This window comes from Mobula birostris, chromosome 13, assembly GCF_030028105.1.
Source record: "Mobula birostris isolate sMobBir1 chromosome 13, sMobBir1.hap1, whole genome shotgun sequence".
Lineage (NCBI taxonomy): Eukaryota > Metazoa > Chordata > Chondrichthyes > Myliobatiformes > Myliobatidae > Mobula > Mobula birostris.
In genome coordinates, this window is record NC_092382.1 from 32,948,498 (window position 1) to 33,236,855 (window position 288,358).

Below are 288,358 nucleotides of genomic sequence, written 5' to 3' on the forward strand. Positions count from 1 at the left end.
CAGTACACCAAATGTGGCCTAACTAGAGTTTTATAGAGTTGCATCATTACATCGCCAGTCTTAAACTCTATCCCTCGACTTATGAAAGCTAAAACCCCATAAGCTTTCTTAACTACCCTATCCACCTGTGAGGCAACTTTCAGGGACCCGTGGACATGTACCCCGATATCCGTCTGCTCCTCCACACTACCAAGTATCCTGCCATTTACTTTGTACTCTGCCGAGGAGTTTGTCCTTCCAAAATGTACCACCTCACACATCTCAGGGTTGAACTCAATCTGCCCCTTCTCAGCCCACTTTTACATTCTATCAATGTCTCTCTGCAATTTTTGACAATCCTCTACATTAACTACAACACCACCAACCTTCGTGTCGACTTCAAACTTGCCAACACACCCTTCTACTCCCACATCCAGGTCCTTAATAAAAAACACGAAAAGTAGAGGTCCCAGAACAGGTCTTTGTGGGACACCACTAGTCACAATCCTCCAATCTGAATGTACTCCCTCCACCAGAGCCCTCTGCCTTCTGCAGGCAAGCCAATTCTGAACACCCGGCCAACCTTCCCTGAATCCCATGCTTTCTGACTTTCTGAATAATCCTACAGTGTGGAACCTTGTCAGATGTCTTACTAAAATTCATATAGATCACATCCACTGCACTACCCTCATCTATGTGCCTGGTCAGCTCATCAAAGAAATCCATCAGGCCTCCCTTCATAACGCCATGCTGACTGGCCCTGATCAGACCATGATCCTCTAAATGTCCATAGATCCTATCCCTAAGAATCTTTTCCAAGTGCGTTCCCGTCACAGACGTAAGGTTCACTGGTCTATAATTACCTGGCTATCCCTACTACCTTTTTTGAACAAGGAGATAAAATTCGCCTTCCTCCAATCCTTCGGTACCATTCCCGTGGGCAACGAGGACATAAAAGATCCTAGCTGAAGTCTCAGCAATTTCTTTCCTCGCCTCGTGGAGCAGCCTGGGGAGTATTCCCTCAGGCCCCGGGGACTTTCCGTCCTTCTGTATTCTAAAATTCCAACAACTCCTTTCCCTTAATACCAACATGCTCCAGAACATCAACCACACTCGTATTGTCCTCACCACCATCAAGTTCCCTCTCATTAGTGAAAACCGAACAGAAGAGTTAATTGAGGACCTCGCTCACTTCCACAGCCTCCAGGCACATCTTCCCACCTTTATCTCTAATCGGTCCTACCTTCACTCCTGTCATCCTTTATTTCTTCACATGATTGAAGAATGCCTTGGGGTTTTCCTTTACCCTACTCGCCAATGCCTTCTCATGCCCCCTTCTTGCTCTTCTCAGCCCCTTCTTAAGCTCCTTTCTTGCTTCCCTTTGTTCCTCAACAGACCCATTTGATCCTTGCTTCCTAAACCTCATGTATGCTGCCTTCTTCCACCTGACTAGATTTTCCACCTCCCTTGTCACCCATGGTTCCTTCACCCTACCATTCCTTATCTTCCTCACCGGGACAAATTTACCCCTAAACTCCTGCAAGATATCACTAAACATCGACCACATGTTTCCATAATACATTTCCCTGCAGAAGCATTGTCCCATTTCACGCCCGCAAGTTCTAACCTTCTAACCTCATAATTTGCTTTTCCCCAATTAAAAATCTTCCTGTCCTCTCTGATTTTATCGCTCTCCATGATAATGCGAAAGGCTAGGGAGCGGTGGTCACTGTCCACCAGATACTCACCCACTGAAAGATCTGTGAGCTGACCCGGTTCATTACCTAGTACGAGATCTGGTATGGCACTCCCCCTAATCGGTCTGTCCACATACTGTGACAGGAATCCGTCCTGGTCACACTTAACAAACTCTGCCCTATCTAAACCCTTGGAACCAATCAAGTGCCAATCAATATTAGGGAAGTTAAAGTCACCCACGATAACAACCCTGTTATTTTTGCTGCTTTCCAAAATCTGTTTCCCAATCTGCTCCTCTGTATCTCTGCTGATATCAGGGGGCCTATAAATTACCCCCAATAGTGTAACTGCTCCCTTCTTGTTCCTGAATTCCACCCATACTGAATGAAAAGAGCATCCTGCTACATTACCCACCTTTTCTGTAGCTGTAATAGTATCCCTGACCAGTAATGCCACCCCTCCTTCCCTTTCCCCCCACCTCTAGCGCTTTTAAAGGGAATGGTCTAAGAAAAATTCAGAATGAACTTAATTCAGAGTAAATAAACGGTGCAATGCCTCTTTCATGTTTCATGAAGGGAGGGGGTGGCGGTGAAAGCCACCGTCTCTCCGCGGAGTCCGCAATTGTAACTTGGGGGCAAAAGTGATGTTTGATTGCCTTGTCCGTTACAGTTGGCAGGCGCTGTGGGCTCTGGAGGTGACATCCTGTGTTGGGATGATTAACCGCATCATCCGCTGGATCGTTCACACTTCCGGCACTTTGTGCATCAGACCTCAATCTTGCTCTCCCACCCCCACTCTACCACCGCCGATATTCTTCATCTTCTTCCTCTGCCCTGATTACCACTCCTTCCTTGTGCGGCGGGTTCCTGAATTACCCCTATGAACTGTGCTTGTGAAGAGAGACAGAGAGAAAGAGAGAGACAGAGAGAGACAGAGAAGGAGAGAGAGAGAGAGAGAGAGAGGGAGGGAGGGAGAGAGAGAGAGAGAGAGAGAGAGAGAGAGAGAGAGAGAGAGAGAGAGAGAGAGAGAGACTGAGAGAGACTGCTTTGAGATTGTGTTATGAACCACTGAGGTTCATATTTCCTGTGGCCTGTCACTTTAAGGCACAAGAAGGAACTGACACTAACTTTTGCATTTCTGCTGAGTTCGGAGAGAGAGAGCACCGAGCAGCTCGTAAGTCGCTGTGGTGACCGAGGGCGGAGTTATTGGATGGACAATCGTAGTTATGGGTTCTCCACAGTGTTTATACTTCCCAAGGACATGTCCTGCTGATGCATTCTTACACAGACAGAGAAGAGATGAGTTATTTGAATGACAGTTGGTACTCAGTACGGTGAGAGAAATAGAAGGTCAGATGTTAGACCTGCAACACGTTTTTGGACACTGAATGAGCTTTGCTGTGCCCACAGATTAAGTGTGTTTTTTTTTTGGAGGATCCATCAGGCGGATTGATCAGTAGCTCTTGCAGTGTGAACAGGATCTGACCGGTGGGGATCCTCGCCTGGGTTGATGACTCCACCGAAGAAGAACGGCCCCCTTTGTTGAAGTCACTGTCGGTGACTTCTAAAGAATTTAGGAGGACAACGGGAAGATCGACGGCATCAGCTAATCTGAAGACTCAGATATCTCCCTTCTCTCTCTCCATCCCTATTCAACTAAATGCCACGAACTGAACTGAACTTTACTCATTATCTTAACACCATTTATTCACCCCTAGACTTGAAGAAGCTTGAATTTCATATATTTCCACACTTACTCATGAATAATCATTGATAACCTGCCTGATTTATCTGCATTTTTATTACTGTATTGCGTAATTACGAATAAATATCATTAGTTAATAACAATACCGGGCTCCAAAGTGTTTCCATCTCTGGTGGTTCTTTAACCCGTCACGGGGTATGTGATAAAATTGGATCCTGCGTCCGTGGTAGGAACAAATTCGTTAGGAGGGTTGTTTGAATTGATTGGGGAAAATCCCTTTTGATTTGCTTTTGTGGAAAAACATCAGAAATTGACGTTTGTGTTGAGAGGTTTCTGTTGGACCCAACCCCTGAAGCGTTCGATGATGGTAAGAGGGGTGTGCTGTTGGTAATTGCTCAGAAGTTAAACTTTATGGTTACCATTAGAATGCGGAAAGTGTTAATACAGGAGTTAATAGCATATCGTTATATATTCAAGGGAACGTTTGAAGAGAGTGTGTGGGAAATGTTTGCTGAAGATAAATTTACTGAGGCAGAGATTCCACGTCAGTTCGAAAAACTAAAGGAAGAATAAAGGCAGCTTTAATTGACATTAAAACAGCTCGAGAGAGAGAGGCCGCAGAGACAGACGACAAAGGCAAATTTCAACGGTTCTTGTTTCAGTCGAAGCAAGTTGCTGAAGAAGTGAGCGTTAGAATTCGGGTCGAAAAAGACGTTTAAAAAAAAAACTGCCCGGGGAGAAGGGTCAGCACTGCGCAGGCGCGTGACATAGCGTGCCAGGGTTTAAAATGCAGACCACCATATACAGCGGCCATCGTTGTAGCGCCCATCGTCGGAGTGGACTGAGTCAGAGTGGGGCGGCTTTGGATCAAGCAGGCTTCAGCGAGAACAGGTAGAGGCCAGGGTAGGTTCTGGTAAGTTTTTTATTCAGATTGCCTAGCGTAGAGAGAATGCCTTGCAGGATGTTGGAATGTTTCTCTTGCAGGATGTGGGAAGTCAGGGAGCCCTCCGGTGTCCCTGACAACGACCACCTGCAAGAAGTGCATCCAGCTGCAGCTCCTGACAAACCGCGTTAGGGAACTGGAGCAGGAGCTGGATGACCTGCAGATCATTCGGGAGAATGAGGAGATTATAGATCGTAGCTACAGGGAGGTAGTTATGCCAAAGGAGCAGAGGACAGGAAATTGGGTCACTGTCAGGCGAGGGAAGAGGAAAGGGCAGGCAGAGCAGGGTTCCCCTGTGGCCATTCCCCTCAACAACAAGTATACCGCATTGGATACTGTTGGGGGGGGATGACTTACCTGGGACAAGCTGCAGTAGCCGGATCTCTGGCACTGAGTCTGGCTCTGCAGTGCAGAAGGGAGGGCGGGGTGGAGAGGAGAGCGGTAGTGATACGGGACTCGATAGTTAGAGGTGCAGATAGGAGATTTTGTGGTCGTGACAGAGAATCCAGGATGGTTTGTTGCCTCCCAGGTGCCAGGGTCAAAGATGTCTCTGATCGATTGCATGACATTCTGAAGTGGGAGGTTGATCAACCAGATGTCGTGGTGCACATCGGTACCAATGACATAGCAAGGAAGAGTGAGGAGGTTCTGGAGAGTGAGTATAGAGAGCTTGGTAGGAAGTTGAAAAGCAGGACCACAAGGGTGGTAATCTCAGGTTTGCTACCTGTGCTAGGTGCCAGTGAGGGTAGGAATAGGATGCTCTGGAGGATGAACAAGTGGCTGAGGAACTGGTGTAGGGAGCAGGGTTTCAGATTTCAGGATCTTTGGGACTTCTTCTGGGGCAGGTGGGACCTGTATGAGAGAGACCGGTTACACTTGAACTACAGGGGGACCAATATCATTTCAGGGAGGTTTGTTACTGATATTGGGGAGGCTTTAAACTAGACTTGCAAGGGGATGGGAACCAGAGTGCCAGAGCTGACAGATGGTTGGGGTGAAAATAAATGATGTTGAAAGTTCAAGCAAATCCGCTAATAGAAAGGTTGTGAGTGGTGGTAAAAATCTTCTGAGGTGTATATATTTCAATGCTAGGAGTATTGCGGGAAAGGTGGATGAGTTGAGGGCGTGGATTGACATGTGGAATTATGACGTTATAGCAATTGGTGAAACTTGGCTACAGGAGGGGCAGGACTGGTAGCTTAATATTCCAGGGTTCCGATGTTTCAGATGTGATCGAGGCAGAGGAATGAAAGGTAGGGGGTTAGCATTGCTTGTTAGGGAAAATATTACAGCAGTGCTCAGGCTGGACAGATTAGAGGACTTGCCTACTGAGTCTTTATGGGTGGAGCTGAGAAACAGGAACGGTATGGCCACATTAGTGGGGTTGTATTACAGACCACACAATAGTCAACGAGAATTGGAAGAGCAAATCTGCAGAGACATAGCAGGCAACTGCAGGAAACATAAAGTTGTGGTGGTAGGGGATTTTAATTTTCCATAGATTGATTGGTTCTCCCATACCTTTAGAGGTCTAGATGGTTTAGAGTTTGTAAAATGTGTTCAGGAAAGTTTTCTAAATTAATATATAGAGGAACCAACTAGAGGGGATGCAATATTTGATCTCCTGTTAGGAAACGAGTTAGGACAAGTGACAGAAGTCTGTGTAGGGGAGCACTTTGGTTCCAGTGATCATAACACCACTAGATTCAACTTGATCATGGACAAGGATAGATCTGGTCCTAGGGTAGAGGTTCTTAACTGGAAGAAGGCCAGAATTGAAGAAATGAGAAAGGATCTAAAAAGCGTGGATTGGGACAGGTTGTTCTCTGGCAAGGACGTGATCGGTAGGTGGGAAACCTTCAAAGGAGAAATTCTGAGAGTGCAGAATTTGCATGTTCCTGTCAGGATTAAAGGCAAAGTGAATAGGAATAAGGAACCTTGGTTCTCAAAGGATATTGCAACTCTGATAAAGAAGAAGAGAAAGTTGTATGACGTGTATAGAAAGAAGGGAGTAAATAATGTGCTTGAGGAGTATAAGAAGTGCAAGAAAATACTTAAGAAGGAAATCAGGAGGGCTAACAGAAGACATGAGGTTGCCTTGGCAGTCAAAGTGAAGGATAATCCAAAGAGCTTTTACAGGTATATTAAGAGCAAAAGGATTGTAAGGGATAAAATTCGTCCTCTTGAAGTTCAGAGTGGTCGGCTATGTGCGGAACCAAAGGAAATGGGGGAGATATTAAATATCTTTTGCTTCTGTATTTACTAAGGAAACTGGCATGAAGTCTATGGAATTAAGGGAAACAAGTAGTGAGATCATGGAAACTGTACAGATCGAAAAGGAGGAGGTCCTTGCTGTCGTGAGGAAAATTAAAGTGGATAAATCCCCGGGTCCTGACAGGGTGTTCCCTCTGACCTTGCAGGAGACTAGTTTTGAAATTGCAGGGGCCCTGGCAGAAATATTTAAAATGTCGCTGTCTGCAGGTGAGGTGCCGGAGGATTGGAGAGTGGCTCATGTTGTTCCGTTGTTTAAAAAAGGATCGAAAAGTAATCCGGGAAATTATAGGCCATTAAATTTAACGTCGGTAGTAGGTAAGTTATTGGAGAGAGTACTAAAAGACAGAATCTACAAGCATTTGGATAGACAGGGACTTATTAGGGAGAGTCAACATGGCTTTGTGCGTGGTAGGTCATGTTTGGAGTTTTTCGAGGAAGTTACCAGGAAAGTGGATGAAGGGAAGGCAGTGGATATTGTCTACATGGACTTCAGTAAGGCCTTTGACAAGGTCCCGCATGGGAGGTTCGTTAGGAAAATTCAGTCGCTAGGTATACATGGATAGGTGGTAAATTGGATTAGACATTGGCTCAATGGAAGAAGCCAAAGAGTGGTAGTAGAGAATCTCTTCTCCGAGTGGAGGCCTGTGACTAGTGGTGTGCCACAGGGATCAGTGCTGGGTCCATTGTTATTTGTCATCTATATCAATGATCTGGATGATGATGTGGTAAATTGGATCAGCAAATTTGCTGATGATACAAAGATTGGAGGTGTAGTATACAGTGAGGAAGGTTTTCAGAGCCTGCAGAGGGACTTGGACCAGCTGGAAAAATGGGCTGAAAAGTGGCTGATGGAGTTTAATGCAGACAAGTGTGAGGTATTGCACGTTGGAAGGACAAACCAAGGTAGAACATACAGGGTTAATGGTAAGGCACTGAGGAGTGCAGTGGAACAGAGGGATCTGGGAATACAGATACAAAATTCCCTAAAAGCGGCGTCACAGGTAGATAGGGTCGTAAAGAGAGCTTTTGGTACATTGGCCTTTATTAATCAAAGTATTGAGTATAAGAGCTGGAATGTTATGATGAGGTTGTATAAGGCATTGGTGAGGCCGAATCTGGAGTATTGTGTTCAGTTTTGGTCACCAAATTACAGGAAGGATATTAATAAGGTTGAAAGAGTGCAGAGAAGGTTTACAAGAATGTTGCCGGGACTTGAGAAACTCTGTTACAGAGAAAGATTGAATAGATTAGGACTTTATTCCCTGAAGCGTAGAAGAATGAGGGGAGATTTGATAGAGGTATATAAAATTATGATGGGTATAGATAGAGTGAATACAAGCAGGTTTTTTCCACTGAGGCAAGGGGAGAAAAAAAACCAGAGGACATGGGTTAAGGGTGAAGGGGGAAAAGTTTAAAGGGAACATTGGGGGGGGGGGTTCTTCACACAGCGAGTGGTGGGAGTATGGAATGAGCTGCCAGACGAGGTTGTAAATGCGGGTTCTTTTTTAACATTTAAGAATATATTGGACAGGTACATGGATGGGAGGTGTATGGAGGGATATGGTCCGTGTGCAGGTCAGTGCGACTCGGCAGAAAATGGTTCGGCACAGCCAAGAATGGCCAAAAGGCCTGTTTCTGTGCTGTAGTTTCTATGGTTTCTATGATTCTCTACATTGCCCAAAACGATCCTCTCCAATCTCAGCATTAACAGAACAAATGCCACTTATTCACTATTTCGGCAAATTAGATTGTGTTTAGTGTATCACTGGGAACAACGGCAGTTGTTGCAAAAAGGTAATTTCCACTCCCGGCAACCCACCAAATGGTGGAGGAGAGGATGGTGGCGCGACAGTAGAGCGCCCGACCTCTCCGGTTATTAATATCTACTCTCTGTCAGGTAGGGTACCGCACACAATTCTGATTTGATGGAGACGGCCATCAGAGTACCGAAGAATATCTGGAAAACTTCTGAAACGCCCGCTTCACTGCCGCTGCTACAGTGTTGTAACCGGAATCTCAGGAGAATATGGCCTCGAAATCCTCAGCTTTACTTGTTTCAGCGGCCGGGTTAGGTCGGAGGCCTCGGCAGAGGATGGCGCTCGGGAGGCTGTATCGGATGGGCTGGTTGGAGGCTCGAATTTTTCGGACGGATGGACTCAGTGGTGGCTGTGGTCGGCTGTTTCCAAGGCATCAGCAAGTTGACGGTGTCTGGCGATTTATAGCAGGGAGTTTTTCCCTTTTGCCGCCTGCCATCTGGGACTCGAGAGTGGATCGACTCTGGGAATTTTCAGACTTTTTTTTTTACCGTGCCCTTGGTTTGGTCTTTATCAAATTATGGTACTGCTTTGCACTGCTGTAACTATATGTTATAGTTATGTGTTTCTGTCAGTGTTAGTCTTTGTTTTGTCCTGTTTTCTCTGATATCACTCCGGAGAAATATTGCATGTATGCATTTCTAAATGACAATAAAAGAGGACTGAGTGTTCTCATAATCTGAAAAAATGCATCTAAAGCGGTATACATATTACTGAGAGGTACGGCCACTCGGAAGCACTGCTCCGGTTGTTTATCTCCTTCCCCTCTCCTGCTGGTTACCCATGATACTGCCCCCTTCATCTCGGGAGCTCCCTCCCTGTAGCTTCTACCTATCTCCTCCTCATTGTCCCGTGTGAATCGAAGCTCATGGAACAGCAGCTCCCGTTCCATAACATGCTTCCTCAGGAGCTGCACCCGGTGCACGTTGGGCTGATGTATTTATGCGGGATAGAGGTGGTATCTCAATTTCCCTAAATCTCACACAAGGGACATGACACTGACTCCGCATCTATTCTCAGCGCACTAGCTATGTAATAAAAACACAAAAATCCACTGACTTGAAACTTCATTCCTTAATTCGAGCATGCGGCTGTGTTTGTCCAAGCGCGTTCTCGCCTAAAGCCGGTTTCACAAAAGCTGGGCCACTCTAACAGTTCACAACTCCGGCATGGCCGTTCCGACAGTGTAGAATCGTTCAACTTCTGGGTGGCCAACTCAGAGAAGAAGAACCATCGCTGCTGTCATAAACGCCAGGTGGCGTAACGTGTCCTCAGCTCATGAATTAGTAATATACGCATAGAAGTAAACAAGAGAATAAACGAATTAATTAATTAATTAAAAGTAAATGAACTAACAAATAAAAAAAGGAATTAAGAGGTCATTTCCATGGGCCCATGGACCGTTTAGAAATCTGATCACAGAAGATATAGGTAAATCTTTGAACGTGGGTCTTCACGGTCATGTACCTACTTCCTGATTGCGGTAAGGACTCAAGAGCATATCCCGGATGGTAGTAATGAGACAAGGGCATTTCCGGAATGGTATTATTGAGACGAGAGCATATTCCGGATGGTCGTAATGAGACGAGAACATATTCCGGATGGCAGTAATGAGACGAGTGTATATCCCGAATGGTTGTAATGAGACGAGAGCATATCTCGAATGGTTGTAATGAGACGAGAGCATATTCCGGATGGTCGTAATGAAACGAGAGCATATTCCGGATAGTAATAATGAGACGACAGCATATCCCGACTGGTAGTAACGAGAAGGGAGTATTTCGCTGATGGTGCTAATGGGAAGGAAGCATATTCCGGATTGTATTACTAGGAAGTGTGTATGACCCTAATGGTTGTAATGAGACAAGAGCGCATACCTGAAGGTGATCGCCCTTAATTATGGACCTGGTATTCTTGACGAACCACCTTATGAAGATTTTCTCGATTATGATCAGGCTTGCACTGTGATGAAGGTGATTGTTGTACACAGCTGTTATAGAATCTTAAGTTTTATTCATTATGGACTGTTCCTTTAAGAATCATGCCTGTAAAAGAGAGAGAGAGAGAGAGAGAGAGAGAGAGAGAGAGAGAGAGAGAGAGAGAGAGAGAGAGAGAGAGAGAGAGGGGAGGAGCTACATGATGGGCAGCTGGTGTTCAACATACCGGTATTTAAAGAAGCGTAACTGTCTCTTTCGGGGGACACGCAGACGCCACTGAACTTTTAAGTGCCCTCAAGGGTGAGGCTGAGGATCGATCAAGAGAAATCGATCCGTGACTATCAGTGCGTGTAAGGGCAACCCTGTAAAATCTACCGGTGTGTCTAACCCTTACCTGGTTTGGTAGATTATCACTTCAAGACGGCGCTCTTCAGTTGGTCAAGTCTGGCTAACTTGGAAGATTTGGAGGACATCGAGGAAGATCGACCACACCTGTTTACTTGGGTTACACAACTCTCTCTCTCTCTCTCTCTCTCTCTCTCTCTCTCTCTCTCTCTCTCTCTCTCTCTCTCTCTCTCTCTCCCTTTTCAATCCCGTGGACTGATCTGACCTACCACTCTTGATCTGAAAAGGTTTGGGGATTTATATATGTACCGTACACCTATATATGCATAACACCTTTAACTCTTGATTTACCTGGTTTAAGTTGCTATATGACGTAGTTACCAATAAACTAGTGTTTTATTAACAGCAAAACCAGACTGCAGGTGTGTTCTATTGCTGATACTTTTACAGGGTTGTGTGTTCGTGACAACAGCCCTCTGCAATCTTTCTTGATCCTGTGCATTGGAGCCTGCACACCAGACGGTTATGAAAGCAGTCAGAATACTCTTCACCTTGCATGTGCATACATTTCCCAGTCTTTGGTGAATGCCAATACCAAATCTCTTCAAGCTTTGTGGGCTGAAGGGCCTTTATTATGCTGTTGGCTTTCTCTGTTTCTGTGTACTTATCACCTAATGGAATACAGCCGCTGACGTGCCTTTCTTTGTGAAAGTATAACTATGTGAGGCCAAGCAGAGATTCTCTCAGAAGGAGCTTAAAGCTGCTGACCCTTCCCACCGCTGATCCTTCAATGAGGACTGGTGTGTGTTCTCCCGACCTGTCCTCCGCGGAGTTCACAATCATATCCGTGTCTTGCTGTCTTCGTGTGCAAGATGATTACGACGGCAACACTCACCCAGTGTGTAAAATCCCACGTGAGCTGGTGGAGGAAGACCCCAGGGTACCGAGGGCCGAATAGCCTTCTGTTTCTTCAGCGTTATTGGTTGGTTCACTCTCCGTCTTCTCGCTCTGCGCTCCAATCAGCTCCGGCTTTTCAGATAACGGGATCTCGGGATCTGTCATGGAGACCAGGAAATGAGACTCACTCTCCGCATGTAACAGAGACAGGCGCCGCCCTCTCGGGATCGCGTGGATGACATCACTTTACTGTCTCTTTTTCTCCTCATGTCGGTGGGTGAGAAACACTCTCTTTGAGATCATTATCGGATTCAACACAGCAGCAGATCGTTGGGGAACAGCACACAAGGTTTGATTCAGATCTGAGCAGAGTACAGATTCTCTGATCCAATCAGCGCTGCCGCTTGTGACGTCAGAATCCAATTATCTGCCCCGCAAACCCGGAAGTGCGGCTCAGTCTCCGAGTGTAACAGAGATCGGCGCTGCTCTCTGTCGGGATGTCGGGACTGCCCTTCGCAGCGCTCGTTCTTTGTCTCTGCATAGCGGCGGGTGAGGATCACTCTCTCGAATCGTCAGTGGTCCGATCAACAAGAGTGGCGGGTAGTTAGGTGAATGAAGATGAGGTTATAATGATAGACCTTACTGAGCTAAGAACAGGTCCCTGGTCTCTGCACAGAGTGAGTTAAGAACAGTTCTCAAGTCTATCCGCGTCGGTCGCTTTTCCTTCATATCATTTTCTCTTTCTTAGGTGAGTCCCAGCAGTTTACTATCGACGTTGAGCACAGCCAGATAAATGTTACCGTTGGACGTGATGCGCTTTTTTCAGTGCGGCCGTCGTCCAACGTCAGCAGTGGAGGCTGGTCTGTTAATGGGACTTTTGTCGTCCAGTGGATCGATCAGACCGTGTCTGTTGGCAATGAGTACACATCGCGGGCAGGGTTATTCACCTCCAATGGGTCGCTTCTGCTGAAGTCGGTGAAAATGCTGGACAGCGGGGAATACCGTGTGGCTATGGTTCCAACTTATGGCTATCAAACCTCAGCGACCGTCACTCTGCGTGTCATCGGTAAGTGAGACAGACTTACACAGATTCATGCGATCTCGGATAAGAATTTTCATTTTATTTCTGGTGTGATCGAATACAATATAACCTTCACTGTTCGTTGCTGGATGACGCATTCATTCCGAATGAACAAAGCTATAGCGAGTGAACAGCCAAGTTCCGCATTAGATTTAGTTTGGAGCTCCCCTCGGACAGGCATCGGTGGCAGTGGGTGCAGAAACTGGCCACTAGGGGGCGCTATCAGTCCCACTTTTCAGACTGTTCAACTCTCACTCGTACTCAGTAAAACTGTAGATTAGTAACTACAACAGGATCAATGAATAATCTATGCGAGTGGACGAAACAACAGACTGTCAAAGTTTGTACGAATATAAATAAATAGTAAATGAATAATGAGAACATGAAACGACGGGACAAAGTGTCCTTAAAGCGAGATCTTTGGTTGTGCGAATATATCACTGGACGGGCAAGTGAGTGTAGTTATCCGCTTTGTTGAAGACCCTGATAGCTGATGGATAGTAACCGCTCTTGAGCCTAAGGGTGCGAGCCCTGTGGTTCTTGTACCTTCTACCTGATGGCAACCTCGCGAAAAGAGCATGTTCTGGGTGTTGAGGATATTTGATGATGGATGCTGTTTTCCTCGGACAACGCACTCAATAGTTGGGGGGGGGGGGAATCATTTTGAAAAGTGGATGCTCACCCTTTCCATTTCCATTCTCCCGATGAAGACTGCTGTGTGCGCCCTCGATTGCCCCTTTTCAACATCTGAATCTACTCCTTGGCCTCGGTAAAGCTGAGCACAAGGTAATGGTTACGTCACCAGTCAGCAAACTGATCTGTCACGCTCCTGTCAGCCCTCTCGTCACCGCCTAAAATTCTGTCGACAATAGTTGCGTCACCGGCAATGTCATGGATGGAATATGATCCGAGCGTAGTCACATAGTCGTGAGTGGAGAGACGTACATCAGTGCGCTGAGAAACCAACTTTGCGCTGAGCTAGTGTGGATTGTCAGAGAGGAGGCGATGTGCTACCCGATCCGCAGAGTCTGTCGTCTCCCGGTCAGCAAGTCAAGGATCCAGTTGCAGAGGGAAGCATAGACACCCGGGGTTAGGAGCTTACTGAAGATAACTGAGAACAATACTTGTGTTCAAAAGTGATCTGCAGTCACAAAATAACAGCCTGGGATTAGTTTCAATATGTCGAGGTGATCCAAGGCCCAGTGCAGAGCGAGTGAGATTGTATCCGTTGCAAATCCACTGCTGTGAAAAGCAAATTGCACAGGGTGCTGATTGATTATAATCATGACCAACTGATCTTTTGATAGCCGTCAGTAATTCGTTCCAAGAAATCCTGTACATTTCTAGATCACCAGTCCTTTTGCTTTTGATATTGGTATATCTGGTGTGTTTCAGACAGTACCCACCCATTGGCACGTTCTGATGGAGTTGGTAGTAGTTGGTGTACGGAGCGAGAAGTTCATTTCTCTCTTTTTTAGTAGACTTTATGACCTGATTGGCCAAATCCAAGTGTACGTCTCACGGCTCATTCTTCCCGATCCAATTAAGTCTCCCTCACTTTGATGATGATCTATGTTTCCCGCTTCGCTGCTTCATTACAAATGTACCTGAAGCTCCCATGGACACAGTCGGCGTTTCAGTCCTCAATCCTCCCTGCAATTTTTCATATCATCAGCAGATAAGCCATGCCCCAGAGAACATTTCAAATCCCCGCCCGAAATAATCCGTGACCCCAACGGCACATAGTCAGGTGCTTTTGCCAAACCACATCTTTCATGTAAGGCTCCATCATAATACCATTAGATACAGTTACGTGGATCCCGGGGTAAGGATAATGTCACCTGATCAAAATAATTGCATTTTATTAATGTTGACGCGACACCTCAGAGAATTTTATATTTTCTCATTAAAGAGATCATATGCTTATCTCAACGTCCAATTCTCCCAAAGTCTCGTCGACGTCCTGAGATTCTGAAACACTAGGGACAACTTTCACCGACCAAGTAACCTACCAAGCTGAAGGTACCTCGATATGTAACTGGAATCCCGAAACAGGGTCAAACCAGTCACAGGGTAAACTCGCGAAACCCACACGGCAGGTGCGACAGGTCTGATGTTCCTCACCAAAGTGCTTGTCACGAATTTACAGGGAGTTTTTCAAAGGCATTTGGTTCACTAATATTCGTCGCTAAACGCCAACTGCCTTCATTCCTCGGTAATGAGCCGGGTCAGGTCACAGATCTCTCAGTGGGTGAGCATCTGGAGGACAGTGCCCACCGCTCCCTGGCCTTTAGCATTATCATGGAAAAGGACAGAATCAGAGAGGACATGAAGTTGTTTAATTGGGGAAGGGAAAATTATGAGGCTGGAACTTGCGGGTGTGAATTGGGAAGATGTTTTCGCAGGGAAATGTACTATGGACATGTGGTCGATGTTTAGAGATCTCTTGCGGGATGTAAGGGATAAATTTGTCCCGGTTAGGAAGATAAACAATGATAGGGTGAAGGCACCATGGGTGACAAGTCAGGTGGAAAATCTAGTCAGGTGGAAGAAGGCAGCATACATGAGGTTTAGGAAGCAAGGATCAGATGGGTCTATTGAGGAATATAGGGTAGCAAGAAAAGAGATTAAGAAGGCGCTGAGGAGAGCAAGGAAGGGGCACTAGAAGGCCTTGGCAAGTAGAGAAAAGAAGTACCCCAAGGCATTCTTCAATTATGTGAAGAAAAAAAGGATGACAGGAGTGAAGGTAGGACCGACTAGAGATAAAGGTGGGAAGATGTGCCTGGAGGCTGTGGAAGTGAGCGAGGTCCTCAATGAATACTTCTCTTCGGTATTCACCAATGAGAGGGAACTTGATGATGGTGAGGACAATATGAGTGAGGTTGATGTTCTGGAGCATGCTGATATTAAGGGAGAGGAGGTGTTGGAGTTGTTAAAATACATTTAGACAGGTAAGTCCCCGGGGCCTGACGGAATATTCCCCAGGTTGCTCCACAAGGCGAGAGAAGAGATTGCTGAGCCTCTGGCTAGGATCTTTATGTCCTCGTTGTCCACGGGAATGGTACCGGGCGATTGGAGGGAGGCGAATGTTGTCCCCTAGTTCAAAAAAGGTAATAAGGATAGACCGGGTATTTATATACCAGTGAATCTTACGTCTGTGGTGGGAAAGCTGTTGGGAAAGATTCTTAGAGATAGGATCTATGGGCACTTATAAAATCATGGCCTGATCAGAGACAGTCAGCATGGTTTTGTGAAGGGCAGATCGTGTATAGCAATCCTGACAGAGTTATTTGGGGAGGTGCCCAGGCATATAGATGAGGATAGTGCAGTGGATGTTCTCTACATGGAATTTAGTAAGGCATTTGACAAGGTTCCACACGGTAGGCTTATTCAGAAAGTCGGAAGTCATGGGATCAAGAGAAAGTTTGGCCAGGTGGATTCAGAATGGGTTGCCTGCAGAAAACAGAGGGAGTGCATTCGGATTGGAGGGTTGTGACTAGTGGTGTCCAACAAAGATCCGTTCTGGGACTCTATTTTTCGTTATTTTTATTAGCGACCTGGATGTGGGGGCAGTAGGGTGGGTTGGCAAGTTTGCAGACGACAGAAAAGTCAGAGGTATTGTGGATAGTGTTGAGGATTGTCGCAGATCGCAGAGAGACATTGATAAGATGCAGAAGTGGGCTGAGAAGTGGCAGATGGAGTTCAACCCGGAGAAGTGTGAGTTGCTACATTTGGGAAGGACAAACTCCAAGGCAGAGTACAAAGTCAATGGCAGGATACATGGAAGTGTGGAGGGGCAGAGGGATCTGGGAGTACATGTACACAGATCGCTGAAAGTTGCCTCACAGTTAGATGGGGTATTTTAGAAAGCTTGTTGTGTGTAAACTTTCATAAGTCGAGGTTAGACTTTGAGAGCCGCAATGTAATGATGCAGCTCTGTAAAACTCTGGTGACGCCACTCTTGGAGTACTGTGCCCAGTTCTCGTCACCTCACTATATGAAGGATCTGGAAGCATTGGAAAGGATAAAGAGGAGATTTACCAGGATGCTGCCTGGTTTAGAGAGTATGCATTATGATCAGAGTTTAAGGGAGCCAGGGCTTTACTCTCTGGAGAGAAGGAGAATGAGAGGAGACGTGATAGAGGTACTGTTTACAAGATATTAAGAGGAGTAAATAGTGTGGACAGCCAGCGCCTCTTCCCAGGACACCACTACCCAATGCAAGAGGACATGGCTTTAAGATAAGGGGCGGGAAGTTCAAGGGGGATATTGGAGGAAGCTGTTTTTACTCAGAGCGTTCTTGGTGCGTGGAATGCACTGCCTGAGTCAGTGGTGGAGGTAGATACAGTAGTGAAATTTAAGAGACTGTGCGACAGGTATATGGAGGCATTTAGTTTTGGTGGTTATATGGGAGTCAGCGTTTAAGGGTCGGCACAACATTGTGGGCCGAAGGACCTGTACTGTGCTGTACCGTTCTATGTTCTATATTCTAGCCACTTCCTTCAGAGCCCAACGGTACATTCTATCAGTTCCAGGGGAATTATCCACCCTCTGTTGATTAAGCTTCCTGAGCACCTTCTCCTTCGTAATTTTCACTGCAGAAACTTCAGTTCCCTGACACGCTTGAATGTCCGGTATACTGCAGATGTCTCCCACGGTGAAGATTGATGCATGCAGATCCTCTGCTATTTCCGCGTCTCTCATTACAATATCTCCAGCGTCATTTTAACTGGTCCAATATCTACCCTCAACTCTCTTTTACCCTTTATCTACTTAAAATGTTTTTGTAATTTCTTTGATATTAGTCTCCAGCTTAATTTCATAATTCATCTTTTCTTTCCTAATGACCGCCTTAGTTTCCTTTTGCAAGTTTTTAATAGATTCGCAATCCTCTATCTTCCCACTGTCTTTGGCATCCTTGTATGCCCTCTCTTTTGCTTTTACTTTTTCTGTGACTTAACTTGTAAGCCACGGAAGTGCCTTTGTTCCATTCGAAGATTTCTTCTTATTTGGAATATATCTGTCTTGTACTTCCCTCATTACCCGCAGAAACTCCAGTCATTGCTGCTCTGCTGTCCTTCCTGCTAGTGTCCCTTTCCAGTCAACCTTGGCCACTTCCCCTCTCATGCCATTGTATTCTCTTTTATTCCACTGAAGTACCGACACTTTAGAATTTAGCTTCTTTCTCCAATTTCAAAGTGATCTCGATCATTTTTTGATCACTGTTCCCTAAGGGTTCCTTAACATTAAGATCCCTTATCACCTCCAGATCATTGCTCAACACCCAATCCAGCACAGCCGACCCCCTAGTGGGATCAACAACAAGCTGTTCCCTTGGACACTCTACGAATTCACTCTCTTGAGGGACAGTGCTAACCTGATTTTCCCAACTCACTTCTGTGTTAAAATCCCCAACAAATATCATGTAGCCCATCTGACACGCTTTTTATCAATCTTCTGCTGCAATTTGTAATCTACGTCCCGGCTGCTGTTTGGAGGCCTGTATACAGCTGCCATTAGTGTCCTTTTACCCTTGTCAATTCGTAAATCAACCCATAGAGACTCCACATCATCTGAGCATGTGTTATCCCTTTTCTAATGATTTACTATGGTTTCATATACACAGGGCCAGGCCACCCCCTGTGCCTACTAAGCTGTCTTACCGATACTCCATATAGCCTTGGATATTTACCAACCAATGGCAACCATCCTTTAGCCAAGTTTCAGAGATGGCCACAATGTCATACTTGCCAATCTGTAGCTGAATTTCAAGATCGTCCATTTTATTTCTTATGCCTCGTGCATTCAAATGCAACAATCTCAGTCCAATATTCATTGCTTTCTGATTTAACTGCACCATGCCCATATTGCCCTGTAACTCATCTACCTGAAACAGAACAAAACTACACTAGACAGAATGAAACAAACCAAAACAGCACTAGACTACCTGACACAACAAAAAGCTACTCTAGACTACCTGAAACAGCACAAAGCTACTCTAGACTACCTGAAGCAACACAAAAATACTCTAGACTACCTGAAACAAAACAGAACTACACTAGACTACCTGTAACAACACAAAACTACACTAGACTACCAGAAACAACACAAAACTACACTATACTCCCAGAAACACAGCAGACTACACTAGACTATCTGAAACAACAGCAAATGACACATGACTCACAGAAACAACACAAAACTACACGAGACTACCTGAAACAACACAAACTACACTACACTACCTGAAACAACACAAAACTACACTAGACTACCTGAAACAACAGAAAACTACACTAGACTACCTGAAACAGCTCAAAGCTCCACCAGACAACCTTAAAGAAAACAAACAACACAAGCCTACCTGAAACATCTCAAATCTGAACTACACTACATGAAACAACACAAAACTGCATGAAACCACAGAAAACTCCACCAGACTAGCTGACACAAAACAGAACCACAGCAGCCAACCTGCACCAACACAAAACTACACTGGACTACATGAAACAACTCAAAGCAACGTTATACTACCTCAAACAACACAAAACTACACTGGTCTACATGAAACAATACAAAACTACACGAGACTACCTGAAACAACTCAAAGCAACGTTATACTTCCTCAAACAACACAAAACTACACTAGACTACATGAAAAAACACAAAACTACACTAGACTACCTGAAACAACACAAAACTACACTAGACAACCTGAAACAACACAAAACTACACTAGACAGAATGAAACAAACCAAAACAGCACTAGACTACCTCACACAACACAAAGCTACTCTAGACTACCTGAAACAACACAAAGCTACTCTAGACTACCTGAAACAACACAAAACTACTCTAGACTACCTGAAACAACACAGAACTACACTAGACTACCTGAAACAACACAAAACTACACTAGACTACTTGAAACAGCACAAAACTACACTAGACTACCTGAAACAACACAAAACTACACTAGACTACCTGAAACAACACTAAACTACACTAGACTATATGAAGGAACACAAAACTACACTAGACTACCAGAAAAACACAAAACTACACTGGACTACCTGAAACAACACAAAACTACACTGGACTACCTGAAACAACACAAAACTACTCTAGACTACCTGAAGCAATACAAAACTACACCAGACCACCTGAAACAACTCAAAACTACACTGGACTACATGAAACAACAGAAAACTACACTAGACTACCTGAAACAACACAAAACTACACTGGACTGCCTGAAACAACACAAAACTACAGTAGACTACCTGAAGCAATACAAAACTACACCAAACTACCTGAAACAACTCAAAACTACACTCGACTACATGAAACAACACAGAACTATACTAGACTACCTGAAACAACACAAAACTACACTAGACTACCTGAAGCAACACAAAGCTACAGTAGACTACCTGAAACCACACAAAACTACACTAGACTACCTGAAACAACACAAAACTACAGTAGACTACCAGAAACAACACAGAACAACACTAGACTACCTGAAACAACACAAAACTACACTAGACTACCTGAAACAACACAAAGCTACACTAGACTACCTGAAAGAACACAAAACTGCATAGGACTACCTGAAACAACACAGAACTACACTTGTCTACCTTAAACAACGCAGAACTACACTACACTATCTGAAACAACACAAAACTACACTAGACTACCTGAAACAACACAAAACTACACTAGACTATATGAAGGAACACAAAACTACACTAGACTACCAGAAAAACACAAAACTACACTGGACTATCTGAAACAACAAAAAACTACACTAGACTACCTGAAACAACACAAAACTACACTAGACTACCTGAAACAACACAAAACTACACTAGACTACCTGAAGCAATACAAAACTACACCAGACTACCTGAATCAACTCAAAACTACACTGGACTACATGAAACAACACAAAACTACACTGGACTACCTGAAACAACACAAAACTACACTAGACTACCTCAAACAACACAAAACTACACTAGACTACATGAAACACAACAAAACTACATGAAACCACAGAAAACTCCACCAGACAAGCTGAAACAACACAGAACCACAGCAGTCTACCTGCACCAACAAAAAACTACACTGGACTACCTGAAACAACACAAAACTACACTGGACTACATGAAACAACACAAAACTACACTGGACTACATGAAACAACACAAAACTACACTAGACTACCAGAAACAACACAAAACTACACTAGACTACCTGAAACAACACAAAACTATACTAGACTACCTGAAACAACACAAAGCTACACTAGACTACCTGAAAGAACACAAAACTGCATAGGACTACCTGAAACAGCACAAAACTACAGTAGACTACCTGAAACCACACAAAACTACACTAGACTACCTGAAACACCACAAAACTACAGTAGACTACCTGAAACAGTACAAAACTACACTAGACAGAATGAAACAAACCAAAACAGCACTAGACAACCTGACACAACACAAAGCTACTCTAGACTACCTGAAACAGCACAAAGCTACTCTAGACTACCTGAAACAACACAAAAATACTCTAGACTACCTGAAACAAAACAGAACTACACTAGACTACCTGAAACAACACAAAACTACACTAGACTACCAGAAACAACACAAAACTACACTATACTCCCAGAAACACAGCAGACTACACTAGACTATCTGAAACAACAGAAAATGACACATGACTCACAGAAACAACACAAAACTACACGAGACTACCTGAAACAACACAAACTACACTACACTACCTGAAACAACACAAAACTACACTAGACTACCTGAAACAACAGAAAACTACACTAGACTACCTGAAACAGCTCAAAGCTCCACCAGACAACCTTAAAGAAAACAAACAACACAAGCCTACCTGAAACATCTCAAATCTGAACTACACTACATGAAACAACACAAAACTGCATGAAACCACAGAAAACTCCACCAGACTTGCTGACACAAAACAGAACCACAGCAGCCAACCTGCACCAACACAAAACTACACTGGACTACATGAAACAACTCAAAGCAACGTTATACTACCTCAAACAACACAAAACAACACTGGACTACATGAAACAATGCAAAACTACACTAGACTACCTGAAACAACTCAAAGCAACGTTATACTTCCTCAAACAACACAAAACTACACTAGACTACATGAACAAACACAAAACTACACTAGACTACCTGAAACAACACAAAACTACACTAGACAACCTGAAACAACACAAAACTACACTAGACTACCTGACACAACACAAAGCTACTCTAGACTACCTCAAACAACACAAAGCTACTCTAGACTACCTGAAACAGCACAGAACTACACTAGACTACCAGAAACAACACAAAACTGCACTATACTCCCAGAAACACAGCAGACTACACTGGACTATCTGAAACAACAGAAAATTACACATGACTCACAGAAACAACACAAAACTACACGAGACTACCTGAAACAACACAAAACTACACTACACTACCTGAAACAACACAAACTACACTACACTACCTGAAACAGCACAAAACTACACTAGACTACCTGAAACAACACAAATTTCCACCAATCCGCATGAAACAACTCAAAACTACACTAGACTACCTGAAACAACACAGAACTACACTAGTCTACCTTAAACAACGCAGAACTACACTACACAATCTGAAACAACACAAAACTACACTAGACTACCTGAAACAACACAAAACTGCACTAGACTACCTGAAACAACACAAAACTACACGAGACTACCTGAAACAACACAAAACTACACTGGACTACCTGAAACAACACAAAACTACACTAGACTACCTGAAGCAATACAAAACTACACCAGACTACCTGAATCAACTGAAAACTACACAGGACTACATGAAACAACACAAAACTACACTGGACTACCTGAAACAACACAAAACTACACTAGACTACCTCAAACAACACAAAACTACACTAGACTACATGAAACACAACAAAACTACATGAAACCACAGAAAACTCCACCAGACAAGCTGAAACAACACAGAACCACAGCAGCCTACCTGCACCAACAAAAAACTACACTGGACTACCTGAAACAACTCAAAACTACACTGGACTACATGAAACAACACAAAACTACACTGGACTACATGAAACAACACAAAACTACACTAGACTACCAGAAACAACACAAAACAACACTAGACTACCTCAAACAACACAAAACTACACTGGACTACATGAAACAACACAAAACTACACTACACTACCTGAAACTACACAAAACTACACTAGACTACCTGAAACAACACAAAGCTACTCTAGACTACCTGAAAGAACACAAAACTGCATAGGACTACCTGAAACAGCACAAAACTACAGTAGACTACCTGAAACCACACAAAACTACACTAGACTACCTGAAACAACACAAAACTACACTAGACTACCTGAAACAACACAAAACAGCACTTGACTACCTGAAACCACACAAAACTACACTAGACTACCTGAAACAACACAAAACTACACTATACTACCAGAAACAACACAAAACTACACTATACTCCCAGAAACACAGCAGACTACACTAGACTATCTGAAACAACGGAAAATGACACATGACTCACAGAAACAACACAAAACTACACGAGACTACCTGAAACAACACAAACTACACTACACAACCTGAAACAACACAAAACTACACTAGACTACCTGAAACAGCACAAAACTACACTAGACTACCTGAAACAACTCAAAGCTCCACCAGACAACCTTAAAGAAAACAAACAAGACAAGCCTACCTGAAACATCACAAATCTGAACTACACTACATGAAACAACACAAAACTGCATGAAACCACAGAAAACTCCACCAGACTAGCTGAAACAAAACAGAACCACAGCAGCCAACCTGCACCAACACAAAACTACACTGGACTACATGAAACAACTCAAAGCAACGTTATACTACCTCAAACAACACAAAACTACACTGGACTACATGAAACAATACAAAACTACACTAGACTACCTGAAACAACGCAAAACTACACTAGACTACCTGAAACAACACAAAACTACACTAGACTACCTGAAACAACTCAAAGCAACGTTATACTGCCTCAAACAACACAAAACTACACTAGACTACATGAAACAACACAAAACTACACTAGACTACCTGAAACAACTCAAAGCAACGTTATACTGCCTCAAACAACACAAAACTACACTAGACTACATGAAACAACACAAAACTACACTAGACTACCTGAAACAACACAAAGCTACACTAGACTACCAGAAACAACACAAAGCTACACTAGACTACCTGAAACAACACAAAACTACACTAGACTACCTGAAACAACACAAAACTACACTAGACTACCTGAAACAACACAAAGCTACACTAGACTACCTGAAACAACACAAAACTACACTAGACTACCTGAAACAACACAAAACTACACCAGACTAACTGAAACAACACAAAACTACACTGGACTACCTGAAACAACACAAAAATACACTAGACTACCTGAAACAACACAGAACTACACTAGACTATCTGAAACAACACAAAACTACACTAGACTACCTGAAGCAACACAAAACTACACTACATTACCTGAAACAACACAAGACTACATTAGACTACGTGAAACAACACAAAACTACACCAGACTACCTGAAACAACACAAAACTACACTAGACAACCGGAAACAACACAAAACTAAACTAGACTACCTGAAACAACACAAAACTACACTAGACTACCTGAAACAACACAAAACTACACTAGACTACCTGAAACAATACCAAACTACACTAGACAACCTGAAACAACACAAAACTACACCAGACTACCTGAAACAATACAAAACTACACTAGAGAACCTGAAACAACACAAAACTACACTAAACTACATGAAACAACACAAAACTACAGTAGGCTACCTGAAGCAACATAAAACTGCACTACACTACCTGAAACAACACAAAACTACACTAGACTACCTGAAGCAACACAAATCTGCACCAATCCAACTGAAACAACTCAAAAGTTCACTAGACTACCTGAAACAACACAGAACTACACTAGACTACCTCAAACAACACAAAACTACACCAGACAACATGAAACAACACAAAACTACACTAGACTACCTGAAACAACACAAAACTACACTGGACTACCTGAAACAACACAAAACTACACTAGACTACCTGAAGCAATACGAAACTACACCAGACCACCTGAAACAACTCAAAACTACACTGGACTACATGAAACAACACAAAACTACACTACACTACCTGAAACAACACAAAACTATACTGGACTGCCTGAAACAACACAAAACAACACTACACTACCTGAAGCAATACAAAACTACACCAGACCACCTGAAACAACTCAAAACTACACTGGACTACATGAAACAACACAGAACTATACTAGACTACCTGAAACAACAAAAAACTACACTAGACTACCTGAAACAACACAAAGCTACACTAGACTACCTCAAAGAACACAAAACTGCACTAGACTACCTGAAACAGCACAAAACTACAGTAGACTACCTGAAACCACACAAAACTACACTAGACTACCTGAAACAACACAAAACTACAGTAGACTACCTGAAACAACACAGAACAACACTAGACTACCTGAAACAACACAAAACTACACTAGACTACCTGAAACAGTTCAAAACTACACTAGACAGAATGAAACAAACCAAAACACCACTAGACTACCTCACACAACACAAAGCTACTCTAGACTACCTGAAACAACAGAAAGCTACTCTAGACTACCTGAAACAACACAAAACTACTCTAGACTACCTGAAACAACACAGAACTACACTAGACTACCTGAAACAACACAAAACTACACTAGACTACCTGAAACAACACAAAACTACACTAGACTACCTGAAACAACGCAAAACTACACTAGACTACATTGAGCAGCACAAAACTACACTAGACTACCTGAAACAACACAAAACTACACTAGACAGAATGAAACAAACCAAAACAGCACTAGACTACCTCACACAACACAAAGCTACTCTAGACTACCTGAAACAACACAAAGCTACTCTAGACTACCTGAAACAACACAGAACTACACTAGACTACCTGAAACAACACAAAACTACACTAGACTACTTGAAACAGCACAAAACTACACTAGACTACCTGAAACAACACAAAACTACACTAGACTACCTGAAACAACACTAAACTACACTAGACTATATGAAGGAACACAAAACTACACTAGACTACCAGAAAAACACAAAACTACACTGGACTACCTGAAACAACACAAAACTACACTGGACTACCTGAAACAACACAAAACTACTCTAGACTACCTGAAGCAATACAAAACTACACCAGACCACCTGAAACAACTCAAAACTACACTGGACTACATGAAACAACAGAAAACTACACTAGACTACCTGAAACAACACAAAACTACACTGGACTGCCTGAAACAACACAAAACTACAGTAGACTACCTGAAGCAATACAAAACTACACCTAACTACCTGAAACAACTCAAAACTACACTCGACTACATGAAACAACACAGAACTATACTAGACTACCTGAAACAACACAAAACTACACTAGACTACCTGAAGCAACACAAAGCTACAGTAGACTACCTGAAACCACACAAAACTACACTAGACTACCTGAAACAACACAAAACTACAGTAGACTACCAGAAACAACACAGAACAACACTAGACTACCTGAAACAACACAAAACTACACTAGACTACCTGAAACAACACAAAGCTACACTAGACTACCTGAAAGAACACAAAACTGCATAGGACTACCTGAAACAACACAGAACTACACTTGTCTAACTTAAACAACGCAGAACTACACTACACTATCTGAAACAACACAAAACTACACTAGACTACCTGAAAGAACACAAAACTGCATAGGACTACCTGAAACAACACAGAACTACACTTGTCTACCTTAAACAACGCAGAACTACACTACACTATCTGAAACAACACAAAACTACACTAGACTACCTGAAACAACACAAAACTACACTAGACTATATGAAGGAACACAAAACTACACTAGACTACCAGAAAAACACAAAACTACACTGGACTATCTGAAACAACAAAAAACTACACTAGACTACCTGAAACAACACAAAACTACACTAGACTACCTGAAACAACACAAAACTACACTAGACTACCTGAAGCAATACAAAACTACACCAGACTACCTGAATCAACTCAAAACTACACTGGACTACATGAAACAACACAAAACTACACTGGACTACCTGAAACAACACAAAACTACACTAGACTACCTCAAACAACACAAAACTACACTAGACTACATGAAACACAACAAAACTACATGAAACCACAGAAAACTCCACCAGACAAGCTGAAACAACACAGAACCACAGCAGCCTACCTGCACCAACAAAAAACTACACTGGACTACCTGAAACAACTCAAAACTACACTGGACTACATGAAACAACACAAAACTACACTGGACTACATGAAACAACACAAAACTACACTAGACTACCAGAAACAACACAAAACTACACTAGACTACCTGAAACGACACAAAACTATACTAGACTACCTGAAACAACACAAAGCTACACTAGACTACCTGAAAGAACACAAAACTGCATAGGACTACCTGAAACAGCACAAAACTACAGTAGACTACCTGAAACCACACAAAACTACACTAGACTACCTGAAACAACACAAAACTACAGTAGACTACCTGAAACAGTACAAAACTACACTAGACAGAATGAAACAAACAAAAACAGCACTAGACTACCTGACACAACACAAAGCTACTCTAGACTACATGAAACAGCACAAAGCTACTCTAGACTACCTGAAACAACACAAAAATACTCTAGACTACCTGAAACAAAACAGAACTACACTAGACTACCTGAAACAACACAAAACTACACTAGACTACCAGAAACAACACAAAACTACACTATACTCCCAGAAACACAGCAGACTACACTAGACTATCTGAAACAACAGAAAATGACACATGACTCACAGAAACAACACAAAACTACACGAGACTACCTGAAACAACACAAACTACACTACACTACCTGAAACAACACAAAACTACACTAGACTACCTGAAACAACAGAAAACTACACTAGACTACCTGAAACAGCTCAAAGCTCCACCAGACAACCTTAAAGAAAACAAACAACACAAGCCTACCTGAAAGATCTCAAATCTGAACTACACTACATGAAACAACACAAAACTGCATGAAACCACAGAAAACTCCACCAGACTTGCTGACACAAAACAGAACCACAGCAGCCAACCTGCACCAACACAAAACTACACTGGACTACATGAAACAACTCAAAGCAACGTTATACTACCTCAAACAACACAAAACTACACTGGACTATCTGAAACAACAGAAAATGACACATGACTCACAGAAACAACACAAAACTACACGAGACTACCTGAAACAACACAAAACTACACTACACTACCTGAAACAACACAAACTACACTATACTACCTGAAACAGCACAAAACTACACTAGACTACCTGAAACAACACAAATTTCCACCAATCCGCATGAAACAACTCAAAACTACACTAGACTACCTGAAACAACACAGAACTACACTAGTCTACCTTAAACAACGCAGAACTACACTACACTATCTGAAACAACACAAAACTACACTAGACTACCTGAAACAACACAAAACTGCACTAGACTACCTGAAACAACACAAAACTACACGAGACTACCTGAAAAACACAAAACTACACTGGACTATCTGAAACAACAAAAAACTACACTAGACTACCTGAAACAACACAAAACTACACTGGACTACCTGAAACAACACAAAACTACACTAGACTACCTGAAGCAATACAAAACTACACCAGACTACCTGAATCAACTGAAAACTACACAGGACTACATGAAACAACACAAAACTACACCGGACTACCTGAAACAACACAAAACTACACTAGACTACCTCAAACAACACAAAACTACACTAGACTACATGAAACACAACAAAACTACATGAAACCACAGAAAACTCCACCAGACAAGCTGAAACAACACAGAACCACAGCAGCCTACCTGCACCATCAAAAAACTACACTGGACTACCTGAAACAACTCAAAACTACACTGGACTACATGAAACAACACAAAACCACACTGGACTACATGAAACAACACAAAACTACACTAGACTACCAGAAACAACACAAAACAACACTAGACTACCTGAAACAACACAAAACTACACTAGACTACATGAAACAACACAAAACTACACTACACTACCTGAAACAACACAAAACTACACTAGACTACCTGAAACAACACAAAGCTTCTCTAGACTACCTGAAAGAACACAAAACTGCATAGGACTACCTGAAACAGCACAAAACTACAGTAGACTACCTGAAACCACACAAAACTACACTAGACTACCTGAAACAACACAAAACTACACTAGACTACCTGAAACAACACAAAACAGCACTTGACTACCTGAAACCACACAAAACTACACTAGACTACCTGAAACAACACAAAACTACACTATACTACCAGAAACAACACAAAACTACACTATACTCCCAGAAACACAGCAGACTACACTGGACTATCTGAAACAACAGAAAATGACACATGACTCACAGAAACAACACAAAACTACACGAGACTACCTGAAACAACACAAAACTACACTACACTACCTGAAACAACACAAACTACACTACACTACCTGAAACAGCACAAAACTACACTAGACTACCTGAAACAACACAAATTTCCACCAATCCGCATGAAACAACTCAAAACTACACTAGACTACCTGAAACAACACAAAACCGCATAGGACTACCTGAAACAGCACAAAACTACAGTAGACTACCTGAAACCACACAAAACTACACTAGATTACCTGAAACAACACAAAACTACAGTAGACTACCTGAAACAGTACAAAACTACACTAGACAGAATGAAACAAACAAAAACAGCACTAGACTACCTGACACAACACAAAGCTACTCTAGACTACCTGAAACAGCACAAAGCTACTCTAGACTACCTGAAACAACACAAAAATACTCTAGACTACCTGAAACAAAACAGAACTACACTAGACTACCTGAAACAACACAAAGCTACACTAGACTACCTGAAAGAACACAAAACTGCATAGGACTACCTGAAACAACACAGAACTACACTTGTCTAACTTAAACAACGCAGAACTACACTACACTATCTGAAACAACACAAAACTACACTAGACTACCTGAAAGAACACAAAACTGCATAGGACTACCTGAAACAACACAGAACTACACTTGTCTACCTTAAACAACGCAGAACTACACTACACTATCTGAAACAACACAAAACTACACTAGACTACCTGAAACAACACAAAACTACACTAGACTATATGAAGGAACACAAAACTACACTAGACTACCAGAAAAACACAAAACTACACTGGACTATCTGAAACAACAAAAAACTACACTAGACTACCTGAAACAACACAAAACTACACTAGACTACCTGAAACAACACAAAACTACACTAGACTACCTGAAGCAATACAAAACTACACCAGACTACCTGAATCAACTCAAAACTACACTGGACTACATGAAACAACACAAAACTACACTGGACTACCTGAAACAACACAAAACTACACTAGACTACCTCAAACAACACAAAACTACACTAGACTACATGAAACACAACAAAACTACATGAAACCACAGAAAACTCCACCAGACAAGCTGAAACAACACAGAACCACAGCAGCCTACCTGCACCAACAAAAAACTACACTGGACTACCTGAAACAACTCAAAACTACACTGGACTACATGAAACAACACAAAACTACACTGGACTACATGAAACAACACAAAACTACACTAGACTACCAGAAACAACACAAAACTACACTAGACTACCTGAAACGACACAAAACTATACTAGACTACCTGAAACAACACAAAGCTACACTAGACTACCTGAAAGAACACAAAACTGCATAGGACTACCTGAAACAGCACAAAACTACAGTAGACTACCTGAAACCACACAAAACTACACTAGACTACCTGAAACAACACAAAACTACAGTAGACTACCTGAAACAGTACAAAACTACACTAGACAGAATGAAACAAACAAAAACAGCACTAGACTACCTGACACAACACAAAGCTACTCTAGACTACATGAAACAGCACAAAGCTACTCTAGACTACCTGAAACAACACAAAAATACTCTAGACTACCTGAAACAAAACAGAACTACACTAGACTACCTGAAACAACACAAAACTACACTAGACTACCAGAAACAACACAAAACTACACTATACTCCCAGAAACACAGCAGACTACACTAGACTATCTGAAACAACAGAAAATGACACATGACTCACAGAAACAACACAAAACTACACGAGACTACCTGAAACAACACAAACTACACTACACTACCTGAAACAACACAAAACTACACTAGACTACCTGAAACAACAGAAAACTACACTAGACTACCTGAAACAGCTCAAAGCTCCACCAGACAACCTTAAAGAAAACAAACAACACAAGCCTACCTGAAAGATCTCAAATCTGAACTACACTACATGAAACAACACAAAACTGCATGAAACCACAGAAAACTCCACCAGACTTGCTGACACAAAACAGAACCACAGCAGCCAACCTGCACCAACACAAAACTACACTGGACTACATGAAACAACTCAAAGCAACGTTATACTACCTCAAACAACACAAAACTACACTGGACTATCTGAAACAACAGAAAATGACACATGACTCACAGAAACAACACAAAACTACACGAGACTACCTGAAACAACACAAAACTACACTACACTACCTGAAACAACACAAACTACACTATACTACCTGAAACAGCACAAAACTACACTAGACTACCTGAAACAACACAAATTTCCACCAATCCGCATGAAACAACTCAAAACTACACTAGACTACCTGAAACAACACAGAACTACACTAGTCTACCTTAAACAACGCAGAACTACACTACACTATCTGAAACAACACAAAACTACACTAGACTACCTGAAACAACACAAAACTGCACTAGACTACCTGAAACAACACAAAACTACACGAGACTACCTGAAAAACACAAAACTACACTGGACTATCTGAAACAACAAAAAACTACACTAGACTACCTGAAACAACACAAAACTACACTGGACTACCTGAAACAACACAAAACTACACTAGACTACCTGAAGCAATACAAAACTACACCAGACTACCTGAATCAACTGAAAACTACACAGGACTACATGAAACAACACAAAACTACACCGGACTACCTGAAACAACACAAAACTACACTAGACTACCTCAAACAACACAAAACTACACTAGACTACATGAAACACAACAAAACTACATGAAACCACAGAAAACTCCACCAGACAAGCTGAAACAACACAGAACCACAGCAGCCTACCTGCACCATCAAAAAACTACACTGGACTACCTGAAACAACTCAAAACTACACTGGACTACATGAAACAACACAAAACCACACTGGACTACATGAAACAACACAAAACTACACTAGACTACCAGAAACAACACAAAACAACACTAGACTACCTGAAACAACACAAAACTACACTAGACTACATGAAACAACACAAAACTACACTACACTACCTGAAACAACACAAAACTACACTAGACTACCTGAAACAACACAAAGCTTCTCTAGACTACCTGAAAGAACACAAAACTGCATAGGACTACCTGAAACAGCACAAAACTACAGTAGACTACCTGAAACCACACAAAACTACACTAGACTACCTGAAACAACACAAAACTACACTAGACTACCTGAAACAACACAAAACAGCACTTGACTACCTGAAACCACACAAAACTACACTAGACTACCTGAAACAACACAAAACTACACTATACTACCAGAAACAACACAAAACTACACTATACTCCCAGAAACACAGCAGACTACACTGGACTATCTGAAACAACAGAAAATGACACATGACTCACAGAAACAACACAAAACTACACGAGACTACCTGAAACAACACAAAACTACACTACACTACCTGAAACAACACAAACTACACTACACTACCTGAAACAGCACAAAACTACACTAGACTACCTGAAACAACACAAATTTCCACCAATCCGCATGAAACAACTCAAAACTACACTAGACTACCTGAAACAACACAAAACTGCATAGGACTACCTGAAACAGCACAAAACTACAGTAGACTACCTGAAACCACACAAAACTACACTAGATTACCTGAAACAACACAAAACTACAGTAGACTACCTGAAACAGTACAAAACTACACTAGACAGAATGAAACAAACAAAAACAGCACTAGACTACCTGACACAACACAAAGCTACTCTAGACTACCTGAAACAGCACAAAGCTACTCTAGACTACCTGAAACAACACAAAAATACTCTAGACTACCTGAAACAAAACAGAACTACACTAGACTACCTGAAACAACACAAAACTACACTAGACTACCAGAAACAACACAAAACTACACTATACTCCCAGAAACACAGCAGACTACACTAGACTATCTGAAACAACAGAAAATGACACATGACTCACAGAAACAACACAAAACTACACGAGACTACCTGAAACAACACAAACTACACTACACTACCTGAAACAACACAAAACTACACTAGACTACCTGAAACAACAGAAAACTACACTAGACTACCTGAAACAGCTCAAAGCTCCACCAGACAACCTTAAAGAAAACAAACAACACAAGCCTACCTGAAACATCTCAAATCTGAACTACACTACATAAAACAACACAAAACTGCATGAAACCACAGAAAACTCCACCAGACTTGCTGACACAAAACAGAACCACAGCAGCCAACCTGGACCAACACAAAACTACACTGGACTACATGAAACAACTCAAAGCAACGTTATACTACCTCAAACAACACAAAACTACACTGGACTACATGAAACAATACAAAACTACACTAGACTACCTGAAACAACTCAAAGCAACGTTATACTTCCTCAAACAACACAAAACTACACTAGACTACATGAAAAAACACAAAACTACACTAGACTACCTGAAACAACACAAAACTACACTAGACAACCTGAAACAACACAAAACTACACTAGACTACCTGACACAACACAAAGCTACTCTAGACTACCTCAAACAACACAAAGCTACTCTAGACTACCTGAAACAACACAAAACTACTCTAGACTACCTGAAACAACACAAAACTACACTAGACCACCTGCAACAAAACAAAACTACAGTAGACTACCTGAAACAGCACAGAACTACACTAGACTACCAGAAACAACACAAAACTGCACTATACTCCCAGAAACACAGCAGACTACACTGGACTATCTGAAACAACAGAAAATGACACATGACTCACAGAAACAACACAAAACTACACGAGACTACCTGAAACAACACAAAACTACACTACACTACCTGAAACAACACAAACTACACTACACTACCTGAAACAGCACAAAACTACACTAGACTACCTGAAACAACACAAATTTCCACCAATCCGCATGAAACAACTCAAAACTACACTAGACTACCTGAAACAGCACAGAACTACACTAGTCTACCTTAAACAACGCAGAACTACACTACACTATCTGAAACAACACAAAACTACACTAGACTACCTGAAACAACACAAAACTGCACTAGACTACCTGAAACAACACAAAACTACACGAGACTACCTGAAAAACACAAAACTACACTGGACTATCTGAAACAACAAAAAACTACACTAGACTACCTGAAACAACACAAAACTACACTGGACTACCTGAAACAACACAAAACTACACTAGACTACCTGAAGCAATACAAAACTACACCAGACTACCTGAATCAACTGAAAACTACACAGGACTACATGAAACAACACAAAACTACACTGGACTACCTGAAACAACACAAAACTACACTAGACTACCTCAAACAACACAAAACTACACTAGACTACATGAAACACAACAAAACTACATGAAACCACAGAAAACTCCACCAGACAAGCTGAAACAACACAGAACATAAGCAGCCTACCTGCACCAACAAAAAACTACACTGGACTACCTGAAACAACTCAAAACTACACTGGACTACATGAAACAACACAAAACTACACTGGACTACATGAAACAACACAAAACTACACTAGACTACCAGAAACAACACAAAACAACACTAGACTACCTCAAACAACACAAAACTACACTAGACTACATGAAACAACACAAAACTACACTACACTACCTGAAACAACACAAAACTACACTAGACTACCTGAAACAACACAAAGCTACTCTAGACTACCTGAAAGAACACAAAACTGCATAGGACTACCTGAAACAGCACAAAACTACAGTAGACTACCTGAAACCACACAAAACTACACTAGACTACCTGAAACAACACAAAACTACACTAGACTACCTGAAACAACACAAAACAGCACTTGACTACCTGAAACCACACAAAACTACACTAGACTACCTGAAACAACACAAAACTACACTATACTACCAGAAACAACACAAAACTACACTATACTCCCAGAAACAGAGCAGACTACACTAGACTATCTGAAACAACAGAAAATGACACATGACTCACAGAAACAACACAAAACTACACGAGACTACCTGAAACAACACAAACTACACTACACAACCTGAAACAACACAAAACTACACTAGACTACCTGAAACAGCACAAAACTACACTAGACTACCTGAAACAACTCAAAGCTCCACCAGACAACCTTAAAGAAAACAAACAACACAAGCCTACCTGAAACATCACAAATCTGAACTACACTACATGAAACAACACAAAACTGCATGAAACCACAGAAAACTCCACCAGACTAGCTGAAACAAAACAGAACCACAGCAGCCAACCTGCACCAACACAAAACTACACTGGACTACATGAAACAACTCAAAGCAACGTTCTACTACCTCAAACAACACAAAACTACACTGGACTACATGAAACAATACAAAACTACACTAGACTACCTGAAACAACGCAAAACTACACTAGACTACCTGAAACAACACAAAACTACACTAGACTACCTGAAACAACTCAAAGCAACGTTATACTGCCTCAAACAACACAAAACTACACTAGACTACATGAAACAACACAAAACTACACTAGACTACCTGAAACAACACAAAACTACAGTAGACTGCCTCAAACAACACAAAACTACACTAGACTACCTGAAACAACACAAAACTACACTGGACTACCTGAAACAACACAAAACTACACTAGACTACCTGAATCAACACAAAACTACACTAGACTACCTGAAACAATACAAAACTACACTAGACAGAATAAAACAAACCAAAACAGTACTAGACAACCTGACACAACACAAAACTACACTAGACTACCTGAAACAACACAAAGCTACTCTAGACTACCTGAAACAACACAAAGCTACTCTAGACTACCTGAAACAATACAAAACTACACCAGACTACCTGAAACAACACAAAACTACTCTAGACTACCTGAAACAACACAGAACTCCACTAGACTACCTGAAACAACACAAAACTACACTAGACTACCTGCAACAAAACAAAACTACAGTAGACTACCTGAAACAGCACAGAACTACACTAGACTACCAGAAACAACACAAAACTGCACTATACTCCCAGACACACAGCAGACTACACTGGACTATCTGAAACAACAGAAAACTACACTAGACTACCTGAAACAACACAAAACTACACTAGACTACCTGAAACAACACAAAACTACACTAGACTACCTGAAGCAATACAAAACTACACCAGACTACCTGAATCAACTCAAAACTACACTGGACTACATGAAACAACACAAAACTACACTGGACTACCTGAAACAACACAAAACTACACTAGACTACCTCAAACAACACAAAACTACACTAGACTACATGAAACACAACAAAACTACATGAAACCACAGAAAACTCCACCAGACAAGCTGAAACAACACAGAACCACAGCAGCCTACCTGCACCAACAAAAAACTACACTGGACTACCTGAAACAACTCAAAACTACACTGGACTACATGAAACAACACAAAACTACACTGGACTACATGAAACAACACAAAACTACACTAGACTACCAGAAACAACACAAAACTACACTAGACTACCTGAAACGACACAAAACTATACTAGACTACCTGAAACAACACAAAGCTACACTAGACTACCTGAAAGAACACAAAACTGCATAGGACTACCTGAAACAGCACAAAACTACAGTAGACTACCTGAAACCACACAAAACTACACTAGACTACCTGAAACAACACAAAACTACAGTAGACTACCTGAAACAGTACAAAACTACACTAGACAGAATGAAACAAACAAAAACAGCACTAGACTACCTGACACAACACAAAGCTACTCTAGACTACATGAAACAGCACAAAGCTACTCTAGACTACCTGAAACAACACAAAAATACTCTAGACTACCTGAAACAAAACAGAACTACACTAGACTACCTGAAACAACACAAAACTACACTAGACTACCAGAAACAACACAAAACTACACTATACTCCCAGAAACACAGCAGACTACACTAGACTATCTGAAACAACAGAAAATGACACATGACTCACAGAAACAACACAAAACTACACGAGACTACCTGAAACAACACAAACTACACTACACTACCTGAAACAACACAAAACTACACTAGACTACCTGAAACAACAGAAAACTACACTAGACTACCTGAAACAGCTCAAAGCTCCACCAGACAACCTTAAAGAAAACAAACAACACAAGCCTACCTGAAAGATCTCAAATCTGAACTACACTACATGAAACAACACAAAACTGCATGAAACCACAGAAAACTCCACCAGACTTGCTGACACAAAACAGAACCACAGCAGCCAACCTGCACCAACACAAAACTACACTGGACTACATGAAACAACTCAAAGCAACGTTATACTACCTCAAACAACACAAAACTACACTGGACTATCTGAAACAACAGAAAATGACACATGACTCACAGAAACAACACAAAACTACACGAGACTACCTGAAACAACACAAAACTACACTACACTACCTGAAACAACACAAACTACACTATACTACCTGAAACAGCACAAAACTACACTAGACTACCTGAAACAACACAAATTTCCACCAATCCGCATGAAACAACTCAAAACTACACTAGACTACCTGAAACAACACAGAACTACACTAGTCTACCTTAAACAACGCAGAACTACACTACACTATCTGAAACAACACAAAACTACACTAGACTACCTGAAACAACACAAAACTGCACTAGACTACCTGAAACAACACAAAACTACACGAGACTACCTGAAAAACACAAAACTACACTGGACTATCTGAAACAACAAAAAACTACACTAGACTACCTGAAACAACACAAAACTACACTGGACTACCTGAAACAACACAAAACTACACTAGACTACCTGAAGCAATACAAAACTACACCAGACTACCTGAATCAACTGAAAACTACACAGGACTACATGAAACAACACAAAACTACACCGGACTACCTGAAACAACACAAAACTACACTAGACTACCTCAAACAACACAAAACTACACTAGACTACATGAAACACAACAAAACTACATGAAACCACAGAAAACTCCACCAGACAAGCTGAAACAACACAGAACCACAGCAGCCTACCTGCACCATCAAAAAACTACACTGGACTACCTGAAACAACTCAAAACTACACTGGACTACATGAAACAACACAAAACCACACTGGACTACATGAAACAACACAAAACTACACTAGACTACCAGAAACAACACAAAACAACACTAGACTACCTGAAACAACACAAAACTACACTAGACTACATGAAACAACACAAAACTACACTACACTACCTGAAACAACACAAAACTACACTAGACTACCTGAAACAACACAAAGCTTCTCTAGACTACCTGAAAGAACACAAAACTGCATAGGACTACCTGAAACAGCACAAAACTACAGTAGACTACCTGAAACCACACAAAACTACACTAGACTACCTGAAACAACACAAAACTACACTAGACTACCTGAAACAACACAAAACAGCACTTGACTACCTGAAACCACACAAAACTACACTAGACTACCTGAAACAACACAAAACTACACTATACTACCAGAAACAACACAAAACTACACTATACTCCCAGAAACACAGCAGACTACACTGGACTATCTGAAACAACAGAAAATGACACATGACTCACAGAAACAACACAAAACTACACGAGACTACCTGAAACAACACAAAACTACACTACACTACCTGAAACAACACAAACTACACTACACTACCTGAAACAGCACAAAACTACACTAGACTACCTGAAACAACACAAATTTCCACCAATCCGCATGAAACAACTCAAAACTACACTAGACTACCTGAAACAACACAAAACTGCATAGGACTACCTGAAACAGCACAAAACTACAGTAGACTACCTGAAACCACACAAAACTACACTAGATTACCTGAAACAACACAAAACTACAGTAGACTACCTGAAACAGTACAAAACTACACTAGACAGAATGAAACAAACAAAAACAGCACTAGACTACCTGACACAACACAAAGCTACTCTAGACTACCTGAAACAGCACAAAGCTACTCTAGACTACCTGAAACAACACAAAAATACTCTAGACTACCTGAAACAAAACAGAACTACACTAGACTACCTGAAACAACACAAAACTACACTAGACTACCAGAAACAACACAAAACTACACTATACTCCCAGAAACACAGCAGACTACACTAGACTATCTGAAACAACAGAAAATGACACATGACTCACAGAAACAACACAAAACTACACGAGACTACCTGAAACAACACAAACTACACTACACTACCTGAAACAACACAAAACTACACTAGACTACCTGAAACAACAGAAAACTACACTAGACTACCTGAAACAGCTCAAAGCTCCACCAGACAACCTTAAAGAAAACAAACAACACAAGCCTACCTGAAACATCTCAAATCTGAACTACACTACATAAAACAACACAAAACTGCATGAAACCACAGAAAACTCCACCAGACTTGCTGACACAAAACAGAACCACAGCAGCCAACCTGGACCAACACAAAACTACACTGGACTACATGAAACAACTCAAAGCAACGTTATACTACCTCAAACAACACAAAACTACACTGGACTACATGAAACAATACAAAACTACACTAGACTACCTGAAACAACTCAAAGCAACGTTATACTTCCTCAAACAACACAAAACTACACTAGACTACATGAAAAAACACAAAACTACACTAGACTACCTGAAACAACACAAAACTACACTAGACAACCTGAAACAACACAAAACTACACTAGACTACCTGACACAACACAAAGCTACTCTAGACTACCTCAAACAACACAAAGCTACTCTAGACTACCTGAAACAACACAAAACTACTCTAGACTACCTGAAACAACACAAAACTACACTAGACCACCTGCAACAAAACAAAACTACAGTAGACTACCTGAAACAGCACAGAACTACACTAGACTACCAGAAACAACACAAAACTGCACTATACTCCCAGAAACACAGCAGACTACACTGGACTATCTGAAACAACAGAAAATGACACATGACTCACAGAAACAACACAAAACTACACGAGACTACCTGAAACAACACAAAACTACACTACACTACCTGAAACAACACAAACTACACTACACTACCTGAAACAGCACAAAACTACACTAGACTACCTGAAACAACACAAATTTCCACCAATCCGCATGAAACAACTCAAAACTACACTAGACTACCTGAAACAGCACAGAACTACACTAGTCTACCTTAAACAACGCAGAACTACACTACACTATCTGAAACAACACAAAACTACACTAGACTACCTGAAACAACACAAAACTGCACTAGACTACCTGAAACAACACAAAACTACACGAGACTACCTGAAAAACACAAAACTACACTGGACTATCTGAAACAACAAAAAACTACACTAGACTACCTGAAACAACACAAAACTACACTGGACTACCTGAAACAACACAAAACTACACTAGACTACCTGAAGCAATACAAAACTACACCAGACTACCTGAATCAACTGAAAACTACACAGGACTACATGAAACAACACAAAACTACACTGGACTACCTGAAACAACACAAAACTACACTAGACTACCTCAAACAACACAAAACTACACTAGACTACATGAAACACAACAAAACTACATGAAACCACAGAAAACTCCACCAGACAAGCTGAAACAACACAGAACATAAGCAGCCTACCTGCACCAACAAAAAACTACACTGGACTACCTGAAACAACTCAAAACTACACTGGACTACATGAAACAACACAAAACTACACTGGACTACATGAAACAACACAAAACTACACTAGACTACCAGAAACAACACAAAACAACACTAGACTACCTCAAACAACACAAAACTACACTAGACTACATGAAACAACACAAAACTACACTACACTACCTGAAACAACACAAAACTACACTAGACTACCTGAAACAACACAAAGCTACTCTAGACTACCTGAAAGAACACAAAACTGCATAGGACTACCTGAAACAGCACAAAACTACAGTAGACTACCTGAAACCACACAAAACTACACTAGACTACCTGAAACAACACAAAACTACACTAGACTACCTGAAACAACACAAAACAGCACTTGACTACCTGAAACCACACAAAACTACACTAGACTACCTGAAACAACACAAAACTACACTATACTACCAGAAACAACACAAAACTACACTATACTCCCAGAAACAGAGCAGACTACACTAGACTATCTGAAACAACAGAAAATGACACATGACTCACAGAAACAACACAAAACTACACGAGACTACCTGAAACAACACAAACTACACTACACAACCTGAAACAACACAAAACTACACTAGACTACCTGAAACAGCACAAAACTACACTAGACTACCTGAAACAACTCAAAGCTCCACCAGACAACCTTAAAGAAAACAAACAACACAAGCCTACCTGAAACATCACAAATCTGAACTACACTACATGAAACAACACAAAACTGCATGAAACCACAGAAAACTCCACCAGACTAGCTGAAACAAAACAGAACCACAGCAGCCAACCTGCACCAACACAAAACTACACTGGACTACATGAAACAACTCAAAGCAACGTTCTACTACCTCAAACAACACAAAACTACACTGGACTACATGAAACAATACAAAACTACACTAGACTACCTGAAACAACGCAAAACTACACTAGACTACCTGAAACAACACAAAACTACACTAGACTACCTGAAACAACTCAAAGCAACGTTATACTGCCTCAAACAACACAAAACTACACTAGACTACATGAAACAACACAAAACTACACTAGACTACCTGAAACAACACAAAACTACAGTAGACTGCCTCAAACAACACAAAACTACACTAGACTACCTGAAACAACACAAAACTACACTGGACTACCTGAAACAACACAAAACTACACTAGACTACCTGAATCAACACAAAACTACACTAGACTACCTGAAACAATACAAAACTACACTAGACAGAATAAAACAAACCAAAACAGTACTAGACAACCTGACACAACACAAAACTACACTAGACTACCTGAAACAACACAAAGCTACTCTAGACTACCTGAAACAACACAAAGCTACTCTAGACTACCTGAAACAATACAAAACTACACCAGACTACCTGAAACAACACAAAACTACTCTAGACTACCTGAAACAACACAGAACTCCACTAGACTACCTGAAACAACACAAAACTACACTAGACTACCTGCAACAAAACAAAACTACAGTAGACTACCTGAAACAGCACAGAACTACACTAGACTACCAGAAACAACACAAAACTGCACTATACTCCCAGACACACAGCAGACTACACTGGACTATCTGAAACAACAGAAAATGACACATGACACACAGAAACAACACAAAACTACACGAGACTACCTGAAACAACACAAACTACACTACACTACCTGAAACAACACAAAACTACACTAGACTACCTGAAACAGCACAAAACTACACTAGACTACCTGAAACAACACAAAACTGCACTACACTACCTGAAACAACACAAAACTACACTAGACTACCTGAAACAACACAAATCTGCACCAATCCGCATGAAACAACTCAAAACTACACTAGACTACCTGAAACAACACAGAACTACACTACACTATCTGAAACAACACAAGACTACACTAGACTACCAGAAAAACGCAAAACTACACTGGACTATCTGAAACAACAAAAAACTACACTAGACTACCTGAAACAACTCAAAACTACACTGGACTACATGAAACAACACAAAACTACACTGGACTACATGAAACAACACAAAACTACACTAGACTACCAGAAACAACACAAAACAACACTAGACTACCTCAAACAACACAAAACTACACTAGACTACATGAAACAACACAAAACTACACTACACTACCTGAAACAACACAAAACTACACTAGACTACCTGAAACAACACAAAGCTACTCTAGACTACCTGAAAGAACACAAAACTGCATAGGACTACCTGAAACAGCACAAAACTACAGTAGACTACCTGAAACCACACAAAACTACACTAGACTACCTGAAACAACACAAAACTACACTAGACTACCTGAAACAACACAAAACAGCACTTGACTACCTGAAACCACACAAAACTACACTAGACTACCTGAAACAACACAAAACTACACTATACTACCAGAAACAACACAAAACTACACTATACTCCCAGAAACAGAGCAGACTACACTAGACTATCTGAAACAACAGAAAATGACACATGACTCACAGAAACAACACAAAACTACACGAGACTACCTGAAACAACACAAACTACACTACACAACCTGAAACAACACAAAACTACACTAGACTACCTGAAACAGCACAAAACTACACTAGACTACCTGAAACAACTCAAAGCTCCACCAGACAACCTTAAAGAAAACAAACAACACAAGCCTACCTGAAACATCACAAATCTGAACTACACTACATGAAACAACACAAAACTGCATGAAACCACAGAAAACTCCACCAGACTAGCTGAAACAAAACAGAACCACAGCAGCCAACCTGCACCAACACAAAACTACACTGGACTACATGAAACAACTCAAAGCAACGTTCTACTACCTCAAACAACACAAAACTACACTGGACTACATGAAACAATACAAAACTACACTAGACTACCTGAAACAACGCAAAACTACACTAGACTACCTGAAACAACACAAAACTACACTAGACTACCTGAAACAACTCAAAGCAACGTTATACTGCCTCAAACAACACAAAACTACACTAGACTACATGAAACAACACAAAACTACACTAGACTACCTGAAACAACACAAAACTACAGTAGACTGCCTCAAACAACACAAAACTACACTAGACTACCTGAAACAACACAAAACTACACTGGACTACCTGAAACAACACAAAACTACACTAGACTACCTGAATCAACACAAAACTACACTAGACTACCTGAAACAATACAAAACTACACCAGACAGAATAAAACAAACCAAAACAGTACTAGACAACCTGACACAACACAAAACTACACTAGACTACCTGAAACAGCACAAAACTACACTAGACTACCTGAAACAACTCAAAGCTCCACCAGACAACCTTAAAGAAAACAAACAACACAAGCCTACCTGAAACATCACAAATCTGAACTACACTACATGAAACAACACAAAACTGCATGAAACCACAGAAAACTCCACCAGACTAGCTGAAACAAAACAGAACCACAGCAGCCAACCTGCACCAACACAAAACTACACTGGACTACATGAAACAACTCAAAGCAACGTTCTACTACCTCAAACAACACAAAACTACACTGGACTACATGAAACAATACAAAACTACACTAGACTACCTGAAACAACGCAAAACTACACTAGACTACCTGAAACAACACAAAACTACACTAGACTACCTGAAACAACTCAAAGCAACGTTATACTGCCTCAAACAACACAAAACTACACTAGACTACATGAAACAACACAAAACTACACTAGACTACCTGAAACAACACAAAACTACAGTAGACTGCCTCAAACAACACAAAACTACACTAGACTACCTGAAACAACACAAAACTACACTGGACTACCTGAAACAACACAAAACTACACTAGACTACCTGAATCAACACAAAACTACACTAGACTACCTGAAACAATACAAAACTACACTAGACAGAATAAAACAAACCAAAACAGTACTAGACAACCTGACACAACACAAAACTACACTAGACTACCTGAAACAACACAAAGCTACTCTAGACTACCTGAAACAACACAAAGCTACTCTAGACTACCTGAAACAATACAAAACTACACCAGACTACCTGAAACAACACAAAACTACTCTAGACTACCTGAAACAACACAGAACTCCACTAGACTACCTGAAACAACACAAAACTACACTAGACTACCTGCAACAAAACAAAACTACAGTAGACTACCTGAAACAGCACAGAACTACACTAGACTACCAGAAACAACACAAAACTGCACTATACTCCCAGACACACAGCAGACTACACTGGACTATCTGAAACAACAGAAAATGACACATGACACACAGAAACAACACAAAACTACACGAGACTACCTGAAACAACACAAACTACACTACACTACCTGAAACAACACAAAACTACACTAGACTACCTGAAACAGCACAAAACTACACTAGACTACCTGAAACAACACAAAACTGCACTACACTACCTGAAACAACACAAAACTACACTAGACTACCTGAAACAACACAAATCTGCACCAATCCGCATGAAACAACTCAAAACTACACTAGACTACCTGAAACAACACAGAACTACACTACACTATCTGAAACAACACAAGACTACACTAGACTACCAGAAAAACGCAAAACTACACTGGACTATCTGAAACAACAAAAAACTACACTAGACTACCTGAAACAACTCAAAACTACACTGGACTACATGAAACAACACAAAACTACACTGGACTACATGAAACAACACAAAACTACACTAGACTACCAGAAACAACACAAAACAACACTAGACTACCTCAAACAACACAAAACTACACTAGACTACATGAAACAACACAAAACTACACTACACTACCTGAAACAACACAAAACTACACTAGACTACCTGAAACAACACAAAGCTACTCTAGACTACCTGAAAGAACACAAAACTGCATAGGACTACCTGAAACAGCACAAAACTACAGTAGACTACCTGAAACCACACAAAACTACACTAGACTACCTGAAACAACACAAAACTACACTAGACTACCTGAAACAACACAAAACAGCACTTGACTACCTGAAACCACACAAAACTACACTAGACTACCTGAAACAACACAAAACTACACTATACTACCAGAAACAACACAAAACTACACTATACTCCCAGAAACAGAGCAGACTACACTAGACTATCTGAAACAACAGAAAATGACACATGACTCACAGAAACAACACAAAACTACACGAGACTACCTGAAACAACACAAACTACACTACACAACCTGAAACAACACAAAACTACACTAGACTACCTGAAACAGCACAAAACTACACTAGACTACCTGAAACAACTCAAAGCTCCACCAGACAACCTTAAAGAAAACAAACAACACAAGCCTACCTGAAACATCACAAATCTGAACTACACTACATGAAACAACACAAAACTGCATGAAACCACAGAAAACTCCACCAGACTAGCTGAAACAAAACAGAACCACAGCAGCCAACCTGCACCAACACAAAACTACACTGGACTACATGAAACAACTCAAAGCAACGTTCTACTACCTCAAACAACACAAAACTACACTGGACTACATGAAACAATACAAAACTACACTAGACTACCTGAAACAACGCAAAACTACACTAGACTACCTGAAACAACACAAAACTACACTAGACTACCTGAAACAACTCAAAGCAACGTTATACTGCCTCAAACAACACAAAACTACACTAGACTACATGAAACAACACAAAACTACACTAGACTACCTGAAACAACACAAAACTACAGTAGACTGCCTCAAACAACACAAAACTACACTAGACTACCTGAAACAACACAAAACTACACTGGACTACCTGAAACAACACAAAACTACACTAGACTACCTGAATCAACACAAAACTACACTAGACTACCTGAAACAATACAAAACTACACCAGACAGAATAAAACAAACCAAAACAGTACTAGACAACCTGACACAACACAAAACTACACTAGACTACCTGAAACAACACAAAGCTACTCTAGACTACCTGAAACAACACAAAGCTACTCTAGACTACCTGAAACAATACAAAACTACACCAGACTACCTGAAACAACACAAAACTACTCTAGACTACCTGAAACAACACAGAACTCCACTAGACTACCTGAAACAACACAAAACTACACTAGACTACCTGCAACAAAACAAAACTACAGTAGACTACCTGAAACAGCACAGAACTACACTAGACTACCAGAAACAACACAAAACTGCACTATACTCCCAGACACACAGCAGACTACACTGGACTATCTGAAACAACAGAAAATGACACATGACACACAGAAACAACACAAAACTACACGAGACTACCTGAAACAACACAAACTACACTACACTACCTGAAACAACACAAAACTACACTAGACTACCTGAAACAGCACAAAACTACACTAGACTACCTGAAACAACACAAAACTGCACTACACTACCTGAAACAACACAAAACTACACTAGACTACCTGAAACAACACAAATCTGCACTAGACTACCTGAATCAACACAAAACTACACTAGACTACCTGAAACAATACAAAACTACACTAGACAGAATAAAACAAACCAAAACAGTACTAGACAACCTGACACAACACAAAACTACACTAGACTACCTGAAACAACACAAAACTACACGAGACTACCTGAAACAACACAAACTACACTACACTACCTGAAACAACACAAAACTACACTAGACTACCTGAAACAGCACAAAACTACACTAGACTACCTGAAACAACACAAAACTGCACTACACTACCTGAAACAACACAAAACTACACTAGACTACCTGAAACAACACAAATCTGCACCAATCCGCATGAAACAACTCAAAACTACACTAGACTACCTGAAACAACACAGAACTACACTACACTATCTGAAACAACACAAGACTACACTAGACTACCAGAAAAACGCAAAACTACACTGGACTATCTGAAACAACAAAAAACTACACTAGACTACCTGAAACAACACAAAACTACACTGGACTACCTGAAACAACACAAAACTACACTAGACTACCTGAAGCAATACAAAACTACACCAGACTACCTGAATCAACTCAAAACTACACTGGACTACATGAAACAACACAAAACTACACTAGACTACCTGAAACAACACAAAACAGCACTTGACTACCTGAAACCACACAAAACTACACTAGACTACCTGAAACAACACAAAACTACACTATACTACCAGAAACAACACAAAACTACACTATACTCCCAGAAACAGAGCAGACTACACTAGACTATCTGAAACAACAGAAAATGACGCATGACTCACAGAAACAACACAAAACTACACGAGACTACCTGAAACAACACAAACTACACTACACAACATGAAACAACACAAAACTACACTAGACTACCTGAAACAGCACAAAACTACACTAGACTACCTGAAACAACTCAAAGCTCCACCAGACAACCTTAAAGAAAACAAACAACACAAGCCTACCTGAAACATCACAAATCTGAACTACACTACATGAAACAACACAAAACTGCATGAAACCACAGAAAACTCCACCAGACTAGCTGACACAAAACAGAACCACAGCAGCCAACCTGCACCAACACAAAACTACACTGGACTACATGAAACAACTCAAAGCAACGTTCTACTACCTCAAACAACACAAAACTACACTGGACTACATGAAACAATACAAAACTACACTAGACGACCTGAAACAACGCAAAACTACACTAGACTACCTGAAACAACACAAAACTACACTAGACTACCTGAAACAACTCAAAGCAACGTTATACTGCCTCAAACAACACAAAACTACACTAGACTACATGAAACAACACAAAACTACACTAGACTACCTGAAACAACACAAAACTACAGTAGACTGCCTCAAACAACACAAAACTACACTAGACTACCTGAAACAACACAAAACTACACTGGACTACCTGAAACAACACAAAACTACACTAGACTACCTGAATCAACACAAAACTACACTAGACTACCTGAAACAATACGAAACTACACTAGACAGAATAAAACAAACCAAAACAGTACTAGACAACCTGACACAACACAAAACTACACTAGACTACCTGAAACAACACAAAGCTACTCTAGACTACCTGAAACAACACAAAGCTACTCTAGACTACCTGAAACAACACAAAGCTACTCTAGACTACCTGAAACAACACAAAGCTACTCTAGACTACCTGAAACAATACAAAACTACACCAGACTACCTGAAACAACACAAAACTACTCTAGACTACCTGAAACAACACAGAACTCCACTAGACTACCTGAAACAACACAAAACTACACTAGACTACCTGCAACAAAACAAAACTACAGTAGACTACCTGAAACAGCACAGAACTACACTAGACTACCAGAAACAACACAAAACTGCACTATACTCCCAGACACACAACAGACTACACTGGACTATCTGAAACAACAGAAAATGACACATGACACACAGAAACAACACAAAACTACACGAGACTACCTGAAACAACACAAACTACACTACACTACCTGAAACAACACAAAACTACACTAGACTACCTGAAACAGCACAAAACTACACTAGACTACCTGAAACAACACAAAACTGCACTACACTACCTGAAACAACACAAAACTACACTAGACTACCTGAAACAACACAAATCTGCACTAGACTACCTGAAACAACACAGAACTACACTACACTATCTGAAACAACACAAGACTACACTAGACTACCAGAAAAACGCAAAACTACACTGGACTATCTGAAACAACAAAAAACTACACTAGACTACCTGAAACAACACAAAACTACACTGGACTACCTGAAACAACACAAAACTACACTAGACTACCTGAAGCAATACAAAACTACACCAGACTACCTGAATCAACTCAAAACTACACTGGACTACATGAAACAACACAAAACTACACTAGACTACCTGAAACAACACAAAACTACACTAGACTATATGAAGGAACACAAAACTACACTAGACTACCAGAAAAACACAAAACTCCACCAGACAACCTTATAAAAAACAAACACAAGCCTACCTGAAACATCATAAATCTGAACTAGACTACATGAAACACAACAAAACTACATGAAACCACAGAAAACTCCACCAGACAAGCTGAAACAACACAGAACCACAGCAGCCAACCTCCACCAACACAAAACTACACTGGACTACATGAAACAACTCAAAGCAACGTTATACTACCTCAAACAACACAAAACTACACTAGACTACATGAAACATCTGAAAGCTACACTAGACTATCAGAAACAACACAAAACTACACTGGACTACCTGAAACAACACAGAACTACACTACACTACCTGAAACAACACAAAACTACACTACACTACCTGAAACAACTCAAAACTTCACCAGACTACCTGAAACAACACAGAACTACACTAGCCTACATGAAACAACGCAGAACTACACTGCACTATCTGAAACAACACAAAACTACACTAGACTACCTGAAACAACACAGAACTACACTAGACTACCTGAAACAACACAAAACTACACTAGACTACCTGAAACAACACAAAACTACACTAGACTAACAGAAACAACACAGAACTACACTAGACTACCTGGAACAACCCAAAACTACAGCAGACTGCCTGAAACAACACAAAACTACACTAGACTACTGAAGCAACACAAAACTACACTAGACTACCTGAAACAACACAAAACTACACTAGACTACCTGAAACAACACAAAACTACACTAGACTACCTGAAACAATACAAAACTACACCAGACCACCTGACACAACTCAAAACTACACTGGACTACATGAAACAACACAAAACTACACTAGACTACCAGAAACAACACAAAACAACACTAGACTACCTGAAACAACACAAAGCTACACTAGACTACATGAAACAACACAAAACTACACTACACTACCTGAAACAACACAAAACTACAGTACGCTACCTGAAACAACATACAACTGCACTACACTACCTGAAACAACACAAAACTACACTAGACTACCTGAAACAAAACAAAACTACACTAGACTACCTGACACAACACAAAGCTAATCTAGACTACCTGAAACAACACAAAGCTACTCTAGACTACCTGAAACAACACAAAACTACTCTAGACTACCTGAAACAACACAGAACTACACTAGACTACCTGAAACAACACAAAACTACACTAGACTACATGCAACAAAACAAAACTACAGTAGACTACCTGAAACAGCACAGAACTACACTAGACTACCAGAAACAACACAAAACTGCACTATACACCCAGACACACAGCAGACTACACTGGACTATCTGAAACAACAGAAAATGACACATGACTCACAGAAACAACACAAAACTACACGAGACTACCTGAAACAACACAAAACTACACTAGACTACTTGAAACAGCACAAAACTACACTAGACTACCTGAAGCAATACAAAACTACACCAGACTACCTGAAACAACACAAAACTACACTAGACTACCTGCAACAAAACAAAACTACAGTAGACTACCTGAAACAACACAAATCTGCACCAATCCGCATGAAACAACTCAAAACTACACTAGACTACCTGAAACAACACAGAACTACACTACACTATCTGAAACAACACAAGACTACACTAGACTACCAGAAAAACGCAAAACTACACTGGACTACCTGAAACAACACAGAACTACACTGCACTACCTGAAACAACACAGAACTGCACTGCACTACCTGAAACAACACAAAACTACACTACACTACCTGAAACAACTCAAAACTTCACCAGACTACCTGAAACAACACAGAACTACAGTAGCCTACATGAAACAACGCAGAACTACACTGCACTATCTGAAACAACACGAAACTACACTAGACTACCTGAAACAACACAAAACTACACTAGACTACCTGAAACAACACAAAACTACACTACACTACCTGAAACAACACAAAACTAAACTACACTACCTGAAACAACACAAAACTACACTAGACTACCTGAAACAACACAGAATTACACTACACTATCTGAAACAACACAAAACTACACTAGACTACCAGAAAAACACAAAACTACACTGGACTATCTGAAACAACAAAAAACTACACTAGACTACCTGAAACAACAGAAAACTACACTGGACTTCCTGAAACAACACAAAACTACTCTAGACTACCTGAAACAACACAAAGCTACTCTAGACTACCTGAAACAATACAAAACTACACCAGACTACCTGAAACAACACAAAACTACTCTAGACTACCTGAAACAACACAGAACTCCACTAGACTACCTGAAACAACACAAAACTACACTAGACTACCTGCAACAAAACAAAACTACAGTAGACTACCTGAAACAGCACAGAACTACACTAGACTACCAGAAACAACACAAAACTGCACTATACTCCCAGACACACAGCAGACTACACTGGACTATCTGAAACAACAGAAAATGACACATGACACACAGAAACAACACAAAACTACACGAGACTACCTGAAACAACACAAACTACACTACACTACCTGAAACAACACAAAACTACACTAGACTACCTGAAACAGCACAAAACTACACTAGACTACCTGAAACAACACAAAACTGCACTACACTACCTGAAACAACACAAAACTACACTAGACTACCTGAAACAACACAAATCTGCACCAATCCGCATGAAACAACTCAAAACTACACTAGACTACCTGAAACAACACAGAACTACACTACACTATCTGAAACAACACAAGACTACACTAGACTACCAGAAAAACGCAAAACTACACTGGACTATCTGAAACAACAAAAAACTACACTAGACTACCTGAAACAACACAAAACTACACTGGACTACCTGAAACAACACAAAACTACACTAGACTACCTGAAGCAATACAAAACTACACCAGACTACCTGAATCAACTCAAAACTACACTGGACTACATGAAACAACACAAAACTACACTAGACTACCTGAAACAACACAAAACTACACTATACTACCAGAAACAACACAAAACTACACTATACTCCCAGAAACAGAGCAGACTACACTAGACTATCTGAAACAACAGAAAATGACGCATGACTCACAGAAACAACACAAAACTACACGAGACTACCTGAAACAACACAAACTACACTACACAACATGAAACAACACAAAACTACACTAGACTACCTGAAACAGCACAAAACTACACTAGACTACCTGAAACAACTCAAAGCTCCACCAGACAACCTTAAAGAAAACAAACAACACAAGCCTACCTGAAACATCACAAATCTGAACTACACTACATGAAACAACACAAAACTGCATGAAACCACAGAAAACTCCACCAGACTAGCTGACACAAAACAGAACCACAGCAGCCAACCTGCACCAACACAAAACTACACTGGACTACATGAAACAACTCAAAGCAACGTTCTACTACCTCAAACAACACAAAACTACACTGGACTACATGAAACAATACAAAACTACACTAGACGACCTGAAACAACGCAAAACTACACTAGACTACCTGAAACAACACAAAACTACACTAGACTACCTGAAACAACTCAAAGCAACGTTATACTGCCTCAAACAACACAAAACTACACTAGACTACATGAAACAACACAAAACTACACTAGACTACCTGAAACAACACAAAACTACAGTAGACTGCCTCAAACAACACAAAACTACACTAGACTACCTGAAACAACACAAAACTACACTGGACTACCTGAAACAACACAAAACTACACTAGACTACCTGAATCAACACAAAACTACACTAGACTACCTGAAACAATACAAAACTACACTAGACAGAATAAAACAAACCAAAACAGTACTAGACAACCTGACACAACACAAAACTACACTAGACTACCTGAAACAACACAAAGCTACTCTAGACTACCTGAAACAACACAAAGCTACTCTAGACTACCTGAAACAATACAAAACTACACCAGACTACCTGAAACAACACAAAACTACTCTAGACTACCTGAAACAACACAGAACTCCACTAGACTACCTGAAACAACACAAAACTACACTAGACTACCTGCAACAAAACAAAACTACAGTAGACTACCTGAAACAGCACAGAACTACTCTAGACTACCAGAAACAACACAAAACTGCACTATACTCCCAGACACACAACAGACTACACTGGACTATCTGAAACAACAGAAAATGACACATGACACACAGAAACAACACAAAACTACACGAGACTACCTGAAACAACACAAACTACACTACACTACCTGAAACAACACAAAACTACACTAGACTACCTGAAACAGCACAAAACTACACTAGACTACCTGAAACAACACAAAACTGCACTACACTACCTGAAACAACACAAAACTACACTAGACTACCTGAAACAACACAAATCTGCACCAATCCGCATGAAACAACTCAAAACTACACTAGACTACCTGAAACAACACAGAACTACACTACACTATCTGAAACAACACAAGACTACACTAGACTACCAGAAAAACGCAAAACTACACTGGACTATCTGAAACAACAAAAAACTACACTAGACTACCTGAAACAACACAAAACTACACTGGACTACCTGAAACAACACAAAACTACACTAGACTACCTGAAGCAATACAAAACTACACCAGACTACCTGAATCAACTCAAAACTACACTGGACTACATGAAACAACACAAAACTACACTAGACTACCTGAAACAACACAAAACTACACTAGACTATATGAAACAACACAAAACTACACTAGACTACCAGAAAAACACAAAACTCCACCAGACAACCTTATAAAAAACAAACACAAGCCTACCTGAAACATCATAAATCTGAACTAGACTACATGAAACACAACAAAACTACATGAAACCACAGAAAACTCCACCAGACAAGCTGAAACAACACAGAACCACAGCAGCCAACCTCCACCAACACAAAACTACACTGGACTACATGAAACAACTCAAAGCAACGTTATACTACCTCAAACAACACAAAACTACACTAGACTACATGAAACATCTGAAAGCTACACTAGACTATCAGAAACAACACAAAACTACACTGGACTACCTGAAACAACACAGAACTACACTACACTACCTGAAACAACACAAAACTACACTACACTACCTGAAACAACTCAAAACTTCACCAGACTACCTGAAACAACACAGAACTACAGTAGCCTACATGAAACAACGCAGAACTACACTGCACTATCTGAAACAACACGAAACTACACTAGACTACCTGAAACAACACAAAACTACACTAGACTACCTGAAACAACACAAAACTACACTACACTACCTGAAACAACACAAAACTAAACTACACTACCTGAAACAACACAAAACTACACTAGACTACCTGAAACAACACAGAATTACACTACACTATCTGAAACAACACAAAACTACACTAGACTACCAGAAAAACACAAAACTACACTGGACTATCTGAAACAACAAAAAACTACACTAGACTACCTGAAACAACAGAAAACTACACTGGACTTCCTGAAACAACACAAAACTACTCTAGACTACCTGAAACAACACAAAGCTACTCTAGACTACCTGAAACAATACAAAACTACACCAGACTACCTGAAACAACACAAAACTACTCTAGACTACCTGAAACAACACAGAACTCCACTAGACTACCTGAAACAACACAAAACTACACTAGACTACCTGCAACAAAACAAAACTACAGTAGACTACCTGAAACAGCACAGAACTACACTAGACTACCAGAAACAACACAAAACTGCACTATACTCCCAGACACACAGCAGACTACACTGGACTATCTGAAACAACAGAAAATGACACATGACACACAGAAACAACACAAAACTACACGAGACTACCTGAAACAACACAAACTACACTACACTACCTGAAACAACACAAAACTACACTAGACTACCTGAAACAGCACAAAACTACACTAGACTACCTGAAACAACACAAAACTGCACTACACTACCTGAAACAACACAAAACTACACTAGACTACCTGAAACAACACAAATCTGCACCAATCCGCATGAAACAACTCAAAACTACACTAGACTACCTGAAACAACACAGAACTACACTACACTATCTGAAACAACACAAGACTACACTAGACTACCAGAAAAACGCAAAACTACACTGGACTATCTGAAACAACAAAAAACTACACTAGACTACCTGAAACAACACAAAACTACACTGGACTACCTGAAACAACACAAAACTACACTAGACTACCTGAAGCAATACAAAACTACACCAGACTACCTGAATCAACTCAAAACTACACTGGACTACATGAAACAACACAAAACTACACTAGACTACCTGAAACAACACAAAACTACACTATACTACCAGAAACAACACAAAACTACACTATACTCCCAGAAACAGAGCAGACTACACTAGACTATCTGAAACAACAGAAAATGACGCATGACTCACAGAAACAACACAAAACTACACGAGACTACCTGAAACAACACAAACTACACTACACAACATGAAACAACACAAAACTACACTAGACTACCTGAAACAGCACAAAACTACACTAGACTACCTGAAACAACTCAAAGCTCCACCAGACAACCTTAAAGAAAACAAACAACACAAGCCTACCTGAAACATCACAAATCTGAACTACACTACATGAAACAACACAAAACTGCATGAAACCACAGAAAACTCCACCAGACTAGCTGACACAAAACAGAACCACAGCAGCCAACCTGCACCAACACAAAACTACACTGGACTACATGAAACAACTCAAAGCAACGTTCTACTACCTCAAACAACACAAAACTACACTGGACTACATGAAACAATACAAAACTACACTAGACGACCTGAAACAACGCAAAACTACACTAGACTACCTGAAACAACACAAAACTACACTAGACTACCTGAAACAACTCAAAGCAACGTTATACTGCCTCAAACAACACAAAACTACACTAGACTACATGAAACAACACAAAACTACACTAGACTACCTGAAACAACACAAAACTACAGTAGACTGCCTCAAACAACACAAAACTACACTAGACTACCTGAAACAACACAAAACTACACTGGACTACCTGAAACAACACAAAACTACACTAGACTACCTGAATCAACACAAAACTACACTAGACTACCTGAAACAATACAAAACTACACTAGACAGAATAAAACAAACCAAAACAGTACTAGACAACCTGACACAACACAAAACTACACTAGACTACCTGAAACAACACAAAGCTACTCTAGACTACCTGAAACAACACAAAGCTACTCTAGACTACCTGAAACAATACAAAACTACACCAGACTACCTGAAACAACACAAAACTACTCTAGACTACCTGAAACAACACAGAACTCCACTAGACTACCTGAAACAACACAAAACTACACTAGACTACCTGCAACAAAACAAAACTACAGTAGACTACCTGAAACAGCACAGAACTACTCTAGACTACCAGAAACAACACAAAACTGCACTATACTCCCAGACACACAACAGACTACACTGGACTATCTGAAACAACAGAAAATGACACATGACACACAGAAACAACACAAAACTACACGAGACTACCTGAAACAACACAAACTACACTACACTACCTGAAACAACACAAAACTACACTAGACTACCTGAAACAGCACAAAACTACACTAGACTACCTGAAACAACACAAAACTGCACTACACTACCTGAAACAACACAAAACTACACTAGACTACCTGAAACAACACAAATCTGCACCAATCCGCATGAAACAACTCAAAACTACACTAGACTACCTGAAACAACACAGAACTACACTACACTATCTGAAACAACACAAGACTACACTAGACTACCAGAAAAACGCAAAACTACACTGGACTATCTGAAACAACAAAAAACTACACTAGACTACCTGAAACAACACAAAACTACACTGGACTACCTGAAACAACACAAAACTACACTAGACTACCTGAAGCAATACAAAACTACACCAGACTACCTGAATCAACTCAAAACTACACTGGACTACATGAAACAACACAAAACTACACTAGACTACCTGAAACAACACAAAACTACACTAGACTATATGAAACAACACAAAACTACACTAGACTACCAGAAAAACACAAAACTCCACCAGACAACCTTATAAAAAACAAACACAAGCCTACCTGAAACATCATAAATCTGAACTAGACTACATGAAACACAACAAAACTACATGAAACCACAGAAAACTCCACCAGACAAGCTGAAACAACACAGAACCACAGCAGCCAACCTCCACCAACACAAAACTACACTGGACTACATGAAACAACTCAAAGCAACGTTATACTACCTCAAACAACACAAAACTACACTAGACTACATGAAACATCTGAAAGCTACACTAGACTATCAGAAACAACACAAAACTACACTGGACTACCTGAAACAACACAGAACTACACTACACTACCTGAAACAACACAAAACTACACTACACTACCTGAAACAACTCAAAACTTCACCAGACTACCTGAAACAACACAGAACTACACTAGCCTACATGAAACAACGCAGAACTACACTGCACTATCTGAAACAACACAAAACTACACTAGACTACCTGAAACAACACAGAACTACACTAGACTACCTGAAACAACACAAAACTACACTAGACTACCTGAAACAACACAAAACTACACTAGACTAACAGAAACAACACAGAACTACACTAGACTACCTGGAACAACCCAAAACTACAGCAGACTGCCTGAAACAACACAAAACTACACTAGACTACTGAAGCAACACAAAACTACACTAGACTACCTGAAACAACACAAAACTACACTAGACTACCTGAAACAACACAAAACTACACTAGACTACCTGAAACAATACAAAACTACACCAGACCACCTGACACAACTCAAAACTACACTGGACTACATGAAACAACACAAAACTACACTAGACTACCAGAAACAACACAAAACAACACTAGACTACCTGAAACAACACAAAGCTACACTAGACTACATGAAACAACACAAAACTACACTACACTACCTGAAACAACACAAAACTACGGTACGCTACCTGAAACAACATACAACTGCACTACACTACCTGAAACAACACAAAACTACACTAGACTACCTGAAACAAAACAAAACTACACTAGACTACCTGACACAACACAAAGCTAATCTAGACTACCTGAAACAACACAAAGCTACTCTAGACTGCCTGAAACAACACAAAACTACTCTAGACTACCTGAAACAACACAGAACTACACTAGACTACCTGAAACAACACAAAACTACACTAGACTACATGCAACAAAACAAAACTACAGTAGACTACCTGAAACAGCACAGAACTACACTAGACTACCAGAAACAACACAAAACTGCACTATACACCCAGACACACAGCAGACTACACTGGACTATCTGAAACAACAGAAAATGACACATGACTCACAGAAACAACACAAAACTACACGAGACTGCCTGAAACAACACAAAACTACACTAGACTACTTGAAACAGCACAAAACTACACTAGACTACCTGAAGCAATACAAAACTACACCAGACTACCTGAAACAACACAAAACTACACTAGACTACCTGCAACAAAACAAAACTACAGTAGACTACCTGAAACAACACAAATCTGCACCAATCCGCATGAAACAACTCAAAACTACACTAGACTACCTGAAACAACACAGAACTACACTACACTATCTGAAACAACACAAGACTACACTAGACTACCAGAAAAACGCAAAACTACACTGGACTACCTGAAACAACACAGAACTACACTGCACTACCTGAAACAACACAGAACTGCACTGCACTACCTGAAACAACACAAAACTACACTACAGTACCTGAAACAACTCAAAACTTCACCAGACTACCTGAAACAACACAGAACTACAGTAGCCTACATGAAACAACGCAGAACTACACTGCACTATCTGAAACAACACGAAACTACACTAGACTACCTGAAACAACACAAAACTACACTAGACTACCTGAAACAACACAAAACTACACTACACTACCTGAAACAACACAAAACTAAACTACACTACCTGAAACAACACAAAACTACACTAGACTACCTGAAACAACACAGAATTACACTACACTATCTGAAACAACACAAAACTACACTAGACTACCAGAAAAACACAAAACTACACTGGACTATCTGAAACAACAAAAAACTACACTAGACTACCTGAAACAACAGAAAACTACACTGGACTTCCTGAAACAACACAAAACTACTCTAGACTACCTGAAACAACACAAAGCTACTCTAGACTACCTGAAACAATACAAAACTACACCAGACTACCTGAAACAACACAAAACTACTCTAGACTACCTGAAACAACACAGAACTCCACTAGACTACCTGAAACAACACAAAACTACACTAGACTACCTGCAACAAAACAAAACTACAGTAGACTACCTGAAACAGCACAGAACTACACTAGACTACCAGAAACAACACAAAACTGCACTATACTCCCAGACACACAGCAGACTACACTGGACTATCTGAAACAACAGAAAATGACACATGACACACAGAAACAACACAAAACTACACGAGACTACCTGAAACAACACAAACTACACTACACTACCTGAAACAACACAAAACTACACTAGACTACCTGAAACAGCACAAAACTACACTAGACTACCTGAAACAACACAAAACTGCACTACACTACCTGAAACAACACAAAACTACACTAGACTACCTGAAACAACACAAATCTGCACCAATCCGCATGAAACAACTCAAAACTACACTAGACTACCTGAAACAACACAGAACTACACTACACTATCTGAAACAACACAAGACTACACTAGACTACCAGAAAAACGCAAAACTACACTGGACTATCTGAAACAACAAAAAACTACACTAGACTACCTGAAACAACACAAAACTACACTGGACTACCTGAAACAACACAAAACTACACTAGACTACCTGAAGAAATACAAAACTACACCAGACTACCTGAATCAACTCAAAACTACACTGGACTACATGAAACAACACAAAACTACACTAGACTACCTGAAACAACACAGAACTACACTAGACTACCTGAAACAACCCAAAACTACAGTAGACTGCCTGAAACAACACAAAACTACACTAGACTACTGAAACAACACAAAACTACACTAAACTACCTGAAACAACACAAAACTACACTAGACTACCTGAAACAACACAAAACTACACTAGACTACCTGAAGCAATACAAAACTACACCAGACCACCTGACACAACTCAAAACTACACTGGATTACATGAAACAACACAAAACTACACTAGACTACCAGAAACAACACAAAACAACACTAGACTACCTGAAACAACACAAAACTACCCTAGACTACATGAAACAACACAAAACTACACTACACTACCTGAAACAACACAAAACTACACTGGACTGCCTGAAACAAAACAAAACTACAATAGACTACCTGAAACAACACAAAACTACACTATACTACCAGAAACAACACAAAACTACACTATACTCCCAGAAACAGAGCAGACTACACTAGACTATCTGAAACAACAGAAAATGACGCATGACTCACAGAAACAACACAAAACTACACGAGACTACCTGAAACAACACAAACTACACTACACAACATGAAACAACACAAAACTACACTAGACTACCTGAAACAGCACAAAACTACACTAGACTACCTGAAACAACTCAAAGCTCCACCAGACAACCTTAAAGAAAACAAACAACACAAGCCTACCTGAAACATCACAAATCTGAACTACACTACATGAAACAACACAAAACTGCATGAAACCACAGAAAACTCCACCAGACTAGCTGACACAAAACAGAACCACAGCAGCCAACCTGCACCAACACAAAACTACACTGGACTACATGAAACAACTCAAAGCAACGTTCTACTACCTCAAACAACACAAAACTACACTGGACTACATGAAACAATACAAAACTACACTAGACGACCTGAAACAACGCAAAACTACACTAGACTACCTGAAACAACACAAAACTACACTAGACTACCTGAAACAACTCAAAGCAACGTTATACTGCCTCAAACAACACAAAACTACACTAGACTACATGAAACAACACAAAACTACACTAGACTACCTGAAACAACACAAAACTACAGTAGACTGCCTCAAACAACACAAAACTACACTAGACTACCTGAAACAACACAAAACTACACTGGACTACCTGAAACAACACAAAACTACACTAGACTACCTGAATCAACACAAAACTACACTAGACTACCTGAAACAATACAAAACTACACTAGACAGAATAAAACAAACCAAAACAGTACTAGACAACCTGACACAACACAAAACTACACTAGACTACCTGAAACAACACAAAGCTACTCTAGACTACCTGAAACAACACAAAGCTACTCTAGACTACCTGAAACAATACAAAACTACACCAGACTACCTGAAACAACACAAAACTACTCTAGACTACCTGAAACAACACAGAACTCCACTAGACTACCTGAAACAACACAAAACTACACTAGACTACCTGCAACAAAACAAAACTACAGTAGACTACCTGAAACAGCACAGAACTACTCTAGACTACCAGAAACAACACAAAACTGCACTATACTCCCAGACACACAACAGACTACACTGGACTATCTGAAACAACAGAAAATGACACATGACACACAGAAACAACACAAAACTACACGAGACTACCTGAAACAACACAAACTACACTACACTACCTGAAACAACACAAAACTACACTAGACTACCTGAAACAGCACAAAACTACACTAGACTACCTGAAACAACACAAAACTGCACTACACTACCTGAAACAACACAAAACTACACTAGACTACCTGAAACAACACAAATCTGCACCAATCCGCATGAAACAACTCAAAACTACACTAGACTACCTGAAACAACACAGAACTACACTACACTATCTGAAACAACACAAGACTACACTAGACTACCAGAAAAACGCAAAACTACACTGGACTATCTGAAACAACAAAAAACTACACTAGACTACCTGAAACAACACAAAACTACACTGGACTACCTGAAACAACACAAAACTACACTAGACTACCTGAAGCAATACAAAACTACACCAGACTACCTGAATCAACTCAAAACTACACTGGACTACATGAAACAACACAAAACTACACTAGACTACCTGAAACAACACAAAACTACACTAGACTATATGAAACAACACAAAACTACACTAGACTACCAGAAAAACACAAAACTCCACCAGACAACCTTATAAAAAACAAACACAAGCCTACCTGAAACATCATAAATCTGAACTAGACTACATGAAACACAACAAAACTACATGAAACCACAGAAAACTCCACCAGACAAGCTGAAACAACACAGAACCACAGCAGCCAACCTCCACCAACACAAAACTACACTGGACTACATGAAACAACTCAAAGCAACGTTATACTACCTCAAACAACACAAAACTACACTAGACTACATGAAACATCTGAAAGCTACACTAGACTATCAGAAACAACACAAAACTACACTGGACTACCTGAAACAACACAGAACTACACTACACTACCTGAAACAACACAAAACTACACTACACTACCTGAAACAACTCAAAACTTCACCAGACTACCTGAAACAACACAGAACTACACTAGCCTACATGAAACAACGCAGAACTACACTGCACTATCTGAAACAACACAAAACTACACTAGACTACCTGAAACAACACAGAACTACACTAGACTACCTGAAACAACACAAAACTACACTAGACTACCTGAAACAACACAAAACTACACTAGACTAACAGAAACAACACAGAACTACACTAGACTACCTGGAACCCAAAACTACAGCAGACTGCCTGAAACAACACAAAACTACACTAGACTACTGAAGCAACACAAAACTACACTAGACTACCTGAAACAACACAAAACTACACTAGACTACCTGAAACAACACAAAACTACACTAGACTACCTGAAACAATACAAAACTACACCAGACCACCTGACACAACTCAAAACTACACTGGACTACATGAAACAACACAAAACTACACTAGACTACCAGAAACAACACAAAACAACACTAGACTACCTGAAACAACACAAAGCTACACTAGACTACATGAAACAACACAAAACTACACTACACTACCTGAAACAACACAAAACTACGGTACGCTACCTGAAACAACATACAACTGCACTACACTACCTGAAACAACACAAAACTACACTAGACTACCTGAAACAAAACAAAACTACACTAGACTACCTGACACAACACAAAGCTAATCTAGACTACCTGAAACAACACAAAGCTACTCTAGACTGCCTGAAACAACACAAAACTACTCTAGACTACCTGAAACAACACAGAACTACACTAGACTACCTGAAACAACACAAAACTACACTAGACTACATGCAACAAAACAAAACTACAGTAGACTACCTGAAACAGCACAGAACTACACTAGACTACCAGAAACAACACAAAACTGCACTATACACCCAGACACACAGCAGACTACACTGGACTATCTGAAACAACAGAAAATGACACATGACTCACAGAAACAACACAAAACTACACGAGACTGCCTGAAACAACACAAAACTACACTAGACTACTTGAAACAGCACAAAACTACACTAGACTACCTGAAGCAATACAAAACTACACCAGACTACCTGAAACAACACAAAACTACACTAGACTACCTGCAACAAAACAAAACTACAGTAGACTACCTGAAACAACACAAATCTGCACCAATCCGCATGAAACAACTCAAAACTACACTAGACTACCTGAAACAACACAGAACTACACTACACTATCTGAAACAACACAAGACTACACTAGACTACCAGAAAAACGCAAAACTACACTGGACTACCTGAAACAACACAGAACTACACTGCACTACCTGAAACAACACAGAACTGCACTGCACTACCTGAAACAACACAAAACTACACTACAGTACCTGAAACAACTCAAAACTTCACCAGACTACCTGAAACAACACAGAACTACAGTAGCCTACATGAAACAACGCAGAACTACACTGCACTATCTGAAACAACACGAAACTACACTAGACTACCTGAAACAACACAAAACTACACTAGACTACCTGAAACAACACAAAACTACACTACACTACCTGAAACAACACAAAACTAAACTACACTACCTGAAACAACACAAAACTACACTAGACTACCTGAAACAACACAGAATTACACTACACTATCTGAAACAACACAAAACTACACTAGACTACCAGAAAAACACAAAACTACACTGGACTATCTGAAACAACAAAAAACTACACTAGACTACCTGAAACAACAGAAAACTACACTGGACTTCCTGAAACAACACAAAACTACTCTAGACTACCTGAAACAACACAAAGCTACTCTAGACTACCTGAAACAATACAAAACTACACCAGACTACCTGAAACAACACAAAACTACTCTAGACTACCTGAAACAACACAGAACTCCACTAGACTACCTGAAACAACACAAAACTACACTAGACTACCTGCAACAAAACAAAACTACAGTAGACTACCTGAAACAGCACAGAACTACACTAGACTACCAGAAACAACACAAAACTGCACTATACTCCCAGACACACAGCAGACTACACTGGACTATCTGAAACAACAGAAAATGACACATGACACACAGAAACAACACAAAACTACACGAGACTACCTGAAACAACACAAACTACACTACACTACCTGAAACAACACAAAACTACACTAGACTACCTGAAACAGCACAAAACTACACTAGACTACCTGAAACAACACAAAACTGCACTACACTACCTGAAACAACACAAAACTACACTAGACTACCTGAAACAACACAAATCTGCACCAATCCGCATGAAACAACTCAAAACTACACTAGACTACCTGAAACAACACAGAACTACACTACACTATCTGAAACAACACAAGACTACACTAGACTACCAGAAAAACGCAAAACTACACTGGACTATCTGAAACAACAAAAAACTACACTAGACTACCTGAAACAACACAAAACTACACTGGACTACCTGAAACAACACAAAACTACACTGGACTACATGAAACAACACAAAACTACACTAGACTACCTGAAACAACACAAAACAGCACTTGACTACCTGAAACCACACAAAACTACACTAGACTACCTGAAACAACACAAAACTACACTATACTACCAGAAACAACACAAAACTACACTATACTCCCAGAAACAGAGCAGACTACACTAGACTATCTGAAACAACAGAAAATGACGCATGACTCACAGAAACAACACAAAACTACACGAGACTACCTGAAACAACACAAACTACACTACACAACATGAAACAACACAAAACTACACTAGACTACCTGAAACAGCACAAAACTACACTAGACTACCTGAAACAACTCAAAGCTCCACCAGACAACCTTAAAGAAAACAAACAACACAAGCCTACCTGAAACATCACAAATCTGAACTACACTACATGAAACAACACAAAACTGCATGAAACCACAGAAAACTCCACCAGACTAGCTGACACAAAACAGAACCACAGCAGCCAACCTGCACCAACACAAAACTACACTGGACTACATGAAACAACTCAAAGCAACGTTCTACTACCTCAAACAACACAAAACTACACTGGACTACATGAAACAATACAAAACTACACTAGACGACCTGAAACAACGCAAAACTACACTAGACTACCTGAAACAACACAAAACTACACTAGACTACCTGAAACAACTCAAAGCAACGTTATACTGCCTCAAACAACACAAAACTACACTAGACTACATGAAACAACACAAAACTACACTAGACTACCTGAAACAACACAAAACTACAGTAGACTGCCTCAAACAACACAAAACTACACTAGACTACCTGAAACAACACAAAACTACACTGGACTACCTGAAACAACACAAAACTACACTAGACTACCTGAATCAACACAAAACTACACTAGACTACCTGAAACAATACAAAACTACACTAGACAGAATAAAACAAACCAAAACAGTACTAGACAACCTGACACAACACAAAACTACACTAGACTACCTGAAACAACACAAAGCTACTCTAGACTACCTGAAACAACACAAAGCTACTCTAGACTACCTGAAACAATACAAAACTACACCAGACTACCTGAAACAACACAAAACTACTCTAGACTACCTGAAACAACACAGAACTCCACTAGACTACCTGAAACAACACAAAACTACACTAGACTACCTGCAACAAAACAAAACTACAGTAGACTACCTGAAACAGCACAGAACTACTCTAGACTACCAGAAACAACACAAAACTGCACTATACTCCCAGACACACAACAGACTACACTGGACTATCTGAAACAACAGAAAATGACACATGACACACAGAAACAACACAAAACTACACGAGACTACCTGAAACAACACAAACTACACTACACTACCTGAAACAACACAAAACTACACTAGACTACCTGAAACAGCACAAAACTACACTAGACTACCTGAAACAACACAAAACTGCACTACACTACCTGAAACAACACAAAACTACACTAGACTACCTGAAACAACACAAATCTGCACCAATCCGCATGAAACAACTCAAAACTACACTAGACTACCTGAAACAACACAGAACTACACTACACTATCTGAAACAACACAAGACTACACTAGACTACCAGAAAAACGCAAAACTACACTGGACTATCTGAAACAACAAAAAACTACACTAGACTACCTGAAACAACACAAAACTACACTGGACTACCTGAAACAACACAAAACTACACTAGACTACCTGAAGCAATACAAAACTACACCAGACTACCTGAATCAACTCAAAACTACACTGGACTACATGAAACAACACAAAACTACACTAGACTACCTGAAACAACACAAAACTACACTAGACTATATGAAACAACACAAAACTACACTAGACTACCAGAAAAACACAAAACTCCACCAGACAACCTTATAAAAAACAAACACAAGCCTACCTGAAACATCATAAATCTGAACTAGACTACATGAAACACAACAAAACTACATGAAACCACAGAAAACTCCACCAGACAAGCTGAAACAACACAGAACCACAGCAGCCAACCTCCACCAACACAAAACTACACTGGACTACATGAAACAACTCAAAGCAACGTTATACTACCTCAAACAACACAAAACTACACTAGACTACATGAAACATCTGAAAGCTACACTAGACTATCAGAAACAACACAAAACTACACTGGACTACCTGAAACAACACAGAACTACACTACACTACCTGAAACAACACAAAACTACACTACACTACCTGAAACAACTCAAAACTTCACCAGACTACCTGAAACAACACAGAACTACACTAGCCTACATGAAACAACGCAGAACTACACTGCACTATCTGAAACAACACAAAACTACACTAGACTACCTGAAACAACACAGAACTACACTAGACTACCTGAAACAACACAAAACTACACTAGACTACCTGAAACAACACAAAACTACACTAGACTAACAGAAACAACACAGAACTACACTAGACTACCTGGAACAACCCAAAACTACAGCAGACTGCCTGAAACAACACAAAACTACACTAGACTACTGAAGCAACACAAAACTACACTAGACTACCTGAAACAACACAAAACTACACTAGACTACCTGAAACAACACAAAACTACACTAGACTACCTGAAACAATACAAAACTACACCAGACCACCTGACACAACTCAAAACTACACTGGACTACATGAAACAACACAAAACTACACTAGACTACCAGAAACAACACAAAACAACACTAGACTACCTGAAACAACACAAAGCTACACTAGACTACATGAAACAACACAAAACTACACTACACTACCTGAAACAACACAAAACTACGGTACGCTACCTGAAACAACATACAACTGCACTACACTACCTGAAACAACACAAAACTACACTAGACTACCTGAAACAAAACAAAACTACACTAGACTACCTGACACAACACAAAGCTAATCTAGACTACCTGAAACAACACAAAGCTACTCTAGACTGCCTGAAACAACACAAAACTACTCTAGACTACCTGAAACAACACAGAACTACACTAGACTACCTGAAACAACACAAAACTACACTAGACTACATGCAACAAAACAAAACTACAGTAGACTACCTGAAACAGCACAGAACTACACTAGACTACCAGAAACAACACAAAACTGCACTATACACCCAGACACACAGCAGACTACACTGGACTATCTGAAACAACAGAAAATGACACATGACTCACAGAAACAACACAAAACTACACGAGACTGCCTGAAACAACACAAAACTACACTAGACTACTTGAAACAGCACAAAACTACACTAGACTACCTGAAGCAATACAAAACTACACCAGACTACCTGAAACAACACAAAACTACACTAGACTACCTGCAACAAAACAAAACTACAGTAGACTACCTGAAACAACACAAATCTGCACCAATCCGCATGAAACAACTCAAAACTACACTAGACTACCTGAAACAACACAGAACTACACTACACTATCTGAAACAACACAAGACTACACTAGACTACCAGAAAAACGCAAAACTACACTGGACTACCTGAAACAACACAGAACTACACTGCACTACCTGAAACAACACAGAACTGCACTGCACTACCTGAAACAACACAAAACTACACTACAGTACCTGAAACAACTCAAAACTTCACCAGACTACCTGAAACAACACAGAACTACAGTAGCCTACATGAAACAACGCAGAACTACACTGCACTATCTGAAACAACACGAAACTACACTAGACTACCTGAAACAACACAAAACTACACTAGACTACCTGAAACAACACAAAACTACACTACACTACCTGAAACAACACAAAACTAAACTACACTACCTGAAACAACACAAAACTACACTAGACTACCTGAAACAACACAGAATTACACTACACTATCTGAAACAACACAAAACTACACTAGACTACCAGAAAAACACAAAACTACACTGGACTATCTGAAACAACAAAAAACTACACTAGACTACCTGAAACAACAGAAAACTACACTGGACTTCCTGAAACAACACAAAACTACTCTAGACTACCTGAAGCAATACAAAACTACACCAGACTACCTGAATCAACTCAAAACTACACTGGACTACCAGAAAAACACAAAACTCCACCAGACAACCTTATAGAAAACAAGCACAAGCCTGCCTGAAACATCATAAATCTGAACTAGACTACATGAAACACAACAAAACTACATGAAACCACAGAAAACTTCACCAGACAAGCTGAAACAACACAGAACCACAGCAGCCAACCTGCACCAACACAAAACTACACTGGACTACATGAAACAACTCAAAGCAACGTTATACTACCTCAAACAACACAAAACTACACTAGACTACATGAAACATCTGAAAGCTACACTAGACTACCAGAAACAACAAAAAACTACACTAGACTACCTGAAACAACACAAAACTACACTACACTACCTGAAACAACTCAAAACTTCGCCAGACTACCTGAAACAACACAGAACTACACTAGCCTACATGAAAGAACGCAGAACTACACTGCACTATCTGAAACAACACAAAACTACACTAGACTACCTGAAACAACACAAAACGACACTAGACTACCTGAAACAACACAAAACTCCACCAGACAACCTGAAACAACACAAAACTACACTAGACTACATGAAACAACACAAAACTCCACCAGACAACCTTATAGAAAAAAAACAACACAAGCCTACCTGAAACATCACAAATCTGAACTACACTACATGAAACAACACAAAACTGCATGAAACCACAGAAAACTCCACCAGACTAGCTGACACAAAACAGAACCACAGCAGCCAACCTGCACCAACACAAAACTACTCTGGACTACATGAAACAACTCAAAACAACGTTATACTACCTCAAACAACACAAAACTACACTAGACTACATGAAACATCTGAAAGCTACACTAGACTACCAGAAACAACACAAAACTACACTAGACTACCTGAAACAACACAAAACTACACTACACTACCTGAAACAACTCAAAACTTCACCAGACTACCTGAAACAACACAGAACTACACTAGCCTACATGAAACAACGCAGAACTACACTGCACTATCTGAAACAACACAAAACTACACTAGACTACCTGAAACAACACAAAACGACACTAGACTACCTGAAACAACACAAAACTCCACCAGACAGCCTGAAACAACACAAAACTACACTAGACTACCTGAAACAACACAAAACTCCACCAGACAACCTTATAGAAAAAAAACAACACAAGCCTACCTGAAACATCACAAATCTGAACTACACCACATGAAACAACACAAAACTGCATGAAACCACAGAAAACTCCACCAGACTAGCTGACACAAAACAGAACCACAGCGGCCAACCTGCACCAACACAAAACTACACTGGACTACATGAAACAACTCAAAGCAACGTTATACTACCTCAAACAACACAAAACTACACTAGACTACCTGAAACAACTCAAAGCAACGTTATACTGCCTCAAACAACACAAAACTACACTAGACTACATGAAACAACACAAAACTACACTAGACTACCTGAAACAACTCAAAACTACAGTAGACTACCTGAAACAACACAAAACTACACTACACTACCTGAAACAACACAAAACTACACTAGACTACCTGAAACAACACAAAACTGCACTAGACTACCTGCAACAAAACAAAACTACAGTAGACTACGTGAAACAGCACAGAACTACACTAGACTATCTGAAACAACACAAAACTACACTAGACAACCTGAAACAACGCAAAACTACACTATACTACCAGAAACAACACAAAACTGCACTATACTCCCAGACACACAGCAGACTACACTGGACTATCTGAAACAACAGAAAATGACACATGACTCACAGAAACAACACAAAACTACACGAGACTACCTGAAACAACACAAACCACACTACACTACCTGAAACAACACAAAACTACACTAGACTACTTGAAACAGCACAAAACTACACTAGACTACCTGAAACAACTCAAAACTACACTAGACTACCTGAAACAACACAAAACTACACTACACTACCTGAAACAACACAAAACTACACTAGACTACCTGAAACAACACAAATCTGCACCAATCCGCATGAAACAACTCAAAACTACACTAGACTACCTGAAACAACACAGAACTACACTACACTATCTGAAACAACACAAGACTACACTAGACTACCAGAAAAACACAAAACTACACTGGACTATCTGAAACAACAAAAAACTACACTAGACTACCTGAAGCAATACAAAACTACACCAGACTACCTGAATCAACTCAAAACTACACTGGACTACATGAAACAACACAAAACTACACTAGACTACCTGAAACAACACAAAACTACACTAGACTATATGAAGGAACACAAAACTACACTAGACTACCAGAAAAACACAAAACTCCACCAGACAACCTTATAAAAAACAAACACAAGCCTACCTGAAACATCATAAATCTGAACTAGACTACATGAAACACAACAAAACGACATGAAACCACAGAAAACTCCACCAGACAAGCTGAAACAACACAGAACCACAGCAGCCAACCTGCACCAACACAAAACTACACTGGACTACATGAAAAAACTCAAAGCAACGTTATACTACCTCAAACAACACAAAACTACACTAGACTACATCAAACATCTGAAAGCTACACTAGACTACCAGAAACAACAGAAAACTACACTAGACTACCTGAAACAACACAGAACTACACTACACTACCTGAAACAACACAAAACTACACTACACTACCTGAAACAACTCAAAACTTCACCAGACTACCTGAAACAACACAGAACTACACTAGCCTACATGAAACAACGCAGAACTACACTGCACTATCTGAAACAACACAAAACTACACTAGACTACCTGAAACAACACAAAACTACACTAGACTACCTGAAACAACACAAACCTACACTAGACTACCTGAAACAACACAGAACTACACTAGACTACCTGAAACAACACAAAACTACACTAGACTACCTGAAACAACACAAAACTACACTAGACTACCTGAAACAACACAAAACTACACTAGACTACCTGAAACAACACAGAACTACACTAGACTACCTGAAACAACCCAAAACTACAGTAGACTGCCTGAAACAACACAAAACTACACTAGACTACTGAAACAACACAAAACTACACTAGACTACCTGAAACAACACAAAACTACACTAGACTACCTGAAACAACACAAAACTACACTAGACTACCTGAAGCAATACAAAACTACACCAGACCACCTGACACAACTCAAAACTACACTGGACTACGTGAAACAACACAAAACTACACTGGACTACATGAAAAAATACAAAACTACACTAGACTACCTGAAACAACTCAAAGCAACGTTATACTGCCTCAAACAACACAAAACTACACTAGACTACATGAAACAACACAAAACTACACTAGACTACCGGAAACAACACAAAACTACAGTAGACTGCCTCAAACAACACAAAACTACACTAGACTACCTGAAACAACACAAAACTACACTGGACTACCTGAAACAACACAAAACTACACTAGACTACCTGAATCAACACAAAACTACACTAGACTACCTGAAACAACACAAAACTACACTAGACTACCTCACACAACACAAAGCTACTCTAGACTACCTGAAACAACACAAAGCTACTCTAGACTACCTGAAACAACACAAAGCTACTCTAGACTACCTGAAACAACACAAAACTACACTAGACTACCTGCAACAAAACAAAACTACAGTAGACTACCTGAAACAGCACAGAACTACACTAGACTACCAGAAACAACACAAAACTGCACTATACTCCCAGACACACAGCAGACTACACTGGACTATCTGAAACAACAGAAAATGACACATGACTCACAGAAACAACACAAAACTACACTAGACTACCTGAAACAGCACAAAACTACACCAGACTACCTGAAACAACACAAAACTGCACTACACTACCTGAAACAACACAAAACTACACTAGACTACCTGAAACAACACAAATCTGCACCAATCCGCATGAAACAACTCAAAACTACACTAGACTACCTGAAACAACACAGAACTACACTACACTATCTGAAAAAACACAAGACTACACTAGACTACCAGAAAAACGCAAAACTACACTGGACTATCTGAAACAACAAAAAAATACACTAGACTACCTGAAACAACACAAAACTACACTGGACTACCTGAAACAACACAAAACTACACTAGACTACCTGAAGCAATACAAAACTACACCAGACTACCTGAATCAACTCAAAACTACACTGGACTACATGAAACAACACAAAACTACACTAGACTACCTGAAACAACACAAAACAACACTAGACTACCAGAAAAACACAAAACTCCACCAGACAACCTTATAAAAAACAAACACAAGCCTACCTGAATCATCATAAATCTGAACTAGACTACATGAAACACAACAAAACTACATGAAACCACAGAAAACTCCACCAGACAAGCTGAAACAACACAGAACCACAGCAGCCAACCTGCACCAACACAAAACTACACTGGACTACATGAAACAACTCAAAGCAACGTTATACTACCTCAAACAACACAAAACTACACTAGACTACATGAAACATCTGAAAGCTACACTAGACTACCAGAAACAACACAAAACTACACTAGACTACCTGAAACAACACAGAACTACACTACACTACCTGAAACAACACAAAACTACACTGCACTACCTGAAACAACTCAAAACTTCACCAGACTACCTGAAACAACACAGAACTACACTAGCCTACATGAAACAACGCAGAACTACACTGCACTATCTGAAACAACACAAAACTACACTAGACTACCTGAAACAACACAAAACTACACTAGACTACCTGAAACAACACAAAACTACACTACACTACCTGAAACAACACAAAACTACACTAGACTACTTGAAACAGCTCAGAACTACACTAGACACCTGAAACAACACAAAACTACACTAGACTACATGAAACAACACAAAACTACACTACACTACCTGAAACAACACAAAACTACACTAGACTACTTGAAACAGCAGAAAACTACACTAGACTACCTGAAACAACACAAAACTGCACTACACTACCTGAAACAACACAAAACTACACTAGACTACCTGAAACAACACAGAATTACACTACACTATCTGAAACAACACAAAACTACACTAGACTACCAGAAAAACACAAAACTACACTGGACTATCTGAAACAACAAAAAACTACACTAGGCTACCTGAAACAACAGAAAACTACACTGGACTACCTGAAACAACACAAAACTACACTAGACTACCTGAAACAACACAAAACGACACTGGACTACATGAAACAACACAAAACTACACTAGACTACCTGAAACAACACAAAACTACACCAGACTACCTGAATGAACACAAAACTACACTGGACTACATGAAACAACACAAAACTACACTAGACTACCTGAAACAACTCAAAGCAACGTTATACTGCCTCAAACAACACAAAACTACACTAGACTACATGAAACAACACAAAACTACACTAGACTACCTTAAACAACACAAAACTACAGTAGACTACCTGAAACAACACAAAACTACACTAGACTACCTGAAACAACACAAAACTACACTAGACTACCTGAAACAACACAAAACTGCACTAGACTACCTGAAACAACACAAAACTACACTAGACTACCTGAATCAACACAAAACTACACTAGACTACATGAAACAGCACAAAACTACACTAGACTACCTGAAACAACACAAAACTGCACTAGACTACCTGAAACAAAACAAAACTACACTAGACTACCTGAAACAGCACAGAACTACACTAGACTATCTGAAACAACACAAAACTACACTAGACAACCTGAAACAACGCAAAACTACACTATACTACCAGAAACAACACAAAACTGCACTATACTCCCAGACACACAGCAGACTACACTGGACTATCTGAAACAACAGAAAGTGACACATGACTCACAAAAACAACACAAAACTACACGAGACTACCTGAAACAACACAAACCACACTACACTACCTGAAACAACACAAAACTACACTAGACTACTTGAAACAGCACAAAACTACACTAGACTACCTGAAACAACTCAAAACTACACTAGACTACCTGAAACAACACAAATCTGCACCAATCCGCATGAAACAACTCAAAACTACACTAGACTACCTGAAACAACACAGAACTACACTACACTATCTGAAACAACACAAGACTACACTAGACGACCAGAAAAACACAAAACTACACTGGACTATCTGAAACAACAAAAAACTACACTAGACTACCTGAAGCAATACAAAACTACACCAGACTACCTGAATCAACTCAAAACTACACTGGACTACATGAAACAACACAAAACTACACTAGACTACCTGAAACAACACAAAACTACACTAGACTATATGAAGGAACACAAAACTACACTAGACTACCAGAAAAACACAAAACTCCACCAGACAACCTTATAAAATACAAACACAAGCCTACCTGAAACATCATAAATCTGAACTAGACTACATGAAACACAACAAAACTACATGAAACCACAGAAAACTCCACCAGACAAGCTGAAACAACACAGAACCACAGCAGCCAACCTGCACCAACACAAAACTACACTGGAAAACATGAAACAACACAAAACTACACTAGACTACCTGAAACAACTCAAAGCAACGTTATACTGCCTCAAACAACACAAAACTACACTAGACTACATGAAACAACACAAAACTACACTAGACTACCTGAAACAACACAAAACTACAGTAGACTGCCTCAAACAACACAAAACTACACTAGACTACCTGAAACAACACAAAACTACACTGGACTACCTGAAACAACACAAAACTACACTAGACTACCTGAATCAACACAAAACTACACTAGACTACCTGAAACAACACAAAACTACACTAGACTACCTCACACAACACAAAGCTACTCTAGACTACCTGAAACAACACAAAGCTACTCTAGACTACCTGAAACAACACAAAACTACTCTAGACTACCTGAAACAACACAGAACTCCACTAGACTACCTGAAACAACACAAAACTACACTAGACTACCTGCAACAAAACAAAACTACACTAGACTACCTGAAACAGCACAGAACTACACTAGACTACCAGAAACAACACAAAACTGCACTATACTCCCAGACACACAGCAGACTACACTGGACTATCTGAAACAACAGAAAATGACACATGACTCACAGAAACAACACAAAACTACACGAGACTACCTGAAACAACACAAACTACACAAGACTACCTGAAACAGCACAAAACTACACTAGACTACCTGAAACAACACAAAACTGCACTACACTACCTGAAACAACACAAAACTACACTAGACTACCTGAAACAACACAAATCTGCACCAATCCGCATGAAACAACTCAAAACTACACTAGACTACCTGAAACAACACAGAACTACACTACACTATCTGAAACAACACAAGACTACACTAGACTACCAGAAAAACGCAAAACTACACTGGAATATCTGAAACAACAAAAAACTACACTAGACTACCTGAAACAACACAAAACTACACTGGACTACCTTAAACAACACAAAACTACACGAGACTACCTGAAGCAATACAAAACTACACCAGACTACCTGAATCAACTCAAAACTAGACTGGACTACATGAAACAACACAAAACTACACTAGACTACCTGAAGCAATACAAAACTACACCAGACTACCTGAATCAACTCAAAACTACACTGGACTACATGAAACAACACAAAACTACACTAGACTACCTGAAACAACACAAAACTACACTAGACTATATGAAGGAACACAAAACTACACTAGACTACCAGAAAAACACAAAACTCCACCAGACAACCTTATAAAATACAAACACAAGCCTACCTGAAACATCATAAATCTGAACTAGACTACATGAAACACAACAAAACTACATGAAACCACAGAAAACTCCACCAGACAAGCTGAAACAACACAGAACCACAGCAGCCAACCTGCACCAACACAAAACTACACTGGAAAACATGAAACAACACAAAACTACACTAGACTACGTGAAACAACACAAAACTACACTGGACTACCTGAAACAACACAAAACTACACTAGACTACCTGAAACAACCCAAAACTACAGTAGACTGCCTGAAACAACACAAAACTACACTAGACTACTGAAACAACACAAAACTACACTAGACTACCTGAAACAACACAAAACTACACTAGACTACCTGAAACAACACAAAACTACACTAGATTACCTGAAGCAATACAAAACTACACCAGACCACCTGACACAACTCAAAACTACACTGGACTACATGAAACAACACAAAACTACACTGGACTACATGAAACAATACAAAACTACACTAGACTACCTGAAACAACTCAAAGCAACGTTATACTGCCTCAAACAACACAAAACTACACTAGACTACATGAAACAACTCAAAACTACACTAGACTACCTGAAAAAACACAAAACTACAGTAGACTGCCTCAAACAACACAAAACTACACTAGACTACCTGAAACAACACAAAACTACACTGGACTACCTGAAACAACACAAAACTACACTAGACTACCTGAATCAACACAAAACTACACTAGACTACCTGAAACAACACAAAACTACACTAGACTACCTCACACAACACAAAGCTACTCTAGACTACCTGAAACAACACAAAGCTACTCTAGACTACCTGAAACAACACAAAACTACTCTAGACTACCTGAAACAACACAGAACTCCACTAGACTACCTGAAACAACACAAAACTACACTAGACTACCTGCAACAAAACAAAACTACAGTAGACTACCTGAAACAGCACAGAACTACACTAGACTACCAGAAACAACACAAAACTGCACTATACTCCCAGACACACAGCAGACTACACTGGACTATCTGAAACAACAGAAAATGACACATGACTCACAGAAACAACACAAAACTACACGAGACTACCTGAAACAACACAAACTACACAAGACTACCTGAAACAGCACAAAACTACACTAGACTACCTGAAACAACACAAAACTGCACTACACTACCTGAAACAACACAAAACTACACTAGACTACCTGAAACAACACAAATCTGCACCAATCCGCATGAAACAACTCAAAACTACACTAGACTACCTGAAACAACACAGAACTACACTACACTATCTGAAACAACACAAGACTACACTAGACTACCAGAAAAACGCAAAACTACACTGGAATATCTGAAACAACAAAAAACTACACTAGACTACCTGAAACAACACAAAACTACACTGGACTACCTTAAACAACACAAAACTACACGAGACTACCTGAAGCAATACAAAACTACACCAGACTACCTGAATCAACTCAAAACTAGACTGGACTACATGAAACAACACAAAACTACACTAGACTACCTGAAACAACACAAAACAACACTAGACTACCAGAAAAACACAAAACTCCACCAGACAACCTTATAAAAAACAAACACAAGCCTACCTGAAACATCATAAATCTGAACTAGACTACATGAAACACAACAAAACTACATGAAACCACAGAAAACTCCACCAGACAAGCTGAAACAACACAGAACCACAGCAGCCTACCTGCACCAACACAAAACTACACTGGACTACATGAAACAACTCAAAGCAACGTTATGCTACCTCAAACAACACAAAACTACACTAGACTACATGAAACATCTGAAAGCTACACTAGACTACCAGAAACAACACAAAACTACACTAGACTACCTGAAACAACACAAAACTACACTGGACTACCAGAAAAACGCAAAACTACACTGGAATATCTGAAACAACAAAAAACTACACTAGACTACCTGAAACAACACAAAACTACACTGGACTACCTTAAACAACACAAAACTACACGAGACTACCTGAAGCAATACAAAACTACACCAGACTACCTGAATCAACTCAAAACTAGACTGGACTACATGAAACAACACAAAACTACACTAGACTACCTGAAGCAATACAAAACTACACCAGACTACCTGAATCAACTCAAAACTACACTGGACTACATGAAACAACACAAAACTACACTAGACTACCTGAAACAACACAAAACTACACTAGACTATATGAAGGAACACAAAACTACACTAGACTACCAGAAAAACACAAAACTCCACCAGACAACCTTATAAAATACAAACACAAGCCTACCTGAAACATCATAAATCTGAACTAGACTACATGAAACACAACAAAACTACATGAAACCACAGAAAACTCCACCAGACAAGCTGAAACAACACAGAACCACAGCAGCCAACCTGCACCAACACAAAACTACACTGGAAAACATGAAACAACACAAAACTACACTAGACTACCTGAAACAACACAAAACTACACTGGACTACCTGAAACAACACAAAACTACACTAGACTACCTGAAACAACCCAAAACTACAGTAGACTGCCTGAAACAACACAAAACTACACTAGACTACTGAAACAACACAAAACTACACTAGACTACCTGAAACAACACAAAACTACACTAGACTACCTGAAACAACACAAAACTACACTAGATTACCTGAAGCAATACAAAACTACACCAGACCACCTGACACAACTCAAAACTACACTGGACTACATGAAACAACACAAAACTACACTGGACTACATGAAACAATACAAAACTACACTAGACTACCTGAAACAACTCAAAGCAACGTTATACTGCCTCAAACAACACAAAACTACACTAGACTACATGAAACAAAACAAAACTACACTAGACTACCTGAAACAACACAAAACTACAGTAGACTGCCTCAAACAACACAAAACTACACTAGACTACCTGAAACAACACAAAACTACACTGGACTACCTGAAACAACACAAAACTACACTAGACTACCTGAATCAACACAAAACTACACTAGACTACCTGAAACAACACAAAACTACACTAGACTACCTCACACAACACAAAGCTACTCTAGACTACCTGAAACAACACAAAGCTACTCTAGACTACCTGAAACAACACAAAACTACTCTAGACTACCTGAAACAACACAGAACTCCACTAGACTACCTGAAACAACACAAAACTACACTAGACTACCTGCAACAAAACAAAACTACACTAGACTACCTGAAACAGCACAGAACTACACTAGACTACCAGAAACAACACAAAACTGCACTATACTCCCAGACACACAGCAGACTACACTGGACTATCTGAAACAACAGAAAATGACACATGACTCACAGAAACAACACAAAACTACACGAGACTACCTGAAACAACACAAACTACACAAGACTACCTGAAACAGCACAAAACTACACTAGACTACCTGAAACAACACAAAACTGCACTACACTACCTGAAACAACACAAAACTACACTAGACTACCTGAAACAACACAAATCTGCACCAATCCGCATGAAACAACTCAAAACTACACTAGACTACCTGAAACAACACAGAACTACACTACACTATCTGAAACAACACAAGACTACACTAGACTACCAGAAAAACGCAAAACTACACTGGAATATCTGAAACAACAAAAAACTACACTAGACTACCTGAAACAACACAAAACTACACTGGACTACCTTAAACAACACAAAACTACACGAGACTACCTGAAGCAATACAAAACTACACCAGACTACCTGAATCAACTCAAAACTAGACTGGACTACATGAAACAACACAAAACTACACTAGACTACCTGAAGCAATACAAAACTACACCAGACTACCTGAATCAACTCAAAACTACACTGGACTACATGAAACAACACAAAACTACACTAGACTACCTGAAACAACACAAAACTACACTAGACTATATGAAGGAACACAAAACTACACTAGACTACCAGAAAAACACAAAACTCCACCAGACAACCTTATAAAATACAAACACAAGCCTACCTGAAACATCATAAATCTGAACTAGACTACATGAAACACAACAAAACTACATGAAACCACAGAAAACTCCACCAGACAAGCTGAAACAACACAGAACCACAGCAGCCAACCTGCACCAACACAAAACTACACTGGAAAACATGAAACAACACAAAACTACACTAGACTACCTGAAACAACACAAAACTACACTGGACTACCTGAAACAACACAAAACTACACTAGACTACCTGAAACAACCCAAAACTACAGTAGACTGCCTGAAACAACACAAAACTACACTAGACTACTGAAACAACACAAAACTACACTAGACTACCTGAAACAACACAAAACTACACTAGACTACCTGAAACAACACAAAACTACACTAGATTACCTGAAGCAATACAAAACTACACCAGACCACCTGACACAACTCAAAACTACACTGGACTACATGAAACAACACAAAACTACACTGGACTACATGAAACAATACAAAACTACACTAGACTACCTGAAACAACTCAAAGCAACGTTATACTGCCTCAAACAACACAAAACTACACTAGACTACATGAAACAACACAAAACTACACTAGACTACCTGAAACAACACAAAACTACAGTAGACTGCCTCAAACAACACAAAACTACACTAGACTACCTGAAACAACACAAAACTACACTGGACTACCTGAAACAACACAAAACTACACTAGACTACCTGAATCAACACAAAACTACACTAGACTACCTGAAACAACACAAAACTACACTAGACTACCTCACACAACACAAAGCTACTCTAGACTACCTGAAACAACACAAAGCTACTCTAGACTACCTGAAACAACACAAAACTACTCTAGACTACCTGAAACAACACAGAACTCCACTAGACTACCTGAAACAACACAAAACTACACTAGACTACCTGCAACAAAACAAAACTACAGTAGACTACCTGAAACAGCACAGAACTACACTAGACTACCAGAAACAACACAAAACTGCACTATACTCCCAGACACACAGCAGACTACACTGGACTATCTGAAACAACAGAAAATGACACATGACTCACAGAAACAACACAAAACTACACGAGACTACCTGAAACAACACAAACTACACAAGACTACCTGAAACAGCACAAAACTACACTAGACTACCTGAAACAACACAAAACTGCACTACACTACCTGAAACAACACAAAACTACACTAGACTACCTGAAACAACACAAATCTGCACCAATCCGCATGAAACAACTCAAAACTACACTAGACTACCTGAAACAACACAGAACTACACTACACTATCTGAAACAACACAAGACTACACTAGACTACCAGAAAAACGCAAAACTACACTGGAATATCTGAAACAACAAAAAACTACACTAGACTACCTGAAACAACACAAAACTACACTGGACTACCTTAAACAACACAAAACTACACGAGACTACCTGAAGCAATACAAAACTACACCAGACTACCTGAATCAACTCAAAACTAGACTGGACTACATGAAACAACACAAAACTACACTAGACTACCTGAAACAACACAAAACAACACTAGACTACCAGAAAAACACAAAACTCCACCAGACAACCTTATAAAAAACAAACACAAGCCTACCTGAAACATCATAAATCTGAACTAGACTACATGAAACACAACAAAACTACATGAAACCACAGAAAACTCCACCAGACAAGCTGAAACAACACAGAACCACAGCAGCCTACCTGCACCAACACAAAACTACACTGGACTACATGAAACAACTCAAAGCAACGTTATGCTACCTCAAACAACACAAAACTACACTAGACTACATGAAACATCTGAAAGCTACACTAGACTACCAGAAACAAATCAAAACTACACTAGACTACCTGAAACAACTCAAAACTTCACCAGACTACCTGAAACAACACAGAACTACACTAGCCTACATGAAACAACGCAGAACTACACTGCACTATCTGAAACAACACGAAACTACACTAGACTACCTGAAACAACACAAAACTACACTAGACTACCTGAAACAACACAAAACTACACTACACTACCTGAAACAACACAAAACTACACTAGACTACTTGAAACAGCACAAAACTACACTAGACTACCTGAAACAACACAAAACTGCACTACACTACCTGAAACAACACAAAACTACACTAGACTACCTGAAACAACACAGAATTACACTACACTATCTGAAACAACACAAAACTACACGAGACTAACAGAAAAACACAAAACTACACTGGACTATCTGAAACAACAAAAAACTACACTAGACTACCAGAAACAACACAAAACTACACTAGACTACCTGAAACAACACAGAACTACACTACACTACCTGAAACAACACAAAACTACACTACACTACCTGAAACAACTCAAAACTTCACCAGACTACCTGAAACAACACAGAACTACACTAGCCTACATGAAACAACGCAGAACTACACTGCACTATCTGAAACAACACAAAACTACACTAGACTACCTGAAACAACACAAAACTACACTAGACTACCTGAAACAACACAAAGCTACACTAGACTACCTGAAACAACACAGAACTACACTAGACTACCTGAAACAACACAAAACTACACTAGACTACCTGAAACAACACAAAACTACACTAGACTACCTGAAACAACACAAAACTACACTAGACTACCTGAAACAGCACAGAACTACACTAGACTACCTGAATCAACACAAAACTACACTAGACTACCTGAAACAGCACAAAACTACACTAGACTACCTGAAACAACACAAAACTGCACTAGACTACCTGAAACAAAACAAAACTACACTAGAGTACCTGAAACAGCACAGAACTACACTAGACTATCTGAAACAACACAAAACTACACTAGACAACCTGAAACAACGCAAAACTACACTATACTACCAGAAACAACGCAAAACTGCACTATACTCCCAGACACACAGCAGACTACACTGGACTATCTGAAACAACAGAAAATGACACATGACTCACAGAAACAACACAAAACTACACCGGACTACCTGAAACAACACAAACCACACTACACTACCTGAAACAACACAAAACTACACTAGACTACTTGAAACAGCACAAAACTACACTAGACTACCTGAAACAACTCAAAACTACACTAGACTACCTGAAACAACACAAAACTACACTACACTACCTGAAACAACACAAAACTACACTAGACTACCTGAAACAACACAAATCTGCACCAATCCGCATGAAACAACTCAAAACTACACTAGACTACCTGAAACAACACAGAACTACACTACACTATCTGAAACAACACAAGACTACACTAGACTACCAGAAAAACACAAAACTGCACTGGACTATCTGAAACAACAAAAAACTACACTAGACTACCTGAAGCAATACAAAACTACACCAGACTACCTGAATCAACTCAAAACTACACTGGACTACATGAAACAACACAAAACTACACTAGACTACCTGAAACAACACAAAACTAGACTAGACTATATGAAGGAACACAAAACTACACTAGACTACCAGAAAAACACAAAACTCCACCAGACAACCTTATAAAAAACAAACACAAGCCTACCTGAAACATCATAAATCTGAACTAGACTACATGAAACACAACAAAACTACATGAAACCACAGAAAACTCCACCAGACAAGCTGAAACAACACAGAACCACAGCAGCCAACCTGCACCAACACAAAACTACACTGGACTACATGAAACAACTCAAAGCAACGTTATACTACCTCAAACAACACAAAACTACACTAGACTACATGAAACATCTGAAAGCTACACTAGACTACCAGTAACAACACAAAACTACACTAGACTACCTGAAACAACACAGAACTACACTACACTACCTGAAACAACACAAAACTACACTACACTACCTGAAACAACTCAAAACTTCACCAGACTACCTGAAACAACACAGAACTACACTAGCCTACATGAAACAACGCAGAACTACACTGCACTATCTGAAACAACACAAAACTACACTAGACTACCTGAAACAACACAAAACTACACTAGACTACCTGAAACAACACAAACCTACACTAGACTACCTGAAACAACACAGAACTACACTAGACTACCTGAAACAACACAAAACTACACTAGACTACCTGAAACAACACAAAACTACACTAGACTACCTGAAACAACACAAAACTACACTAGACTACCTGAAACAGCACAGAACTACACTAGACTACCTGAAACAACCCAAAACTACAGTAGACTGCCTGAAACAACACAAAACTACACTAGACTACCTGAAACAACACAAAACAACACTAGACTACCAGAAAAACACAAAACTCCACCAGACAACCTTAGAAAAAACAAACAGAAGCCTACCTCAAACATCATAAATCTGAACTAGACTACATGAAACACAACAAAACTACATGAAACCACAGAAAACTCCACCAGACAAGCTGAAACAACACAGAACCACAGCAGCCAACCTGCACCAACACAAAACTACACTGGACTACATGAAACAACTCAAAGCAACGTTATACTACCTCAAACAACACAAAACTACACTAGACGACATGAAGCATCTGACAGCTACACTAGACTACCAGAAACAACACAAAACTACACTAGACTACCTGAAACAACACAGAACTACACTACACTACCTGAAACAACACAAAACTACACTACACTACCTGAAACAACTCAAAACTTCACCAGACTACCTGAAACAACACAGAACTACACTAGCCTACATGAAACAACGCAGAACTACACTGCACTATCTGAAACAACACGAAACTACACTAGACTACCTGAAACAACACAAAACTACACTAGACTACCTGAAACAACACAAAACTACACTGCACTACCTGAAACAACACAAAACTACACTACACTACCTGAAACAACACAAAACTACACTAGACTACCTGAAACAACACAGAATTACACTACACTATCTGAAACAACACAAAACTACACTAGACTACCAGAAAAACACAAAACTACACTGGACTATCTGAAACAACAAAAAACTACACTAGACTACCTGAAACAACAGAAAACTACACTGGACTTCCTGAAACAACACAAAACTACACTAGACAACCTGAAGCAATACAAAACTACACCAGACTACCTGAATCAACTCAAAACTACACTGGACTACATGAAACAACACAAAACTACACTAGACTATGTGAAGGAACACAAAACTACACTAGACTACCAGAAAAACACAAAACTCCACCAGACAACCTTATAGAAAACAAACACAAGCCTGCCTGAAACATCATAAATCTGAACTAGACTACATGAAACACAACAAAACTACATGAAACCACAGAAAACTTCACCAGACAAGCTGAAACAACACAGAACCACAGCAGCCAACCTGCACCAACACAAAACTACACTGGACTACATGAAACAACTCAAAGCAACGTTATACTACCTCAAACAACACAAAACTACACTAGACTACATGAAACATCTGAAAGCTACACTAGACTACCAGAAACAACACAAAACTACACTAGACTACCTGAAACAACACAAAACTACACTACACAACCTGAAACAACTCAAAACTTCACCAGACTACCTGAAACAACACAGAACTACACTAGCCTACATGAAACAACGCAGAACTACACTGCACTATCTGAAACAACACAAAACTACACTAGACTACCTGAAACAACACAAAACGACACTAGACTACCTGAAACAACACAAAACTCCACCAGACAACCTTATAGAAAAAAAACAACACAAGCCTACCTGAAACATCACAAATCTGAACTACACTACATGAAACAACACAAAACTGCATGAAACCACCGAAAACTCCACCAGACTAGCTGACACAAAACAGAACCACAGCAGCCAACCTGCACCAACACAAAACTACACTGGACTACATGAAACAACTCAAAGCAACGTTATACTACCTCAAACAACACAAAACTACACTAGACTACCTGAAACAACTCAAAGCAACATTATACTGCCTCAAACAACACAAAACTACACTAGACTACATGAAACAACACAAAACTACACTAGACTACCTGAAACAACACAAAACTACACTAGACTACCTGAAACAACTCAAAACTACAGTAGACTACCTGAAACAACACAAAACTACACTAGACTACCTGAAACAACACAAAACTACACTAGACTACCTGAAACAACACAAAACTGCACTAGACTACCTGCAACAAAACAAAACTACAGTAGACTACCTGAAACAGCACAGAACTACACTAGACTATCTGAAACAACACAAAACTACACTAGACAACCTGAAACAACGCAAAACTAAACTATACTACCAGAAACAACACAAAACTGCACTATACTCCCAGACACACAGCAGACTACACTGGACTATCTGAAACAACAGAAAATGACACATGACTCACAGAAACAACACAAAACTACACGAGACTACCTGAAACAACACAAACCACACTACACTACCTGACACAACACAAAACTACACTAGACTACTTGAAACAGCACAAAACTACACTAGACTACCTGAAACAACTCAAAACTACACTAGACTACCTGAAACAACACAAAACTACACTACACTACCTGAAACAACACAAAACTACACTAGACTACCTGAAACAACACAAATCTGCACCAATCCGCATGAAACAACTCAAAACTACACTAGACTACCTGAAACAACACAGAACTACACTACACTATCTGAAACAACACAAGACTACACTAGACTACCAGAAAAACACAAAACTACACTGGACTATCTGAAACAACAAAAAACTACACTAGACTACCTGAAGCAATACAAAACTACACCAGACTACCTGAATCAACTCAAAACTACACTGGACTACATGAAACAACACAAAACTACACTAGACTACCTGAAACAACACAAAACTACACTAGACTATATGAAGGAACACAAAACTACACTAGACTACCAGAAAAACACAAAACTCCACCAGACAACCTTATAAAATACAAACACAAGCCTACCTGAAACATCATAAATCTGAACTAGACTACATGAAACACAACAAAACTACATGAAACCACAGAAAACTCCACCAGACAAGCTGAAACAACACAGAACCACAGCAGCCAACCTGCACCAACACAAAACTACACTGGAAAACATGAAACAACACAAAACTACACTAGACTACCTGAAACAACCCAAAACTACAGTAGACTGCCTGAAACAACACAAAACTACACTGGACTACCTGAAACAACACAAAACTACACTAGACTACCTGAAACAACCCAAAACTACAGTAGACTGCCTGAAACAACACAAAACTACACTAGACTACTGAAACAACACAAAACTACACTAGACTACCTGAAACAACACAAAACTACACTAGACTACCTGAAACAACACAAAACTACACTAGATTACCTGAAGCAATACAAAACTACACCAGACCACCTGACACAACTCAAAACTACACTGGACTACATGAAACAACACAAAACTACACTGGACTACATGAAACAATACAAAACTACACTAGACTACCTGAAACAACTCAAAGCAACGTTATACTGCCTCAAACAACACAAAACTACACTAGACTACATGAAACAACACAAAACTACACTAGACTACCTGAAACAACACAAAACTACAGTAGACTGCCTCAAACAACACAAAACTACACTAGACTACCTGAAACAACACAAAACTACACTGGACTACCTGAAACAACACAAAACTACACTAGACTACCTGAATCAACACAAAACTACACTAGACTACCTGAAGCAACACAAAACTACACTAGACTACCTCACACAACACAAAGCTACTCTAGACTACCTGAAACAACACAAAGCTACTCTAGACTACCTGAAACAACACAAAGCTACTCTAGACTACCTGAAACAACACAAAACTACACCAGCCTACCTGAAACAACACAAAACTACTCTAGACTACCTGAAACAACACAGAACTACACAAGACTACCTGAAACAGCACAAAACTACACTAGACTACCTGAAACAACACAAAACTGCACTACACTACCTGAAACAACACAAAACTACACTAGACTACCTGAAACAACACAAATCTGCACCAATCCGCATGAAACAACTCAAAACTACACTAGACTACCTGAAACAGCACAGAACTACACTAGACTACCTGAAACAACCCAAAACTACAGTAGACTGCCTGAAACAACACAAAACTACACTAGACTACCTGAAACAACACAAAACAACACTAGACTACCAGAAAAACACAAAACTCCACCAGACAACCTTAGAAAAAACAAACAGAAGCCTACCTCAAACATCATAAATCTGAACTAGACTACATGAAACACAACAAAACTACATGAAACCACAGAAAACTCCACCAGACAAGCTGAAACAACACAGAACCACAGCAGCCAACCTGCACCAACACAAAACTACACTGGACTACATGAAACAACTCAAAGCAACGTTATACTACCTCAAACAACACAAAACTACACTAGACGACATGAAGCATCTGACAGCTACACTAGACTACCAGAAACAACACAAAACTACACTAGACTACCTGAAACAACACAGAACTACACTACACTACCTGAAACAACTCAAAACTTCACCAGACTACCTGAAACAACACAGAACTACACTAGCCTACATGAAACAACGCAGAACTACACTGCACTATCTGAAACAACACGAAACTACACTAGACTACCTGAAACAACACAAAACTACACTAGACTACCTGAAACAACACAAAACTACACTGCACTACCTGAAACAACACAAAACTACACTACACTACCTGAAACAACACAAAACTACACTAGACTACCTGAAACAACACAGAATTACACTACACTATCTGAAACAACACAAAACTACACTAGACTACCAGAAAAACACAAAACTACACTGGACTATCTGAAACAACAAAAAACTACACTAGACTACCTGAAACAACAGAAAACTACACTGGACTTCCTGAAACAACACAAAACTACACTAGACAACCTGAAGCAATACAAAACTACACCAGACTACCTGAATCAACTCAAAACTACACTGGACTACATGAAACAACACAAAACTACACTAGACTATGTGAAGGAACACAAAACTACACTAGACTACCAGAAAAACACAAAACTCCACCAGACAACCTTATAGAAAACAAACACAAGCCTGCCTGAAACATCATAAATCTGAACTAGACTACATGAAACACAACAAAACTACATGAAACCACAGAAAACTTCACCAGACAAGCTGAAACAACACAGAACCACAGCAGCCAACCTGCACCAACACAAAACTACACTGGACTACATGAAACAACTCAAAGCAACGTTATACTACCTCAAACAACACAAAACTACACTAGACTACATGAAACATCTGAAAGCTACACTAGACTACCAGAAACAACACAAAACTACACTAGACTACCTGAAACAACACAAAACTACACTACACAACCTGAAACAACTCAAAACTTCACCAGACTACCTGAAACAACACAGAACTACACTAGCCTACATGAAACAACGCAGAACTACACTGCACTATCTGAAACAACACAAAACTACACTAGACTACCTGAAACAACACAAAACGACACTAGACTACCTGAAACAACACAAAACTCCACCAGACAACCTTATAGAAAAAAAACAACACAAGCCTACCTGAAACATCACAAATCTGAACTACACTACATGAAACAACACAAAACTGCATGAAACCACCGAAAACTCCACCAGACTAGCTGACACAAAACAGAACCACAGCAGCCAACCTGCACCAACACAAAACTACACTGGACTACATGAAACAACTCAAAGCAACGTTATACTACCTCAAACAACACAAAACTACACTAGACTACCTGAAACAACTCAAAGCAACATTATACTGCCTCAAACAACACAAAACTACACTAGACTACATGAAACAACACAAAACTACACTAGACTACCTGAAACAACACAAAACTACACTAGACTACCTGAAACAACTCAAAACTACAGTAGACTACCTGAAACAACACAAAACTACACTAGACTACCTGAAACAACACAAAACTACACTAGACTACCTGAAACAACACAAAACTGCACTAGACTACCTGCAACAAAACAAAACTACAGTAGACTACCTGAAACAGCACAGAACTACACTAGACTATCTGAAACAACACAAAACTACACTAGACAACCTGAAACAACGCAAAACTAAACTATACTACCAGAAACAACACAAAACTGCACTATACTCCCAGACACACAGCAGACTACACTGGACTATCTGAAACAACAGAAAATGACACATGACTCACAGAAACAACACAAAACTACACGAGACTACCTGAAACAACACAAACCACACTACACTACCTGACACAACACAAAACTACACTAGACTACTTGAAACAGCACAAAACTACACTAGACTACCTGAAACAACTCAAAACTACACTAGACTACCTGAAACAACACAAAACTACACTACACTACCTGAAACAACACAAAACTACACTAGACTACCTGAAACAACACAAATCTGCACCAATCCGCATGAAACAACTCAAAACTACACTAGACTACCTGAAACAACACAGAACTACACTACACTATCTGAAACAACACAAGACTACACTAGACTACCAGAAAAACACAAAACTACACTGGACTATCTGAAACAACAAAAAACTACACTAGACTACCTGAAGCAATACAAAACTACACCAGACTACCTGAATCAACTCAAAACTACACTGGACTACATGAAACAACACAAAACTACACTAGACTACCTGAAACAACACAAAACTACACTAGACTATATGAAGGAACACAAAACTACACTAGACTACCAGAAAAACACAAAACTCCACCAGACAACCTTGTAAAATACAAACACAAGCCTACCTGAAACATCATAAATCTGAACTAGACTACATGAAACACAACAAAACTACATGAAACCACAGAAAACTCCACCAGACAAGCTGAAACAACACAGAACCACAGCAGCCAACCTGCACCAACACAAAACTACACTGGAAAACATGAAACAACACAAAACTACACTAGACTACCTGAAACAACCCAAAACTACAGTAGACTGCCTGAAACAACACAAAACTACACTGGACTACCTGAAACAACACAAAACTACACTAGACTACCTGAAACAACCCAAAACTACAGTAGACTGCCTGAAACAACACAAAACTACACTAGACTACTGAAACAACACAAAACTACACTAGACTACCTGAAACAACACAAAACTACACTAGACTACCTGAAACAACACAAAACTACACTAGATTACCTGAAGCAATACAAAACTACACCAGACCACCTGACACAACTCAAAACTACACTGGACTACATGAAACAACACAAAACTACACTGGACTACATGAAACAATACAAAACTACACTAGACTACCTGAAACAACTCAAAGCAACGTTATACTGCCTCAAACAACACAAAACTACACTAGACTACATGAAACAACACAAAACTACACTAGACTACCTGAAACAACACAAAACTACAGTAGACTGCCTCAAACAACACAAAACTACACTAGACTACCTGAAACAACACAAAACTACACTGGACTACCTGAAACAACACAAAACTACACTAGACTACCTGAATCAACACAAAACTACACTAGACTACCTGAAACAACACAAAACTACACTAGACTACCTCACACAACACAAAGCTACTCTAGACTACCTGAAACAACACAAAGCTACTCTAGACTACCTGAAACAACACAAAGCTACTCTAGACTACCTGAAACAACACAAAACTACACCAGCCTACCTGAAACAACACAAAACTACTCTAGACTACCTGAAACAACACAGAACTACACAAGACTACCTGAAACAGCACAAAACTACACTAGACTACCTGAAACAACACAAAACTGCACTACACTACCTGAAACAACACAAAACTACACTAGACTACCTGAAACAACACAAATCTGCACCAATCCGCATGAAACAACTCAAAACTACACTAGACTACCTGAAACAACACAGAACTACACTACACTATCTGAAACAACACAAGACTACACTAGACTACCAGAAAAACGCAAAACTACACTGGAATATCTGAAACAACAAAAAACTACACTGGACTACCTTAAACAACACAAAACTACACGAGACTACCTGAAGCAATACAAAACTACATCAGACTACCTGAATCAACTCAAAACTAGACTGGACTACATGAAACAACACAAAACTACTCTAGACTACCTGAAACAACACAAAACAACACTAGACTACCAGAAAAACACAAAACTCCACCAGACAACCTTATAAAAAACAAACACAAGCCTACCTGAAACATCATAAATCTGAACTAGACTACATGAAACACAACAAAACTACATGAAACCACAGAAAACTCCACCAGACAAGCTGAAACAACACAGAACCACAGCAGCCTACCTGCACCAACGCAAAACTACACTGGACTACATGAAACAACTCAAAGCAACGTTATGCTACCTCAAACAACACAAAACTACACTAGACTACATGAAACATCTGAAAGCTACACTAGACTACCAGAAACAACACAAAACTACACTAGACTACCTGAAACAACTCAAAACTTCACCAGACTACCTGAAACAACACAGAACTACACTAGCCTACATGAAACAACGCAGAACTACACTGCACTATCTGAAACAACACGAAACTACACTAGACTACCTGAAACAACACAGAACTACACTAGACTACCTGAAACAACACAAAACTACACTACACTACCTGAAACAACACAAAACTACACTAGACTACTTGAAACAGCACAAAACTACACTAGACTACCTGAAACAACACAAAACTGCACTACACTACCTGAAACAACACAAAACTACACTAGACTACCTGAAACAACACAGAATTACACTACACTATCTGAAACAACACAAAACTACACTAGACTAACAGAAAAACACAAAACTACACTGGACTATCTGAAACAACAAAAAACTACACTAGACTACCAGAAACAACACAAAACTACACTAGACTACCTGAAACAACACAGAACTACACTACACTACCTGAAACAACTCAAAACTTCACCAGACTACCTGAAACAACACAGAACTACACTAGCCTACATGAAACAACGCAGAACTACACTGCACTATCTGAAACAACACAAAACTACACTAGACTACCTGAAACAACACAAAACTACACTAGACTACCTGAAACAACACAAAGCTACACTAGACTACCTGAAACAACACAGAACTACACTAGACTACCTGAAACAACACAAAACTACACTAGACTACCTGAAACAACACAAAACTACACTAGACTACCTGAAACAACACAAAACTACACTAGACTACCTGAAACAGCACAGAACTACACTAGACTACCTGAATCAACACAAAACTACACTAGACTACCTGAAACAGCACAAAACTACACTAGACTACCTGAAACAACACAAAACTGCACTAGACTACCTGAAACAAAACAAAACTACACTAGAGTACCTGAAACAGCACAGAACTACACTAGACTATCTGAAACAACACAAAACTACACTAGACAACCTGAAACAACGCAAAACTACACTATACTACCAGAAACAACGCAAAACTGCACTATACTCCCAGACACACAGCAGACTACACTGGACTATCTGAAACAACAGAAAATGACACATGAATCACAGAAACAACACAAAACTACACCGGACTACCTGAAACAACACAAACCACACTACACTACCTGAAACAACACAAAACTACACTAGACTACTTGAAACAGCACAAAACTACACTAGACTACCTGAAACAACTCAAAACTACACTAGACTACCTGAAACAACACAAAACTACACTACACTACCTGAAACAACACAAAACTACACTAGACTACCTGAAACAACACAAATCTGCACCAATCCGCATGAAACAACTCAAAACTACACTAGACTACCTGAAACAACACAGAACTACACTACACTATCTGAAACAACACAAGACTACACTAGACTACCAGAAAAACACAAAACTGCACTGGACTATCTGAAACAACAAAAAACTACACTAGACTACCTGAAGCAATACAAAACTACACCAGACTACCTGAATCAACTCAAAACTACACTGGACTACATGAAACAACACAAAACTACACTAGACTACCTGAAACAACACAAAACTACACTAGACTATATGAAGGAACACAAAACTACACTACACAACCTGAAACAACTCAAAACTTCACCAGACTACCTGAAACAACACAGAACTACACTAGCCTACATGAAACAACGCAGAACTACACTGCACTATCTGAAACAACACAAAACTACACTAGACTACCTGAAACAACACAAAACGACACTAGACTACCTGAAACAACACAAAACTCCACCAGACAACCTTATAGAAAAAAAACAACACAAGCCTACCTGAAACATCACAAATCTGAACTACACTACATGAAACAACACAAAACTGCATGAAACCACCGAAAACTCCACCAGACTAGCTGACACAAAACAGAACCACAGCAGCCAACCTGCACCAACACAAAACTACACTGGACTACATGAAACAACTCAAAGCAACGTTATACTACCTCAAACAACACAAAACTACACTAGACTACCTGAAACAACTCAAAGCAACATTATACTGCCTCAAACAACACAAAACTACACTAGACTACATGAAACAACACAAAACTACACTAGACTACCTGAAACAACACAAAACTACACTAGACTACCTGAAACAACTCAAAACTACAGTAGACTACCTGAAACAACACAAAACTACACTAGACTACCTGAAACAACACAAAACTACACTAGACTACCTGAAACAACACAAAACTGCACTAGACTACCTGCAACAAAACAAAACTACAGTAGACTACCTGAAACAGCACAGAACTACACTAGACTATCTGAAACAACACAAAACTACACTAGACAACCTGAAACAACGCAAAACTAAACTATACTACCAGAAACAACACAAAACTGCACTATACTCCCAGACACACAGCAGACTACACTGGACTATCTGAAACAACAGAAAATGACACATGACTCACAGAAACAACACAAAACTACACGAGACTACCTGAAACAACACAAACCACACTACACTACCTGACACAACACAAAACTACACTAGACTACTTGAAACAGCACAAAACTACACTAGACTACCTGAAACAACTCAAAACTACACTAGACTACCTGAAACAACACAAAACTACACTACACTACCTGAAACAACACAAAACTACACTAGACTACCTGAAACAACACAAATCTGCACCAATCCGCATGAAACAACTCAAAACTACACTAGACTACCTGAAACAACACAGAACTACACTACACTATCTGAAACAACACAAGACTACACTAGACTACCAGAAAAACACAAAACTACACTGGACTATCTGAAACAACAAAAAACTACACTAGACTACCTGAAGCAATACAAAACTACACCAGACTACCTGAATCAACTCAAAACTACACTGGACTACATGAAACAACACAAAACTACACTAGACTACCTGAAACAACACAAAACTACACTAGACTATATGAAGGAACACAAAACTACACTAGACTACCAGAAAAACACAAAACTCCACCAGACAACCTTGTAAAATACAAACACAAGCCTACCTGAAACATCATAAATCTGAACTAGACTACATGAAACACAACAAAACTACATGAAACCACAGAAAACTCCACCAGACAAGCTGAAACAACACAGAACCACAGCAGCCAACCTGCACCAACACAAAACTACACTGGAAAACATGAAACAACACAAAACTACACTAGACTACCTGAAACAACCCAAAACTACAGTAGACTGCCTGAAACAACACAAAACTACACTGGACTACCTGAAACAACACAAAACTACACTAGACTACCTGAAACAACCCAAAACTACAGTAGACTGCCTGAAACAACACAAAACTACACTAGACTACTGAAACAACACAAAACTACACTAGACTACCTGAAACAACACAAAACTACACTAGACTACCTGAAACAACACAAAACTACACTAGATTACCTGAAGCAATACAAAACTACACCAGACCACCTGACACAACTCAAAACTACACTGGACTACATGAAACAACACAAAACTACACTGGACTACATGAAACAATACAAAACTACACTAGACTACCTGAAACAACTCAAAGCAACGTTATACTGCCTCAAACAACACAAAACTACACTAGACTACATGAAACAACACAAAACTACACTAGACTACCTGAAACAACACAAAACTACAGTAGACTGCCTCAAACAACACAAAACTACACTAGACTACCTGAAACAACACAAAACTACACTGGACTACCTGAAACAACACAAAACTACACTAGACTACCTGAATCAACACAAAACTACACTAGACTACCTGAAACAACACAAAACTACACTAGACTACCTCACACAACACAAAGCTACTCTAGACTACCTGAAACAACACAAAGCTACTCTAGACTACCTTAAACAACACAAAGCTACTCTAGACTACCTGAAACAACACAAAACTACACCAGCCTACCTGAAACAACACAAAACTACTCTAGACTACCTGAAACAACACAAAACTACACAAGACTACTTGAAACAGCACAAAACTACACTAGACTACCTGAAACAACACAAAACTGCACTACACTACCTGAAACAACACAAAACTACACTAGACTACCTGAAACAACACAAATCTGCACCAATCCGCATGAAACAACTCAAAACTACACTAGACTACCTGAAACAACACAGAACTACACTACACTATCTGAAACAACACAAGACTACACTAGACTACCAGAAAAACGCAAAACTACAAGGGAATATCTGAAACAACAAAAAACTACACTGGACTACCTTAAACAACACAAAACTACACGAGACTACCTGAAGCAATACAAAACTACATCAGACTACCTGAATCAACTCAAAACTAGACTGGACTACATGAAACAACACAAAACTACACTAGACTACCTGAAACAACACAAAACAACACTAGACTACCAGAAAAACACAAAACTCCACCAGACAACCTTATAAAAAACAAACACAAGCCTACCTGAAACATCATAAATCTGAACTAGACTACATGAAACACAACAAAACTACATGAAACCACAGAAAACTCCACCAGACAAGCTGAAACAACACAGAACCACAGCAGCCTACCTGCACCAACACAAAACTACACTGGACTACATGAAACAACTCAAAGCAACGTTATGCTACCTCAAACAACACAAAACTACACTAGACTACATGAAACATCTGAAAGCTACACTAGACTACCAGAAACAACACAAAACTACACTAGACTACCTGAAACAACTCAAAACTTCACCAGACTACCTGAAACAACACAGAACTACACTAGCCTACATGAAACAACGCAGAACTACACTGCACTATCTGAAACAACACGAAACTACACTAGACTACCTGAAACAACACAAAACTACACTAGACTACCTGAAACAACACAAAACTACACTACACTACCTGAAACAACACAAAACTACACTAGACTACTTGAAACAGCACAAAACTACACTAGACTACCTGAAACAACACAAAACTGCACTACACTACCTGAAACAACACAAAACTACACTAGACTACCTGAAACAACACAGAATTACACTACACTATCTGAAACAACACAAAACTACACTAGACTAACAGAAAAACACAAAACTACACTGGACTATCTGAAACAACAAAAAACTACACTAGACTACCAGAAACAACACAAAACTACACTAGACTACCTGAAACAACACAGAACTACACTACACTACCTGAAACAACTCAAAACTTCACCAGACTACCTGAAACAACACAGAACTACACTAGCCTACATGAAACAACGCAGAACTACACTGCACTATCTGAAACAACACAAAACTACACTAGACTACCTGAAACAACACAAAACTACACTAGACTACCTGAAACAACACAAAGCTACACTAGACTACCTGAAACAACACAGAACTACACTAGACTACCTGAAACAACACAAAACTACACTAGACTACCTGAAACAACACAAAACTACACTAGACTACCTGAAACAACACAAAACTACACTAGACTACCTGAAACAGCACAGAACTACACTAGACTACCTGAATCAACACAAAACTACACTAGACTACCTGAAACAGCACAAAACTACACTAGACTACCTGAAACAACACAAAACTGCACTAGACTACCTGAAACAAAACAAAACTACACTAGAGTACCTGAAACAGCACAGAACTACACTAGACTATCTGAAACAACACAAAACTACACTAGACAACCTGAAACAACGCAAAACTACACTATACTACCAGAAACAACGCAAAACTGCACTATACTCCCAGACACACAGCAGACTACACTGGACTATCTGAAACAACAGAAAATGACACATGAATCACAGAAACAACACAAAACTACACCGGACTACCTGAAACAACACAAACCACACTACACTACCTGAAACAACACAAAACTACACTAGACTACTTGAAACAGCACAAAACTACACTAGACTACCTGAAACAACTCAAAACTACACTAGACTACCTGAAACAACACAAAACTACACTACACTACCTGAAACAACACAAAACTACACTAGACTACCTGAAACAACACAAATCTGCACCAATCCGCATGAAACAACTCAAAACTACACTAGACTACCTGAAACAACACAGAACTACACTACACTATCTGAAACAACACAAGACTACACTAGACTACCAGAAAAACACAAAACTGCACTGGACTATCTGAAACAACAAAAAACTACACTAGACTACCTGAAGCAATACAAAACTACACCAGACTACCTGAATCAACTCAAAACTACACTGGACTACATGAAACAACACAAAACTACACTAGACTACCTGAAACAACACAAAACTACACTAGACTATATGAAGGAACACAAAACTACACTAGACTACCAGAAAAACACAAATCTCCACCAGACAACCTTATAAAAAACAAACACAAGCCTACCTGAAACATCATAAATCTGAACTAGACTACATGAAACACAACAAAACTACATGAAACCACAGAAAACTCCACCAGACAAGCTGAAACAACACAGAACCACAGCAGCCAACCTGCACCAACACAAAACTACACTGGACTACATGAAACAACTCAAAGCAACGTTATACTACCTCAAACAACACAAAACTAAACTAGACTACATGAAACATCTGAAAGCTACACTAGACTACCAGAAACAACACAAAACTACACTAGACTACCTGAAACAACACAGAACTACACTACACTACCTGAAACAACACAAAACTACACTACACTACCTGAAACAACTCAAAACTTCACCAGACTACCTGAAACAACACAGAACTACACTAGCCTACATGAAACAACGCAGAACTACACTGCACTATCTGAAACAACACAAAACTACACTAGACTACCTGAAACAACACAAAACTACACTAGACTACCTGAAACAACACAAACCTACACTAGACTACCTGAAACAACACAGAACTACACTAGACTACCTGAAACAACACAAAACTACACTGCACTACCTGAAACAACACAAAACTACACTACACTACCTGAAACAACACAAAACTACACTAGACTACCTGAAACAACACAGAATTACACTACACTATCTGAAACAACACAAAAATACACTAGACTACCAGAAAAACACAAAACTACACTGGACTATCTGAAACAACAAAAAACTACACTAGACTACCTGAAACAACAGAAAACTACACTGGACTTCCTGAAACAACACAAAACTACACTAGACAACCTGAAGCAATACAAAACTACACCAGACTACCTGAATCAACTCAAAACTACACTGGACTACATGAAACAACACAAAACTACACTAGACTATGTGAAGGAACACAAAACTACACTAGACTACCAGAAAAACACAAAACTCCACCAGACAACCTTATAGAAAACAAACACAAGCCTGCCTGAAACATCATAAATCTGAACTAGACTACATGAAACACTACAAAACTACATGAAACCACAGAAAACTTCACCAGACAAGCTGAAACAACACAGAACCACAGCAGCCAACCTGCACCAACACAAAACTACACTGGACTACATGAAACAACTCAAAGCAACGTTATACTACCTCAAACAACACAAAACTACACTAGACTACATGAAACATCTGAAAGCTACACTAGACTACCAGAAACAACACAAAACTACACTAGACTACCTGAAACAACACAAAACTACACTACACAACCTGAAACAACTCAAAACTTCACCAGACTACCTGAAACAACACAGAACTACACTAGCCTACATGAAACAACGCAGAACTACACTGCACTATCTGAAACAACACAAAACTACACTAGACTACCTGAAACAACACAAAACGACACTAGACTACCTGAAACAACACAAAACTCCACCAGACAACCTTATAGAAAAAAAACAACACAAGCCTACCTGAAACATCACAAATCTGAACTACACTACATGAAACAACACAAAACTGCATGAAACCACCGAAAACTCCACCAGACTAGCTGACACAAAACAGAACCACAGCAGCCAACCTGCACCAACACAAAACTACACTGGACTACATGAAACAACTCAAAGCAACGTTATACTACCTCAAACAACACAAAACTACACTAGACTACCTGAAACAACTCAAAGCAACATTATACTGCCTCAAACAACACAAAACTACACTAGACTACATGAAACAACACAAAACTACACTAGACTACCTGAAACAACACAAAACTACACTAGACTACCTGAAACAACTCAAAACTACAGTAGACTACCTGAAACAACACAAAACTACACTAGACTACCTGAAACAACACAAAACTACACTAGACTACCTGAAACAACACAAAACTGCACTAGACTACCTGCAACAAAACAAAACTACAGTAGACTACCTGAAACAGCACAGAACTACACTAGACTATCTGAAACAACACAAAACTACACTAGACAACCTGAAACAACGCAAAACTAAACTATACTACCAGAAACAACACAAAACTGCACTATACTCCCAGACACACAGCAGACTACACTGGACTATCTGAAACAACAGAAAATGACACATGACTCACAGAAACAACACAAAACTACACGAGACTACCTGAAACAACACAAACCACACTACACTACCTGACACAACACAAAACTACACTAGACTACTTGAAACAGCACAAAACTACACTAGACTACCTGAAACAACTCAAAACTACACTAGACTACCTGAAACAACACAAAACTACACTACACTACCTGAAACAACACAAAACTACACTAGACTACCTGAAACAACACAAATCTGCACCAATCCGCATGAAACAACTCAAAACTACACTAGACTACCTGAAACAACACAGAACTACACTACACTATCTGAAACAACACAAGACTACACTAGACTACCAGAAAAACACAAAACTACACTGGACTATCTGAAACAACAAAAAACTACACTAGACTACCTGAAGCAATACAAAACTACACCAGACTACCTGAATCAACTCAAAACTACACTGGACTACATGAAACAACACAAAACTACACTAGACTACCTGAAACAACACAAAACTACACTAGACTATATGAAGGAACACAAAACTACACTAGACTACCAGAAAAACACAAAACTCCACCAGACAACCTTATAAAAAACAAACACAAGCCTACCTGAAACATCATAAATCTGAACTAGACTACATGAAACAAAACAAAACCACATGAAACCACAGAAAACTCCACCAGACAAGCTGAAACAACACAGAACCACAGCAGCCAACCTGCACCAACACAAAACTACACTGGACTACATGAAACAAATCAAAGCAACGTTATACTACCTCAAACAACACAAAACTACACAAGACTACATGAAACATCTGAAAGCTACACTAGACTACCAGAAACAACACAAAACTACACTAGACTACCTGAAACAACACAGAGCTACACTACACTACCTGAAACAACACAAAACTACACTACACTACCTGAAACAACTCAAAACTTCACCAGACTACCTGAAACAACACAGAACTACACTAGCCTACATGAAACAACGCAGAACTACACTGCACTATCTGAAACAACACAAAACTACAGTAGACTACCTGAAACAACACAAAACTACACTAGACTACCTGAAACAACACAAACCTACACTAGACTACCTGAAACAACACAGAACTACACTAGACTACCTGAAACAACACAAAACTACACTAGACTACCTGAAACAACACAAAACTACACTACACTACCTGAAACAACACAAAACTACACTAGACTACCTGAAACAACACAGAACTACACTAGACTACCTGAAACAACCCAAAACTACAGTAGACTGCCTGAAACAACACAAAACTACACTAGACAACAGAAACAACACAAAACTACACTAGACTACCTGAAACAACACAAAACTACACTAGAGTACCTGAAACAACACAAAACTACACTAGACTACCTGAAGCAATACAAAACTACACCAGACCACCTGACACAACTCAAAACTACACTGGACTACATGAAACAACACAAAACTACACTGGACTACATGAAACAATACAAAACTACACTAGACAACCTGAAACAACTCAAAGCAACGTTATACTGCCTCAAACAACACAAAACTACACTAGACTACATGAAACAACACAAAACTACACTAGACTACCTGAAACAACACAAAACTACAGTAGACTGCCTCAAACAACACAAAACTACACTAGACTACCTGAAACAACACAAAACTACACTGGACTACTTGAAACAACACAAAACTACACTAGACTACCTGAATCAACACAAAACTACACTAGACTACCTGAAACAACACAAAACTACACTAGACTACCTCACACAGCACAAAGCTACTCTAGACTACCTGAAACAACACAAAGCTACTCTAGACTACCTGAAACAACACAAAGCTACTCTAGACTACCTGAAACAACACAAAACTACACCAGACTACCTGAAACAACACAAAACTACTCTAGACTACCTGAAACAACACAGAACTCCACTAGACTACCTGAAACAACACAAAACTACACTAGACTACCTGCAAAAAAACAAAACTACAGTAGACTACCTGAAACAGCACAGAACTCCACTAGACTACCAGAAACAACACAAAACTGCACTTTACTCCCAAACACACAGCAGACTACACTGGACTATCTGAAAGAACAGGAAATGACACATGACTCACAGAAACAACACAAAACTACACGAGACTACCTGAAACAACACAAACTACACTAGACTACCTGAAACAGCACAAAACTACACTAGACTACCTGAAACAACACAAAACTGCACTACACTACCTGAAACAACACAAAACTACACTAGACTACCTGAAACAACACAAATCTGCACCAATCCGCATGAAACAACTCAAAACTACACTAGACTACCTGAAACAACACAGAACTACACTACACTATCTGAAACAACACAAGACTACACTAGACTACCAGAAAAACGCAAAACTACACTGGACTATCTGAAACAACAAAAAACTACACTAGACTACCTGAAACAACACAAAACTACACTGGACTACCTGAAACAACACAAAACTACACTAAACTACCTGAAGCAATACAAAACTACACCAGGCTACCTGAATCAACTCAAAACTACACTGGACTACATGAAACAACACAAAACTACACTAGACTACCTGAAACAACACAAAACAACACTAGACTACCAGAAAAACACAAAACTCCACCAGACAACCTGATAAAAAACAAACACAAGCCTACCTGAAACATCATAAATCTGAACTAGACTACATGAAACACAACAAAACTACATGAAACCACAGAAAACTCCACCAGACAAGCTGAAACAACACAGAACCACAGCAGCCTACCTGCACCAACACAAAACTACACTGGACTACATGAAACAACTCAAAGCAACGTTATACTGCCTCAAACAACACAAAACTACACTAGACTACATGAAACATCTGAAAGCTACACTAGACTACCAGAAACAACACAAAACTACACTAGACTACCTGAAACAACACAGAACTACCCTACACTACCTGAAACAACACAAAACTACACTACACTACCTGAAACAACTCAAAACTTCACCAGACTACCTGAAACAACACAGAACTACACTGCACTATCTGAAACAACACGAAACTACACTAGACTACCTGAAACAACACAATACTACACTAGACTACCTGAAACAACACAAAACTACACTACACTACCTGAAACAACACAAAACTACACTAGACTACTTGAAACAGCACAAAACTACACTAGACTACCTGAAACAACACAAAACTGCACTACACTACCTGAAACAACACAAAACTACACTAGACTACCTGAAACAACACAGAATTACACTACACTATCTGAAACAACACAAAACTACACTAGACTACCAGAAAAACACAAAACTACACTGGACTATCTGAAACAACAAAAAACTACACTAGACTACCTGAAACAACAGAAAACTACACTGGACTACCTAAAACAACACAAAACTACACTAGACTACCTGAAACAACACAAAACTACACTAGACTACCTGAAACAACACAAAACTACACTGGACTACATGAAACAACACAAAACTACACCAGACTACCTGAAACAACACAAAACTACACCAGACTACCTGAATCAACTCAAAACTACACTGGACTACATGAAACAACACAAAACTACACTAGACTACCTGAAACAACTCAAAGCAACGTTATACTGCCTCAAACAACACAAAACTACACTAGACTACATGAAACAACACAAAACTACACTAGACTATCTGAAACAACACAAAACTACAGTAGACTACCTGAAACAACACAAAACTACACTAGACTACCTGAAATAACACAAAACTACACTAGACTACCTGAAACAACACAAAACTGCACTAGACTACCTGAAACAACACAAAACTACACTAGACTACCTGAATCAACACAAAACTACACTAGACTACCTGAAACAGCACAAAACTGCACTAGACTACCTGAAACAAAACAAAACTACACTAGACTACCTGAAACAGCACAGAACTACACTAGACTACCAGAAACAACACAAAACTGCACTATACTCCCAGACACACAGCAGACGACACTGGACTATCTGAAACAACAGAAAATGACACATGACTCACAGAAACAACACAAAACTACACGAGACTACCTGAAACAACACAAACCACACTATACTACCTGAAACAACACAAAACTACACTAGACTACTTGAAACAGCACAAAACTACACTAGACTACCTGAAACAAGTCAAAACTACACTAGACTACCTGAAACAACACAAAACTACACTACGCTACCTTAAACAACACAAAGCCACACTGGACTACCTGAAACAACACAAATCTGCACCAATCCGCATGAAACAACTCAAAACTACACTAGACTACCTGAAACAACACAGAACTACACTACACTATCTGAAACAACACAAGACAACACTAGACTACCAGAAAAACACAAAACTACACTGGACTATCTGAAACAACAAAAAACTACACTAGACTACCTGAAGCAATACAAAACTACACCAGACTACCTCAATCAACTCAAAACTACACTGGACTACATGAAACAACACAAAACTACACTAGACTACCTGAAACAACACAAAACTACACTAGACTATATGAAGGAACACAAAACTACACTAGACTACCAGAAAAACACAAAACTCCACCAGACAACCTTATAAAAAACAAACACAAGCCTACCTGAAACATCATAAATCTGAACTAGACTACATGAAACACAACAAAACTACATGAAACCACAGAGAACTCCACCAGACAAGCTGAAACAACACAGAACCACAGCAGCCAACCTGCACCAACACAAAACTACACTGGACTACATGAAACAACTCAAAGCAACGTTATACTACCTCAAACAACACAAAACTACACTAGACAACATGAAACATCTGAAAGCTACACTAGACTACCAGAAACAACACAAAACTACACTAGACTACCTGAAACAACACAGTACTACACTACACTACCTGAAACAACACAAAACTACACTACACTACCTGAAACAACTCAAAACTTCACCAGACTACCTGAAACAACACAGAACTACACTAGACTACCTGAAACAACACAAAACTATACTAGACTACCTGAAACAACACAAAACTACACTAGACTACCTGAAACAACACAAACCTACACTAGACTACCTGAAACAACACAGAACTACACTAGACTACCTGAAACAACACAAAACTACACTAAACTACCTGAAACAACACAAAACTACACTAGACTACCTGAAACAACACAAAACTACACTAGACTACCTGAAACAACACAGAACTACACTAGACTACCTGAAACAACCCAAAACTACAGATAACTGCCTGAAACAACACAAAACTACACTAGACTACTGAAACAACACAAAACTACACTAGGCTACCTGAAACAACACAAAACTACACTAGACTACCTGAAACAACACAAAACTACACTAGACTACCTGAAGCAATACAAAACTACACCAGACCACCTGACACAACTCAAAACTACACTGGACTACATGAAACAACACAAAACTACACTAGACTACCAGAAACAACACAAAACAACACTAGACTACCTGAAGCAACACAAAACTACACTAGACTACATGAAACAACACAAAACTACACTACACTACCTGAAACAACACAAAACTACACTGGACTGCCTGAAACAAAACAAAACTATAATAGACTAACTGAAACAACACAAAACTACACTAGACTACCTGAAACAACACAAAACTACAGTACGCTACCTGAAACAACATAAAACTGCACTACACTACCTAAAACAACACAAAACTACACTAGACTACCTGAAACAACACAAAACTACACTAGACTACCTGACACAACACAAAGCTACTCTAGACTACCTGAAACAACACAAAGCTACTCTAGACTACCTGAAACAACACAAAACTACTCTAGACTACCTGAAACAACACAGAACTACACTAGACTACCTGAAACAACACAAAACTACACTAGACTACCTGCAACAAAACAAAACTACAGTAGACTACCTGAAACAGCACAGAACTACACTAGACTACCAGAAACAACACAAAACTGCACTATACACACAGACACACAGCAGACTACACTGGACTATCTGAAACAACAGAAAATGACTCCTGACTCACAGAAACAACACAAAACTACACGAGACTACCTGGAACAACACAAAACTACACTACACTACATGAAACAGCACAAAACTACACTAGACTACCTGAAACAACACAAAACTGCACTACACTACCTGAAACAACACAAAACTACACTAGACTACCTGAAACAACACAGAACTACACTACACTATCTGAAACAACACAAAACTACACTAGACTACCAGAAAAACACAAAACTACACAGGACTATCTGAAGCAACAAAAAACTACACCAGACTACCTGAAACAACACAAAACTACACTGGACTATCTGAAACAACACAAAACTACACTAGACTACCTGAAACAACACAAACCTACACAAGACTACCTGAAACAACACAGAACTACACTAGACTACCTGAAACAACACAAAACTACACTAGACTACCTGAAACAAAACAAAACTACACTAGACTACCTAAAACAACACAGAACTACACTAGACTACCTGAAACAACCCAAAACTACAGTAGACTGCCTGAAACAACACAAAACTACACTAGACTACTGAAACAACACAAAACTACACTAGACTACCTGAAACAACACAAAACTACACTAGACTACCTGAAACAACACAAAACTACACTAGACTACCTGAAGCAATACAAAACTACACCAGACCACCTGACACAACTCAAAACTACACTGGACTACATGAAACAACACAAAACTACACTAGACTACCAGAAACAACACAAAACAACACTAGACTACCTGAAACAACACAAAACTACACTAGACTACATGAAACAACACAAAACTACACTAGACTACCAGAAACAACACAAAACAACACTAGACTACCTGAAGCAACACAAAACTACACTAGACTACATGAAACAACACAAAACTACACTACACTACCTGAAACAACACAAAACTACACTGGACTGCCTGAAACAAAACAAAACTATAATAGACTAACTGAAACAACACAAAACTACACTAGACTACCTGAAACAACACAAAACTGCAGTACGCTACCTGAAACAACATAAAACTGCACTACACTACCTAAAACAACACAAAACTACACTAGACTACCTGAAACAACACAAAACTACACTAGACTACCTGACACAACACAAAGCTACTCTAGACTACCTGAAACAACACAAAGCTACTCTAGACTACCTGAAACAACACAGAACTACACTAGACTACCTGAAACAACACAAAACTACACTAGACTACCTGCAACAAAACAAAACTACAGTAGACTACCTGAAACAGCACAGAACTACACTAGACTACCAGAAACAACACAAAACTGCACTATACACACAGACACACAGCAGACTACACTGGACTATCTGAAACAACAGAAAATGACTCCTGACTCACAGAAACAACACAAAACTACACGAGACTACCTGGAACAACACAAAACTACACTAGACTACATGAAACAGCACAAAACTACACTAGACTACCTGAAACAACACAAAACTGCACTACACTACCTGAAACAACACAAAACTACACTAGACTACCTGAAACAACACAGAACTACACTACACTATCTGAAACAACACAAAACTACACTAGACTACCAGAAAAACACAAAACTACACAGGACTATCTGAAGCAACAAAAAACTACACCAGACTACCTGAAACAACACAAAACTACACTGGACTATCTGAAACAACACAAAACTACACTAGACTACCTGAAACAACACAAACCTACACTAGACTACCTGAAACAACACAGAACTACACTAGACTACCTGAAACAAAACAAAACTACACTAGACTACCTAAAACAACACAGAACTACACTAGACTACCTGAAACAACCCAAAACTACAGTAGACTGCCTGAAACAACACAAAACTACACTAGACTACTGAAACAACACAAAACTACACTAGACTACCTGAAACAACACAAAACTACACTAGACTACCTGAAACAACACAAAACTACACTAGACTACCTGAAGCAATACAAAACTACACCAGACCACCTGACACAACTCAAAACTACACTGGACTACATGAAACAACACAAAACTACACTAGACTACCAGAAACAACACAAAACAACACTAGACTACCTGAAACAACACAAAACTACACTAGACTACATGAAACAACACAAAACTACACTACACTACCTGAAACAACACAAAACTACACTGGACTGCCTGAAACAAAACAAAACTACAATAGACTAACTGAAACAACACAAAACTACACTAGACTACCTGAAACAACACAAAACTACAGTACGATACCTGAAACAACATAAAACTGCACTACACTACCTGAAACAACACAAAACTACACTAGACTACCTGAAACAACACAAAACTACACTAGACTATATGAAGGAACACAAAACTACACTAGACTACCAGAAAAACACAAAACTCCAGCAGACAACCTTATAAAAAACAAACACAAGCCTACCTGAAACATCATAAATCTGAACTAGACTACATGAAACACAACAAAACCACATGAAACCACAGAAAACTCCACCAGACAAGCTGAAACAACACAGAACCACAGCAGCCAACCTGCACCAACACAAAACTACACTGGACTACATGAAACAAATCAGAGCAACGTTATACTACCTCAAACAACACAAAACTACACTAGACTACATGAAACATCTGAAAGCTACACTAGACTACCAGAAACAACACAAAACTACACTAGACTACCTGAAACAACACAGAACTACACTACACTACCTGAAACAACACAAAACTACACTACACTACCTGAAACAACTCAAAACTTCACCAGACTACCTGAAACAACACAGAACTACACTAGCCTACATGAAACAACGCAGAACTACACTGCACTATCTGAAACAACACAAAACTACAGTAGACTACCTGAAACAACACAAAACTACACTAGACTACCTGAAACAACACAAACCTACACTAGACTACCTGAAACAACACAGAACTACACTAGACTACCTGAAACAACACAAAACTACACTAGACTACCTGAAACAACACAAAACTACACTACACTACCTGAAACAACACAAAACTACACTAGACTACCTGAAACAACACAGAACTACACTAGACTACCTGAAACAACCCAAAACTACAGTAGACTGCCTGAAACAACACAAAACTACACTAGACAACAGAAACAACACAAAACTACACTAGACTACCTGAAACAACACAAAACTACACTAGAGTACCTGAAACAACACAAAACTACACTAGACTACCTGAAGCAATACAAAACTACACCAGACCACCTGACACAACTCAAAACTACACTGGACTACATGAAACAACACAAAACTACACTGGACTACATGAAACAATACAAAACTACACTAGACAACCTGAAACAACTCAAAGCAACGTTATACTGCCTCCAACAACACAAAACTACACTAGACTACATGAAACAACACAAAACTACACTAGACTACCTGAAACAACACAAAACTACAGTAGACTGCCTCAAACAACACAAAACTACACTAGACTACCTGAAACAACACAAAACTACACTGGACTACTTGAAACAACACAAAACTACACTAGACTACCTGAATCAACACAAAACTACACTAGACTACCTGAAACAACACAAAACTACACTAGACTACCTCACACAGCACAAAGCTACTCTAGACTACCTGAAACAACACAAAGCTACTCTAGACTACCTGAAACAACACAAAACTACACCAGACTACCTGAAACAACACAAAACTACTCTAGACTACCTGAAACAACACAGAACTCCACTAGACTACCTGAAACAACACAAAACTACACTAGACTACCTGCAACAAAACAAAACTACAGTAGACTACCTGAAACAGCACAGAACTACACTAGACTACCTGAAACAACACAAAACTACACTAGACTACATGAAACAACACAGAACTACACTAGACTACCTGAAACAACCCAAAACTACAGTAGACTGCCTGATACAACACAAAACTACACTAGACTACTGAAACAACACAAAACTACACTAGACTACCTGAAACAACACAAAACTACACTAGACTACCTGAAACAACACAAAACTACACTAGACTACCTGAAGCAATACAAAACTACACCAGACCACCTGACACAACTCAAAACTACACTGGACTACATGAAACAACACAAAACTACACTAGACTACCAGAAACAACACAAAACAACACTAGACTACCTGAAACAACACAAAACTACACTAGACTACATGAAACAACACAAAACTACACTACACTACCTGAAACAACACAAAACTACACTGGACTGCCTGAAACAAAACAAAACTACAATAGACTAACTGAAACAACACAAAACTACACTAGACTACCTGAAACAACACAAAACTACAGTACGATACCTGAAACAACATAAAACTGCACTACACTACCTGAAACAACACAAAACTACACTAGACTACCTGAAACAACACAGAACTCCACTAGACTACCTGAAACAACACAAAACTACACTAGACTACCTGCAACAAAACAAAACTACAGTAGACTACCTGAAACAACACAAAACTACACTAGACTACCTGAAACAACACAAAACTACACTAGACTACATGAAACAACAGAGAACTACACTAGACTACCTGAAACAACCCAAAACTACAGTAGACTGCCTGAAACAACACAAAACTACACTAGACTACTGAAACAACACAAAACTACACTAGACTACCTGAAACAACACAAAACTACACTAGACTACCTGAAACAACACAAAACTACACTAGACTACCTGAAGCAATACAAAACTACACCAGACCGCCTGACACAACTCAAAACTACACTGGACTACATGAAACAACACAAAACTACACTAGGCTACCAGAAACAACACAAAACAACACTAGACTACCTGAAACAACACAAAACTACACTAGACTACATGAAACAACACAAAACTACACTACACTACCTGAAACAACACAAAACTACAATAGACTAACTGAAACAACACAAAACTACACTAGACTACCTGAAACAACACAAAACTACAGTACGATACCTGAAACAACATAAAACTGCACTACACTACCTGAAACAACACAAAACTACACTAGACTACCTGAAACAACACAAAACTACACTAGACTACCTGACACAACACAAAGCTACTCTAGACTACCTGAAACAACACAAAACTACTCTAGACTACCTGAAACAACACAGAACTACACTAGACTACCTGAAACAACACAAAACTACACTAGACTACCTGCAACAAAACAAAACTACAGTAGACGACCTGAAACAGCACAGAACTACACTAGACTACCAGAAACAACACAAAACTGCACTATACACCCAGACACACAGCAGACTACACTGGACTATCTGAAACAACAGAAAATGACACCTGACTCACAGAAACAACACAAAACTACACGAGACTACCTGAAACAACACAAACCACACTACACTACCTGAAACAACACAAAACTACACTAGACTACTTGAAACAGCACAAAACTACACTAGACTACCTGAAACAACTCAAAACTACACTAGACTACCTGAAACAACACAAAACTACACTACACTACCTGAAACAACACAAAACTACACTACACTACCTGAAACAACACAAATCTGCACCAATCCGCATGAAACAACTCAAAACTACACTAGACTACCTGAAACAACACAGAACTACACTACACTATCTGAAACAACACAAAACTACACTAGACTACCAGAAAAACACAAAACTACACAGGACTATCTGAAGCAACAAAAAACTACACTAGACTACCTGAAACAACACAAAACTACACTGGACTATCTGAAACAACACAAAACTACACTAGACTACCTGAAACAACACAAACCTGCACTAGACTACCTGAAACAACACAGAACTACACTAGACTACCTGAAACAACACAAAACTACACTAGACTACCTGAAACAACACAAAACTACACTAGACTACCTGAAACAACACAGAACTACACTAGACTACCTGAAAAAAACCAAAACTACAGTAGACTGCCTGAAACAACACAAAACTACACTAGACTACTGAAACAACACAAAACTACACTAGACTACCTGAAACAACACAAAACTACACTAGACTACCTGAAACAACACAAAACTACACTAGACTACCTGAAGCAATACAAAACTACACCAGACCACCTGACACAACTCAAAACTACACTGGACTACATGAAACAACACAAAACTACACTAGACTACCAGAAACAACACAAAACAACACTAGACTACCTGAAACAACACAAAACTACACTAGACTACATGAAACAACACAAAACTACACTACACTACCTGAAACAACTCAAAACTACACTGGACTACATGAAACAACACAAAACTACACTAGACTACCTGAAACAACACAAAACTACACTAGACTATATGAAGGAACACAAAACTACACTAGACTACCAGAAAAACACAAAACTCCACCAGACAACCTTATAAAAAACAAACACAAGCCTACCTGAAACATCATAAATCTGAACTAGACTACATGAAACACAACAAAACCACATGAAACCACAGAAAACTCCACCAGACAAGCTGAAACAACACAGAACCACAGCAGCCAACCTGCACCAACACAAAACTACACTGGACTACATGAAACAAATCAAAGCAACGTTATACTACCTCAAACAACACAAAACTACACAAGACTACATGAAACATCTGAAAGCTACACTAGACTACCAGAAACAACACAAAACTACACTAGACTACCTGAAACAACACAGAGCTACACTACACTACCTGAAACAACACAAAACTACACTACACTACCTGAAACAACTCAAAACTTCACCAGACTACCTGAAACAACACAGAACTACACTAGCCTACATGAAACAACGCAGAACTACACTGCACTATCTGAAACAACACAAAACTACAGTAGACTACCTGAAACAACACAAAACTACACTAGACTACCTGAAACAACACAAACCTACACTAGACTACCTGAAACAACACAGAACTACACTAGACTACCTGAAACAACACAAAACTACACTAGACTACCTGAAACAACACAAAACTACACTACACTACCTGAAACAACACAAAACTACACTAGACTACCTGAAACAACACAGAACTACACTAGACTACCTGAAACAACCCAAAACTACAGTAGACTGCCTGAAACAACACAAAACTACACTAGACAACAGAAACAACACAAAACTACACTAGACTACCTGAAACAACACAAAACTACACTAGAGTACCTGAAACAACACAAAACTACACTAGACTACCTGAAGCAATACAAAACTACACCAGACCACCTGACACAACTCAAAACTACACTGGACTACATGAAACAACACAAAACTACACTGGACTACATGAAACAATAGAAAACTACACTAGACAACCTGAAACAACTCAAAGCAACGTTATACTGCCTCAAACAACACAAAACTACACTAGACTACATGAAACAACACAAAACTACACTAGACTACCTGAAACAACACAAAACTACAGTAGACTGCCTCAAACAACACAAAACTACACTAGACTACCTGAAACAACACAAAACTACACTGGACTACTTGAAACAACACAAAACTACACTAGACTACCTGAATCAACACAAAACTACACTAGACTACCTGAAACAACACAAAACTACACTAGACTACCTCACACAGCACAAAGCTACTCTAGACTACCTGAAACAACACAAAGCTACTCTAGACTACCTGAAACAACACAAAGCTACTCTAGACTACCTGAAACAACACAAAACTACACCAGACTACCTGAAACAACACAAAACTACTCTAGACTACCTGAAACAACACAAAACTACACTAGACTACCTGCAACAAAACAAAACTACAGTAGACTACCTGAAACAGCACAGAACTCCACTAGACTACCAGAAACAACACAAAACTGCACTATACTCCCAAACACACAGCAGACTACACTGGACTATCTGAAACAACAGAAAATGACACATGACTCACAGAAACAACACAAAACTACACTAGACTACCTGAAACAACACAAATCTGCACCAATCCGCATGAAACAACTCAAAACTACACTAGACTACCTGAAACAACACAGAACTACACTACACTATCTGAAACAACACAAGACAACACTAGACTACCAGAAAAACACAAAACTACACTGGACTATCTGAAACAACAAAAAACTACACTAGACTACCTGAAGCAATACAAAACTACACCTGACTACCTGAATCAACTCAAAACTACACTGGACTACATGAACCAACACAAAAGTACACTAGACTACCAGAAAAACACAAAACTCCACCAGACAACCTTATAAAAAACAAACACAAGCCTACCTGAAACATCATAAATCTGAACTAGACTACATGAAACACAACAAAACTACATGAAACCACAGAAAACTCCACCAGACAAGCTGAAACAACACAGAACCACAGCAGCCTACCTGCACCAACACAAAACTACACTGGACTACATGAAACAACTCAAAGCAACGTTATACTGCCTCAAACAACACAAAACTACACTAGACTACATGAAACATCTGAAAGCTACACTAGACTACCAGAAACAACACAAAACTACACTAGACTACCTGAAACAACACAGAACTACCCTACACTACCTGAAACAACACAAAACTACACTACACTACCTGAAACAACTCAAAACTTCACCAGACTACCTGAAACAACACAGAACTACACTAGCCTACATGAAACAACGCAGAACTACACTGCACTATCTGAAACAACACGAAACTACACTAGACTACCTGAAACAACACAATACTACACTAGACTACCTGAAACAACACAAAACTACACTACACTACCTGAAACAACACAAAACTACACTAGACTACTTGAAACAGCACAAAACTACACTAGACTACCTGAAACAACACAAAACTGCACTACACTACCTGAAACAACACAAAACTACACTAGACTACCTGAAACAACACAGAATTACACTACACTATCTGAAACAACACAAAACTACACTAGACTACCAGAAAAACACAAAACTACACTGGACTATCTGAAACAACAAAAAACTACACTAGACTACCTGAAACAACAGAAAACTACACTGGACTACCTAAAACAACACAAAACTACACTAGACTACCTGAAACAACACAAAACTACACTAGACTACCTGAAACAACACAAAACTACACTGGACTACATGAAACAACACAAAACTACACCAGACTACCTGAAACAACACAAAACTACACCAGACTACCTGAATCAACTCAAAACTACACTGGACTACATGAAACAGCACAAAACTACACTAGACTACCTGAAACAACTCAAAGCAACGTTATACTGCCTCAAAAAACACAAAACTACACTAGACTACATGAAACAACACAAAACTACACTAGACTATCTGAAACAACACAAAACTACAGTAGACTACCTGAAACAACACAAAACTACACTAGACTACCTGAAATAACACAAAACTACACTAGACTACCTGAAACAACACAAAACTGCACTAGACTACCTGAAACAACACAAAACTACACTAGACTACCTGAATCAACACAAAACTACACTAGACTACCTGAAACAGCACAAAACTACACTAGACTACCTGAAACAGCACAAAACTGCACTAGACTACCTGAAACAAAACAAAACTACACTAGACTACCTGAAACAGCACAGAACTACACTAGACTACCTGAAACAAAACAAAACTACACTAGACTACCTGAAACAGCACAGAACTACACTAGACTACCTGAAACAACACAAAACTACACTGGACTACATGAAACAACACAAAACTACACCAGACTACCTGAAACAACACAAAACTACACCAGACTACCTGAATCAACTCAAAACTACACTGGACTACATGAAACAACACAAAACTACACTAGACTACCTGAAACAACTCAAAGCAACGTTATACTGCCTCAAACAACACAAAACTACACTAGACTACATGAAACAACACAAAACTACACTAGACTATCTGAAACAACACAAAACTACAGTAGACTACCTGAAACAACACAAAACTACACTAGACTACCTGAAATAACACAAAACTACACTAGACTACCTGAAACAACACAAAACTGCACTAGACTACCTGAAACAACACAAAACTACACTAGACTACCTGAATCAACACAAAACTACACTAGACTACCTGAAACAGCACAAAACTACACTAGACTACCTGAAACAGCACAAAACTGCACTAGACTACCTGAAACAAAACAAAACTACACTAGACTACCTGAAACAGCACAGAACTACACTAGACTACCAGAAACAACACAAAACTGCACTATACTCCCAGACACACAGCAGACGACACTGGACTATCTGAAACAACAGAAAATGACACATGACTCACAGAAACAACACAAAACTACACGAGACTACCTGAAACAACACAAACCACACTATACTACCTGAAACAACACAAAACTACACTAGACTACTTGAAACAGCACAAAACTACACTAGACTACCTGAAACAAGTCAAAAGTACACTAGACTACCTGAAACAACACAAAACTACACTACGCTACCTTAAAGAACACAAAGCTACACTGGACTACCTGAAACAACACAAATCTGCACCAATCCGCATGAAACAACTCAAAACTACACTAGACTACCTGAAACAACACAGAACTACACTACACTATCTGAAACAACACAAGACAACACTAGACTACCAGAAAAACACAAAACTACACTGGACTATCTGAAACAACAAAAAACTACACTAGACTACCTGAAGCAATACAAAACTACACCAGACTACCTCAATCAACTCAAAACTACACTGGACTACATGAAACAACACAAAACTACACTAGACTACCTGAAACAACACAAAACTACACTAGACTATATGAAGGAACACAAAACTACACTAGACTACCAGAAAAACACAAAACTCCATCAGACAACCTTATAAAAAACAAACACAAGCCTACCTGAAACATCATAAATCTGAACTAGACTACATGAAACACAACAAAACTACATGAAACCACAGAAAACTCCACCAGACAAGCTGAAACAACACAGAACCACAGCAGCCAACCTGCACCAACACAAAACTACACTGGACTAAATGAAACAACTCAAAGCAACGTTATACTGCCTCAAACAACACAAAACTACACTAGACAACATGAAACATCTGAAAGCTACACTAGACTACCAGAAACAACACAAACCTACACTAGACTACCTGAAACAACACAGTACTACACTACACTACCTGAAACAACACAAAACTACACTACACTACCTGAAACAACTCAAAACTTCACCAGACTACCTGAAACAACACAGAACTACACTAGACTACCTGAAACAACACAAAACTATACTAGACTACCTGAAACAACACAAAACTACACTAGACTACCTGAAACAACACAAACCTACACTAGACTACCTGAAACAACACAGAACTACACTAGACTACCTGAAACAACACAAAACTACACTAAACTACCTGAAACAACACAAAACTACACTAGACTACCTGAAACAACACAAAACTACACTAGACTACCTGAAACAACACAGAACTACACTAGACTACCTGAAACAACCCAAAACTACAGATAACTGCCTGAAACAACACAAAACTACACTAGACTACTGAAACAACACAAAACTACACTAGGCTACCTGAAACAACACAAAACTACACTAGACTACCTGAAACAACACAAAACTACACTAGACTACCTGAAGCAATACAAAACTACACCAGACCACCTGACACAACTCAAAACTACACTGGACTACATGAAACACCACAAAACTACACTAGACTACCAGAAACAACACAAAACAACACTAGACTACCTGAAGCAACACAAAACTACACTAGACTACATGAAACAACACAAAACTACACTACACTACCTGAAACAACACAAAACTACACTGGACTGCCTGAAACAAAACAAAACTATAATAGACTAACTGAAACAACACAAAACTACACTAGACTACCTGAAACAACACAAAACTACAGTACGCTACCTGAAACAACATAAAACTGCACTACACTACCTAAAACAACACAAAACTACACTAGACTACCTGAAACAACACAAAACTACACTAGACTACCTGACACAACACAAAGCTACTCTAGACTACCTGAAACAACACAAAGCTACTCTAGACTACCTGAAACAACACAAAACTACTCTAGACTACCTGAAACAACACAGAACTACACTAGACTACCTGAAACAACACAAAACTACACTAGACTACCTGCAACAAAACAAAACTACAGTAGACTACCTGAAACAGCACAGAACTACACTAGACTACCAGAAACAACACAAAACTGCACTATACACCCAGACACACAGCAGACTACACTGGACTATCTGAAACAACAGAAAATGACTCCTGACTCACAGAAACAACACAAAACTACACGAGACTACCTGGAACAACACAAAACTACACTAGACTACATGAAACAGCACAAAACTACACTAGACTACCTGAAACAACACAAAACTGCACTACACTACCTGAAACAACACAAAACTACACTAGACTACCTGAAACAACACAGAACTACACTACACTATCTGAAACAACACAAAATTACACTAGACTACCAGAAAAACACAAAACTACACAGGACTATCTGAAGCAACAAAAAACTACACCAGACTACCTGAAACAACACAAAACTACACTGGACTATCTGAAACAACACAAAACTACACTAGACTACCTGAAACAACACAAACCTACACTAGACTACCTGAAACAACACAGAACTACACTAGACTACCTGAAACAACACAAAACTACACTAGACTACCTGAAACAACACAAAACTACACTAGACTACCTAAAACAACACAGAACTACACTAGACTACCTGAAACAACCCAAAACTACAGTAGACTGCCTGAAACAACACAAAACTACACTAGACTACTGAAACAACACAAAACTACACTAGACTACCTGAAACAACACAAAACTACACTAGACTACCTGAAACAACACAAAACTACACTAGACTACCTGAAGCAATACAAAACTACACCAGACCACCTGACACAACTCAAAACTACACTGGACTACATGAAACAACACAAAACTACACTAGACTACCAGAAACAACACAAAACAACACTAGACTACCTGAAACAACACAAAACTACACTAGACTACATGAAACAACACAAAACTACACTACACTACCTGAAACAACACAAAACTACACTGGACTGCCTGAAACAAAACAAAACTACAATAGACTAACTGAAACAACACAAAACTACACTAGACTACCTGAAACAACACAAAACTACAGTACGATACCTGAAACAACATAAAACTGCACTACACTACCTGAAACAACACAAAACTACACTAGACTACCTGAAACAACACAAAACTACACTAGACTATATGAAGGAACACAAAACTACACTAGACTACCAGAAAAACACAAAACTCCACCAGACAACCTTATAAAAAACAAACACAAGCCTACCTGAAACATCATAAATCTGAGCTAGACTACATGAAACACAACAAAACCACATGAAACCACAGAAAACTCCACCAGACAAGCTGAAACAACACAGAACCACAGCAGCCAACCTGCACCAACACAAAACTACACTGGACTACATGAAACAAATCAAAGCAACGTTATACTACCTCAAACAACACAAACCTACACTAGACTACATGAAACATCTGAAAGCTACACTAGACTACCAGAAACAACACAAAACTACACTAGACTACCTGAAACAACACAGAACTACACTACACTACCTGAAACAACACAAAACTACACTACACTACCTGAAACAACTCAAAACTTCACCAGACTACCTGAAACAACACAGAACTACACTAGCCTACATGAAACAACGCAGAACTACACTGCACTATCTGAAACAACACAAAACTACAGTAGACTACCTGAAACAACACAAAACTACACTAGACTACCTGAAACAACACAAACCTACACTAGACTACCTGAAACAACACAGAACTACACTAGACTACCTGAAACAACACAAAACTACACTAGACTACCTGAAACAACACAAAACTACACTACACTACCTGAAACAACACAAAAGTACACTAGACTACCTGAAACAACACAGAAATACACTAGACTACCTGAAACAACCCAAAACTACAGTAGACTGCCTGAAACAACACAAAACTACACTAGACAACAGAAACAACACAAAACTACACTAGACTACCTGAAACAACACAAAACTACACTAGAGTACCTGAAACAACACAAAACTACACTAGACTACCTGAAGCAATACAAAACTACACCAGACCACCTGACACAACTCAAAACTACACTGGACTACATGAAACAACACAAAACTACACTGGACTACATGAAACAACACAAAACTACACTAGACTACCTGAAACAACACAAAACTACAGTAGACTGCCTCAAACAACACAAAACTACACTAGACTACCTGAAACAACACAAAACTACACTGGACTACTTGAAACAACACAAAACTACACTAGACTACCTGAATCAACACAAAACTACACTAGACTACCTGAAACAACACAAAACTACACTAGACTACCTCACACAGCACAAAGCTACTCTAGACTACCTGAAGCAATACAAAACTACACCAGACCACCTGACACAACTCAAAACTACACTGGACTACATGAAACAACACAAAACTACACTAGACTACCAGAAACAACACAAAACAACACTAGACTACCTGAAACAACACAAAACTACACTAGACTACATGAAACAACACAAAACTACACTACACTACCTGAAACAACACAAAACTACACTGGACTGCCTGAAACAAAACAAAACTACAATAGACTAACTGAAACAACACAAAACTACACTAGACTACCTGAAACAACACAAAACTACAGTACGATACCTGAAACAACATAAAACTGCACTACACTACCTGAAACAACACAAAACTACACTAGACTACCTGAAACAACACAAAACTACACTAGACTATATGAAGGAACACAAAACTACACTAGACTACCAGAAAAACACAAAACTCCACCAGACAACCTTATAAAAAACAAACACAAGCCTACCTGAAACATCATAAATCTGAACTAGACTACATGAAACACAACAAAACCACATGAAACCACAGAAAACTCCACCAGACAAGCTGAAACAACACAGAACCACAGCAGCCAACCTGCACCAACACAAAACTACACTGGACTACATGAAACAAATCAAAGCAACGTTATACTACCTCAAACAACACAAACCTACACTAGACTACATGAAACATCTGAAAGCTACACTAGACTACCAGAAACAACACAAAACTACACTAGACTACCTGAAACAACACAGAACTACACTACACTACCTGAAACAACACAAAACTACACTACACTACCTGAAACAACTCAAAACTTCACCAGACTACCTGAAACAACACAGAACTACACTAGCCTACATGAAACAACGCAGAACTACACTGCACTATCTGAAACAACACAAAACTACAGTAGACTACCTGAAACAACACAAAACTACACTAGACTACCTGAAACAACACAAACCTACACTAGACTACCTGAAACAACACAGAACTACACTAGACTACCTGAAACAACACAAAACTACACTAGACTACCTGAAACAACACAAAACTACACTACACTACCTGAAACAACACAAAAGTACACTAGACTACCTGAAACAACACAGAAATACACTAGACTACCTGAAACAACCCAAAACTACAGTAGACTGCCTGAAACAACACAAAACTACACTAGACAACAGAAACAACACAAAACTACACTAGACTACCTGAAACAACACAAAACTACACTAGAGTACCTGAAACAACACAAAACTACACTAGACTACCTGAAGCAATACAAAACTACACCAGACCACCTGACACAACTCAAAACTACACTGGACTACATGAAACAACACAAAACTACACTGGACTACATGAAACAACACAAAACTACACTAGACTACCTGAAACAACACAAAACTACAGTAGACTGCCTCAAACAACACAAAACTACACTAGACTACCTGAAACAACACAAAACTACACTGGACTACTTGAAACAACACAAAACTACACTAGACTACCTGAATCAACACAAAACTACACTAGACTACCTGAAACAACACAAAACTACACTAGACTACCTCACACAGCACAAAGCTACTCTAGACTACCTGAAACAACACAAAGCTACTCTAGACTACCTGAAACAACACAAAACTACACCAGACTACCTGAAACAACACAAAACTACTCTAGACTACCTGAAACAACACAGAACTCCACTAGACTACCTGAAACAACACAAAACTACACTAGACTACCTGCAACAAAACAAAACTACAGTAGACTACCTGAAACAGCACAGAACTACACTAGACTACCTGAAACAACACAAAACTACACTAGACTACATGAAACAACACAGAACTACACTAGACTACCTGAAACAACCCAAAACTACAGTAGACTGCCTGAAACAACACAAAACTACACTAGACAACCTGAAACAACACAAAACTACACTAGACTACCTGAAACAACACAAAACTACACTAGACTACCTGAAACAACACAAAACTACACTAGACTACCTGAAGCAATACAAAACTACACCAGACCACCTGACACAACTCAAAACTACACTGGACTACATGAAACAACACAAAACTACACTAGACTACCAGAAACAACACAAAACAACACTAGACTACCTGAAACAACACAAAACTACACTAGACTACATGAAACAACACAAAACTACACTACACTACCTGAAACAACACAAAACTACACTGGACTGCCTGAAACAAAACAAAACTACAATAGACTAACTGAAACAACACAAAACTACACTAGACTACCTGAAACAACACAAAACTACAGTACGATACCTGAAACAACATAAAACTGCACTACACTACCTGAAACAACACAAAACTACACTAGACTACCTGAAACAACACAGAACTCCACTAGACTACCTGAAACAACACAAAACTACACTAGACTACCTGCAACAAAACAAAACTACAGTAGACTACCTGAAACAACACAAAACTACACTAGACTACCTGAAACAACACAAAACTACACTAGACTACATGAAACAACAGAGAACTACACTAGACTACCTGAAACAACCCAAAACTACAGTAGACTGCCTGAAACAACACAAAACTACACTAGACTACTGAAACAACACAAAACTACACTAGACTACCTGAAACAACACAAAACTACACTAGACTACCTGAAACAACACAAAACTACACTAGACTACCTGAAGCAATACAAAACTACACCAGACCGCCTGACACAACTCAAAACTACACTGGACTACATGAAACAACACAAAACTACACTAGACTACCAGAAACAACACAAAACAACACTAGACTACCTGAAACAACACAAAACTACACTAGACTACATGAAACAACACAAAACTACACTACACTACCTGAAACAACACAAAACTACACTGGACTGCCTGAAACAAAACAAAACTACAATAGACTAACTGAAACAACACAAAACTACACTAGACTACCTGAAACAACACAAAACTACAGTACGATACCTGAAACAACATAAAACTGCACTACACTACCTGAAACAACACAAAACTACACTAGACTACATGAAACAACACAAAACTACACTGGACTACCTGACACAACACAAAGCTACTCTAGACTACCTGAAACAACACAAAACTACTCTAGACTACCTGAAACAACACAGAACTACACTAGACTACCTGAAACAACACAAAACTACACTAGACTACCTGCAACAAAACAAAACTACAGTAGACGACCTGAAACAGCACAGAACTACACTAGACTACCAGAAACAACACAAAACTGCACTATACACCCAGACACACAGCAGACTACACTGGACTATCTGAAACAACAGAAAATGACACCTGACTCACAGAAACAACACAAAACTACACGAGACTACCTGGAACAACACAAACCACACTACACTACCTGAAACAACACAAAACTACACTAGACTACTTGAAACAGCACAAAACTACACTAGACTACCTGAAACAACTCAAAACTACACTAGACTACCTGAAACAACACAAAACTACACTACACTACCTGAAACAACACAAAACTACACTAGACTACCTGAAACAACACAAATCTGCACCAATCCGCATGAAACAACTCAAAACTACACTAGACTACCTGAAACAACACAGAACTACACTACACTATCTGAAACAACACAAAACTACACTAGACTACCAGAAAAACACAAAACTACACAGGACTATCTGAAGCAACAAAAAACTACACTAGACTACCTGAAACAACACAAAACTACACTGGACTATCTGAAACAACACAAAACTACACTAGACTACCTGAAACAACACAAACCTGCACTAGACTACCTGAAACAACACAGAACTACAGTAGACTACCTGAAACAACACAAAACTACACTAGACTACCTGAAACAACACAAAACTACACTAGACTACATGAAACAACAGAGAACTACACTAGACTACCTGAAACAACCCAAAACTACAGTAGACTGCCTGAAACAACACAAAACTACACTAGACTACTGAAACAACACAAAACTACACTAGACTACCTGAAACAACACAAAACTACACTAGACTACCTGAAACAACACAAAACTACACTAGACTACCTGAAGCAATACAAAACTACACCAGACCGCCTGACACAACTCAAAACTACACTGGACTACATGAAACAACACAAAACTACACTAGACTACCAGAAACAACACAAAACAACACTAGACTACCTGAAACAACACAAAACTACACTAGACTACATGAAACAACACAAAACTACACTACACTACCTGAAACAACACAAAACTACACTGGACTGCCTGAAACAAAACAAAACTACAATAGACTAACTGAAACAACACAAAACTACACTAGACTACCTGAAACAACACAAAACTACAGTACGATACCTGAAACAACATAAAACTGCACTACACTACCTGAAACAACACAAAACTACACTAGACTACCTGAAACAACACAAAACTACACTAGACTACCTGACACAACACAAAGCTACTCTAGACTACCTGAAACAACACAAAGCTACTCTAGACTACCTGAAACAACACAAAACTACTCTAGACTACCTGAAACAACACAGAACTACACTAGACTACCTGAAACAACACAAAACTACACTAGACTACCTGCAACAAAACAAAACTACAGTAGACTACCTGAAACAGCACAGAACTACACTAGACTACCAGAAACAACACAAAACTGCACTATACACCCAGACACACAGCAGACTACACTGGACTATCTGAAACAACAGAAAATGACACCTGACTCACAGAAACAACACAAAACTACACGAGACTACCTGGAACAACACAAACCACACTACACTACCTGAAACAACACAAAACTACACTAGACTACTTGAAACAGCACAAAACTACACTAGACTACCTGAAACAACTCAAAACTACACTAGACTACCTGAAACAACACAAATCTGCACCAATCCGCATGAAACAACTCAAAACTACACTAGACTACCTGAAACAACACAGAACTACACTACACTATCTGAAACAACACAAGACAACACTAGACTACCAGAAAAACACAAAACTACACTGGACTATCTGAAACAACAAAAAACTACACTAGACTACCTGAAGCAATACAAAACTACACCTGACTACCTGAATCAACTCAAAACTACACTGGACTACATGAAACAACACAAAACTACACTAGACTACCAGAAAAACACAAAACTCCACCAGACAACCTTATAAAAAACAAACACAAGCCTACCTGAAACATCATAAATCTGAACTAGACTACATGAAACACAACAAAACTACATGAAACCACAGAAAACTCCACCAGACAAGCTGAAACAACACAGAACCACAGCAGCCAACCTGCACCAACACAAAACTACACTGGACTACATGAAACAACTCAAAGCAACGTTATACTACCTCAAACAACACAAAACTACACTAGACTACATGAAACATCTGAAAGCTACACTAGACTACCAGAAACAACACAAAACTACACTAGACTACCTGAAACATCTGAAAGCTACACTAGACTACCAGAAACAACACAAAACTACACTAGACTACCTGAAACAACACAGAACTACACTACACTACCTGAAACAACACAAAACTACAGTACGCTACCTGAAACAACATAAAACTGCACTACACTACCTAAAACAACACAAAACTACACTAGACTACCTGAAACAACACAAAACTACACTAGACTACCTGACACAACACAAAGCTACTCTAGACTACCTGAAACAACACAAAGCTACTCTAGACTACCTGAAACAACACAAAACTACTCTAGACTACCTGAAACAACACAGAACTACACTAGACTACCTGAAACAACACAAAACTACACTAGACTACCTGCAACAAAACAAAACTACAGTAGACTACCTGAAACAGCACAGAACTACACTAGACTACCAGAAACAACACAAAACTGCACTATACACACAGACACACAGCAGACTACACTGGACTATCTGAAACAACAGAAAATGACTCCTGACTCACAGAAACAACACAAAACTACACGAGACTACCTGGAACAACACAAAACTACACTAGACTACATGAAACAGCACAAAACTACACTAGACTACCTGAAACAACACAAAACTGCACTACACTACCTGAAACAACACAAAACTACACTAGACTACCTGAAACAACACAGAACTACACTACACTATCTGAAACAACACAAAACTACACTAGACTACCAGAAAAACACAAAACTACACAGGACTATCTGAAGCAACAAAAAACTACACCAGACTACCTGAAACAACACAAAACTACACTGGACTATCTGAAACAACACAAAACTACACTAGACTACCTGAAACAACACAAACCTACACTAGACTACCTGAAACAACACAGAACTACACTAGACTACCTGAAACAACACAAAACTACACTAGACTACCTGAAACAACACAAAACTACACTAGACTACCTAAAACAACACAGAACTACACTAGACTACCTGAAACAACCCAAAACTACAGTAGACTGCCTGAAACAACACAAAACTACACTAGACTACTGAAACAACACAAAACTACACTAGACTACCTGAAACAACACAAAACTACACTAGACTACCTGAAACAACACAAAACTACACTAGACTACCTGAAGCAATACAAAACTACACCAGACCACCTGACACAACTCAAAACTACACTGGACTACATGAAACAACACAAAACTACACTAGACTACCAGAAACAACACAAAACAACACTAGACTACCTGAAACAACACAAAACTACACTAGACTACATGAAACAACACAAAACTACACTACACTACCTGAAACAACACAAAACTACACTGGACTGCCTGAAACAAAACAAAACTACTATAGACTAACTGAAACAACACAAAACTACACTAGACTACCTGAAACAACACAAAACTACAGTACGATACCTGAAACAACATAAAACTGCACTACACTACCTGAAACAACACAAAACTACACTAGACTACCTGAAACAACACAAAACTACACTAGACTATATGAAGGAACACAAAACTACACTAGACTACCAGAAAAACACAAAACTCCACCAGACAACCTTATAAAAAACAAACACAAGCCTACCTGAAACATCATAAATCTGAACTAGACTACATGAAACACAACAAAACCACATGAAACCACAGAAAACTCCACTAGACAAGCTGAAACAACACAGAACCACAGCAGCCAACCTGCACCAACACAAAACTACACTGGACTACATGAAACAAATCAAAGCAACGTTATACTACCTCAAACAACACAAAACTACACTAGACCACATGAAACATCTGAAAGCTACACTAGACTACCAGAAACAACACAAAACTACACTAGACTACCTGAAACAACACAGAACTACACTACACTACCTGAAACAACACAAAACTACACTACACTACCTGAAACAACTCAAAACTTCACCAGACTACCTGAAACAACACAGAACTACACTAGCCTACATGAAACAACGCAGAACTACACTGCACTATCTGAAACAACACAAAACTACAGTAGACTACCTGAAACAACACAAAACTACACTAGACTACCTGAAACAACACAAACCTGCACTAGACTACCTGAAACAACACAGAACTACACTAGACTACCTGAAACAACACAAAACTACACTAGACTACCTGAAACAACACAAAACTACACTACACTACCTGAAACAACACAAAACTACACTAGACTACCTGAAACAACACAGAACTACACTAGACTACCTGAAACAACCCAAAACTACAGTAGACTGCCTGAAACAACACAAAACTACACTAGACAACAGAAACAACACAAAACTACACTAGACTACCTGAAACAACACAAAACTACACTAGAGTACCTGAAACAACACAAAACTACACTAGACTACCTGAAGCAATACAAAACTACACCAGACCACCTGACACAACTCAAAACTACACTGGACTACATGAAACAACACAAAACTACACTGGACTACATGAAACAATACAAAACTACACTAGACAACCTGAAACAACTCAAAGCAACGTTATACTGCCTCCAACAACACAAAACTACACTAGACTACATGAAACAACACAAAACTACACTAGACTACCTGAAACAACACAAAACTACAGTAGACTGCCTCAAACAACACAAAACTACACTAGACTACCTGAAACAACACAAAACTACACTGGACTACTTGAAACAACACAAAACTACACTAGACTACCTGAATCAACACAAAACTACACTAGACTACCTGAAACAACACAAAACTACACTAGACTACCTCACACAGCACAAAGCTACTCTAGACTACCTGAAACAACACAAAGCTACTCTAGACTACCTGAAACAACACAAAACTACACCAGACTACCTGAAACAACACAAAACTACTCTAGACTACCTGAAACAACACAGAACTCCACTAGACTACCTGAAACAACACAAAACTACACTAGACTACCTGCAACAAAACAAAACTACAGTAGACTACCTGAAACAGCACAGAACTACACTAGACTACCTGAAACAACACAAAACTACACTATACTACATGAAACAACACAGAACTACACTAGACTACCTGAAACAACCCAAAACTACAGTAGACTGCCTGAAACAACACAAAACTACACTAGTCTACTGAAACAACACAAAACTACACTAGACTACCTGAAACAACACAAAACTACACTAGACTACCTGAAACAACACAAAACTACACTAGACTACCTGAAGCAATACAAAACTACACCAGACCACCTGACACAACTCAAAACTACACTGGACTACATGAAACAACACAAAACTACACTAGACTACCAGAAACAACACAAAACAACACTAGACTACCTGAAACAACACAAAACTACACTAGACTACATGAAACAACACAAAACTACACTACACTACCTGAAACAACACAAAACTACACTGGACTGCCTGAAACAAAACAAAACTACAATAGACTAACTGAACCAACACAAAACTACACTAGACTACCTGAAACAACACAAAACTACAGTACGATACCTGAAACAACATAAAACTGCACTACACTACCTGAAACAACACAAAACTACACTAGACTACCTGAAACAACACAGAACTCCACTAGACTACCTGAAACAACACAAAACTACACTAGACTACCTGCAACAAAACAAAACTACAGTAGACTACCTGAAACAACACAAAACTACACTAGACTACCTGAAACAACACAAAACTACACTAGACTACATGAAACAACAGAGAACTACACTAGACTACCTGAAACAACCCAAAACTACAGTAGACTGCCTGAAACAACACAAAACTACACTAGACTACTGAAACAACACAAAACTACACTAGACTACCTGAAACAACACAAAACTACACTAGACTACCAGAAACAACACAAAACAACACTAGACTACCTGAAACAACACAAAACTACACTAGACTACATGAAACAACACAAAACTACACTACACTACCTGAAACAACACAAAACTACACTGGACTGCCTGAAACAAAACAAAACTACAATAGACTAACTGAAACAACACAAAACTACACTAGACTACCTGAAACAACACAAAACTACAGTACGATACCTGAAACAACATAAAACTGCACTACACTACCTGAAACAACACAAAACTACACTAGACTACCTGAAACAACACAAAACTACACTAGACTACCTGACACAACACAAAGCTACTCTAGACTACCTGAAACAACACAAAACTACTCTAGACTACCTGAAACAACACAGAACTACACTAGACTACCTGAAACAACACAAAACTACACTAGACTACCTGCAACAAAACAAAACTACAGTAGACGACCTGAAACAGCACAGAACTACACTAGACTACCAGAAACAACACAAAACTGCACTATACACCCAGACACACAGCAGACTACACTGGACTATCTGAAACAACAGAAAATGACACCTGACTCACAGAAACAACACAAAACTACACGAGACTACCTGAAACAACACAAACCACACTACACTACCTGAAACAACACAAAACTACACTAGACTACTTGAAACAGCACAAAACTACACTAGACTACCTGAAACAACTCAAAACTACACTAGACTACCTGAAACAACACAAAACTACACTACACTACCTGAAACAACACAAAACTACACTAGACTACCTGAAACAACACAAATCTGCACCAATCCGCATGAAACAACTCAAAACTACACTAGACTACCTGAAACAACACAGAACTACACTACACTATCTGAAACAACACAAAACTACACTAGACTACCAGAAAAACACAAAACTACACAGGACTATCTGAAGCAACAAAAAACTACACTAGACTACCTGAAACAACACAAAACTACACTGGACTATCTGAAACAACACAAAACTACACTAGACTACCTGAAACAACACAAACCTGCACTAGACTACCTGAAACAACACAGAACTACACTAGACTACCTGAAACAACACAAAACTACACTAGACTACCTGAAACAACACAAAACTACACTAGACTACCTGAAACAACACTGAACTACACTAGACTACCTGAAACAACCCAAAACTACAGTAGACTGCCTGAAACAACACAAAACTACACTAGACTACTGAAACAACACAAAACTACACTAGACTACCTGAAACAACACAAAACTACACTAGACTACCTGAAACAACACAAAACTACACTAGACTACCTGAAGCAATACAAAACTACACCAGACCACCTGACACAACTCAAAACTACACTGGACTACATGAAACAACACAAAACTACACTAGACTACCAGAAACAACACAAAACAACACTAGACTACCTGAAACAACACAAAACTACACTAGACTACATGAAACAACACAAAACTACACTACACTACCTGAAACAACTCAAAACTACACTGGACTACCTGAAACAACACAAAACTACACTAGACTACCTGAAACAACACAAAACTACACTAGACTATATGAAGGAACACAAAACTACACTAGACTACCAGAAAAACACAAAACTCCACCAGACAACCTTATAAAAAACAAACACAAGCCTACCTGAAACATCATAAATCTGAACTAGACTACATGAAACACAACAAAACCACATGAAACCACAGAAAACTCCACCAGACAAGCTGAAACAACACAGAACCACAGCAGCCAACCTGCACCAACACAAAACTACACTGGACTACATGAAACAAATCAAAGCAACGTTATACTACCTCAAACAACACAAAACTACACAAGACTACATGAAACATCTGAAAGCTACACTAGACTACCAGAAACAACACAAAACTACACTAGACTACCTGAAACAACACAGAGCTACACTACACTACCTGAAACAACACAAAACTACACTACACTACCTGAAACAACTCAAAACTTCACCAGACTACCTGAAACAACACAGAACTACACTAGCCTACATGAAACAACGCAGAACTACACTGCACTATCTGAAACAACACAAAACTACAGTAGACTACCTGAAACAACACAAAACTACACTAGACTACCTGAAACAACACAAACCTACACTAGACTACCTGAAACAACACAGAACTACACTAGACTACCTGAAACAACACAAAACTACACTAGACTACCTGAAACAACACAAAACTACACTACACTACCTGAAACAACACAAAACTACACTAGACTACCTGAAACAACACAGAACTACACTAGACTACCTGAAACAACCCAAAACTACAGTAGACTGCCTGAAACAACACAAAACTACACTAGACAACAGAAACAACACAAAACTACACTAGACTACCTGAAACAACACAAAACTACACTAGAGTACCTGAAACAACACAAAACTACACTAGACTACCTGAAGCAATACAAAACTACACCAGACCACCTGACACAACTCAAAACTACACTGGACTACATGAAACAACACAAAACTACACTGGACTACATGAAACAATAGAAAACTACACTAGACAACCTGAAACAACTCAAAGCAACGTTATACTGCCTCAAACAACACAAAACTACACTAGACTACATGAAACAACACAAAACTACACTAGACTACCTGAAACAACACAAAACTACAGTAGACTGCCTCAAACAACACAAAACTACACTAGACTACCTGAAACAACACAAAACTACACTGGACTACTTGAAACAACACAAAACTACACTAGACTACCTGAATCAACACAAAACTACACTAGACTACCTGAAACAACACAAAACTACACTAGACTACCTCACACAGCACAAAGCTACTCTAGACTACCTGAAACAACACAAAGCTACTCTAGACTACCTGAAACAACACAAAGCTACTCTAGACTACCTGAAAAAACACAAAACTACACCAGACTACCTGAAACAACACAAAACTACTCTAGACTACCTGAAACAACACAGAACTCCACTAGACTACCTGAAACAACACAAAACTACACTAGACTACCTGCAACAAAACAAAACTACAGTAGACTACCTGAAACAGCACAGAACTCCACTAGACTACCAGAAACAACACAAAACTGCACTATACTCCCAAACACACAGCAGACTACACTGGACTATCTGAAACAACAGAAAATGACACATGACTCACAGAAACAACACAAAACTACACGAGACTACCTGAAACAACACAAACTACACTAGACTACCTGAAACAGCACAAAACTACACTAGACTACCTGAAACAACACAAAACTGCACTACACTACCTGAAACAACACAAAACTACACTAGACTACCTGAAACAACACAAATCTGCACCAATCCGCATGAAACAACTCAAAACTACACTAGACTACCTGAAACAACACAGAACTACACTACACTATCTGAAACAACACAAGACTACACTAGACTACCAGAAAAACGCAAAACTACACTGGACTATCTGAAACAACAAAAAACTACACTAGACTACCTGAAACAACACAAAACTACACTGGACTACCTGAAACAACACAAAACTACACTAAACTACCTGAAGCAATACAAAACTACACCAGGCTACCTGAATCAACTCAAAACTACACTGGACTACATGAAACAACACAAAACTACACTAGACTACCTGAAACAACACAAAACAACACTAGACTACCAGAAAAACACAAAACTCCACCAGACAACCTTATAAAAAACAAACACAAGCCTACCTGAAACATCATAAATCTGAACTAGACTACATGAAACACAACAAAACTACATGAAACCACAGAAAACTCCACCAGACAAGCTGAAACAACACAGAACCACAGCAGCCTACCTGCACCAACACAAAACTACACTGGACTACATGAAACAACTCAAAGCAACGTTATACTGCCTCAAACAACACAAAACTACACTAGACTACATGAAACATCTGAAAGCTACACTAGACTACCAGAAACAACACAAAACTACACTAGACTACCTGAAACAACACAGAACTACCCTACACTACCTGAAACAACACAAAACTACACTACACTACCTGAAACAACTCAAAACTTCACCAGACTACCTGAAACAACACAGAACCACACTAGCCTACATGAAACAACGCAGAACTACACTGCACTATCTGAAACAACACGAAACTACACTAGACTACCTGAAACAACACAATACTACACTAGACTACCTGAAACAACACAAAACTACACTACACTACCTGAAACAACACAAAACTACACTAGACTACTTGAAACAGCACAAAACTACACTAGACTACCTGAAACAACACAAAACTGCACTACACTACCTGAAACAACACAAAACTACACTAGACTACCTGAAACAACACAGAATTACACTACACTATCTGAAACAACACAAAACTACACTAGACTACCAGAAAAACACAAAACTACACTGGACTATCTGAAACAACAAAAAACTACACTAGACTACCTGAAACAACAGAAAACTACACTGGACTACCTAAAACAACACAAAACTACACTAGACTACCTGAAACAACACAAAACTACACTAGACTACCTGAAACAACACAAAACTACACTGGACTACATGAAACAACACAAAACTACACCAGACTACCTGAAACAACACAAAACTACACCAGACTACCTGAATCAACTCAAAACTACACTGGACTACATGAAACAACACAAAACTACACTAGACTACCTGAAACAACTCAAAGCAACGTTATACTGCCTCAAACAACACAAAACTACACTAGACTACATGAAACAACACAAAACTACACTAGACTATCTGAAACAACACAAAACTACAGTAGACTACCTGAAACAACACAAAACTACACTAGACTACCTGAAATAACACAAAACTACACTAGACTACCTGAAACAACACAAAACTGCACTAGACTACCTGAAACAACACAAAACTACACTAGACTACCTGAATCAACACAAAACTACACTGGACTACCTGAAACAGCACAAAACTACACTAGACTACCTGAAACAGCACAAAACTGCACTAGACTACCTGAAACAAAACAAAACTACACTAGACTACCTGAAACAGCACAGAACTACACTAGACTACCAGAAACAACACAAAACTGCACTATACTCCCAGACACACAGCAGACGACACTGGACTATCTGAAACAACAGAAAATGACACATGACTCACAGAAACAACACAAAACTACACGAGACTACCTGAAACAACACAAACCACACTATACTACCTGAAACAACACAAAACTACACTAGACTACTTGAAACAGCACGAAACTACACTAGACTACCTGAAACAAGTCAAAAGTACACTAGACTACCTGAAACAACACAAAACTACACTACGCTACCTTAAAGAACACAAAGCTACACTGGACTACCTGAAACAACACAAATCTGCACCAATCCGCATGAAACAACTCAAAACTACACTAGACTACCTGAAACAACACAGAACTACACTACACTATCTGAAACAACACAAGACAACACTAGACTACCAGAAAAACACAAAACTACACTGGACTATCTGAAACAACAAAAAACTACACTAGACTACCTGAAGCAATACAAAACTGCACCAGACTACCTCAATCAACTCAAAACTACACTGGACTACATGAAACAACACAAAACTACACTAGACTACCTGAAACAACACAAAACTACACTAGACTATATGAAGGAACACAAAACTACACTAGACTACCAGAAAAACACAAAACTCCACCAGACAACCTTATAAAAAACAAACACAAGCCTACCTGAAACATCATAAATCTGAACTAGACTACATGAAACACAACAAAACTACATGAAACCACAGAAAACTCCACCAGACAAGCTGAAACAACACAGAACCACAGCAGCCAACCTGCACCAACACAAAACTACACTGGACTACATGAAACAAATCAAAGCAACGTTATACTACCTCAAACAACACAAAACTACACAAGACTACATGAAACATCTGAAAGCTACACTAGACTACCAGAAACAACACAAAACTACACTAGACTACCTGAAACAACTCAAAACTTCACCAGACTACCTGAAACAACACAGAACTACACTAGACTACCTGAAACAACACAAAACTATACTAGACTACCTGAAACAACACAAAACTACACTAGACTACCTGAAACAACACAAACCTACACTAGACTACCTGAAACAACACAGAACTACACTAGACTACCTGAAACAACACAAAACTACACTAAACTACCTGAAACAACACAAAACTACACTAGACTACCTGAAACAACACAAAACTACACTAGACTACCTGAAACAACACAGAACTACACTAGACTACCTGAAACAACCCAAAACTACAGATAACTGCCTGAAACAACACAAAACTACACTAGACTACTGAAACAACACAAAATTACACTAGGCTACCTGAAACAACACAAAACTACACTAGACTACCTGAAACAACACAAAACTACACTAGACTACCTGAAGCAATACAAAACTACACCAGACCACCTGACACAACTCAAAACTACACTGGACTACATGAAACAACACAAAACTACACTAGACTACCAGAAACAACACAAAACAACACTAGACTACCTGAAGCAACACAAAACTACACTAGACTACATGAAACAACACAAAACTACACTACACTACCTGAAACAACACAAAACTACACTGGACTGCCTGAAACAAAACAAAACTATAATAGACTAACTGAAACAACACAAAACTACACTAGACTACCTGAAACAACACAAAACTACAGTACGCTACCTGAAACAACATAAAACTGCACTACACTACCTAAAACAACACAAAACTACACTAGACTACCTGAAACAACACAAAACTACACTAGACTACCTGACACAACACAAAGCTACTCTAGACTACCTGAAACAACACAAAGCTACTCTAGACTACCTGAAACAACACAAAACTACTCTAGACTACCTGAAACAACACAGAACTACACTAGACTACCTGAAACAACACAAAACTACACTAGACTACCTGCAACAAAACAAAACTACAGTAGACTACCTGAAACAGCACAGAACTACACTAGACTACCAGAAACAACACAAAACTGCACTATACACCCAGACACACAGCAGACTACACTGGACTATCTGAAACAACAGAAAATGACTCCTGACTCACAGAAACAACACAAAACTACACGAGACTACCTGGAACAACACAAAACTACACTAGACTACATGAAACAGCACAAAACTACACTAGACTACCTGAAACAACACAAAACTGCACTACACTACCTGAAACAACACAAAACTACACTAGACTACCTGAAACAACACAGAACTACACTACACTATCTGAAACAACACAAAATTACACTAGACTACCAGAAAAACACAAAACTACACAGGACTATCTGAAGCAACAAAAAACTACACCAGACTACCTGAAACAACACAAAACTACACTGGACTATCTGAAACAACACAAAACTACACTAGACTACCTGAAACAACACAAACCTACACTAGACTACCTGAAACAACACAGAACTACACTAGACTACCTGAAACAACACAAAACTACACTAGACTACCTGAAACAACACAAAACTACACTAGACTACCTAAAACAACACAGAACTACACTAGACTACCTGAAACAACCCAAAACTACAGTAGACTGCCTGAAACAACACAAAACTACACTAGACTACTGAAACAACACAAAACTACACTAGACTACCTGAAACAACACAAAACTACACTAGACTACCTGAAACAACACAAAACTACACTAGACTACCTGAAGCAATACAAAACTACACCAGACCACCTGACACAACTCAAAACTACACTGGACTACATGAAACAACACAAAACTACACTAGACTACCAGAAACAACACAAAACAACACTAGACTACCTGAAACAACACAAAACTACACTAGACTACATGAAACAACACAAAACTACACTACACTACCTGAAACAACACAAAACTACACTGGACTGCCTGAAACAAAACAAAACTACAATAGACTAACTGAAACAACACAAAACTACACTAGACTACCTGAAACAACACAAAACTACAGTACGATACCTGAAACAACATAAAACTGCACTACACTACCTGAAACAACACAAAACTACACTAGACTACCTGAAACAACACAAAACTACACTAGACTATATGAAGGAACACAAAACTACACTAGACTACCAGAAAAACACAAAACTCCACCAGACAACCTTATAAAAAACAAACACAAGCCTACCTGAAACATCATAAATCTGAACTAGACTACATGAAACACAACAAAACCACATGAAACCACAGAAAACTCCACCAGACAAGCTGAAACAACACAGAACCACAGCAGCCAACCTGCACCAACACAAAACTACACTGGACTACATGAAACAAATCAAAGCAACGTTATACTACCTCAAACAACACAAACCTACACTAGACTACATGAAACATCTGAAAGCTACACTAGACTACCAGAAACAACACAAAACTACACTAGACTACCTGAAACAACACAGAACTACACTACACTACCTGAAACAACACAAAACTACACTACACTACCTGAAACAACTCAAAACTTCACCAGACTACCTGAAACAACACAGAACTACACTAGCCTACATGAAACAACGCAGAACTACACTGCACTATCTGAAACAACACAAAACTACAGTAGACTACCTGAAACAACACAAAACTACACTAGACTACCTGAAACAACACAAACCTACACTAGACTACCTGAAACAACACAGAACTACACTAGACTACCTGAAACAACACAAAACTACACTAGACTACCTGAAACAACACAAAACTACACTACACTACCTGAAACAACACAAAAGTACACTAGACTACCTGAAACAACACAGAAATACACTAGACTACCTGAAACAACCCAAAACTACAGTAGACTGCCTGAAACAACACAAAACTACACTAGACAACAGAAACAACACAAAACTACACTAGACTACCTGAAACAACACAAAACTACACTAGAGTACCTGAAACAACACAAAACTACACTAGACTACCTGAAGCAATACAAAACTACACCAGACCACCTGACACAACTCAAAACTACACTGGACTACATGAAACAACACAAAACTACACTGGACTACATGAAACAATACAAAACTACACTAGACAACCTGAAACAACTCAAAGCAACGTTATACTGCCTCCAACAACACAAAACTACACTAGACTACATGAAACAACACAAAACTACACTAGACTACCTGAAACAACACAAAACTACAGTAGACTGCCTCAAACAACACAAAACTACACTAGACTACCTGAAACAACACAAAACTACACTGGACTACTTGAAACAACACAAAACTACACTAGACTACCTGAATCAACACAAAACTACACTAGACTACCTGAAACAACACAAAACTACACTAGACTACCTCACACAGCACAAAGCTACTCTAGACTACCTGAAACAACACAAAGCTACTCTAGACTACCTGAAACAACACAAAACTACACCAGACTACCTGAAACAACACAAAACTACTCTAGACTACCTGAAACAACACAGAACTCCACTAGACTACCTGAAACAACACAAAACTACACTAGACTACCTGCAACAAAACAAAACTACAGTAGACTACCTGAAACAGCACAGAACTACACTAGACTACCTGAAACAACACAAAACTACACTAGACTACATGAAACAACACAGAACTACACTAGACTACCTGAAACAACCCAAAACTACAGTAGACTGCCTGAAACAACACAAAACTACACTAGACAACCTGAAACAACACAAAACTACACTAGACTACCTGAAACAACACAAAACTACACTAGACTACCTGAAACAACACAAAACTACACTAGACTACCTGAAGCAATACAAAACTACACCAGACCACCTGACACAACTCAAAACTACACTGGACTACATGAAACAACACAAAACTACACTAGACTACCAGAAACAACACAAAACAACACTAGACTACCTGAAACAACACAAAACTACACTAGACTACATGAAACAACACAAAACTACACTACACTACCTGAAACAACACAAAACTACACTGGACTGCCTGAAACAAAACAAAACTACAATAGACTAACTGAAACAACACAAAACTACACTAGACTACCTGAAACAACACAAAACTACAGTACGATACCTGCAACAACATAAAACTGCACTACACTACCTGAAACAACACAAAACTACACTAGACTACCTGAAACAACACAGAACTCCACTAGACTACCTGAAACAACACAAAACTACACTAGACTACCTGCAACAAAACAAAACTACAGTAGACTACCTGAAACAACACAAAACTACACTAGACTACCTGAAACAACACAAAACTACACTAGACTACATGAAACAACAGAGAACTACACTAGACTACCTGAAACAACCCAAAACTACAGTAGACTGCCTGAAACAACACAAAACTACACTAGACTACTGAAACAACACAAAACTACACTAGACTACATAAAAACAACACAAAACTACACTAGACTACCTGAAACAACACAAAACTACACTAGACTACCTGAAGCAATACAAAACTACACCAGACCGCCTGACACAACTCAAAACTACACTGGACTACATGAAACAACACAAAACTACACTAGACTACCAGAAACAACACAAAACAACACTAGACTACCTGAAACAACACAAAACTACACTAGACTACATGAAACAACACAAAACTACACTACACTACCTGAAACAACACAAAACTACACTGGACTGCCTGAAACAAAACAAAACTACAATAGACTAACTGAAACAACACAAAACTACACTAGACTACCTGAAACAACACAAAACTACAGTACGATACCTGAAACAACATAAAACTGCACTACACTACCTGAAACAACACAAAACTACACTAGACTACCTGAAACAACACAAAACTACACTGGACTACCTGACACAACACAAAGCTACTCTAGACTACCTGAAACAACACAAAACTACTCTAGACTACCTGAAACAACACAGAACTACACTAGACTACCTGAAACAACACAAAACTACACTAGACTACCTGCAACAAAACAAAACTACAGTAGACGACCTGAAACAGCACAGAACTACACTAGACTACCAGAAACAACACAAAACTGCACTATACACCCAGACACACAGCAGACTACACTGGACTATCTGAAACAACAGAAAATGACACCTGACTCACAGAAACAACACAAAACTACACGAGACTACCTGGAACAACACAAACCACACTACACTACCTGAAACAACACAAAACTACACTAGACTACTTGAAACAGCACAAAACTACACTAGACTACCTGAAACAACTCAAAACTACACTAGACTACCTGAAACAACACAAAACTACACTACACTACCTGAAACAACACAAAACTACACTAGACTACCTGAAACAACACAAATCTGCACCAATCCGCATGAAACAACTCAAAACTACACTAGACTACCTGAAACAACACAGAACTACACTACACTATCTGAAACAACACAAAACTACACTAGACTACCAGAAAAACACAAAACTACACAGGACTATCTGAAGCAACAAAAAACTACACTAGACTACCTGAAACAACACAAAACTACACTGGACTATCTGAAACAACACAAAACTACACTAGACTACCTGAAACAACACAAACCTGCACTAGACTACCTGAAACAACACAGAACTACACTAGACTACCTGAAACAACACAAAACTACACTAGACTACCTGAAACAACACAAAACTACACTAGACTACCTGAAACAACACAGAACTACACTAGACTACCTGAAACAACCCAAAACTACAGTAGACTGCCTGAAACAACACAAAACTACACTAGACTACTGAAACAACACAAAACTACACTAGACTACCTGAAACAACACAAAACTACACTAGACTACCTGAAACAACACAAAACTACACTAGACTACCTGAAGCAATACAAAACTACACCAGACCACCTGACACAACTCAAAACTACACTGGACTACATGAAACAACACAAAACTACACTAGACTACCAGAAACAACACAAAACAACACTAGACTACCTGAAACAACACAAAACTACACTAGACTACATGAAACAACACAAAACTACACTACACTACCTGAAACAACACAAAACTACACTGGACTGCCTGAAACAAAACAAAACTACAATAGACTAACTGAAACAACACAAAACTACACTAGACTACCTGAAACAACACAAAACTACAGTACGATACCTGAAACAACATAAAACTGCACTACACTACCTGAAACAACACAAAACTACACTAGACTACCTGAAACAACACAAAACTACACTAGACTACCTGACACAACACAAAGCTACTCTAGACTACCTGAAACAACACAAAGCTACTCTAGACTACCTGAAACAACACAAAACTACTCTAGACTACCTGAAACAACACAGAACTACACTAGACTACCTGAAACAACACAAAACTACACTAGACTACCTGCAACAAAACAAAACTACAGTAGACTGCCTGAAACAGCACAGAACTACACTAGACTACCAGAAACAACACAAAACTGCACTATACACCCAGACACACAGCAGACTACACTGGACTATCTGAAACAACAGAAAATGACACCTGACTCACAGAAACAACACAAAACTACACGAGACTACCTGGAACAACACAAACCACACTACACTACCTGAAACAACACAAAACTACACTAGACTACTTGAAACAGCACAAAACTACACTAGACTACCTGAAACAACTCAAAACTACACTAGACTACCTGAAACAACACAAATCTGCACCAATCCGCATGAAACAACTCAAAACTACACTAGACTACCTGAAACAACACAGAACTACACTACACTATCTGAAACAACACAAGACAACACTAGACTACCAGAAAAACACAAAACTACACTGGACTATCTGAAACAACAAAAAACTACACTAGACTACCTGAAGCAATACAAAACTACACCTGACTACCTGAATCAACTCAAAACTACACTGGACTACATGAAACAACACAAAACTACACTAGACTACCAGAAAAACACAAAACTCCACCAGACAACCTTATAAAAAACAAACACAAGCCTACCTGAAACATCATAAATCTGAACTAGACTACATGAAACACAACAAAACTACATGAAACCACAGAAAACTCCACCAGACAAGCTGAAACAACACAGAACCACAGCAGCCAACCTGCACCAACACAAAACTACACTGGACTACATGAAACAACTCAAAGCAACGTTATACTACCTCAAACAACACAAAACTACACTAGACTACATGAAACATCTGAAAGCTACACTAGACTACCAGAAACAACACAAAACTACACTAGACTACCTGAAACATCTGAAAGCTACACTAGACTACCAGAAACAACACAAAACTACACTAGACTACCTGAAACAACACAGAACTACACTACACTACCTGAAACAACACAAAACTACACTACACTACCTGAAACAACTCAAAACTTCACCAGACTACCTGAAACAACACAGAACTACACTAGCCTACATGAAACATCTGAAAGCTACACTAGACTACCAGAAACAACACAAAACTACACTAGACTACCTGAAACAACTCAAAACTTCACCAGACTACCTGAAACAACACAGAACTACACTAGCCTACATGAAACAACGCAGAACTACACTGCACTATCTGAAACAACACAAAACTACACTAGACTACCTGAAACAACACAAAACTACACTAGACTACCTGAAACAACACAAACCTACACTAGACTACCTGAAACAACACAGAACTACACTAGACTACCTGAAACAACACAAAACTACACTAGACTACCTGAAACAACACAAAACTACACTAGACTACCTGAAACAACACAAAACTACACTAGACTACCTGAAACAACACAGAACTACACTAGACTACCTGAAACAACCCAAAACTACAGTAGACTGCCTGAAACAACACAAAACTACACTAGACTACTGAAACAACACAAAACTACACTAAACTACCTGAAACAACACAAAACTACACTAGACTACCTGAAACAACACAAAACTACACTAGACTACCTGAAGCAATACAAAACTACACCAGACCACCTGACACAACTCAAAACTACACTGGATTACATGAAACAACACAAAACTACACTAGACTACCAGAAACAACACAAAACAACACTAGACTACCTGAAACAACACAAAACTACCCTAGACTACATGAAACAACACAAAACTACACTACACTACCTGAAACAACACAAAACTACACTGGACTGCCTGAAACAAAACAAAACTACAATAGACTAACTGAAACAACACAAAACTACACTAGACTACCTGAAACAACACAAAAGTACAGTACGCTACCTGAAACAACATAAAACTGCACTACACTACCTGAAACAACACAAAACTACACTAGACTACCTGCAACAAAACAAAACTACACTAGACTATCTCAAACAGCACAGAACTACACTAGACTACCAGAAACAACACAAAACTGCACTATACACCCAGACACACAGCAGACTACACTGGACTATCTGAAACAACAGAAAATGACTCCTGACTCACAGAAACAACACAAAACTACACGAGACTACCTGAACAACACAAAACTACACTAGACTACATGAAACAGCACAAAACTACACTAGACTACCAAAAACAACACAAAACTGCACTACACTACCTGAAACAACACAAAACTACACTAGACTACCTGAAACAACACAGAACTACACTACACTATCTGAAAGAACACAAAACTACACTAGACTACCAGAAAAACACAAAACTACACAGGACTATCTGAAACAACAAAAAACTACACTAGACTACCTGAAACAACACAAAACTACAGTACGCTACCTGAAACAACATAAAACTGCACTACACTACCTGAAACAACACAAAACTACACTAGACTACCTGAAACAACACAAAACTACACTAGACTACCTGACACAACACAAAGCTACTCTAGGCTACCTGAAACAACACAAAGCTACACTAGACTATCTGAAACAACACAGAACTACACTAGACTACCTGAAACAACCCAAAACTACAGTAGACTGCCTGAAACAACACAAAACTACACTAGACTACTGAAACAACACAAAACTACACTAGACTACCTGAAACAACACAAAACTACACTAGACTACCTGAAACAACACAAAACTACACTAGACTACCTGAAGCAATACAAAACTACACCAGACCACCTGACACAACTCAAAACTACACTGGACTACATGAAACAACACAAAACTACACTAGACTACCTGAAACAACACAAAACTACAGTACGATACCTGAAACAACATAAAACTGCACTACACTACCTGAAACAACACAAAACTACACTAGACTACCTGAAACAACACAAAACTACACTAGACTATATGAAGGAACACAAAACTACACTAGACTACCAGAAAAACACAAAACTCCACCAGACAACCTTATAAAAAACAAACACAAGCCTACCTGAAACATCATAAATCTGAACTAGACTACATGAAACACAACAAAACCACATGAAACCACAGAAAACTCCACCAGACAAGCTGAAACAACACAGAACCACAGCAGCCAACCTGCACCAACACAAAACTACACTGGACTACATGAAACAAATCAAAGCAACGTTATACTACCTCAAACAACACAAACCTACACTAGACTACATGAAACATCTGAAAGCTACACTAGACTACCAGAAACAACACAAAACTACACTAGACTACCTGAAACAACACAGAACTACACTACACTACCTGAAACAACACAAAACTACACTACACTACCTGAAACAACTCAAAACTTCACCAGAATACCTGAAACAACACAGAACTACACTAGCCTACATGAAACAACGCAGAACTACACTGCACTATCTGAAACAACACAAAACTACAGTAGACTACCTGAAACAACACAAAACTACACTAGACTACCTGAAACAACACAAACCTACACTAGACTACCTGAAACAACACAGAACTACACTAGACTACCTGAAACAACACAAAACTACACTAGACTACCTGAAACAACACAAAACTACACTACACTACCTGAAACAACACAAAAGTACACTAGACTACCTGAAACAACACAGAAATACACTAGACTACCTGAAACAACCCAAAACTACAGTAGACTGCCTGAAACAACACAAAACTACACTAGACAACAGAAACAACACAAAACTACACTAGACTACCTGAAACAACACAAAACTACACTAGAGTACCTGAAACAACACAAAACTACACTGGACTACATGAAACAATACAAAACTACACTAGACAACCTGAAACAACTCAAAGCAACGTTATACTGCCTCCAACAACACAAAACTACACTAGACTACATGAAACAACACAAAACTACACTAGACTACCTGAAACAACACAAAACTACAGTAGACTGCCTCAAACAACACAAAACTACACTAGACTACCTGAAACAACACAAAACTACACTGGACTACTTGAAACAACACAAAACTACACTAGACTACCTGAATCAACACAAAACTACACTAGACTACCTGAAACAACACAAAACTACACTAGACTACCTCACACAGCACAAAGCTACTCTAGACTACCTGAAACAACACAAAGCTACTCTAGACTACCTGAAACAACACAAAACTACACCAGACTACCTGAAACAACACAAAACTACTCTAGACTACCTGAAACAACACAGAACTCCACTAGACTACCTGAAACAACACAAAACTACACTAGACTACCTGCAACAAAACAAAACTACAGTAGACTACCTGAAACAGCACAGAACTACACTAGACTACCTGAAACAACACAAAACTACACTAGACTACATGAAACAACACAGAACTACACTAGACTACCTGAAACAACCCAAAACTACAGTAGACTGCCTGAAACAACACAAAACTACACTAGACAACCTGAAACAACACAAAACTACACTAGACTACCTGAAACAACACAAAACTACACTAGACTACCAGAAACAACACAAAACAACACTAGACTACCTGAAACAACACAAAACTACACTAGACTACATGAAACAACACAAAACTACACTACACTACCTGAAACAACACAAAACTACACTGGACTGCCTGAAACAAAACAAAACTACAATAGACTAACTGAAACAACACAAAACTACACTAGACTACCTGAAACAACACAAAACTACAGTACGATACCTGAAACAACATAAAACTGCACTACACTACCTGAAACAACACAAAACTACACTAGACTACCTGAAACAACACAGAACTCCACTAGACTACCTGAAACAACACAAAACTACACTAGACTACCTGCAACAAAACAAAACTACAGTAGACTACCTGAAACAACACAAAACTACACTAGACTACCTGAAACAACACAAAACTACACTAGACTACATGAAACAACAGAGAACTACACTAGACTACCTGAAACAACCCAAAACTACAGTAGACTGCCTGAAACAACACAAAACTACACTAGACTACTGAAACAACACAAAACTACACTAGACTACCTGAAACAACACAAAACTACACTAGACTACCTGAAACAACACAAAACTACACTAGACTACCTGAAGCAATACAAAACTACACCAGACCGCCTGACACAGCTCAAAACTACACTGGACTACATGAAACAACACAAAACTACACTAGACTACCAGAAACAACACAAAACAACACTAGACTACCTGAAACAACACAAAACTACACTAGACCACATGAAACAACACAAAACTACACTACACTACCTGAAACAACACAAAACTACACTGGACTGCCTGAAACAAAACAAAACTACAATAGACTAACTGAAACAACACAAAACTACACTAGACTACCTGAAACAACACAAAACTACAGTACGATACCTGAAACAACATAAAACTGCACTACACTACCTGAAACAACACAAAACTACACTAGACTACCTGAAACAACACAAAACTACACTGGACTACCTGACACAACACAAAGCTACTCTAGACTACCTGAAACAACACAAAACTACTCTAGACTACCTGAAACAACACAGAACTACACTAGACTACCTGAAACAACACAAAACTACACTAGACTACCTGCAACAAAACAAAACTACAGTAGACGACCTGAAACAGCACAGAACTACACTAGACTACCAGAAACAACACAAAACTGCACTATACACCCAGACACACAGCAGACTACACTGGACTATCTGAAACAACAGAAAATGACACCTGACTCACAGAAACAACACAAAACTACACGAGACTACCTGGAACAACACAAACCACACTACACTACCTGAAACAACACAAAACTACACTAGACTACTTGAAACAGCACAAAACTACACTAGACTACCTGAAACAACTCAAAACTACACTAGACTACCTGAAACAACACAAAACTACACTACACTACCTGAAACAACACAAAACTACACTAGACTACCTGAAACAACACAAATCTGCACCAATCCGCATGAAACAACTCAAAACTACACTAGACTACCTGAAACAACACAGAACTACACTACACTATCTGAAACAACACAAAACTACACTAGACTACCAGAAAAACACAAAACTACACAGGACTATCTGAAGCAACAAAAAACTACACTAGACTACCTGAAACAACACAAAACTACACTGGACTATCTGAAACAACACAAAACTACACTAGACTACCTGAAACAACACAAACCTGCACTAGACTACCTGAAACAACACAGAACTACACTAGACTACCTGAAACAACACAAAACTACACTAGACTACCTGAAACAACACAAAACTACACTAGACTACCTGAAACAACACAGAACTACACTACACTATCTGAAACAACACAAGACAACACTAGACTACCAGAAAAACACAAAACTACACTGGACTATCTGAAACAACAAAAAACTACACTAGACTACCTGAAGCAATACAAAACTACACCTGACTACCTTATAAAAAACAAACACAAGCCTACCTGAAACATCATAAATCTGAACTAGACTACATGAAACACAACAAAACTACATGAAACCACAGAAAACTCCACCAGACAAGCTGAAACAACACAGAACCACAGCAGCCAACCTGCACCAACACAAAACTACACTGGACTACATGAAACAACTCAAAGCAACGTTATACTACCTCAAACAACACAAAACTACACTAGACTACATGAAACATCTGAAAGCTACACTAGACTACCAGAAACAACACAAAACTACACTAGACTACCTGAAACATCTGAAAGCTACACTAGACTACCAGAAACAACACAAAACTACACTAGACTACCTGAAACAACACAGAACTACACTACACTACCTGAAACAACACAAAACTACACTACACTACCTGAAACAACTCAAAACTTCACCAGACTACCTGAAACAACACAGAACTACACTAGCCTACATGAAACATCTGAAAGCTACACTAGACTACCAGAAACAACGCAAAACTACACTAGACTACCTGAAACAACTCAAAACTTCACCAGACTACCTGAAACAACACAGAACTACACTAGCCTACATGAAACAACGCAGAACTACACTGCACTATCTGAAACAACACAAAACTACACTAGACTACCTGAAACAACACAAAACTACACTAGACTACCTGAAACAACACAAACCTACACTAGACTAACTGAAACAACACAGAACTACACTAGACTACCTGAAACAACACAAAACTACACTAGACTACCTGAAACAACACAAAACTACACTAGACTACCTGAAACAACACAAAACTACACTAGACTACCTGAAACAACACAGAACTACACTAGACTACCTGAAACAACCCAAAACTACAGTAGACTGCCTGAAACAACACAAAACTACACTAGACTACTGAAACAACACAAAACTACACTAAACTACCTGAAACAACACAAAACTACACTAGACTACCTGAAACAACACAAAACTACACTAGACTACCTGAAGCAATACAAAACTACACCAGACCACCTGACACAACTCAAAACTACACTGGACTACATGAAACAACACAAAACTACACTAGACTACCAGAAACAAAACAAAACAACACTAGACTACCTGAAACAACACAAAACTACCCTAGACTACATGAAACAACACAAAACTACACTACACTACCTGAAACAACACAAAACTACACTGGACTGCCTGAAACAAAACAAAACTACAATAGACTAACTGAAACAACACAAAACTACACTAGACTACCTGAAACAACACAAAAGTACAGTACGCTACCTGAAACAACATAAAACTGCACTACACTACCTGAAACAACACAAAACTACACTAGACTACCTGCAACAAAACAAAACTACACTAGACTATCTCAAACAGCACAGAACTACACTAGACTACCAGAAACAACACAAAACTGCACTATACACCCAGACACACAGCAGACTACACTGGACTATCTGAAACAACAGAAAATGACTCCTGACTCACAGAAACAACACAAAACTACACGAGACTACCTGAACAACACAAAACTACACTAGACTACATGAAACAGCACAAAACTACACTAGACTACCAAAAACAACACAAAACTGCACTACACTACCTGAAACAACACAAAACTACACTAGACTACCTGAAACAACACAGAACTACACTACACTATCTGAAAGAACACAAAACTACACTAGACTACCAGAAAAACACAAAACTACACAGGACTATCTGAAACAACAAAAAACTACACTAGACTACCTGAAACAACACAAAACTACAGTACGCTACCTGAAACAACATAAAACTGCACTACACTACCTGAAACAACACAAAACTACACTAGACTACCTGAAACAACACAAAACTACACTAGACTACCTGACACAACACAAAGCTACTCTAGGCTACCTGAAACAACACAAAGCTACTCTAGACTACCTGAAACAACACAAAACTACTCTAGACTACCTGAAACAACACAGAACTACAGTAGACTACCTGAAACAACACAAAACTACACTAGACTACCTGCAACAAAACAAAACTACAGTAGACTACCTGAAACAGCACAGAACTACACTAGACTACCAGAAACAACACAAAACTGCACTATACACCCAGACACACAGCAGACTACACTGGACTATCTGAAACAACAGAAAATGACACCTGACTCACAGAAACAACACAAAACTACACGAGACTACCTGGAACAACACAAAACTACACTAGACTACATGAAACAGCACAAAACTACACTAGACTACCTGAAACAACACAAAACTGCACTACACTACCTGAAACAACACAAAACTACACTAGACTACCTGAAACAACACAGAACTACACTACACTATCTGAAACAACACAAAACTACACTAGACTACCAGAAAAACACAAAACTACACAGGACTATCTGAAACAACAAAAAACTACACTAGACTACCTGAAACAACACAAAACTACACTGGACTATCTGAAACAACACAAAACTACACTACACAACCTGAAACAGCGCAAAACTACACTATACTACCAGAAACAACACAAAACTGTACTATACTCCCAGACACACAGCAGACTACACTGGACTATCTGAAACAACAGAAAATGACACATGACTCACAGAAACAACACAAAACTACACTAGACTACCTGAAACAACACAAAACTACACTAGACTACCTGCAACAAAACAAAACTACAGTAGACTACCTGAAACAGCACAGAACTACACTAGACTACCAGAAACAACACAAAACTGCACTATACACCCAGACACACAGCAGACTACACTGGACTATCTGAAACAACAGAAAATGACACCTGACTCACAGAAACAACACAAAACTACACGAGACTACCTGGAACAACACAAACCACACTACACTACCTGAAACAACACAAAACTACACTAGACTACTTGAAACAGCACAAAACTACACTAGACTACCTGAAACAACTCAAAACTACACTAGACTACCTGAAACAACACAAAACTACACTACACTACCTGAAACAACACAAAACTACACTAGACTACCTGAAACAACACAAATCTGCACCAATCCGCATGAAACAACTCAAAACTACACTAGACTACCTGAAACAACACAGAACTACACTACACTATCTGAAACAACACAAGACAACACTAGACTACCAGAAAAACACAAAACTACACTGGACTATCTGAAACAACAAAAAACTACACTAGACTACCTGAAGCAATACAAAACTACACCTGACTACCTGAATCAACTCAAAACTACACTGGACTACATGAAACAACACAAAACTACACTAGACTACCAGAAAAACACAAAACTACACTAGACTACCAGAAAAACACAAAACTCCACCAGACAACCTTATAAAAAACAAACACAAGCCTACCTGAAACATCATAAATCTGAACTAGACTACATGAAACACAACAAAACTACATGAAACCACAGAAAACTCCACCAGACAAGCTGAAACAACACAGAACCACAGCAGCCAACCTGCACCAACACAAAACTACACTGGACTACATGAAACAACTCAAAGCAACGTTATACTACCTCAAACAACACAAAACTACACTAGACTACATGAAACATCTGAAAGCTACACTAGACTACCAGAAACAACACAAAACTACACTAGACTACCTGAAACATCTGAAAGCTACACTAGACTACCAGAAACAACACAAAACTACACTAGACTACCTGAAACAACACAGAACTACACTACACTACCTGAAACAACACAAAACTACACTACACTACCTGAAACAACTCAAAACTTCACCAGACTACCTGAAACAACACAGAACTACACTAGCCTACATGAAACATCTGAAAGCTACACTAGACTACCAGAAACAACACAAAACTACACTAGACTACCTGAAACAACTCAAAACTTCACCAGACTACCTGAAACAACACAGAACTACACTAGCCTACATGAAACAACGCAGAACTACACTGCACTATCTGAAACAACACAAAACTACACTAGACTACCTGAAACAACACAAAACTACACTAGACTACCTGAAACAACACAAACCTACACTAGACTACCTGAAACAACACAGAACTACACTAGACTACCTGAAACAACACAAAACTACACTAGACTACCTGAAACAACACAAAACTACACTAGACTACCTGAAACAACACAAAACTACACTAGACTACCTGAAACAACACAGAACTACACTAGACTACCTGAAACAACCCAAAACTACAGTAGACTGCCTGAAACAACACAAAACTACACTAGACTACTGAAACAACACAAAACTACACTAGACTACCTGAAACAACACAAAACTACACTAGACTACCTGAAACAACACAAAACTACACTAGACTACCTGAAGCAATACAAAACTACACCAGACCACCTGACACAAGTCAAAACTACACTGGACTACATGAAACAACACAAAACTACACTAGACTACCAGAAACAACACAAAACAACACTAGACTACCTGAAACAACACAAAACTACCCTAGACTACATGAAACAACACAAAACTACACTACACTACCTGAAACAACACAAAACTACACTGGACTGCCTGAAACAAAACAAAACTACAATAGACTAACTGAAACAACACAAAACTACACTAGACTACCTGAAACAACACAAAAGTACAGTACGCTACCTGAAACAACATAAAACTGCACTACACTACCTGAAACAACACAGAACTACACTAGACTACCTGAAACAACACAAAACTACACTAGACTACCTGCAACAAAACAAAACTACACTAGACTACCTCAAACAGCACAGAACTACACTAGACTACATGAAACATCTGAAAGCTACACTAGACTACCAGAAACAACACAAAACTACACTAGACTACCTGAAACAACACAGAACTACACTACACTACCGGAAACAACACAAAACTACACTACACTACCTGAAACAACTCAAAACTTCACCAGACTACCTGAAACAACACAGAACTACACTAGCCTACATGAAACAACGCAGAACTACACTGCACTATCTGAAACAACACAAAACTACACTAGACTACCTGAAACAACACAAAACTACACTAGACTACCTGAAACAACACAAATCTGCACCAATCCGCATGAAACAACTCAAAACTACACTAGACTACCTGAAACAACACAGAACTACACTACACTACCTGAAACAACACAAAACTACACTACACTACCTGAAACAACTCAAAACTTCACCAGACTACCTGAAACAACACAGAACTACACTAGCCTACATGAAACATCTGAAAGCTACACTAGACTACCAGAAACAACACAAAACTACACTAGACTACCTGAAACAACTCAAAACTTCACCAGACTACCTGAAACAACACAGAACTACACTAGCCTACATGAAACAACGCAGAACTACACTGCACTATCTGAAACAACACAAAACTACACTAGACTACCTGAAACAACACAAAACTACACTAGACTACCTGAAACAACACAAACCTACACTAGACTACCTGACACAACACAGAACTACACTAGACTACCTGAAACAACACAAAACTACACTAGACTACCTGAAACAACACAAAACTACACTAGACTACCTGAAACAACACAGAACTACACTAGACTACCTGAAACAACCGAAAACTACAGTAGACTGCCTGAAACAACACAAAACTACACTAGACTACTGAAACAACACAAAACTACACTAGACTACCTGAAACAACACAAAACTACACTAGACTACCTGAAGCAATACAAAACTACACCAGACCACCTGACACAACTCAAAACTACACTGGACTACATGAAACAACACAAAACTACACTAGACTACCAGAAACAACACAAAACAACACTAGACTACCTGAAACAACACAAAACTACCCTAGACTACATGAAACAACACAAAACTACACTACACTACCTGAAACAACACAAAACTACACTGGACTGCCTGAAACAAAACAAAACTACAATAGACTAACTGAAACAACACAAAACTACACTAGACTACCTGAAACAACACAAAAGTACAGTACGCTACCTGAAACAACATAAAACTGCACTACACTACCTGAAACAACACAAAACTACACTAGACTACCTGCAACAAAACAAAACTACACTAGACTACCTCAAACAGCACAGAACTACACTAGACTACCAGAAACAACACAAAACTGCACTATACACCCAGACACACAGCAGACTACACTGGACTATCTGAAACAACAGAAAATGACTCCTGACTCACAGAAACAACACAAAACTACACGAGACTACCTGAACAACACAAAACTACACTAGACTACATGAAACAGCACAAAACTACACTAGACTACCAAAAACAACACAAAACTGCACTACACTACCTGAAACAACACAAAACTACACTAGACTACCTGAAACAACACAGAACTACACTACACTATCTGAAACAACACAAAACTACACTAGACTACCTGAAACAACGGAAACTACACTGGACTATCTGAAACAACACACAACTACACTAGACTACCAGAAACAACACAAACCTACACTAGACTACCTGAAACAACACAGAACTACACTAGACTACCTGAAACAACACAAAACTACACTAGACTACCTGAAACAACACAAAACTACACTAGACTATCTGAAACAACACAGAACTACACTAGACTACCTGAAACAACCCAAAACTACAGTAGACTGCCTGAAACAACACAAAACTACACTAGACTACTGAAACAACAGAAAACTACACTAGACTACCTGAAACAACACAAAACTACACTAGACTACCTGAAACAACACAAAACTACACTAGACTACCTGAAGCAATACAAAACTACACCAGACCACCTGACACAACTCAAAACTACACTGGACTACATGAAACAACACAAAACTACACTACACTACCTGAAACAACACAAAACTACACTGGACTGCCTGAAACAAAATAAAACTACAATAGACTAACTGAAACAACACAAAACTACACTAGACTACCTGAAACAACACAAAACTACAGTACGCTACCTGAAACAACATAAAACTGCACTACACTACCTGAAACAACACAAAACTACACTAGACTACCTGAAACAACACAAAACTACACTAGACTACCTGACACAACACAAAGCTACTCTAGGCTACCTGAAACAACACAAAGCTACTCTAGACTACCTGAAACAACACAAAACTACTCTAGACTACCTGAAACAACACAGAACTACAGTAGACTACCTGAAACAACACAAAACTACACTAGACTACCTGCAACAAAACAAAACTACAGTAGACTACCTGAAACAGCACAGAACTACACTAGACTACCAGAAACAACACAAAACTGCACTATACACCCAGACACACAGCAGACTACACTGGACTATCTGAAACAACAGAAAATGACACCTGACTCACAGAAACAACACAAAACTACACGAGACTACCTGGAACAACACAAAACTACACTAGACTACATGAAACAGCACAAAACTACACTAGACTACCTGAAACAACACAAAACTGCACTACACTACCTGAAACAACACAAAACTACACTAGACTACCTGAAACAACACAGAACTACACTACACTATCTGAAACAACACAAAACTACACTAGACTACCAGAAAAACACAAAACTACACAGGACTATCTGAAACAACAAAAAACTACACTAGACTACCTGAAACAACACAAAACTACACTGGACTATCTGAAACAACACAAAACTACACTACACAACCTGAAACAGCGCAAAACTACACTATACTACCAGAAACAACACAAAACTGTACTATACTCCCAGACACACAGCAGACTACACTGGACTATCTGAAACAACAGAAAATGACACATGACTCACAGAAACAACACAAAACTACACTAGACGACCTGAAACAACACAAAACTACACTAGACTACCTGCAACAAAACAAAACTACAGTAGACTACCTGAAACAGCACAGAACTACACTAGACTACCAGAAACAACACAAAACTGCACTATACACCCAGACACACAGCAGACTACACTGGACTATCTGAAACAACAGAAAATGACACCTGACTCACAGAAACAACACAAAACTACACGAGACTACCTGGAACAACACAAACCACACTACACTACCTGAAACAACACAAAACTACACTAGACTACTTGAAACAGCACAAAACTACACTAGACTACCTGAAACAACTCAAAACTACACTAGACTACCTGAAACAACACAAAACTACACTACACTACCTGAAACAACACAAAACTACACTAGACTACCTGAAACAACACAAATCTGCACCAATCCGCATGAAACAACTCAAAACTACACTAGACTACCTGAAACAACACAGAACTACACTACACTATCTGAAACAACACAAGACAACACTAGACTACCAGAAAAACACAAAACTACACTGGACTATCTGAAACAACAAAAAACTACACTAGACTACCTGAAGCAATACAAAACTACACCTGACTACCTGAATCAACTCAAAACTACACTGGACTACATGAAACAACACAAAACTACACTAGACTACCAGAAAAACACAAAACTACACTAGACTACCAGAAAAACACAAAACTCCACCAGACAACCTTATAAAAAACAAACACAAGCCTACCTGAAACATCATAAATCTGAACTAGACTACATGAAACACAACAAAACTACATGAAACCACAGAAAACTCCACCAGACAAGCTGAAACAACACAGAACCACAGCAGCCAACCTGCACCAACACAAAACTACACTGGACTACATGAAACAACTCAAAGCAACGTTATACTACCTCAAACAACACAAAACTACACTAGACTACATGAAACATCTGAAAGCTACACTAGACTACCAGAAACAACACAAAACTACACTAGACTACCTGAAACATCTGAAAGCTACACTAGACTACCAGAAACAACACAAAACTACACTAGACTACCTGAAACAACACAGAACTACACTACACTACCTGAAACAACACAAAACTACACTACACTACCTGAAACAACTCAAAACTTCACCAGACTACCTGAAACAACACAGAACTACACTAGCCTACATGAAACAACGCAGAACTACACTGCACTATCTGAAACAACACAAAACTACACTAGACTACCTGAAACAACACAAAAGTACACTAGACTACCTGAAACAACACAAACCTACACTAGACTACCTGACACAACACAGAACTACACTAGACTACCTGAAACAACACAAAACTACACTAGACTACCTGAAACAACACAAAACTACACTAGACTACCTGAAACAACACAGAACTACACTAGACTACCTGAAACAACCCAAAACTACAGTAGACTGCCTGAAACAACACAAAACTACACTAGACTACTGAAACAACACAAAACTACACTAGACTACCTGAAACAACACAAAACTACACTAGACTACCTGAAACAACACAAAACTACACTAGACTACCTGAAGCAATACAAAACTACACCAGACCACCTGACACAACTCAAAACTACACTGGACTACATGAAACAACACAAAACTACACTAGACTACCAGAAACAACACAAAACAACACTAGACTACCTGAAACAACACAAAACTACCCTAGACTACATGAAACAACACAAAACTACACTACACTACCTGAAACAACACAAAACTACACTGGACTGCCTGAAACAAAACAAAACTACAATAGACTAACTGAAACAACACAAAACTACACTAGACTACCTGAAACAACACAAAAGTACAGTACGCTACCTGAAACAACATAAAACTGCACTACACTACCTGAAACAACACAAAACTACACTAGACTACCTGCAACAAAACAAAACTACACTAGACTACCTCAAACAGCACAGAACTACACTAGACTACCAGAAACAACACAAAACTGCACTATACACCCAGACACACAGCAGACTACACTGGACTATCTGAAACAACAGAAAATGACTCCTGACTCACAGAAACAACACAAAACTACACGAGACTACCTGAACAACACAAAACTACACTAGACTACATGAAACAGCACAAAACTACACTAGACTACCAAAAACAACACAAAACTGCACTACACTACCTGAAACAACACAAAACTACACTAGACTACCTGAAACAACACAGAACTACACTACACTATCTGAAACAACACAAAACTACACTAGACTACCAGAAAAACACAAAACTACACAGGACTATCTGAAACAACAAAAAACTACACTAGACTACCTGAAACAACGGAAACTACACTGGACTATCTGAAACAACACACAACTACACTAGACTACCAGAAACAACACAAACCTACACTAGACTACCTGAAACAACACAGAACTACACTAGACTACCTGAAACAACACAAAACTACACTAGACTACCTGAAACAACACAAAACTACACTAGACTATCTGAAACAACACAGAACTACACTAGACTACCTGAAACAACCCAAAACTACAGTAGACTGCCTGAAACAACACAAAACTACACTAGACTACTGAAACAACACAAAACTACACTAGACTACCTGAAACAACACAAAACTACACTAGACTACCTGAAACAACACAAAACTACACTAGACTACCTGAAGCAATACAAAACTACACCAGACCACCTGACACAACTCAAAACTACACTGGACTACATGAAACAACACAAAACTACACTACACTACCTGAAACAACACAAAACTACACTGGACTGCCTGAAACAAAATAAAACTACAATAGACTAACTGAAACAACACAAAACTACACTAGACTACCTGAAACAACACAAAACTACAGTACGCTACCTGAAACAACATAAAACTGCACTACACTACCTGAAACAACACAAAACTACACTAGACTACCTGAAACAACACAAAACTACACTAGACTACCTGACACAACACAAAGCTACTCTAGGCTACCTGAAACAACACAAAGCTACTCTAGACTACCTGAAACAACACAAAACTACTCTAGACTACCTGAAACAACACAGAACTACAGTAGACTACCTGAAACAACACAAAACTACACTAGACTACCTGCAACAAAACAAAACTACAGTAGACTACCTGAAACAGCACAGAACTACACTAGACTACCAGAAACAACACAAAACTGCACTATACACCCAGACACACAGCAGACTACACTGGACTATCTGAAACAACAGAAAATGACACCTGACTCACAGAAACAACACAAAACTACACGAGACTACCTGGAACAACACAAAACTACACTAGACTACATGAAACAGCACAAAACTACACTAGACTACCTGAAACAACACAAAACTGCACTACACTACCTGAAACAACACAAAACTACACTAGACTACCTGAAACAACACAGAACTACACTACACTATCTGAAACAACACAAAACTACACTAGACTACCAGAAAAACACAAAACTACACAGGACTATCTGAAACAACAAAAAACTACACTAGACTACCTGAAACAACACAAAACTACACTGGACTATCTGAAACAACACAAAACTACACTACACATCCTGAAACAGCGCAAAACTACACTATACTACCAGAAACAACACAAAACTGTACTATACTCCCAGACACACAGCAGACTACACTGGACTATCTGAAACAACAGAAAATGACACATGACTCACAGAAACAACACAAAACTACACTAGACGACCTGAAACAACACAAAACTACACTAGACTACCTGCAACAAAACAAAACTACAGTAGACTACCTGAAACAGCACAGAACTACACTAGACTACCAGAAACAACACAAAACTGCACTATACACCCAGACACACAGCAGACTACACTGGACTATCTGAAACAACAGAAAATGACACCTGACTCACAGAAACAACACAAAACTACACGAGACTACCTGGAACAACACAAACCACACTACACTACCTGAAACAACACAAAACTACACTAGACTACTTGAAACAGCACAAAACTACACTAGACTACCTGAAACAACTCAAAACTACACTAGACTACCTGAAACAACACAAAACTACACTACACTACCTGAAACAACACAAAACTACACTAGACTACCTGAAACAACACAAATCTGCACCAATCCGCATGAAACAACTCAAAACTACACTAGACTACCTGAAACAACACAGAACTACACTACACTATCTGAAACAACACAAGACAACACTAGACTACCAGAAAAACACAAAACTACACTGGACTATCTGAAACAACAAAAAACTACACTAGACTACCTGAAGCAATACAAAACTACACCTGACTACCTGAATCAACTCAAAACTACACTGGACTACATGAAACAACACAAAACTACACTAGACTACCAGAAAAACACAAAACTACACTAGACTACCAGAAAAACACAAAACTCCACCAGACAACCTTATAAAAAACAAACACAAGCCTACCTGAAACATCATAAATCTGAACTAGACTACATGAAACACAACAAAACTACATGAAACCACAGAAAACTCCACCAGACAAGCTGAAACAACACAGAACCACAGCAGCCAACCTGCACCAACACAAAACTACACTGGACTACATGAAACAACTCAAAGCAACGTTATACTACCTCAAACAACACAAAACTACACTAGACTACATGAAACATCTGAAAGCTACACTAGACTACCAGAAACAACACAAAACTACACTAGACTACCTGAAACATCTGAAAGCTACACTAGACTACCAGAAACAACACAAAACTACACTAGACTACCTGAAACAACACAGAACTACACTACACTACCTGAAACAACACAAAACTACACTACACTACCTGAAACAACTCAAAACTTCACCAGACTACCTGAAACAACACAGAACTACACTAGCCTACATGAAACATCTGAAAGCTACACTAGACTACCAGAAACAACACAAAACTACACTAGACTACCTGAAACAACTCAAAACTTCACCAGACTACCTGAAACAACACAGAACTACACTAGCCTACATGAAACAACGCAGAACTACACTGCACTATCTGAAACAACACAAAACTACACTAGACTACCTGAAACAACACAAAACTACACTAGACTACCTGAAACAACACAAACCTACACTAGACTACCTGAAACAACACAGAACTACACTAGACTACCTGAAACAACACAAAACTACACTAGACTACCTGAAACAACACAAAACTACACTAGACTACCTGAAACAACACAAAACTACACTAGACTACCTGAAACAACACAGAACTACACTAGACTACCTGAAACAACCCAAAACTACAGTAGACTGCCTGAAACAACACAAAACTACACTAGACTACTGAAACAACACAAAACTACACTAGACTACCTGAAACAACACAAAACTACACTAGACTACCTGAAACAACACAAAACTACACTAGACTACCTGAAGCAATACAAAACTACACCAGACCACCTGACACAACTCAAAACTACACTGGACTACATGAAACAACACAAAACTACACTAGACTACCAGAAACAACACAAAACAACACTAGACTCCCTGAAACAACACAAAACTACCCTAGACTACATGAAACAACACAAAACTACACTACACTACCTGAAACAACACAAAACTACACTGGACTGCCTGAAACAAAACAAAACTACAATAGACTAACTGAAACAACACAAAACTACACTAGACTACCTGAAACAACACAAAAGTACAGTACGCTACCTGAAACAACATAAAACTGCACTACACTACCTGAAACAACACAGAACTACACTAGACTACCTGAAACAACACAAAACTACACTAGACTACCTGCAACAAAACAAAACTACACTAGACTACCTCAAACAGCACAGAACTACACTAGACTACCAGAAACAACACAAAACTGCACTATACACCCAGACACACAGCAGACTACACTGGACTATCTGAAACAACAGAAAATGACTCCTGACTCACAGAAACAACACAAAACTACACGAGACTACCTGGAACAACACAAAACTACACTAGACTACATGAAACAGCACAAAACTACACTAGACTACCAAAAACAACACAAAACTGCACTACACTACCTGAAACAACACAAAACTACACTAGACTACCTGAAACAACACAGAACTACACTACACTATCTGAAACAACACAAAACTACACTAGACTACCAGAAAAACACAAAACTACACAGGACTATCTGAAACAACAAAAAACTACACTAGACTACCTGAAACAACACAAAACTACACTGGACTATCTGAAACAACACACAACTACACTAGACTACCAGAAACAACACAAACCTACACTAGACTACCTGAAACAACACAGAACTACACTAGACTACCTGAAACAACACAAAACTACACTAGACTACCTGAAACAACACAAAACTACACTAGACTACCTGAAACAACACAGAACTACACTAGACTACCTGAAACAACACAGAACTACAGTAGACTACCTGAAACAACACAGAACTACAGTAGACTACCTGAAACAACACAAAACTACACTAGACTACCTGCAACAAAACAAAACTACAGTAGACTACCTGAAACAGCACAGAACTACACTAGACTACCAGAAACAACACAAAACTGCACTATACACCCAGACACACAGCAGACTACACTGGACTATCTGAAACAACAGAAAATGACACCTGACTCACAGAAACAACACAAAACTACACGAGACTACCTGGAACAACACAAAACTACACTACACTACCTGAAACAACACAAAACTACACTAGACTACCTGAAACAACACAGAACTACACTACACTATCTGAAACAACACAAAACTACACTAGACTACCAGAAAAACACAAAACTACACAGGACTATCTGAAACAACAAAAAACTACACTAGACTACCTGAAACAACACAAAACTACACTGGACTATCTGAAACAACACAAAACTACACTAGACAACCTGAAACAGCGCAAAACTACACTATACTACCAGAAACAACACAAAACTGTACTATACTCCCAGACACACAGCAGACTACACTGGACTATCTGAAACAACAGAAAATGACACATGACTCACAGAAACAACACAAAACTACACTAGACTACCTGAAACAACACAAAACTACACTAGACTACCTGCAACAAAACAAAACTACAGTAGACTACCTGAAACAGCACAGAACTACACTAGACTACCAGAAACAACACAAAACTGCACTATACACCCAGACACACAGCAGACTACACTGGACTATCTGAAACAACAGAAAATGACACCTGACTCACAGAAACAACACAAAACTACACGAGACTACCTGGAACAACACAAACCACACTACACTACCTGAAACAACACAAAACTACACTAGACTACTTGAAACAGCACAAAACTACACTAGACTACCTGAAACAACTCAAAACTACACTAGACTACCTGAAACAACACAAAACTACACTACACTACCTGAAACAACACAAAACTACACTAGACTACCTGAAACAACACAAATCTGCACCAATCCGCATGAAACAACTCAAAACTACACTAGACTACCTGAAACAACACAGAACTACACTACACTATCTGAAACAACACAAGACAACACTAGACTACCAGAAAAACACAAAACTACACTGGACTATCTGAAACAACAAAAAACTACACTAGACTACCTGAAGCAATACAAAACTACACCTGACTACCTGAATCAACGCAAAACTACACTGGACTACATGAAACAACACAAAACTACACTAGACTACCAGAAAAACACAAAACTCCACCAGACAACCTTATAAAAAACAAACACAAGCCTACCTGAAACATCATAAATCTGAACTAGACTACATGAAACACAACAAAACTACATGAAACCACAGAAAACTCCACCAGACAAGCTGAAACAACACAGAACCACAGCAGCCAACCTGCACCAACACAAAACTACACTGGACTACATGAAACAACTCAAAGCAACGTTATACTACCTCAAACAACACAAAACTACACTAGACTACATGAAACAGCTGAAAGCTACACTAGACTACCAGAAACAACACAAAACTACACTAGACTACCTGAAACATCTGAAAGCTACACTAGACTACCAGAAACAACACAAAACTACACTAGACTACCTGAAACAACACAGAACTACACTACACTACCTGAAACAACACAAAACTACACTACACTACCTGAAACAACTCAAAACTTCACCAGACTACCTGAAACAACACAGAACTACACTAGCCTACATGAAACATCTGAAAGCTACACTAGACTACCAGAAACAACACAAAACTACACTAGACTACCTGAAACAACTCAAAACTTCACCAGACTACCTGAAACAACACAGAACTACACTAGCCTACATGAAACAACGCAGAACTACACTGCACTATCTGAAACAACACAAAACTACACTAGACTACCTGAAACAACACAAAACTACACTAGACTACCTGAAACAACACAAACCTACACTAGACTACCTGAAACAACACAGAACTACACTAGACTACCTGAAACAACACAAAACTACACTAGACTACCTGAAACAACACAAAACTACACTAGACTACCTGAAACAACACAGAACTACACTAGACTACCTGAAACAACCCAAAATTACACTAGACTACCTGAAGCAATACAAAACTACACCAGACCACCTGACACAACTCAAAACTACACTGGACTACATGAAACAACACAAAACTACACTAGACCACCAGAAACAACACAAAACAACACTAGACTACCTGAAACAACACAAAACTACACTAGACTACCTGAAGCAATACAAAACTACACCAGACCACCTGACACAACTCAAAACTACACTGGACTACATGAAACAACACAAAACTACACTAGACTACCAGAAACAACACAAAACAGCACTAGACTACCTGAAACAACACAAAACTACCCTAGACTACATGAAATAACACAAAACTACACTACACTACCTGAAACAATACAAAACTACACTGGACTGCCTGAAACAAAACAAAACTACAATAGACTAACTGAAACAACACAAAACTACACTAGACTACCTGAAACAACACAAAAGTACAGTACGCTACCTGAAACAACATAAAACTGCACTACACTACCTGAAACAACACAGAACTACACTAGACTACCTGAAACAACACAAAACTACACTAGACTACCTGCAACAAAACAAAACTACACTAGACTACCTCAAACAGCACAGAACTACACTAGACTACCAGAAACAACACAAAACTGCACTATACACCCAGACACACAGCAGACTACACTGGACTATCTGAAACAACAGAAAATGACTCCTGACTCACAGAAACAACACAAAACTACACGAGACTACCTGGAACAACACAAAACTACACTAGACTACATGAAACAGCACAAAACTACACTAGACTACCAAAAACAACACAAAACTGCACTACACTACCTGAAACAACACAAAACTACACTAGACTACCTGAAACAACACAGAACTACACTACACTATCTGAAACAACACAAAACTACACTAGACTACCAGAAAAACACAAAACTACACAGGACTATCTGAAACAACAAAAAACTACACTAGACTACCTGAAACAACACAAAACTACACTGGACTATCTGAAACAACACACAACTACACTAGACTACCAGAAACAACACAAACCTACTCTAGACTACCTGAAACAACACAGAACTACACTAGACTACCTGAAACAACACAAAACTACACTAGACTACCTGAAACAACACAAAACTACACTAGACTACCTGAAACAACACAGAACTACACTAGACTACCTGAAACATCCCAAAACTACAGTAGACTGCCTGAAACAACACAAAACTACACTAGACTACTGAAACAACACAAAACTACACTAGACTACCTGAAACAACACAAAACTACACTAGACTACCTGAAACAACACAAAACTACACTAGACTACCTGAAGCAATACAAAACTACACCAGACCACCTGACACAACTCAAAACTACACTGGACTACATGAAACAACACAAAACTACACTAGACTACCAGAAACAACACAAAACAACACTAGAGTACCTGAAACAACACAAAACTACACTAGACTACATGAAACAACACAAAACTACACTACACTACCTGAAACAACACAAAACTACACTGGACTGCCTGAAACAAAACAAAACTACAATAGACTAACTGAAACAACACAAAACTACACTAGACTACCTGAAACAACACAAAACTACAGTACGCTACATGAAACAACATAAAACTGCACTACACTACCTGAAACAACACAAAACTACACTAGACTACCTGAAACAACACAAAACTACACTAGACTAACTGACACAACACAAAGCTACTCTAGACTACCTGAAACAACACAAAGCTACTCTAGACTACCTGAAACAACACAAAACTACTCTAGACTACCTGAAACAACACAGAACTACAGTAGACTACCTGAAACAACACAAAACTACACTAGACTACCTGCAACAAAACAAAACTACAGTAGACTACCTGAAACAGCACAGAACTACACTAGACTACCAGAAACAACACAAAACTGCACTATACACCCAGACACACAGCAGACTACACTGGACTATCTGAAACAACAGAAAATGACACCTGACTCACAGAAACAACACAAAACTACACGAGACTACCTGGAACAACACAAAACTACACTAGACTACATGAAACAGCACAAAACTACACTAGACTACCTGAAACAACACAAAACTGCACTACACTACCTGAAACAACACAAAACTACACTAGACTACCTGAAACAACACAGAACTACACTACACTATCTGAAACAACACAAAACTACACTAGACTACCAGAAAAACACAAAACAACACAGGACTATCTGAAACAACAAAAAACTACACTAGACTACCTGAAACAACACAAAACTACACTGGACTATCTGAAACAACACAAAACTACACTAGACAACCTGAAACAGCGCAAAACTACACTATACTACCAGAAACAACACAAAACTGTACTATACTCCCAGACACACAGCAGACTACACTGGACTATCTGAAACAACAGAAAATGACACATGACTCACAGAAACAACACAAAACTACACGAGACTACCTGAAACAACACAAACCACACTACACTACCTGAAACAACACAAAACTACACTAGACTACTTGAAACAGCACAAAACTACACTAGACTACCTGAAACAACTCAAAACTACACTAGACTACCTGAAACAACACAAAACTACACTACACTACCTGAAACAACACAAAACTACACTAGACTACCTGAAACAACACAAATCTGCACCAATCCGCATGAAACAACTCAAAACTACACTAGACTACCTGAAACAACACAGAACTACACTACACTATCTGAAACAACACAAGACTACACTAGACTACCAGAAAAACACAAAACTACACTGGACTATCTGAAACAACAAAAAACTACACTAGACTACCTGAAGCAATACAAAACTACACCAGACTACCTGAATCAACTCAAAACTACACTGGACTACATGAAACAACACAAAACTACACTAGACTACCTGAAACAACACAAAACTAGACTAGACTATATGAAGGAATACAAAACTACACTAGACTACCAGAAAAACACAAAACTCCACCAGACAACCTTATAAAAAACAAACACAAGCCTACCTGAAACATCAAAAATCTGAACTAGACTACATGAAACACAACAAAACTACATGAAACCACAGAAAACTCCACCAGACAAGCTGAAACAACACAGAACCACAGCAGCCAACCTGCACCAACACAAAACTACACTGGACTACATGAAACAACTCAAAGCAACGTTATACTACCTCAAACAACACAAAACTACACTAGACTACATGAAACATCTGAAAGCTACACTAGACTACCAGAAACAACACAAAACTACACTAGACTACCTGAAACAACACAGAACTACACTACACTACCGGAAACAACACAAAACTACACTACACTACCTGAAACAACTCAAAACTTCACCAGACTACCTGAAACAACACAGAACTACACTAGCCTACATGAAACAACGCAGAACTACACTGCACTATCTGAAACAACACAAAACTACACTAGACTACCTGAAACAACACAAAACTACACTAGACTACCTGAAACAACACAAATCTGCACCAATCCGCATGAAACAACTCAAAACTACACTAGACTACCTGAAACAACACAGAACAACACTACACTATCTGAAACAACACAAAACTACACTAGACTACCAGAAAAACACAAAACTACACAGGACTATCTGAAGCAACAAAAAACTACACTAGACTACCTGAAACAACACAAAACTACACTGGACTATCTGAAACAACACAAAACTACACTAGACTACCTGAAACAACACAAACCTACACTAGACTACCTGAAACAACACAGAACTACACTAGACTACCTGAAACAACACAAAACTACACTAGACTACCTGAAACAACACAAAACTACACTAGACTACCTGAAACAACACAGAACTACACTAGACTACCTGAAACAACCCAAAACTACAGTAGACTGCCTGAAACAACACAAAACTACACTAGACTACTGAAACAACACAAAACTACACTAGACTACCTGAAACAACACAAAACTACACTAGACTACCTGAAACAACACAAAACTACACTAGACTACCTGAAGCAATACAAAACTACACCAGACCACCTGACACAACTCAAAACTACACTGGACTACATGAAACAACACAAAACTACACTAGACTACCAGAAACAACACAAAACAACACTAGACTACCTGAAACAACACAAAACTACACTAGACTACATGAAACAACACAAAACTACACTACACTACCTGAAACAACACAAAACTACACTGGACTGCCTGAAACAGAACAAAACTACAATAGACTAACTGAAACAACACAAAACTACACTAGACTACCTGAAACAACACAAAACTACAGTACGATACCTGAAACAACATAAAACTGCACTACACTACCTGAAACAACACAAAACTACACTAGACTACCTGAAACAACACAAAACTACACTAGACTACCTGACACAACACAAAGCTACTCTAGACTACCTGAAACAACACAAAGCTACTCTAGACTACCTGAAACAACACAAAACTACTCTAGACTACCTGAAACAACAGAGAACTACACTAGACTACCTGAAACAACACAAAACTACACTAGACTACCTGCAACAAAACAAAACTACAGTAGACTACCTGAAACAGCACAGAACTACACTAGACTACCAGAAACAACACAAAACTGCACTATACACCCAGACACACAGCAGACTACACTGGACTATCTGAAACAACAGAAAATGACACCTGACTCACAGAAACAACACAAAACTACACGAGACTACCTGGAACAACACAAACCACACTACACTACCTGAAACAACACAAAACTACACTAGACTACTTGAAACAGCACAAAACTACACTAGACTACCTGAAACAACTCAAAACTACACTAGACTACCTGAAACAACACAAAACTACACTACACTACCTGAAACAACACAAAACTACACTAGACTACCTGAAACAACACAAATCTGCACCAATCCGCATGAAACAACTCAAAACTACACTAGACTACCTGAAACAACACAGAACTACACTACACTATCTGAAACAACACAAGACAACACTAGACTACCAGAAAAACACAAAACTACACTGGACTATCTGAAACAACAAAAAACTACACTAGACTACCTGAAGCAATACAAAACTACACCTGACTACCTGAATCAACTCAAAACTACACTGGACTACATGAACCAACACAAAAGTACACTACACTACCTGAAACAACACAAAACTACACTGGACTGCCTGAAACAGAACAAAACTACAATAGACTAACTGAAACAACACAAAACTACACTAGACTACCTGAAACAACACAAAACTACAGTACGATACCTGAAACAACATAAAACTGCACTACACTACCTGAAACAACACAAAACTACACTAGACTACCTGAAACAACACAAAACTACACTAGACTACCTGACACAACACAAAGCTACTCTAGACTACCTGAAAAAACACAAAGCTACTCTAGACTACCTGAAACAACACAAAACTACTCTAGACTACCTGAAACAACAGAGAACTACACTAGACTACCTGAAACAACACAAAACTACACTAGACTACCTGAAACAAAACAAAACTACAGTAGACTACCTGAAACAGCACAAAACTACACTAGACTACCTGAAACAACACAAAACTACAGTACGATACCTGAAACAACATAAAACTGCACTACACTACCTGAAACAACACAAAACTACACTAGACTACCTGAAACAACACAAAACTACACTAGACTACCTGACACAACACAAAGCTACTCTAGACTACCTGAAACAACACAAAGCTACTCTAGACTACCTGAAACAACACAAAACTACTCTAGACTACCTGAAACAACACAGAACTACACTAGACTACCTGAAACAACACAAAACTACACTAGACTACCTGCAACAAAACAAAACTACAGTAGACTACCTGAAACAGCACAGAACTACACTAGACTACCAGAAACAACACAAAACTGCACTATACACCCAGACACACAGCAGACTACACTGGACTATCTGAAACAACAGAAAATGACACCTGACTCACAGAAACAACACAAAACTACACGAGACTACCTGGAACAACACAAACCACACTACACTACCTGAAACAACACAAAACTACACTAGACTACTTGAAACAGCACAAAACTACACTAGACTACCTGAAACAACTCAAAACTACACTAGACTACCTGAAACAACACAAAACTACACTACACTACCTGAAACAACACAAAACTACACTAGACTACCTGAAACAACACAAATCTGCACCAATCCGCATGAAACAACTCAAAACTACACTAGACTACCTGAAACAACACAGAACTACACTACACTATCTGAAACAACACAAGACAACACTAGACTACCAGAAAAACACAAAACTACACTGGACTATCTGAAACAACAAAAAACTACACTAGACTACCTGAAGCAATACAAAACTACACCTGACTACCTGAATCAACTCAAAACTACACTGGACTACATGAACCAACACAAAAGTACACTACACTACCTGAAACAACACAAAACTACACTGGACTGCCTGAAACAGAACAAAACTACAATAGACTAACTGAAACAACACAAAACTACACTAGACTACCTGAAACAACACAAAACTACAGTACGATACCTGAAACAACATAAAACTGCACTACACTACCTGAAACAACACAAAACTACACTAGACTACCTGAAACAACACAAAACTACACTAGACTACCTGACACAACACAAAGCTACTCTAGACTACCTGAAACAACACAAAGCTACTCTAGACTACCTGAAACAACACAAAACTACTCTAGACTACCTGAAACAACACAGAACTACACTAGACTACCTGAAACAACACAAAACTACACTAGACTACCTGAAACAAAACAAAACTACAGTAGACTACCTGAAACAGCACAGAACTACAGTAGACTACCAGAAACAACACAAAACTGCACTATACACCCAGACACACAGCAGACTACACTGGACTATCTGAAACAACAGAAAATGACACCTGACTCACAGAAACAACACAAAACTACACGAGACTACCTGGAACAACACAAACCACACTACACTACCTGAAACAACACAAAACTACACTAGACTACTTGAAACAGCACAAAACTACACTAGACTACCTGAAACAACTCAAAACTACACTAGACTACCTGAAACAACACAAAACTACACTACACTACCTGAAACAACACAAAACTACACTAGACTACCTGAAACAACACAAATCTGCACCAATCCGCATGAAACAACTCAAAACTACACTAGACTACCTGAAACAACACAGAACTACACTACACTATCTGAAACAACAAAAGACAACACTAGACTACCAGAAAAAGACAAAACTACACTGGACTATCTGAAACAACAAAAAACTACACTAGACTACCTGAAGCAATACAAAACTACACCTGACTACCTGAATCAACTCAAAACTACACTGGACTACATGAACCAACACAAAAGTACACTAGACTACCAGAAAAACACAAAACTCCACCAGACAACCTTATAAAAAACAAACACAAGCCTACCTGAAACATCATAAATCTGAACTAGACTACATGAAACACAACAAAACTACATGAAACCACAGAAAACTCCACCAGACAAGCTGAAACAACACAGAACCACAGCAGCCAACCTGCACCAACACAAAACTACACTGGACTAAATGAAACAACTCAAAGCAACGTTATACTACCTCAAACAACACAAAACTACACTAGACTACATGAAACATCTGAAAGCTACACTAGACTACCAGAAACAACACAAAACTACACTAGACTACCTGAAACAACTCAAAACTTCACCAGACTACCTGAAACAACACAGAACTACACTAGCCTACATGAAACAACGCAGAACTACACTGCACTATCTGAAACAACACAAAACTACACTAGACTACCTGGAACAACACAAAACTACACTAGACTACCTGAAACAACACAATCCTACACTAGACTACCTGAAACAACACAGAAGTACACTAGACTACCTGAAACAACACAAAACTACACTAGACTACCTGAAACAACACAAAACTACACTAGACTACCTGAAACAACACAAAACTACACTAGACTACCTGAAACAACACAGAACTACACTAGACTACCTGAAACAACCCAAAACTACAGTAGACTGCCTGAAACAACACAAAACTACACTAGACTACTGAAACAACACAGAACTACACTAGACTACCTGAAACAACACAAAACTACACTAGACTACCTGAAACAACACAAAACTACACTAGACTACCTGAAACAACTCAAAACTACACTAGACTACCTGAAACAACACAAAACTACACTACACTACCTGAAACAACACAAAACTACACTAGACTACCTGAAACAACACAAATCTGCACCAATCCGCATGAAACAACTCAAAACTACACTAGACTACCAGAAACAACACAAAACTGCACTATACACCCAGACACACAGCAGACTACACTGGACTATCTGAAACAACAGAAAATGACACCTGACTCACAGAAACAACACAAAACTACACGAGACTACCTGGAACAACACAAACCACACTACACTACCTGAAACAACACAAAACTACACTAGACTACTTGAAACAGCACAAAACTACACTAGACTACCTGAAACAACTCAAAACTACACTAGACTACCTGAAACAACACAAAACTACACTACACTACCAGAAAAACACAAAACTCCACCAGACAACCTTATAAAAAACAAACACAAGCCTACCTGAAACATCATAAATCTGAACTAGACTACATGAAACACAACAAAACTACATGAAACCACAGAAAACTCCACCAGACAAGCTGAAACAACACAGAACCACAGCAGCCAACCTGCACCAACACAAAACTACACTGGACTAAATGAAACAACTCAAAGCAACGTTATACTACCTCAAACAACACAAAACTACACTAGACTACATGAAACATCTGAAAGCTACACTAGACTACCAGAAACAACACAAAACTACACTAGACTACCTGAAACAACTCAAAACTTCACCAGACTACCTGAAACAACACAGAACTACACTAGCCTACATGAAACAACGCAGAACTACACTGCACTATCTGAAACAACACAAAACTACACTAGACTACCTGGAACAACACAAAACTACACTAGACTACCTGAAACAACACAAACCTACACTAGACTACCTGAAACAACACAGAACTACACTAGACTACCTGAAACAACACAAAACTACACTAGACTACCTGAAACAACACAAAACTACACTAGACTACCTGAAACAACACAAAACTACACTAGACTACCTGAAACAACACAGAACTACACTAGACTACCTGAAACAACCCAAAACTACAGTAGACTGCCTGAAACAACACAAAACTACACTAGACTACTGAAACAACACAGAACTACACTAGACTACCTGAAACAACACAAAACTACACTAGACTACCTGAAACAACACAAAACTACACTAGACTACCTGAAACAACTCAAAACTACACTAGACTACCTGAAACAACACAAAACTACACTACACTACCTGAAACAACACAAAACTACACTAGACTACCTGAAACAACACAAATCTGCACCAATCCGCATGAAACAACTCAAAACTACACTAGACTACCAGAAACAACACAAAACTGCACTATACACCCAGACACACAGCAGACTACACTGGACTATCTGAAACAACAGAAAATGACACCTGACTCACAGAAACAACACAAAACTACACGAGACTACCTGGAACAACACAAACCACACTACACTACCTGAAACAACACAAAACTACACTAGACTACTTGAAACAGCACAAAACTACACTAGACTACCTGAAACAACTCAAAACTACACTAGACTACCTGAAACAACACAAAACTACACTACACTACCTGAAACAACACAAAACTACACTAGACTACCTGAAACAACACAAATCTGCACCAATCCGCATGAAACAACTCAAAACTACACTAGACTACCTGAAACAACACAGAACTACACTACACTATCTGAAACAACACAAGACAACACTAGACTACCAGAAAAACACAAAACTACACTGGACTATCTGAAACAACAAAAAACTACACTAGACTACCTGAAGCAATACAAAACTACACCTGACTACCTGAATCAACTCAAAACTACACTGGACTACATGAACCAACACAAAAGTACACTAGACTACCAGAAAAACACAAAACTCCACCAGACAACCTTATAAAAAACAAACACAAGCCTACCTGAAACATCATAAATCTGAACTAGACTACATGAAACACAACAAAACTACATGAAACCACAGAAAACTCCACCAGACAAGCTGAAACAACACAGAACCACAGCAGCCAACCTGCACCAACACAAAACTACACTGGACTAAATGAAACAACTCAAAGCAACGTTATACTACCTCAAACAACACAAAACTACACTAGACTACATGAAACATCTGAAAGCTACACTAGACTACCAGAAACAACACAAAACTACACTAGACTACCTGAAACAACTCAAAACTTCACCAGACTACCTGAAACAACACAGAACTACACTAGCCTACATGAAACAACGCAGAACTACACTGCACTATCTGAAACAACACAAAACTACACTAGACTACCTGGAACAACACAAAACTACACTAGACTACCTGAAACAACACAAACCTACACTAGACTACCTGAAACAACACAAAACTACACTAGACTACCTGAAACAACACAAAACTACACTAGACTACCTGAAACAACACAAAACTACACTAGACTACCTGAAACAACACAGAACTACACTGGACTACCTGAAACAACCCAAAACTACAGTAGACTGCCTGAAACAACACAAAACTACACTAGACTACTGAAACAACACAGAACTACACTAGACTACCTGAAACAACACAAAACTACACTAGACTACCTGAAACAACACAAAACTACACTAGACTACCTGAAGCAATACAAAACTACACCAGACCACCTGACACAACTCAAAACTACACTGGACTACATGAAACAACACAAAACTACACTAGACTACCAGAAACAACACAAAACAACACTAGACTACCTGAAACAACACAAAACTACCCTAGACTACATGAAACAACACAAAACTACACTACACTACCTGAAGCAACACAAAACTACACTGGACTGCCTGAAACAAAACAAAACTACAATAGACTAACTGAAACAACACAAAACTACACTAGACTACCTGAAACAACACAAAAGTACAGTACGCTACCTGAAACAACATAAAACTGCACTACACTACCTGAAACAACACAGAACTACACTAGACTACCTGAAACAACACAAAACTACACTAGACTACCTGCAACAAAACAAAACTACACTAGACTACCTCAAACAGCACAGAACTACACTAGACTACCAGAAACAACACAAAACTGCACTATACACCCAGACACACAGCAGACTACACTGGACTATCTGAAACAACAGAAAATGACTCCTGACTCACAGAAACAACACAAAACGACACGAGACTACCTGGAACAACACGAAACTACACTAGACTACATGAAACAGCACAAAACTACACTAGACTACCTGAAACAACACAAAACTGCACTGCACTACCTGAAACAACACAAAACTACACTAGACTACCTGAAACAACACAGAACTACACTACACTATCTGAAACAACACAAAACTACACAGGACTATCTGAAACAACAAAAAACTACACTAGACTACCTGAAACAACACAAAACTACACTGGACTATCTGAAACAACACACAACTACACTAGACTACCAGAAACAACACAAACCTACACTAGACTACCTGAAACAACACAGAACTACACTAGACTACCTGAAACAACACAAAACTACACTAGACTACCTGAAACAACACAAAACTACACTAGACTACCTGAAACAACACAAAACTACACTAGACTACCTGAAACAACACAGAACTACACTAGACTACCTGAAACAACCCAAAACTACAGTAGACTGCCTGAAACAACACAAAACTACACTAGACTACTGAAACAACACAGAACTACACTAGACTACCTGAAACAACACAAAACTACACTAGACTACCTGAAACAACACAAAACTACACTAGACTACCTGAAGCAATACAAAACTACACCAGACCACCTGACACAACTCAAAACTACACTGGACTAAATGAAACAACACAAAACTACACTAGACTACCAGAAACAACACAAAACAACACTAGACTACCTGAAACAACACAGAACTACACTAGACTACCTGAAACAACACAAAACTACACTAGACTACCTGAAACAACACAAAACTACACTAGACTACCTGAAACAACACAAAACTACACTAGACTACCTGAAACAACACAGAACTACACTAGACTACCTGAAACAACACAAAACTACACTAGACTACCTGAAACAACACAAAACTACACTAGACTACCTGAAACAACACAAAACTACACTAGACTACCTGAAACAACACAGAACTACACTAGACTACCTGAAACAACCCAAAACTACAGTAGACTGCCTGAAACAACACAAAACTACACTAGACTACTGAAACAACACAGAACTACACTAGACTACCTGAAACAACACAAAACTACACTAGACTACCTGAAACAACACAAAACTACACTAGACTACCTGAAGCAATACAAAACTACACCAGACCACCTGACACAACTCAAAACTACACTGGACTACATGAAACAACACAAAACTACACTAGACTACCAGAAACAACACAAAACAACGCTAGACTACCTGAAACAACACAAATCTGCACCAATCCGCATGAAACAACTCAAAACTACACTAGACTACCTGAAACAACACAGAACTACACTACACTATCTGAAACAACACAAAACTACACTAGACTACCAGAAAAACACAAAACTACACAGGACTATCTGAAGCAACAAAAAACTACACTAGACTACCTGAAACAACACAAAACTACACTGGACTATCTGAAACAACACAAAACTACACTAGACTACCTGAAACAACACAAACCTACACTAGACTACCTGAAACAACACAGAACTACACTAGACTACCTGAAACAACACAAAACTACACTAGACTACCTGAAACAACACAAAACTACACTAGACTACCTGAAACAACACAGAACTACACTAGACTACCTGAAACAACCCAAAACTACAGTAGACTGCCTGAAACAACACAAAACTACACTAGACTACTGAAACAACACAAAACTACACTAGACTACCTGAAACAACACAAAACTACACTAGACTACCTGAAACAACACAAAACTACACTAGACTACCTGAAGCAATACAAAACTACACCAGACCACCTGACACAACTCAAAACTACACTGGACTACATGAAACAACACAAAACTACACTAGACTACCAGAAACAACACAAAACAACACTAGACTACCTGAAACAACACAAAACTACACTAGACTACATGAAACAACACAAAACTACACTACACTACCTGAAACAACACAAAACTACACTGGACTGCCTGAAACAGAACAAAACTACAATAGACTAACTGAAACAACACAAAACTACACTAGACTACCTGAAACAACACAAAACTACAGTATGATACCTGAAACAACATAAAACTGCACTACACTACCTGAAACAACACAAAACTACACTAGACTACCTGAAACAACACAAAACTACACTAGACTACCTGACACAACACAAAGCTACTCTAGACTACCTGAAACAACACAAAGCTACTCTAGACTACCTGAAACAACACAAAACTACTCTAGACTACCTGAAACAACAGAGAACTACACTAGACTACCTGAAACAACACAAAACTACACTAGACTACCTGAAACAAAACAAAACTACAGTAGACTACCTGAAACAGCACAGAACTACACTAGACTACCAGAAACAACACAAAACTGCACTATACACCCAGACACACAGCAGACTACACTGGACTATCTGAAACAACAGAAAATGACACCTGACTCACAGAAACAACACAAAACTACACGAGACTACCTGGAACAACACAAACCACACTACACTACCTGAAACAACACAAAACTACACTAGACTACTTGAAACAGCACAAAACTACACTAGACTACCTGAAACAACTCAAAACTACACTAGACTACCTGAAACAACACAAAACTACACTACACTACCTGAAACAACACAAAACTACACTAGACTACCTGAAACAACACAAATCTGCACCAATCCGCATGAAACAACTCAAAACTACACTAGACTACCTGAAACAACACAGAACTACACTACACTATCTGAAACAACACAAGACAACACTAGACTACCAGAAAAACACAAAACTACACTGGACTATCTGAAACAACAAAAAACTACACTAGACTACCTGAAGCAATACAAAACTACACCTGACTACCTGAATCAACTCAAAACTACACTGGACTACATGAACCAACACAAAAGTACACTACACTACCTGAAACAACACAAAACTACACTGGACTGCCTGAATCAGAACAAAACTACAATAGACTAACTGAAACAACACAAAACTACACTAGACTACCTGAAACAACACAAAACTACAGTACGATACCTGAAACAACATAAAACTGCACTACACTACCTGAAACAACACAAAACTACACTAGACTACCTGAAACAACACAAAACTACACTAGACTACCTGACACAACACAAAGCTACTCTAGACTACCTGAAACAACACAAAGCTACTCTAGACTACCTGAAACAACACAAAACTACTCTAGACTACCTGAAACAACAGAGAACTACACTAGACTACCTGAAACAACACAAAACTACACTAGACTACCTGAAACAAAACAAAACTACAGTAGACTACCTGAAACAGCACAGAACTACACTAGACTACCAGAAACAACACAAAACTGCACTATACACCCAGACACACAGCAGACTACACTGGACTATCTGAAACAACAGAAAATGACACCTGACTCACAGAAACAACACAAAACTACACGAGACTACCTGGAACAACACAAACCACACTACACTACCTGAAACAACACAAAACTACACTAGACTACTTGAAACAGCACAAAACTACACTAGACTACCTGAAACAACTCAAAACTACACTAGACTACCTGAAACAACACAAAACTACACTACACTACCTGAAACAACACAAAACTACACTAGACTACCTGAAACAACACAAATCTGCACCAATCCGCATGAAACAACTCAAAACTACACTAGACTACCTGAAACAACACAGAACTACACTACACTATCTGAAACAACACAAGACAACACTAGACTACCAGAAAAACACAAAACTACACTGGACTATCTGAAACAACAAAAAACTACACTAGACTACCTGAAGCAATACAAAACTACACCTGACTACCTGAATCAACTCAAAACTACACTGGACTACATGAACCAACACAAAAGTACACTAGACTACCTGGAACAACACAAAACTACACTAGACTACCTGAAACAACACAAACCTACACTAGACTACCTGAAACAACACAGAACTACACTAGACTACCTGAAACAACACAAAACTACACTAGACTACCTGAAACAACACAAAACTACACTAGACTACCTGAAACAACACAAAACTACACTAGACTACCTGAAACAACACAGAACTACACTAGACTACCTGCAACAACCCAAAACTACAGTAGACTGCCTGAAACAACACAAAACTACACTAGACTACTGAAACAACACAGAACTACACTAGACTACCTGAAACAACACAAAACTACAGTAGACTACCTGAAACAACACAAAACTACACTAGACTACCTGAAACAACTCAAAACTACACTAGACTACCTGAAACAACACAAAACTACACTACACTACCTGAAACAACACAAAACTACACTAGACTACCTGAAACAACACAAATCTGCACCAATCCGCATGAAACAACTCAAAACTACACTAGACTACCAGAAACAACACAAAACTGCACTATACACCCAGACACACAGCAGACTACACTGGACTATCTGAAACAACAGAAAATGACACCTGACTCACAGAAACAACACAAAACTACACGAGACTACCTGGAACAACACAAACCACACTACACTACCTGAAACAACACAAAACTACACTAGACTACTTGAAACAGCACAAAACTACACTAGACTACCTGAAACAACTCAAAACTACACTAGACTACCTGAAACAACACAGAACTACACTACACTATCTGAAACAACACAAAACTACACTAGACTACCAGAAAAACACAAAACTACACAGGACTATCTGAAACAACAAAAAACTACACTAGACTACCTGAAACAACACAAAACTACACTGGACTATCTGAAACAACACAAAACTACACTAGACTACCTGGAACAACACAAAACTACACTAGACTACCTGAAACAACACAAACCTACACTAGACTACCTGAAACAACACAGAACTACACTAGACTACCTGAAACAACACAAAACTACACTAGACTACCTGAAACAACACAAAACTACACTAGACTACCTGAAACAACACAAAACTACACTAGACTACCTGAAACAACACAGAACTACACTAGACTACCTGAAACAACCCAAAACTACAGTAGACTGCCTGAAACAACACAAAACTACACTAGACTACTGAAACAACACAGAACTACACTAGACTACCTGAAACAACACAAAACTACACTAGACTACCTGAAACAACACAAAACTACACTAGACTACCTGAAACAACTCAAAACTACACTAGACTACCTGAAACAACACAAAACTACACTACACTACCTGAAACAACACAAAACTACACTAGACTACCTGAAACAACACAAATCTGCACCAATCCGCATGAAACAACTCAAAACTACACTAGACTACCAGAAACAACACAAAACTGCACTATACACCCAGACACACAGCAGACTACACTGGACTATCTGAAACAACAGAAAATGACACCTGACTCACAGAAACAACACAAAACTACACGAGACTACCTGGAACAACACAAACCACACTACACTACCTGAAACAAAACAAAACTACACTAGACTACTTGAAACAGCACAAAACTACACTAGACTACCTGAAACAACTCAAAACTACACTAGACTACCTGAAACAACACAAAACTACACTAGACTACCTGAAACAACACAAAACTACACTAGACTACCTGAAACAACACAGAACTACACTGGACTACCTGAAACAACCCAAAACTACAGTAGACTGCCTGAAACAACACAAAACTACACTAGACTACTGAAACAACACAGAACTACACTAGACTACCTGAAACAACACAAAACTACACTAGACTACCTGAAACAACACAAAACTACACTAGACTACCTGAAGCAATACAAAACTACACCAGACCACCTGACACAACTCAAAACTACACTGGACTACATGAAACAACACAAAACTACACTAGACTACCAGAAACAACACAAAACAACACTAGACTACCTGAAACAACACAAAACTACCCTAGACTACATGAAACAACACAAAACTACACTACACTACCTGAAACAACACAAAACTACACTGGACTGCCTGAAACAAAACAAAACTACAATAGACTAACTGAAACAACACAAAACTACACTAGACTACCTGAAACAACACAAAAGTACAGTACGCTACCTGAAACAACATAAAACTGCACTACACTACCTGAAACAACACAGAACTACACTAGACTACCTGAAACAACACAAAACTACACTAGACTACCTGCAACAAAACAAAACTACACTAGACTACCTCAAACAGCACAGAACTACACTAGACTACCAGAAACAACACAAAACTGCACTATACACCCAGACACACAGCAGACTACACTGGACTATCTGAAACAACAGAAAATGACTCCTGACTCACAGAAACAACACAAAACGACACGAGACTACCTGGAACAACACGAAACTACACTAGACTACATGAAACAGCACAAAACTACACTAGACTACCTGAAACAACACAAAACTGCACTGCACTACCTGAAACAACACAAAACTACACTAGACTACCTGAAACAACACAGAACTACACTACACTATCTGAAACAACACAAAACTACACAGGACTATCTGAAACAACAAAAAACTACACTAGACTACCTGAAACAACACAAAACTACACTGGACTATCTGAAACAACACACAACTACACTAGACTACCAGAAACAACACAAACCTACACTAGACTACCTGAAACAACACAGAACTACACTAGACTACCTGAAACAACACAAAACTACACTAGACTACCTGAAACAACACAAAACTACGCTAGACTACCTGAAACAACACAAAACTACACTAGACTACCTGAAACAACACAGAACTACACTAGACTACCTGAAACAACCCAAAACTACAGTAGACTGCCTGAAACAACACAAAACTACACTAGACTACTGAAACAACACAGAACTACACTAGACTACCTGAAACAACACAAAACTACACTAGACTACCTGAAACAACACAAAACTACACTAGACTACCTGAAGCAATACAAAACTACACCAGACCACCTGACACAACTCAAAACTACACTGGACTACATGAAACAACACAAAACTACACTAGACTACCAGAAACAACACAAAACAACACTAGACTACCTGAAACAACACAGAACTACACTAGACTACCTGAAACAACACAAAACTACACTAGACTACCTGAAACAACACAAAACTACACTAGACTACCTGAAACAACACAAAACTACACTAGACTACCTGAAACAACACAGAACTACACTAGACTACCTGAAACAACACAAAACTACACTAGACTACCTGAAACAACACAAAACTACACTAGACTACCTGAAACAACACAGAACTACACTAGACTACCTGAAACAACCCAAAACTACAGTAGACTGCCTGAAACAACACAAAACTACACTAGACTACTGAAACAACACAGAACTACACTAGACTACCTGAAACAACACAAAACTACACTAGACTACCTGAAACAACACAAAACTACACTAGACTACCTGAAGCAATACAAAACTACACCAGACCACCTGACACAACTCAAAACTACACTGGACTACATGAAACAACACAAAACTACACTAGACTACCAGAAACAACACAAAACAACGCTAGACTACCTGAAACAACACAAAACTACCCTAGACTACATGAAACAACACAAAACTACACTACACTACCTGAAACAACACAAAACTACACTGGACTGCCTGAAACAAAACAAAACTACAATAGACTAACTGAAACAACACAAAACTACACTAGACTACCTGAAACAACACAAAAGTACAGTACGCTACCTGAAACAACATAAAACTGCACTACACTACCTGAAACAACACAGAACTACACTAGACTACCTGAAACAACACAAAACTACACTAGACTACCTGCAACAAAACAAAACTACACTAGACTACCTCAAACAGCACAGAACTACACTAGACTACCAGAAACAACACAAAACTGCACTATACACCCAGACACACAGCAGACTACACTGGACTATCTGAAACAACAGAAAATGACTCCTGACTCACAGAAACAACACAAAACGACACGAGACTACCTGGAACAACACGAAACTACACTAGACTACATGAAACAGCACAAAACTACACTAGACTACCTGAAACAACACAAAACTGCACTGCACTACCTGAAACAACACAAAACTACACTAGACTACCTGAAACAACACAGAACTACACTACACTATCTGAAACAACACAAAACTACACAGGACTATCTGAAACAACAAAAAACTACACTAGACTACCTGAAACAACACAAAACTACACTGGACTATCTGAAACAACACACAACTACACTAGACTACCAGAAACAACACAAACCTACACTAGACTACCTGAAACAACACAGAACTACACTAGACTACCTGAAACAACACAAAACTACACTAGACTACCTGAAACAACACAAAACTACGCTAGACTACCTGAAACAACACAAAACTACACTAGACTACCTGAAACAACACAGAACTACACTAGACTACCTGAAACAACCCAAAACTACAGTAGACTGCCTGAAACAACACAAAACTACACTAGACTACTGAAACAACACAGAACTACACTAGACTACCTGAAACAACACAAAACTACACTAGACTACCTGAAACAACACAAAACTACACTAGACTACCTGAAGCAATACAAAACTACACCAGACCACCTGACACAACTCAAAACTACACTGGACTACATGAAACAACACAAAACTACACTAGACTACCAGAAACAACACAAAACAACACTAGACTACCTGAAACAACACAGAACTACACTAGACTACCTGAAACAACACAAAACTACACTAGACTACCTGAAACAACACAAAACTACACTAGACTACCTGAAACAACACAAAACTACACTAGACTACCTGAAACAACACAGAACTACACTAGACTACCTGAAACAACACAAAACTACACTAGACTACCTGAAACAACACAAAACTACACTAGACTACCTGAAACAACACAGAACTACACTAGACTACCTGAAACAACCCAAAACTACAGTAGACTGCCTGAAACAACACAAAACTACACTAGACTACTGAAACAACACAAAACAACGCTAGACTACCTGAAACAACACAAAACTACCCTAGACTACATGAAACAACACAAAACTACACTACACTACCTGAAACAACACAAAACTACACTGGACTGCCTGAAACAAAACAAAACTACAATAGACTAACTGAAACAACACAAAACTACACTAGACTACCTGAAACAACACAAAAGTACAGTACGCTACCTGAAACAACATAAAACTGCACTACACTACCTGAAACAACACAGAACTACACTAGACTACCTGAAACAACACAAAACTACACTAGACTACCTGCAACAAAACAAAACTACACTAGACTACCTCAAACAGCACAGAACTACACTAGACTACCAGAAACAACACAAAACTGCACTATACACCCAGACACACAGCAGACTATACTGGACTATCTGAAACAACAGAAAATGACACCTGACTCACAGAAACAACACAAAACGACACGAGACTACCTGGAACAACACGAAACTACACTAGACTACATGAAACAGCACAAAACTACACTAGACTACCTGAAACAACACAAAACTGCACTGCACTACCTGAAACAACACAAAACTACACTAGACTACCTGAAACAACACAGAACTACACTACACTATCTGAAACAACACAAAACTACACTAGACTACCAGAAAAACACAAAACTACACAGGACTATCTGAAACAACAAAAAACTACACTAGACTACCTGAAACAACACAAAACTACACTGGACTATCTGAAACAACACACAACTACACTAGACTACCAGAAACAACACAAACCTACACTAGACTACCTGAAACAACACAGAACTACACTAGACTACCTGAAACAACACAAAACTACACTAGACTACCTGAAACAACACAAAACTGCACTAGACTACCTGAAACAACACAGAACTACACTAGACTACCTGAAACAACCCAAAACTACAGTAGACTGCCTGAAACAACACAAAACTACACTAGACTACTGAAACAACACAAAACTACACTAGACTACCTGAAACAACACAAAACTACACTAGACTACCTGAAACAACACAAAACTACACTAGACTACCTGAAGCAATACAAAACTACACCAGACCACCTGACACAACTCAAAACTACACTGGACTACATGAAACAACACAAAACTACACTAGACTACCAGAAACAACACAAAACAACACTAGACTACCTGAAACAACACAAAACTACACTAGACTACATGAAACAACACAAAACTACACTACACTACCTGAAACAACAGAAAACTACACTGGACTGCCTGAAACAAAACAAAACTACAATAGACTAACTGAAACAACACAAAACTACACCAGACTACCTGAAACAACACAAAACTACAGTACGCTACCTGAAACAACATAAAACTGCACTACACTACCTGAAACAACACAAAACTATACTAGACTACCTGAAACAACACAAAACTACACTAGACTACCTGACACAACACAAAGCTACTCTAGACTACCTGAAACAACACAAAGCTACTCTAGACTACCTGAAACAACACAAAACTACTCTAGACTACCTGAAACAACACAGAACTACACTAGACTACCTGAAACAACACAAAACTACACTAGACTACCTGCAACAAAACAAAACTACAGTAGACTACCTGAAACAGCACAGAACTACACTAGACTACCAGAAACAACACAAAACTGCACTATACACCCAGACACACAGCAGACTACACTGGACTATCTGAAACAACAGAAAATGACACCTGACTCACAGAAACAACACAAACCTACACGAGACTACCTGGAACAACACAAAACTACACTAGACTACATGAAACAGCACAAAACTACACTAGACTACCTGAAACAACACAAAACTGCACTACACTACCTGAAACAACACAAAACTACACTAGACTACCTGAAACAACACAGAACTACACTGCACTATCTGAAACAACACAAAACTACACTAGACTACCAGAAAAACACAAAACTACACAGGACTATCTAAAACAACAAAAAACTACACTAGACTACCTGAAACAACACAAAACTACACTGGACTATCTGAAACAACACAAAACTACACTAGACAACCTGAAACAACGCAAAACTACACTATACTACCAGAAACAACACAAAACTGCACTATACTCCCAGACACACAGCAGACTACACTGGACTATCTGAAACAACAGAAAATGACACATGACTCACAGAAACAACACAAAACTACACGAGACTACCTGAAACAACACAAACCACACTACACTACCTGAAACAACACAAAACTACACTAGACTACTTGAAACAGCACAAAACTACACTAGACTACCTGAAACAACTCAAAACTACACTAGACTACCTGAAACAACACAAAACTACACTACACTACCTGAAACAACACAAAACTACACTAGACTACCTGAAACAACACAAATCTGCACCAATCCGCATGAAACAACTCAAAACTACACTAGACTACCTGAAACAACACAGAACTACACTACACTATCTGAAACAACACAAGACTACACTGGACTACCAGAAAAACACAAAACTACACTGGACTATCTGAAACAACAAAAAACTACACTAGACTACCTGAAGCAATATAAAACTACACCAGACTACCTGAATCAACTCAAAACTACACTGGACTACATGAAACAACACAAAACTACACTAGACTACCTGAAACAACACAAAACTACACTAGACTATATGAAGGAACACAAAACTACACTAGACTACCAGAAAAACACAAAACTCCACCAGACAACCTTATAAAAAACAAACACAAGCCTACCTGAAACATCAAAAATCTGAACTAGACTACATGAAACACAACAAAACTACATGAAACCACAGAAAACTCCACCAGACAAGCTGAAACAACACAGAACCACAGCAGCCAACCTGCACCAACACAAAACTACACTGGACTACATGAAACAACTCAAAGCAACGTTATACTACCTCAAACAACACAAAACTACACTAGACTACATGAAACATCTGAAAGCTACACTAGACTACCAGAAACAACACAAAACTACACTAGACTACCTGAAACAACACAGAACTACACTACACTACCGGAAACAACACAAAACTACACTACACTACCTGAAACAACTCAAAACTTCACCAGACTACCTGAAACAACACAGAACTACACTAGCCTACATGAAACAACGCAGAACTACACTGCACTATCTGAAACAACACAAAACTACACTAGACTACCTGAAACAACACAAAACTACACTAGACTACCTGAAACAACACAAACCTACACTAGACTACCTGAAACAACACAGAACTACACTAGACTACCTGAAACAACACAAAACTACACTAGACTACCTGAAACAACACAAAACTACACTAGACTACCTGAAACAACACAGAACTACACTAGACTACCTGAAACAACCCAAAACTACAGTAGACTGCCTGAAACAGCACAAAACTACACTAGACTACTGAAACAACACAAAACTACACTAGACTACCTGAAACAACACAAAACTACACTAGACTACCTGAAACAACACAAAACTACACTAGACTACCTGAAGCAATACAAAACTACACCAGACCACCTGACACAACTCAAAACTACACTGGACTACATGAAACAACACAAAACTACACTAGACTACCAGAAACAACACAAAACAACACTAGACTACCTGAAACAACACAAAACTACACTAGACTACATGAAACAACATAAAACTGCACTACACTACCTGAAACAACACAAAACTACACTAGACTACCTGAAACAACACAAAACTACACTAGACTACCTGACACAACACAAAGCTACTCTAGACTACCTGAAACAACACAAAGCTACTCTAGACTACCTGAAACAACACAAAACTACTCTAGACTACCTGAAACAACACAGAACTACACTAGACTACCTGAAACAACACAAAACTACACTGGACTGCCTGAAACAAAACAAAACTACAATAGACTAACTGAAACAACACAAAACTACACTAGACTACCTGAAACAACACAAAAGTACAGTACGCTACCTGAAACAACATAAAACTGCACTACACTACCTGAAACAACACAGAACTACACTAGACTACCTGAAACAACACAAAACTACACTAGACTACCTGCAACAAAACAAAACTACACTAGACTACCTCAAACAGCACAGAACTACACTAGACTACCAGAAACAACACAAAACTGCACTATACACCCAGACACACAGCAGACTACACTGGACGATGTGAAACAACAGAAAATGACTCCTGACTCACAGAAACAACACAAAACGACACGAGACTACCTGGAACAACACGAAACTACACTAGACTACATGAAACAGCACAAAACTACACTAGACTACCTGAAACAACACAAAACTGCACTACACTACCTGAAACAACACAAAACTACACTAGACTACCTGAAACAACACAGAACTACACTACACTATCTGAAACAACACAAAACTACACTAGACTACCAGAAAAACACAAAACTACACAGGACTATCTGAAACAACAAAAAACTACACTAGACTACCTGAAACAACACAAAACTACACTGGACTATCTGAAACAACACACAACTACACTAGACTACCTGAAACAACACAAAACTACACTAGACTACCTGAAACAACACAAAACTGCACTAGACTACCTGAAACAACACAGAACTACACTAGACTACCTGAAACAACCCAAAACTACAGTAGACTGCCTGAAACAACACAAAACTACACTAGACTACCTGAAACAACACAAAACTACACTAGACTACCTGAAGCAATACAAAACTACACCAGACCACCTGACACAACTCAAAACTACACTGGACTACATGAAACAACACAAAACTACACTAGACTACCAGAAACAACACAAAACAACACTAGACTACCTGAAACAACACAAAACTACACTAGACTACATGAAACAACACAAAACTACACTACACTACCTGAAACAACAGAAAACTACACTGGACTGCCTGAAACAAAACAAAACTACAATAGACTAACTGAAACAACACAAAACTACACTAGACTACCTGAAACAACACAAAACTACAGTACGCTACCTGAAACAACATAAAACTGCACTACACTACCTGAAACAACACAAAACTATACTAGACTACCTGAAGCAACACAAAACTACACTAGACTACCTGACACAACACAAAGCTACTCTAGACTACCTGAAACAACACAAAGCTACTCTAGACTACCTGAAACAACACAAAACTACTCTAGACTACCTGAAACAACACAGAACTACACTAGACTACCTGAAACAACACAAAACTACACTAGACTACCTGCAACAAAACAAAACTACAGTAGACTACCTGAAACAGCACAGAACTACACTAGACTACCAGAAACAACACAAAACTGCACTATACACCCAGACACACAGCAGACTACACTGGACTATCTGAAACAACAGAAAATGACACCTGACTCACAGAAACAACACAAACCTACACGAGACTACCTGGAACAACACAAAACTACACTAGACTACATGAAACAGCACAAAACTACACTAGACTACCTGAAACAACACAAAACTGCACTACACTACCTGAAACAACACAAAACTACACTAGACTACCTGAAACAACACAGAACTACACTACACTATCTGAAACAACACAAAACTACACTAGACTACCAGAAAAACACAAAACTACACAGGACTATCTGAAACAACAAAAAACTACACTAGACTACCTGAAACAACACAAAACTACACTGGACTATCTGAAACAACACAAAACTACACTAGACAACCTGAAACAACGCAAAACTACACTATACTACCAGAAACAACACAAAACTGCACTATACTCCCAGACACACAGCAGACTACACTGGACTATCTGAAACAACAGAAAATGACACATGACTCACAGAAACAACACAAAACTACACGAGACTACCTGAAACAACACAAACCACACTACACTACCTGAAACAACACAAAACTACACTAGACTACTTGAAACAGCACAAAACTACACTAGACTACCTGAAACAACTCAAAACTACACTAGACTACCTGAAACAACACAAAACTACACTACACTACCAGAAAAACACAAAACTCCACCAGACAACCTTATAAAAAACAAACACAAGCCTACCTGAAACATCATAAATCTGAACTAGACTACATGAAACACAACAAAACTACATGAAACCACAGAAAACTCCACCAGACAAGCTGAAACAACACAGAACCACAGCAGCCAACCTGCACCAACACAAAACTACACTGGACTAAATGAAACAACTCAAAGCAACGTTATACTACCTCAAACAACACAAAACTACACTAGACTACATGAAACATCTGAAAGCTACACTAGACTACCAGAAACAACACAAAACTACACTAGACTACCTGAAACAACTCAAAACTTCACCAGACTACCTGAAACAACACAGAACTACACTAGCCTACATGAAACAACGCAGAACTACACTGCACTATCTGAAACAACACAAAACTACACTAGACTACCTGGAACAACACAAAACTACACTAGACTACCTGAAACAACACAAACCTACACTAGACTACCTGAAACAACACAGAACTACACTAGACTACCTGAAACAACACAAAACTACACTAGACTACCTGAAACAACACAAAACTACACTAGACTACCTGAAACAACACAAAACTACACTAGACTACCTGAAACAACACAGAACTACACTAGACTACCTGAAACAACCCAAAACTACAGTAGACTGCCTGAAACAACACAAAACTACACTAGACTACTGAAACAACACAGAACTACACTAGACTACCTGAAACAACACAAAACTACACTAGACTACCTGAAACAACACAAAACTACACTAGACTACCTGAAACAACTCAAAACTACACTAGACTACCTGAAACAACACAAAACTACACTACACTACCTGAAACAACACAAAACTACACTAGACTACCTGAAACAACACAAATCTGCACCAATCCGCATGAAACAACTCAAAACTACACTAGACTACCAGAAACAACACAAAACTGCACTATACACCCAGACACACAGCAGACTACACTGGACTATCTGAAACAACAGAAAATGACACCTGACTCACAGAAACAACACAAAACTACACGAGACTACCTGGAACAACACAAACCACACTACACTACCTGAAACAACACAAAACTACACTAGACTACCTGAAACAACACAGAACTACACTACACTATCTGAAACAACACAAGACAACACTAGACTACCAGAAAAACACAAAACTACACTGGACTATCTGAAACAACAAAAAACTACACTAGACTACCTGAAGCAATACAAAACTACACCTGACTACCTGAATCAACTCAAAACTACACTGGACTACATGAACCAACACAAAAGTACACTAGACTACCAGAAAAACACAAAACTCCACCAGACAACCTTATAAAAAACAAACACAAGCCTACCTGAAACATCATAAATCTGAACTAGACTACATGAAACACAACAAAACTACATGAAACCACAGAAAACTCCACCAGACAAGCTGAAACAACACAGAACCACAGCAGCCAACCTGCACCAACACAAAACTACACTGGACTAAATGAAACAACTCAAAGCAACGTTATACTACCTCAAACAACACAAAACTACAATAGACTACATGAAACATCTGAAAGCTACACTAGACTACCAGAAACAACACAAAACTACACTAGACTACCTGAAACAACTCAAAACTTCACCAGACTACCTGAAACAACACAGAACTACACTAGCCTACATGAAACAACGCAGAACTACACTGCACTATCTGAAACAACACAAAACTACACTAGACTAACTGGAACAACACAAAACTACACTAGACTACCTGAAACAACACAAACCTACACTAGACTACCTGAAACAACACAGAACTACACTAGACTACCTGAAACAACACAAAACTACACTAGACTACCTGAAACAACACAAAACTACACTAGACTACCTGAAACAACACAAAACTACACTAGACTACCTGAAACAACACAGAACTACACTGGACTACCTGAAACAACCCAAAACTACAGTAGACTGCCTGAAACAACACAAAACTACACTAGACTACTGAAACAACACAGAACTACACTAGACTACCTGAAACAACACAAAACTACACTAGACTACCTGAAACAACACAAAACTACACTAGACTACCTGAAGCAATACAAAACTACACCAGACCACCTGACACAACTCAAAACTACACTGGACTACATGAAACAACACAAAACTACACTAGACTACCAGAAACAACACAAAACAACACTAGACTACCTGAAACAACACAAAACTACCCTAGACTACATGAAACAACACAAAACTACACTACACTACCTGAAGCAACACAAAACTACACTGGACTGCCTGAAACAAAACAAAACTACAATAGACTAACTGAAACAACACAAAACTACACTAGACTACCTGAAACAACACAAAAGTACAGTACGCTACCTGAAACAACATAAAACTGCACTACACTACCTGAAACAACACAGAACTACACTAGACTACCTGAAACAAAACAAAACTACACTAGACTACCTCAAACAGCAGAGAACTACACTAGACTACCAGAAACAACACAAAACTGCACTATACACCCAGACACACAGCAGACTACACTGGACTATCTGAAACAACAGAAAATGACTCCTGACTCACAGAAACAACACAAAACGACACGAGACTACCTGGAACAACACGAAACTACACTAGACTACATGAAACAGCACAAAACTACACTAGACTACCTGAAACAACACAAAACTGCACTGCACTACCTGAAACAACACAAAACTACACTAGACTACCTGAAACAACACAGAACTACACTACACTATCTGAAACAACACAAAACTACACAGGACTATCTGAAACAACAAAAAACTACACTAGACTACCTGAAACAACACAAAACTACACTGGACTATCTGAAACAACACACAACTACACTAGACTACCAGAAACAACACAAACCTACACTAGACTACCTGAAACAACACAGAACTACACTAGACTACCTGAAACAACACAAAACTACACTAGACTACCTGAAACAACACAAAACTACACTAGACTACCTGAAACAACACAAAACTACACTAGACTACCTGAAACAACACAGAACTACACTAGACTACCTGAAACAACCCAAAACTACAGTAGACTGCCTGAAACAACACAAAACTACACTAGACTACTGAAACAACACAGAACTACACTAGACTACCTGAAACAACACAAAACTACACTAGACTACCTGAAACAACACAAAACTACACTAGACTACCTGAAGCAATACAAAACTACACCAGACCACCTGACACAACTCAAAACTACACTGGACTAAATGAAACAACACAAAACTACACTAGACTACCAGAAACAACACAAAACAACACTAGACTACCTGAAACAACACAGAACTACACTAGACTACCTGAAACAACACAAAACTACACTAGACTACCTGAAACAACACAAAACTACACTAGACTACCTGAAACAACACAAAACTACACTAGACTACCTGAAACAACACAGAACTACACTAGACTACCTGAAACAACACAAAACTACACTAGACTACCTGAAACAACACAAAACTACACTAGACTACCTGAAACAACACAAAACTACACTAGACTACCTGAAACAACACAGAACTACACTAGACTACCTGAAACAACCCAAAACTACAGTAGACTGCCTGAAACAACACAAAACTACACTAGACTACTGAAACAACACAGAACTACACTAGACTACCTGAAACAACACAAAACTACACTAGACTACCTGAAACAACACAAAACTACACTAGACTACCTGAAGCAATACAAAACTACACCAGACCACCTGACACAACTCAAAACTACACTGGACTACATGAAACAACACAAAACTACACTAGACTACCAGAAACAACACAAAACAACGCTAGACTACCTGAAACAACACAAATCTGCACCAATCCGCATGAAACAACTCAAAACTACACTAGACTACCTGAAACAACACAGAACTACACTACACTATCTGAAACAACACAAAACTACACTAGACTACCAGAAAAACACAAAACTACACAGGACTATCTGAAGCAACAAAAAACTACACTAGACTACCTGAAACAACACAAAACTACACTGGACTATCTGAAACAACACAAAACTACACTAGACTACCTGAAACAACACAAACCTACACTAGACTACCTGAAACAACACAGAACTACACTAGACTACCTGAAACAACACAAAACTACACTAGACTACCTGAAACAACACAAAACTACACTAGACTACCTGAAACAACACAGAACTACACTAGACTACCTGAAACAACCCAAAACTACAGTAGACTGCCTGAAACAACACAAAACTACACTAGACTACTGAAACAACACAAAACTACACTAGACTACCTGAAACAACACAAAACTACACTAGACTACCGGAAACAACACAAAACTACACTAGACTACCTGAAGCAATACAAAACTACACCAGACCACCTGACACAACTCAAAACTACACTGGACTACATGAAACAACACAAAACTACACTAGACTACCAGAAACAACACAAAACAACACTAGACTACCTGAAACAACACAAAACTACACTAGACTACATGAAACAACACAAAACTACACTACACTACCTGAAACAACACAAAACTACACTGGACTGCCTGAAACAGAACAAAACTACAATAGACTAACTGAAACAACACAAAACTACACTAGACTACCTGAAACAACACAAAACTACAGTACGATACCTGAAACAACATAAAACTGCACTACACTACCTGAAACAACACAAAACTACACTAGACTACCTGAAACAACACAAAACTACACTAGACTACCTGACACAACACAAAGCTACTCTAGACTACCTGAAACAACACAAAGCTACTCTAGACTACCTGAAACAACACAAAACTACTCTAGACTACCTGAAACAACAGAGAACTACACTAGACTACCTGAAACAACACAAAACTACACTAGACTACCTGAAACAAAACAAAACTACAGTAGACTACCTGAAACAGCACAGAACTACACTAGACTACCAGAAACAACACAAAACTGCACTATACACCCAGACACACAGCAGACTACACTGGACTATCTGAAACAACAGAAAATGACACCTGACTCACAGAAACAACACAAAACTACACGAGACTACCTGGAACAACACAAACCACACTACACTACCTGAAACAACACAAAACTACACTAGACTACTTGAAACAGCACAAAACTACACTAGACTACCTGAAACAACTCAAAACTACACTAGACTACCTGAAACAACACAAAACTACACTACACTACCTGAAACAACACAAAACTACACTAGACTACCTGAAACAACACAAATCTGCACCAATCCGCATGAAACAACTCAAAACTACACTAGACTACCTGAAACAACACAGAACTACACTACACTATCTGAAACAACACAAGACAACACTAGACTACCAGAAAAACACAAAACTACACTGGACTATCTGAAACAACAAAAAACTACACTAGACTACCTGAAGCAATACAAAACTACACCTGACTACCTGAATCAACTCAAAACTACACTGGACTACATGAACCAACACAAAAGTACACTACACTACCTGAAACAACACAAAACTACACTGGACTGCCTGAATCAGAACAAAACTACAATAGACTAACTGAAACAACACAAAACTACACTAGACTACCTGAAACAACACAAAACTACAGTACGATACCTGAAACAACATAAAACTGCACTACACTACCTGAAACAACACAAAACTACACTAGACTACCTGAAACAACACAAAACTACACTAGACTACCTGACACAACACAAAGCTACTCTAGACTACCTGAAACAACACAAAGCTACTCTAGACTACCTGAAACAACACAAAACTACTCTAGACTACCTGAAACAACAGAGAACTACACTAGACTACCTGAAACAACACAAAACTACACTAGACTACCTGAAACAAAACAAAACTACAGTAGACTACCTGAAACAGCACAGAACTACACTAGACTACCAGAAACAACACAAAACTGCACTATACACCCAGACACACAGCAGACTACACTGGACTATCTGAAACAACAGAAAATGACACCTGACTCACAGAAACAACACAAAACTACACGAGACTACCTGGAACAACACAAACCACACTACACTACCTGAAACAACACAAAACTACACTAGACTACTTGAAACAGCACAAAACTACACTAGACTACCTGAAACAACTCAAAACTACACTAGACTACCTGAAACAACACAAAACTACACTACACTACCTGAAACAACACAAAACTACACTAGACTACCTGAAACAACACAAATCTGCACCAATCCGCATGAAACAACTCAAAACTACACTAGACTACCTGAAACAACACAGAACTACACTACACTATCTGAAACAACACAAGACAACACTAGACTACCAGAAAAACACAAAACTACACTGGACTATCTGAAACAACAAAAAACTACACTAGACTACCTGAAGCAATACAAAACTACACCTGACTACCTGAATCAACTCAAAACTACACTGGACTACATGAACCAACACAAAAGTACACTAGACTACCAGAAAAACACAAAACTCCACCAGACAACCTTATAAAAAACAAACACAAGCCTACCTGAAACATCATAAATCTGAACTAGACTACATGAAACACAACAAAACTACATGAAACCACAGAAAACTCCACCAGACAAGCTGAAACAACACAGAACCACAGCAGCCAACCTGCACCAACACAAAACTACACTGGACTAAATGAAACAACTCAAAGCAACGTTATACTACCTCAAACAACACAAAACTACACTAGACTACATGAAACATCTGAAAGCTACACTAGACTACCAGAAACAACACAAAACTACACTAGACTACCTGAAACAACTCAAAACTTCACCAGACTACCTGAAACAACACAGAACTACACTAGCCTACATGAAACAACGCAGAACTACACTGCACTATCTGAAACAACACAAAACTACACTAGACTACCTGGAACAACACAAAACTACACTAGACTACCTGAAACAACACAAACCTACACTAGACTACCTGAAACAACACAGAACTACACTAGACTACCTGAAACAACACAAAACTACACTAGACTACCTGAAACAACACAAAACTACACTAGACTACCTGAAACAACACAAAACTACACTAGACTACCTGAAACAACACAGAACTACACTAGACTACCTGAAACAACCCAAAACTACAGTAGACTGCCTGAAACAACACAAAACTACACTAGACTACTGAAACAACACAGAACTACACTAGACTACCTGAAACAACACAAAACTACACTAGACTACCTGAAACAACACAAAACTACACTAGACTACCTGAAACAACTCAAAACTACACTAGACTACCTGAAACAACACAAAACTACACTACACTACCTGAAACAACACAAAACTACACTAGACTACCTGAAACAACACAAATCTGCACCAATCCGCATGAAACAACTCAAAACTACACTAGACTACCAGAAACAACACAAAACTGCACTATACACCCAGACACACAGCAGACTACACTGGACTATCTGAAACAACAGAAAATGACACCTGACTCACAGAAACAACACAAAACTACACGAGACTACCTGGAACAACACAAACCACACTACACTACCTGAAACAAAACAAAACTACACTAGACTACTTGAAACAGCACAAAACTACCCTAGACTACCTGAAAGAACTCAAAACTACACTAGACTACCTGAAACAACACAAAACTACACTACACTACCTGAAACAACACAAAACTACACTAGACTACCTGAAACAACACAAATCTGCACCAATCCGCATGAAACAACTCAAAACTACACTAGACTACCTGAAACAACACAGAACTACACTAGACTTCCTGAAACAACACAAAACTACACTAGACTACCTGAAACAGCACAAAACTACACTAGGCTACCTGAAACAACACAAAACTACACTGGACTACCTGAAGCAATACAAAACTACACCAGACCACCTGAAACAACTCAAAACTACACTGGACTACATGAAACAACACAAAACTACACTAGACTACATGAAACAACACAAAACTACAATAGACTACCAGAAACAGCACAAAACTACACTAGACTACCTGAAACAACGCAAAACTACACTAGACTACATGAAACAACACAAAACTACACTAGACTACCAGAAACAACACAAAGCTACTCTAGACTACCTGAAACAACACCAAATTACTCTAGACTACCTGAAACAACACAGAACTACACTAGACTACCTGAAACAACACAAAACTACACTAGACTACCTGAAACAGCACAAAACTACACTAGACTACCTGAAACAACTCAAAGCTACACTAGACTACCTGAAACAACACAAAACTACACTAGCCTACCAGAAACAACACAAAACTACACTAGACTACCTGAAACAACACAAAGCTACTCTAGACTACCTGAAACAACACCAAACTACTCTAGACTTCCTGAAACAACACAGAACTACACTAGACTTCCTGAAACAACACAAAACTACACTAGGCTACCTGAAACAACACAAAACTACACTGGACTACCTGAAACAACACAAAACTACACCAGACCACCTGAAACAACTCAAAACTACACTGGACTACCTGAAGCAATACAAAACTACACCAGACCACCTGAAACAACTCAAAACTACACTGGACTACATGAAACAACACAAAACTACACTAGACTACCAGAAACAACACAAAACAACACTAGACTACCTGAAACAACACAAAACTACACTAGACTACATGAAACAACACAAAACTACACTAGACTACCAGAAACAGCACAAAACTACACTAGACTACCTGAAACAACGCAAAACTACACTAGACTACATGAAACAACACAAAACTACACTAGACTACCAGAAACAACACAAAACTACACTAGACTACCTGAAACAACACAAAGCTACTCTAGACTACCTGAAACAACACCAAACTACTCTAGACTACCTGAAACAACACAGAACTACACTAGACTACCTGAAACAACACAAAACTACACTGGACTACCTGAAACAACACAAAACTACACCAGACCACCTGAAACAACTCAAAACTACACTGGACTACCTGAAGCAATACAAAACTACACCAGACCACCTGAAACAACTCAAAACTACACTGGACTACATGAAACAACACAAAACTACACTAGACTACCAGAAACAACACAAAACAACACTAGACTACCTGAAACAACACAAAACTACACTAGACTACATGAAACAACACAAAACTACACTAGACTACCAGAAACAGCACAAAACTACACTAGACTACCTGGAACAACGCAAAACTACACTAGACTACATGAAACAACACAAAACTACACTAGACTACCAGAAACAACACAAAACTACACTAGACTACCTGAAACAACACAAAGCTACTCTAGACTACCTGAAACAACACCAAACTACTCTAGACTACCTGAAACAACACAGAACTACACTAGACTACCTGAAACAACACAAAACTACACTAGACTACCTGAAACAGCACAAAACTACACTAGACTACCTGAAACAACTCAAAGCTACACTAGACTACCTGAAACAACACAAAACTACACTAGACTACCTGAAACAACACAAAACTACACTAGACTACCTGAAACAACACAAAGCTACTCTAGACTACCTGAAACAACACCAAACTACTCTAGACTACCTGAAACAACACAGAACTACACTAGACTTCCTGAAACAACACAAAACTACACTAGACTACTTGAAACAGCACAAAACTACACTAGGCTACCTGAAACAACACAAAACTACACTGGACTACCTGAAGCAATACAAAACTACACCAGACCACCTGAAACAACTCAAAACTACACTGGACTACATGAAACAACACAAAACTACACTAGACTACATGAAACAACACAAAACTACACTAGACTACCAGAAACAGCACAAAACTACACTAGACTACCTGAAACAACGCAAAACTACACTAGACTACATGAAACAACACAAAACTACACTAGACTACCAGAAACAACACAAAACTACACTAGACTACCTGAAACAACACAAAGCTACTCTAGACTACCTGAAACAACACCAAATTACTCTAGACTACCTGAAACAACACAGAACTACACTAGACTACCTGAAACAACACAAAACTACACTAGACTACCTGAAACAGCACAAAACTACACTAGACTACCTGAAACAACTCAAAGCTACACTAGACTACCTGAAACAACACAAAACTACACTAGACTACCTGAAACAACACAAAACTACACTAGACTACCTGAAACAACACAAAGCTACTCTAGACTACCTGAAACAACACCAAACTACTCTAGACTACCTGAAACAACACAGAACTACACTAGACTTCCTGAAACAACACAAAACTACACTAGGCTACCTGAAACAACACAAAACTACACTAGACTACATGAAACAACACAAAACTACACTAGACTACCAGAAACAGCACAAAACTACACTAGACTACCTGAAACAACGCAAAACTACACTAGACTACATGAAACAACACAAAACTACACTAGACTACCAGAAACAACACAAAACTACACTAGACTACCTGAAACAACACAAAGCTACTCTAGACTACCTGAAACAACACCAAACTACTCTAGACTACCTGAAACAACACAGAACTACACTAGACTACCTGAAACAACACAAAACTACACTGGACTACCTGAAACAACACAAAACTACACCAGACCACCTGAAACAACTCAAAACTACACTGGACTACCTGAAGCAATACAAAACTACACCAGACCACCTGAAACAACTCAAAACTACACTGGACTACATGAAACAACACAAAACTACACTAGACTACCAGAAACAACACAAAACAACACTAGACTAACTGAAACAACAGAAAACTACACTAGACTACATGAAACAACACAAAACTACACTAGACTACCAGAAACAGCACAAAACTACACTAGACTGCCTGAAACAACGCAAAACTACACTAGACTACATGAAACAACACAAAACTACACTAGACTACCAGAAACAACACAAAACTACACTAGACTACCTGAAACAACACAAAGCTACTCTAGACTACCTGAAACAACACCAAACTACTCTAGACTACCTGAAACAACACAGAACTACACTAGACTACCTGAAACAACACAAAACTACACTAGACTACCTGAAACAGCACAAAACTACACTAGACTACCTGAAACAACACAAAACTACACTAGACTACCTGAAACAACACAAAGCTACTCTAGACTACCTGAAACAACACCAAACTACTCTAGACTACCTGAAACAACACAGAACTACACTAGACTTCCTGAAACAACACAAAACTACACTAGACTACCTGAAACAGCACAAAACTACACTAGGCTACCTGAAACAGCACAAAACTACACTGGACTACCTGAAGCAATACAAAACTACACCAGACCACCTGAAACAACTCAAAACTACACTGGACTACATGAAACAACACAAAACTACACTAGACTACATGAAACAACACAAAACTACACTAGACTACCAGAAACAGCACAAAACTACACTAGACTACCTGAAACAACGCAAAACTACACTAGACTACATGAAACAACACAAAACTACACTAGACTACCAGAAACAACACAAAACTACACTAGACTACCTGAAACAACACAAAGCTACTCTAGACTACCTGAAACAACACCAAATTACTCTAGACTACCTGAAACAACACAGAACTACACTAGACTACCTGAAACAACACAAAACTACACTAGACTACCTGATACAGCACAAAACTACACTAGACTACCTGAAACAACTCAAAGCTACACTAGACTACCTGAAACAACACAAAACTACACTAGACTACCTGAAACAACACAAAACTACACTAGACTACCTGAAACAACACAAAGCTACTCTAGACTACCTGAAACAACACCAAACTACTCTAGACTACCTGAAACAACACAGAACTACACTAGACTTCCTGAAACAACACAAAACTACACTAGGCTACCTGAAACAACACAAAACTACACTGGACTACCTGAAACAACACAAAACTACACCAGACCACCTGAAACAGCACAAAACTACACTGGACTACCTGAAGCAATACAAAACTACACCAGACCACCTGAAACAACTCAAAACTACACTGGACTACATGAAACAACACAAAACTACACTAGACTACATGAAACAACACAAAACTACACTAGACTACAAGAAACAGCACAAAACTACACTAGACTACCTGAAACAACGCAAAACTACACTAGACTACATGAAACAACACAAAACTACACTAGACTACCAGAAACAACACAAAACTACACTAGACTACCTGAAACAACACAAAGCTACTCTAGACTACCTGAAACAACACCAAATTACTCTAGACTACCTGAAACAACACAGAACTACACTAGACTACCTGAAACAACACAAAACTACACTAGACTACCTGATACAGCACAAAACTACACTAGACTACCTGAAACAACTCAAAGCTACACTAGACTACCTGAAACAACACAAAACTACACTAGACTACCTGAAACAACACAAAACTACTCTAGACTACCTGAAACAACACAGAACTACACTAGACTTCCTGAAACAACACAAAACTACACTAGACTACCTGAAACAGCACAAAACTACACTAGGCTACCTGAAACAGCACAAAACTACACTGGACTACCTGAAGCAATACAAAACTACACCAGACCACCTGAAACAACTCAAAACTACACTGGACTACATGAAACAACACAAAACTACACTAGACTACATGAAACAACACAAAACTACACTAGACTACCAGAAGCAGCACAAAACTACACTAGACTACCTGAAACAACGCAAAACTACACTAGACTACATGAAACAACACAAAACTACACTAGACTACCAGAAACAACACAAAACTACACTAGACTACCTGAAACAACACAAAGCTACTCTAGACTACCTGAAACAACACCAAATTACTCTAGACTACCTGAAACAACACAGAACTACACTAGACTACCTGAAACAACACAAAACTACACTAGACTACCTGATACAGCACAAAACTACACTAGACTACCTGAAACAACTCAAAGCTACACTAGACTACCTGAAACAACACAAAACTACACTAGACTACCTGAAACAACACAAAACTACACTAGACTACCTGAAACAACACAAAGCTACTCTAGACTACCTGAAACAACACCAAACTACTCTAGACTACCTGAAACAACACAGAACTACACTAGACTTCCTGAAACAACACAAAACTACACTAGGCTACCTGAAACAACACAAAACTACACTGGACTACCTGAAACAACACAAAACTACACCAGACCACCTGAAACAACTCAAAACTACACTGGACTACATGAAACAACACAAAACTACACTAGACTACCAGAAACAACACAAAACAACACTAGACTACCTGAAACAACACAAAACTACACTAGACTACATGAAACAACACAAAACTACACTAGACTACCAGAAACAGCACAAAACTACACTAGACTACCTGAAACAACGCAAAACTACACTAGACTACATGAAACAACACAAAACTACACTAGACTACCAGAAACAACACAAAACTACACTAGACTACCTGAAACAACACAAAGCTACTCTAGACTACCTGAAACAACACCAAACTACTCTAGACTACCTGAAACAACACAGAACTACACTAGACTTCCTGAAACATCACAAAACTACACTAGACTACCTGAAACAGCACAAAACTACACTAGGCTACCTGAAACAGCACAAAACTACACTGGACTACCTGAAGCAATACAAAACTACACCAGACCACCTGAAACAACTCAAAACTACACTGGACTACATGAAACAACACAAAACTACACTAGACTACATGAAACAACACAAAACTACACTAGACTACAAGAAACAGCACAAAACTACACTAGACTACCTGAAACAACGCAAAACTACACTAGACTACATGAAACAACACAAAACTACACTAGACTACCAGAAACAACACAAAACTACACTAGACTACCTGAAACAACACAAAGCTACTCTAGACTACCTGAAACAACACCAAATTACACTAGACTACCTGAAACAACACAGAACTACACTAGACTACCTGAAACAACACAAAACTACACTAGACTACCTGATACAGCACAAAACTACACTAGACTACCTGAAACAACTCAAAGCTACACTAGACTACCTGAAACAACACAAAACTACACTAGACTACCTGAAACAACACAAAACTACACTAGAATACCTGAAACAACACAAAGCTACTCTAGACTACCTGAAACAACACCAAACTACTCTAGACTACCTGAAACAACACAGAACTACACTAGACTTCCTGAAACAACACAAAACTACACTAGGCTACCTGAAACAACACAAAACTACACTGGACTACCTGAAACAACACAAAACTACACCAGACCACCTGAAACAACTCAAAACTACACTGGACTACATGAAACAACACAAAACTACACTAGACTACCAGAAACAACACAAAACAACACTAGACTACCTGAAACAACGCAAAACTACACTAGACTACATGAAACAACACAAAACTACACTAGACTACCAGAAACAACACAAAACTACACTAGACTACCTGAAACAACACAAAGCTACTCTAGACTACCTGAAACAACACCAAATTACTCTAGACTACCTGAAACAACACAGAACTACACTAGACTACCTGAAACAACACAAAACTACACTAGACTACCTGAAACAGCACAAAACTACACTAGACTACCTGAAACAACTCAAAGCTACACTAGACTACCTGAAACAACACAAAACTACACTAGACTACCTGAAACAACACAAAACTACACTAGACTACCTGAAACAACACAAAGCTACTCTAGACTACCTGAAACAACACCAAACTACTCTAGACTACCTGAAACAACACAGAACTACACTAGACTTCCTGAAACAACACAAAACTACACTAGGCTACCTGAAACAACACAAAACTACACTAGACTACATGAAACAACACAAAACTACACTAGACTACCAGAAACAGCACAAAACTACACTAGACTACCTGAAACAACGCAAAACTACACTAGACTACATGAAACAACACAAAACTACACTAGACTACCAGAAACAACACAAAACTACACTAGACTACCTGAAACAACACAAAGCTACTCTAGACTACCTGAAACAACACCAAACTACTCTAGACTACCTGAAACAACACAGAACTACACTAGACTACCTGAAACAACACAAAACTACACTGGACTACCTGAAACAACACAAAACTACACCAGACCACCTGAAACAACTCAAAACTACACTGGACTACCTGAAGCAATACAAAACTACACCAGACCACCTGAAACAACTCAAAACTACACTGGACTACATGAAACAACACAAAACTACACTAGACTACCAGAAACAACACAAAACAACACTAGACTACCTGAAACAACACAAAACTACACTAGACTACATGAAACAACACAAAACTACACTAGACTACCAGAAACAGCACAAAACTACACTAGACTGCCTGAAACAACGCAAAACTACACTAGACTACCAGAAACAACACAAAACTACACTAGACTACCTGAAACAACACAAAGCTACTCTAGACTACCTGAAACAACACCAAACTACTCTAGACTTCCTGAAACAACACAGAACTACACTAGACTTCCTGAAACAACACAAAACTACACTAGGCTACCTGAAACAACACAAAACTACACTGGACTACCTGAAACAACACAAAACTACACCAGACCACCTGAAACAACTCAAAACTACACTGGACTACCTGAAGCAATACAAAACTACACCAGACCACCTGAAACAACTCAAAACTACACTGGACTACATGAAACAACACAAAACTACACTAGACTACATGAAACAACACAAAACTACACTAGACTACCAGAAACAGCACAAAACTACACTAGACTACCTGAAACAACGCAAAACTACACTAGACTACATGAAACAACACAAAACTACACTAGACTACCAGAAACAACACAAAACTACACTAGACTACCTGAAACAACACAAAGCTACTCTAGACTACCTGAAACAACACCAAATTACTCTAGACTACCTGAAACAACACAGAACTACACTAGACTACCTGAAACAACACAAAACTACACTAGACTACCTGATACAGCACAAAACTACACTAGACTACCTGAAACAACTCAAAGCTACACTAGACTACCTGAAACAACACAAAACTACACTAGACTACCTGAAACAACACAAAACTACACTAGACTACCTGAAACAACACAAAGCTACTCTAGACTACCTGAAACAACACCAAACTACTCTAGACTACCTGAAACAACACAGAACTACACTAGACTTCCTGAAACAACACAAAACTACACTAGGCTACCTGAAACAACACAAAACTACACTGGACTACCTGAAACAACACAAAACTACACCAGACCACCTGAAACAGCACAAAACTACACTGGACTACCTGAAGCAATACAAAACTACACCAGACCACCTGAAACAACTCAAAACTACACTGGACTACATGAAACAACACAAAACTACACTAGACTACATGAAACAACACAAAACTACACTAGACTACAAGAAACAGCACAAAACTACACTAGACTACCTGAAACAACGCAAAACTACACTAGACTACATGAAACAACACAAAACTACACTAGACTACCAGAAACAACACAAAACTACACTAGACTACCTGAAACAACACAAAGCTACTCTAGACTACCTGAAACAACACCAAATTACTCTAGACTACCTGAAACAACACAGAACTACACTAGACTACCTGAAACAACACAAAACTACACTAGACTACCTGATACAGCACAAAACTACACTAGACTACCTGAAACAACTCAAAGCTACACTAGACTACCTGAAACAACACAAAACTACACTAGACTACCTGAAACAACACAAAACTACTCTAGACTACCTGAAACAACACAGAACTACACTAGACTTCCTGAAACAACACAAAACTACACTAGACTACCTGAAACAGCACAAAACTACACTAGGCTACCTGAAACAGCACAAAACTACACTGGACTACCTGAAGCAATACAAAACTACACCAGACCACCTGAAACAACTCAAAACTACACTGGACTACATGAAACAACACAAAACTACACTAGACTACATGAAACAACACAAAACTACACTAGACTACCAGAAGCAGCACAAAACTACACTAGACTACCTGAAACAACGCAAAACTACACTAGACTACATGAAACAACACAAAACTACACTAGACTACCAGAAACAACACAAAACTACACTAGACTACCTGAAACAACACAAAGCTACTCTAGACTACCTGAAACAACACCAAATTACTCTAGACTACCTGAAACAACACAGAACTACACTAGACTACCTGAAACAACACAAAACTACACTAGACTACCTGATACAGCACAAAACTACACTAGACTACCTGAAACAACTCAAAGCTACACTAGACTACCTGAAACAACACAAAACTACACTAGACTACCTGAAACAACACAAAACTACACTAGACTACCTGAAACAACACAAAGCTACTCTAGACTACCTGAAACAACACCAAACTACTCTAGACTACCTGAAACAACACAGAACTACACTAGACTTCCTGAAACAACACAAAACTACACTAGGCTACCTGAAACAACACAAAACTACACTGGACTACCTGAAACAACACAAAACTACACCAGACCACCTGAAACAACTCAAAACTACACTGGACTACATGAAACAACACAAAACTACACTAGACTACCAGAAACAACACAAAACAACACTAGACTACCTGAAACAACACAAAACTACACTAGACTACATGAAACAACACAAAACTACACTAGACTACCAGAAACAGCACAAAACTACACTAGACTACCTGAAACAACGCAAAACTACACTAGACTACATGAAACAACACAAAACTACACTAGACTACCAGAAACAACACAAAACTACACTAGACTACCTGAAACAACACAAAGCTACTCTAGACTACCTGAAACAACACCAAACTACTCTAGACTACCTGAAACAACACAGAACTACACTAGACTTCCTGAAACATCACAAAACTACACTAGACTACCTGAAACAGCACAAAACTACACTAGGCTACCTGAAACAGCACAAAACTACACTGGACTACCTGAAGCAATACAAAACTACACCAGACCACCTGAAACAACTCAAAACTACACTGGACTACATGAAACAACACAAAACTACACTAGACTACATGAAACAACACAAAACTACACTAGACTACAAGAAACAGCACAAAACTACACTAGACTACCTGAAACAACGCAAAACTACACTAGACTACATGAAACAACACAAAACTACACTAGACTACCAGAAACAACACAAAACTACACTAGACTACCTGAAACAACACAAAGCTACTCTAGACTACCTGAAACAACACCAAATTACACTAGACTACCTGAAACAACACAGAACTACACTAGACTACCTGAAACAACACAAAACTACACTAGACTACCTGATACAGCACAAAACTACACTAGACTACCTGAAACAACTCAAAGCTACACTAGACTACCTGAAACAACACAAAACTACACTAGACTACCTGAAACAACACAAAACTACACTAGAATACCTGAAACAACACAAAGCTACTCTAGACTACCTGAAACAACACCAAACTACTCTAGACTACCTGAAACAACACAGAACTACACTAGACTTCCTGAAACAACACAAAACTACACTAGGCTACCTGAAACAACACAAAACTACACTGGACTACCTGAAACAACACAAAACTACACCAGACCACCTGAAACAACTCAAAACTACACTGGACTACATGAAACAACACAAAACTACACTAGACTACCAGAAACAACACAAAACAACACTAGACTACCTGAAACAACGCAAAACTACACTAGACTACATGAAACAACACAAAACTACACTAGACTACCAGAAACAACACAAAACTACACTAGACTACCTGAAACAACACAAAGCTACTCTAGACTACCTGAAACAACACCAAATTACTCTAGACTACCTGAAACAACACAGAACTACACTAGACTACCTGAAACAACACAAAACTACACTAGACTACCTGAAACAGCACAAAACTACACTAGACTACCTGAAACAACTCAAAGCTACACTAGACTACCTGAAACAACACAAAACTACACTAGACTACCTGAAACAACACAAAACTACACTAGACTACCTGAAACAACACAAAGCTACTCTAGACTACCTGAAACAACACCAAACTACTCTAGACTACCTGAAACAACACAGAACTACACTAGACTTCCTGAAACAACACAAAACTACACTAGGCTACCTGAAACAACACAAAACTACACTAGACTACATGAAACAACACAAAACTACACTAGACTACCAGAAACAGCACAAAACTACACTAGACTACCTGAAACAACGCAAAACTACACTAGACTACATGAAACAACACAAAACTACACTAGACTACCAGAAACAACACAAAACTACACTAGACTACCTGAAACAACACAAAGCTACTCTAGACTACCTGAAACAACACCAAACTACTCTAGACTACCTGAAACAACACAGAACTACACTAGACTACCTGAAACAACACAAAACTACACTGGACTACCTGAAACAACACAAAACTACACCAGACCACCTGAAACAACTCAAAACTACACTGGACTACCTGAAGCAATACAAAACTACACCAGACCACCTGAAACAACTCAAAACTACACTGGACTACATGAAACAACACAAAACTACACTAGACTACCAGAAACAACACAAAACAACACTAGACTACCTGAAACAACACAAAACTACACTAGACTACATGAAACAACACAAAACTACACTAGACTACCAGAAACAGCACAAAACTACACTAGACTGCCTGAAACAACGCAAAACTACACTAGACTACCAGAAACAACACAAAACTACACTAGACTACCTGAAACAACACAAAGCTACTCTAGACTACCTGAAACAACACCAAACTACTCTAGACTTCCTGAAACAACACAGAACTACACTAGACTTCCTGAAACAACACAAAACTACACTAGGCTACCTGAAACAACACAAAACTACACTGGACTACCTGAAACAACACAAAACTACACCAGACCACCTGAAACAACTCAAAACTACACTGGACTACCTGAAGCAATACAAAACTACACCAGACCACCTGAAACAACTCAAAACTACACTGGACTACATGAAACAACACAAAACTACACTAGACTACCAGAAACAACACAAAACAACACTAGACTACCTGAAACAACACAAAACTACACTAGACTACATGAAACAACACAAAACTACACTAGACTACCAGAAACAGCACAAAACTACACTAGACTGCCTGAAACAACGCAAAACTACACTAGACTACCAGAAACAACACAAAACTACACTAGACTACCTGAAACAACACAAAGCTACTCTAGACTACCTGAAACAACACCAAACTACTCTAGACTTCCTGAAACAACACAGAACTACACTAGACTTCCTGAAACAACACAAAACTACACTAGGCTACCTGAAACAACACAAAACTACACTGGACTACCTGAAACAACACAAAACTACACCAGACCACCTGAAACAACTCAAAACTACACTGGACTACCTGAAGCAATACAAAACTACACCAGACCACCTGAATCAACTCAAAACTACACTGGACTACATGAACCAACACAAAAGTACACTACACTACCTGAAACAACACAAAACTACACTGGACTGCCTGAATCAGAACAAAACTACAATAGACTAACTGAAACAACACAAAACTACACTAGACTACCTGAAACAACACAAAACTACAGTACGATACCTGAAACAACATAAAACTGCACTACACTACCTGAAACAACACAAAACTACACTAGACTACCTGAAACAACACAAAACTACACTAGACTACCTGACACAACACAAAGCTACTCTAGACTACCTGAAACAACACAAAGCTACTCTAGACTACCTGAAACAACACAAAACTACTCTAGACTACCTGAAACAACAGAGAACTACACTAGACTACCTGAAACAACACAAAACTACACTAGACTACCTGAAACAAAACAAAACTACATTAGACTACCTGAAACAGCACAGAACTACACTAGACTACCAGAAACAACACAAAACTGCACTATACACCCAGACACACAGCAGACTACACTGGACTATCTGAAACAACAGAAAATGACACCTGACTCACAGAAACAACACAAAACTACACGAGACTACCTGGAACAACACAAACCACACTACACTACCTGAAACAACACAAAACTACACTAGACTACTTGAAACAGCACAAAACTACACTAGACTACCTGAAACAACTCAAAACTACACTAGACTACCTGAAACAACACAAAACTACACTACACTACCTGAAACAACACAAAACTACACTAGACTACCTGAAACAACACAAATCTGCACCAATCCGCATGAAACAACTCAAAACTACACTAGACTACCTGAAACAACACAGAACTACACTACACTATCTGAAACAACACAAGACAACACTAGACTACCAGAAAAACACAAAACTACACTGGACTATCTGAAACAACAAAAAACTACACTAGACTACCTGAAGCAATACAAAACTACACCTGACTACCTGAATCAACTCAAAACTACACTGGACTACATGAACCAACACAAAAGTACACTAGACTACCAGAAAAACACAAAACTCCACCAGACAACCTTATAAAAAACAAACACAAGCCTACCTGAAACATCATAAATCTGAACTAGACTACATGAAACACAACAAAACTACATGAAACCACAGAAAACTCCACCAGACAAGCTGAAACAACACAGAACCACAGCAGCCAACCTGCACCAACACAAAACTACACTGGACTAAATGAAACAACTCAAAGCAACGTTATACTACCTCAAACAACACAAAACTACACTAGACTACATGAAACATCTGCAAGCTACACTAGACTACCAGAAACAACACAAAACTACACTAGACTACCTGAAACAACTCAAAACTTCACCAGACTACCTGAAACAACACAGAACTACACTAGCCTACATGAAACAACGCAGAACTACACTGCACTATCTGAAACAACACAAAACTACACTAGACTACCTGGAACAACACAAAACTACACTAGACTACCTGAAACAACACAAACCTACACTAGACTACCTGAAACAACACAGAACTACACTAGACTACCTGAAACAACACAAAACTACACTAGACTACCTGAAACAACACAAAACTACACTAGACTACCTGAAACAACACAAAACTACACTAGACTACCTGAAACAACACAGAACTACACTAGACTACCTGAAACAACCCAAAACTACAGTAGACTGCCTGAAACAACACAAAACTACACTAGACTACTGAAACAACACAGAACTACACTAGACTACCTGAAACAACACAAAACTACACTAGACTACCTGAAACAACACAAAACTACACTAGACTACCTGAAACAACTCAAAACTACACTAGACTACCTGAAACAACACAAAACTACACTACACTACCTGAAACAACACAAAACTACACTAGACTACCTGAAACAACACAAATCTGCACCAATCCGCATGAAACAACTCAAAACTACACTAGACTACCAGAAACAACACAAAACTGCACTATACACCCAGACACACAGCAGACTACACTGGACTATCTGAAACAACAGAAAATGACACCTGACTCACAGAAACAACACAAAACTACACGAGACTACCTGGAACAACACAAACCACACTACACTACCTGAAACAAAACAAAACTACACTAGACTACTTGAAACAGCACAAAACTACCCTAGACTACCTGAAAGAACTCAAAACTACACTAGACTACCTGAAACAACACAAAACTACACTACACTACCTGAAACAACACAAAACTACACTAGACTACCTGAAACAACACAAATCTGCACCAATCCGCATGAAACAACTCAAAACTACACTAGACTACCTGAAACAACACAGAACTACACTAGACTTCCTGAAACAACACAAAACTACACTAGACTACCTGAAACAGCACAAAACTACACTAGGCTACCTGAAACAACACAAAACTACACTGGACTACCTGAAGCAATACAAAACTACACCAGACCACCTGAAACAACTCAAAACTACACTGGACTACATGAAACAACACAAAACTACACTAGACTACATGAAACAACACAAAACTACAATAGACTACCAGAAACAGCACAAAACTACACTAGACTACCTGAAACAACGCAAAACTACACTAGACTACATGAAACAACACAAAACTACACTAGACTACCAGAAACAACACAAAGCTACTCTAGACTACCTGAAACAACACCAAATTACTCTAGACTACCTGAAACAACACAGAACTACACTAGACTACCTGAAACAACACAAAACTACACTAGACTACCTGAAACAGCACAAAACTACACTAGACTACCTGAAACAACTCAAAGCTACACTAGACTACCTGAAACAACACAAAACTACACTAGCCTACCAGAAACAACACAAAACTACACTAGACTACCTGAAACAACACAAAGCTACTCTAGACTACCTGAAACAACACCAAACTACTCTAGACTTCCTGAAACAACACAGAACTACACTAGACTTCCTGAAACAACACAAAACTACACTAGGCTACCTGAAACAACACAAAACTACACTGGACTACCTGAAACAACACAAAACTACACCAGACCACCTGAAACAACTCAAAACTACACTGGACTACCTGAAGCAATACAAAACTACACCAGACCACCTGAAACAACTCAAAACTACACTGGACTACATGAAACAACACAAAACTACACTAGACTACCAGAAACAACACAAAACAACACTAGACTACCTGAAACAACACAAAACTACACTAGACTACATGAAACAACACAAAACTACACTAGACTACCAGAAACAGCACAAAACTACACTAGACTACCTGAAACAACGCAAAACTACACTAGACTACATGAAACAACACAAAACTACACTAGACTACCAGAAACAACACAAAACTACACTAGACTACCTGAAACAACACAAAGCTACTCTAGACTACCTGAAACAACACCAAACTACTCTAGACTACCTGAAACAACACAGAACTACACTAGACTACCTGAAACAACACAAAACTACACTGGACTACCTGAAACAACACAAAACTACACCAGACCACCTGAAACAACTCAAAACTACACTGGACTACCTGAAGCAATACAAAACTACACCAGACCACCTGAAACAACTCAAAACTACACTGGACTACATGAAACAACACAAAACTACACTAGACTACCAGAAACAACACAAAACAACACTAGACTACCTGAAACAACACAAAACTACACTAGACTACATGAAACAACACAAAACTACACTAGACTACCAGAAACAGCACAAAACTACACTAGACTACCTGGAACAACGCAAAACTACACTAGACTACATGAAACAACACAAAACTACACTAGACTACCAGAAACAACACAAAACTACACTAGACTACCTGAAACAACACAAAGCTACTCTAGACTACCTGAAACAACACCAAACTACTCTAGACTACCTGAAACAACACAGAACTACACTAGACTACCTGAAACAACACAAAACTACACTAGACTACCTGAAACAGCACAAAACTACACTAGACTACCTGAAACAACTCAAAGCTACACTAGACTACCTGAAACAACACAAAACTACACTAGACTACCTGAAACAACACAAAACTACACTAGACTACCTGAAACAACACAAAGCTACTCTAGACTACCTGAAACAACACCAAACTACTCTAGACTACCTGAAACAACACAGAACTACACTAGACTTCCTGAAACAACACAAAACTACACTAGACTACTTGAAACAGCACAAAACTACACTAGGCTACCTGAAACAACACAAAACTACACTGGACTACCTGAAGCAATACAAAACTACACCAGACCACCTGAAACAACTCAAAACTACACTGGACTACATGAAACAACACAAAACTACACTAGACTACATGAAACAACACAAAACTACACTAGACTACCAGAAACAGCACAAAACTACACTAGACTACCTGAAACAACGCAAAACTACACTAGACTACATGAAACAACACAAAACTACACTAGACTACCAGAAACAACACAAAACTACACTAGACTACCTGAAACAACACAAAGCTACTCTAGACTACCTGAAACAACACCAAATTACTCTAGACTACCTGAAACAACACAGAACTACACTAGACTACCTGAAACAACACAAAACTACACTAGACTACCTGAAACAGCACAAAACTACACTAGACTACCTGAAACAACTCAAAGCTACACTAGACTACCTGAAACAACACAAAACTACACTAGACTACCTGAAACAACACAAAACTACACTAGACTACCTGAAACAACACAAAGCTACTCTAGACTACCTGAAACAACACCAAACTACTCTAGACTACCTGAAACAACACAGAACTACACTAGACTTCCTGAAACAACACAAAACTACACTAGGCTACCTGAAACAACACAAAACTACACTAGACTACATGAAACAACACAAAACTACACTAGACTACCAGAAACAGCACAAAACTACACTAGACTACCTGAAACAACGCAAAACTACACTAGACTACATGAAACAACACAAAACTACACTAGACTACCAGAAACAACACAAAACTACACTAGACTACCTGAAACAACACAAAGCTACTCTAGACTACCTGAAACAACACCAAACTACTCTAGACTACCTGAAACAACACAGAACTACACTAGACTACCTGAAACAACACAAAACTACACTGGACTACCTGAAACAACACAAAACTACACCAGACCACCTGAAACAACTCAAAACTACACTGGACTACCTGAAGCAATACAAAACTACACCAGACCACCTGAAACAACTCAAAACTACACTGGACTACATGAAACAACACAAAACTACACTAGACTACCAGAAACAACACAAAACAACACTAGACTAACTGAAACAACAGAAAACTACACTAGACTACATGAAACAACACAAAACTACACTAGACTACCAGAAACAGCACAAAACTACACTAGACTGCCTGAAACAACGCAAAACTACACTAGACTACATGAAACAACACAAAACTACACTAGACTACCAGAAACAACACAAAACTACACTAGACTACCTGAAACAACACAAAGCTACTCTAGACTACCTGAAACAACACCAAACTACTCTAGACTACCTGAAACAACACAGAACTACACTAGACTACCTGAAACAACACAAAACTACACTAGACTACCTGAAACAGCACAAAACTACACTAGACTACCTGAAACAACACAAAACTACACTAGACTACCTGAAACAACACAAAGCTACTCTAGACTACCTGAAACAACACCAAACTACTCTAGACTACCTGAAACAACACAGAACTACACTAGACTTCCTGAAACAACACAAAACTACACTAGACTACCTGAAACAGCACAAAACTACACTAGGCTACCTGAAACAACACAAAACTACACTGGACTACCTGAAACAACACAAAACTACACCAGACCACCTGAAACAACTCAAAACTACACTGGACTACATGAAACAACACAAAACTACACTAGACTACCAGAAACAACACAAAACAACACTAGACTACCTGAAACAACACAAAACTACACTAGACTACATGAAACAACACAAAACTACACTAGACTACCAGAAACAGCACAAAACTACACTAGACTACCTGAAACAACGCAAAACTACACTAGACTACATGAAACAACACAAAACTACACTAGACTACCAGAAACAACACAAAACTACACTAGACTACCTGAAACAACACAAAGCTACTCTAGACTACCTGAAACAACACCAAACTACTCTAGACTACCTGAAACAACACAGAACTACACTAGACTTCCTGAAACAACACAAAACTACACTAGACTACCTGAAACAGCACAAAACTACACTAGGCTACCTGAAACAGCACAAAACTACACTGGACTACCTGAAGCAATACAAAACTACACCAGACCACCTGAAACAACTCAAAACTACACTGGACTACATGAAACAACACAAAACTACACTAGACTACATGAAACAACACAAAACTACACTAGACTACAAGAAACAGCACAAAACTACACTAGACTACCTGAAACAACGCAAAACTACACTAGACTACATGAAACAACACAAAACTACACTAGACTACCAGAAACAACACAAAACTACACTAGACTACCTGAAACAACACAAAGCTACTCTAGACTACCTGAAACAACACCAAATTACTCTAGACTACCTGAAACAACACAGAACTACACTAGACTACCTGAAACAACACAAAACTACACTAGACTACCTGATACAGCACAAAACTACACTAGACTACCTGAAACAACTCAAAGCTACACTAGACTACCTGAAACAACACAAAACTACACTAGACTACCTGAAACAACACAAAACTACTCTAGACTACCTGAAACAACACAGAACTACACTAGACTTCCTGAAACAACACAAAACTACACTAGACTACCTGAAACAGCACAAAACTACACTAGGCTACCTGAAAAGCACAAAACTACACTGGACTACCTGAAGCAATACAAAACTACACCAGACCACCTGAAACAACTCAAAACTACACTGGACTACATGAAACAACACAAAACTACACTAGACTACATGAAACAACACAAAACTACACTAGACTACCAGAAGCAGCACAAAACTACACTAGACTACCTGAAACAACGCAAAACTACACTAGACTACATGAAACAACACAAAACTACACTAGACTACCAGAAACAACACAAAACTACACTAGACTACCTGAAACAACACAAAGCTACTCTAGACTACCTGAAACAACACCAAATTACTCTAGACTACCTGAAACAACACAGAACTACACTAGACTACCTGAAACAACACAAAACTACACTAGACTACCTGATACAGCACAAAACTACACTAGACTACCTGAAACAACTCAAAGCTACACTAGACTACCTGAAACAACACAAAACTACACTAGACTACCTGAAACAACACAAAACTACACTAGACTACCTGAAACAACACAAAGCTACTCTAGACTACCTGAAACAACACCAAACTACTCTAGACTACCTGAAACAACACAGAACTACACTAGACTTCCTGAAACAACACAAAACTACACTAGGCTACCTGAAACAACACAAAACTACACTGGACTACCTGAAACAACACAAAACTACACCAGACCACCTGAAACAACTCAAAACTACACTGGACTACATGAAACAACACAAAACTACACTAGACTACCAGAAACAACACAAAACAACACTAGACTACCTGAAACAACACAAAACTACACTAGACTACATGAAACAACACAAAACTACACTAGACTACCAGAAACAGCACAAAACTACACTAGACTACCTGAAACAACGCAAAACTACACTAGACTACATGAAACAACACAAAACTACACTAGACTACCAGAAACAACACAAAACTACACTAGACTACCTGAAACAACACAAAGCTACTCTAGACTACCTGAAACAACACCAAACTACTCTAGACTACCTGAAACAACACAGAACTACACTAGACTTCCTGAAACATCACAAAACTACACTAAACTACCTGAAACAGCACAAAACTACACTAGGCTACCTGAAACAGCACAAAACTACACTGGACTACCTGAAGCAATACAAAACTACACCAGACCACCTGAAACAACTCAAAACTACACTGGACTACATGAAACAACACAAAACTACACTAGACTACATGAAACAACACAAAACTACACTAGACTACAAGAAACAGCACAAAACTACACTAGACTACCTGAAACAACGCAAAACTACACTAGACTACATGAAACAACACAAAACTACACTAGACTACCAGAAACAACACAAAACTACACTAGACTACCTGAAACAACACAAAGCTACTCTAGACTACCTGAAACAACACCAAATTACACTAGACTACCTGAAACAACACAGAACTACACTAGACTACCTGAAACAACACAAAACTACACTAGACTACCTGATACAGCACAAAACTACACTAGACTACCTGAAACAACTCAAAGCTACACTAGACTACCTGAAACAACACAAAACTACACTAGACTACCTGAAACAACACAAAACTACACTAGAATACCTGAAACAACACAAAGCTACTCTAGACTACCTGAAACAACACCAAACTACTCTAGACTACCTGAAACAACACAGAACTACACTAGACTTCCTGAAACAACACAAAACTACACTAGGCTACCTGAAACAACACAAAACTACACTGGACTACCTGAAACAACACAAAACTACACCAGACCACCTGAAACAACTCAAAACTACACTGGACTACATGAAACAACACAAAACTACACTAGACTACCAGAAACAACACAAAACAACACTAGACTACCTGAAACAACGCAAAACTACACTAGACTACATGAAACAACACAAAACTACACTAGACTACCAGAAACAACACAAAACTACACTAGACTACCTGAAACAACACAAAGCTACTCTAGACTACCTGAAACAACACCAAATTACTCTAGACTACCTGAAACAACACAGAACTACACTAGACTACCTGAAACAACACAAAACTACACTAGACTACCTGAAACAGCACAAAACTACACTAGACTACCTGAAACAACTCAAAGCTACACTAGACTACCTGAAACAACACAAAACTACACTAGACTACCTGAAACAACACAAAACTACACTAGACTACCTGAAACAACACAAAGCTACTCTAGACTACCTGAAACAACACCAAACTACTCTAGACTACCTGAAACAACACAGAACTACACTAGACTTCCTGAAACAACACAAAACTACACTAGGCTACCTGAAACAACACAAAACTACACTAGACTACATGAAACAACACAAAACTACACTAGACTACCAGAAACAGCACAAAACTACACTAGACTACCTGAAACAACGCAAAACTACACTAGACTACATGAAACAACACAAAACTACACTAGACTACCAGAAACAACACAAAACTACACTAGACTACCTGAAACAACACAAAGCTACTCTAGACTACCTGAAACAACACCAAACTACTCTAGACTACCTGAAACAACACAGAACTACACTAGACTACCTGAAACAACACAAAACTACACTGGACTACCTGAAACAACACAAAACTACACCAGACCACCTGAAACAACTCAAAACTACACTGGACTACCTGAAGCAATACAAAACTACACCAGACCACCTGAAACAACTCAAAACTACGCTGGACTACATGAAACAACACAAAACTACACTAGACTACCAGAAACAACACAAAACAACACTAGACTACCTGAAACAACACAAAACTACACTAGACTACATGAAACAACACAAAACTACACTAGACTACCAGAAACAGCACAAAACTACACTAGACTGCCTGAAACAACGCAAAACTACACTAGACTACATGAAACAACACAAAACTACACTAGACTACCAGAAACAACACAAAACTACACTAGACTACCTGAAACAACACAAAGCTACTCTAGACTACCTGAAACAACACCAAACTACTCTAGACTACCTGAAACAACACAGAACTACACTAGACTACCTGAAACAACACAAAACTACACTAGACTACCTGAAACAGCACAAAACTACACTAGACTACCTGAAACAACACAAAACTACACTAGACTACCTGAAACAACACAAAGCTACTCTAGACTACCTGAAACAACACCAAACTACTCTAGACTACCTGAAACAACACAGAACTACACTAGACTTCCTGAAACAACACAAAACTACACTAGACTACCTGAAACAGCACAAAACTACACTAGGCTACCTGAAACAGCACAAAACTACACTGGACTACCTGAAGCAATACAAAACTACACCAGACCACCTGAAACAACTCAAAACTACACTGGACTACATGAAACAACACAAAACTACACTAGACTACATGAAACAACACAAAACTACACTAGACTACCAGAAACAGCACAAAACTACACTAGACTACCTGAAACAACGCAAAACTACACTAGACTACATGAAACAACACAAAACTACACTAGACTACCAGAAACAACACAAAACTACACTAGACTACCTGAAACAACACAAAGCTACTCTAGACTACCTGAAACAACACCAAATTACTCTAGACTACCTGAAACAACACAGAACTACACTAGACTACCTGAAACAACACAAAACTACACTAGACTACCTGATACAGCACAAAACTACACTAGACTACCTGAAACAACTCAAAGCTACACTAGACTACCTGAAACAACACAAAACTACACTAGACTACCTGAAACAACACAAAACTACACTAGACTACCTGAAACAACACAAAGCTACTCTAGACTACCTGAAACAACACCAAACTACTCTAGACTACCTGAAACAACACAGAACTACACTAGACTTCCTGAAACAACACAAAACTACACTAGGCTACCTGAAACAACACAAAACTACACTGGACTACCTGAAACAACACAAAACTACACCAGACCACCTGAGACAACTCAAAACTACACTGGACTACATGAAACAACACAAAACTACACTAGACTACCAGAAACAACACAAAACAACACTAGACTACCTGAAACAACACAAAACTACACTAGACTACATGAAAGAACACAAAACTACACTAGACTACCAGAAACAGCACAAAACTACACTAGACTACCTGAAACAACGCAAAACTACACTAGACTACATGAAACAACACAAAACTACACTAGACTACCAGAAACAACACAAAACTACACTAGACTACCTGAAACAACACAAAGCTACTCTAGACTACCTGAAACAACACCAAACTACTCTAGACTACCTGAAACAACACAGAACTACACTAGACTTCCTGAAACAACACAAAACTACACTAGACTACCTGAAACAGCACAAAACTACACTAGGCTACCTGAAACAGCACAAAACTACACTGGACTACCTGAAGCAATACAAAACTACACCAGACCACCTGAAACAACTCAAAACTACACTGGACTACATGAAACAACACAAAACTACACTAGACTACATGAAACAACACAAAACTACACTAGACTACGAGAAACAGCACAAAACTACACTAGACTACCTGAAACAATGCAAAACTACACTAGACTACATGAAACAACACAAAACTACACTAGACTACCAGAAACAACACAAAACTACACTAGACTACCTGAAACAACACAAAGCTACTCTAGACTACCTGAAACAACACCAAATTACTCTAGACTACCTGAAACAACACAGAACTACACTAGACTACCTGAAACAACACAAAACTACACTAGACTACCTGATACAGCACAAAACTACACTAGACTACCTGAAACAACTCAAAGCTACACTAGACTACCTGAAACAACACAAAACTACACTAGACTACCTGAAACAACACAAAACTACACTAGACTACCTGAAACAACACAAAGCTACTCTAGACTACCTGAAACAACACCAAACTACTCTAGACTACCTGAAACAACACAGAACTACACTAGACTTCCTGAAACAACACAAAACTACACTAGGCTACCTGAAACAACACAAAACTACACTGGACTACCTGAAACAACACAAAACTACACCAGACCACCTGAAACAACTCAAAACTACACTGGACTACATGAAACAACACAAAACTACACTAGACTACCAGAAACAACACAAAACAACACTAGACTACCTGAAACAACACAAAACTACACTAGACTACATGAAACAACACAAAACTACACTAGACTACCAGAAACAGCACAAAACTACACTAGACTACCTGAAACAACGCAAAACTACACTAGACTACATGAAACAACACAAAACTACACTAGACTACCAGAAACAACACAAAACTACACTAGACTACCTGAAACAACACAAAGCTACTCTAGACTACCTGAAACAACACCAAACTACTCTAGACTACCTGAAACAACACAGAACTACACTAGACTACCTGAAACAACACAAAACTACACTAGACTACCTGAAACAGCACAAAACTACACTAGACTACCTGAAACAACTCAAAGCTACACTAGACTACCTGAAACAACACAAAACTACACTAGACTACCTGAAACAACACAAAGCTACTCTAGACTACCTGAAACAACACCAAACTACTCTAGACTACCTGAAACAACACAGAACTACACTAGACTTCCTGAAACAACACAAAACTACACTAGACTACCTGAAACAGCACAAAACTACACTAGGCTACCTGAAACAACACAAAACTACACTGGACTACCTGAAGCAATACAAAACTACACCAGACCACCTGAAACAACTCAAAACTACACTGGACTACATGAAACAACACAAAACTACACTAGACTACATGAAACAACACAAAACTACACTAGACTACCAGAAACAGCACAAAACTACACTAGACTACCTGAAACAACGCAAAACTACACTAGACTACATGAAACAACACAAAACTACACTAGACTACCAGAAACAACACAAAACTACACTAGACTACCTGAAACAACACAAAGCTACTCTAGACTACCTGAAACAACACCAAATTACTCTAGACTACCTGAAACAACACAGAACTACACTAGACTACCTGAAACAACACAAAACTACACTAGACTACCTGATACAGCACAAAACTACACTAGACTACCTGAAACAACTCAAAGCTACACTAGACTACCTGAAACAACACAAAACTACACTAGACTACCTGAAACAACACAAAACTACACTAGACTACCTGAAACAACACAAAGCTACTCTAGACTACCTGAAACAACACCAAACTACTCTAGACTACCTGAAACAACACAGAACTACACTAGACTTCCTGAAACAACACAAAACTACACTAGGCTACCTGAAACAACACAAAACTACACTGGACTACCTGAAACAACACAAAACTACACCAGACCACCTGAAACAACTCAAAACTACACTGGACTACATGAAACAACACAAAACTACACTAGACTACCAGAAACAACACAAAACAACACTAGACTACCTGAAACAACACAAAACTACTCTAGACTACATGAAACAACACAAAACTACACTAGACTACCAGAAACAGCACAAAACTACACTAGACTACCTGAAACAACGCAAAACTACACTAGACTACATGAAACAACACAAAACTACACTAGACTACCAGAAACAACACAAAACTACACTAGACTACCTGAAACAGCACAAAACTGCACTATACTCCCAGAAAAACAGCAGACTACACTGGTCTATCTGAAACAACAGAAAATGACACATGACTCACAGAAACAACACAAAACTACACGTGACTACCTGAATCAACACAAACTACACTAGACTACCTGAAAATGCACAAAACTACACTAGACTACCTGAAACAGCACAAAACTACACTAGACTACCTGAAACAACTCAAAGCTCCACCAGACAACCGTAAAGAAAACAAACAACACAAGCCTACCTGAAACATCACAAATCTGAACTACACTACATGAAACAACACAAAACTACATGAAACCACAGAAAACTCCACCAGACTAGCTGACACAACACAGAACCACAGCAGCCAACCTGCACCAACACAAAACTACACTGGACTACATGAAACAATACAAAACTACACTAGACTACCTGAAACAACTCAAAGCAACGTTATACTGCCTCAAACAACACAAAACTACACTAGACTACATGAAAAAACACAAAACTACACTAGACTACCTGAAACAACACAAAACTACACTAGACTACCTGCAACAAAACAAAACTACAGTAGACTACCTGAAACAGCACAGAACTACACTAGACTACCTGAAACAACACAAAGCTACAGTAGACTACCTGAAACAACACAAAACTACACTAGACTACCTGCAACAAAACAAAACTACAGTAGACTACCTGAAACAGCACAGAACTACACTAGACTACCAGAAACAACACAAAACTGTACTAGACTTCAGGCCAACATGGGACTTTATAAATTGCACAAAACAGTGCAGGGCTGTTTAATAAATAATAAACAAGACAGTAGGCGCAGTAGGTGAGAAATTATAATAAAATAATAAATGATGCAGATGTCAGTCGAGACTCTGGGCATTGAGGAGTCTGATGGCTTGGGGGAGGAAACTGTTACACCGTCTGGTCATGAGAGTTCAAATGCTTCGGTGCCTGTTTCCAGGACGGCAGGAGGGAGAAGAGTTTGTATGAGGGGTGCTTGCGGTCCTTCATAATGCTGTTTGCTTTGCAGGTGCAGAGTGTGGTGTAAACGGGAAGAGAGACCCCCGATGATCTTCTCAGCTGACCTCACTATCCACTGCAGGGTCTTGCGATCCGAGACGGCGCAATTTCCCGAACCGGGCCCGTGATGCAGCTGCTCAGGATGCTCTTGTTAACAACCTCTGCAGAACGTGGTGAGGATGGGGGTGGGGGCGTGGGAGATGGACTTTTCTCGGCCTTCGCGGGAAGTAGAGACGCTGCTGGCCTTTCTTGGCTCTGGAGCCGGTGTTGAGGGACCAGGTGAGATTCTCCGCCAGGTGAGCACCCAGAAATTTGGTGCTCTGGACGATCTCTATGGAGGAGCGGAGTGGGACGGTTCGTCTGCAGCTGCTTGGAGTCCGGACCGACCTCCCGACTGCCCGTGTCTGTTGGGGTGGGTGCAGATGGGGGCAAGCGTCCAAAGCAAGTGGTCAGGGAGGGGGAATTCCGGGGCGGGTGCTATTCTGTAATCCCGGGTTGCTGGTTTTTTTTAATTTTAATTTTTATTGAACACAAACAAATAAAAAATACTGAACATGTGCTAACGAAGCCAGGGAATCAGACATGAGCGGCAACAGATATACAACTATTAACTTTAAATGTACAACCAAAACAGAAAATCCGCTCTAAATGGGTGGAAGGAGAGAGAGCAGCGCACTGCGCGTGTGCAGCTCTCCGGTGAAAAATGATATCGTATCCGTTAAGTAGGGGCCGCGGACAATTCTGATTTGATAGAGATGGACGTGAAAGCACAGAGGAACATCTGGGGAGATTTCTGAAACGCCCGTCCGCCGCTGTCGTTACTGCGTGGCCGGGAATCTTCCGGAGGGTAGGCCTCAAAATCCCCGGCCTTGCCTGCTTTTGGCGACCGAGATTGAGGTCAAGTCGTCTAGACAGAGATGGCGCTCAGTACTCGGTGTCGGAGAGCTGATCGGAGGCTCGAAGTTTTCGGACGACTCAGAGTCGGATTGTGGTCGGCATGGCAGGAAGAGTTTTTCTTCCTTCTCCCGTCTGCGTGAGATGTGGGACATTTGAGAGACTTTGAACTTTACTGTGCTCATGGACTTCATCAAGTTATGGTATTGTTGCACTGTTGTAACTACATGTTATAATTATGTGGTTTTGTCAGTTTTTTCAGTCTTGGTCTGTCTTGTGTTTTGTGATATCACACCGGAGGAAATATTGTATCATTTCTTAATGCATGCATTACTAAACGACAATAAAAGAGGACTGCGTGTCCTCATAATCTAAATATTGCTGGACAGGAGGAACTATATCTGAGGGGAGTCACGAAACAAAAACATTCATAGAAATAACCCGGAACGTTGACAAATTTGCGCAGGCTTTACACCTTGCTATATTTGAATTTATGAATATAAAATTTGCTGTAAATTAACAAAAGATTTACGATAAAGAAACGATCCCTGTGAGATTTGGTGTTATTAGTAAACCCAAACAAAACATTTTCAAAACAGAAAGTAAAGTCCACGTTAATGTATTGATCTATAAATTGACAAATATTGACCCAATAAGTTTTAATGTAATCACAATCCCAAAACAGATGAAATAAATCCTCTGGATATAAACCACAAAAAAAAAGTTAGTTTCAAAACAGAATTAAAGCTTGTCAAATAAACATTCCTTGGAAATATCTGTGTATAATTTTAAAAGAAATTTCTTTAATTTTATTCCTCAATAAAAATGCATTAAATAAATAAATTAAATAAGCCTCAGATTCTCCAAGAGACTATTCCAGCCATAAGAATAGAAGTAATGTCTTTTTGAAACAAACTTCTAATACCTCTATTATTTTTTTTAAAAGACAGAGGTAAAAATATCTTTCCTACAGTTGTTTGTCATATACATTAATGATCTGGATGATGGGGTGGTAAATTGGATTAGTAAGTATGCAGACGATACTAAGATAGGTGGAGTTGTGGATAATGAAGTAGGTTTTCAAAGCTTGCAGAGAGATTTTAGGCCAGCTAGAAGAGTGGGCTGAAAGATGGCAGATGGAGTTTAATGCTGATAAATGTGAGGTGCTACATTTTGGTAGGACTAATCAAAACAGGACATACATGGTAAATGGTTGGGCATTGAAGAATGCAGTAGAACAGAGGGATCTGGGAATAATGGTGCATAGTTCCCTGAAGGTGGAATCTCATGTGGATAGGGTGGTGAAGAAAGCTTTTGCTATGCTGGCCTTTATAGCTCAGAGCATTGAGTATAGGAGTTGGGATGTAATGTTGAAATTGTACAAGGTGTTGGTAAGGCGAAATTTGGAGTATTGTATACAGTTCTGGTCACCAAATTATAGGAAAGATGTCAATAAAATTGAGAGAGTACAGAGAAGATTTACTAAAATGTTGCCTGGGATTCATCTCCTAAGTTACAGAGAAAGGTTGAACAAGTTGGGTCTTTATTCTTTGGAGGTGTAGAAGGTTGAGGGGGGACTTGATGGAAGTGTTTAAAATTATGAGGGGGATCGTTAGAGTTGACGTGGATAGGCTTTTTCCATTGATTCAAACAAGAGGACATGAGTGAGAGTTAGAGGACAAAAGTTGAGGGGTAACACGAGGGGGAATTTCTTTACTCAGAGAGTGGTGGCTGTGTGGAACGAGAAGTGGTTGGGGTAGGTTCGATGTTGTCGTTTAAAGTTAAATTGGATGGATATACGGACAGGAAAGGAATGGAGGGCTATGGGCTGAGTGCGGGTCGGTGGGACGAGGCGAGAGTAAGAGTTCTGCACGGACTAGAAGGGCCGAGATGGCCTGTTTCCATGCTGTAATTGTGATATGGTTATAGCCGTACTGGATGGGTCCAAGCTGGGTAATTCAACTACCGAATATGATGTATTTCTAAACAACATAATTACACGAGAGGGAATTGCATCCACAACAACAGCAAATTCTTTTGGAGTCACAGGAAATTGAAAGGTGGATGAAAACAGTATAACTCAATAAAGTACCGCTTGAATTAAATTGTGTTTAACTAACAGAATATTATTATCAAACCAACCTTTATAAAACAAATATTTATTCTTATAAATTATGCTGTTGTTTTAAAATTAATTGGATTAAACAATTTTTACGTAACCCTATTTCTATATGGAATTGTATTTCTTCTTTTGTCTTTTCCCAGGTTGGTGGATTGAAATTTTTTTATGTAATGACAAATTAGATAAAGTTCCTCTCCGTTTATCTCAGTTCCAGAAACAGATGTTTTTATCTTGTTTCTTTGATTTACAAAGACAATTTTTCACTGCAGGTCCTGGTTTAACCATCGCAAACTTCCCGCAACGCCTCTCCCTGTCTCCGGCCAATCAGAGGTGGAGTGTAAGCGCCCCACCAATGGGCGGAGGGGGATTCGGATCACTCGGCCAATGGGAGATGGGGGCGGGATTTCCGCGCGGCCAATAGAGGAGAAAAGGTTGGGGGGAATGGCAGCAACAGGTGAGAAAGAGATGATTGGACGCCCCGGCCAATGGGAGAGGGCTGGAAGCTGCGGCCAATGAGAGGGAGAGGGCTGGAAGCTCCGGCCAATGAGAGGGAGAGGGCTGGATTCACGACCAATGAAAAGGAGAGGGCTGGTGTCCCGACCGATGAGCGGGAGAGTGATGTCCCTCCGGTCCAATCGGAGAGGTTCTGTTGGAGAAGGCGGGCCATGGGTGGCAGAGTGATAGGAACACTGGCGAATCGGAGGGCGAGCGCGGCGGGACCCGAGCGACGGAGGGAGCACGCCCCAGCCCGTCAGAGAGGGGGAGCGGGACGTATGCGCGGGCGCTTGCCCCTCTCCAAGATGGCGGAGGTTGGCCGCAGTATTACGGAGTGGCGGGTTCCCCGAACAAAGGTGGCGCTGGGGCGGTGCACGTGACCCTGTGGCGTTTCCGCTTCCGGGCTGAGAGAGCGAGCGATCGAAGAGGTGAAGGTGAGTGAGGGAGGGGAGGAGGGAGTGAGGGAGAGGAGAGGAGGGGATGTGAGGGAATGAGTGAGGGAGAGGAGGGGAGGGAATGAGTGAGGGAGAGGAGGGGAGGAGGGAGTGAATGAGTGAGGGAGGGGAGGAGGGAGTGAGGGAGAGGAGGGAGTGTGAGGGAGAGGAGGAGGGAGGGAATGAGTGAGGGAGAGGAGGGGAGGGAATGAGTGAGGGGGAGGGAGTGAGGGAGAGGAGGTGAGGGAATGAGTGAGGGAGAGGAGGGGAGGGAATGAGTGAGGGAGAGGAGGGAATGAGTGAGGGGGAGGGAGTGAGGGAGAGGAGGGGAGGGAATGAGTGAGGGAGAGGAGGGGAGGGAATGAGTGAGGGAGGGGAGGGAATGAGTGAGGGGGAGGGAGTGAGGGAGAGGAGGGGAGGGAATGAGTGAGGGAGAGGAGGGGAGGGAATGAGTGAGGGAGAGGAGGGGAGGGAATGAGTGAGGGAGAGGAGGGAATGAGTGAGGGAGGGGAGGGAATGAGTGAGGGAGAGGAGGGGAAGGGATGTGAGGGAGAGGGAATGAATGTGAGGGAGAGGAGGGGGAATGAATGTGAGGGAGAGGAGGGGGAGTGAATGTGAGGGAGAGGAGGGGAGGGAATGTGAGGGAGAGGAGGGGAGGGAATGTGAGGGAGAGGAGGGGAGGGAATGTGAGGGAGAGGAGGGGAGGGGATGTGAGGGAGAGGAGGGGAGGGGATGTGAGGGAGAGGAGGGGGAATGAATGTGAGGGAGAGGAGAGGAGGGGATGTGAGGGAGAGGAGGGGAGGGGATGTGAGGGAGAGGAGGGGAGGGAATGAGTGAGAGTGGGGGGATGTGAGGGAGAGGAGGGGGAATGAATGTGAGGGAGAGGAGAGGAGGGGATGTGAGGGAGAGGAGGGGGAATGAATGTGAGGGAGAGGAGGGGAGGGGATGTGAGGGAGAGGAGGGGGAATGAATGTGAGGGAGAGGAGGGGAGGGGATGTGAGGGAGAGGAGGGGAGGGGATGTGAGGGAGGGGAGGGAGAGGGAATGAGTGAGGGAGGGGAGGGAATGAGTGAGGGAGGGGAGGGAATGAGTGAGGGAGGGGAGGGAATGAGTGAGGGAGAGGAGGGGAGGGAATGAGTGAGGGAGAGGAGGGGAGGGAATAAGTGAGGGAGAGGATGGGAGGGAATGAGTGAGAGTGGGGGGATGTGAGGGAGAGGAGGGGGAGTGAATGTGAGGGAGAGGAGGGGAGGGAATGAGTGAGGGAGAGGAGGGGAGGGAATGAGTGAGGGAGAGGAGGGAATGAGTGAGGGAGGGGAGGGAATGAGTGAGGGAGAGGAGGGGAAGGGATGTGAGGGAGAGGGAATGAATGTGAGGGAGAGGAGGGGGAATGAATGTGAGGAAGAGGAGGGGGAGTGAATGTGAGGGAGAGGAGGGGAGGGAATGTGAGGGAGAGGAGGGGAGGGAATGTGAGGGAGAGGAGGGGAGGGGATGAGTGAGGGAGGGGAGGGGATGTGAGGGAGAGGAGGGGAGGGGATGTGAGGGAGAGGAGGGGGAATGAATGTGAGGGAGAGGAGAGGAGGGGATGTGAGGGAGAGGAGGGGAGGGGATGTGAGGGAGAGGAGGGGAGGGAATGAGTGAGAGTGGGGGGATGTGAGGGAGAGGAGGGGGAATGAATGTGAGGGAGAGGAGGGGAGGGGATGTGAGGGAGAGGAGGGGAGGGGATGTGAGGGAGGGGAGGGAGAGATAATGAGTGAGGGAGGGGAGGGAATGAGTGAGGGAGGGGAGGGAATGAGTGAGGGAGAGGAGGGGAGGGAATGAGTGAGGGAGAGGAGGGGAGGGAATAAGTGAGGGAGAGGATGGGAGGGAATGAGTGAGAGTGGGGGGATGTGAGGGAGAGGAGGGGGAGTGAATGTGAGGGAGAGGAGGGGAGAGAATGTGAGGGAGGGGAGGAAGAGGGAATGAGTGAGGGAGAGGATGGGAGGGAATGAGTGAGGCAGAGGGGGAGGAAATGAGGGAGGGGGTGGGAGTGAGGGAGAGGAGGGGAGGGAATGAGTGAGGGAGAGGAGGGGAGGGAATGAGTGAGGGAGAGGTGGGGAGTGAATGAGTGAGGGAGAGGGGGAGGGAGTGAGGGAGAGGAGGGGGAATGAATGTGAGGGAGAGGAGAGGAGGGGATGTGAGGGAGGGGAGGGAGAGGGAATGAGTGAGGGAGAGGAGGGAGAGGGAATGAGTGAGGGAGGGGAGGGAATGAGTGAGGGAGGGGAGGGAATGAGTGAGGGAGAGGAGGGGAGGGAATGAGTGAGGGAGAGGATGGGAGGGAATGAGTGAGAGTGGGGGGATGTGAGGGAGAGGAGGGGGAGTGAATGTGAGGGAGAGGAGGGGAGAGAATGTGAGGGAGAGGAGGGGAGTGAATGTGAGGGAGGAGAGGAAGAGGGAATGAGTGAGGGAGAGGAGGGGAGGGAATAAGTGAGGGAGAGGATGGGAGGGAATGAGTGAGAGTGGGGGGATGTGAGGGAGAGGAGGGGGAGTGAATGTGAGGGAGAGGAGGGGAGAGAATGTGAGGGAGAGGAGGGGAGAGAATGTGAGGGCGAGGAGGGGAGTGAATGTGAGGGAGCGAAGGAAGAGAGAATGAGTGAGGGAGAGGATGGGAGGGAATGAGTGAGGCAGAGGGGGAGGAAATGAGGGAGGGGTGGGAGTGAGGGAGAGGAGGGGAGGGGGTGGGAGTGAGGGAGAGGAGGGGAGGGAATGAGTGAGGGGGAGGTGGGGAGTGAATGAGTGAGGGAGAGGGGGAGGGAGTGAGGGAGAGGAGGGAATGTGAGGGAGAGGAGGGGGAGTAAATGTGAGGGAGAGGAGTGGAGGGAATGAGTGAGGGAGAGGAGTGGAGGGAATGAGTGAGGGAGAGGATGGGAGGGAATGAGTGAGGGAGAGGAGGGGAGAGAATGGGAGGGGAGGGAGAGGAGGGAGAGGGAATGAGTGAGGGAGGGGAGGGGGAGGGATTGAGTGAGGGAGAGGAGGGGAAGGAATGAGTGAGGGAGAGGAGGTGGATAGAGCAGGGCAAATGGAGAGGAGGGAGGGAGAGGGGATTGGGGAATGAGGGAGGGAGTGGTGAGTGAGGGTGAGGAAGAGGGAAAGGAGTGGAGACATGATAGAGGTGTACAAGATAATAAGAGGAACAGATAGAGTGGATAGCCAGCGCCTCTTCCCCAGGGCACCACTGCTCAATACAAGAGGACATGGCTTTAAGGTAAGGGGTGGGAAGTTCAAGGGGGATATTAGATGAAGGTTTTTTACTCAGAGAGTGGTTGGTGCATGGAATGCACTGCCTGAGTCAGTGGTGGAGGCAGATACACTAGTGAAGTTTAAGAGACTACTAGACAGGTATATGGAGGAATTTAAGGTGTGGGGGGGGGTTATACAGGAGGCAGGGTTTGAGGGTCGGCAGAACATTGTGGGCCGAAGGGCCTGTAATGTGCTGGACTATTCTACGTTCTAAGCACAGGGGAGGGTTTCCCTGGGACACTCGGGGGGCGGGGGTGGAGCTGGTTATGGAAGGACAAGGGGCTCAAATCACGTCAAGGGCTCGATACGGGTGGAGGGGCTGGGTTGTTTCCATTTTCGACTTAAGAGGCAAATGGCCTCCCCCACCCCCCTCTCTCTCTCTCTCTCTCCCCCCTCCAGATGCTGTCGGTGACTCGGCTGTGGGGCTGTTTCCGCCCTCCCCTCCTCTCCCCGTCGCCCGCCTCCCGCGCGGTGCGCCACCTCGCCTCGGCCCCCCAGCAGGTAAGTCTTCGGCCCTCCCCCCTCCATCCCGTTCCAGCCCCGACCGAGAGCGCCAGTCAGCCCAACTTCCCCCCCCGCCCCCCCCTCCCCCGCCACTCTTCTCAGAGTTCGGGAGTGTCCAGCCTCGGCTTTATCAAACTCCGGTGGGGCCCCGTACCAGGGCTACTGCGTCCAGTTCCGGTCACCCCGCTACGGGAAGGACGTCGCAGCGTCGGAGAGGGGGCAGAAGAGGTTCGCCGGGGGACCGCCCGGTTTGGAGGGCGCGCGCGCTCTCGCCAGAGGCCGGACAAACCCCGGGTTGCTTCCCCCGGAGTGAGGGGAGATCCGAGGGAGGTTTACAGGATTGCGAGAGACGTGCCCCGTTCCCCCAGGGGTCGAAACGTCTCGTCCCAGGGAGGCCGGAGATCGAAAGCTGACGTTATGCATCAGCAGGGCCAGAGTAAGCGCTCGGCGCGGACTGGAAGGGGCCGAGGCCGCAATCGTTAGGCGGTCGCGCGGGGAAGGGCGGCCTCCCTCACCCAGTCCCCTTCTTGCACGGGTCACTGGGGTTTTTTTGAGGACGGCCTGCTCTGAGCAGATTTACAGCGGTGCCTTAGTCTTCCCATTTCCTGATGGTTGACTTCACTGTACGGGACGTTCAGAGACTTGGAAATGTTCTTGTGTCCATCTCCTGAGTTGCGCTTTTCAATAACCTTCTTGCGGAGTTGCTTGGAGCCCTCGTTTGCCTTCACGGCGTAGTTTTCGCCGGGGTACTGACTCACCAGCAGTTGGACCTTCCAGATACAGGTCTATTTTCACTCCAGATCAATTGAGACACCTTGACTGCACACGGTCATCTCCGTTTCACTAATTATCTGACTTCTAAAACCAATTAGCTGCACCGGTGCTGATTTGGTGTGTCGTGTTATGGTGGGGGGGGGGGGGCGGTGGTGAATACTTTTATCAATTATTTTGTGCTTTATATTTGTCATTAATTCATAGAAACTACAGCACAGAAACAGGCCTCTTGGCCCTTCTTGGCTGTGAACCATTTTCTGCCTAGTCCCACTGACCTGCACACGGACCATATCCCTCCATACACCTCCCATCCATGTATCTGTCCAATTTATTCTTAAATGTTAAAAAAGAACCCACATTTACCACCTCGTCTGGCAGCTCATTCCACACTCCCACCACTCTCTGTGTGAAGAAGCCCCCCCTAATGTTCCCTTTAAACTTTTCCCCCCTCACCCTTAACCCATGTCCTCTGGTTTTTTTCTCCCCTTGCCTCAGTGGAAAAAGCCTGCTTGCATTCACTCTCTCTATACCCATCATAATTTTATATACCTCTATCAAATCTCCCCTCATTCTTCTACGCTCCAGGGAATAAAGTCCTAACCTATTCAACCTTTCTCTGTAACTGAGTTTCTCAAGTCCCGGCGACATCCTTGTAAACCTTCGCTGCACTCTTTCAACCTTATTTATATCCTTCCTGTAATTTGGTGACCAAAACTGAACACAATACTCCAGATTCGGCCTCACCAATGCCTTATACAACCTCATCATAACATTCCAGCTCTTATACTCAATACTTCGATTAATAAAGGCCAATGTACCAAAAGCTCTCTTTACGACCCTATCTACCTGTGACGCCACTTTTAGGGAATTTTGTATCTGTATTGCCAGATCCCTCTGTTCTACTGCACTCCTCAGTGCCTTACCATGAACCCTGTATGTTCTACCTTGGTTTGTCCTTCCAACGTGCAATACCTCACACTTGTCTGTATTAAACTCCATCTGCCATTTTTCAGCCCATTTTTCCAGCTGGTCCAAGTCCCTCTGCAGGCTCTGAAAACCTTCCTCACTGTCTACTACACCTCCAATATTTGTATCATCAGCAAATTTGCTGATCCAATTTACCACATTATCATCCGGATCATTGATATAGATGACAAATCACTTTGCGGAGATCTGCTTTCACCTTGACGTCTTTTTCCGTTGATCGGTGTCGAAGCAGCCAAGTTAAATCTGCGCTGATTCAGTGTTGTTAAACAACAAGACATGGCAACTTCCGAAGGGGTGGGGTGAATACTTTGTGTGTCTGTTAGGTAAGTATTGCAAAAGTAGAAATTAAAGAGTGGTGGGGTAGTGTTGATGTGTGCAAGTGTCCACTCAGAGATGGGACGGCGGAGGGGAGGAAGCTGTTCCTGAATCACTGAGTGTGTGCCTCCAGGCTCCTGTCCCTCCTCCCTGACGGTGGCGTTACGTAACCAGCCACAATCGAGTCAGGTTATATAAAAACAACCAAACCTTTATTGAACACGGACGTTGTTGTTGTTCGTCCCTCGTAGTCGAAGATGACCGCGGCTTCAAAGTCAAATGGGAGGTTGGTGGCTGTGGGTCCGGAGGTCTCCTGGCCCTGACGGCTCGCCCACATGTGGGACGCAAGTGGGCGGGTGCTGCTCGGGCCTTGCGCACAGCACGCTTTCGTTGCGCCTGACTTCAGCCGCACGGGCTCCTGTGGTGATCTTGCTGCGCCAAGCTGGACGGTCGAGGGCAAGCGTCTCCCACGTGTTGATGTCGACACCCAGGCCTTTGAGGGACGCTTTGAGGCAGTCTTTGTAAAGTTTCTTCTGCCCCCCGACTGAGCGCTTGCCCTGACACAGTTCTCCGTACAGCAGCTGCTCAGGCAATCGGCTGTCTGGCATTCTGACCACATGTCCAGCCCACCTGGCTTGGGCTTTCAGCAGGAGGGTGTAGACGCTGCAGAGCCCAGCTCGTTCCAGGATTTCCGTGTCGGGGACTTTGTCCTGCCACCTGATGTGGAGGAGTCTGCGGAGACAGCTCAGGTGAAAGTGGTTGAGCTGTTTGGCGTGTCTCCTGTAGACAGTCCAGGTCTCGCTGGCGTAAAGGAGGGTGGTAAGGACCACTGCACAGTAGACCTTCAGCTTGGTGGTAAGGCTGAGTCCTCCCTGCTCCCAGACGCTCTCACGGAGTCTCCCAAAGGCGGCGCTGGCTTTGGCAATCCTGTTGTTGACCTCAGCGTCCATGTTCACTGCGCGAGAGAGTATGCTGAGAGTAAAAACAAACGGAGACCTTAACCGGAAGTTAACGGCCATGTGGCCGTTCAACAAATCGCCGCTCGGTACTGCTTCTTAACGCGATAAATGCGAGAACTGTTCTTAAAGCGGTAAAGTCAAACACACAGTTCTTAAAATGGTAAATTCGGAAGTCCAACCGATTTATACGCTCGATTGGGGGAGACTTCTCTGGAGGGGGATTTCTTCATCGACGCGACTTTCCTGCTGGTTCACGATGAAGGAAATAAACGGCTTAAAAACGACTTTTCCAGAGAGCAAACCCTGCATGAGCTTCCTATCTCTTTCGGCAGGAGTTATCTTCAATGCAGGTCGCTACTTCTTCAAACGAAGACTCAATGAGGTCGATCATTTATTAAACTGCCGAACGTTACCAACTTCTCTTAATCCTTCATATCCTGTACTTCGATAAAGTCTTCACTCTGACATGGGTTAAGGTTAATTATAGCATCTGAAATATACGGGGGGGGGGAATGTCGGAAAGGAAGAGAGTTATAGTACTTAGGAAATTTTGGTCACCAAATTACAGGAAGGATATAAATAAGGTTGAAAGAGTGCAGAGAAGGTTTACAAGGATGTTGCCGGGACTTGAGAAACTCAGTTACAGAGAAAGGTTGAATAGGTTGGGACTTTATTCCCTGGAGCGTAGAAGAATGAGGGGAGATTTGATAGAGGTATATAAAATTATGATGGGTATAGAGAGAGTGAATGCAAGCAGGCTTTTTCCACTGAGGCAAGGGGAGAAAAAAACCAGAGGACATGGGTTAAGGGTGAGGGGGGGAAAGTTTAAAGGGAACATTAGTGGGGGGGGCTTCTTCACACAGAGAATGGTGGGAGTATGGAATGAGCTGCCAGACGAGGTGGTAAATGTGGGTTCTTTTTTAACATTTAAGAATAAATTGGACAGATACATGGATGGGAGGTGTATGGAGGGATATGGTCCGTGTGCAGGTCAGTGGGACTAGGCAGAAAATGGTTCAGCACAGCCAAGAAGGGCCAAAAGGCCTGTTTCTGTGCTGTAGTTTTTCTATGGTTAAATTTCTAACTTGGAGATATCTAAAAAAAAATGTATTCTTGGTAAGTTATATTTGTTAGATAATTGTTCAAAAGACATAACAGAGCCATCTAAAAATAAATCTAAAAACCGTGATATACCATTAGTCTTCCAAATTTGAAAGGCACGGTCCGTGGAAGAGGGGGGAAAGAATATGTTACCTAAAATAGGAATCGCAAGCCCACATTGATTGAGACCGAAAAATTTTCGGAATTGAAACCAAATACGTAAGGTATATTTAACTTTCGGGTTACAAACCTGTTTGTGGCGTTTCAAATCGGAAGGAGGAGAAGAACCTAAGATGGAGCCCAAGTGCATAACCTGGAGCAGATTGTAATTCCAATACTACCCTTTTAGGAATGGATAGTGTATCTTGATCAAGTAACCAAAATTTCATATGACGAATATTAATTGCCCAATAATAGAATCTAAAGTTAGGTAATGCCAAACCTCCATCTCTCTTAGCTTCCTACCCAGTCTCGGGTTTTTATTCTGCCAAATAAATGAAATTTTAAGAGTCAACTTTGTCAAAAAGAGGATTTTGGAGCAAAAATCGGTAGTGCCTGAAATACGTATGAAAATTTTGGCAGAATAAACGTCTTAACAGCATTAATACGACCCATCAAAGTTAAATGAAGTGGAGACCGTTTAAATAAAAGTTGCGTAACGTGATCGATTAAGGGTAGGAAATTAGACACGGACGAACGTTCTAGCTGGGGGGGAAACAAACTGAATCACCAGGGGTCTTCCCTTTTATACCCGTGGTGAACGTGTCATCACGTGACCTCACATGGTCGGGGAAATCACATCAGGTAACCTCCAAAAGACCGTTACATCATTCTCACAAGAAAGTCACAAGATCTCCTTGAGGTGGGTAACAGTAGCAGTGAGAAGCAGGAATGTGCTGGGTGATGGGGGTCCTTAATGGGGGAGTTAACTAAGTTCACAACTTTTCTGCAGTATCTTTCGGTCCTGTGGAGTAGCCACCCACCCTATACCAGACAGTAATGCAGCCTGTCTGAATGCTCTTCTCGGACAGCTATAGAGGTTTCCGAGTGCTTTGGCTGACGAGGCGAATCTCCTCGAGCTCCTAATGAGATACAACCTTCTTTGAAACTACATCGACATGTCAGGTCCAGGTTAGGTCCTCGGAGGTGTTGACACCCAGGCGCTTGAGATTGCTCGCTCCCTCCACTTCTGATCCCCCGGTGAGGATTGGTCAGTGTTCCCTCGTCTTAGCCCCTTCTGGAGGGTGTATTCTGAGGCTGTGTCCTCTGGTCCGAGACTCCCCCACTACAGGAAACATCCTCTCCACATCCACTCTATCTGTGTCCTCTGGTCCTAGACTCCCCCACTACAGGAAACATCCTCTCCACATCCACTCTATCTGCGTCCTCTGGTCCTAGACTCCCCCCACTATAGGAAACATCCTCTCCACATCCACTCTATCTGTGTCCTCTGGTCCTAGACTCCCCCACTATAGGAAACATCCTCTCCACATCCACTCTATCTGTGTCCTCTGGTCCTAGACTCCCCCACTACAGGAAACATCCTCTCCACATCCACTCTATCTGTGTCCTCTGGTCCTAGACTCCCCCCACTATAGGAAACATCCTCTCCACATCCACTCTATCTGTGTCCTCTGGTCCTAGACTCCCCCACTACAGGAAACGTCCTCTCCACATCCACTCTATCTGTGTCCTCTGGTCCTAGACTCCCCCACTGTAGGAAACATCCTCTCCACATCCACTCTATCTGTGTCCTCTGGTCCTAGACTCCCCCACTGTAGGAAATATCCTCTCCACATCCACTCTATCTGTGTCCTCTGGTCCTAGACTCCCCCACCACAGGAAACATCCTCTCCACACCCACTCTATCGAGGCCTTTCACCATTCGATAGATTTCAATGAGATCTCTCTCCCCCCTCCCCCCCATTCTGAATTCCAGCGAGTATAGTCCCAGGCGACTGAATCTCTCCTCATAGGTTAACCCCCTCATCTCTGGAATCAACCTGGTGAACCACCTCTGCACTGCCTCCAAAGCCAGTATATCCTTCCTCAAGTATGGAGACCAGAACTGCACACAGTACTCCAGGTGCGGCCTCACCAGTACCCTGTATAGTTGCAGCATGACCTCCCTGCTCTTGAATTCAATCCCTCTAGCAATGAAGGCCAACGTCCCGTTTCCCTTCTCGATAGCCTGCAAGCCGCCCTTTTGCGATTCGTCACAATCCCGGAATCATGTTCCTGACTGGCTCCGCACAGGACCGAGCTAGCTGCCCCTGATTAGGCCGGGGGTTTTCCAAATGCCCCTCAGTCCTGACGCTGAGAATTCTTTCCGGTAACTTCCGGACTGCCAGCGGGAGAGTCGCCACTCTCTCGTCCCCAGAGTGATCCGGGTCCCCTTCTTCACCGGTGAATCAGTGTTAGCCGCCCGCCCATTCACCTCCATACGGGGCATTTCCCTGTCCCTCGACACTCCCCACCGTTCACGGTGTGTGTCCCACCCTCGTATGTCGAGGTCCCCCTGTCCCTCGACACTCCCCACCCTTCACGGTGCGTGTCCCGCCCTCGTACGCCGAGGTCCCCCTGTCCCTCGACACTCCCCACCGTTCACGGTGTGTGTCCCACCCTCGTACACCGAGGTCCCCCTGTCCCTCGACACTCCCCACCGTTCACGGTGTGTGTCTTACCCTCGTACGCTGAGGTCCCCCTGTCCCCTCGACACTCCCCTCCGTTCACGTTGCGTGTCCTACCCTCGTACGCTGAGGTCCCCCTGTCCCCTCGACACTCCCCTCCGTTCACGTTGCGTGTCCTACCCTCGTACGCTGAGGTCCCCCTGTCCCTCGACACTCCCCACCATTCATGTTGTGTGTTCCACCCTCGTACGCTGAGGTCCCCCTGTCCCTTGACACTCCCCACCCTTCACGGTGCGTGTCCCACCCTCGTACACCGAGGTCCCCCCGTCCCTCGACACTCCCCTCCGTTCACGTTGCGTGTCCTACCCTCGTACGCCGAGATCCCTCTCTCCCTCGACTCCCCCCCCCCCAGCCATTCACAGTTCTCTCCCTCCCTATGGGTTGTCAGAGTCTGCATGGGATCTCACTGACGACTGTGCCCCTCCCTTCCCATCACAGGAGGCTCCCGCCAAGACCAAATACGGCCCGCTTAAGGACGAGGACCGTATCTTCACCAACCTGTACGGCAGGCACGACTGGAGGTGAGAGACACTCCCTAACTGAGGCGAGAGGGGAGATGGTCGCATGCTCAGGGAGGGAGATGTTCTCTCACTGCAAGAGGAGGAAAATGGGGACGCTCTCTAACGTGGATAACATCACAGTGATGCTTCCAAACAGTAGAAGGGAAAATGGCAGGCACTCCACTGCGGGGGGACGGAATTTGTGGACCTTCCCTAATTTGGTGTTGGGGAATTTGTGGACATTACCTAATTTAGGGGTTGGGGTATTTGTGGATGCCCCCTAATAGAGTTGGGGCACTTGTAGACGTTCCCTTAGGGAAGGGATGGTGAATTTGTGGACGTTCCCTAAACCCAGTGTTGGGTTATTTGTTGACGTTCCTTAATTCAGGGGTTGAGGTATTTGTGGATGTCCCCTAACAGAGAAGTAGGGGAATTTGTGGACGTTCCCTCAGAGAAGGGAGGGTGAATTTGTGACGTTCCCTAATTCGATGTACGGGAATTTGTAGATGTTCCCTAATTCAGGGGCTGAGGATATTTGATGTCCGCTAATAGAGGAGTTGGTAAATTTGCGGACGTTCCCTAATTCAGGGGTTTGGGAATTTGTGGACGTCCCCTAATTCGATGTATTGGGATTTGTGTAATTCAGGGGCTGATGTATTTATGGACGTCCCCTAATAGAGGAGTTGGTAAATTTGTGGATGTTCTCTAATGGATCATTTGGGTAATTTGCGGACATTCCCTAATTCAGGGGTTGGAGATTTTTGTGGTCGTTCCCTCATTCGGGGTTGGGGTATTTTGTGGTCGTTCCCTCAGAGAGGTGTTGGGCAATTTGTGGACGTTCCCTGAGAGAGGCATTGGCGAATTTCTGGACTGTTCACTCATTCAGGGGCTGGAGAATTTGTGGACGTTCCCTAAGATCATTTGGGCAATTTGCGGACATTCCCTAATTCAGGGGTTGGGGTATTTTGGGGACGTTCCCTCAGAGAGCAGTTGGGGAATTTGTGGACGTTCCCTAATAAAGCATTTGGGTAATTTGTGGACGTTCCCTCACTCAGGGGTTGGGGTATTTGTGGATGTTCCCTGAGAGAGGAGTTGGCGAATTTCTGGACTGTTCCCTCATTCAGGGGCTGGAGAATTTGTGAACGTTCCCTAATAGACCATTTGGGTAATTTGTGGACGTTCCCTCGCTCAGGGGTTGGGGTATTTCTGGACGTCCCCTGTTTTGAGTGATGGAACTTCCTAGGTGTTCACTTTTTAAGGGCTGGGGGGACTTGTGAGGCTCCCTTACTTCACGGGATGGGGTGTCTTGTTCAAGGCCCCCAGGGCGAAGGGTTATGAATTGCAGGAGGTGAACATTAAGCACTCCCTGTGAGGGAAAACTCAGACGCTCCCTTACTCACAGCGGAAATGGGGGGCACTCCCTCGCTGTGGGGCTATGACAGTGCGTAACTCTTTCCCCTCTCCCCGTCTCTCTCTCTCTTCACACTCTCCTCCGCTCTCATCCTCCCAGGCTGAAGGGGGCGCTACGGCGGGGAGACTGGTACAAGACGAAGGAGATCCTGCTGAAGGGGGCGGACTGGATCCTCGGCGAGGTGAAGACCTCCGGCCTGAGGGGTCGGGGAGGGGCCGGATTTCCCACCGGCATGAAGTGGGGATTCATGAACAAGCCTTCAGACGGCAGGTGAGGAGACAGCTTCACCCCGTGTCCGACCCCGGGAGTGTGTGACGGGACGGTGTGGAGGGAGCTTCACCCCGTGTCTGACCCCTGGAGTGTGTGACGGGACGGTGTGGAGGGAGATTCACTCTGTGTCTGACCCCGGGAGTGTGTGACGGGATGGTGCGGAGGGAGATTCACTCTGTGTCTGACCCCGGGAGTGTGTGACGGGACGGTGCGGAGGGAGATTCACTCTGTGTCTGACCCCGGGAGTGTGTGATGGGAGAGTGCGGAGGGAGATTCACTCTGTGTCCGACCCGGGAATGTGTGACGGGACGGTGTTGGAGGGGGATTCACTCTGTGTCTGACCCCGGGAGTGTGTGATTGGGACGGTGCGGAGGGAGATTCACTCTGTGTCTGACCCCGGGAGTGTGTGATGGGACGGTGTGGAGGGAGATTCACTCTGTGTCTGACCCCGGGAGTGTGTGATGGGACAATGTGGAGGGAGATTCACTCTGTGTCTGACCCCGGGATTGAGTGACGGGACGGTGCGGAGGGAGGTTCACTCTGTGTGTTTGACTCCCGTCGTTTCCTGCCGCAGGCCCAAGTACCTGGTGGTGAATGCAGACGAGGGGGAGCCGGGCACCTGCAAGGACCGTGAGATTATGAGACACGACCCCCACAAGTTGATCGAGGGTTGCCTCGTTGCGGGGCGGTCTATGGGCGCCCGAGCAGCCTATATCTACATCCGTGGGGAGTTCTACAACGAGGCTTCAAACCTTCAGGCGAGTCTGTCGGTCCAGGGTTCCCCGCATCCTCTCCAGCCATCACGTCTCCGTCACCCCCTCCCTCCTCTGCACCCCTCCCCGTCTCCGTCACCCCCCTCCCTCCCCCACACCCCCTTCCCATCTCCGTCACCCCCTCCCTCCCCCACACCCCTCCCCGTCTCTGTCACCCTCTCCCTCCTCTGCACCCCTCCCCATCCCTGTCACCCCCTCCCTCCTCTGCACCCCTCCCCGTCTCCGTCACCCCCCTCCCTCCCCCACACCCCTTCCCATCTCCGTCACCCCCTCCCTCCCCCACACCCCTCCCCGTCTCCGTCATCCTCTCCCTCCTCTGCACCCCTCCCCATCCCTGTCACCCCCTCCCTCCCCTATGCCCCTGCCCGTCTCCATCACCCCCTCCCTCCCCGACATCCCTCCCCATCTCCGTCATCCACTCCCTCCCCTACACCCCTCCCCGTCTCCGTCACCCCCTCCTTCCCCTACACCCCTCCCCATCTCCGTCACCCTCTCCCTCCTCTGCACCCTTCCCCGTCTCCGTCGCCCCCTCGCTCTCCGTTTCCGTCACTCCCTTCTTCCCCTACACCCCTCCCTGTCTCGATAACCTCCTCCCTCCTCAACCCCTTGCCCCATTGACGGACCAGCCGTATCCCTCTAAACCTTTCCTATCCGTGTCCCTGTCCGAGTGTCGTGACCGTACCTGCCTCGACCACTTCCCCTGGCAGCTCGTTCCATAGACGGACCACCCTCTGGGTGAAAAACCTGCCCCCCGGGGTCCCCAGTGAAGTCTGTCGGACAGAGGAGTGCCGAGGGGACGAGTTGGAAGGGAGACCGGGGCAGTATGTGCTGCGAGAGGGAGTGAGCGGGACAGCTGAGGGAGAAATAGTGTGGCGGGATAGGATGGAGAGGGGGGTGAGAGGGGAGTTTGGTGTGCTCGGGAGGGAGGACACAGTCTAGGACCAGAGGACAGAGATAGAGTGGATGTGGAGAGGATGTTTCCTGTAGTGGGGGAGTCTCGGACCAGAGGACACAGATAGAGTGGATGTGGAGAGGATGTTTCCTATAGTGGGGGAGTCTGGGACCAGAGGACACAGATAGAGTGGATGTGGAGAGGATGTTTCCTATAGTGGGGGAGTCTGGGACCAGAGGACACAGATAGAGTGGATGTGGAGAGGATGTTTCCTGTAGTGGGGGAGTCTAGGACCAGAGGACACAGATAGAGTGGATGTGGAGAGGATGTTTCCTGTAATGGGGGAGTCTGGGACCAGAGGACACAGATAGAGTGGATGTGGAGAGGATGTTTCCTGTAGTGGGGGAGTCTGGGACCAGAGGACACAGATAGAGTGGATGTGGAGAGGATGTTTCCTGTAGTGGGGGAGTCTAGGACCAGAGGACACAGATAGAGTGGATGTGGAGAGGATGTTTCCTGTAGTGGGGGAGTCTAGGACCAGAGGGCCTAACACCCTCCCCTCCCTCCGAGTGAAGTTTCTCCTCACCCTCCCCCCTTCGAACCTCTGACCTTCCACCCTCCGACCTGTGTCCCCGCCCCCCAGGGTCGTCGTCTCGCCCAGCCTCGGCGGGCCGGCGGAGGTGGGGAAGAGGGGGGGGGTTTGCGGGGGGAGGATCTGAGAGTCTCGCCGGGAGTCTGACCCCCCTCCTTTCCCCTCCGGACAGGTGGCCATCGGAGAGGCCTACCAGGCCGGCCTGATCGGCCGGAACGCCTGCGGCTCCGGCTACGACTTCGATGTCTTCGTCTTCCGCGGGGCGGGGGCCTACATCTGCGGCGAGGAGACGGCCCTGATCGAGTCCATGGAGGGCAAGCAGGGGAAGCCCAGGCTGAAGCCCCCCTTCCCTGCCGACGTGGGTAAGGTCGGGGCGTGAGGGAGGGAGGGAAATGAGGGACAGCAGCGGAGGCAGTGCCGGATTAATTTTCGCGGACGATCCCCCTCGCCCCCCTCCCCCTTTCACACTCTCCCCTCTCTCTCCCCCCAGGGGTGTTCGGCTGCCCCACCACGGTGGCCAACGTGGAGACGGTGGCCGTGTCCCCGAGCATCTGCCGGCGCGGCGGCGCCTGGTTCCACGGCCTCGGGCGGGAGAGGAACTCAGGCACCAAGCTCTTCAACATCTCGGGCCACGTGAACAACCCCTGCACCGTGGAGGAGGAGATGTCCGTCCCCCTGCGGGAGCTGATCGAGAGGCACGCTGGTGAGCGGCTGTCGGCAGCCCCGCGGGGTGATTGGGGGTGGCGGGGGAGAGAGATTGAGAGAGACTGGGCATGAGAGAGAGAGGAGGGCTGGGGATGGAGAGAGACTGGGGGTCAGAGAGAGAGAGAGACTGGGGATGAGAGAGGAGGCTAGAGATGGAGAGAGAGAGAGACTGGGGGTCAGAGAGAGAGACTGGGGAGAGTGAGAGACTGGGGGGCAGGAGAGAGAGAGACTGGGGACAGAGAGAGAGAGACTGGGGTCAGAGAGAGAGAGAGACTGGGGCGTGTGAGAGAGAGACTGGGGGTGAGAGAGAGAGACGGGGGCAGAGAGAGAGACTGGGGGAGAGTGAGAGATGGGGCAGGAGAGTGGGAGACTGGGGACAGAGAGTGGGAGACTGGGGACACAGAGTGGGAGACTGGGGACAGAGAGAGAGAGAGAGAGAGACTGGGGACAGAGAGAGAGACTGGGGGAGAGTGAGAGATGGGGCAGGAGAGTGAGAGACTGGGGACAGAGATACTGATCGGGGTGCGAGTTGAACGCGGGGAGCTCGGTTGGGCCAGGGGTGCGGAATCTCCCTGCCGAGCCCACGTCGGAGGAAAGCCGGGCACAGGCTGCGCCTCTTTGCTCGGGGGGCCCAGAGGCGACGCCTCCCTCTCCTGAGGAGGTTGAGGGGAGGGAGGCGTCCGTTCCCCCTACATCTGACCCCATCCCAGGAGAAGTCTATCCGCTTCTCTTCTCTCCCCCAACCCCAGGACAGAGTCGGCCCCCTCCGGCATCTCCACATCCACTCTATCTGTGTCCTCTGGTCCTAGACTCCCCCACTACAGGAAACATCCTCTCCACATCCACTCTATCTGTGTCCTCTGGTCCTAGACTCCCCCACTACAGGAAACATCCTCTCCACATCCACTCTATCTGTGTCCTCTGGTCCTAGACTCCCCCACTACAGGAAACATCCTCTCCACATCCACTCTATCTGTGTCCTCTGGTCCTAGACTCCCACACTACAGGAAACATCCTCTCCACATCCACTCTATCTGTGTCCTCTGGTCCTAGACTCCCCCACTACAGGAAACATCCTCTCCACATCCACTCTATCTGTGTCCTCTGGTCCTAGACTCCCAACTACAGGAAACATCCTCTCCACATCCACTCTATCTGCGTCCTCTGGTCCCAGACTCACCCACTACAGGAAACATCCTCTCCACATCCACTCTATCTGTGTCCTCTGGTCCTAGACTCCCACACTACAGGAAACATCCTCTCCACATCCACTCTATCTGTGTCCTCTGGTCCTAGACTCCCCCACTACAGGAAACATCCTCTCCACATCCACTCTATCTGTGTCCTCTGGTCCTAGACTCCCACACTACAGGAAACATCCTCTCCACATCCACTCTATCTGTGTCCTCTGGTCCTAGACTCCCCCACTACAGGAAACATCCTCTCCACATCCACTCTATCTGTGTCCTCTGGTCCTAGACTCCCAACTACAGGAAACATCCTCTCCACATCCACTCTATCTGCGTCCTCTGGTCCCAGACTCACCCACTACAGGAAACATCCTCTCCACATCCACTCTATCTGTGTCCTCTGGTCCTAGACTCCCACACTACAGGAAACATCCTCTCCACATCCACTCTATCTGTGTCCTCTGGTCCTAGACTCCCCCACTACAGGAAACATCCTCTCCACATCCACTCTATCTGTGTCCTCTGGTCCGAGACTCCCCCACTATAGGAAACATCCTCTCCACGTCCACTCTTTCGAGGCCTTTTAACATTTGATTGGTTTAAATGAGATCCCCCTCCTCATTCTTCCAATCTCCAGCGAGTTCAGACACGGAACCATCAAATGCTCCTCGTACGACGACCCCTTTCAATCCCGCAATCATTCCTGTCAACCCCTCCAACGTCAGCCGATCCTTTCTCAGATACGGGGCCCAAAACCTCTCCCGAAACATATTTCCGGTGAGAGAGCTTCCTCTGTGTGTTACACAATTGAGTTGTACGTTCTGTCTCGTGCACCTGGGTGCACAAACGTTGTCTCGTTTGGCAGTGGACGTGCGTAGGGATCTTCACGTTAGTGCCCGGTTCAGAGTGGGTCGCGGTGGGAGGGTCTCGGGGAGTGGGTTGACCGCCGCAGAGGGATTTTTCCCCGACCACCTGTTCACCGCCGGCTCTCTCCCTCGGCCCGCAGGTGGGGTGACCGGGGGCTGGGACAACCTGCTGGCCGTCATTCCCGGCGGCTCCTCCACCCCGCTCATCCCGAAATCCGTCTGCGAAGACGTCATGATGGACTTCGACGCCCTGATCCAGGCGCAGACCGGCCTGGGGACGGCCGCCGTGATCGTCATGGACAAATCGGTGAGTGCAGACGGGGCACGAGGGAGCTTCACCGTGTCTGACCCCGGGAGTGTGTGATGGGACGGCGCGGAGGGAGATTCACTCTGTGTCTGACCCCGGGGGTGTGTGATGGGACGGTGTGGAGGGAGATTCACTCTGTGTCTGACCCCGGGAGTGTGTGATGGGACGGGGTGGAGGGAGATTCACTCTGTGTCTGACCCCGGGAGTGTGTGATGGGACGGCGCGGAGGGAGATTCCCTCTGTGTCTGACCCCGGGAGTGTGTGATGGGACGGCGCGGAGGGAGATTCGCTCTGTGTCTGACCCCGGGAGTGTGTGATGGGACGGCGCGGAGGGAGATTCGCTCTGTGTCTGACCCCGGGAGTGTGTGATGGGACGGCGAGGAGGGAGATTCGCTCTGTGTCTGACCCCGGGAGTGTGTGATGGGACGGCGAGGAGGGAGATTCGCTCTGTGTCTGACCCCGGGAGTGTGTGATGGGACGGTGCGGAGGGAGATTCGCTCTGTGTCTGACCCCGGGAGTGTGTGATGGGACGGTGCGGAGGGAGATTCGCTCTGTGTCCGACCCCGGGAGTGTGCGACGGGACGGTGCGGAGGGAGTTTCACCTTGTGCGTGAATTATATTTTGAATCTGTCTCCTTTTTCAATCTCCCCTCTCCAGTCAGATGTTATTCGTTGTATCGCCCGATTACTGGAATTTTATAAACACGAAAGTTGTGGACAGTGCACGCCCTGTCGAGAAGGTGAGGCAGCTCCGAAAGCCATCCAACTCGCACGCAGAGTCCCCCTGTCCCTTGACGCTCCCCACCGTTCACAGTGCGTGTCCAACCCTCGTACCCCGAGTCCCCCCGTCCCTCGACACTCCCCACCGTTCACGGTGTGTGTCCTACCCCCGTGCCCCGAGTCCCCAAGTCCCTCGACACTCCCCACCGTTCACGGTGCGTGTCCCACCCTCGTACCCCGAGTCCCCCTGTCCCTCGACACTCCCCACCGTTCACGGTGTATGTCCCACCCTCGTACGCCGAGGTCCCCCAGTCGCTCGACACTCCCCACTGTTCACGGTGCGTGTCCCACCCTCATACGCCGAGGTCCCCCAGTTGCTCGACACTCCCCACCCCTCTTCCTGCTGCCTCCCTCAGGTGTGGACTGGATGAACCAGATGATGTGGCGTTTCGTGAAGGGGAACGCACGCGAGGCGGAGATCGACATGCTGTGGGAGGTCAGCAAGCAGGTGGAGGGGCACACCATCTGTGCGCTCGGGGATGGCGCGGCCTGGCCCGTGCAGGTACGTAGAAACGTAGAAAATAGGTGCAGGAGTAGGCCATTCGGCCCTTCAGAGCCTGCACCGCCATTCAGTACGATCATGGCTGATCATCCAACTCAGAACCCTGTGCCTGCCTTCCCTCCATACCCCCTGACCCCCGTAGCCACAAGGGCCATATCTAACTCCCTCTTAAATATAGCCAATGAACTGGCCTCAACTGTTTCCTGTGGCAGAGAATTCCACAGATTCACCACTCTCTGTGTGAAGAAGTTTTTCCTAATCTCCGTCCTAAAAGGCTTCCCCTCTATCCTCAAACTGTGACCCCTCGTTCTGGACTTCCCCAACATCGGGAACAATCTTCCTGCATCTAGCCTGTCCGATCCCTTTAGGATTTTATACGTTTCAATCAGATCCCCCCTCAATCTTCTAAACTCCAACGAGTACAAGCCCAGTTCATCCAGTCTTTCATCATATGAAAGTCCTGCCATCCCAGGAATCAATCTGGTGAACCTTCTCTGTACTCCCTCTATGGCAAGGATTTCTTTCCTCAGATTAGGGGACCAAAACTGCACACAATACTCCAGGTGTGGTCTCACCAAGGCCTTGTACAACTGCAGTAGTACCTCCCTGCTCCTGTACTCGAATCCTCTCGCTATAAATGCCAGCATACCATTCGCCTTTTTCACCGTCTGCTGTACCTGCATGCCCACTTTCAATGACTGGTGTATAATGACACCCAGGTCTCGTTGCACCTCCCCTTTTCCTAATCGGCCACCTGGTCCGACGCCTCTCCTCGTTCCGCCCCCTCTCCGTCTCGCTCCCCTCCATCTCTCCGTCCCGTTCTCTTGCTCCATCTCTTCAATCTCTCTGTCTCTCTCCCGTCTCCCTAACTGTTCTCCCCCCCTCCGCAGGGTCTCATCCGCCACTTCCGCCCGGAGATGGAGAGCAGGATTCGAGCCTTCCGAGAGCCGGCCGCCTCGCGCGCCGCCGCCTGACGGCCTCAGGCGGACCACCGTCTGCTCCATTCCCCCCCCCCGCCCCCGGAAACCCGGCGAGTGTTGTGCGTCCGACTGCCATCTCCCCGCCTCCCCTGCTGTTCACGGGAAGCCGGGGGGGTGGGGGTTCGGTTCAGAGCCTGGTGGGGTGGGGGGGAAGACTTTTCTGTAAATCGCCGAAAGAATAAGCTGAAATAAATGTCGCGGAGTGAGAAGGTCGTCTCGCCGGCGGTTTCTGGAATCTGAGGGTTGCGGGTCCGTGCCTCGGTTTCGAGTTGACGTCTCCGTCTCGAGGTGCGGGCGGTTTGCGAGGAGCGATGGGCCGGCTGGCCGACGTCTTCCGGGCGCGGACCGCGGCCTGGTGGTGCGCGGAGGCCAGACCCAGGCGGTCAGGGCGCACACACTGGACGGTGCTCGAGGGAGAGAGGCCCGTTTGAATCGAGGGTAGGGAGCCTCGCTGGCCTCAATGGGCTCAGGAAGTGGAGACGCTGACCAAAGAGGAAACGTTTGGCGGTGAAGTCTGAGTCTGACAACTCGTTCCACAGACAGACCGCCCGTATCCCTCTAAACCTTTCCTGCCCGTGTCCCTGTCCCAGTGTCGTTAATGTACCTGCCCCGATCACTTCCTCTGGCAGCTCATTCCACAGACAGACCACCCGTATCCCTCTAAACCTTTCCTATCCGTGTCCCTGTCCGAGTGTCGTCAATGTACCTGCCTCGACCACTTCCTCTGGCAGCTCGTTCCACAGACAGACCACCCGTATCCCTCTAAACCTTTCCTGTCCGTGTCCCTGTCCGAGTGTCGTTAATGTACCTGCCCCGACCACTTCCTCTGGCAGCTCGTTCCACAGACAGACCACCCGTATCCCTCTAAACCTTTCCTATCCGTGTCCCTGTCCGAGTGTCGTCAATGTACCTGCCTCGATCACTTCCTCTGGCAGCTCGTTCCACAGACAGACCACCGCTATCCCTCTAAACCTTTCCTATCCGTGTCTTGTCTTGTCCGAGTGTCGTCAATGTACCTGCCTCGAGCACTTCCTCTGGCAGCTCATTCCATAGACAGACCACCCGTATCCCTCTAAACCTTTCCTATCCGTGTCCCTGTCAGAGTGTCGTCAATGTACCTGCCCCGACCACTTCCTCTGGCAGCTCATTCCACAGACAGACCACCCGTATCCCTCTAAACCTTTCCTATCCGTGTCCCTGTCCGAGTGTCGTCAATGTACCTGCCCCGACTACTTCCTCTGGCAGCTCATCCCACAGACAGATCACCCGTATCCCTCTAAACCTTTCCTATCCGTGTCCCTGTCCGAGTGTCGTCAATGTACCTGCCTTGACCACTTCCTCTGGCAGCTCGTTCCATAGACAGACCACCCGTATCCCTCTAAACCTTTCCTATCCGTGTCCCTGTCCGAGTGTCGTCAATGTACCTGCCCCGACCACTTCCTCTGGCAGCCTCGTTCCATAGACAGACCACCCGTATCCCTACTTTCTATATTCCCCCTAAACCTTTCCTATCCGTGTCCCTGTCCGAGTGCCGTCAATGTACCTGCCTTGACCACTTCCTCTGCAGCTCGTTCCACAGACAGATCACCCGTATCCCTCTAAACCTTTCCTATCCGTGTCCCCTGTCCGAGTGTCGTCAATGTACCTGCCCCGACCACTTCCTCTGGCAGCTCATTCCACAGACAGATCACCCGTATCCCTCTAAACCTTTCCTATCCGTGTCCCTGTCCGAGTGTCGTCAATGTACCTGCCTTGACCACTTCCTCTGGCAGCTCATTCCACAGACAGACCACCCGTATCCCTCTAAACCTTTCCTATCCGTGTCCCTGTCCGAGTGTCGTCAATGTACCTGCCCCGATCACTTCCTCTGGCAGCCTGTTCCACAGACAGACCACCCGTATCCCTCTAAACCTTTCCTATCCGTGTCCCTGTCCGAGTGTCGTCAATGTACCTGCCTTGACCACTTCCTCTGGCAGCTCATCCCACAGACAGATCACCCGTATCCCTCTAAACCTTTCCTATCCGTGTCCCTGTCCGAGTGTCGTCAATGTACCTGCCCCGACTACTTCCTCTGGCAGCTCGTCCCATAGACGGACCACCCGTACCCCTCTAAACCTTTCCTATCCGTGTCCCTGTCCGAGTGTCGTCAATGTACCTGCCTCGATCACTTCCTCTGGCAGCTCGTTCCACAGACAGACCACCCGTACCCCTCTAAACCTTTCCTATCCGTGTCCCTGTCCGAGTGTCGTCAATGTACCTGCCCCGACCACTTCCTCTGGCAGCTCGTTCCACAGACAGATCACCCGTATCCCTCTAAACCTTTCCTATCCGTGTCCCTGTCCGAGTGTCGTCAATGTACCTGCCTCGATCACTTCCTCTGGCAGCCCGTTCCACAGACGGACCACCCGTATCCCTCTAAACCTTTCCTACCCGTGTCCCTGTCCGAGTGTCGTCAATGTACCTGCCTTGACCACTTCCTCTGGCAGCTCGTTCCACAGACAGATCACCCGTATCCCTCTAAACCTTTCCTATCCGTGTCCCTGTCCGAGTGTCGTCAATGTACCTGCCCCGACCACTTCCTCTGGCAGCTCATCCCACAGACAGATCACCCGTATCCCTCTAAACCTTTCCTATCCGTGTCCCTGTCCGAGTGTCGTCAATGTACCTGCCTCGAGCACTTCCTCTGGCAGCTCGTTCCACAGACAGACCACCCGTATCCCTCTAAACCTTTCCTATCCGTGTCCCTGTCCGAGTGTCGTCAATGTACCTGCCTCGACCACTCCCTCTGGCAGCTCGTCCCATAGACAGACCACCCGTATCCCTCTAAACCTTTCCTATCCGTGTCCCTGTCCGAGTGTCGTCAATGTACCTGCCTTGACCACTTCCTCTGGCAGCTCGTTCCACAGACAGACCACCCGTATCCCTCTAAACCTTTCCTACCCGTGTCCCTGTCCGAGTGTCGTCAATGTACCTGCCTCGATCACTTCCTCTGGCAGCTCGTTCCACAGACAGACCACCCGTATCCCTCTAAACCTTTCCTATCCGTGTCCCTGTCCGAGTGTCGTTAATGTACCTGCCCCGACCACTTCCTCTGGCAGCTCGTTCCACAGACGGACCACCCGTATCCCTCTAAACCTTTCCTACCCGTGTCCCTGTCCGAGTGTCGTCAATGTACCTGCCCCGACCACTTCCTCTGGCAGCTCGTCCCATAGACGGACCACCCGTACCCCTCTAAACCTTTCCTATCCGTGTCCCTGTCCGAGTGTCGTCAATGTACCTGCCTCGATCACTTCCTCTGGCAGCTCGTTCCACAGACAGACCACCCGTACCCCTCTAAACCTTTCCTATCCGTGTCCCTGTCCGAGTGTCGTCAATGTACCTGCCCCGACCACTTCCTCTGGCAGCTCGTTCCACAGACAGATCACCCGTATCCCTCTAAACCTTTCCTATCCGTGTCCCTGTCCGAGTGTCGTCAATGTACCTGCCTCGATCACTTCCTCTGGCAGCCCGTTCCACAGACGGACCACCCGTATCCCTCTAAACCTTTCCTATCCGTGTCCCTGTCCGAGTGTCGTCAATGTACCTGCCCCGACCACTTCCTCTGGCAGCTCATTCCACAGACAGACCACCCGTATCCCTCTAAACCTTTCCTACCCGTGTCCCTGTCCGAGTGTCGTCAATGTACCTGCCTTGACCACTTCCTCTGGCAGCTCATTCCACAGACAGACCACCCGTATCCCTCTAAACCTTTCCTATCCGTGTCCCTGTCCGAGTGTCGTCAATGTACCTGCCTCGACCACTCCCTCTGGCAGCTCGTCCCATAGACAGACCACCCGTATCCCTCTAAACCTTTCCTATCCGTGTCCCTGTCCGAGTGTCGTCAATGTACCTGCCTTGACCACTTCCTCTGGCAGCTCATTCCACAGACAGACCACCCGTATCCCTCTAAACCTTCCCTATCCGTGTCCCTGTCCGAGTGTCATTAACGTACCTGCCTCGACCACTTCCTCTGGCAGCTCATTCCACAGACAGACCACCCGTATCCCTCTAAACCTTTCCTACCCGTGTCCCTGTCCGAGTGTCGTCAATGTACCTGCCTCGATCACTTCCTCTGGCAGCTCATTCCACAGACAGATCACCCTTATCCCTCCAAACCTTTCCTATCCGTGTCCCTGTCCGAGTGTCGTCAATGTACCTGCCCCGATCACTTCCTCTGGCAGCTCATCCCACAGACAGACCACCCGTATCCCTCTAAACCTTTCCTGTCCGTGTCCCTGTCCGAGTGTCGTCAATGTATCTGCCTCGATCACTTCCTCTGGCAGCTCGTTCCACAGACAGATCACCCGTATCCCTCTAAACCTTTCCTATCCGTGTCCCTGTCCGAGTGTCGTTAATGTACCTGCCCCGACCACTTCCTCTGGCAGCTCGTTCCACAGACAGACCACCCGTATCCCTCTAAACCTTTCCTATCCGTGTCCCTGTCCGAGTGTCGTTAATGTACCTGCCCCGATCACTCCCTCTGGCAGCTCATTCCGTAAACAGACCACCCGTATCCCTCTAAACCTTTCCTATCCGTGTCCCTGTCCGAGTGTCGTCAATGTACCTGCCCCGACCACTTCCTCTGGCAGCTCATTCCACAGACAGATCACCCGTATCCCTCTAAACCTTTCCTATCCGTGTCCCTGTCCGAGTGTCGTCAATGTACCTGCCCCGACTACTTCCTCTGGCAGCTCATCCCACAGACAGACCACCCGTATCCCTCTAAACCTTTCCTATCCGTGTCCCTGTCCGAGTGTCGTCAATGTACCTGCCTCGATCACTTCCTCTGGCAGCTCATTCCACAGACAGACCACCCGTATCCCTCTAAACCTTCCCTATCCGTGTCCCTGTCCGAGTGTCGTCAATGTACCTGCCCCGACCACTTCCTCTGGCAGCTCGTTCCACAGACAGACCACCCGTATCCCTCTAAACCTTTCCTATCCGTGTCCCTGTCCGAGTGTCGTCAATGTACCTGCCTCGACCACTTCCTCTGGCAGCTCGTTCCACAGACAGACCACCCGTATCCCTCTAAACCTTTCCTATCCGTGTCCCTGTCCGAGTGTCGTCAATGTACCTGCCTCGATCACTTCCTCTGGCAGCTCGTTCCACAGACAGACCACCCGTATCCCTCTAAACCTTTCCTATCCGTGTCCCTGTCCCAGTGTCGTCAATGTACCTGCCCCGACCACTTCCTCTGGCAGCTCATTCCACAGACAGATCACCCGTATCCCTCTAAACCTTTCCTATCCGTGTCCCTGTCCGAGTGTCGTCAATGTACCTGCCCCGACCACTTCCTCTGGCAGCTCATCCCACAGACAGACCACCCGTATCCCTCTAAACCTTTCCTATCCGTGTCCCTGTCCGAGTGTCGTCAATGTACCTGCCCCGACTACTTCCTCTGGCAGCTCGTTCCACAGACAGACCACCCGTATCCCTCTAAACCTTTCCTATCCGTGTCCCTGTCCGAGTGTTGTTAATGTACCTGCCCCGACCACTTCCTCTGGCAGCTCATTCCACAGACAGATCACCCGTATCCCTCTAAACCTTTCCTATCCGTGTCCCTGTCCGAGTGTCGTCAATGTACCTGCCTCCAGCACTTCCTCTGGCAGCTCATTCCACAGACAGACCACCCGTATCCCTCTAAACCTTTCCTATCCGTGTCCCTGTCCGAGTGTTGTTAATGTACCTGCCCCGACCACTTCCTCTGGCAGCTCATCCCACAGACAGACCACCCGTATCCCTCTAAACCTTTCCTACCCGTGTCCCTGTCCGAGTGTCGTCAATGTACCTGCCTCCAGCACTTCCTCTGGCAGCTCATTCCACAGACAGACCACCCGTATCCCTCTAAACCTTTCCTATCCGTGTCCCTGTCCGAGTGTTGTCAATGTACCTGCCCCGACCACTTCCTCTGGCAGCTCATTCCGTAAACAGACCACCCGTATCCCTCTAAACCTTTCCTATCCGTGTCCCTGTCCGAGTGTCGTCAATGTACCTGCCCCGACCACTTCCTCTGGCAGCCCATTCCACAGACAGATCACCCGTATCCCTCTAAACCTTTCCTATCCGTGTCCCTGTCCGAGTGTCGTCAATGTACCTGCCCCGATCACTTCCTCTGGCAGCTCGTTCCACAGACAGATCACCCGTATCCCTCTAAACCTTCCCTATCCGTGTCCCTGTCCCAGTGTCGTCAATGTACCTGCCCCGACCACTTCCTCTGGCAGCTCATTCCACAGACAGACCACCCGTATCCCTCTAAACCTTTCCTATCCATGTCCCTGTCCGAGTGTCGTCAATGTACCTGCCTCGATCACTTCCTCTGGCAGCTCGTTCCACAGACAGATCACCCGTATCCCTCTAAACCTTTCCTATCCGTGTCCCTGTCCGAGTGTCGTCAATGTACCTGCCCCGACCACTTCCTCTGGCAGCTCGTTCCACAGACAGATCACCCGTATCCCTCTAAACCTTTCCTATCCGTGTCCCTGTCCGAGTGTCGTCAATGTACCTGCCCCGACCACTTCCTCTGGCAGCTCGTTCCACAGACAGACCACCCGTATCCCTCTAAACCTTTCCTACCCGTGTCCCTGTCCGAGTGTCGTCAATGTACCTGCCTTGACCACTTCCTCTGGCAGCTCGTTCCACAGACAGATCACCCGTATCCCTCTAAACCTTTCCTATCCGTGTCCCTGTCCGAGTGTCGTCAATGTACCTGCCTCGATCACTTCCTCTGGCAGCCTGTTCCACAGACAGACCACCCGTATCCCTCTAAACCTTTCCTATCCGTGTCCCTGTCCGAGTGTCGTCAATGTACCTGCCTTGACCACTTCCTCTGGCAGCTCGTTCCACAGACAGACCACCCGTATCCCTCCAAACCTTTCCTATCCGTGTCCCTGTCCGAGTGTCGTCAATGTACCTGCCCCGACCACTCCCTCTGGCAGCTCGTCCCATAGACAGACCACCCGTATCCCTCTAAACCTTTCCTATCCGTGTCCCTGTCCGAGTGTCGTCAATGTACCTGCCCCGACCACTCCCTCTGGCAGCTCATTCCACAGACAGATCACCCGTATCCCTCTAAACCTTTCCTACCCGTGTCCCTGTCCGAGTGTCGTCAATGTACCTGCCCCGACCACTCCCTCTGGCAGCTCGTCCCGTAGACAGACCGCCCGTATCCCTCTAAACCTTTCCTATCCATGTCCCTGTCCGAGTGTCGTTAATGTACCTGCCCCGACCTCTCCCTCTGGCAGCTCATTCCATAGACAGACCACCCGTATCCCTCTAAACCTTTCCTATCCGTGTCCCTGTCCGAGTGTCGTCAATGTACCTGCCTCGAGCACTTCCTCTGGCAGCTCGTTCCACAGACAGACCACCCGTATCCCTCTAAACCTTTCCTATCCGTGTCCCTGTCCGAGTGTCGTCAATGTATCTGCCCCGACCACTTCCTCTGGCAGCCCGTTCCACAGACAGACCACCCGTATCCCTCTAAACCTTTCCTATCCGTGTCCCTGTCCGAGTGTCGTCAATGTACCTGCCCCGACCACTTCCTCTGGCAGCTCGTTCCATAGACAGACCACCCGTATCCCTCTAAACCTTCCCTATCCGTGTCCCTGTCCGAGTGTCGTCAATGTACCTGCCCCGACCACTTCCTCTGGCAGCTCGTTCCACAGACAGATCACCCGTATCCCTCTAAACCTTTCCTATCCGTGTCCCTGTCCGAGTGTCGTCAATGTACCTGCCTTGGCTACTTCCTCTGGCAGCTCATTCCACAGACAGACCACCCGTATCCCTCTAAACCTTTCCTATCCGTGTCCCTGTCCGAGTGTCGTCAATGTACCTGCCCCGATCACTTCCTCTGGCAGCTCATTCCACAGACAGACCACCCGTATCCCTCTAAACCTTTCCTATCCGTGTCCCTGTCCGAGTGTCGTCAATGTACCTGCCCCGACCACTTCCTCTGGCAGCTCATTCCGTAAACAGACCTATCCGTGTCCCTGTCCGAGTGTCGTCAATGTACCTGCCTCGACCACTTCCTCTGGCAGCTCGTTCCACAGACAGATCACCCGTATCCCTCTAAACCTTCCCTATCCGTGTCCCTGTCCGAGTGTCGTCAATGTACCTGCCTCGACCACTTCCTCTGGCAGCTCATTCCACAGACAGATCACCCGTATCCCTCTAAACCTTTCCTACCCGTGTCCCTGTCCGAGTGTCGTCAATGTACCTGCCCCGACCACTTCCTCTGGCAGCTCATTCCACAGACAGATCACCCGTATCCCTCTAAACCTTTCCTACCCGTGTCCCTGTCCGAGTGTCGTCAATGTACCTGCCCCGATCACTTCCTCTGGCAGCTCATTCCGTAAACAGACCACCCGTATCCCTCTAAACCTTTCCTATCCGTGTCCCTGTCCGAGTGTCGTCAATGTACCTGCCCCGACCACTCCCTCTGGCAGCTCATTCCACAGACAGACCACCCGTATCCCTCTAAACCTTTCCTATCCGTGTCCCTGTCCGAGTGTCGTCAATGTACCTGCCCCGACCACTTCCTCTGGCAGCTCGTTCCACAGACAGATCACCCGTATCCCTCTAAACCTTTCCTATCCGTGTCCCTGTCCGAGTGTCGTCAATGTACCTGCCCCGACCACTTCCTCTGGCAGCTCATTCCACAGACAGATCACCCGTATCCCTCTAAACCTTTCCTATCCGTGTCCCTGTCCGAGTGTCGTTAATGTACCTGCCCCGACCACTTCCTCTGGCAGCTCATCCCACAGACAGACCACCCGTATCCCTCTAAACCTTTCCTATCCGTGTCCCTGTCCGAGTGTCGTCAATGTATCTGCCTCGACCACTTCCTCTGGCAGCCCGTTCCACAGACAGACCACCCGTATCCCTCTAAACCTTTCCTATCCGTGTCCCTGTCCGAGTGTCGTCAATGTACCTGCCCCGACCACTTCCTCTGGCAGCTCATCCCACAGACAGACCACCCGTATCCCTCTAAACCTTTCCTACCCGTGTCCCTGTCCGAGTGTCGTCAATGTACCTGCCCCGACCACTTCCTCTGGCAGCTCGTTCCACAGACAGACCACCCGTATCCCTCTAAACCTTTCCTACCCGTGTCCCTGTCCGAGTGTTGTTAATGTACCTGCCCCGACCACTTCCTCTGGCAGCTCATTCCACAGACAGATCACCGTATCCCTCTAAACCTTTCCTATCCGTGTCCCTGTCCGAGTGTCGTTAATGTACCTGCCCCGACCACTCCCTCTGGCAGCTCGTTCCACAGACAGATCACCGTATCCCTCTAAACCTTTCCTACCCGTGTCCCTGTCCGAGTGTCGTCAATGTACCTGCCCCGACCACTTCCTCTGGCAGCTCGTCCCACAGACAGATCACCCGTATCCCTCTAAACCTTTCCTACCCGTGTCCCTGTCCGAGTGTCGTCAATGTACCTGCCTCGACCACTTCCTCTGGCAGCTCGTTCCACAGACAGATCACCCGTATCCCTCTAAACCTTTCCTATCCGTGTCCCTGTCCGAGTGTCGTCAATGTACCTGCCCCGACCACTCCCTCTGGCAACTCGTTCCATAGACAGACCACCCGTATCCCTCTAAACCTTTCCTACCCGTGTCCCTGTCCGAGTGTCGTCAATGTACCTGCCCCGACCACTTCCTCTGGCAGCTCATTCCACAGACAGACCACCCGTATCCCTCTAAACCTTTCCTATCCGTGTCCCTGTCCGAGTGTCGTTAATCTACCTGCCTCGGTCACTTCCTCTGGCAGCTCGTCCCATAGACAGACCACCCGTATCCCTCTAAACCTTTCCTATCCGTGTCCCTGTCCGAGTGTCGTCAATGTACCTGCCCCGACTACTCCCTCTGGCAGCCTGTTCCACAGACAGACCACCCGTATCCCCCTAAACCTTTCCTACCCGTGTCCCTGTCCGAGTGTCGTCAATGTACCTGCCTCGACCACTCCCTCTGGCAGCTCGTTCCACAGACGGACCACCCGTATCCCTCTAAACCTTTCCTATCCGTGTCCCTGTCCGAGTGTCGTCAATGTACCTGCCCCGACCACTTCCTCTGGCAGCTCGTTCCATAGACAGACCACCCGTATCCCTCTAAACCTTTCCTATCCGTGTCCCTGTCCGAGTGTCGTCAATGTACCTGCCCCGACCACTCCCTCTGGCAGCTCGTTCCACAGACAGATCACCCGTATCCCTCTAAACCTTTCCTATCCATGTCCCTGTCCAAGTGTCGTCAATGTACCTGCCTCGATCACTTCCTCTGGCAGCTCGTCCCACAGACAGATCACCCGTATCCCTCTAAACCTTTCCTACCCGTGTCCCTGTCCGAGTGTCGTCAATGTACCTGCCCCGACTACTTCCTCTGGCAGCCTGTTCCACAGACAGACCACCCGTATCCCTCTAAACCTTTCCTATCCGTGTCCCTGTCCGAGTGTCGTCAATGTACCTGCCTCGATCACTTCCTCTGGCAGCCTGTTCCATAGACAGACCACCCGTATCCCTCTAAACCTTTCCTATCCGTGTCCCTGTCCGAGTGTCGTCAATGTACCTGCCCCGATCACTTCCTCTGGCAGCCCGTTCCACAGACAGACCACCCGTATCCCTCTAAACCTTTCCTATCCGTGTCCCTGTCCGAGTGTCGTCAATGTACCTGCCTTGACCACTTCCTCTGGCAGCTCGTCCCATAGACAGACCACCCGTATCCCTCTAAACCTTCCCTACCCGTGTCCCTGTCCGAGTGTCGTCAATGTACCTGCCCCGATCACTTCCTCTGGCAGCTCATTCCGTAAACAGACCACCCGTATCCCTCTAAACCTTTCCTATCCGTGTCCCTGTCCGAGTGTCGTCAATGTACCTGCCCCGACCACTTCCTCTGGCAGCTCGTTCCACAGACAGACCACCCGTATCCCTCTAAACCTTTCCTATCCGTGTCCCTGTCCGAGTGTCGTCAATGTACCTGCCCCGATCACTTCCTCTGGCAGCTCATTCCGTAAACAGACCACCCGTATCCCTCTAAACCTTTCCTATCCGTGTCCCTGTCCGAGTGTCGTCAATGTACCTGCCCCGACCACTTCCTCTGGCAGCTCGTTCCACAGACAGATCACCCGTATCCCTCTAAACCTTTCCTATCCGTGTCCCTGTCCGAGTGTCGTCAATGTACCTGCCCCGACCACTTCCTCTGGCAGCTCATTCCACAGACAGACCACCCGTATCCCTCTAAACCTTTCCTATCCGTGTCCCTGTCCGAGTGTTGTTAATGTACCTGCCCCGACCACTTCCTCTGGCAGCTCATTCCACAGACAGACCACCCGTATCCCTCTAAACCTTTCCTATCCGTGTCCCTGTCCGAGTGTCGTCAATGTACCTGCCCCGACCACTTCCTTGGGCAGCTCGTTCCACAGACAGATCACCCGTATCCCTCTAAACCTTTCCTACCCGTGTCCCTGTCCGAGTGTCGTCAATGTACCTGCCCCGACCACTTCCTTGGGCAGCTCGTTCCACAGACAGACCACCCGTATCCCTCTAAACCTTTCCTATCCGTGTCCCTGTCCGAGTGTCGTCAATGTACCTGCCCCGACCACTTCCTCTGGCAGCCCGTTCCACAGACGGACCGCCCGTATCCCTCTAAACCTTTCCTACCCGTGTCCCTGTCCGAGTGTCGTCAATGTACCTGCCTCGATCACTTCCTCTGGCAGCTCATTCCACAGACAGATCACCCGTATCCCTCTAAACCTTTCCTATCCGTGTCCCTGTCCGAGTGTCGTCAATGTACCTGCCCCGATCACTTCCTCTGGCAGCTCGTTCCACAGACAGACCACCCGTATCCCTCTAAACCTTTCCTATCCGTGTCCCTGTCCGAGTGTCGTCAATGTACCTGCCTCGATCACTTCCTCTGGCAGCTCGTCCCACAGACAGATCACCCGTATCCCTCTAAACCTTTCCTATCCGTGTCCCTGTCCGAGTGTCGTCAATGTACCTGCCCCGACTACTTCCTCTGGCAGCTCGTCCCACAGACAGATCACCCGTATCCCTCTAAACCTTTCCTATCCGTGTCCCTGTCCGAGTGTCATTAACGTACCTGCCTCGATCACTTCCTCTGGCAGCTCATTCCACAGACAGACCACCCGTATCCCTCTAAACCTTTCCTATCCGTGTCCCTGTCCGAGTGTCATTAACGTACCTGCCTCGACCACTTCCTCTGGCAGCTCATTCCACAGACAGACCACCCGTATCCCTCTAAACCTTTCCTATCCGTGTCCCTGTCCGAGTGTCGTCAATGTACCTGCCCCGACCACTTCCTCTGGCAGCTCGTTCCACAGACAGACCACCCGTATCCCTCTAAACCTTTCCTATCCGTGTCCCTGTCCGAGTGTCGTCAATGTACCTGCCTCGACCACTTCCTCTGGCAGCTCATTCCACAGACAGACCACCCGTATCCCTCTAAACCTTTCCTACCCGTGTCCCTGTCCGAGTGTCGTCAATGTACCTGCCTCGAGCACTTCCTCTGGCAGCTCGTCCCACAGACAGATCACCCGTATCCCTCTAAACCTTTCCTATCCATGTCCCTGTCCGAGTGTCGTCAATGTACCTGCCTCGAGCACTTCCTCTGGCAGCTCGTTCCATAGACAGACCACCCGTATCCCTCTAAACCTTTCCTATCCGTGTCCCTGTCCGAGTGTCGTCAATGTACCTGCCTCAGCCACTTCCTCTGGCAGCTCGTCCCATAGACAGACCACCCTCTGGGCGAAAAATCCACCTTTCGGGTCCCTCACTTCAAAAGGATTTGTTTGTGCTCTCCAATGTAAGTTTCTACAGGCCAGAGTTCAAAATAAGTTTTATTATCAAAGTGGATGTACGTCGCTTCATACGAACGTGAGTTTCATTTTCTTGCGGGCATACTCAGTAAACCCATCACAGAATGAACGAAAGGCCGCACCAACCAGTTTGCAAAACACAACAGACTGCACAAATGCAAAAAGAAAAATAATAATCAAACATAAGTATCGAGAACACGGGATGAGCCTGTGAAAGTGAGTCCGTAGGTTGTGGGAACATTTCAGTGATGGGGTGAGTGAAGTTACCCCCTCAGGTTCAGGAGCCTGATGGTTGAGGGGTGATAACTGTCCCTGAACCTGGTGGTGTGGGTCCTGAGGCTCCTGTACCTGCTTCCTGATGGTTGAGGGGTAATAACTGTCCCTGAACATGGTGGTGTGGGTCCTGAGGCTCCTGTACCTGCTTCCTGATGGTTGAGGGGTAATAACTGTCCCTGAACCTGGTGGTGTGGGTCCTGAGGCTCCTGTACCTCCTTCCTGATGGTTGAGGGGTGATAACTGTCCCTGAACCTGGTGGTGTGGGTCCTGAGGCTCCTGTACCTGCTTCCTGATGGTTGAGGGGTGATAACTGTCCCTGAACATGGTGGTGTGGGTCCTGAGGCTCCTGTACCTCCTTCCTGATGGTTGAGGGGTGATAACTGTCCCTGAACATGGTGGTGTGGGTCCTGAGGCTCCTGTACCTCCTTCCTGACGGTTGAGGGGTAATAACTGTCCCTGAACCTGGTGGTGTGGGTCCTGAGGCTCCTGTACCTTCTTCCTGATGGTTGAGGGGTGATAACCGTCCCTGAACCTGGTGGTGTGGGACCTGAGGCTCCTGTACCTCCTTCCTGATGGTTGAGGGGTGATAACTGTCCCTGAACCTGGTGGTGTGGGTCCTGAGGCTCCTGTACCTTCTTCCTGATGGTTGAGGGGTGATAACTGTCTCTGAACCTGGTGGTGTGGGTCCTGAGGCTCCTGTACCTCCTTCCTGATGGTTGAGGGGTGATAACTGTCCCTGAACCTGGTGGTGTGGGTCCTGAGGCTCCTGTACCTCCTACCTGATGGTTGAGGGGTGATAACTGTCTCTGAACCTGGTGGTGTGGGACCTGAGGCTCCTGTACCTCCTTCCTGATGGTTGAGGGGTGATAACTGTCTCTGAACCTGGTGGTGTTGGTCCTGAGGCTCCTGTACCTCCTTCCTGATGGTTGAGGGGTGATAACTGTCCCTGAACATGGTGGTGTGGGTCCTGAGGCTCCTGTACCTCCTTCCTGATGGTTGAGGGGTGATAACTGTCCCTGAACCTGGTGGTGTGGGTCCTGAGGCTCCTGTACCTCCTTCCTGATGGTTGAGGGGTGATAACTGTCCCCGAACCTGGTGGTGTGGGTCCTGAGGCTCCTGTACCTCCTTCCTGATGGTTGAGGGGTAATAACTATTTCTGAACCTGGTGGTGTGGGACCTGAGGCTCCTGTACCTCCTTCCTGATGGTTGAGGGGTGATAACTGTTCCCGAACCTGGTGGTGTGGGACCTGAGGCTCCTGTACCTCCTTCCTGATGGTTGAGGGGTGATAACTGTTCCTGAACCTGGTGGTGTGGGTCCTGAGGTTCCTGTACCTTCCTGATGGTTGAGGGGTTAATAACTGTCCCTGAACCTGGTGGTGTGGGTCCTGAGGTTCCTGTACCTTCCTGATGGTCGAGGGGTGATAACTGTCCCTGAACCCGGTGGTGTGGGTCCTGAGGCTCCTGTACCTCCTTCCTGATGGTTGAGGGGTGATAACTGTCCCTGAACCCGGTGGTGTGGGTCCTGAGGCTCCTGTACCTTCCTGATGGTTGATGGGTTAATAACTGTCCCTGAACCTGGTGGTGTGGGTCCTGAGGTTCCTGTACCTTCCTGATGGTCGAGGGGTGATAACTGTCCCTGAACCCGGTGGTGTGGGTCCTGAGGCTCCTGTACCTCCTTCCTGATGGTTGAGGGGTGATAACTGTCCCTGAACCCGGTGGTGTGGGTCCTGAGGCTCCTGTACCTCCTTCCTGATGTCAGCAGTGAGAAGAGAGCACGTCCTGGGTGGTGGGGTTCCCTGATGACGGAGGCTGCTTTCCTGCGACAACGCTCCGTGCAGACGTGCTCAATGGTGGGGAGGATTTTACCCGTTACAGACTGGGCCGTATCCAGTACTTTCTGTAGGATTTTTCTGTTCGAGGGCGTTGGCGTTCCCATCCCAGGCTGTGATGCGGCCGGTCAGTATCCTCTCCACCACACATCTCCAGAAGTTTGTCAAAGTTTTAGACGTCGTGCCGAATCTTTGCAAAACTCCTCAGGAATCCAACTCAGAACCCTGTACCTGCCTTCCCTCCATACCCCCGATCCCTTTAGCCACAAGGGCCATATCTAACTCCCTCTTCAATATAGCCAATGAACTGGCCTCAACTGTTTCCTGTGGCAGAGAATTCCACAAATTCACCACTCTCTGTGTGAAGAAGTTTTTCCTAATCTCGGTCCTAAAAGGCTTCCCCTTTATCCTCAAACTGTGACCCCTCGTTCTGGACTTCCCCAACATTGGGAGCAATCTTCCTGCATCTAGCCTGTCCGATCCCTTTAGGATTTTATATGTTTCAATAAGATTCCCCCTCAGTCTTCTAAATTCCAGCCTAGTCAATCCAGTCTTTCATCATATGAAAGTCCTGCCATCCCAGGAATCAATCTGGTGAACCTTCTTTGTACTCCCTCTATGGCAAGGATGTCTTTCCTCAGATTAGGGGACCAAAACTGCACACAATACTCCAGGTGTGGTCTCACCAAGGCCTTGTACAACTGCAGTAGTACCTCCCTGCTCCTGTACTCGAATCCTCTCGCTATGAATGCCAGCATACCATTCGCCTTTTTCACCGCCTGCTGTACCTGCATGTCCACTTTCAATGACTGGTGTATAATGACACCCAGGTCTCGTCGCACCTCCCCTTTCCCTGAGAAGTAAGAAAGAATAAGTTACCACCAACAGTCTAAGAGGAGGGGGTCATCACTTCTCCGGCTATAGATCGACTCATTACAGAGCCTAATGACCGAAGGTAAGAATGACCTCGCATAGCGCTCTTCGGAACAACACGGTTGTCTTGGCCTCGTACTAAAAGTGCTCCTCCGTTCGGCCAAGTGGCGAGCAGCGGGTGGGAAACATTGCCCAAAATTGCCGGGATTTTCCGGAGGCTCCTTTGTTCTGCCACAGCCTCCAGTGTGTCCAGTTTTGACTCCTGTAACGAAGCCAGCCTTCCTGATCGGTTGATTTGAGTATAGGAGTTGGGATGTAATGTGGAAATTGGACAAGGCATTGGTGAGGCCAAATTTGGAGTATTGTGTACGGTTCTGGTCACCGAATTATAGGAAAGATGTCAACAAAATTGAGAGAGTACAGAGGAGATGGATAAAATGTTACCTGGGTTTCAGCACCTAAGTTACAGAGGAAGGTTGAACAAGTTTTGTGTGCAGTTCTGGTCACCAAATTATAGGAAAGGTGTCAATAAAATTGAGAGAGTACAGAGGAGTTTTACTAAAATGTTGCCTAGGTTTCATCTCCTAAGTTACAGAGGAAGGCTGAACAAGTTGGGTCTTTATTCTTTGGAGTGTAGAAGGTTGAGGGGGGGGCTTGATAGAGGTGTTTAAAATTATGAGGGGGATAGATAGAGTTGACATGGGAAGGCTTTTTCCATTGAGAGTGGGGGAGATTCAAGCAAGAGGACATGAGTTGAGAGTTAAGGGGCAAAAGTTTAGGGGGAACTTCTTTACTCAGAGAGTGGTAGCTGTGTGGAACGAGCTTCCAGCAGAAGTGGTCGAGGCAGGTTCGATGTTGTCGTTTAAAGTCAAATTGGATGGATATATGGACAGGAAAGGAATGGAGGGTTATGGGCTGAGTGCAGGTCGGTGGGACAAGGTGAGAGTAAGCGTTCGGCACGGACTAGGAGGGCTGAGATGGCCTGTTTCCGTGCTGTAATTGTTACATGGTTATTGTCTCCGTTTGGCATCACCCATGTTGATTCCGTTGCCCCAGCACACCAATGAACTGGCGACAAACAGACTCGTAGAATGGGGGAAGGAGAGGCCTGCCCACTCCAAAAGACCTGGGTCTCTTGAAGAAGCAGAGGCAACTCTGACCCTTCTTGTACACAGCCTCCGTGTGTTGGCCCTCCACTCCAGTCTGTCGTCCAGGTGCAATTGTGCTGTTGGAGATCGGGGAGCAGATGTTGTTGAGAGCGAAACGATGAGCGAGGTTAATGTCACAGAGCCAGCGGCAGAAGCGTTGCCCCTCGTCCCAACCATGCAAGCAACAGGAAGAGACTTCGATCTGGCGTTCACCACAAAAGAAACTAGTCCAAAACCCCAGCCCTTCAGAGATTCCTTTTACAATCACAAGAAAGTGTGCCGACACGTCTCTGAGATCCGCCTTCTCCAGATAGCCACAGAATACAGAAGAGGCCAACGTGACCTGGTTGGCGTCCGCCTGTCTCGAAGCCCATCACAAGCCTGGGCAGAAGGTGTGGAGATGCTGAGATGCCCAGTTAGGAAGAAACACCTCTCGGCCTCATCAGCGTAGTCCAAAGGAAAGCTTATGAAGCAATAGGTTTGGCAGCAGGAGCTGACAGAAGGACGTTCAGTGACGTTCATCCACTCCGGATTTGCTGCCTGGGTTTACTCCCGTAGCCTCCATCTCTCCGGAGGCTGCCAATGAGGCTGTTTACCCACAGCTGGGGATCTGGTTCGCGAGCACCGGGGCGTCTCCACACACCAGTGGGCCTGCGTGCGGGGGCCGGAACTCCTCCCCGTCCCCTGTCGTTCGGCCCGAGTCCAGTGGGAGTTCAATTTCCGTGCGGGGAGCCGCGACGGGGGGCTTGCTGTCGGAGAGGCTGCGTGCTGGCAGGGGGAGACTTACACGTTCAGCTCTTTCTTTTCTCGAGACTGAGGGGCAGCGGTGGGAGCTGAAAGTGACGGTGACCAGCACGACCAGGCCAGACGCGTCACAGCAAACATTTTGACATGAGACAACAGATTTCACAGCAAATGCCAGTGAGATTGAACTGACCCTGATTAGGCTGTAAGGCTGTAACATATAGGAGCAGAATTAGGCAATTTGCCACAGATTCACCAGTCTCTGGCGAAAGAAATTACTCCTCATCTGCGTTCTAAATGGATACCCCTCTCTTCTGAGGCTGTGTCCTCTGGTCCTAGACTCCCCCACTACAGGAAACATCCTCTCCACATCCACTCTATCTGTGTCCTCTGGTCCGAGACTCCCCCACTACAGGAAACATCCTCTCCACATCCACTCTATCTGTGTCCTCTGGTCCCTGACTCCCCCCACTATAGGAAACATCCTCTCCACATCCACTCTCTCTGTGTCCTCTGGTCCGAGACTCCCCCACTACAGGAAACATCCTCTCCACATCCACTCTATCTGTGTCCTCTGGTCAGAGACTCCCCCACTACAGGAAACATCCTCTCCACATCCACTCTATCTGTGTCCTCTGGTCATAGACTCCCCCACTACAGGAAACATTCTCTCCACATCCACTCTATCTGTGTCCTCTGGTCCTAGACTCCCCCACTACAGGAAACATCCTCTCCACATCCACTCTACCTGTGTCCTCTGGTCCTAGACTCCCCCACTACAGGAAACATCCTCTCCACATCCACTCTATCTGTGTCCTCTGGTCCTAGACTCCCCCACTATAGGAAACATCCTCTCCACATCCACTCTATCTGTGTCCTCTGGTCCTAGACTCCCCCACTATAGGAAACATCCTCTCCACATCCACTCTATCTGTGTCCTCTGGTCCTAGACTCCCCCCACTATAGGAAACATCCTCTCCACATCCACTCTATCTGTGTCCTCTGGTCCTAGACTCCCCCACTACAGGAAACATCCTCTCCACATCCACTCTATCTGTGTCCTCTGGTCCTAGACTCCCCACTATAGGAAACATCCTCTCCACATCCACTCTATCTGTGTCTATCTCTCTCTTTCCGTGCCCTTCATAATCTTCTGAACCTCTCCCAGATCTCCCCTTGGCCTCCAGCTCTCTGGAGAAAGCGACCCAAGTTTATCCAGCCTCCCGTGAGAGCACACGCCCTCCAAACCAGACGGCGTGCCAGTGAAATCTCTTCAAGGAAGAACAAAATGGATCCGCTGTCATGGAATGGCAGACATCCCGACTCGATGGGCCGAACGGCCTGATTCTGTTCCCGTGTCTTATGGTCTCTTTGTCTCTGGTTTTCTCCCTCCTATTCCATCTCTGTCTCCCTCCCTTCCTCTCACTCCTGTCCCTATCTCTCCCCCTCTCTCTCTCTCTCTCCCGCGGTCTCCCTCCCTTCCACCCTTTCTCTCACGTCCTCGGCCTCCTCTCTCCCTTTAAATCCTCCCTCTCCCGTCTATCTCTTTTTTTGTCTGCTTTTCTCCCTTTCTCTTACCCTCCCTCCCAGTCTCTCCTCCCTTCCTCGCCCTCCTTTCATTCTATAAATCCTCCTGCTCCATCTCTATCTCTATCAGTCTGTTTTTCTCCTTTTCTGTCTCTATTTTCTTTCTCTCATTACCTCACCCTCCTCTCTTTCTAGGAGTCCTCCTTGTCGCCTCTCTCTCTCTCCCTCCCTCCCTCCGTCCCTCCTGTTGGCCTGCGCTACCCAATCCACCCCAGGAGCTTCAGATTTCTTTCACAACTTATATTCTCAAAATGCATGTTATTACTTTTTGAGAGAAAAAGTTTGGGTCCTGCATTTTCCGTGAACTCTGTGCAGATGGAAACCGTTAAACTTCAGACACAAAAGATAAACATGGGAACGTACATTAGTCATAGTCATACTTTATTGATCCTGGGGGAAACTGGTTTTCGTTACAGTTGCACCATTAATGGTAATAAAACCATAAATAAATAGTAATATGTAAATTATGCCAGGAAATAAGTCCAGGACCAGCCTATTGGCTCAGGGTGTCTGACCCTCCAAGGGAGGAGTTGTAAAGTTTGATGGCCACAGGCAGGAATGACTTCCTATGACGCTCTGTGCTGCATCTCGGTGGAATGAGTCTCTGGCTGAATGTACTCCTGTGTCCAACCAGTACATTATGTAGTGGATGGAAGACATTGTCCAAGATGGCATGCAACTTGGACAGAATCCTCTTTTCAGACACCACCGTGAGAGAGTCCAGTTCCATCCCCACAACATCACTGGCCTTACAAATGAGTTTGTTGATTCTGTTGATGTCTGCTACCCTCAGCCTGCTGCCCCAGCACACAACAGCAAACATGATCGCACTGGCCACCACAGACTCGTAGAACATCCTCAGCATCGTCCGGCAGATGTTAAAGGACCTCAGTCTCCTCAGGAAATAGAGACGGCTCTGACCCTTCCTGTAGACAGCCTCAGTGTTCTTTGACCAGTCCAGTTTATTGTCAATTCAATCCCCAGGTATTTGTAATCCTCCACCATGTCCACACTGACCCCCTGGATGGAAACAGGGGTCACCGGTACCTTAGCTCTCCTCAGGTCTACCACCAGCTCCTTAGTCTTTTTCACATTACGCTGCAGATAATTCTGCTCACACCCTGTGACAAAGTTTCCTACCGTAGCCCTGTACTCAGCCTCATCTCCCTTGCTGATGCATCCAACTATGGCAGAGTCATCGGAAAACTTCTGAAGATGACAAGACTCTGTGCAGTGGTTGAAGTCCGAGGTGTAAAGTCCCCCACTGGTCCAAGAATTGTGTGTGACAGATCAGAAGTGGGGTCAAGTGATGTGTGCTGTTGGAAAGAGAAAGGTCGTCAAACCTTTGGGCCTTGGCACCTGCAACGGGTTTTTAAAAGGCTTTCTGGTTGCATTTTGAAAAGTGTTTTAGCACTGATAAGTATTTCTATTTTTTTGAGCTTGTTGTTGAGCTGCATTGTAAGTTTGTGTGACTGCCAGCCCTCATCCACCCGCTACCTCTCCAACATGAACAGTTACACGGTAATGCACGGTCGTTGATGTTTTGGTACCAACTTACCTGGAAGTTTGAGAGTCAAATGTCGCGGGTCGTGGCCCCTTTAAGAGCCGCCACCGCCTCCTTGGACCTTCTGGGGCGGAGCCAGTGACGTAGACAGATAGGAGGAGCCGGGTTGGGGAAGGGGCGGGGTTGGGCCCGTGCGTGCGCGGTGACGTCAGGCGGACAATGGCGGCGGCGCTGCGCAGCGGGCTGGCGGCGCGAGCGGGCGCCCCAGGTAACGGCGGGCGGGGGTCGGTTGTTGCTGGCTGGCGGGGTCCTCGCTTCTGATTGGCTGAGGGACAAAGGGCCGAGGGGGGGCGGGCTTCGCAGAGTTCGCTGAATGGCTGGTTAGGCACGCCGGAGGGGGGGGTAAGGGTCACGTGGGGAGGGTTAGGGATTCAATCGTGGTGGCTGATTGGCTGGCTGATCTGCGGGAGACTGCACTCCGCAACCTGATTGGTGGGTGGTCACGGCGCGGCTTCAGCCCGGCCGCTGATTGGCTCATTGAGCGGGATTATACTGGCACTGGCCTCCGATTGGCTGCCTGATGAAGAAGTGTTTGTTGATTGGTCGCTGATCAAGGTAAACCTGACTGGTTAGATCATCAGCGTACCCTCGGATTGGTCAATTGTCCCTACTGAGGGTCCACCCTTGTTCCCGATTGGTTGCTGACCAGGCAGGGTGGTTCGCTCGCCTCTGGTTGGCTGCAGTAGTGTTGGGATGTCAAACCAGGTGTCCCATTGGCCACTTCACCGGATGGGTCTCTGCGCTTGCTTCCAATTCGCCAGTTCATGAGGAGAGGCCTCTGAGTGGCTGGCTGACCGGTTGGGGCTTCACCTCGGGCTCCAATTGGCCGGTTGCCCATTTGGAGTTGCGGACCGGCATCCCATTGGCCAGTTGACCCATTGAGTCTCCGGCGTAGGCTGGGATTGGTTGGTTGACCAGTTGAGCGCCCAAGTTGGCCTCCAATCGGTCGGTTGACCCGTTCGAGCTTGCCATTGATTGGCTGGTAGATTAATTAGGTCTCCAGACTGCCTCTGATTGGCCAGTTGACCAGTTGAGAGAGGGTCAGGTCGCAGAGGACAGGAAAGTGTTTAATTATGAGGCTAGAACTTGCGGGTGTGAATTGGGAAGATGTTTTCACAGGGAAATGTACTATGGACATGTGGTCGATGTTTAGAGATCTCTTGCGGGATGTTAGGGATAAATTCGTCCCGGTGAGGAAGATAAAGAATGGTAGGGTGAAGGAACCATGGGTGACAAGTGAGGTGGAACATCTAGTCAGGAGGAAGAAGGCAGCATACATGAGGTTTAGGAAGCAAGGATCAGATGGGTCTATTGAGGAATATAGGGAAGCAAGAAAGGAGCTTAAGAAGGGACTGAGAAGAGCAAGAAGGGGGCATGAGAAGGCCTTGGCAAGTAGGGTAAAGGAAAACCCCAAGGCATTCTTCAATTATGTGAAGAACAAAAGGATGACAGGAGTGAAGGTAAGACCGATTAGTGATAAAGGTGGGAAGATGTGCCTGGAGGCTGTGGAAGTGAGCGAGGTCCTCAATGAATACTTCTCTTCGGCATTCACCAATGAGAGGGAACTTGATGGTGAGGACAATATGAGTGAGGTTGATGTTCTGGAGCATGTTGATGTTAAGGGAGAGGAGGTGTTGGAAGTTGTTAAAATACATTAGGACAGATAAGTCCCCGGGGCCTGATGGAATATTCCCCCGGCTGCTCCACGAGGCGAGGGAAGAGATTGCTGAGCCTCTGGCTAGGATCTTTATGTCCTCGTTGTCCACGGAAATGGTACCGGAGGATTGGAGGGAGGCGAATGTTGTCCCCTTGTTCAAAAAAGGTAGTAGGGATAGTCCGGGTAATTATAGACCAGTGAGCCTTACGTCTGTGGTGGGAAAGCTGTTGGAAAAGATTCTTAGAGATAGGATCTATAGGCATTTAGAGAATCATGGTCTGATCAGGGACAGTCTGTATGGCTTTGTGAAGGGCCATCGTGTCTAACAAGCCTGATGGAGTTCTTTGAGGAGGTGACCAGGCATCTAGATGAGGGTAGTGCAGTGGATGTGATCTATATGGATTTTAGTAAGGCATTTGACACGGTTGGCTTATTCAGAAAGTTGGAAGACATGGGATCCAGGGAAGTTTGGCCAGGTGGATTCAGAATTGGCTTGCCTGTAGAAGGCAGAGCGTGATGGTGGAGGGAGCACATTTGGATTGGCGGTTTGTGACTAGTGGTGTCCCACAAGGATCTGTTCTGGGACCTCTACTTTTCGTGATTTTTATTAACGACCTGGATGTTGGGGTAGAAGGGTGGGTTGGCAAGTTTGCAGACGACACAAAGGTTGGTGGTGTTGTAGATAGTGTAGAGGATTGTCAAAGATTGCAGAGAGACATTGATAGGATGCAGAAGTGGGCTGAGAAGTGGAAGATGAAGTTCAACCCGGAGAAGTGTGAGGTGGTACACTTTGGAAGGACAAACTCCAAGGCAGAGTACAAAGTAAATGGCAGGATACTTGGTAGTGTGGAGGAGCAGAGGGCTCCCGAGGTACATGTCCACAGATCCCTGAAAGTTGCCTCACAGATGGATAGGGTAGTTAAGAAAGCTTATGGGGTGTTAGCTTTCATAAGTCGAGGGATAGAGTTTAAGAGTCGCGATGTAATGATGCAGCTCTATAAAACTCTGGTCAGGCCACACTTGGAGTACTGTGTCCAGTTCTGGTCACCTCACTATAGGAAGGATGTAGAAGAATTGGAAAGGGTACAGAGGAGATTTACCAGGATGCTGCCTAGTTTAGAAAGTATGCATTATGATCAGAGATTAAGGGAGCTAGGGCTTTACTCGTTGGAGAGAAGGAGGATGAGAGGAGACATGATAGAGGTGTACAAGATAATAAGAGGAATAGATAGAGTGGATAGCCAGCGCCTCTTCCCCAGGCACCACTGCTCAATACAAGAGGACATGGCTTTAAGGTAAGGGGTGGGAAGTTCAAGGGGGATATTAGAGGAAGGTTTTTTACTCAGAGAGTGGTTGGTGCGTGGAATGCACTGCCTGAGTCAGTGGTGGAGGCAGATACACTAGTGAAGTTTAAGAAACTACTCGACAGGTATATGGAGGAATTTAAGCTGGGGGGGTTATATGGGAGGCAGGGTTTGAGGGTCAGCACAACATTGTGGGCCGAAGGGCCTGTACTCTGCTGTGGGTCTTCCATGTTTCTAATTGGCTCTGACTGGTGCATTGACCAGTCGAATCGATCGCATGCCATCCCTCATCCCTCATCTCTGGCTTCTTTCTCGACCCACCCTGACCTTCTCCCCTCTCCCAGCGACAGGCGTCCGCACCCTGGTCCAGGCGAGCCGCCCGCCCCGGGGCGCCGACACCGAGGACAACGAGACCGTGGGACCTCGCTTCCTGAACCGTAACCCGCGCAACCTCGAACGCCTCGCCCTGGCGCGAAAGGACAGGGGCTGGCAGACCACCTGGCCCAGGAGGGACTTCTGGCACCGGTAATCTGACGGGCCGAGCGGGCACGGGGCAATGGGGCTCCTGGGCGAGGGTGGGACGCGCAGCATGAACGGAGGGGAGTGTCGAGGGACGGGACGGGGGTGGGACACTGAACGGAGGGGAGTGTCGAGGGACGGGACGGGGGTGGGACACACACTGAACGGGGGGGAGTGTCGAGGGATGGGACGGGGGTGGGACACTGAACGGAGGGGAGTGTCGAGGGACGGGACGGAGGTGGGACACACACTGAACGGGGGGGAGTGTCGAGGGATGGGACGGGGGTGGGACACTGAACGGTGGGGAGTGTCGAGGGACGGGCGGACTTGGCATATGAGGGTAGGGCACACACACTGAACGGGGGGAGTGTCGAGGGACGGGACGGGGGTGGGACACTGAACGGGGGGGAGTGTCGAGGGACGGGACGGGGGTGGCACACACACTGAACGGAGGGAGTGTCGAGGGACGGGACGGGGGACACACACTGAACGGGGGGAGTGTCGAGGGACGGGACGGGGGTGGGACACTGAACGGAGGGGAGTGTCGAGGGACGGGACGGGGGTGGGACACTGAACGGAGGGGAGTGTCGAGGGACGGGACGGGGGTGGGACACACACTGAACGGGGGGGAGTGTCGAGGGATGGGACGGGGGTGGGACACTGAACGGAGGGGAGTGTCGAGGGACGGGACGGGGGTGGGACACTGAACGGAGGGGAGTGTCGAGGGATGGGACGGGGGTGGGACACTGAACGGAGGGGAGTGTCGAGGGACGGGACGAGGGTGGGACACACACTGAACGGAGGGGAGTGTCGAGGGACGGGACGGGGGTGGGACACACACTGAACGGAGGGAGTGTCGAGGGACGGGACGGGGGTGGGACACTGAACGGGGGGGAGTGTCGAGGGAAGGGACGGGGGTGGGACGCTGAACGGGGGGTAGTGTCGAGGGACGGGACGGGGGTGGGACACTGAACAGAGGGGAGTGTCGAGGGACGGGACGGGGGACACACACTGAACGGGGGGGAGTGTCGAGGGACGGGACGGGGGTGGGACACTGAACGGAGGGAGTGTCGAGGGACGGGACGGGGGTGGGACACTGAACGGAGGGGAGTGTCGAGGGACGGGACGGGGGTGGGACACACACTGAACGGAGGGGAGTGTCGAGGGACGGGACGGGGGTGGGACACACACTGAACGGAGGGAGTGTCGAGGGACGGGACGGGGGTGGGACACTGAACGGGGGGGAGTGTCGAGGGAAGGGACGGGGGTGGGACGCTGAACGGGGGGTAGTGTCGAGGGACGGGACGGGGGTGGGACACTGAACAGAGGGGAGTGTCGAGGGACGGGACGGGGGACACACACTGAACGGGGGGGAGTGTCGAGGGACGGGACGGGGGTGGGACACTGAACGGAGGGAGTGTCGAGGGACGGGACGGGGGTGGGACACTGAACGGAGGGGAGTGTCGAGGGACGGGACGGGGGTGGGACACACACTGAAAGGAGGGAGTGTCGAGGGACGGGACGGGGGTGGGACACTGAGCGGAGGGGAGTGTCGAGGGACGGGACGGGGGACACACACTGAACGGAGGGGAGTGTCGAGGGACGGGACGGGGGTGGGACACTGAACGGAGGGGAGTGTCGAGGGACGGGACGGGGGACACACACTGAACGGAGGGGAGTGTCGAGGGATGGGACGGGGGTGGGGCACTGAACGGGGGGGAGTGTCGAGGGACGGGACGGGGGTGGGACACTGAACGGAGGGGAGTGTCGAGGGACGGGGGTGGGACACTGAACGGAGGGAGTGTCGAGGGACGGGACGGGGGTGGGACACACACTGAACGGAGGGAGTGTCGAGGGACGGGACGGGGGTGGGACACTGAACGGAGGGGGAGTGTCGAGGGACGGGACGGGGGTGGGGCACTGAACGGGGGGGAGTGTTGAGGGACGGGACGGGGGTGGGACACACACTGAACGGGGGGGAGTGTCGAGGGACGGGACGGGGGTGGGGCACTGAACGGGGGGGAGTGTCGAGGGACGGGACGGGGGTGGGGCACTGAATGGGGGGGAGTGTTGAGGGACGGGGCGGGGGTGGGACACTGAACGGGGGGGAGTGTTGAGGGACGGGACGGGGGTGGGACACTGAACAGAGGGGAGTGTCGAGGGACGGGACGGGGGACACACACTGAACGGGGGGGAGTGTCGAGGGACGGGACGGGGGTGGGACACTGAACGGAGGGAGTGTCGAGGGACGGGACGGGGGTGGGACACTGAACGGGGGGGAGTGTCGAGGGACGGGACGGGGGTGGGGCACTGAACGGGGGGGAGTGTCGAGGGACGGGACGGGGGACACACACTGAACGGGGGGGAGTGTCGAGGGACGGGACGGGGGACACACACTGAACGGGGGGGAGTGTCGAGGGACGGGACGGGGGACACACACTGAACGGAGGGGAGTGTCGAGGGACGGGACGGGGGTGGGACACTGAACGGGGGGGAGTGTCGAGGGACGGGACGGGGGAGGGACACACACTGAATGGGGGGAGTGTCGAGGGACGGGACGGGGGAGGGACACACACTGAACGGAGGGGAGTGTCGAGGGACGGGACGGGGGTGGGACACTGAACGGGGGGGAGTGTCGAGGGACGGGACTGGGGACACACACTGAACGGGGGGGAGTGTCGAGGGACGGGACGGGGGTGGGACACTGAACGGGGGGGAGTGTCGAGGGACGGGACGGGGGACACACACTGAACGGGGGGGGAGTGTCGAGGGACGGGACGGGGGACACGGCACTGAACGGGGGGGAGTGTCGAGGGACGGGACGGGGGTGGGGCACTGAACGGGGGGGAGTGTCGAGGGACGGGACGGGGGTGGGACACACACTGAACGGGGGGGAGTGTCGAGGGACGGGACGGGGGTGGGACACTGAACGGGGGGGAGTGTCGAGGGACGGGACGGGGGTGGGACACACACTGAACGGGGGGGAGTGTCGAGGGACGGGACGGGGGTGGGACACTGAACGGAGGGGAGTGTCGAGGGACGGGACGGGGGTGGGACACTGAACGGAGGGAGTGTCGAGGGACGGGACGGGGGACACACACTGAACGGGGGGGAGTGTCGAGGGACGGGACGGGGGTGGGACACTGAACGGGGGGGAGTGTCGAGGGACGGGACGGGGGTGGGACACTGAACGGAGGGGAGTGTCGAGGGATGGGACGGGGGTGGGACACTGAACGGGGGGGAGTGTCGAGGGACGGGACGGGGGTGGGACACACACTGAACGGGGGGGAGTGTCGAGGGACGGGACGGGGGTGGGACACTGAACGGGGGGGAGTGTCGAGGGACGGGACGGGGGACACACACTGAACGGGGGGGAGTGTCGAGGGACGGGACGGGGGACACACACTGAACGGGGGGGAGTGTCGAGGGACGGGACGGGGGTGGGGCACTGAACGGGGGGGAGTGTCGAGGGACGGGACGGGGGACACACACTGAACGGGGGGGAGTGTCGAGGGACGGGACGGGGGACACACACTGAACGGGGGGGAGTGTCGAGGGACGGGACGGGGGACACACACTGAACGGAGGGGAGTGTCGAGGGACGGGACGGGGGTGGGACACTGAACGGGGGGGAGTGTCGAGGGACGGGACGGGGGAGGGACACACACTGAATGGGGGGAGTGTCGAGGGACGGGACGGGGGAGGGACACACACTGAACGGGGGGAGTGTCGAGGGACGGGACTGGGGACACACACTGAACGGGGGGGAGTGTCGAGGGACGGGACGGGGGTGGGACACTGAACGGGGGGGAGTGTCGAGGGACGGGACGGGGGACACACACTGAACGGGGGGGAGTGTCGAGGGACGGGACGGGGGACACGGCACTGAACGGGGGGGAGTGTCGAGGGACGGGACGGGGGTGGGGCACTGAACGGGGGGGAGTGTCGAGGGACGGGACGGGGGTGGGACACACACTGAACGGGGGGGAGTGTCGAGGGACGGGACGGGGGTGGGACACTGAACGGGGGGGAGTGTCGAGGGACGGGACGGGGGTGGGACACACACTGAACGGGGGGGAGTGTCGAGGGACGGGACGGGGGTGGGACACTGAACGGGGGGGAGTGTCGAGGGACGGGACGGCGGTGGGACACTGAACGGAGGGAGTGTCGAGGGACGGGACGGGGGTGGGACACTGAACGGAGGGGAGTGTCGAGGGACGGGACGGGGGACACACACTGAACGGGGGAGTGTCGAGGGACGGGACGGGGGTGGGACACACACTGAACGGAGGGGAGTGTCAAGGGACGGGACGGGGGTGGGACACTGAACGGAGGGGAGTGTCGAGGGACGGGACGGGGGTGGGACACTGAACGGGGGGGAGTGTCGAGGGACGGGACGGGGGTGGGACACTGAACGGAGGAGAGTGTCGAGGGACGGGACGGGGGTGGGACACTGAACGGAGGGGAGTGTCGAGGGACGGGACGGGGGACACACACTGAACGGGGGGGAGTGTCGAGGGACGGGACGGGGGTGGGACACTGAATGGGGGGGGAGTGTCGAGGGACGGGACGGGGGTGGGACACTGAACGGGGGGGAGTGTCGAGGGACGGGACGGGGGACACACACTGAACGGAGGGGAGTGTCGAGGGACGGGACGGGGGTGGGACACACACTGAACGGGGGGAGTGTCGAGGGACGGGACGGGGGTGGGACACTGAACGGGGGGGGAGTGTCGAGGGACGGGACGGGGGTGGGACACTGAACGGGGGGAGTGTCGAGGGACGGGACGGGGGTGGGACACACACTGAACGGAGGGGAGTGTCGAGGGACGGGACGGGGGTGGGGCACTGAACGGGGGGGAGTGTCGAGGGACGGGACGGGGGTGGGACACTGAACGGGGGGGAGTGTCGAGGGACGGGACGGGGGACACACACTGAACGGGGGGGAGTGTCGAGGGACGGGATGGGGGTGGGACACTGAACGGGGGGGAGTGTCGAGGGACGGGACGGGGGACACACACTGAACGGAGGGGAGTGTCGAGGGACGGGACGGGGGTGGGACACTGAACGGAGGGGAGTGTTGAGGGACGGGACGGGGGACACACACTGAACGGGGGAGAGTGTCGAGGGACGGGACGGGGGTGGGACACTGAATGGGGGGGGAGTGTCGAGGGACGGGACGGGGGTGGGACACTGAACGGGGGGGAGTGTCGAGGGACGGGACGGGGGTGGGACACACACTGAACGGGGGGAGTGTCGAGGGACGGGACGGGGGACACACACTGAACGGAGGGGAGTGTCGAGGGACGGGACGGGGGTGGGACACTGAACGGGGGGGAGTGTCGAGGGACGGGACGGGGGACACACACTGAACGGGGGGGAGTGTCGAGGGACGGGACGGGGGTGGGACACTGAACGGGGGGGAGTGTCGAGGGACGGGACGGGGGACACACACTGAACGGGGGGGAGTGTCGAGGGACGGGACGGGGGTGGGACACACACTGAACGGAGGGGAGTGTCGAGGGACGGGACGGGGGGTTTCTCGGGCCTGGGTTACGTGGCCGCTCAGACGTTGTCCCCTCCCTCCCGCAGGCTGTGGTTCCGGAGGAGCCAGCACTACGTCTCGGCCGGAGTGGACGCCCCCGACGGGCGGACGGTGATCTCGGCCTCCAGCGGCGAGTGGGCGCTGAAGCAGCACCTGGCCTCCCCCCAGGGCGGGGCGGCCGCCCGGAACGTGGGCCGGGTGCTGGGCCAGCGGTGCCTGCGGGCCGGCCTGGGCTACCTCTCCTTCCACGCTCTCCCCGGCCAGATGCGCAACGAGACGGTGAGGAGGGCTGCGGGGGGAGGGTGGTGGTTGCCGCAGCAACGGTCGCCCTTGGCCTGCGTTGCCACGGCGACTGTTTCCCTGGTCGCCAGCGCGACGAGGCCTCGGTTGCCGTGGCCAGAGTCACCTTGTCGTTAAGGCCTTCTAGCCTTGGTTGCTATGGCACGAAGCGCGTCAGTTGCCATGGCGAGGGATACCTTGCAGTTAAGGCCTCCTGGCCTTGGTTGCCATGGTGAGAACCACCCCCAGCGATTGGGCGTCACGGGCCTCAGTTGCCATGGCGAGAGTCACCTTGTAGTTAAGGCCTTCTGGCCTTGGTTGCTATGGCACGAAGGGCGTCAGTTGCCATGGCGAGGGATACCTTGCAGTTAAGGCCTCCTGGCCTTGGTTGCCATGGTGAGAACCACCCCCAGCGATTGGGCGTCACGGGCCTCAGTTGCCATGGCGAGAGTCACCTTGTAGTTAAGGCCTTCTGGCCTTGGTTGCTATGGCACGAAGGGCGTCAGTTGCCATGGCGAGGGATACCTCGTAGTTACAGCCTCCTCCTCCGAATTCTCCCTCCCCACCCCCGGGGATTGGGTGTCACGGGTGGCCGTGGGCCGCGGCCTCCCCCCGTCAGTCCGGGGGGTGCCGGCAAGCCCGGAGAGGTGGTGGTGGGGTGGGGGGCGGAGGTTAGCGGGCCACGCCTCACCCCTCTCCCTCGCTCAC

The 288,358-nt window shown here is 42.2% G+C and overlaps 3 protein-coding genes across 3 annotated transcripts in view; all 3 read left to right on the forward strand.

The window, feature by feature from the left end:
* Nucleotides 1–12,035: 12,035 nt before the first annotated feature.
* LOC140206700 (V-set and transmembrane domain-containing protein 5-like) lies at nucleotides 12,036–236,241 on the forward strand. Its single transcript, XM_072274861.1, has 3 exons — nucleotides 12,036–12,140; nucleotides 12,340–12,657; nucleotides 233,158–236,241. The coding sequence occupies exons 1-3, from the start codon at nucleotides 12,089–12,091 to the stop codon at nucleotides 233,196–233,198; spliced, it is 411 nt and encodes a 136-aa protein (XP_072130962.1). The 5' UTR covers nucleotides 12,036–12,088; the 3' UTR covers nucleotides 233,199–236,241.
* A 760-nt stretch (nucleotides 236,242–237,001) lies between these two features.
* ndufv1 (NADH:ubiquinone oxidoreductase core subunit V1) lies at nucleotides 237,002–257,673 on the forward strand. Its single transcript, XM_072274862.1, has 11 exons — nucleotides 237,002–237,092; nucleotides 240,767–240,868; nucleotides 248,136–248,218; nucleotides 249,708–249,878; nucleotides 250,453–250,636; nucleotides 252,308–252,497; nucleotides 252,626–252,838; nucleotides 255,037–255,203; nucleotides 255,861–255,942; nucleotides 256,339–256,484; nucleotides 257,375–257,673. The coding sequence occupies exons 2-11, from the start codon at nucleotides 240,767–240,769 to the stop codon at nucleotides 257,456–257,458; spliced, it is 1,422 nt and encodes a 473-aa protein (XP_072130963.1). The 5' UTR covers nucleotides 237,002–237,092; the 3' UTR covers nucleotides 257,459–257,673.
* A 20,799-nt stretch (nucleotides 257,674–278,472) lies between these two features.
* Nucleotides 278,473–288,358, forward strand: part of mrpl18 (mitochondrial ribosomal protein L18) — a 10,238-nt gene continuing 352 nt past the window's right edge. Inside the window, exons 1-3 of the mRNA XM_072276043.1 lie at nucleotides 278,473–278,554; nucleotides 281,652–281,832; nucleotides 287,419–287,650. Of these exons, the coding sequence (XP_072132144.1) occupies nucleotides 278,506–278,554; nucleotides 281,652–281,832; nucleotides 287,419–287,650 (462 nt within the window). The 5' untranslated portion in view covers nucleotides 278,473–278,505. The remainder of the gene's footprint in view (nucleotides 278,555–281,651; nucleotides 281,833–287,418; nucleotides 287,651–288,358) is intronic.

Bases quoted from the DNA above. Each gene is read 5' to 3' on its own strand.
- ndufv1 (XM_072274862.1), top strand. From the start codon at position 240,767: ATGCTGTCGGTGACTCGGCTGTGGGGCTGTTTCCGCCCTCCCCTCCTC. The intron at 248,219-249,707 runs GTGAGAGACACT...TCATCCTCCCAG, and splicing joins TACGGCAGGCACGACTGGAG to GCTGAAGGGGGCGCTACGGC. The intron at 256,485-257,374 runs GTACGTAGAAAC...CCCCCTCCGCAG, and splicing joins GCGCGGCCTGGCCCGTGCAG to GGTCTCATCCGCCACTTCCG.
- LOC140206700 (XM_072274861.1), top strand. From the start codon at position 12,089: ATGTCGGGACTGCCCTTCGCAGCGCTCGTTCTTTGTCTCTGCATAGCG. The intron at 12,141-12,339 runs GTGAGGATCACT...TCTCTTTCTTAG, and splicing joins TTGTCTCTGCATAGCGGCGG to GTGAGTCCCAGCAGTTTACT. The intron at 12,658-233,157 runs GTAAGTGAGACA...TTTGCTTTGCAG, and splicing joins CGTCACTCTGCGTGTCATCG to GTGCAGAGTGTGGTGTAAAC.